Source organism: Eurosta solidaginis, chromosome 3, assembly GCF_040869045.1.
Source record: "Eurosta solidaginis isolate ZX-2024a chromosome 3, ASM4086904v1, whole genome shotgun sequence".
Classification (NCBI taxonomy): domain Eukaryota; kingdom Metazoa; phylum Arthropoda; class Insecta; order Diptera; family Tephritidae; genus Eurosta; species Eurosta solidaginis.
The window spans coordinates 181,396,871-181,637,775 of NC_090321.1; the positions used below are offsets into that span (position 1 = coordinate 181,396,871).

A 240,905-nucleotide genomic window follows, 5' to 3' on the forward strand; every position below is an offset into this window, starting at 1 on the left:
ACGAAAATTTTTTCGCCACCCTCTGCGATAGGGTGAACAAAAACTGTGAATATTTTCGGGTGAAAATAAAACTCGCGATAAGGGTGTATATTTTACAGGCGAACGAGAGGAAAACAAAATACCCCAGCGGGTTAGGGGATCAGAATATACCCGCGGTAGGTATGCCTGTCGTAAGAGGCGACTAAAATACCAGATTCAAGGGGCTGTGTAGCGCAACCTTTCAGGTTGCCAGCGCAATATATAGCTTCTCCAAACCCAATTGTCAACCTCACCTATCCGCGGCGAATCCTGTTTCACTAACAGACGAGGCTCTGGCGACCCCAAGCTCCTCATGTAACTTGGGGGTAGAGAGGGAGGGAATGGCCTGAAGGTTTAATGTGGCCACATAAATCGTTCCCGAGATGGTCGGGCTAGCACCTTAATGGTGCTATGGTACCGGAGCGTAGCGGACTTGTATCCGGCAAAGGACCATCACATCGATAACACTCCCCAAAGCCTTCGGGGAGCAACCTTATCGCTACAACAACAACAACAACAGGAAAACAAAATTTAAGTAATTTTTTGTTTTGAAATTTGATACTCTTATAATTACATGTTCTATTATTATTAGAAATAAATCAATAAATAATGCACAATCGGAAGCTGATTGGAAGAAGTGAAATTCCTGTATTGCTGTAAATTCTATTTTTTATGACAACGTATCAGTTGGCTAAGTTATCCATTGTGGACAAAGCAACGGTTCCAAAATGTTGAGCACCTCACTGAAACAAGATTGGCTAAGACCCACTTCATGGAAGACTTGTACACAATTTTACAATTAGTGGAACTCCAAATTTTTGCTTCAATGGTGGCAAGGAGTGGTAAGAATAACTAGCAAATATTAGAATGCCGACTTGTTTAGCCTGTAATATTGGCGAAAACTAATTGAAAAAAATTAACTTGTTATTCAAATGTGCTGAAAATAGTAATTTTTAGCTTACAGTGAATCATTTAGCTCCAAAGGGTTAGAACTTTCCCTTAATTGCCTCCGAACCGCTTTCACATTTATGTATATTCTCCTCACGCTCAATCAATACCAACCTAAGTGCAATACTAAACATTATTTTATACATTTTTTATTTCTATTTTTATTGTATTTTGAGGAAATATATGCTTGGTTACAAAATTTACACAATTGTAAGTAAATTATTTGTTCACTGCCAAGAATGTATTGTTTTTGAATCATCCGTAATCATCTCATTTAAATTATATTCAGAACGCCTTTTGGGGTTTCTCTTTCGAATGTGCGGAAACTTTGGCGAGATGTTCAATTGAATAGCAACTGTTTTGCATTCGTTTAAAATTGTTTCCCATTGGTTCCTGATCAACTTCAAATCAGCTAATAAGGCATCTAGATGTCGGACCTCAACATCTGTGGTGGCGTCTCTCGGTTGGAGGACCACGCTTCTTTCATTAATGGTAGGGTTTTGAACCAAATTGAGGACAGCAAGATACATTCGAACTTGTTGATGTACTTGAGAATGCCGGTAACATCGCCGTATGCTTGCGCAGTCAAATTTGGCTTTTGGCTGAAGGACTATGAAGAGAGCTAGGTACATTTTTTTTGAGGATGTCACATCGTTGTGGAGTGCTGCCGAAGAAAATAATTGCAGCCGTAAACCATTCTGCAGCATCAACACCACATAAATTGATAGCGTTTTCTTTTCTGAAATAAATTGTTGCCTAAGTAAATCGTAATACTCTACCCCATCGGGTTAGGGGGTCAGAATATACCCGCGGTAGGTATGCCTGTCGTATGCGTAAGAGGGGACTAAAATATCATGTTCCAGGGGCTGTGTAGCGCAACCCTGCAGGTTGCCAGCGCAATATATAGCTTCCCCAAACCTAATTGTCAACCTCACTTACCCGCGGCGAATCCTGTTTCACTAACAGACGAGGCTCTGGCGACCCCAAGCTCCTCATGGAACTTGGGATGGGGAGGGAGGGGATGGCCTGAAGGTTTAATGTGGTCACATAAATCGTTCCCGAGATGGTCGGGCTAGCACCTTAATGGTGCTGTGGTACCGGAGCGTACCGGATCTGTATCCGGCAAAGGACCATCACATCGATAATACTCCTCAAAGCCTTCGGGGAGCAACCTTATCGCTACAACAACAACAACAACAATAGAGTTACTCCTACCCCAGAAAATGGTCAACATTTATAGTGCACATAAAGAACATTTCAACTCACCAAATTCACTCATATTAACAGATTATATGTGGAACTTAAGAGCGAATTGAGAGTTTCACAAAGTTGCACTGCCACACCGCCATTTTATACAGGGTAAAAGTGTAACGCTTTTGCATCAACGATTTTGCATAGCATCAACGATAATAGCAAAATACTTAGCTTTCTTGCCTTGATCTAATATAGTTTCCCTCACATGCTTTGCACAAATTTCTATAAACTCGTTCTGAATGTCTGGGGAAAGATAGTGAACTTGTAAACGTTTGTGCTGCTATTGTGAAATCCTAACTTTCTCCAAATGATCTCTAAGTATCGGATCATAATGGCTTATGAGATCTTAGATGCCCAAAAAATGTTCATCCTTTCGCTTTTTGAAAAAAAACATAGTGTCCAAAATTCTATATAAAATTTCTTTCCACTTTTGAGTTTCAGTGATTAGCTGTTCATTGATAAGTGTATCAATTGTAGCCTCCTTTCGAATTAGGTTTTGTAAAGATCGCCATTGAATATAACATTTAATGTGATCTTCAGTATTTTCGTGTGATGGCAGTTTAGCGTATAGTTTCTTCCATACCTGGAATTTCGAATATTCGCCAGGACAACAAATTTTAGGTCGATTTAAAGTATTGGTGCTTAACAGACGACATGGTAGGCAATAAAAAGCATTGCTACTGGCACTCCACACCAACCAGTGACGCTCCACTTTCTCTCCATTTGGCAAGATTCTGTTTAACAACGAGGTAGGAAATGCCTCTTCATGACAATCACGTGGAAAAATAACAGGGCACTTTTGATGACCTCGACGAATTATTTCGTTGACTTCTTCAGATCGCAAAAACTCATTATTCACGGTACCGATATCGAAGTCGTTTAAATAATCTAGACTTGGATTCAGAGTTGGTGGTATTGTTGGAAGGCTTTTTGAAGATGAACCTTCATCAGTGTTACTACGAAAACTTTACGATTTCGGATTCATGTAAACATATATTTTTGTTTGATGTTTTTGTTGTCTCCTAACTGTTCGAGGGACCAGGTGAAAAATCATTATCAATATTCGTTGCTTTTGAAATTCGGCTTAAAAGTTGCACATGGAACAACTAAAGACTCTCCTGAATTAAAAAAAATGTCTTAGTACCTCTAAATCGCGGGCCCCCGAGAAATACCGGGCCCCCTGAGAAATATCGTGCCCTGCGCTTGCCAGGCTAAGGCTCCAGCTATTAGGAGTGATAAAGCTGTCAGATCTGGAAGCAGCAAGTGGCTTAAGTCATAGGAAGCTTCTAGTATTTGTCAAGAGGACGGAGTTTTTTTATAACATAGGTCCTGGTTCTTGATAGGGTTTTCAGCTTGGTCGTTAAAACAAACTTCTGGTAACACTACGGACTCATTCAGTCTATGTGAGATCCTCATGAACCGGCCACTTCAACCTAACCTATATTTTGTGTTTTGGTTTTTACTTTAGAATCTACCGGTTAAGTAAGCGATGTAGATCCATAAGGAACATGAGGTCGCCAGAGCCTCGGCTGTTAAAGAAACAGGATTCGCCACGGGTAGGTGACGTTGACAATTGGGTTAGAGAGGCTATATATTGCGCTGGCAACCCATTGAAAGGATTGCGCTACAAAACCCCTTGAATCAATTTGGTATTTTAGTCGCCTCTTACGACAGGCATAGCTACCACGGGTATACTCTAAGCTCACTAACCCGCTGGAGCCATGAAAAGCGTGAGTGCACTTTGGGTGTCGTAAGGCAAGCTCCGTCGTACCTGATGTTGTTGGCTGAGCGGCCAGGCAAGGCAGCAGGGTACACATGCACCATTCAGGAGGATACCCTCGCTGAGCCCAGAAAATCTGGGAAAATTAGATGTACTGCTCAGATCCAGCAAACGAGTATGTTCTGTACTGGCATATGATAAACTTACAGACAACCAAACGTTTACTTTCCTGTCCAAAAGGGAATTGGTGCTCGGCACTGCTGCTAAAGAAGAATAGACGTAGTCATATCAGTTCGTTCCCGGGTTACTCGGGGAAAGCAGTTTTAGCAGTACTTTGCCCGTTTCAATTTGAACATCCATTTAAAGAACTTCGCATAATGGATTAAACAGTCATCTGCATTTATTCGTTTTTGTTTTTGTAGCACGCCTAATTTACTATCTATTACCCCAACATCTATCAATTATCCCTTGGTTTAATCTTCGGGTACCCCCGCTACCGGAAGATGCCTTGGCATGGTGGAGGTTCACTTGAATTTACGTTACAGGTCCTTATTCTGGTTATCCGAAATCCCCTTGAGTATCTTGTATTTATTAAGCACTTCCGGTTATATTAAAAACTTATTATCTATCCTTACTGATATTCGTTTTTTTCTTTCTAGGTAATTCGATTTGACGATGTGGGCATAGCAATATTCCAGCTGTGGCTGTAAGAAGAACGTACATTTGCTCAAACTACAAGAAAACTGCGACAACTGTACCTCGGCCTTTTTAGTATCACATATAACGCCCTACCACGTATATTATGGGAAAGGGTCAAGTTCAAAGGCTCAACATCACCTGCAAATCGACTTTGATAGCACGAAATGGGGCTGCATATATTCCGGTATTATATCTACAACACTCATATCTATGCAAACTGATACCAACAACACCACCCGCGCAGGAAAAATTGAGCACCATCAGTGTGAGCTTCGAAACTCAAAATAGTTTCAGAAAGGGCACGACTACGAATGAGTTTATGTCTTTACATATGTAGTTTGTACATATAAATATGCACATATGTAAGGTTTACTAGAAAATTAAGGAAATAATTTGTAAAAACCATTGTATACATAATTTATTCATATTTAAATATTATTTAAACAAAAGGGACGCGTTTCATTCATATAACAAGCGAATTGACAGAAGGTAACCGGTACGGGTAACCGGTAGGCCAGTTACCCGTGTTGTTGTTGTTGCATATGTTTTGGTTAGCGATAACGAAAACATACCTAATGAAGTAACTTAAAAATGTAAATAACATCGAGGGAGAAGGAATGTCGAAAACACAATAGGTAAGAGCGAGAAAGCGAGTCACACGTACACTATTTTGAGAGAGCGCATGCGTTACCCTTTTCACGGCAGCAATGTAAAAGTCATTAAGACGATAATTGGTGACCAAGTTATTGGTAACGATTAAGTAATCGATTAGGTAACGGGTACCTGTCTTGTAGGGTATTTGTTCACTGCCAATTCGCAATAGAGCATCAGCTGTTTCGAAATGAACTTTTGTTCGCCCGAAATTGCCGATAGGCGGAAAAAGTTCACCCGAACAAAAGAAGTGAAAGCGAACACTTTTCCGCTTGAACTTCACGATAAGGGTGATTATTCAGAAACAGCTGATGTGAATTAGTAGTGAACAAATAATTTACTTACAATTGTGTAAATTTTGTAACCAAGCATATATTTCCTTAAAATACAACAAAAATTTAAATCAAAAATTTATAAAATAATAATTAGTATTGCACTTATGTTGGTATTGATTGAGCGCGAGGAGAATATAAAGTGAAAGCGATTCGGAGGCAATTAAGGGACAGTTCTAACCCTTTGGAGCTAAGTGATTCACTGTAAGCTAAAAATTGCTATTTTCTGCGCTTTTGAATAACAAGTTAATTTTTTTCAATTAGCTTTCGCCAATATTACAGGCTAGACAATCTGGCATTCTAATATTTGCTAGATATTCTTGCCACCATTGAAGCAAAAATTTGGAGTTCCACCAATTGTAAAGTTGAGTACTTGTCGTTGTTTTTTCGCATACGGAAAGGCGTTGGAAACGACCATGAAGTGGGTCTTAGCCAATCTTTCTTCAGTGAGGTGCTCAACATTTTGGAAACGTTGCTTTGTCCACAATGGATAACTTGGCCGACTGATACGTTGTCATAAAAAATAGAATTTACATACTTAGCAATGCAGGAATTTCAATTTTTTCCACTCAGCTTCCGATTGTGCATTATTTATTGATTTATTTCTAATAATAAAAGTACATATAATTATGAGTATCAAATTTCAAAACAAAAAATTACTTACATTTTGTTTTCCTCTCGTTCGCCTGTAAAATATAAGTCAACAAATTTGCGTTTCCCCGCTGTTCATTTCGGTCGAACAAATAGTTGCCGATAAGGTGAAATCTTTTTCGAACACGAAAAATTGTTTCGGCATCCTCTGCGATAGGGTGAATAAAAACTGTGAATATTTTCGAGTGAAAATAAAACTTGCGATAAGGCTGAATATAAATTACCGAAGCAAATACTGGCTTTTTTAGGGAAATACATGCAACCAGTTTGGTACCGCATTCCAAAGCATGTTGGTTGTGTAAAGTACCTTGTTTAGCGGTAAATCCTTGGCAAATGGCACGTGAATCTGCATTTGTAGGTTTCCTGTGGTTTTGGTATATTCTGAGCTGAATCACACTCCGGCGGAGATGCTATATATTAGAATATAACATTTTTTTTTATTATTTAAAAATGCACATACGTCTGAATGAAAAGCAGAAAGTAAATAATGTTGTTGTTGTTGTTGTAGAGATAAGGACACTCCCCGTATCGACTTTGTTGGTCCTTTGCCGGATGCAGATCGGGTACGTTCCGGGAACCATTAAGGTACTAGCCCGACCATCTCGGGAGCGATTTAGTATGACATGAAACCTTCTAGGCCATCCCATCGATTCTATACAACTTAATATGGTACCGATTTAAAAGACGGTGCACCACCTAATTTTTATCAAAAATTATCAAACGTGGAATCAAAAGACGCGCCTCGAGCTCCGTTTTTAGTATCCGAAATATTCGAAAATATAAATTTTTATTTCTGTCAAAACATAAATTGTGATAATTTTTAAATTAGGTGGTGCACAGTCTTGCAAAACGTTACCCTTAATATTATTTTGGGCAAAGGCCGCCAACGCAAAAAGATGGTCTCTGCAACAAAATTTTTAATTTCCGTCACATGTCAAAACTAAAAGCACAAGATATTTTTCGTTGTAAACAATGCTACTTTTTCTCCGTTTCAAAGTTTCCCGGAATACACGGCTCAAAAACATTGCGCAATATTCATTTTTAACGTAGCGCAACAAATGAAACATGTGTTTTAATTGTATAAAAAAGGCACTAATTGTATAAAAAAACACCATTTATTTTCCACAGTGCTGGTAATTCACAGTAGGGGGACTCATGTAACCGTATAAATGCCTTATAAAGTGTGTAAACGTATAAATTTATATAGTTTACGCACGAGCTGTCAAATTTTGTATGAAAAATCATTTACACAATTTGTATAAATTTACGCGCACATTTCATTGTGTAAACGCGGTAAACTCAAAGGAATGCAACCTTGCAGACATTACAGACGGCATTTTCATCAAAAATCTCCAACATCAGCGAGTAAAGGCGTTTTAGTTTTGATTTTTCACTTAGTCTTGGCATTTTTTAATTTGTGTAACAATCAAAAAATGTTGTTCGGCAATAATACAGCTGATAAACAATCAAGTTTATCAAGAGTATTACTAGGTGCGTTCATATAACAGCGTGTGTAAATGGATATAATTTTACACCTTATAAGTTTATATGCTATCATGAGTCCCCAGATGCGTTTATTTTCCATTGTATTTATAATATATATATTTTAGTTGCAAGACCATCTCAACTCATTGCAGCACTGCGCAATATTCATTTTTCAACTAGCGCAACAAATGAAACGTGTGTTCTAATTGTATAAAAAAATTATTATGTATAGAAACATTTTAGATTGTTTCTTAAATTTGAGGAACTGGTTTTAATTCAACAATTCAATTACAGAGTTTAATAATATATTTCAAATTAATTAATAGAATGAGATTTTACGTTTTTAGTTTCTCCGATTGTTACGCTTCGCTTTCTCGTTAACTACTATTGTCCTTCGTTAATTTGATTCGTATCGCCATGTTTCAACTGGGTTGCCAGTGAGAGTGACAACAGGGTCGTTATTGTTAATTCGATAGTAGGGTTGCTTACAGTCGGCCATCCGACTCAATGGGAACGACCTCGTTACCGCAACCAGGATCAGAGTCTCGATCAAGTTCATCATCGATTCCTTCTTCGGGTGGTAATGAGCACCACCTTTTTAATTTATCGGCAGAAAAGATAGATGTATAATGTTTTTGTGAGCGTTTTGATTTTGGTAAATCTTCAATCACGTATCGGTCTTTGTCGAGAACCTTCGTGACAATGAACGGGCCTTTAAAGCGAGGCTCGAGTTTCCGTGAACACCCAGTGCTAGGAGGTTCATTTTGAGCGAGTACTAAATCGCCTTCTTCAAAACACGTTGGTTTTACACATTTTCTATCGAATCGTAGCTTAGCGGCTGCTCGTTGGTCGTTAACTCGCGACGCTGCGGTAGTTCGAATGTTTTGGAGTTCCTCGTCGCTAAGATAGTCGCTGTTATGTAGGCTAGAGACGATTTTGTTCTTCAGGATATCGCGTGGTTGAAACCCATATAGTAACTCATAGGGAGTACAATGCGTAGTTGAATTGTTCATGGTATTGATGCACCACTGGACGTTGCGGATATTTTCATCCCAGTGCCTGTCGTTTTCTGTGGTTGGGAGAAGCATCGATAATATGGTGCGATTGGTTCGTTCGGCGTGACCATTTGCTCGAGGCGTTCGCACCGCAGTTAGAATATGTTTGACATTGTTGTCGTCGCAGTATCTCTTGAAATCACGCGAGGTAAATGCTGTTCCGCGATCGGTGACAACTCGCTCGGGCATGCCTATGAAACTACTTACATCATTCAATATATCAATTACGCATTTAGTGGACGTGTTCTTTACTGCTCGCAGAATAGTAAACTTGGTGAACGCGTCGACGATGACCAAGAGATGTTCATTTCGCTTAGTGCTCTTGGGGAACGGTCCGAGGTGGTCCATGTGAACAGTTTTAAATGGGATGGGCTCAATATCGTCGAAATGGTACTGGGCTTCCATTTTCCCACCCTTATGCTTGTAGAATGCACACACCACGCAAGATTTTAAGTAGTTTTTAACGTAGTTGGGCATCCTGGGAAACCAGAGGTGATCCATTAGTCGTTGTATTGTCTTCTCCACCCCCATGTGTCCAGCACGGTCGTGAGCGTCTTGCGTTACTCGATACCTTAGGGTCTTAGGGACGACCCATAACGATTTGTGGTCTACTCGCCGAAATAGCCTATTATCCTTAATTACGTAGTCTCCGTCGGATGATAGACCCTTAGCCTGGATTTCGTTGATGATACCTCGCAGCGTGTCGTCCTGGAGTTGCATGCTGAATAGCCAGTCGGTTTCGTCGATAACTACTTTGGATATGCGTAAATGTGCTGTATCTGATTCTATCGATTCTTCCACTGGAGCTCGGCTTAGGGCATCGACGTGCTCCATTCTTCTGCCAGGAATCTTGAGCCACCAACGCGCTATACGTGGAATCAACTCCTTTTTCTTCATTGCCGTTTGAATTGTATTGCAATCAGTTCTTACGACGATACTCTTGCCGTATATGTAATGCCTGAAACGTTCAAGCGACTCCACCACAGCCAACGCTTCCAGCTCGAAACTGTGGAACTTCTTTTCACTGGGAGACGTTGCTCGGCTATAGTAGGCAACAGGCTTGATGTCGTCACCTTCTCGCTGCATCAGTACACCAGCCAACCCGATGGAGCTTGAATCTGTGTGGAGTTCGTGTTCAGCATCCACTCGATAAGCAGTTAGTATAGGTTTTGACGTTAATGCGCGTTGGAGTTGGGTATATGCCTTGCTTTGCTCTAATGACCAATGAAAATCGACGCCCTTCCTCAAAAGTGTTCGTAACGGTTCAGAGATCAATGCAAAGCCAGGGACAAATTTTCGGAAATAGCCGCTGAGTCCGAGGAAACGGCGAACGTCATTTACATTCTTTGGTATAGCAAATTCTGATATAGCTTGTGTCTTCACCTCGCCCGGTGTTATTCCATCAGGGGTGATTTCGTGACCCAGGAAAGTTATAGAAGTTTTTAAAACGTACATTTTTTTGCGTTTAGGGTAAGCCCGGCTTGTCTTAAGGCAGAGAGTACGCGTCGCAACTTATCTACCATTTCGTCAACCGAATTTCCACCTATCAAAATATCGTCCATATATAATAGCATATCGCCTGGTTTCGTCTTATCCTGAACCTTCGCCATTAATCGTTGAAAAGCTATAGGAGCGTTTTTGAGGCCAAAAGGCATCCTTTTGAACTCATATAACCCGTCCGGGGTAATAAAGGCCGTAAACTTCCGAGAACTAGTAGCGATTGGTATTTGATAGTAGCCGCTATTTAAGTCTAAGACCGTAAATAATTTATACTGCTTCGCTTCGTACAAACGCTCTTCTATATTTGGAACCGGAAATATTTCTTTTATCATTAGTTGATTCAACCGTCGATAATCTACGCAAAGGCGATCGCCGCCGTCTTTTTTCTTAACCAGCACGAGAGGACTAGCATATTCTGACTCAGATTTAGTTATTATGTCGTTGGTTTCGAGTTCATTTATCATTTGTGTAACTAGTGCTTTTTTTGGTGCCGGTATACGATACGGAGATTGCGCTATGATTTTATTGTCGTTAAGTTCGATGGTCATTTCGATTAGATTCGTCTTACCGATGCCGTTTAAGCCTTCCGCAAACAGATCACCGAATTCTTCTAAAACCGCGTATACTTTTGAACGATTTGATTGGTCTTGTATATCTGCCACCAATTGTCCAACATCGAAATTTCTACTGCCATCAACTACCACGCGTTTGCTTGCCAAAATTGACTGGCCATCGTTTACTTCGAATTTTACCGATTTATTCATTAATATATCTTGGCCGATTAGAAAGTCTGTTTGTAACAATACGTCATCAACCACGTAGAATATAGCATTAACATTCGCTTTACCTATTTTTATATTCACAGTGCACATTTCTTGTATAACTTGACTACCGCCCCCAAAGCCGTTTAGTTGCGTTTGACACTTGTCGAGTGTCATGTTTAGTGTTTTAGCTACCGACGACCGCACCATACTGCACTGGCTGCCAGTGTCTATAAATGCCTTAAAAGTTTCAGAGCCAACTTCGATTGGTTTTGTGAAGCACTGATCTAATTTTGACATTTCGGTTCGACGGACATCATATCCCCGCTTACCGCAATTTTGTGGTTCATTTTTAGCATGTACTTTGCTACAATCTACACACCTAGCGCGCCGCTGCGGCTTGGGACATTTACTAGAAATATGACCTACCTATTTGCAGTTATAACACTTTATTGATGATTTCGTTGTTTGCTGTGTTTGTTGTTCCTGCCCATTTACCGACACATTTCTAGTTTTTACTTCGCTGATTTTGTTACGATTGGAAAGATAGTCTTCTATTACTTCCCGCATTTCTTTGACAGTTTTAAATCTCATCGCGGCGATTGAGATTTGTAGTTCACGATGTTGTAAGCCGGCGCGTATGTAATTAATTATCGCGGATTCACTAAGCCGGTATTGTCTACCAAGCGCACAAATACGGAAACAGTAATCGTTAATTCGCTCATTTGATTTTCGAACATTTTCACCCATCACCCAATGTATCTGAGCCTCATCGAGGTGAACACCAAATTCTGCCACTAAATCATTTGAAAAATCGTTCCATGAGGTGTGTACTCTTGGTTGGGCATCGAGCCACATACGCGCTACGCCACGCAATCTACTATACACAGCTAGAAGTACACACTTTTCATCAAATTGATACGCTTGCACGACACTACTAACGCGGTCTGTGAATTGCTCTACCGTAAGCGATTGGGGGTTTGTCGGATCAAATTCCGGAATTGTTTCACTTATTTCTTTAATAGATTCCTTTCGCCCATTCCCGCTTTGCAAACTAGTTGTTGTCATGGGAGTTGTTACCGACTCGCGCGAAGGTTCGTTTTGTACATTTTGATTCGATACGCTTTGTTGCAATAACGCGACTATATTATCTAAAGCGCCCCGCAGCTCGTTTATTTGCTCTTGAATATTAGAACCCGCACTCACATTTGCATTTGAATTTGCTCTTGACATCACCGGTGGCACTTGCACCTCAATTTCATCAGAACCATTGTTGTCAAGCAAACGCTGCACAAGTTCAGCGCGCGAGCCTGCCGTTGCTAAATTTCTTTGCGATAATACCGATTTTAATTGATCGATTTTCATATCGGCAATTTTAAATACCTCATATTGATCGTTCTGCTGCATTTCACTTTGCACTTTGTTTTGTTTTGGTTTCTGATTTCCACCCATATTTTCGTTTTTGTTTTGTTTACGACTTTGCCGTTCACGTTTCGTTTCAGTCGTTTCTTTTTATCGCTTTTATTTTCCACCTGGTTCTTTGCTTCGTTCAACCGATTTCGCCGTTTATTTGCTCGCACTTATTTTCGTTTGTTCTTGCTCGTTTTTATACGTTTGAAATTTTGTCGTTACTCGCTAATATTTACGTTGTTGTTGGTGTGAATGCTATTCGCGTTGCAATTACACTACCGAACATTCGTGCACAAGATATGATGAAATTCACTAACACACCGACGTCAGTAATTTCTCGAACGTTCTGCACCTGTATGTATGTACGTATGTTGCAAACGGATTTCACTACGAATATGCCCCTTAAACTTTTCGACCGTGCATATTCATGTTCATGCACCTTTACATATATATATATATCTATATGTCGCAAAGCAATTATAAGTACAAAACTTTATATTTTCCATAAGCTTATGCATATTTTATGCCAACACAGTTTATACAGAGATTTTTTATTGCACGTACGTATATGCATACATATAATTTGCAAAATCACTCACACTCTGTTTTTCTTGGGCAATAATCCCTTCTTCTGAACTATAGAAACATTTTAGATTGTTTCTTAAATTTGAGGAACTGGTTTTAATTCAACAATTCAATTACAGAGTTTAATAATATATTTCAAATTAATTAATAGAATGAGATTTTACGTTTTTAGTTTCTCCGATTGTTACGCTTCGCTTTCTCGTTAACTACTACTGTCCTTCGTTAATTTGATTCGTATCGCCATGTTTCAACTGGGTTGCCAGTGAGAGTGACAACAGGGTCGTTATTGTTAATTCGATAGTAGGGTTGCTTACATATGTATTATTAAATTTGTGTAAATTCCTGTTACAAACTAGAGATGGTCCTTACGCCTTCGATATTAACATTTTTAAGCAACAATTACTGATGTTATATTATCAGAAACCAAAGGTAAACTGTGTAACATTCACCACACACGAAGAAAAAAGCATGTGCAATATTTGCAGCCATGCGTAAATATCAAAATCGTTTTGATTTTAGCGCAGTTCTCTGCGCAAATAGCGCAACCAGTGCACACACCAGGCAAATCCTTGTGCAAATTGGTAATTGGCACAAGGATACTTGAGCCGTGTAATTCGCGTATTAGTGGAGAGCGAAAAAAGCTTTGAATGTGTGGGTGAACTAGTTACCTCCGTCTTGTAGGGTAAGTAATCGAATAGGTAACGGGTACCTGTCTTGTAGGGTATATGAAATATCCTGTACGCGTCTATGACGCGTAGCCTCGTGTGCACCTTGCCAAAGGCAGCGTTGCTAAACTAAAGACAAGTAATTAACAAATTATCTAGCTCACAAATTGAACCAGACTTCTATCTGGATTTATCTGGCTCAAATCGTCGTTGTTCCATTTACATGCAAAATTATTTATATATTAATATGGCTCATGCTCTTTGCCACCGGATGAGGGCTATTGGTTGTTTGGCTACTTTGAAATTCGCAAAAAGAAAACGAAAGTTGAAATTATTTTTGCAAGCTACGCCGATACCACTGGACTAATTCCTTGTGTGTGAAACATTTACGTAGATAAAAAATGAAATCTAAGCGCTGCAAAACCGAACCACAAGAAGCAGAAGATACTGCAAGTGGTATTTCGATCGCTCTTGAAAATGGTGACAACGAAACTGCTGAATGCAATGATGCCGCCGAAAATGGTGAACTACAATCACCACAAGCCCAAACTCGTTGGACACCAGAATGTACACGAGTTATGTTGCAGCTACGCTTTGAGAGACAAGTTGAATTTCAACAACGAATACGACAGAAAAAAGAACTCTGGTCGGAGATTGCAGCTGAAATGAGACGACAGGGATTGTGCGATTTTTCAATCACAGCAGAGGTTTGCGATTTAAAATATCGTAATATGTTGCAAACATACAAGAAGAATCGGTTGAAAGAAGATAGCGGGATGCATTCCTTAATAGCTTGGGAATATTATGAGCTTTTCAAAATAGCATTAACGGCAGCGGAAGAAATGGAAGCTGGACAAGAAGGAAATGAACGTGTTGTGCCATCACTGTTATGCGAATCTGTATGTGTAGAAGGAAGCGAAGATCAACCCGGAGCAGATGTAAATGAAACAGATACAAAATTACCGGCTACTGAATCAGTAGTTGATCCTGTGCCTCGGCCGGTCACAGAGGTTGATACAGAAGACGTGAAATCATCTGCTAATGTAAGTACCTAACCACTGAACTCAGAAAAGGTTAAGTTATTGTACATGCAAATATTCCCACGAATTATTTTGGTTTACAGATTAAGCCTATCATTGCCAATAGTAGAAAACGAAGTAGACGATCTGCTATGAAGACAGAAGCGACTTCTCCACCACCAGTATTTCAATTGCCAACAACAAAGCCCATTATGCAGGAGTTACCAGTTCCAGTTGAAAATTCCAAGCAAGAAAGTTATACACATACTAATCAACAAAATGATACGGTAATAAACATTTTACATAAGTAGTAACAATAAAATGAATTCAAATATATTTCGTAGCAACCCCAGATGTTCAATATCAAGTTAGACACCTCCACACGATCAGAACGTAGACGTGCTTGTTCATCTTTTACGGCGCCAACCCCTATTATAAACTTCGAAACCCCCTCTGCAGTGATAGTAGATAGCCAACATGATGTCACAATGAATAGCTTACAGAAAGAACCACATACATCATCTACCTCCACTTCATCAATGCCAATTCCAACAATAATGCATATGCCCCCTGTACAGCCACAACCACAACTGTCACAGAGTGCAGTACCAGCGGTTAGTCAAACCCCAATAACTATAGTTCATCCCAATCATTTACAGGCTATACCAATTGGTTTAGCACCATCTGAAATGCGTGAATGCCAAGTGTTCGGCGAAAGCATAGGAATACAATTAGCACATGTAAGGGAGACGAATGTACGAGCTATGGTACAATTTAAAATACAGGAACTGCTTTACTTGGCAAAAACTGGAAAATTATTGGAATCCGTTCGTATGTAAAGTTGTATACATTACAAAAGTAGGATTAAGCATACATACATGAGTACATGATGAGTCCTTTTGATACGTTAAGTTTTAGATATAGCTTGCACTTTTATGATCATTCGTTATATGTAAGCTATGTAATATAATGGCATGAAATTAAATTAACTAAAAATTGAATTAAAGATATTCAAGAACTATACAATATACATATTAAATATATTTTTCATGAGCTGGTTGGGTGTAAGCACCGGAATGACCCCGATTCATATCCGGCTAAGGACTATCATTATGAATTTAATCGATAATGGCGTGCTACAGTTATTGGTCATATAGATCGATCAGTCTAAAAATGCTTGCTTTACGAGTTGCAAACTACAACTCTGAACTGTTGTTGTAGCGATGAGGACACTGTTGTTGTAACAGTGCTTCGCCCCATCCAATAGGTGTGACCGATCACAAATTGTTGTTGTTGTAGCGATAAGGTTGCTCGCCGAAGACTTTGGGGAGTGTTATCGACGTGATGGTCCTTTGCCGGATACAGATCCGGTACGCTCCGGTAACACAGCACCATTAAGGTGCTAGCCCGACCATCTCGGAAACGATTTATTTATTTATTTTATTTATTTATTTATTATTACGTCTTTAAGACCTAGTTTAGGTTAAAATAAGAAATTAAACATAACTACTCATGTCACATTTAGTGACGTACAATATAAAAACAATTTTTCTTTGAACTTACTAATATTTTCACAGTCTTTCAAATCAGAAGGTAACTCATTATACATTTTATACCCTAAATATTCAAGAGACCTTTTGGCGAACTCAGTTCTTATTCTAGGCAGTCTTATATTATTGCAATTTCTTGTTCCATAATTGTGGATTTCATGATTATAATGTATTTTACTACTCAGGTAATTCGGTAACATTCCTAACCTAAGTTGGTGTATAAATTTCAATGTGAAATAACTAACTGACTGTTTAATACTAAGCCAGTTTAATCTATTGAGCATTACAATTTTTGGCGTTCTTGGAGGACATTTTAAAATAAATCGCATTGCCTTGTTTTGCTGTATTTGAAGTTTCTTAATATATATATCATTACTTAATAGCAGAATAGTAGGACAATAAATAAAGTGTGGTTCAATAATTGAACGATATACCAATATTTTATGACTTTGATATGTTTACATGTTCTATACATGAAGCCTATTTTCTGTGCAATTTTTCTTTCCAGATAAGTTACATGCTCTCCAAAATTTAGATTATCATCAATCAAAACTCCTAAATACTTAATTTTGTCTACTCTTTGGATTTCCATGTTTTTTACCTTCAGCGTAATATTATTTAAACTATTGTTACTTATGATATTGGTGTTTTTACAAAATATCATGAACTTAGTTTTTTCGACATTTAATTTCAGTTTTCTAAGGCATAACCATTTGTATAGCGAGTCCAGGTCTTCTTGTACTTTCAGCATGGCACATTCTGCATATTTTTCACTTATGATAAGCAATGCATCATCCGCAAATAGACGTATTTTACAATATTTTAAGCATCTTTTGATATCATTGATATACAATGTAAACAATATTGGCGCCAAGACCGAGCCTTGTGGTAAACCAATGTTAACATCCACCACTGATGAAACCTCCTTTCCAATTATCGTTCTCTGTTTTCTGTCACCCAAATAACTCCGGAACCATTCCAAAGCCTTTCCTCTTATACCAATTTTAAACATAACGTCCAATAGCTCAGATCTATCGACAGTTTCAAAAGCCCGTTTTAAATCCAAGAAGACAGACACCGTAAATTTTTTATCCGCCATGTCTTCTTTCCAATCTGCAATTACCATATTCAACGCTGTTTCACAAGAATGGCTCTTCCTGAATCCCGATTGTTCTGGGATAATCACATTGTGCTTCTCTAAGTATGCCACAAGTTGATCCTTCACCACTGTCTCCATAATTTTTTCATCTGTAGGTAACGTGTTAATTGGACGTAGTTCCTCAGGTTTCATTGTATTTTTTACTTTTTCAACAGGTATTATTGTTGAAATTTTCCAGTAACTAGGTACAATACCGCTGTTTAAGGATTCGTTAATTATGTCTTTGTAGAAATTAGCAGTATATGTCATGGCATCTTTAACGACACCCTCCGATAAAAGCTTGTCGCCGCCATATTTGTTTTTAAGTGATTTTGTGATAATAATAATATCGTCCACTACAATGTCAGTAAATTTAAATGTTTCAAATGGATTACTATGATTTGCGCTTATTTCATCCCCATTTACAATTTCTTCGATGCTATCATTAATTTCAACAATACTTTGTATAAAAAAGTTATTTAGGGCATTAGCTATATCATATTCATTTTCCAGGCATTCACCGTTAATTACAATTTTAGTGATATGTTTTTTAACATCATTAAGCTCGACGAGGTCTTTTAGACACTTCCACATACGTTTCATATCGCCATTGTTATGATTTACTCTATCTTCCATGTATTTCTTTTTTTTATAAATTATGGTTCTTTTATATATTTTCTTAATGACGTTATATTCGTCCCAAAATCCAGTATTTCGAGCAGTTTTATAAGATTCTATTTTTCTTTTATGCAGGTTTGTTAATTCTCGGTCGTACCACTTATTTCTTATCTGTATTTGGGTCCTCTTTATATAAGTCAGTGCTTGCATAGCCACAGTTACAACTTCGTTTAGGGCTTTAGTTTTAGTTTCTACTCCGGAAATTGACATAAAGCTGAAATCGCATGTTCGTAGCAAAGTTAAAAGATTTTCAGCACTATAGTACTCCCAACATGTAACAGTAGCATACCTTCTCATTTTACAAAGCTTTGTTGTTGGCACTTCGAAGTGGATTGTCTCATGGTCAGAAATGCGATGTTCACCTATATTTACTGCTTTAACTTTATCATTGTTACTGAATAGCAAATCAATTCTTGTAGACGAGTACTCTGTTATCCTTGTGTCGAAGTTTATCCTTTGTATCATTGCCATTGTGCAAATAAACTTGTTAGCTGGTTTGAGTATGTTGGCGATACATTTACATTGATATTAAAATCTCCAATTATTAAATTATTATCCGCCTCCTTGAGATGTTCAGTGATGATTTCATTTAGATAAGTAATAAAGGTGGAGTCACTGCTACTTGGTGAGTGATATAGTACACCGATTTTCCATTTTAACGCGCATTTGTTTATTTTTACAATAATGCACCACACATTCATGTTGATAGCTTTATTACAAACTATGCTAAATTGTATATTTTCATTCACATACATGACAACACCGCCAGTGTGCCTACTTTGAGAGTCGCAACGAATGCATTTGTATGTCGGAATACTAAGTTCAGAATCCAAGATATGTTCTGTTGTACACGTTTCCGTACATAACACAATACTTGGTCTTCTTATTTCAATAAGACGTTCCAGCTCGATTTTATTCGCTATGATACTACTAATATTAAGATAAATGCATTCCAAGTTGTATATATTGCTATCTCGATTTAAATAATATTTTGACTTTTGCGCTGCTGTAAGGATTTTCTTTGGTTGCTAATAAACAACTTTCCTTTTCCTTGCATCTAGTTTTTGTTGGTATACGGGACAAGTTCTATCCAGAGTATCATGGTTTTCGTCAAGTCCTAGATTCAGCTCCTTGTTTGCTCGTATGCAGTTAATGCACTTGTTTACTGCATCCTTTATGCATTGTGTATGTTTATGCTCACCCAAGCATTTTGTGCATACTTCCTTTTCCTTGCAGTCAGCCGCTTTGTGATTGAAGCCTTTGCATTTAAAACAACACAATACATGCACTGCATCATATACTCGGCAACGTTCCCAACCTACATTAAGCCTCTCTCCAGCTAGTACATTTGTGAACGCTTCAACATTCATTTCTATCACAGCATTATAATAGTTTTTCGCGTTCTTTTTCACTTCATATTGCTTAACAATTTTGATGTCCGTTTCACTTAAACAAATGTTTTGTCGTTTAATTCTTTGCACCAGTTCCTCGTCGCTATATTTAAAATTTATACCAGTCACCATGACTGCTGGTTTCACTTTTTTGGGAATCTTAACCTCATAGTTATTTCCCAGATTGTTCTCAATGGCATTTTTTATTTTGTCACGCTCATGGTCATTTTCGCTTTCAACAATAACAACTCCGCTTTGCCTTGCTACTATATTAGTTATTTGCAGCCCTTTAGGATCAACTTTCGAGTTTAGGTCAGTTTTGGTTATTTCTATATTTTGCTTTTTATTCGGCTTGACAATTAGGGGATGATTCTTTCTAATGTCTGGTAACACTTCTTTTTTTTGTCCATCATTTTTTGTTATCGCTGCGTATGACACTTTGGCTTCAACACTATTAACATTTTTCTTTATTTCATTGCACATTTTTTTATTCTCTTTACTTATTTCTTCAATCATTTTCTTATTGTCATCCTTGTTTGTTTTCAACTCATCACAGACCTGCTCGCTGCTTCGCTTGAAGCCTTCAGCAATTTCCCGTATTTTGTTTACTTCTACAACACTCTTTTCGCATGATTCTTACGCTTTTTGCATTGCCTTAATTCTGTCGCTAAATGCAACTTCCACTGCTTTTAAAACTTGCTTTATTTCTTTTTCATGTTTCTTGAGAGCATTATCAAATTCATTCCTGTACTCAGATAGTTGTTTGCCATTTTTGCTCACTACCCTCTGCATGTCTTTTAGAATGTCATCTACGTTATGCACATACTGCACACAATCATTACACATAAATCTAAGCATTTCACATTCGTCTAATTTATTAACACTGTATTGGTCTATGCCAGAGCATTTTGGTGCTAAATGATAATATCTCCCACATACCCCTTCGCAACGAATTTTTGACACTTCTCCACGTATTGTACTTTTGCACTTGTCGCATTTACTCTCCATTTTTTATACAGAATGAATATATGTATATATATGTATCAAACTTTGTAAGTGTATGCGTTTTGCTTTCTTTATTTAGAGTCACTTTCTCGCAAATATATTAAATTTAAAAAATCAAACTTTATTTGGTATAATATTCTTGAAACCAACTTCTGCTTCCGCTTTTTGAGTCTCTGTCTCACACATTATTTATTCTTAAAAAGTATTTGAATATAGTTTTACCATTTTAAAATGTAAAATTCAAGGAGCAGAAATAAACACAACCGTACCATTTTACCGTTTTAGCACAATATATATGGCCACATTAAACCTTCAGGCCATCCCTCCCTCCCCACCCCCCAAGTTCCATGAGGCGGCTCTGAGGGCAGTATTTTGGCAGGCCTGTAGCTTCGTCCAGTGAGTAGTCTTTAGGCTTGGCGACCATATCGGGAACGCGTAACATGCAATCGCCTGGCCAATTGCTTTGTAAGTGGCAATAAGTGTTTCTTTAATTTTCCCCAAGTACTGCCAGCAAGAGATTTGAGGATTTTATTACGACTCTGGATTTTCGGTAAAATTGCGGCTGCATGCTCACCAAAATGTAGATCCTGATCGAACGTCACACCCAAGATTTTGGGGTGTAAGACAGTCGGTACCGTAGTGCCATTGACGTAGATGTTCAAAATGGTCGACATTTGGGACGTCCATGTTGTAAATAAGGTCGCGGAGGATTTAGTCGGTGATAATGCCAGGTTTCGCGGGGCGAAAAAACTGGAGAGATCAGGGAGGTAGTCGTTTATTCTGTTGCAAAGCTCATCTATCTGTGGGCCTGAGCCTGTGGCCATTATTGTGCAGTCATCGGCGTAGGAAACGATAGTAACTCCTTCTGGTGGCGAAGGTAGCTTTGATATGTAGAAGTTAAACAAAAGTGGAGATAGGACACCACACTGTGGTACCCCTTGTTTAATTCTTCTTGGTTTTGATGTTTCGTTTCTAAATTGCACCGATGCCTGCCGGCCACCCAGATAACTCGCGGTCTAGCTTTTAGTACATGGTGGAAGGGTAGACCCTTCCAGGTCTTGCAGTAACGTGCCGTGGTTGACCGTATCAAAAGCTTTTGATAGGTCTAGAGCAACGAGTACTGTTCTGTGGTGGGTGTTTTGACTTAAAACGCAATTTATCTGGTGCTAATGGCATTTAGCGCGGTGGTGGTGCTATGGAGTTTTCCGAAGCCATGCTGATGACAGGCTACCTGCAAATTTGCTTTGAAATAGGGGAGCAAAATGGCTTCAAGCTTCATGGCTACTGGCGATAGAAGAGATATCGGGATTGTACCGGATCTGTATCGGCAAAGGACCATCGAATCGATAACACTCCCCAAATCCTTCGGGGAGCAGCCTTATCACTACAAAAACAACAACCACAACCTCCTAGGTCCGCTTCCCAAGGCAGTCGGTTCTATGTACCGGAGCGACTCGGGATTTTTCCCGAGCAAGGACTGTCATTTCAGTGTAACCCCATTTAATTTGTTGCGTCCCTCACACAAATTGTCATCCACCCACCAGCTCTTTGCAGCGGGACTGATCCATATTCTCCTGATCCGGGAGGGTATCGAATCCAATCCGGGTCCGTTTCCTGACCCCAGTCCTGAGAAAGGTTTTTGCTGCATCTGCCGGAAAAAAATCTTTTTAGGACGGTCATACTCTGTTCAGTGTGTCTCGTGTAAGGGATGGTTGCATCGGACAGGTTGTTCTGGGCTTGATCCCAAAACCCGATGTCCAGGTAACTATTATAAATCTTTTGCGGCTCCTTGCTGTTCACGCCCAAGGGCGTCCCGTAGTGTACGCCTTAGCTCAAATCAAAACCCCCACCATAGAACAGTACTCGTTGCGCTAGACCTATCAAAAGCTTTTTATACGGTCAACCATGGCTCGTTACTGCAAGACCTGGAAGGGTCTACCCTTCCCCATGTCTTAAAAGGTGGACCGCAAATTATCTGGGTGGTCGGCAGGCATCGGTGCAATTTATAAATGAAACATCAAAACCAAGAAGAATTAAACAAGGGGTGCCACAGGGTGGTGGTGGTCCTATCCCCACTTTTGTTTAATTTCTACATATCTAAGCTATTTTCACCACCAGAACGAGTCACTATCGTTTCCTACGCCGATGACTGCACAATAATGGTCACAGGCCCAGGCCCACAGATCGACGAGCTTTGCAACAGAATAAACGGCTACCTCTCTGATCTCTCCAGTTTTTTCGCCTCGCGAAACCTGGCATTATCACCGACTAAATCTTCCGCGACCTTATTTACAACATGGACGTCCCAAATATCGACCATTTTGAACATCCACGTCGATGGCACTACGCTACCGACTGTCCTACACCCCAAAATCTTTGGTGTGACGTTTGATCAGGATCTACATTTGGTGAGCACGCAGCCGCAATTGTTCCGAAAATCCATAGCCGTAATAAAACCCTTAAATCCCTTGCTGGCAGTACTTGGGGAAAAGATAAAGAAACGCTCATTACCACATACAAAGCAATTGGCCAGCCGATTACGTGCTATGCGTCTCCCATATGGTCGCCAAGCCTAAAAATTACCCACTGGAAGAAGCTACAGGCCTGACAAAATACTGCTCCCAGAATCGCCACGGGCTGTCTTCTTGTTTACCCAGAACACCATCTAAATAATGAGGCGAGAATACTCCCCATCAGGGAGAGAAATGAGATGCAAACCAAACAGTTCCTGTTGAATACTCAGAAACCTGGGCATCCCAACACACATCTGATTGATGAGCCAACACTGCCTAGGGGCTTAAGGAGTCATTTCCGTAAGCATTTTGAGGAAATACGGCACCTGAGAAGCCAGCCGTATGAAGCAAAAAAACACAAGCAGGTCCTTGGTGAACTCCACAAACAGGCGTCGGACCTTTATGCCAGGAATTGCCCGGTGAATCCAGTACTCAAAGAAAAGTACCCAAAACTTACGGAAGAGGAACGCATACTCCCCAGGGAAACGCGTGTCACTCTAGCTCAACTTCGTTCTGGATACTGTAACAGGCTAAATTCTTACCTATCCAGAATCAACCCCGACATACCAAATGTATGCCCCGCTTGCAATGTGTCCCCACATGACACCAACCATCTCTTTAATTGTAATGTGGAACCAACGCATCTAACACCCCTTTCATTATGGAACTGTTGAAACAGCAAGTTTCCTTGGACTCCCGTTAGAGGATATTGATTCCAATTTGTGATCGGTCGCAGCTGTTAGGTGGGGCGAAGCACTGCTACAACAACAACAACAACCAAAAGAGAACAGAACGAGTCACTATCGTTTCCTACGCCGATGACTGCACAATAATGACCACAGGCCCAGGCCCACAGATCGATCGATGAGCTTTGCAACAGAATAAACGGCTACCTCTCTGATCTCTCCAGTTTTTTTGCCTCGCGAAACCTGGCATTATCACCGACTAAATCTTCCGCGACCTTATTTATAACATGGACGTCCCAAATATCGACCATTTTGAACATCCACGTCGATGGCACTACGCTACCGACTGTCCTACACCCCAAAATCTTGGGTGTGACGTTTGATCAGGATCTACATTTTGGTGAGCACGCAGCCGCAATTGTTCCGAAAATCCATAGCCGTAATAAAATCCTCAAATCCCTTTCTGGCAGTACTTGGGGAAAAGATAAAGAAACGGTCATTACCACATACAAAGCAATTGGCCAGCCGATTACGTGCTATGCGTCTCCCATATGGTCGCCAAGCCTAAAAATTACCCACTGGAAGAAGCTACAGGCTTGCCAAAATACTGCTCTCAGAATCGCCACGGGCTGTCTTCTTGTGTACCCAGAACACCATCTACATAATGAGGCGAGAATACTCCCCATCAGGGAGAGAAATGAGATGCTAACCAAACAGTTCCTGTTGAATACCCAGAAACCTGGGCATCCCAACAGACATCTGATTGATGAGCCAACACCGCCTAGGGGCTTAAGGAGTCATATACGTAAACATTTTGAGGAAATACGGCACCTGAGAACCCAGCCGTATGAAGCAAAAAAACACAAGCAAGTCTTTGGTGAACTCCACAAACAGTCGTCGGACATTTATGCCAGGAATTGCCCGACGAATCCAGTGCTCAAAGAAAAGGACCCAAAACTTGCGGAAGAGGAACGCATACTCCCCAGGGAAACGCGCTCAACTTCGTTTTGGATACTGTAACAGGTTAAACTCTTACCTATCCAGAATCAACCCCAACATACCAAATGTATGCCCCGCTTGCAATATGTCGGTGATAATGGCAGAAAGTGGAGAGATCAGGGAGGTAGCGATCTGTTAGTCATACAATGTGCTGTTGCCTTCAGAATGAGAAGAGGGGGGGGGGGGGGGGTGAAAATGCGGGGGTGAAAATGCCGTCGATTATCGACGTTGATGTGGAGAAGGGATACTGAAAAAAATAAAAGGTCCTGTTCCGCAAACATTTTTTCTAGCACGTTCTAGTACAAGCCCAACCGACTCTGTTGTTTTTTTACCTCTCGTGTCTGTGGCTTTAAATCACTTATGACAGGTATGTCTAGTAGTTAAATATTCTAAGCCACTTAAGCAACAAGGATGAGACCACGGTTGTATGACTGCCTTTCCGCGTGAGAGGAACCTGGCCGAAAAGGAGAGTTGTGTGTGTGTGAAGTTCTCGGTAGAATTGTTTGCATGTGTTTTTTGGATATTTACAGTACTCAAATATAAAGGATAGTTGGGTAGTTGAGGGTTCATAACAGAGACGTAAATCTATATCCCACTATTCGTTCTGTTGGCGGCTCTCTATAGTTATACGTTCTCTGGTTCATACTATTGATACGGTTTCCGTCTTTAGCTGTGATCTCTCCACCCATCTGATTGTGAACCTGTTGAATATGCATGCGTTAAAGATCGTACAAGTGATTTGTCAATATGTGTTTGGGAGCTAATTTTTTTCTTTTTAAACCACCACACCCTAGGCCGCCGGTCCGGAGTAGGAAAATGCGGAAACTTTTAACTCGAATAAGTAGTTGCATTGCGAGCCGGCGCCAGAAGCCCTAAAATGGAATATGTCGCCAACTCCGACGACTTCTACTTTTTGTACAATTAATTTTATATATTAGCCCCCAAATTCTAGGTTTCGCTAACGGTAAAACTCCGCCATCACCAAATATTTCTAAAACAGTGCCAAGTGCGCGGAAAAGTATGCAACATTTGGTACCATATAGTCTTAAGGAATAACCGCTTGTCCTACGTAAAACTATACAAGTCAGGCTGTGATCCCTTGTGACCAATGCAGCATACTTTTCTGTGCACTCGATACTTTTTTCGATATTCCGGGCTAAGGAATTTTAGCGTTAGCGAAAGCTGGAATTTGTGAGCAGATTGCTTCTTCTCTACACCATTTTAATATTAAAATCAGAAAACTTCAACTTGAAATAAGAAAACTTAATTTGAAAATCAGAGTAGACAAATTAAAATGAGAAAGCTTCAGTTTAATGTGAGAAATCAGAATAGTCAATTTAAAATATGAAAACTTCAGTATAAAATGAGACACTTTCATTTGAAAATCAGAATAGTCACTTCAAAATAAGAATGTTTCATTTCAAAAGAGGAAACCTTTATTTGAAAATAAGATAAGCCACTTGAAAACGAGAATATTTAATTTAAAAATAAGAACCTATAATTTCAAAAACAGAAATTTTTATTTGAAAACGAGAATCCACCAACTGAAAATGAGAAAAATTTTAACAATTTTATTATAACTAATTACCTACGAGCATATTTTCTAAAGCTACATAATTTGTATGGAAAGAGGATGAGTGTTGAAACGCTCGTGCACAATCACCGCCAGTTATGGTTACTTTAGCTTTGTCCATCAAATTTTACAAGTACTGCAACCGTTGTTCTGCTAATTTTGGAGCGGCCTTTGGAATGACGACAAGGTTAGGTTAGGTTAGGTTGAACTGGCCGGTCCATGAGGACCTCACATAGACTGAATAAGTCCGTAGTGTTACCAGAAACCAAACTGAAAAACCCTATCAAAAACCAGGACCTATGTCATAAAATAACTCCGTCCTCTTGGCAAATACTAGAAGCTTCCTAGGATTTAAGCCACTTGCTTCTTCTAGATCTGACAGCTGTATCACTCCTAATAGCTGGAGTCTTAGCCTGACAAGCGCAGGGCAAGAGCACAGAACGTGCTCGATCGTTTCGTCCTCTAGCCCGCACTTCCTACATCTGCTATCACTGACCAAGCCTAATTTAAAGGCATGTGACGCCAGAAGGCAGTGTCCAGTCAGAATACCCGTCATGAGTCCACAGTCCTCTCTTTTTAATGATAGAAGCAACTTTGTTAGTCTAAGGTTGTAAGACCTGCACATAATCTTCGACACTTTACAGCCCCACGCTTGAACCCACGCCTTTCCTGCTTGGTCGATAATGTGCACCTCTCGCCTTCGCTTAATTTCGACCATTCTAATTGGGACGTCTACGGAGCAAGCTTCAAGGGATGCGGCCTTTCTAGCTAGTTCATCCGCTTTTTCATTCCCATCTATTCCCATATGCCCTGGGACCCAATATAGATGTATGCGTCTCTCTGTCCCGATTCTTTCCAGGGTCTGCTTACACTCTAACACGCATTTAGATGTTGTGGTATGCGAGATTATTGCCTTAATTGCTTCTTGACTGTCAATATAAAAGTTAACACGATTGCAGCTTGGGCTATTTTCTTCCAGGGATTCTACTGCTTTGGTTATGGCTACTATTTCCGCTTGGAAAACGCTACAGTAATCCGGCAGCCTGTACGATCTGTTTATTTCCGGATCAACACAGTGTTTCGCAGACCCTACTGCTTCCACTAATTTGGAACCATCTGTGTACACATGTATCGCTTCGTCCGCCATTTGAGCACCCTCGCGCCAATCGTCCACCTCTATTGTGGCCTTAAGATCGCCCTCGCTATACTACTATTGTCGGGGTTGTTTTCAGGCATATATGTAATACTCCTATATTGCTAATAGAAAATGCTCGCAATGTGTTTTGAATTCGTAATCAAAACAACACAGCCTATAAAATTTTTGTGATTGTAGCAGCATAAGTGTGACAAGAAAAAATTAAAATTTAAGTACATTCGATTATTGAATACAAAAACAAAAACTTTTAAACAGAAATATATCGGCACTCTGATGTTTGGGAATGTACCTAGCAATATAGGAGTATTACATATATGTTTTCAGGGCTCCCGTAATGATAAGCATTGATAGTCTGCATACCCCCTCTAATTTTTTGAGGTAGGTTGCTTTTTGTGTGGCTTTCCACCAAACAAGAACTCCATTGTATAAGATCGGGCTTACAATCGCTGTAAAAAACCCAATGAGAAAGAGAGGGTAATAAGCACCACGTACGCCCCCGCATTCTTTTACATACATAAAGTGCCGTTGAAGCCTTCTTCACCCTCTCCTCCACGGTGAGCTTCCATGACAGCTTACTGTCTAGGATGATTCCTAGATACTTTGTGCAAGGTTTCTCCTGTAGGGTCACCCCTACTAACTTAGGCCTGATCCAATTTGGGACCTTGTACCTCTTTGTAAACAAGACCATATCCGTCTTATCCGCGTTGACTATGACGACAAAATAAATTAAAATTCTTTTCGTCAATGAAAACTATCTGTTTCCCTGCTGTTCATGGTTATTGGCTCTGTGTGTACAGCTTTTCGTGTGTAGAATTTACCGTCAAGGTAATTGCTAAACGTTGAACGAGCCAGGGACACGTTGAACTCAGCGCTAACTCGCGTCTGAATTGCAGTAAGGGTAATACGACAGTTCTGCTCTAACCACGAAACCATGCCATCGACCGAGAAAGGAGCTTGGGTTTGTAGCCGCCTCTTGCTTCATGTTTTGTGTGTCCAGACTTTATCCAGCCCCAAGCAGTTTTGTACGAGACACCTAATTGTGCTGCGAGGGACACCCAGTCTTCCCCACGTGCAGAAGAGATCACAACTCTGATTCGGTCTTCCTTTCAGTTTTTCTTATAAACTTTTCTCGAACATTCTTCGGTATCTTAAAAAATGTATGTATATAAAGATTTTAGCTTGTCTCCATTTGGCCATACCGTCTATTTCTTGGCGACAAATTGGGCACATTTTGTCATATCACTGTTCAATTGAGAATGGATGCAGTGTTCGCTAAATAGGTGCTTACGTGGTAGAATACACGAAATCGCTCTTCTATCCATTTTTTTCAACGAAAATAGCACAATTGTCCTGGAACTGCATTATTACTGCTGCTCTGTTTTACTCGATTAATAATATTATTTTCGTTTCCTGTCATATTTCGCTAGGTCACTCTGATTTTTCCTTGCCTACTTGATGTATTTTTCATTAAAAAGGTGCTGTTGTGCATAGTTGTTTTTATTTGAAACTTAAGCACATACGATATTATATTCTCATTTTAAAACAAAACTCTCTTATTTCTAAATTAAAGTCTCTGAACTTTAAATGTTGTTTTCTCATTTTAAAATGACTATTCCTATATTCAAATGAATATTTCCTTTTTTAAAATGAAGGTTTCTTATTTTGAATTGCCTAATCTGAATTTTAAATGAGTTTTTCTTATTTTGACTCGAAACTTTTTCATTTTCATGTGAACAATCCAATTTTAAAATGGAAAATTCTCGTTTTTAAATGCAGCTTTCTCATTTTAAGTTGAAAAGTCTGATTTTGAATTGAAATTTTCCCATTTTAAATTGAATAAAATGATTTTTAATTGAAGGTTTCTCATTTTAATCTGAAAACGGTGTAGAACGAATACAAATTTTAGGGTTCCGGCGATTAACAACGAGATTGACTGAATTTTTGTATGTGTGCGTGTTGGGCCCCGCGACTATCAAATAAAAACCCATTAATCAACATTTGCATTGAGAAACCGTAGCGTTCGGACTAGTGTTGGAAAACTATCGATAATCAGACCTATCGATAGTTTGCCATAGTTTGAGATTGACTATCGAATAAACTATCGATAGTTTTCTTAAGTTGACTATGCGAAGTTCATGTATGAATATAGCAAAAATTATAAAGTTGATTTCTGAAATAATTTTGCTAATAAACACTTATTGTTAATTTTATGTATGTTTTTATTTTAAAAACTATTTTGAGAAGGGTAAATATACATTGTGGTTTTCAAAAAGGTTTTCAACGTACCTACATTCATACGTATCTACATTTCATTTACTTCGTATATGTACATTACATACATACATATGTCTGTATGTATTTTTAAATAAACGCTTAACTTCTATTTAGGGAGTTCACAATATGTTGTAAAGTGTTGTATCGTTGTATAGTTTAAAAACGCTTTTATCAGCATTGTTGTTTGCTGTAAAAAATTTGAATAGCGACGAAAGCCAGCTGTACGGCGATACTCAAGTTATGTACAATAAACAAAAATGCTGATAAAAGCGGTTTAAATTTGTCGAAGACAGTTAGTTACGGGTGAACATTCGAAGAGTGCAGACGTGCGAGCGTGCATAAGCTCACGACAATCGGCATATGAATTTCTATTTTCTATTCTTTCTTTAAATATAAATGTCAAATTCAATTACTTTTATTAAATTACATAAACATAACTCGGAACGTTTTATTATTTAATCGGGTTTTAATAGTTCAGAAGTAGGATTCGCGCGGGCCTACAAAATATTTTAGACATACGTACATACATATATGTATACCTATCGAATGTACAAAAACGAAGTTTCTCCTCAACGCGTACAGATGTATGTACCAAAATAGAGCAACGTTCTCTGCTCAAACGAAATACTTAAAACGAAAAGCTTAACAAAAGGAGCAACGTACTTGGCTCAACGGAAAATATTTCAAACGGCACTGGCAACGGCTAGTCTTTCACAGCAAACAGCAACGTTATTGTTGTAGCGAAAGACAGTGCAAAATTCAGCGAATTAAGTCTGCTAAAGGCAAGGCAGCAACGTCACATGTGTATATGTGTGTACAGGCCAACGACAATCAACGTTACGGGTGCAAACGAAGCGGTAAAGCGAACATACACATAAACACTACTCAACGTTTTAAACGGCGCAAATCAACGCTAACGCAGAGACGGCGCAGCGATCTAGCTTTACAGGAATTGGACAACGGCAGCAGACGCTACGCAGAATTGTTCTGCCTAACGGGAAAACAAACGAAAGTTGTTGTTGGCATGCTTGCTTGGGGTCGAAGTGGAAAAATACTGGAGTGGCAAGCAGACAGCGACAAGAACGGACAGTTTTTGGCAAGCAACGGCGACGAAAGGAAGCAAAAGTTAATTGCTTAAGCAACGGCTTGCAAAATAAAGGGAAAAAACTGAAGCAAAAGTCACCATGCAAATAAAAATAGAATCTTTAACCGTGGCACAAATAAATAAACTATTGCGAAACGCAAATATTTCAGCGACAGGCAATAAAGCACACAAAGTTGCGGCATTAATTCAACATTTTGATTCTGATGAAATTGATGCCAATGAGATCGATCAGGAAAAACCTTGGGAAAGACCAATCAGTGAGTTGAGGGATATGATCACGGAATTAACAAGGTCATTGCAAACGCAAAATGCATCACGACCATCCGTTGAACCTGTTACATCCCAAGAAACAGTACGAGAATCCAATGTACAATCGACCACACAGCAGGCATCCACGTACAAAATACAAGACATCGTTGGAATCTTACCAGAGTTTAACCCGTTGAAGAAATTAATCACTGCACAACAATTTGTAACGAAGGCTGAGCAGCTGCAACGAACATACTTATGGAGTGACAATTTACTACTTTTTGCGGCACAACAAAAGCTCGTAGGCGTAGCAAAAAGCTGGCTGGATGCTCAACCGGTGTTCCAGTCTTGGACTGATTTGGTGAGTATGCTATTGAAAGATTTTCCGTGTGTAGTAAATTCTGCGGAAATTCACAGGGAACTTGGCCAACGCAAGCGAAAATCTGGCGAGACATTGATTGAATATTACTACGAGATGTTAACGCTCGGAAGACGGGGTAATTTAGATGACGCATCTATAAACTTTTATACGATCAATGGTATAAGCGATCCACAAACAACACGTACGCTATTAGCAATGAATCTAAATACCAGCAATGAGCTGCTACAGTCACCAGAAAACTTACAAACGGTACAGTCAACAAATTCGATACAGCCAAACCCAACGTCAACGTTTAGCACTAACATGCGCAGTGGACGCTCTGAGCAATCGCAAAGATCAGTGAAGTGCTTCAACTGCAATGAACATGGACATATCGCTGTTAAATGTCCACAACCACAAAAGAAACAACGCTGTTCTAAGTGCTCGAAAGTGGGCCATGACAGCAAGGAATGTCGAGTAAACACCAAGCCAAACGTAGCAGAAATTGTGGAGTCGAAAAAACCTTCGCAAGTGCCACCTATAATTCAACACGTCACAATTGATGGTAAATCTTACGACGCATTGGTCGATACAGGCAGCGACCACTCACTAATAAGCGAACAAGTAATACCAACGATGCAATGCATCCCTGCATATAAGCGCTTTAAAGGTTTCGGAGGTTCAACTGTGGAATCTACACGAAAGGCCGACGTAAAGTTAATGATCAATAACGAAAATGTCCACGCAAACTTATACGTAGTACCGGGCAATACACTTGGGTATGACCTACTACTTGGACGAGATATTTTGTGCGGAGCCAACAAACGGCTGGTCATCGACAATGGGTCTTTACAGTTACAAGTCAAATCGAACATGTTTAAAATCAACGATCAGCTGAATGATACACAACGTAACGATGTAAAGTCCATGTTAAATGAGTATGAAGATTGCTTTGCGGAAGATGTGTCAACGTTGGGAAGATGTAACACTACCACTATGGAAATTAAAGTGACACAGTCGGGACCAATAGTCGGAAAACGATATCAGGTTCCACTATCGCAACAACGAGAATTAACGTCAATTTTAAACAACTTATTGGTCAACGATATAATCCGTCCAAGTACATCACCACACGCTGCATCGGCACTTTTAGTACGCAAAGCCAGCGGAGAGAGCCGAATGTGCATCGATTACAGGGCACTGAACGCCGTCACTGAACGTAAGAACTTCCCAATGCCTGTGGTCGAAGAGCAACTCTTTAAGTTAGCTGGAGGGAAATTCTTCACTACATTGGACATGACCTCTGGCTATTACCAGATTCCGATGGATGAAAGCAGCAAGAAATATACTGCCTTCCTTACTCATGATGGATTATTCGAATATAATGTCATGCCATTCGGATTAGTCAATGTCCCAATGTACTTCCAGGAAATGATCACCAAAGTAACGTCAAAATTATGTAATCGAGACCGAGTCATCAGCTACGTCGATGAGATGATAATAGCAACACCAACAGTGGACGAAGGTAAGATCGTGCTAAAAGAAGTCTTGGAGGCGATACGTCAATGTGGTCTCACACTCAGACCTTCCAAATGTAACTTCCTTTGCGAGACCGTCAAATTTCTAGGTCACAATGTAGGTGACACCGGCATAAGTCCAGGTGATGGCAAGACGAAATGCATCAGCGATTTTCCCAAACCATCGAATGTCGTAGAAGTACGTCAGTTTCTGGGACTGACCGGATTCTTCAGAAAGTTTGTAGAGAAGCATAGCCACATCGCAGCACCACTAACAAAGCTGTTAAAGAAAGACGCAGTCTTCATTTGGTCAGAAGAACAAGACAGAGCGTTTGACCAGCTAAAGCAAGCAATCACGTCTAAGCCAGTACTAGTCTTGTACGATCCAAGTAAATCACATGAGGTGCATACGGACGCCAGCCACCTTGGTTTGTCAGGCATATTGCTGCAGGAGGAAGCTGATGGTCTTAAACCAGTGTCGTTTTATAGCCGTCAGTGCAATGATGCAGAGTCACGCTATGCAAGCCATGAATTAGAAGTCCTAGCCATAGTGGAAACACTAGACAGATTCCGAATGTATCTATTAGGCACGAAGTTCACCGTAGTTACGGACTGCAATGCGATCGTGACAACAAAAGCAACTTCGAAATTACCACCACGTATAGCCAGATGGTGGCTACGCCTACAAGAATATGAATTTGAGTGTAGGCATCGTCAAGGCTCGAAGATGCAGCACGTCGACTGCTTAAGCCGTTCGCCTACCCTACCTCCATCTGAGCCGGAGACTGTAGCTGAAAGAGTTCTAGCTATAACCAGTGAAAACAGCGACGACTGGATTTATACAATGCAGATGCAGGATGAACATGTGAAAACAATTGTTACAGCTTTGAAAACAAACGGCGATGGAGCATCTCAGTTCCGGGATGACTTCATCATTCACAACGGTCGATTATATCGAATTGTCCAAGATGAGCGACGACTAGTTATTCCTCAGGCTATCAGGTGGCGTGTCACCAAATCTTGTCATGACGACGCTGGCCACTTTGGAGTCGAGAAAACATTACAACGTCTGCAAAAGTATTTTTGGTTTAGGCAAATGAGGCGATACGTAAAGTCTTATATCGCAGCTTGTCCCGAATGCTGTTTAAATAAGATTAAAGGAGGCAAACTGGAAAGTCAAATGCATCTCACCGAAGTTCTACCAATTCCATTTCGAGCAATGTATATGGATCATCTCGGACCGTTCACCAAAAGCAAACGAGGAAACCAATACGTCATTGTTTTAGTTTGTGGTTTCACCAAATACACGATATTGAAAGCGGTACGTAACACAAAGACGACACCAGTCCTATCAATGCTGCAAGAAGTTATGGCAATTTTCGGGCAGCCTTTACGGATTACCACTGACCGAGGAACTGCCTTTACATCAAAGGAATTCCAATCCTTTATGACACGCTTTGGGATTCAGCACGTCAAAACAGCTGTACGAACGCCCCGAGCAAACGGCCAGGCAGAGCGCGTCAACCGCACCATATTATCAGCAATTCGATGCTCAACAAAGACCACCAAAGATTGGGACAGCACCCTTTCCAACATCCAGTGGTGCATTAACTCGCAAAACAATAGCACAACAAAGATAAGTCCCAACGAACTTGTGTTCAATTTCGATTTACGATGCGTCAGCGATAATCGACTAATACAAGCACTAAGCGACGAAATATCCATGTCAGATGACGACGACAAACAGGAGAAGCTACAGAACGCCATACAGAATATCAGCAACGAGAGGCAAAAATGGAAGCAAAGATACGACCAAAAGCATCAGAGTCCACCAGTATACAACGAAGGACAATTGGTCGTTATTGACCATGTACCAACCGCAACAGGTGACACACACAAACTCGATCCGAAATTCAAGGGGCCTTATATTGTCACAAAACAGCTGGTTCATGATCGATACGTTGTGGAAGATCTACCCGACGCACCACGTACACAACGAAGATACTGTAATGTAGTCTCCAGCGACCATATGAAACCATGGTGCCGTTTAAGTCCAGATCTCGAAGGCGACTATAATGAAGCAAACGAAAGTACCGAGGATGAGACGTCCTAGGAGGACGAATGTCAGGAAAGGCCGAGCTGTCAAAGACAGTTAGTTACGGGTGAACATTCGAAGAGTGCAGACGTGCGAGCGTGCATAAGCTCACGACAATCGGCATATGAATTTCTATTTTCTATTCTTTCTTTAAATATAAATGTCAAATTCAATTACTTTTATTAAATTACATAAACATAACTCGGAACGTTTTATTATTTAATCGGGTTTTAATAAATTATACAATGATATAATACTTTATAATACCTTGTGAACACCCCAATTATTTTGATTTTTATTTCACGAAAGCCAATGGTTTTTTTTAGGCTTTAGTCTGTTTCGCCGTTCGGAACTTACAACTCCGCATTTGCTGAATGTGCGTTCTGATTCTGTCGAAGTTGCCGGAATACAGAGATATTTCAAAGCAACCGTCTTCATAGTTATAAAATCATCTTTTGAAGTCTTAAAAAAATGTTAGGTATAAATTTACTCAATATTTAGAAAATATAAACCTTCCAAAAATCTAAAATATTCACACTCTGAATTAAATTGGGTCTTTAAAGATATTGTCTTTTTATGATTATATTGTCTACTTTTCGGGATGTCACCTCTTTATTCCTTGCATCTTCTAAGAATTGAAATAGTGGATCATCTCCGGGTTGGGAAATATTTTTGATTGGCCGTTCGCTCACTGAAGGTGTTATACAGTTCATTTCTAATTCAAGAAGTATAGCAGCTGAGTTTGCGTTCAGGATTGAATGAAAGCCTTTTTCTTGAAACGAGGATCCAGTAGTGTTGAAATTTTAGTTGTTCTCTTCTCGTATGGAAAGAGACGTTCTACAACCCCTTCTTTTAAACTTTTACACAAACGTAAAGCGGTAGCGTTATCTGGTTAGGGTAAAAACAGCGATTTTTAGTTCTTTAAACGGGGAAAAAATTAAAACATATACCTATTTTAGTTTCCATTTCACAAAGATTTCGGTAAAGCCCATTGACCAAAGGAATTATAAGCGATATTGTTAGCCCATTTCCGGAATACCTAACCGTCAATGTATAAAAAAGCGAGAGTATTTTCTCGACTTGCTTTAGCGTAACCATTTCTTCCTCGGTAAAAGGTTCAGGTGCTTTTCTATTTGCCATTAAAACCGATGAAATGGCATCTATTGTTTCCAATATTCGTTTGATCATCATGTATGAGCTATTCCAGCGTGTTGTACCTTCTTGTATAAGTTTCAGAGGGGTCTCGGTATTTTGAGCCTTCTTAAACAGTTCAGTTGCATTTGAACTTTTTTTTAAAGAATGTGGAAATCGTTTTACACATTTGTAGCAGAGGAGACATATGTATGTTGTCCTTGTCTTGCAATAGACTATTTTGTACTACCAAGTTCAAAGTGTGGGCCAAACATGGAAGATTCTTCTTTTTCAAAATTTCCCACGCCTTAGTCATATTAGAAGCATTATCAGTAACAATGTATGTAACCTTATCCAAAATATCATAGTCAATAAAAATATCATGCAAAGATTTGGCAATGTTGTCAGCGTTGTGATTAGTGGCTTCAAGTAATGGCATAGTTGATAGTACTGCCGTTCGCATACTAAAGTCTGGATCAATAAATTGACACGTTACTGTTATGTAACTTTCCGTGGCGGCCGAAGTCCAGCAATCCCTTGTTATAGCGAGGTACTCAACAGCTGAGAGCAAATCACGCAGCTTTGACCGGCATTGCTCATACATATTTTGTATATGTACGTTTTTTAAAGTGGTTTTGCTCGGTAACACATACCGCGGATCTAGTATTTTTGTAATGGCTCTAAATCCTTCATCATTAACAATACTGAAAGGCTGTAAGTCAACTGCAATTAGTCTAGCCAAAGCCTTATCAATTCCTTTTTTTCGCGATGATGATTCTGCGGCCACCGTGGTGTGATGGTAGCGTGCTCCGCCTATCACACCGTATGCCCTGGGTTCAACTCCCGGGCAAAGCAACATCAAAATTTTAGAAATAAGATTTTTCAATTAGAAGAAATTTTTCTAAGCGGGGTCGCCCCTCGGCAGTGTCTGGCAAGCGCTCCGAATGTATTTCTGCCATGAAAAGCTCTCAGTGAAAACTCATCTGCCTTGCAGATGCCGTTCGGAGTCGGCATAAAACATGTAGGTCCCGTCCGGCCAATTTGTAGGGAAAAATCAAGAGGAGCACGACGCAAATTGGAAGAGAAGCTCGGCCTTAGATCTCTTCGGAGGTTATCGTGCCTTACATTTATTTTTTATTTATTCTGCACCTCTTTTGAAATGCGAGTCTATTGAACGCATTGATGATAGGATGCTACTGGAGCCGCTTGAGCAACGATCATTTTCATTTTCCATCTTGGGATGCGTTCTCTTCAAATGGTCATGCAAATTGGACGTGTTGCCACTTGTCCTATATTCTTTTTGGCATATAAGACATTTAGCCAACTTCTTGTCGGTAGACTTTTTAAAATATTTCCACACCTTTAAGATAAACGTTTTAACATCTTCATGCAAACGTTAGGAATTATAAATATTTACCAAAGATAGCCCTTTATCCTCCCATTTCCGCCAGCTTCGTCAGTGGCTTCAAGTTCGGCCGAATCGGCATTTGTAACAGGGAACTCATTTTCTACAATAATGGTATCGTATCGTGTTAAAATAAAATTAAAACGCAAGATTTGTATGCTCTATTTAACTTACCTTTGTTGGTTCTAATCACAAATTTATCCATTTTTTCGTGTTTTAAAAAAAATTAGGCATGGTAACAAAAGTCGAAAAACTATCGATTGTTTTCCCAAACTATCGATGGCGGCGATGGTGCCCGACTATCGATGCTATCGATAGTGCCATCGATAGTTTTCCATCACTAGTTCGGACGTGAATATGTCGTCATCGGATGATGATTTTTTTTTACTTGCAATTACAGCACTTTTATTAAATAATAAAAAAATTAATAAAAATTTATTAAATAATAATAAAAGCTTTATATTCCATAATGCTGGTAAACGTTGAAAATTTTCAATACATTTTTATATGAATTGCTGTTCTTCCGCGTACTTGTTCATTTTGAATGTCAACACAATCAAACATTTTTGATTTTCATCAACGTGTAGCCAACAAATACGTGTGTCACGAAGCCACCCGACTGCATTAACCCACACAAAATTCAGTCAATCTCGTTGTTAATCGCCTTTGAAGTTTGTCGCACATATTTTTTATACACTTTGGCAACACCTACCATATTTTTGACATTTTACTTTCTAATGTCATTCTGACGTTCCGGTTGTGGTGAAAAGCGTTTCGTGTTTATTCGAAAAGTTGAATTTTTTGTCAGTCTACCGGAATTCGTCGCCAAATAAGTTTTTGTTCGTCAGTGATTTTCTTCGTTCGTTCTTGTTGGATTTTCTTCTTTCACCTTAAAACTTTTTTTTTTAAAGTTTTGAATTCTTTGAAAATAGACAATAATTCCGCGGATGAGATTTACACGTCATACTTCATTAGGAAGCAAGAAAGCTATTTAAATTGATAAATTCAAACGAAAAGTTTTGTGCGCGTCGTTTTTATTCGTGTAAAAAAAAGAATAATTAAAATTGAAGGATTCATCCTTAAGAAAAGTGAGTGAACGTGAGCCGATAATAAGCGGCATTTGTCCATAAATCTATAAATCTTGAATGCCAATTAACACAACATTTCTCTTGTGAATCTACCTTCGAGTTGAGCTCAAGGTGTTGACGTGATTTTGTGCTGTTGTCGGTAGAAATGTTTTTTTTTGGTTTGTGTTAGCAAGAAAGTGAGATAGGTTTTGCTTGTTAAAAGGCAATAAAGAAGGAATTTGTGTATTTTAGAAAGTGATTGAGAGTAGACAAATTTACCATAAGCTGTAATTTGCGGGTGTATAATAAAATTTGCAAAATATAATATTAGATTGCTTACTATTTCAATTTCTTTAAGTTTCTTTTTATATGAAAACCGCTCACTGTGTATGTATGTGTGTATGATTCTTACTGCGCTGAAATAGTGGTTGTGTGGAATTTGCAATTTTGGCTGCTGCAAATGCGTGTGCGCAAGCAGTACGACTAGTGTGATAAATGCTGATTCTGCTGCTGTTGTTTGCCTCTCTCACGCACGACACACAGTGGCCAAAACGGTGGCGTACACAGCGAGAGTGTGTTATCTGAGTCCAACACCCAAAAAAGGGTATAAAAATGTCGATGTGGCCACTGTTCATTGCTGCGAAATTGGCCCCCCTCTATGATTGTTCTACCGCTGCTATTCAAAAATCTCTGTTGGCCAAACATCAACATAATCTGCGAGAGGATGCAATATTTTTGTTTGGTTTAATAAATTTTTGCTAACATAGCACTACTAACATACATGCAGATGGATACATTTATGTATGTATGTATGTGTGCCAATCTTTTGTCATCAAAAATTTATTATATTTACAGTTTTATCAAATGAATGCCTCTTTTATAAACATTTTCGAGTGATGTAATTTAAAACATGCAAGAAGTCGGTAAAAGGAAAATAGTGCTGAATGGAATGAAATGAAATAAAAAGAAAATTAAGCCCGCCAAAATTAGAAAAATAGAGCCCGCGGGCGTCATTTCACTGCGCCCATATTCTTCATATATTTTTTTACGCCAGTAAATTCGATTTTAATTTTTTTAACCATTTCCTTTATTTTTTCAATTTTATTTTCGATAAACTATTAAATAAAAACAGATTGCTTACTTTCGATTTTAGGTTCGTTCGCTACTGGGTTCAATGAACGAAAACTGCATTCCGAATATACCTACCTGAAATTACTTTGGGGAATATTTTGAATAAGGTGCCACGACTTTCCAATTTTTTTTAAAAATTATCATCCGCAACTCTAGGAAACTCTTAGTTTATGAAATATAGCGATATCAAAAGACGCGTATTTGCGTCAAGATTCAGAATCCTAAAGCAGAAACTATATTTTTTATCTCGTTTAAAAGTTATGTCCAAGGAAACTTGCCGTTTCAACAGGGGTGGACCATAAGGAAAGGGGTGTTAGAGGCGTTAGTTCCACATTACAATTAAAGAGATGGTTGGTGTCATGTCGGGACACATTGCAAGCGGGGCATACATTTTGTATGTCGGGGTTGATTCTGGATAGGTAAGAGTTTAACCTGTTACAGTATCCAGAACGAAGTTGAGCAAGATTTTTGTTGGTTGTTGCTTGGAAATAATTCCTTGGTTTGTGTTTGCGATTGAGTTTGCTTATATGCGTATGCGTTCGATTCTTTGCTTTCAAAGTATAAGTGGGATTCAAGGGGTTGTGTAGCGCAATATATAGCTTCTCCAACCCAATTGTCAACCTCACCTTCGAGCGGCGAATCCCGTTTCACTAACAGACGAGGCTCTGGCGACCCCAAGCTCCTCATGGAACTTGGGGGTGGGCAGGGAGGGATGGCCTGAAGGTTCAAACGTGGCCATATAAATCGTTCCCGAGATGGTCGGGCCAGCACTTAATGGTGCTGTGTTACCGGAGCGTATCGGATCTGTATCCGACAAAGGACCATCACATCCATAACACTCCCCAAAGCCTTCGGAGAGTAACCTAATCGCTACAACTACAACAACAACTACAACAATAACAACAACAACAACAAGTTGAGCAAGAGTGACACGCGTTTCCCTGGGGAGTATGCGTTCCTCTCCCGCGAGTTTTGGATACTTTTCTTTAAGTACTGAATTCACCGGGCAATTCCCGGCATAAAGGTCCGACGCCTGTTTATGGAGTTCACCAAGGACCTGCTTGTGTTTTTTCGCTTCATACGGCTGGGTTCTCAGGTGCCGTATTTCCTCAAAATGCTTACGGAGATGACTCCTTAAGCCCCTAGCCGGTGCTGTTTCATCAATCAGATGTCTGTTGGGATGCTCAGGTTTCGGGGTATTCAACAGGAACTGTTTGGTCAGCATCCCATTTCTCTCCCTGATGGGGAGTATTCTCGCCTCATATACAGATGGTGTTCTGGGAACATAGCCCGTGGCGATTCTGAGAGCAGTATCCTGGCAGGCTGTTGTTGTTGTTGTTGTAGCAATGCTCGCCCCACCTAATAGCCGCGACCGATCACAAATTGTCATCAATATCCTCTAACGGGAGTCCAAGGAAACTTGCCGTTTCAACAGGGGTAGACCATAAGGAAAGGGGTGTTAGAGGCGTTGGTTCCTCATTACAATTAAAGAGATGGTTGGTGTCATGTGGGGACACATTGCAAGCGGGGCATACATTTTGTATGTCGGGGTTGATTCTGGATAGGTAAGAGTTTAACCTGTTACAGTATCCAGAACGAAGTTGAGCAAGAGTGACACGCGTTTCCCTGGGGAGTATGCGTTCCTCTTCCGCGAGTTCTGGATATTTTTCTTCAAGTACTGGATTCACCGGGCAATTCCCGACATAAAGGTCCGACGCCTGTCTATGGAGTTCACCAAGGACCTGCTTGTGTTTTTTCGCTTCATACGGCTGGGTTCTCAGGTGCCGTATTTCCTCAAAATGCGTACGGAGATGACTCCTTAGGCCCCTAGGCGGTGCTGGTTCGTCAATCAGATGTCTGTTGGGATGCCCAGGTTTCTGGGTATTCAACAGAAACTGTTTGGTCAGCATCTCATTTCTCTCCCTAATGGGGAGTATTCTCGCCTCATTATGCAGATGGTGTTCTGGGGACATAAGAAGACAGCCCGTGGCGATTCTGAGAGCAGTATTTTGGCAGGCCTGTAGTTTCGTCCAGTGGGTAGTTTTTAGGCTTGGCGACCATATGGGTGACGCGTAGCACGTAATCGGCTGGCTAATTGCTTTGTATGTGGTCATGAGCGTTTCTTTATCTTTTCCCCAGGTACTGCCAGCAAGGGATTTGAGGATTTTATTACGGCTCTGAATTCTCGGAACAATTGCGGTTGCGTGCGCACCAAAATGTAGATCCTGATCAAACGTCACACCCAAGATTTTAGGGTGTAGGACAGTCGGTAGCGTAATGCCATCGACGTGGATGTTCAATATGGTCGACATTTGGGACGTCCATGTTGTAAATAAGGTCGCGGAAGATTTAGTCGGTGACAATGCCAGGTTTCGCGAGGCGAAAAAACTGGAGAGATCAGGGAGATAGCCGTTTACTTTATTGCATAGCTCATCGATCTCTGGGCCTGGGCCTGTGGCCATTATTGTGCAGTCATCGGCGTAGGAAACGATTGTGACTCCTTCCGGTGGTGAAGGTAGCTTAGGTATGTAGAAATTAAACAAAAGTGGGGATAGGACACCACCCTGTGCCACCCCTTGTTTAATTCTCCTTGGTTTTGATGTTTCGTTTCTGAATTGCACCGATGCCTGCCGACCACCCAGATAATTTGCGGTCCACCTTTTAAGACATGGGGGAAGGGTAGACCCTTCCAGGTCTTGCAGTAATGAGCCATGGTTGACCGTATCAAAGGCTTTTGATAGGTCTAGCGCTACGGGTGCTGTTCTATGGTGGGGGTATTGATTCAAACCGCAATTTATCTGGGTGCTAATGACATTTAGCGCGGAGGTAGTGCTATGGAGTTTTCTGAAGCCATGCTGATAGGGGCTAGCTGCAAATGTGCTTGGAAATAAGGGAGCAAAATGCCTTCAAGCGTCTTTGCCACTGGCGATAGGAGAGATATCGGACGATATGACTCACCTACGTTAGCTGGTTTCCCAGGCTTTAGTAGCGGGACCACCTTGGCCATTTTCCATTTCTCGGCAATGGCAAAGGTGGAGAGAGACAGGTTGAAGACGTGCGCTAAATATTTGAAACCCTCTTTCCCTAGGTTTTTAAGCATCGGCATGGCTATGCCGTCTGGGCCCACAGCTTTGGATGGTTTAGCGCGACCAATGGCGTCCTCAACCTCTCTAGCGGTGATGGTGATTGGTGACGCGCTGAATTTGTGTTTATGTGCGTGTCTATTGGCTCTCCGTCTATCTTTGTCGCCGTAGGATGCATTATATATTGTCGGCAGAAAGCGCTCGCGCAATTTTCGCATCCGACAGCACCTTATCGCCAAAGGCGATGGAAACTTTGTCTTTGTGCTTAGTCGGATTCGATAGGGACTTTACGGTGGACCAAAGTTTACCTACACCGGTAGAGAGGTTACAACCTCTTAGGTGCTCTTCCCATTTCGCCCGCTTGTGTTCGTCCACAAGCAATCTGATGCGCTGGTTTATATCCCTTATTTGGGGGTCGCCTGGATCAAGCTGTCTTATAAGGTCGCGTTCCCTCGCTAAGCTCGCGGCCTCCGCCGGAAAGTGGGGCCGGATTTCGGGAATTCTCCCGGCGGGAATGAAACGTGCCGAGGCCGATTCAATTACCTTACGGAAGGCACGCTCCCCTTGGCGGGCATCAGTCGGGATAGGGAGGGCAGCAAAGCTGCTGTCTGTTGCAGATTTATATTCTTCCACTTTCCTTTTTTGAAGTTTATGAAAGTGCGTTTTTCGGTGACGATGAAGTCGGCGGTACGCTCGAACGAAATAATTATGGGCAGGTGGTCGGATGCCAATGTTACCATCGGCTGCCAGTTGACGCAGTTTACGAGTTCTGCACTCACGATTGAGATATCTGGCGAGCTATGACAGCTTCCTACCATACGTGTGGGGGCGTCTCCGTTTATTGTGCAGAACGTCGTTTCTTCTATTTGATCCGCCAACATCTCACCCCTACTGTCCGCCCGCAAGTTTGAATGCCATAGGTCGTGATGGGCATTGAAATCGCCACGATAATGCGATTGTTGCCAGTGAGTAACGCCTCGATTTTAGGGCGGTATCCACTGGGGCAACAGGTGACAGGAGGGATGTAGATGTTGATGATTTCTAGATTTGCATCGCCTGACCGGACAGATAGGCCTTGACGTTCTAAGACATTGTCCCTGCGGTCGATGCCAGGATCAAATATATTATATTGCACAGAGTGGTGTATAATGAACGCGAGGCCGCCTCCATTTCCGCTCTCGCGGTCCTTCCTGTGGACATTATACCCAGAGCAGGTCTGTAATGCAGATCTCGCTGTGAGTTTAGTCTCTTGAATCGCAGCAATGCGGATGTTGTGCCGCTTCATGAAATTGACTATCTCCGTAATCTTCCCAGTTAGTCCATTACAGTTTAACTGTAGAATTCTGAAGTGCATGAGGGGTGACGCCGCCACTCTAGGGGTAAGTGACGGGTGACCACGCCTAGGTTGTGGAAGGCCAGGACGCAATTGCTGTTGTGGCCTTGGACTGGGCGCCCTTGGGCAAGCATTGGGGTACCCGGATGATTTGGGTTTGCGACCTGGCAACATGGCGCGATGAAACCCGTCGAGGGGTTGCCGTCGCGGAGACCAGAACATCTAGGAAAGTGGCACCACCCAAGGCAGGAGCTGCATTGAGCGGATTTCGCAAACCTGTATATTCTGTGTTGGCAGACGGTGCAAACGGAGGTAGGGACTAAGAGTCTGTTTCCCTGACCTGCACGATTGCTGTCAGAAAAGAGGGGGGGGGGGGGGGGAGGAAGACGGGGGCAGGGGCTGATGCTCAGCATTGCTACCAGCTCTACTACGAAGGTAGTAGTTATGAGTGGTATCAGCTGTTTGAGTTGTTGGCGCCGTGGGGCGCGAGCAGCAGCGGGTACTTGTTGTGGCTTGCTGAGCAGCGAGGCTGCTGGAAGGTAGTGGGGGGCGCTTAGGCGTAGACTACGGGACGCCCTTGGGCGTGAGCAGCAAGGAGCCACAAAAGATTTATAAAAGTTACGTGGACGTCGGGTTTTGGGATCAAGCCCAGAACAACCTGTCCGATGCAACCATCCCTTGCACGAGACGCACTGAACAGAGTATGACCGTCCTAAAAAGATTCTTTTCTGGCAAATGCAGCAAAACCATTTCTCAGGACCGGGGTCAGGAGACGGACCCGGATTGGGTTCGATACCTTCCCGGAGTAAGAGAATATGTAGCAGTCCTGCTGCAAGGAGCTGCTGGGAGGATGACAATTTGTGGGAGGGACGAAACAAATTAAATGGGGTCACACTGAAATGACAGTCCTTGGTCGGGAAAAATCCCGAGTCGCTCCGGTACATAGAACCGACTGCCTTGGGAAGCGCCGGCCTGTAGTTTCTTCCAGTGGGTAATTTTTAGGCTTGGCGACCATATGGGTGACGCGTAGCACGTACTCGGCTGGCTAATTGCTTTGTATGTCGTCATGCGCGTTTCTTTATCTCTTTCCCAGGTACTGCCAGCGAGGGATTTGAGGATTTTGTTACGGCTATGGATTGTCGGAACAATTGCGGTTGCGTGCTCACCAAAATGTAGATCCTGATCAAACGTCACACCCAAGATTTTGGGGTGTAAGACAGTTGGTAGCGTAGTGCCATCGACGTGGATGTTCAAAATGGTCGACATTTGGGACGTCCAATATTTGGTGATAATGCCAGGTTTCGCGAGGCGAAAAAACTGGAGAGATCAGGGAGGTAGCCGTTTATTTTATTGCATAGCGCATCGATCTTTGGGCCTGGGCCTGTGGCCATTATTGCGCAGTCATCGGCGTAGGAAACGATTGTGACTCCTTCCGGTGGTGAAGGTAGCTTAGATATGTAGAAATTAATCAAAAGTGGGGATAGGACACCACCCTGTGGCACCCCTTGTTTAATTCTCCTTGGTTTTGATGTTTCGTTTCTGAATTGCACCGATGCCTGCCGACCACCCAGATAATTTGCGGTCCACCTTTTAAGACATGGGGAAAGGTAGACCCTTCCAGGTCTTGCAGTAACGAGCCATGGTTGACCGTATCAAAAGCTTTTGATAGGTCTAGCGCTACGAGTACTGTTCTATGGTGGGGGTATTGATTTAAACCGCAATTTATCTGGGTGCTAATGGCATTTAGCGCGGTGGTAGTGCTATGGAGTTTTCTGAAGCCATGCTGATGAGAGGCTAGCTGCAAATTTGCTTGGAAATAAGGGAGCAAAATGGCTTCAAGCGTCTTTGCCACTGGCGATAGGAGAGATATCGGACGATACGACTCACCTATGGTGGCTGGTTTCGCAGGCTTTAGTAGCGGGACCACCTTGGCCATTTTCCATTTCTCGGGTATGACAAAGGTGGAAAGAGACAGGTTGAAGACATGCGCTAAATATTTGAAACCCTCTTTCCCTAGGCTTTTAAGCATCGGCATGGCTATGCCGTCTGGGACACTGCTTTGGATGGTTTAGCGCGACCAATGGCGTCCTCAACCTCTTTAGCGGTGATGGTGATTGGTGACGCGCTGAATTTGTGTTTATGTGCCTGTCTATTGGCTCTCCGTCTATCTTTGTCGACCGTAGGATGCATTATATATTGTCGGCAGAAAGCGCTCGCGCATTTTTTCGCATCCGACAGCACTTTGTAGCCAAAGGCGATCTAAACTTTGTCTTTGTGCTTAGTCGGATTCGATAGGGACTTTACGGTGGACCAAAGTTTACCCACACCGGTAGAGAGGTTACAACCTCTTAGGTGGTCCTCCCATTTCGCCCGCTTGTGTTCGTCCACAAGCAATCTGATGCGTTGGTTTATATCCCTTATTTGGGGGTCGCCTGGATCAAGCTGTCTTATAAGGTCACGTTCTCTCGCTAAGTTTGCGGCCTCCGCCGGAAAGTGGGGCCGGATTTCGGGAATTCTCCAGGCGGGAATGAAACGTGCCGAGGCGGATTCAATGACCTTACGGAGGGCACGCTCCCCTTGGCGGGCATCAGTCGGGATAGGGAGGGCAGCAAAGCGATTGTCTGTAAAGGATTTATATTCTTCCCACTTTCCTTTTTTGAAGTTTATGAAAGTGCGTTTTTCGGTGACGATGACGTCGGCGGTACGCTCGAGCGAAATAAGAATGGGCAGGTGGTCAGATGCCAATGTTACCATCGGCTGCCAGTTGACGCAGTTTACGAGTTCTGCGCTCACGATTGAGATATCTGGCGAACTGTGACAACTTCCTACCATACGTGTGGGGGCGTCTCCGTTTATTGTGCAGAACGTCGTTTCTTCTATTTGATCCGCCAACATCTCACCCTACTGTCCGCCCGCATGTTTGAATGCCAAAGATCATGATGGGCATTGAAATCGCCTAAGATAATGCGATTGTTGCCAGTGAGTAAGGCTCTGATATTAGGGCGGTATCCACTGGGGCAACAGGTGGCAGGAGGGATGTAGATGTTGATGATTCCAGGTTTGCATCGCCTGACCGGACAGATAGGCCTTGACGTTCTAAGACATTGTCCCTGCGGTCGATGCCAGGATCAAATATATAATATTGCACAGAGTGGTGTATGATAAACGCGGGGCCGTCTCCATTTCCGCTCTCGCGGTCTTTCCTGTGGACGTTATACCCAGAGCAGGTCTGCAATGCAGATCTTGCTGTGAGTTTAGTCTCTTGAATCGCAGCAATGCGGATGTTGTGCCGCTTCATGAAATCGACTATCTCCGTAATCTTCCCAGTTAGTCCATTACAGTTTAACTGCAGAATTCTGAAGTGCATAAGGGGAGACGCCGCCACTCTGGGGATAAGTGACGGGTGACTACGCCTGGGTTGTGGAAGGCCAGGACGCAATTGCTGTTGTGGCCCTGGGACTGGGCGTCCCTGGGCAAGCATTGGGGTACCCGGATGATTTGGGTTTGCGACCTGGCAACATGGCGACTTGGCAACTATTCACCACCTTCATATGTTTTCGTTTGTTTAATTGCAACAACGAAAAAAGCGACAATAGTACCGACGGGTTTTCCGCGAATAACTTTTAAACGAGATAAAAAGAATAGTTTCTGCTTTGGGATTCTGAATCTTGACGCAAATACGCGTCTTTTGATAGTGCTATCGACATGTGCGACCCGAATTTTAAGTGCAGGGGTTAAGTTGAAATTTTACTAAATTTGGAAATTAAAAAGGTTATATTTCATAAACTAAGAGTTTCCTAGAGCTGCGGAATTTTAGGACTCCCTCTTCCCCTACAATTCAACAAAAGTTGGAAAATCGCGGCACCTTATTCAAAATATTCCCCCAAACAGGATGTGATTTATGCGCTTAAAAGATTGGAAATGTGCGGAAATAATATGTACAAGACGGACTAGTTTTTCGCGCATAACTTATAAACGGGTAAAAACAGTTGACTTCCGCTTTCGGATTCTTAGTCTAGACGTGAATACGCGTCTTTTGATACCTCACTCGAGAAAAAGGCCCAAATTTCGGTGGGTACCATAAACTGCACAATTACCGAATATACCCGTGGTAGGTATGCCTGTCGTAAGAGGCGACTAAAATACCAGATTCAAGGGGCTGTGTAGCGCAACCCTGCAGGTTGCCAGTGCAATATATAGCTTCTCCAAACCCAATTGTCAACTTCACCTATCCGCGGCGAATCCTGTTTCACTAACAGACGAGGCTCTGGCGACCCCAAGCTCCTCATGAAACTTGGGGGTGGGGAGGGAGGGAATGGCCTGAAGGTTTAATGTGGCCACATAAATCGTTCTCGAGATGGTCGGGCTAGCGCCTTAATGGTGCTGTGTTACCGGAGCGTACCGGATCTGTATCCGGCAAAGGACCTTCACATCGATAACACTCCCCAAAGCCTTCGGGAAGCAACCTTATCACTACAACAACAACAACAACAACGGGAGTCCAAGGAAACTAAGGAAACTTGCTGTTTCAACAGGGGTGAACCATAATGTGAGGGGTGTTAGAGCCGTTGATTCCATATTACAATTAAAGAGATGGTTGGTGTCATGTGGGGACAAATTGCAAGCAGGGCATACATTTAGTATGTCGGAGTTGATTCTGGATAGGTAAGAGTTTAACCTGTTACAGTATCCAGATCGCAGTTGAGCTAGAGTGACTCGCGTTTCCCTGGGGAGTGCGCGTTCCTCTTCCGCAAGTTTTGGGTACTGTTCTTTGAGTACGGGATTCACCGGGCAATTCCCGGCATAAAGGTTCGACGCTTGTTTGTGGAGTTCACTGAGGAACTGCTTGTGTTTTTTTGCTTCATACGGCTGAGTTCTCAGGTGCCGTATTTCCTCATAATACTTACGGAGACGACTCCTTAAGCCCCTGGGCGGTGTTGGCTCATCAATCAGATGTCTGTTGGGATGCCCAGGTTTCTGGGTATTCAACAGGAACTGTTTGGCTAGCATCTCATTTCTCTCCCTATTGTAGAGTATTCTTGCCTCATAAATAATACTAAAATTGAAAAAGTGCAGAGGATTAAATATCTCGGCATTCAAATAGATTGCAAACTAAAATTTTACGGCCATGTTGATTATATAACAGGTAAAATAGCTAAAAAAAATATATTTCATTCAAAGAACCTGTAAAAACTTGAGTAGTTATTATAAAGCAAAAGTATATAGGTCCATAATTGAGCCATACTTCATATATTGTTCTACTATTTTCTTTATCTTGAAGGATTCGCAAATCGATAAACTACAAAAAATGCAGAATAAAGCTATGCGCTTTATATTAGGTAAACGTTTTGATACCCCCATTAACCCCCCCAGCGGGTCAGGCGATCAGAATATACCCGCGGTATGTGTGCCTGTCGTAAGAGGTGACTAAAATACCAGATTCAAGGGGCTGTGTAGCGCAACCCTTCAGGTTGCCAGCGCAATATATAGCTTCTCCAAACCCAATTGTCAACCTCACCTATCCGCGGCGAATCCTGTTTCACTAACAGACGAGGCTCTGGCGACCCCAAGCTCCTCATGGAACTTGGGGTGGGGAGGGAGGGAATGGCCTGAAGGTTTAATGTGGCCACATAAATCGTTCCCGAGATGGTCGGGCTAGCACCTTAATGGTGCTATGGTACCGGATCTGTATCCCAAAGCCTTCGGGGAGTAACCTTATCGCTACAACAACAACAACAACATACCCCCCATTAAAGATATGCTACAAAATTTGAATTGGATGAGCGTAAAACAGCAAATATTTTTCTACAGTATGAAGTTTATATACAACATAAAAACCGGAAATACATATGTCTGATTATCTAAAAACAAGTATTAAATTTAACTACGAGGTTCATGACAGAAATACGAGGCAGAGAAATGATTTTAAATTACCTAATTACAAAACGGAATCTGAAAAAAATAGTCTTTTTTACAAAGGGTTAAAATGCTTCAACGAATTACCTGCAAATATTAAGAATTGTGATAATAACTTATTTAAGAAAAGATTATATGATCACGCGAAATCGATGAATATAAAATAAATATTAGGATTCGAATGAATTTGTGTTACATGTGTCAAATTCAAATACATGTTTCAAATTCAAATTCATGTTTCAAATTCAGATACTAATTTAAGTTCAATTTCGTACATAGTACATATTGTTAATTAATGCAATAATGCTTTTAGGTGTTAATTCAGGCTCTAAGAGTCGTAATAAATAAATAAATATATATATATAATATATTATGTAGATGGTGTTCTGGGGACATAAGGAGACAACCCGTGGCGGTTCTGAGAGCAGTATTTTGGCAGGCCTGTAGCTTCTTCCAGTGGCTAGTTTTTAGGCTTGGTGACCATATAGGGGACGCGTAGCATGCAATCGGCTGGCCAATTGCTTTGTAAGTGGTTATGAGCGTTTCTTTGTATTTTCCCCAAGTACTGCCAGCAAGAGATTTGAGGATTTTATTACGGCTCTGGATTTTCGGTACAATTGCGGCTGCATGCTCACCAAAATGTAGATCCTGATCAAACGTCACACCCAAGATTTTGGGATGTAGGACAGTCGGCAGCGTAGTGCCATCGACGTGGATGTTCAAAATGGTCGACATTTGGGACGTCCATGTTGTAAATAAGGTCGCGGATGATTTAGTCGGTGATAATGCCAGGTTTCGCGAGGCGCAAAAACTGGACAGATCAGGGACGTAGCCGTTTATTCTGTTGCAAAGTTCATTGGTCTGTGGGCCTGGGCCTGTGGCCAATATTGTGCAGTCATCGGCGTAGGAAACGATAGTAACTCCTTCTGGTGGCGAAGGTAGCTTTGATATGTAGAAGTTAAATAAAAGTGGGGATAGGACACCGCCCTGTGGCACCCCAGAATAAAACTGTCATCGGAGTCATTTAACGGAAGTGCTAGGAAACTATGATAGTGTGCTTTCTTCTTCTGCAAGAGTGTGTCATTGTTTATTGATAACGGGGTTCACTGGGAGCGTCCTGGAAAAGCATTTGCCGACTCTGTGGGCCTTGAAAGTGAGAGTAATATCAAACGTTACTCTTAAGTTCTTTGGGTAGCTGACAGTCGGTACCGTATCACCATCGACGTGATCGTCCATTATTTGTGCCATGTGTTAGGAGCGTAGGCTCCACATTGCAATTGAAAAGATGGTTCGTGTCATGTGGGACATATCGCAAGGAGGACATTCATTACATATGTCGGGGTTGATTCTGGACAAGTAAAATTTTAACTTCTTACAGTATCCAGGACGAAGTTGGGATAGGGTGACTCGTGTCTCCCATGGTAGTGTGCTTTCTTCTTCTGCAAGAGTATGTCATTGTTTATTGATAACGGGGTTCACTGGGAGTCCTGGAAAAAGCGTTTACCGACTCTGTAGGCCTTGAAAGTGAGAGTAATATCAAACGTTACCCCTAAGTTCTTTGGGTAGCTGACAGTCGGTACCGTACCACCACCGTAACAGAGCGGCCATGGATTTGGTTGGTGATAATGCGTGGGCAGGTAAGGTGAAGAAACTAGAAAGGACTGGGAAGATAACTGCATTCTACACTACAAACTAGTTCATCTAGGAAATGGTAGTAACTCCTTCTGTCGGGAAGGGAGCTTTGATATGTAGAAATTAAACAGAAGCGGGAATAGAACACCACCCTGTGGTCCTCCCTGCTTAATTCTCCTAGGCTATGAGGTCTCGTTCCTAAATTGAACCTTGAATTACTTTTGTGTACTGCCTTACGGAAACGGTTTAAAAGCAACATTGTGCTGAACTTGAAGATACTTTAGTCTGGCCAAACAAAAAGGATACTTTACGGAGGTTAAACCCCCATGAGCTTTCACCACGGACGGACTTTCACAACTTTATTTATTGTTTGTGGACCAACTCTTGAGAGGGTTGCGCTACACAACTTCTTGAATCTATTTGGTATTTTAGTCGCCTCTCGAGAGGCATACCTACCGCGGGTATATTCTAAGCCCCCTAACCCACTGGGGGAGGACCAACCCGGTCAAATAAACTGTCGATTATTCTATTCTGCTTCCGGAATGAATAATTAAATACATCCACTGAATTCATCTATTGAGGACTGCAACTATGTAGATAAATCCGGATTTACATAGAACGGTTATTAGCGTCAAAGCGAATAATGTGGCAAGGCGTTTGATTACTGTCTTTATGTATTTCAGGGGCGACTCCCTAGCTCGATGCTTCGTGCTGGGTGGTATAACCACCATCCTTATAACGGTCGATCTTTTGCATTTACCGATAAGTTCAATAGAAGGTTCCGTTGCGGTCTTGGTACACGGAGCGTATCTGTCAAAGCCAAAGCTCGAGTCTTGTCAAAGCGTTCTATGAAAAACCTGATTAAGTGTGACTGAAACTCAGTGGAATTATATAGTGTTTATGCCTTTTTTCAATTTGTAACATTACCCATACCCTGACCGCCAGAAGATCCTTGTTATAACCTACGACTTCTTTTTCTTCTGGGTATGAAGGTCAGTAGTAACTGGAATATATATATTGACATTATATATTGAATGTTGTTTGTTGTGGCACAAATTCAAGGTCACAATTTGGAAATATTTGTATAACAAAATGTTTTTACAAGTTTTCTCAAATATTAACGATAATTTATGTTTTATATTTTCTGACGCTGAAAAGCTATTTTTAGAGGCAAGGTTTTTTATCTTTAATTTTAAAATTTTCTTATATGTATTCATTTTTATCTCGTTTTATTACTCACTCACATCGGATATATATCATTAATGGTTTTTTGTTTTGATTTGTAAGTTCGTTTTATGCGCGGTGCGTAGGTGTATACGGCATTCGGTATCTCTCTCATGTGATTTGTGTCTGCTGCTTCACTGTGCCAGCGGATGTCCCGTAACTGTGATTAAAAAGCGATAGAAGACCATTAAGATCTAAATCAGAGCCGGCCACACAAATACTAAAACAATTGCATAAGTGTGTGTAAAAATTGAGTGACAACTCCCCACAGTGTGCTAACAGAAAATGTGGACTGTGAAGTTCGAAATTAAAAAGGACTATGGTTATTTGATTTCAAGCTAATCCTAACAATATTTACTTATATTCATATAATTAAGAATGCGGAGGTCGAGCTAGCCAGATAAAACTTTTTTATAAAAGAAGGTATGGTGTTTCTTCAATGCAAAATTTACTTAAAAAAAAAACACTTTTTCATTAAGAAAGAACTATAAAACAAAGTAAATGTAAAGATAGAAATAGCTCTGTGAAGTTGGCACCTACTTGGTCGAATAATTAAAAAAACCATATCTCATTCGTTTGTCCACCGTTTGTCCATGTTTGTCCAGGAAAAATTTTCGTTTGTCCACCTTTTGTTAAAAAGTTATTTCAAAAAAAAAAAAATTCTGTGTGAAGTTGGCACCTCCATTTGCGAGTATTTAAAAAAACTAAATGCCATTCGTTTGTCCACGTTTGTCCAGGAAAAATTTTCGTTTGTCCACCTTTTGTTAAAAAGTTATTTCAAAAAAAAAAATCCCGTGTGAAGTTGGCACCTCCATTTACGAGTAATTAAAAAAACCAAATGCCATTCGTTTGTCCATCGTTTGTCCACGTTTGTCCAGGAAAAATTTTCGTTTGTCCACCTTTTGTTAAAAAGTTATAACAAAAACATTTTTTTTCGAAAAAACCCAAAAAATTTTTTGTTTCGCTTTATTGTGCTAAATTGTATGTCCGTCGTTTGCCCATCGTTTGTCCATGTTTGTCCAGGAAACATTTTCGTTTGTCCACCTTTTGTTAAAAAGTTATTTCAAAAAAACAAAAATCGTGTGTGAAGTTAGCACCTCCATTTACAAGTAATTAAAAAAACCAAATGCCATTCGTTTGTCCATCGTTTGTCCACGATTGTCAAGGAAAAATTTTCGTTTGTCCACCTTTTGTTAAAAAGTTATAACAAAAACATTTTTTTTCGAAAAAACCCAAAAAAATTTTTGTTTCGCTTTATTGTGCTAAATCGTATGTCCGTCGTTTTCCCATCGTTTGTGTGAAATTTTCGTTTGTCCACCTTTTGTTAAAAAGTTATTTCAAAAAAACAAAAATCGTGTGTGAAGTTGGCACCTCCATTTACGAGTAATTAAAAAAACCAAATGCTAAGCGAAACAACGCTTTATTGTGCTAAATTGTATGCCCGTCGTTTACCCATCGTTTGCCAATCGTTTGTCCAGGCGAAATTTTCGTTTGTCCACCTTTTGTTAAAAAGTTATTTCAAAAAAATAAATATCGTGTGTGAAGTTGGTACCTCCATTTACGAGAAATTAAAAAAACCAAATGCCATTCGTTTGTCCACGTTTGTCCAGGAAAAATTTTCGTTTGTCCACCTCGTGTTAAAAAGTTATAACAAAAACATTTTTTTTCGAAAAAACCCAAAAAAATTTTTGTTTCGCTTTATTGTGCTAAATCGTATGTCCGTCGTTTTCCCATCGTTTGTGTGAAATTTTCGTTTGTCCACCTTTTGTTAAAAAGTTATTTCAAAAAAACAAAAATCGTGTGTGAAGTTGGCACCTCCATTTACGAGTAATTAAAAAAACCAAATGCTATTCGTTTGTCCATCGTTTATCCACGATTGTCCAGGAAAAATTTTCGTTTGTCCACCTCGTGTTAAAAAGTTATAACAAAAATATTTTTTTTTCGAAAAACTCCAAAAAAATTTTTGTTTCGCTTTATTGTGCTAAATCGTATGTCCGTCGTTTGCCCATCGTTTGTCCATGTTTGTCCAGGAGAAATTTTCGTTTGTCCACCTTTTGTTAAAAAGTTATTTCAAAAAAACAAAAATCGTGTGTGAAGTTGGCACCTCCATTTACGAGTAATTGAAAAAACCAAATGCCATTCGTTTGTCCAGGAAAAATTTTCGTTTGTCCACCTTTTGTTAAAAAGTTATAACAAAAACATTTTTTTTCGAAAAAACTCAAAAAAATTTTTGTTTCGCTTTATTGTGCTAAATCGTATGCCCGTCGTTTACCCATCGTTTGCCAATCGTTTGTCCAGGCGAAATTTTCAAAAAAAAAACAAAAATCGTGTGTGAAGGTGGCACCTCCATTTACGAGAAATTAAAAAAACCAAATGCCATTCGTTTGTCCATCGTTTTTTCACGTTTGTCCAGGAAAATTTTTCGTTTGTCCACCTTTTGTTAAAAAGTTATAACAAAAATATGCCTATAACAAAAATATTCTTTACAGCGTAGGTAAATGCAAAACTCTAATTCTACGAATCACCAAAAGGCTTGCGCGCAGGATTTCTGATCTATTGAGAGCTCACCAGATACAATCCGTCACGACGTACGCCATTTTCCACTGACAGCACGTGCGCTGTGGAAATTGAGACACAAAACGACTCTTAAAGTATAAGGCCGGGAAAAAACAGTTTGGTCTGAGCATATAACCATTAACATCTTTCAACTCAAAATCGCAAACTTCGCCGCCGGTATACCCTGTGGATCCTACGCCGCCGCCAAAAAAGTGATCAGCGTAAACCTCTAACTCATACTCATTAAAAGTATGTCATCAAAAATAAAAAAAATTATTTTTATTTTAAAATGAAGTCATAAATATAACTCCTTTATATTTTAATTTTTTCAGAGTAAAAAATAGCTTAGAATATTCAAAGCGAAATATGACATCGATATTTAAAAATTTTCAAATACATGACATCTGCAATTGTTACACATAAGCTGAGCTATTTAAGGGTTTCTATACAAAGGCCATTGATTTTTTAAAATTGTTCAGAATTCAAAGTTTTTTACATTCATGTTTTGCATTTACAGGCAAATTATTATCATTATTTATAACTAATTTGTTGTTAATTATTGTCCATGTGATGTATGTAACTCAAAATTTATTTTATTTTTTGAGAAAACGCAAACAAATTTAATTTTTTTCGTACTTTCGTTATGAAAATAATATTCAAATACACATCCACTCTCCAGAGTTTTAATTGATTTATTAACAATTTTCACTAATAAATACTTCAGCTAAATTTATGGCGATTTTTTTCTATAACAATATGTGTCAATACGTGGTATAACCAATGTAAATGAAGTTTGGAAATATGAAACATTATTCCATATAACATACATTTTGAGGTCCACATCAAAACGAAACATTTCCTAAATGCAACCAAGCCTTCGTGTTTTATGGTAAAGATCCCTATAAATTTGAAGAAAAGTGCTAACATCAAAAAAAAAAAAAAGAAACAAGATATACGATGTAAAGCTAGGCCAGTATCGTGTTGTATGATCCGTGATTCAAATAAATTTTTTAAATCGCAATAGCACTGAATTGGTTAATCGGATTAGGAAAATATGTGAAATGGTGGCTACCTGTACTCATAAGATCTATAACTTATTATAATTTTTACGATTTTTTTGGCAGATTTATATTTATCGTTTGAGTGAAATTGCTTTTCGATACGTGATCGTGCAAACGTTATTGGCTCATGCTAACACCGTAAATTTTATGTACAATGTAAAACTTTCAGTGTAGTTAAAAAAATTGTATTTTCGTTGAACTGTAAAATTTTGTTTAATGGAGGTAGCCCCACAATACAACTTTCACTAGAGATCAATGGAAATATTCTTTGCCAAAATGACTTATGGCTGAAATGTTACGTTGTGATGTGGAAAATGGCGTACGTCGTGACGGATTGTATCTGGTGAGCTCTCAATAGATCAGAAATCCTAAGCGCAAGTCATTTGAAGATTCGTAGAATTAGAGTTTTGCATTTGCCTACGCTGTAAAGAATATTTTTGTTATAGGCATATTTTTGTTATAACTTTTTAACAAAAGGTGGACAAACGAAAAATTTTCCTGGACAAACGATGGACAATCGAATGGCATTTGCTTTTTTTAATTATTCGTAAATGGAGGTGCCAACTTCACACACGATTCTTGTTTTTTTGAAATAACTTTTTAACAAAAGGTGGACAAACGAAAATTTTTCCTGGACAAACATGGACAAACGATGGGCAAACGACGGGCATACGATTTAGCACAATAAAGCGAAACAAAAATTTTTTTGGGTTTTTTCGAAAAAAAATGTTTTTGTTATAACTTTTTAACAAAAGGTGGACAACAGAAAATTTTTCCTGGACAAACGATGGACAAACGAATGGAATTTGGTTTTTTCAATTACTCGTAAATGGAGGTGCCAACTTCACACACGATTTTTGTTTTTTTGAAATAACTTTTTAACAAAAGGTGGACAAACGAAAATTTCTCCTGAACAAACATGGCCAAACGATGGGCAAACGACGGACATACGATTTATCACAATAAAGCGAAACAAAAATTTTTTTGGGTTTTTTCGAAAAAAAAATATTTTTGTTATAACTTTCTAACAAAAGGTGGACAAACGAAAAAATGTTAAATCGAAGGCATAAGGACCATCTTAGCTTGCAACAGGAATTCACACAAATTCAATAATACATAATAATTTTTTATACAATTAGAAAACGTTTCATTTGTTGCGCTAGTAGAAAAATGAACATTGCGCAGTGCTGCAATGAGTTGAGCTGGTCTTTCAACTAAAATATAAAAATTATAAATACTATGGAAAATAAACGCTTCTGGTGCGAGTTTTTCCACTTATACTGTGAATTACCAGCACTGTGGAAAATAAATAGTGTTTTTTTATACAATTAGTGCCTTTTTTATACAATTAAAACACATGTTTCATTTGTTGCGCTACATTAAAAATGAATATTGCGCAGTGTTTTTGAGCCATGTATGTCAAAATTTTCATTTGCACAAATTCCGTCGTTTTATATTTGCGCATGGCTTTTGTGTCATGTATGGGCCGTCTTAGCAAATGTTTGTCATATATTTCCACATAAAAAAAGACTAAATGCCGCAAATAAATTTACACAGAATTTCATGAGCAGCAATTGTTTAGATTTTTTTCGAAAAAAATGATTTTGTTATAATTTTTTAACAAAAGGTGGACAATAGGAAATCTTTCGTAGACAAATATATTGACAAACGATGGGCAAACGACGGACACAAAAAGCGAAAAAAACTTTTGGGGTTTTTTGAAAAAAAAAATATATTTTATTATAACTTTTTAACACGAGGTGGACAAACGAAAATTTTTCCTGGACAATCGTGGACAAACGATGGACAAACGAATAGCATTTGGTTTTTTTAATTACCCCGTAAATGGAGGTGCCAACTTCACACACGAGTTTTGTTTTTTTTTTAAAATAACTTTTTAACAAAAGGTGGACAAACGAAAATTTCTCCTGGACAAACATGGACAAACGATGGGCAAACGACGGACATACGATTTAGCACAATAAAGCGAAACAAAATTTTTTTGGGTTTTTTCGAAAAAAAAAAAAATGTTTTTGTTATAACTTTTTAACAAAAGGTGGACAAACGAAAATTTTTCCTGGACAATCGTGGACAAACGATGGACAAACGAATAGCATTTGGTTTTTTTAATTACCCCGTAAATGGAGGTGTCAACTTCACACACGAGTTTTGTTTTTTTTTTAAATAACTTTTTAACAAAAGGTGGACAAACGAAAATTTCTCCTGGACAAACATGGACAAACGATGGGCAAACGACGGACATACGATTTAGCACAATAAAGCGAAACAAAATTTTTTTTGGGTTTTTTCGAAAAAAAATGTTTTTGTTATAACTTTTTAACAAAAGGTGGACAAACGAAAATTTTTCCTGAACAAACATGGACAAACGACGGACAAACGACGGGCAAACGACGGACATACGATTTAGCACAATAAAGCGAAACAAAAATTTTTTTGGGTTTTTTCGAAAAAAAATGTTTTTGTTATAACTTTTTAACAAAAGGTGGACAAACGAAAATTTTTCCTGGATAAACGTGGACAAACGATGGACAAACGAATGGCATTTGGTTTTTTTAATTTCTCGTAAATGGAGGTGCCAACTTCACACACGATTTTTGTTTTTTTGAAATAACTTTTTAACAAAAGGTGGACAAACGAAAATTTCGCCTGGACAAACATGGACAAACGATTGGCAAAGGATGGGTAAACGACGGGCATTCGATTTAGCACAATAAAGCGAAACAAAAATTTTTTTGGGTGTTTTCGAAAAAAAATGTTTTTGTTATAACTTTTTAACAAAAGGTGGACAAACGAAAATTTTTCCTGGACAAACATGGACAAACGGTGGACAAACGAATGAGATATGGTTTTCTTAATTATTCGACCAAGTAGGTGCCAACTTCACAGAGCTGATAGAAATATATATTTTCAAAACATAAAGTTATTCAATAAAAAAAATGTATAAAAATTAATAAAACTAAGTAGAACGTATAAAAAGTTACTTATATTAAATTGTAAATATTTATTAAAAATTAATTAATTATATTAATAATTAATATTTAAATCGTCAATATTAATATGTATGTTCAAAGGAACTTAATAATACTAACTAAAACGTATTAAAAGTCACTCTAACCTTGCAGCTTATTGTTTTTATTATGTCCCCAAAAAGTAGCATGGACTTTTCCTTTTGCATTCACTGTTGATTTTAGTGAGTGACAAGCGAAAGCAAACGATCGTGATCGCACATCATTAGTGGCTGTGTGAAAATACGAACTCAAATTGCACAATGTGCAACTTTTGGCCGGCTCTGGTTTAAAACCACGCTTTCTTATATTATATATACAGCTGTGTTTGGGCGTGCGATTGCTCTTATTTATAAGCGCGATTCCGAAAGTAACGCCGAATGTAGCACAGTAAGTCACTGCGATTTACTACGTTCTATTAAATGCTGACAAAATCACGTGTGCAAGAATATTTTCCAGCTATAGCGCGAATATAAGCTTGCCGTTCTGCAAGTGGGCCTAACACTAATAGCGTTTTCTTTTCTGAAATAAATTGTTGCCTAAGTAAATGGTAAAGCCTTAATAGAGTTAAGGCTCCATTACTGATACTTAGCATAGACTTGACTTGGCTTGCGAACTGTCTCTTACAGTTCTGTTAAATTAACATTGCATGTTACTGATTACTCAAAACTTAACTTGACTTAGAAGTCTGTTGAATTTTGATTTTCTATGTAAGTTCTAAGTGACGTTTACATTTTGAGAGGCCATTTGTTTGTTTCCATTTTATTTTGACATTTTGTCATACAAATTGACATTTATTTAAAAATAAATTTCAACGCTGATTATGATGCCAGATATTATGCGCCAAGTGGAGTATAATCGTGGCTAAGTTGCCAAGTTTACGCCAAGTCAAGTCAAGTCTATGCTAAGTATCAGTAATGGGGGCTTTACTCCTACCCCAGAAAATTGTCAACATTTATAGTGCATACAAAGAACATTTCAACTCACCATATTCACTCATATTAACATAGTATATGTGGAACTCAAGAGCGAATTGAGAGTTTTACAGAGTTGCATTGCCACACCGCCATTTTATACAGAGTAAAATTGTAACGCTTTTGTGTTGCGAGCAGGCAACAATTTTCACAAAAGAACGAAATACCCCGTAAAGGTGTTGCCTGTTTTTTAGAATAGAACAACAACCCTTGCGCGACGTGCAAAAAGCGTAACACTTTAGCCAGAAAAGAAAACGCTATAAAATCGCCTACCCTCAAGAGCTGCATGAGTTAGTGGGTAAGTTTGAGCTCGCGCTAACAACTTCATACAACACATCCAACCCAGTTAGTATTTTTTAAAAGAAGTCCCCATCGCGGTCAAATGGGGAACTTAGAAAACTTAGAGTAGCAGTAAGGAAGGCGTTCAAATATTGCTGGACAACCAAAGTGGGACAGCAATACCGGGAAACACTCAAATATTAAAAAAAAAACTGTTAGGGCAGGAAAGGCTGTTTCCTGGCAATCCTTCCGCTTCTCATCGATTAATGGTGCCATACCATAACGCCAAAGCCATAACCATATCATAGCCAACCAAATGGTTTTGGTTTTTCGCCGTATCCATAACCTAGAAATATTTGAGTTGGAGAATTTATTAACTGTTTGTGGATTGTATTTATTTTTTTGGATACGTTTTGACTAGGAAACTTTTTTTTTGTGGTATATGTTTGTAATTTTTTGCGTTTTTTTAATTTTTATGAAATTTTCACGATTTTTAGGTTAAGGCACCAATAATTGATGCCAATTTGATATGGATAAAGGGCTAATTAATGGTGACTTATAACCATAATGCCATAACCAGATAAAACAGCTGATTGAACCTACCTTATGGAAATCAATGTAATCGATTAATGGTGCCGTACCATAACGCTAACTCGATTACATTGATTTCCATAAGGTAGGTTCGATCAGCTGTTTTATCTGGTTATGGCTTTATGGTTATGTCACCATTAATTCGCCCTTAAGTAAAAATATGGTTACGACTATGGCGTTAGGGTTAAGGAAGTTTAACTGGCCCTTATATTAGGGCAACAATAACAGAACCAAACCTTCGACTTTGATTTTTAAGGTTTTTTCATGACCTACTAAGAAAATTTTCATTTGATTGTAAAAACTGTTATCGACAACGTTTTTAGCGCTTCCCAAGGCATGCGGTTCTATGTACCGGAGCGAGTCGGGATTTTTCCCGACCAAGGACTGTCATTTCAGTGTGACCCCATTTAATTTGTTGCGTCCCTCCCACAAATTGTCATCCTCCCAGCAGCTCCTTGCAGCAGGACTGCTCCATATTCTCTTACTCCGGGAAGGCATCGAATCCAATCCGGGTCCGTCTCCTGACCCCGGTCCTGAGGAATGGTTTTGCTGCATCTGCCGGAAAAGAATCTTTTTAGGACGGTCATACTCTGTTCAGTGTGTCTCGTGTAAGGGATGGTTGCATCGGACAGGTTGTTCTGGGCTTGATCCCAAAACCCGACGTCCACGTAACTTTTATAAATCTTTTGTGGCTCCTTGCTGTTCACGCCCAAGGGCGTCCCGTAGTCTACGCACTTTCATAAACTTCAAAAAAGGAAAGTGGGAAGAATATAAATCTTTTACAGACAACCGCTTTGCTGCCCTCCCTATCCCGACTGATGCCCGCCAAGGGGAGTGTGCCTTCCGTAAGGTCATTGAATCCGCCTCGGCACGTTTCATTCCCGCCGGAAGAATTCCCGAAATCCGGCCCCACTTCCCGGCGGAGGCCGCAAACCTAGCGAGGGAACGTGACCTTATAAGACAGCTTGATCCAGGCGACCCCCAAATAAGGGATATAAACCAACGCGTCAGATTGCTTGTGGACGAACACAAGCGTGCGAAATGGGAGGAGCACCTGAGAGGTTGTAACCTCTCTACCGGTGTGGGTAAACTTTGGTCCACCGTAAAGTCCCTATCGAATCCGACTAAGCACAAAGACAAAGTTTCCATCGCCTTTGGCGACAAAGTGCTGTCGGATGCGAAAAAATGCGCGAGCGCTTTCTGCCGACAATATATAATGCATCCTACGGTCGACAAAGATAGACGGAGAGCCAATAGACACGCACATAAACACAAATTCAGCGCGTCACCAATCACCATCACCGCTAAAGAGGTTGAGGACGCCATTGGTCGCGCTAAACCATCCAAAGCAGTGGGCTCAGACGGCATAGCCAGGCCGATGCTTAAAAGCCTAGGGAAAGAGGGTTTCAAATATTTAGCGCATGTCTTCAATCTGTGTCTTTCCATCTTTGTCATACCCGAGAAATGGAAAATGGCCAAGGTGGTCCCGCTACTAAAGCCTGGGAAACCAGCTAAGATAGGAGAGTCGTATCGTCCGATATCTCTCCTATCGCCAGTAGCAAAGACGCTTGAAGCCATTTTGCTCCCTTATTTCCAAGCAAATTTGCAGCTAGCCTCTCATCAGCATGGCTTCAGAAAACTCCATAGCACTACCACCGCGCTAAATGACGTGTGTAAAGCTGGCAGACCCAAGTGCTCAAAAATAAGTTTAAGTTGTTTGAGAATTAAGTGCATTTTAGGTGCTATTTAGGGCCACAAAAGATAATTTAGGTGCTCATTTGGTGTTTGAGATATTCGCAAAAAAGTGTGGGTCTGCTAGGTTAACGTCAAGCTAGCAGACCCACAACTTAAATTTCATTTTTTTTTAATAAAATATATATCAAAATTAGGAGCTATTTAGGTGCTTTTTAGGGTCACAAAATATAATTTACGCTTTCATTTCGTTTTCGAGATATTCGCAAAAAAGTGTGGGTCTGCTAGGTTAATGTCAAGCTAGCAGACCCACAACTTAAATTTCATTTTACTTTAAATAAAAAATATATCAAAACAAGTAAGGAAGGCTAAGTTCGGGTGTAACCAAGCATTACATACTCAGTTGAGAGCTATGGAGACAAAATAAGGAAAATCACCATGTAGGAAAATGAAACTAGGGTAACCCTGGAATGTGGTTGTATGACGTGTATCAAATGGAAGGTATTAAAGAGTATTTTAACAGAGAGTATGCCATAGTTCTATGGATGGACGCCATTTAGGGATATCGCCATAAAGGTGGACCAGGGCTGACTCTAGAATTTGTTTGTACGATATGGGTATCAAATGAAAGGTGTTACTGAGCATTTTAAGAGGGAGTGGGCATTAGGTCTATAGGTGGACGCCTTTTCGAGATATCGCCATTAAGGTGGACCAGGGGTGACTCTAGAATGTGTTTGTACGATATGGGTATCAAATGAAAGGTGGTAATCCGGTAACACAGCACCATTAAGGTGCTGGCCCGACCATCTCGGGAACGATTTATATGGCCACATTAAACCTTCAGGCCATCCCTCCCTCCCCACCCCCAAGTTCCATGAGGAGCCAGGGGTGACTCTAGAATGTTTGTACGATATGGGTATCAAACGAAAAGTGTTACTGAGCATTTTAAGAGGGAGTGGGCATTAGGTCTATAGGTGGACGCCTTTTCGAAATGTCGCCATTAGGGTGGGCCAGGGTGACTCTAGAATGTGTTTGTATGATATGGGTATCAAATGAAAGATGGTAATGAGTATTTTAAAAGGGAGTAATCCTTAGTTCTATAGGTGGACGCCTTATCGAGATATCGCCATAAAGGTGGACCAAGGGTGACTCTAGAATGTTTGTACGATATGGGTATCAAACGAAAGGTGTTACTGAGCATTTTAAGAGGGAGTGGGCATGAGGTCTATAGGTGGACGCCTTTTCGAGATATCGTCATTAGGGTGGGCCAGGGGTGACTCTAGAATGTGTTTGTACGATATGGGTATCAAACGAAAGTTGTTACAGAGCATTTTAAGAGGGAGTGGGCATTAGGTCTATAGGTGGACGCCTTTTCGAGATATCGCCATTAGGGTGGGCCAGGGGTGACTCTAGAATGTTTGTACGATATGGGTATCAAACGAAAGGTGTTACTGAGCATTTTAAGAGGGAGTGGGCATTAGGTCTATAGGTGGACGCCTTTTCGAGATATCGCTATTAGGGTGGGCCAGGGGTGACTCTAGAATGTGTTTGTACGATATGGGTATCAAATAAAAGGTGGTAATGAGTATTTTAAAAGGGAGTAATCCTTAGTTCTATAGGTGGACACCTTTTCGAGATTTCGCCATAAAGGTGGACCAAGGGTGACTCTAGAATGTTTGTACGATATGGGTATCAAACGAAAGGTGTTACTGAGCATTTTAAGAGGGAGTGGGCATTAGATCTATAGGTGGACGCCTTTTCGAGATATCGCCATTACGGTGGGCCAAGGGTGACTCTAGAATGTGTTTGTACGATATGTATATCAAATTAAAGGTATTAATGAAGGTTTTAAAAGCGAGTGGCCCTTAGATGTATATGTGAAGGCGTTCTCGCGATATCGACCAAAATGTGGACCAGGTGATCCATAAAATCATCTGTCGGGTACTGCTAATTTATTTATAAATGCAATACCACTAACAGTATTCCTGCCAAGATTCCAAGGCTGTTGATTTCGCCTTGTAGAACTTTTTCATTTTCTTCTACTTAATATGGTAGGTGTCACACCCATTTTACCAAGTTTTTTCCAAAGTTATATTTTGCGTCAATAAACCAATCCAGTTACCATGTTTCATCCCTTTTTTCGTATTTGATATAGAATTATGGCATTTTTTCATTTTTCGTAATTTTCGATATCGATAAAGTGGGCGTGGTTATGGTCGGATTTCGGCCATTTTTTATACCAAGATGTTCAAGATGTACCAAGTGAGTTCAGATAAGTATCGGTTTTTGCTCAAGTTATTGTGTTAACGGCCGAGCGGAAGGATAGACGGTGGACTGTGTATAAAAACTGGGCGTGGCTTCAACCGATTTCGCCCATTTTCACAGAGAACAGTTACCGTCATAGAATCTATGCCCCTACCAAATTCGAGAAGGATTGGTTAATTTTTGTTCGACTTATGGCATTAAAAGTATTCTAGACAAACTAAATGAAAATGGGCGGAGCCACGCCCATTTTGAAATTTTCTTTTATTTTTCTATTTTGTTGCATCATGTCATTACTGGAGTTGAATTTTGACTTAATTTACTTATATACAGTAAAGATATTAAATTTTTTGTTAAACTCTAGAATGTGTTTGTACGATATGGGTATCAAACGAAAGTTGTTACAGAGCATTTTAAGAGGGAGTGGGCATTAGGTCTATAGGTGGACGCCTTTTCGAGATATCGCCATTAGGGTGGGCCAGGGGTGACTCTAGAATGTTTGTACGATATGGGTATCAAACGAAAGGTGTTACTGAGCATTTTAAGAGGGAGTGGGCATTAGGTCTATAGGTGGACGCCTTTTCGAGATATCGCTATTAGGGTGGGCCAGGGGTGACTCTAGAATGTGTTTGTACGATATGGGTATCAAATAAAAGGTGGTAATGAGTATTTTAAAAGGGAGTAATCCTTAGTTCTATAGGTGGACACCTTTTCGAGATTTCGCCATAAAGGTGGACCAAGGGTGACTCTAGAATGTTTGTACGATATGGGTATCAAACGAAAGGTGTTACTGAGCATTTTAAGAGGGAGTGGGCATTAGATCTATAGGTGGACGCCTTTTCGAGATATCGCCATTACGGTGGGCCAAGGGTGACTCTAGAATGTGTTTGTACGATATGTATATCAAATTAAAGGTATTAATGAAGGTTTTAAAAGCGAGTGGCCCTTAGATGTATATGTGAAGGCGTTCTCGCGATATCGACCAAAATGTGGACCAGGTGATCCATAAAATCATCTGTCGGGTACTGCTAATTTATTTATAAATGCAATACCACTAACAGTATTCCTGCCAAGATTCCAAGGCTGTTGATTTCGCCTTGTAGAACTTTTTCATTTTCTTCTACTTAATATGGTAGGTGTCACACCCATTTTACCAAGTTTTTTCCAAAGTTATATTTTGCGTCAATAAACCAATCCAGTTACCATGTTTCATCCCTTTTTTCGTATTTGATATAGAATTATGGCATTTTTTCATTTTTCGTAATTTTCGATATCGATAAAGTGGGCGTGGTTATGGTCGGATTTCGGCCATTTTTTATACCAAGATGTTCAAGATGTACCAAGTGAGTTCAGATAAGTATCGGTTTTTGCTCAAGTTATTGTGTTAACGGCCGAGCGGAAGGATAGACGGTGGACTGTGTATAAAAACTGGGCGTGGCTTCAACCGATTTCGCCCATTTTCACAGAGAACAGTTACCGTCATGGAATCTATGCCCCTACCAAATTCGAGAAGGATTGGTTAATTTTTGTTCGACTTATGGCATTAAAAGTATTCTAGACAAACTAAATGAAAATGGGCGGAGCCACGCCCATTTTGAAATTTTCTTTTATTTTTCTATTTTGTTGCATCATGTCATTACTGGAGTTGAATTTTGACTTAATTTACTTATATACAGTAAAGATATTAAATTTTTTGTTAAAATTTGAATTAAAAAATTTTTTTTTTAAAAAGTGGACGTGTTCTTCATCCAATTTTGCTAATTTTTATTTAGCGCATATATAGTAATAGTAGTAATGTTCCTGCCAAATTTCATCATGATATCTTCAACGACTGCCAAATTACAGCTTGCAAAACTTTTAAATTATCTTCTTGTAAAAGTGGGCGGTGCCACGCCCATTGTCCAAAATCTTACTAATTTTCTATTTTGCGTCATAACGTCAATCCATCTACCAAGTTTCATCGCTTTAACCGCCTTTGGCAATGAATTATCTCATTTTTTCGGTTTTTCGAAATTTTCGATATCGAAAAAGTGGGCGTGGTTATAGTCCGATATCGTTCATTTTAAATAGCGATCTGAGATGAGTGCCCAGGAATCTACATACCAAATTTCATCAAGATACCTCAAAATTTACTCAAGTTATCGTGTTAACGGACAGACGGACGGACGGACGGACGGACGGACGGACGGACATGGCTCAATCAAATTTTTTTTCGATACTGATGATTTTGATATATGGAAGTCTATATCTATCTCGATTCCTTTATACCTGTACAACCAACCGTTATCCAATCAAAGTTAATATACTCTGTGAGCTCTGCTCAACTGAGTATAAAAATTAGGAGCTATTTAGGTGCTTTTTAGGGCCACAAAAGATAATTTAGGTTTTCATTTAGTTTTCGAGATATTCGCAAAAAAGTGTGGGTCTGCTAGGTTAACGTCAAGCTAGCAGACCCACAACTTAAATTTCATTTTATTTTAAATAAAAAATATATCGAAATTAGGAGCTATTTAGGTGCTTTTTAGGGCCACAAAAGATAATTTAGGTTTTCATTTAGTTTTCGAGATATTCGCAGAAAAGTGTGGGTCTGCTAGCTTAACGTGAAGCTAGCAGACCCACAACTTAAATTTCATTTTATTTTAAATAAAAAATATATCGAAATTAGGAGCTATTTAGGTGCTTTTTAGGGCCACGAAAGATAATTTAGGTTTTTATTTTGTTTTCGAGATATCGATGGCGCGATATCGGTTAACTTTCGTCCATACAATGTATATGTACATATGTATATTAATTAATCAGTTGTCGGGATTATAATTTTATTATAGTGCTGTCGGAATGGACAGTATTTTGAGCAGCTGATTTATATTTAACACACAATATGAAGGGCTGCCATGCCTGGGAGGTTGGAAGAGGACGTGATTCCAAGCCACCCGCCCAAATTATTTGAACCCGCGATAAGGGTGGGAGGTTGAAGAGGACGTGATTGCAAGCCAATCCACCCAAATCATTTCGTATTTATGGTGACATTCTTACCCATTTCAGGAAAACCGCTGCGGTTTTCTACGGATTCATGTAAGATCACCAAAAGAATTTGGCCGGACTACAATCATAAAAACTGAAGATATACTAAAATTGTCTAGGAAAGATATATATAGGATGACAACCAAATATATGGGGATTTACCTTCAACGAACTGTGCAGGAGATGCAGCCAAGAAGGTTGTAAGGGAAACAGTCACCCATTTCCTCTGCAAGTGTTCAGCCCTAAATAATATCAGGTACCGAACTCTGGGCGGTTTCATGCTGTCCGATCTAAAGGAGGTATCAAAATGCTACATACATAAATGACATAACAGGTTTATTGAACTAACAAAATGTTTCGAATAAAAATAAGCTCACTGCATAGATTATTATACATAATAACTAATTGCTTCCAGGAGAAAGTGCATCAAAATGACGCTTAGAGCGCTACTTTGGCCCAGTCGCGCCGGGCGGACAGCACACCAACCAACCAATAAGCAGCGGCATTTATGACCTATATCAAATTTAAGTCCCATGCCAATTTTTGCTGTTATGGTAATAAATAGAAAATAAGAAATGCTCATCACGAAGGTTTTACTTATGGTTACCGTCTAAAAAAGTCTAGATATGGAATATAAAGAGGATGTAGGTTTAAGAATTTTAACTATGTTTTTTTTTTTTGACAAGCCTTTGCACTCGGAATTTATAACCGTAGCCTCAACTTAATCAATTCCTGCTACACTGAGCAATCAAATAAAAAAATACAACAATTAAGCAACTCGAAAATATTTACTCGACATCCAAACTTATAGCGTTTCTTGTCTGGCTAAAGTGTTACCCTTTTTGTACGCCGCGCAAGGGCTGTTGTTCTATTCTAAAAAACAGGCAACGCATTTACGGGTTATTTCGTTCTTTTGTGAAAACTGTTGCCTGCTCGCAACGCAAAAGAGTTACACTTTTACCCTGTATAAAATCGCGGTGTGGCAGTGCAACTCTGTGAAACTCTCAATTCGCTCTTAAGTTCCACATATACTCTGTTAATATGAGTGAATATGGTGAGTTGAAATGTTCTTTGTATGTACTATAAATGTTGAACATTTTCTGGGGTAGGAGTAACTCTATTAAGGCTTTACCATTTACTTAGGCAACAATTTATTTCAGAAAAGAAAACGCTATTAGATACATATGTATGTATATGGCACCCTAGCAGAGAAATTAACAGGGGAGCCGCATTGCAGCAAAATCTAATATTCTTGGAACCAAAACCAACCTATTCAAATTTTATTATCGAAGAAGACCTCTTTTACGCACCTCAAAACTTATTGGCTGGAGCGTTCTGCGGTCTGTCTACAGATGCCATTGCCTTGAAAAAGGTACGATTGTATCTGATATCTGCCCAGCAAACACGGTTTCTAACGGTAGAGAAATATTGTAATTGTACATTAAAATTCTAGTGTAGTTCTCTAATGCATTTCGAATCGAAAACTAGGTTAGAGAACTAGGTTAGATTTCGACTGTAAAACGATTCGATAAACACTACAAATGCGATGTTATGATTATTGTCACAGTTTTCGTTTATTTGCACGACATGATCATTCAACCTTAGTTATACAAACAAAATAAAAATAGTGAAAAGTTGTGTGGAAATATTCACCCTTATCGCGAGTTTTATTTTCACCCGAAAATATTCACAGTTTTTGTTCACCCTATCGCAGAGGGTGGCGAACAATTTTTCGTGTTCGAAAAAGATTTCACCTTATCGGCAGCTCTTTATTCCGGCGAAATGAACAGCGGGGAAACCCAAATTTGTTCACTTATATTTTACAGGCGAACGAGAGGAAAACAAAAGGTAAGTAATTTTTTGTTTTGAAATTTGGTACTCTTTTTATAATTATACATATGTACTTTCATTATTAGAAATAAATCAATAAATAATGCACAATCGGAAGCTGAGTGGAAAAAATAAAATTCCTGTATTGCTAAGTATGTAAATTCTATTTTTTATGACAACGTATCAGTCGGTCAAGTTATCCATTGTGGACAAAGCACCGGTTCCAAAATGTTGAGCACCTCACTGAAACAAGATTGGCTAAGGCCCACTTCATGGTCCTTTCCAACGCCTTTTCCTTATGCGAAAAAACGACATGTACTCAACTTTACAATTGGTGGAACTCCAAATTTTTGCTTCAATGGTGGCAAGGAGTTGGTAAGAATCTAGCAAATATTATAATGCCAGCTTGTTTAGCCTGTATTATTGGCCAAAGCTAATTGAAAAAAAATTAACTTGTTATTCAAAAGTGCTGAAAATAGTAATTATTAGCTTACAGTGAATCACTTAGCTCAAAAAGGTTAGAGCTGTCCCTTAATTGCCTCCGAATAGCTTTCACATTTATATTCTCCTCGCGCTCAATCAATACCGACCTAAGTGCAATACTAAAAATTATTTTATAAATTTTTTATCTCTATTTTTGTTGTATTTTAAGGAAATATATGCTTGGTTACAAAATTTACACAATTGCAAGTAAATTATTTGTTCACTGCTAATTCAAAATAGAGCATCATCAGCTGCTCGCCCGAAATTGGCGATAGGCGGAAAAAGTTCACCCGAACAAAAGAAGTGAAGGCGAATACTTTTCCGCGTGAACTTCGCGATAAGGGTGATTATAAGTAGCGAAATAAGTTTTTTTTTATTTATAATAATAAATACCAGTAAGTGAAAATGAATCAAAAAAAAAAAAGTTAAAAAAGGAAAGCGAGCAAATTATTGAAGTGCTATTTGAATGGCATGAAGAAAACGCGTCCTCATCCCTATCTCAAACCAACGCTAAGCTTAATCTTTAAGTATGGTTTTAATTTATTATAATAGAAAAAGCTTTTGAAATATGTTCATTCTTAATACATAAGCTTATAACCAAATAAAAGTATTTGATATAATGAAACAATGAAAATTTTATAAATAATTGAACTTAATTGCACATCACTTCAAAATTCTCATTAGAAATTGACGTGCGAATTCCATTAGAATTCTAACCCTTTTCTCGATATCGAGAGCGAAGTCCGCGTTTTGTCGAGAATGCTATAATTCGCGACAGTTTCGCAAATCGTCCTCTAACCTTCTACCTTATAGAAATATATTAGAATTCGATTCGTCTTTTAATCGTTTTCTAACCTAAATGTTTGTTTGGTTATGTTGTTGATCTATTTAATTCAACACATTTGGAGGAGAGGCGCTTTTACCGCAGCGTCGACGATAGGTTTTGCTTGTTTTGTTTGTCCGGCTTTGCTCCTTATACCTAATAAAGAGAAAATCACCTAAACGATGTTGGCCCAACTTGTTGGTTTTGGTTCCAGGCGTGGGTCCCCCATTGGTAATAAATAAGTATTTATAAATTTGTTTTCTGTCATACTTATTTTATATTACACATTGTAGTAAACCTGCAAACAGTGATCTCAATTTTGTAGCTGGCGCGCATGCTCAGTGGCATAAGCACGTTGTTTGCCGTGATTTCTTGCCGCTCTCTTTTCCGAGTTGGGAGGTCACGCTGTCGACTTTCTTTTCACACTTGCTTAGCCAATTGATGTTAACATTGCTTTTACATACATGGATATGCGTTGTTCTCATAAGTACTTTTTTTTTTCTACACTTATTTATTTTTTTCGCTACTCATTTATGCTGTCTTAATGACTTTAGTAGTTATTATTTGCTACATTTGCATGTCTCGTCGACTACTGTTCAGTGCCACACTTTTTTTTTCTATATACTACATACATTTTACGTATATACAAATGCACGAGGGCAGAGTAAATAGTCATTGGATTTCTAAATTTATCATCATGATAATGGTCCTTTGCCGGATATTGAACCGGTACGTTCCGGAAGGTATAACGATAAAGTTCTAGCATGATTTCTGGAACGATTTTTGGATTTTAGTAACTTTTTAGACAAGCATGCCTACCACTGAGGGGTCTTATCAAGACCTGTGGCGCTTTCTACACTAGGCTAATGATAGGTACAACCAATTGCAGCACCTTCTGAGTTTTATACTTGGAGACAGGCTATTCAGGTATTTTTACGACACTGAAACGGAGTATATTCAGTATATGTACATGTGGCTACTCTTAGTTTTAAGCCTAGAGAGCTTCGCAATTATTCAAACTCAAAATGATGTACATACTATAATTTGAAGTACCTATCTTAAAATGCTTCAAAAGGTGCAACGGAGTTCGGAGCTCTGCATTACCGGGGCTCTCGGCTCCACTCCGTCTGAAGCACTCACCACAATGCTATACCTTCCACCTATTGACCTGGTGGCGAAAGAAATAGCGGTCATCACCGCTCTACGCCCCAGCCCCAATACCGGTACGCACTGACTACTGCACGCCAGAGAACGTTTTCGTTAAAAACTATAGTATATATATACCATCGCGACAAGACTGGAATACCAGACAACATACGGTACCGGGTGCCATCAACATATTCACGGATGGTTCTAAGCTTGGCGGGAAGGTGGGAGCAGGCCTCTTTTCACCGGATCTGGGTCTAGAGGTCTCTTTCCTCCTACCAGATCACTGTAGTGTTTACCAAGCGCAAATGCTGGCAATACACAGGGCTGTGAATCATCTCGGGGCTATGCCTAAGGATGGTAAAAGGGTGTTTATTTTCTCAGACAGCCAGGCCCTTTTAACGGCCCTGGACTCATTCGTCGACAACGCAAAGTCGGTCACTGAATGCCGCAGATCTCTTATCGAGATGGCTTAGCACTTCAGTATCAGCCTTATATGGGTACCTGGGCACAGGGATTTTGAATGCAACTGCAAAGCAGACGAGCTGGCCAGAAGAGGCACCACCGACCATATCCTTCCGGGAAATGATTCGGTAGGTATACCCATGGCCACTTTCAGGCTTCGTGTGAATACAAACGCTATAAGAAATGCAAATGGACGATGGCCAGCCATCTCATATGTCAAGGGGCGCACAAGAGCGCTTCTGATTTTAAACAAATCAGTTCTATCGTCCCTGATAATCGTTCTAATAGGGCATTGTTTTATAGGCACGCATGGTGCTAGAATGGGGGTAATAACCTTCGACTATTGTCGCAGCTGCAGATATACAGAAGAGGAGGAGAGTATCCAGCACCTTCTCTGTCAGTGTCCAGCGCTCAGTAGGCGTAGGTTGGCCATCCTTGGTAAACCTTTTCTACATTACCTTGCTGAGGTCTCTAGTTATGAAGTCAAGGCTCTAGCAAAATATATAAATTCCACGAAGTGGTTCGACCCGCTTTAGGCAGGGTAGGGGTCCTCTTTCTGACCGTGTAGGGTAGTACAATGGGCCCATTGGCGGCCTAAGTAGTGAGCTGTTACCCTAGTGTTCAGCTCAGCCCTCGCAACCTAACCTAACCTATAATTTGAAGTAGGATTTCCAACTCAGATGCAGCTTTGCATTAATTGCAACAAAACGGCTAGCAGTGAATGTACCTATGTACTATGTCGATCGATTGGTGTACAGTTATGGTGTTTTCTTTTCTACACGAAAATGTCGCCTTCACGCCAACCCTTCAAAAAGTTGTGTTCTGTTGTAAAATCAGCTTAGCCTCAATAGAGGGCATCATTATCTTTTCTCAACAACCTACCCCTAAGAATGGCCAAAAATGCAACATTACTTGCCCTCGCTGCCATTGACGGTGCTGAAAACAGCTCTGTAAATTAGCTGATGAATCACACGAAGCTGAAGCGAATGCTATATATGTACGTATGTATTGCATCATGCCTCACTCAAAAGCAATTTGCGGTCACAGTTGACAGCGAACAACCACACGAATTGCATTTTTTTTGTAAAAATGGTTACAATTTTTGTTCTTTTCAAGTCATGCAGGGTGGCACTGAACATTTTAAGTGGCTAGAATTTCACAGGGCGAAGTGAGAATCATATAAATGTCTGCCGTTGAAAGTGGCGACATTTTGGTGTAGAAAAGAAATCACCATTAGATTTGAGTTTGCGCCATGACAAAACCAACGCAATGAAAAATTTGAATTTTATTTGAACTGGAATTTCAAAACATGCTGCAACCATTTTTCGTTCTATTCTACCAAAACCAATTTGGTTATTTTTGAGAGCCAAATGTAGTTAAGGAAATGTTGGGAGTCATATGGATCCATTGGAACGATTGCTTGATCCAATAATGTAGGGCAAAAACGTCTTGTTAGATCTAATTAGAATAGTGAGAATCGTCATAGCCATAGAGTTTTCAAATTGCCCTCGTATGCTAACTTTTTTTATGTACATAAATGCTTATAAACATTTTGTTTAGTAATGCGTAAGTAGAGACGTAGGGGGCAAAAGAACTGACAGACAGACCGTTCGTTTACCCGTTGGCGCTTCAATTTGTTGTTTTTTTTAGTCTTGCATGTAAACGAGAATGGCTTTCCAAGTGTAGTTGTGATGACCCAGCAAATATGAGTAATCATGAGAAAATGTTCGATATTTTAACTCTTGTAAATATTTTTATTTATTTTATCAACGTGCTGCAAATCGTTGGGCCTAGTAGATGCTTATAGAAGTACGGTATAGATAAAAATAAATGCAAAGCGCCAAAACCTCCGAAGAGATTTTAGGCCGAGATTCTCTTTCAATTTGCGTCGTGCTCCTTTTAATTTTTGCTCCAAATTGGCGAGACGGGACCTACATGTTTTACGTCGGTTCCGAACGACATTTGCAAGATGATAGATGAGTTTTCACTGAGTAGCTTTTCATGGCAAAAATACAAACGCAGTGTTTGCAAAATCAGTGCCAAGGGGCAATCGCAGCTTTGAACACAGATTTCTCGAAATTGTTGTATGAAACTCAAGCAAATGCATCTTATATATTTTTGTCCGTTTTGGCTTCAGGAATACATGAAGAAAGTATTAAAATGCAACTTTGGATCACTCTAGACATAGCACATTGGATTAAATGTAAATCCATCAAATTAATCGCAACATACATAAGTGACAAGAGATTAAATATGTCCGGGGAGCAACTGTTTTAATAGCCAGTATGTTATGATATCCATTGACTGAGTGTGCGATAGGCACATTCACGGACAAAAGAGCAGCAGTGCTTGTGGCAAGGTGCAATGATCGCGGCGTGTGCAGTGGCGTTCAGGCCCGGAGCTTCAGCTTCGTGGATTCCTTAACGTGATCACTGCACAGCACTACTCTCCCCAGTCAATGGTCAAACAGAATAATTTAGTTTGCACACTGGGATACACTAGCATAAGAATATAAAAAAAAAAAACAACAAACGCACTTGCATGCCACACTTGATCAATATGACACACATACCTACCTTTATGTATGGCAGCTCATTGTTGCAATGATGGGTTGCTGCCTCTGTACCCGCCCTACCATTGGCCTCATAGATGTTATTGAGGCCCCGATACTTTACCACTAACTCCTGTGTCTCAAACCAAAGTAAAACAAACTAATTACCCATTATAACAATTACACTGGACCACGAATATCAACTTTTTCTCTTTACCAGAAACGCCGTTATGAAATTCGTATGTAAAATCACCCCCTGATTTCGAAAATTGAGTTCATTTTTGATTCTATGAATACATCATACATTGTTTTTTGCTCAACCAGACAGTTTTCGAGATATTAGCTTATCATTTCAGATTTTTGTTTTTTTTTATGAAAAAATATGAAAAAAATTACTTTTTGCGAGGGCAACATTCCAAAACCACAACTTTTTATCCAGATATTTTTCCTTTGCGTAAAGCTCTGTTTAATTAGAAAAAAGATAAGCTATCATCGAATAAAATCGATGCAAAACTACGTAAGTTATAAGCGATCAAATAAAAATACCCAGGTTGCGCGACTTCAATGTATAAAGTGCAAATGGGATATTATCCGGATAAACGAATAACACCATAACAATGATAATACTTTTTCTTTAAATAAATCAAATAGTACTTTTAATACTCGAATTGTTTTATATTAGGTAGAGAGGTTGCATCGAAAGGAAGAGTGGTTGGGTTCGAAACCTGCTGTAGGCATGTAGTTATAAACATGTATTTCCGTCACTTATGGGTAAGTATGCAGGTAGATTTTCAAAATTATAAGACACAAAAAAATTTTTAAAGCCTACATCTAAAGCAGGTAGTATTTTCTTTTCCCGGCTTCGTATAAAAAGGAACCTTTCTGTCTAGGTAAGATTTGATTTTTTCAATTTTATTCTTGTTCCGAGTATAAATATGAGTTAATGCGCCTTGAAACTTCATAACATCTGCAAGGCTCGCCGAAGATAGTTCAGTTCATAAGTCAAATTTCAAAACCGTGATTTATTAAAAAAAATAAAATGAGTAAAAGGAAGCGAGAATTTGTTTGTAATAACGATCCAGATATGTTCTGTTTCATGTGTGGCCAATATACTATCATAAGGCGACGACGAGTATTCTCAGATCATATGAAAACTTTATACTCCAAGTATTTTGGCATTGAGCCTAAAAATGCTGAAAAACCATGGACACCGAACACTTTGTGTACATCGTGTCGAGTAGAATTGATTCAGTCGGAATCAGGACAACAAATAAAATTTGATACACCAATGATATGGAGAGAACCTACTTGCCATTCAATAGAGTGTTATATTTGTCAAACAAAAGTAGTTGGCATTGGAAGATCAAGAAGAGTAACCTATGCCAGCGTACCTACAGTGACATTACCAGTACTACATTCAACGGCAGTTACGAATCCAGTTCCATTGTCAACAGTAATATCTGAGTGCGGGAAATCAAGTTGTACTGAATTTCGCATGGGAAACGAGAGAAACGTTCTGTCACAAGCACAACTTAATGATTGGATAAGAGATTTGGAACTATCCAAGGAAAAGGCCGAGATCCACACTTCTCGTATGCAACAATTTAAATTTGTGTCATCCGATGTTAAGGTGATATATTGTAGAACTCGTCACGAACCATTTTCCAAACACTATACCAAGAAAGACAGTTTATGCTACTGCAACGACATTCCTGGTTTATTCAAAGAGTTTGGTCAAATATATGATTCAAAAGGGTGGCGATTGTTCATAGACAGCAATAAACTGAGTTTGAAGGCTGTATTATTGCATATTGGTAACAAAAAGCCTTCTATCCCGATCGCACATGCAGTAAATACAAAGGATTCCTACGAGGAAATGCAAAAACTACTCAAATTTATCAAATATGAAGAGCATGATTGGAAAATGTGTTCTGATCTCAAAGTCGTTGCAATGCTATGCGGTCTACAAAGTGGTTACACCAAGCACTGCTGCTTCCTCTGCAAGTGGGATAGCCGAGCTCGTAGGGACCACTACGTCAGTAAGGATTGGCCGGAAAGAGTCGAGTTTACCGTTGGTGTGGATAACATCAAATACACCCCTCTTGTCAAGAAAGAGAAAATCATAATTCCACCCTTACACATTAAGCTCGGTCTCATTAAAAACTTGGTTAAGGCTTTGGACAAAAAAGGCGAAGCATTCGACTATATGAAAACAATTTTTCCAGATATTTCTCAAGCCAAGATAAAGGAAGGTATTTTTGGTTGGAGCACAAATAAAAAAGTTGATCAACAGTAATCAATTCAAAAGACTACTCTCACCAGTTGAGGCAGCAGCGTGGGAATCCTTTGAAAAGGTCGTTGCTTCTTTTCTCGGTAGACACAAAAGCCCTAACTAGGAGCAGATAGTGAACGACTTAATCAATAATTATGCGAAAATGGCTTAAAGCCTTATTAAAATTAGTTTCCCAAAATTCTATAACGTGTTTACCTAACTAATATTTTCTTTCCAGGCGTAAATATGTCCTTAAAAATTCACTTTCTGCACTCACATTTGAGCTTTTTTCCGGCAAATCTTGGCGACGAAAGTGACGAACATGGCGAAAGGATTCATCAGCAAATGAAATTAATTGAGAATCGATATCAAGGATTCTGGGACGTCGCAATGATGGGTGATTACTGCTGGTTTCTCATAAGAGAAACCGATCTTAAACTGAATAAGCGTCAAAGTAGAACACATAATTATTTCGACTACATAGTAAAATCAAATTAAGATAAAGATTGCTAGAATATAGTATAAACATAAATAAATTAAAAAAAAGTTAAAAATATGGGAAATTTCATTCATAAATTGAACTTTTAACTAAATAGAAACAGAGCATAGCTAGATATTTCACTCTTCTTTATACCATACATACGTTTTGAGGTATACGTTGAAATTGCCCAACCTGGGTATTTTTATTTGATCGGTTATAACCTACGTAGTTTTGCATCGATTTTCTTCGATGGTAGCTTATCTTTTTTTAATTAGACAGTGCTTTACGTAAAGAAAAAACATCTGGAAAAAAAGTTGTGGTTTTGGAATGCTGCCCTCGCAAAGAGTAATTTTTTTCATATTTTTTCATAAAAAAAACAAAAATCTGAAATTATAAGCTAATATCTCGAAAACTATCTGGTTGAGCAAAAAACAATGTATGCATTTATAGCAAATTTTATTGTCTTTCCGATTCTGTAAACTTTTTTGCAATTGCTTTACCCGTTCGTGAGATATACGTAATTAAAGGGAGCCACCTTTTTGGTTTTTTCGAATAACGGTAAATTGCAAATATCTCAAAAACGGTACCATAGAATCAAAAATGAACTCGATTTTCGAAATCAGGGAGTGGTTCTACATAAGAATTTCATAACGGCGTCTCTGGTAAATTTTGGCCGTCGACCAGTGTTATTATTATTGAAACAAAATTCAATCCGTTGGAAATACTTCTTAAAAGTCTAGTTGACCTATTTATGTATGAAGTTTTAAATTTCAATTAAAGAAAACATTCTCATTAAATATCATATTCTAACGAATTTGCTGCAAATCCTCTTATTTGCCCTTTTGCTAAGTTCGAATCACTAAACTGTTGAATAAATAACTCCAATATTGAAGAATGGAAAAATGGCCTTTATTAAAGTACTTCACAATCGCACGTATACTTTGCTACTCGCTGGCTTAATAACCAAACTGATTGATAACTCAAATGAAACTCTACTATTGGCCGCCAGATCGCGTGCTTAATCAAACTGATTGATAGCTCAACTCAAACTGAATTACAGCGCTTCTACATCTGTCGGCTTTTATACTCTTTGGTTTCCTCGTTCGCCTCTTCTAGACGCTTCCAGAATCTACTAGTCCAGTATCTCTCAAACTTCTCAGCTGTAACTACAATTGCACGATTTTATAGCTTCTCTCATACCCCATGTTTGTATGTGTGAGCGACACTTCCACAATTATAATTGCCTACATTTAGGAGCATCTCAAATAAGATGTCTGCATATGGTTATGCCTTGCTTCTCAGCTGCGTGTACCTACATATGTGTAGACATAATGATTGATTCGTTTATGTAGATACATAATGATTGAATTATTGATGTGAATGTTTGTAGTTTACAGTCTCTCGCGCACACATAGGCGTAAATGCATCTGTTTGTGACATCTCTCGGCTGCCTTATATATGTGTATACATGATTTGATTATTGACGTAAATACTGCTTAGCATGGCCTTAGTGATGGTATAGCTTAGTGATGCTAATATCCGTGACACTGCCCTTCACCTAAGTCTGATCGTCCCGATCAGACAAATCTCTCGATCTAAACGCCGCTAGCATTGCCAAATGTACCACTCTTCTAATCCGTGGTTTCCCAGTGGTTTGTATGCGGTAGATGGTATCACTGATATTCTTCACAACTTTGTACGGGCCTTCCCAACTGCACCGAAATTTGGCTGGAACACCTTTCCGCCGGTGAGGGTTGTTTAACAGTACCAAATCTCCCGCCAAGAAACCTTCCGAATTAAAGTTCTTGTTATGCCAGTTTTTCATCTTACTACTCATTACCCTGGGCCGTTCCTTCACACTCTGTTGTTTGGTCAATGAACCACTTCGTAGAGCTTGCGCTGGACGGATTTGCTTTGCATAATCAGTATCGTTCCCACATTTTACAACAGTAGCGCGCTCCGGCTTGAAACTACCCTAGCATTCTTTCTCGGAAATTCGTCGCTTCGTTTTCCTGCGTCTTTTAGGTTTTGTCAATGCCAGTGTTTCTTTCGCAAGTACTTTTGATTTATTTGGCCCATTCGATCTATCAACCTTTGCCTTTGACTTTCGTGGTCTTTGTCGAGTCTTTTCCACCAGTACCCGATTACTGTTGAACCCTTTTTCCAAACTAAAGTTAAGTGGTATGTCCTGGTTCTTATAGCGCATAATTTTTCTCCGCATATCGATCGTGACGTCATGGTCAACCAAGAAGTCCACTCCCAATATGACTTCATCAACGATCTCCGCCACAACGAATTTGTGTAGAACCATGACTTTTCCAATTAATACCTCACATACCACTTCGCCTTGGACTTGATTATACTCGCCTGTGACCGTACGCAACCTTGCTCCAGATAATGACTTTACTCTCCTGTAGACCAAATCAGATCGGATCAAGGAATGAGATGCCCCCGTATCTACAGTCAGTACACGTTCTTTACCATCCACATTCCCTCTGATGGTAAGACTGCTTCATTTCCTTCCAATCTGCGACACAGATATCACAGGACATTCAATAGCCGGGGCAAGTTTTCGTTCTTTACATCCGACACGCTCTTGCTCGTTTCCGCCAGCTTTGCGTTTACGACCACCCACATTGTTGGAACTGTTAGGGTTGGTGTTGCAATAACGCGCAATATGCCCTGGCTTTCCACACTTAAAGCATTTGAATGCATCATTATTCTTCTGCTGCGTACCCTTCAATGCTTCCAAAATTGCGTCTACCCAGTCTGGCTTTTCCACTTCCACGCGATGAGCTTTGTACGCTGGCTTACTCAAAAGTGAGGCTGTTTCCTAAGTCAGTGCATGCGATACCGTTTCAGCAAACGTTAGCTTTGGATTCGCATATGTAGCCCGCTTCGTTTCCACATCTCGTATGCCATTTATGAAGCTCTGGATTTTTACCCTTTCAGTGTATTCCACGGGTGCGTCCGCATTTGTAAGATGAGCCAATCTTTCAATATCTGAAGCAAACTCCTGCAATGTCTAATTTGTTTTTTGGTAGCGGTTTTGCAACTCAATTTGGAATATCTGTTTCCTACGCTCGCTTCCGTAACGTCTCTCTAAAGCGCTCATCAATGTTTCGTAGTGGTTCCGCTCGTACTCTGGGATGGTCTGTAAGATTTCCGCGGCAGGCCCTTTCAGTGCCACGAACAGAGCTGCGGTCTTCTCAAACTGTAGCTTAAAGACCTGGAAAGGAACAGAACCGTCAAAGGATGGTGTTTTTACCTTTGGATTACTAGTTGAAATTGCTGGGCGATTTAGTTGCAACTGCTCAATACGTCCTCTCAAAGCATCCACCTCGGCCTCGATTTTTTCTTCAAACTGTAAAATTTTTGTATCTTGCGCCTCCAACTTCGAGGAAATATGTCCTTCTTGCTCTTCCAGTTGAGCAGAGATCTGCGATGATATCTGTGCTGAAATTTGATCCGACATTTCGGATATCCGTGCCTCTTGTGCTTCCATCTTCGATGTAATCTGTGTCGACATTTCTGACATACGCGTTTCTTGTGATTCCATCTGTGATGACATATACGTTTTCTGTTCTTCTAGTTGAGATGACATGTTGGTGGATATTTGCGATGACATTTCTGTTATACGTGCCTCTTGCGCTTCCAGTTGGGATGCCAATTGCGACGACATTGATGCTACTGTCGATGTTTGTGCAGATATTGCAGCCAATATCATGTTCAAGTCTGTGCTGGTAACCGTCTGCGATGTTTCGTTTTTCGCTTCAATTTTTGTTGTCTCCTCGCCATCAAGGTGAAAGATATACTCTTCCACATCAATTCCTTTTGCTTCCATTGCCTCTCGTAGCCGTGCCTGAAGTTCGAGTTTAACGCCGCTTGTATTCAATCCACGGCTCTCCAACTCCTTCTTCAGTTGCTGGATCTTTAATTCACTGAACTTTGCCATGTCCTTGTTGTCTTCTGGAATTTATTCAACAATCCCACTTCTGACACCAATTGTAACGAATTTGCTGCAAATCCTCTTATTTGCCCTTTTGCTAAGTTCGAATCACTAAACTGTTGAATAAATAACTCCAATATTGAAGAATGGAAAAATGGCCTTTATTAAAGTACTTCACAATAACACGTATACTTTGCTACTCGCTGGCTTAATAACCAAACTGATTGATAACTCAAATGAAACTCTACTATTGGCCGCCAGATCGCGTGCTTAATCAAACTGATTGATAGCTCAACTCAAACTGAATTACAGCGCTTCTACATCTGTCGGCTTTTATACTCTTTGGTTTCTTCGTTCGCCTCTTCTAGACGCTTCCAGAATCTACTAGTCCAGTATCTCCCAAACTTCTCAGCTGTAACTACAATTGCACGATTTTATAGCTTCTCTCATACCCCATGTTTGTATGTGTGAGCGACCTTTCCACAATTATAATTGCCTACATTTAGGAGCATCTCAAATAAGATGTCTGCATATGGTTGTGCCTTGCTTCTCAGCTGCGTGTACCTACATATGTGTAGACATAAAGATTGATTCGTTTATGCAGATACATAATGATTGAATTATTGATGTGAATGTTTGTAGTTTACAGTCTCTCGCGCACACATAGGCGTAAATGCATCTGTGTGTGACATCTCTCGGCTGCCTTATATATGTGTATACATGATTTGATTATTGACGTAAATACTGCTTAGCATGGCCTTAGTGATGGTATAGCTTAGTGATGCTAATATCCGTGGCAATATATTTGTATTAAAAGTAGAACTTTAAATACTCTTATCAACGCTTAGTTCGTATCTTTAAACTTTAACAAAAAGTATTATGCATACGTATGTAAATATTTATGCGCGAGCGTATATAATAAAATAATCAATTTACAAAAAGAAAGGATTTACTAGGAAATATCATCCGACTTCGATTTAATCGGCCTTATGTATGTATATCTTCATGTATACACATATGTACATACACCTCTCTAAAGTTGGCAAGACAACTTTTACGTGGAAAAAAATTACCTATTGGGAAAATTGCCGTGAATTTGCCGTAATTTATCCGTGAAACAAAAAAATTTGCCACCCTCAGAAAACCACCTTAGAGACCAGTTAGGAAAATAATTCTTGCACACGAATTTGCCGTAAATTTGCCGTAGATAAGTGGCATATTATATAATTTCGAAAAAAAAAAAATTAACTTTTTTTATGGTGCACCGCCAACTTCACGTGAAGTTAGCGTGCCACTTTTCGAAAACCACCTTAGACACCAGTTAGGAAAATAATTCTTGCACGTGATTTTGCCGTAAATTTTGTCGTGAATTATCCGTGAAAGAAAAAAATTTGCCGCGGCCATGTTTTAGAAAATACAGGGTGGCACGCCAACTTCGGTGGCACGCCAACTTCACGTGAAGTTAGCGTGCCACCCTCAAAAAACCACCTTAGAGGCCAGCTAGGAAAATAATTCTTGCACACGTATTTGTCGTAAATTTGCCGTAGATAAGTGGCATATTTTATAAATTCGCAAAAAAAAATTTCAAATTTTTTTATGGTGCACCAACTTCACGTGAAGTTAGCGTTCCACCCTCAGAAAACCACGTTAGAGGCCAGCTAGGAAAATAATTCTTGCGCACGAATTTGCCGTAAATTTGCCGTAGATAAGTGGCGATTTTTTTCCAATTTATAAACTAAATTTGCCGTAGATAAGTGGCAAATTTTTTTTTCGAATTTATAAACTATGCCACTTATCTACGGCAAATTTACGGCAAATTCGTGTACAAGAATTATTTTCCTAGCTGATCTCTAAGGGGGTTTTCTGAAGGTGGCACGCTAACTTCACGTGAAGTTGGCGTGCCACCCTGTATTTTCTAAAATATGGCCATGATTGATTCGTTTATGCAGATACATAATGATTGAATTATTGATGTGAATGTTTGTAGTTTACAGTCTCTCGCGCACACATAGGCGTAAATGCATCTGTGTGTGACATCTCTCGGCTGCCTTATATATGTGTATACATGATTTGATTATTGACGTAAATACTGCTTAGCATGGCCTTAGTGATGGTATAGCTTAGTGATGCTAATATCCGTGACAATATATTTGTATTAAAAGTAGAACTTTAAATACTCTTATCAACGCTTAGTTCGTATCTTTAAACTTTAACAAAAAGTATTATGCATATGTATGTAAATATTTATGCGCGAGCGTATATAATAAAATAATCAATTTACAAAAAGAAAGGATTTACTAGGAAATATCATCCGACTTCGATTTAATCGGCCTTATGTATGTATATCTTCATGTATACACATATGTACATACACCTCTCTGAAGTTGGCAAGACAACTTTTACGTGGAAAAAAATTACCTATTGGGAAAATTGCCGTGAATTTGCCGTAATTTATCCGTGAAACAAAAAAATTTGCCACCCTCAGAAAACCACCTTAGAGACCAGTTAGGAAAATAATTCTTGCACACGAATTTGCCGTAAATTTGCCGTAGATAAGTGGCATATTATATAATTTCAAAAAAAAAAAATAAACTTTTTTTATGGTGCACCGCCAACTTCACGTGAAGTTAGCGTGCCACTTTTCGAAAACCACGTTAGAGGCCAGCTAGGAAAATAATTCTTGCGCACGAATTTGCCGTAAATTTGCCGTAGATAAGTGGCGATTTTTTTTCCAATTTATAAACTAAATTTGCCGTAGATAAGTGGCAAATTTTTTTTTCGAATTTATAAACTATGCCACTTATCTACGGCAAATTTACGGCAAATTCGTGTACAAGAATTATTTTCCTAGCTGATCTCTAAGGGGGTTTTCTGAAGGTGGCACGCTAACTTCACGTGAAGTTGGCGTGCCACCCTGTATTTTCTAAAATATGGCCACGGCAAATTTTTTTGTTTCACGGATAAATTACGGCAAATTCACGGCAATTTTCCCAATAGGTAATTTTTTCCACGTAAAAGTTGTCTTCCAACTTCAGAGAGGTTGTACATACAGTACGTATATACAGCAAAAGAAACAAATTAGAGGTGTTAGCAAAAAAATGTATATAAGTAATATTAGTAAAAGCATATAACTAAATATGCATATATACGTGATATGTATGTGTATATATGCGTATGTATTGCATTCCTACGATGCGTCGAAGGCCTCCTCGCTTGTAGTTGCTTTAATAAAGATTGCCTAATCTTGGCTTGTACCAGCCCATGAAAAAAATGTTTAAAGTTTGTCAATGAAAAATTATTCAACAAAAAAAAAATATATAAACAGTTGGTAACCATAAATATAAATAGAAATATATCATTGAGAGCTCGCAATAAATAAAAATTATCAACGCTGTAAGTTTGGTTCAGACCACGTCATACAACTCTCTCTCTCTCAAATATGTCCAACGCTTCTCATTTCATACAATTTCTATTTGGCACAGGTTCGAGAGACAGCTGTACACCAACAACAACACAAGGATATGTTGATAATAGCTAGTTACATATTTTAAGTAATAATTATATTTGAAGGGATTATGTAAATCTTTTAGGTTTTTAGTCTAACCTACGGTGCTTACAAAATGTATAGGAACCATAATTATTGTAATATATTATAGATGTTATGAGAAAATATAAATTAAATTTATTTATTACTTCCTTTCTTATTTGGTAGTGATAATGATTTTAATTCCGCAACATTGTGTCTACATAAATTCTATACACTGGTTCCAGCAACATCTTCTGATGCTTTGTTGCTTTTACATTTTAGTATACTAACATTTACTTTATTATATTTTTCTTAACGTATGTCTTCTTCTTCCTATACCTTCATTTTATGTATGTACATATAGTATAGACTATTTTATAATTAACATAATTTAAGATTGCAAAATAATTTTACGACATTTGTGAAGATTCCAAGGCTTTGGAAATCTGCTTGGAGTCGGAATTTAGGTACTCCTAGGTGGGCGTTTTGTAGATAGTTGGTTTACAGCAACTTCGGAAGCATTTTATGAAGATTTTTGTGGTGGCGTCGAAACGCGGACCACAAGCAACCCACATGCAAACGTTAAAAATTTTGCAAATAGTGAATTTATCGAAAAATTTGGTGTATATTTGTGGAAATATCTGCGGAAGAAACGGACACCACACTGTTAGGGATTTAGTTTTGAAAACTTCGCACACATACTAAATAAAAAAAAGGGGATCCGTTTTAGAACAATATATGCAGACTTACCATATACATATTTATGTTCGATCCAAGATTCTATGATAGATATTCTATGATGAATAGGTCGTGTTGGGCGATATTAATTTTTAGACACTAAGCAAAACTTTATTTTTAGCTGTTAGGCTTTAGGATTAACTAATCTTTTTATTTTTTTATATTAGCTCAATAACTTTGAAATTTACCACTTCACTTCACCAAACGATGTTGACGCTCTTAGATATCCACAGGAAAAGAAAGATGGTTGCTTCAGGAAGTTATATTAGACCCACGATTTTCCAATATGTGTCGATAACTCAGTTCAAAAACATATGTTTTTGACATTAACAGAGGTAGAATATTGAAGTGGGAACAGTGATGGCCAAAAAAAAATGCAAACTTTATTAATAAAACTAAAAGGAGCTATAATTCAAAGTGAAAAAAAAAATTTTATTATATCTGCGGTTTTGTACTACGGTACAAGTACCATGCTACCATTTCGGTATTACGTACTAAGGCATTAAATTAAATATCACTAGATACCAAACATGTAAAGCCGTTATTGATAATTTTTATTTCGATATTATTTCAAACAATTTTGAAACTATTTCGAAAAAGTTCAGTTCGGCCAATCCTTAAATCTCTCTAGAAATAGTCCCTACCTATCATTAAATAATAATTGAAATAGCGGCAAGATAAGCCGGGCACTACTGTGCATCTGTCATGTATGAAGCAGTACAACAGCAGTGTTTTGTAAGAGAAAACATAATTGCAACCTCTAAAAAAATCTTGAATTTTAAAACCGTTTGAAAAAGCAGCTGCTATACTTACTATGAGGTCCGTCCTTTGGTTCATCGTATTGTTAACACAAATATGGCAACATCCCAAGGGCTGTGTTATATCCTCGATATAAAAACCTACTTATGAAAATTACTTAACGAAATAACAGGTGTATGATTATGTCAGAAGCCAACTTCAAGCAACCAATGACATTTTACAAGAACCAAACTTTGCAATCAATCGATGAGTACTTTTCATTTGATTGCCAAAACCTAGGAAATGACGTTGGGTCTCATGGCACAAAATCATCGCGATGTGTAATTAAGTAGCAGTAGAAATGAAAAAATCAACTTCATTATTAAATAAATTGTCACTGCCATTAGATTATTTACCATTTGATATGTCTGTAACGGGCAGAGCACAAAATGATTTACTTTTCAATATGTATATGTATCGCAAAAATTAGTGGAAATAATCATTTCGAAAAAACTGCAAAAACTAATGCATTTAATATTCGAAATGCATTTTGATTCTTTCGAAAGGTTGAACTTTGTAGGAATTTACAGAACATTTTGCGTCCCTTTTATGGTCAAACTATAAACCCCTCTGAAGTTGGCAAGACAACTTTTACGTGGAAAATGGCCGTGAATTTGCCGTAATTTATCCATGGAACACAAAAAATTGCCGCGACTATCGAGTGACATTCCAGCTTTAGACCTTAGAGACCAGTTAGGAAAATAATTCTTGCACGTGAATTTGCCGTAGATAAGTGGTTTTAATAAATTCGAAAAAAAAAAATGAAATGAAAAATATGCTACTTATCTACGGCAAATTTACGTGCAAGAATTATTTTCCTAACTGGATCTAAGGGGGTTTTCGAAAAGTGGCGGCGTGCCACCCAATATTTTCTAAAATATGGCCGCAATTTTTTTTGTTTCACGGATAAATTCGCAGCAATTTACCCAATAGTTAATTTTGTTCCAAGTAAAAGTTGCCTTGCCAACTTCAGAGAGGTAAACTATAAGGGCCCCTATGTAGCTCTTAAGTAAACGTCATTGTCAGGCAATTTCGAAATGAATAAAAATTATTATTTACCGGTGTTAAGCTTAAAAATCTTAAGTAAAATAAAACAAATTAAAGCAAAATAAAATAAAAAATAAATGAAACAAAGTTAAATAAAATAAAAGGAAATATAATAAAATAAAATAAAGTAAAATATTTAAAAGAAAATAAAGTAAAATAAATAAAAGTAGAATAAAAATAAAAAATAAAACAAAATAAAATAAAGTAAAATAATATAAAAAAAAAAAAATAAAGTAATATAAAATAAAATTTAAGTTCATAGAGTTATCGTTTTTAACACAATTTTGAGAGCCACCAGCCTTTACCCGCGGCCCCGTCCGAAAGAAGTAAATAAAACATAAAATCTGCTTGAAACATTAAATTTTATTAATAATTGTTTCATGCACACTTTTCCAACACTGCTAGGGCTTCAATCTGACCAACATACAAAATATACTTGGTCTAGATAGAATGAAGTTGTTACGATTTATAAAAAACTGTTCCCAGAGCCAAGAGAATGATCAAACACATTCTCCGAACCAAATAACCTGGAAAAAATCTGGAAATGATCTGAAAACAATTCTGAAAATAATCTTGAAATGATCCGCAGTGCATTACGCAAATAGTTCCGAATTTATACAGAAGTATTTCCGAAATTATACGCAATCACGAAACGATCCTAAAAAAATGTCTGAATTTATAGCCAAAAAGTGCTGATAACAATTTCTTTAAGATCCGAAAATAGTTCTGGAATAATACTTGAAACAACCCCGAATTAGTCCCGAAGAGATGTCGAATACAATCCCGAAACGGTCCCGTAATAGTCCCGAAATTATCTTGAAAATAATCGCAAATGATTTTCGCAATCATACTGAAAAAAATTCCGAACTGATCCCAACTGTGTTGCCGATACATTATATCAAAACTGTCCCGAAATGAAAATAAAAACATTCCCAAAATGATCCCGAAAAGGTTCTTATATGATCCAAAAAGGCCCGGAATAATCCCCCAATGTTACCGAAACTATTTATCCCGGAGTAAGCTGAAGGAAGTAAAAGCTGTGCATATACATAAGTCCACTCTATCTAGCTTAGGAATTAAACTTCCTACAGGTCGTTCATATTTATACCGATTAAATAAGAACAAATTATTGCACATCTCTATCAGTCGTCTCCTAAACGGAGGTCGACATCTTGTACGTAGGCATTCGGCATAATCGTTGTATACTGTTTAGTTTTGCGATAAATCTGAAATATTTACTAAACGGTCAAACATAAATTCAGATAAACGCGGGCACAATGATTTCGCTTTCCATATGCCAGTATAGTATGTAGTAAGAAGATAAAATTCTAGTACTTGTGAGAAAGCAGGAAACGTAAACCTCCAGGTTTTGTTAGGGGCTAAGCATATTATTGTTATTCATTGATATATTTCATTATGAAATAATACTCGCAACCAATCAAATTTTCTAAATAAATTTGACTTTGAGAGCTGTTTTCCCATCTTATGTCACTATATGATATTATTTGTATATATGGGCAGATCAATTAATTGAAGTTTACATGTGAAAACTGCTCTAAATATTAAACGTCGAGCAACAAAACCGGAGCGGGATGGAATCCAAATTTCCTTCTCAGCTTCTACTCAAGATGGGAGCAAAGGTTTAAGTATAAGCAATGTTGGAAATTAAATTGAGAAACAGCATTCTGGTAAGCCTTTGGTAATTTTTTCGTTTTTTCATTGCTTAGATATGCATTTGCTGCAATCGTTAAATTGTCGTGTAAATTTTCTTTTAATTTGTCGATGAACTCAAATAAAAATACGTGCACCAATCACCAATGAGTAAAGCTGCAGTTACCCACGATCGTACGTACAAAAAACGTGTCAGCTGACACGACCTATCTTATGAATGTCCCATGTAAACGGAAACTCACTGACGTTCAACGCACGTACGTACGTAGCCCGGAACGTAGAAATCCAAACAATTTTGATTTTTTCCGTAAGAACGTGTCAGCTGATCGCTCTCTCACTAGACATAGTTGCCTAGTAAACTTTTGTGCGCTAATTTTTGACCGTTTACAGTTTTATGCAAAATCACCTAATTAAAGTTTGTAAATTGTGAAAATAATTCGAAATAATTATGTAAAAGTACAGATTATAAATATGTCATCTATTTATACTTATTTAATATTGATTCCAGCCTTTTACAACGTCAAAAATTAAAATAGAAAAAGTTGATGTCTCCATAAGAATGCATTCAAACAGGTCAATGGCAACATTTTTTTCGTTGTCACTACGGGCATAAATTTCGCTCAAATGTGTGTACGTACGGCAGGGATGCACCGTAACGTTAAGCTAATCGTTTATCAAAAAATTTCCACCGTTTCCGTTGAAACACTTCGAAATAGTATCGATAAAGAAATTATCAAGATAAATTGTATCTCGTTTTTAACCGAAACGAAAAGCTTTCGTTAACGTTAAAAACGTTAACAAAAACGTGATACTTTATGTTTGAATTGTGCTGGCAATGTTATAGCCATGGTGAAGCCGTAAGGTGGTAACAGCGAGCGGACATACACACACAAACTCTATGTAATTTGTTTGTATAATTCGTTGGTGGTAATGTCAAAAATACTCTGAGAAATGTTCGCACTGTCAAAATTCATAAGAAAAGTTGAAATCAGCTTGGCTAATGCTTTCATCTTTAATGATTCCGCCATCAATCAGCTTTGCCAGCATAGTTTGAAATTAATAATCAACATAAACGATTTGATTTCGTTTTGATATGGCAGAAAACGAAACAAAATCATTTCGTTAATTTGACGTTCTTAACGTTAATAAACGAAACGATATGACTTTGTTTCGTTTATTAACGTTAATTACACTGGTCGACGGCCAAAATTTACCAGAGACGCCGTTATAAAATTCGTATGTAAAACCACCCCCTAATTTCGAAAATCGAGTTCATTTTTGATTCTATGGTACCGTTTTTGAGATATTTGCAATTTACCGTTATTCGAAAAAACCAAAAAGATGGCTCCATTTAATTACGTATATCTCACGAACGGGTCAAGCAATTGCAAATAAGTTTACAGAATCGGAAATGCTATAAATGCATCATACATTGTTTTTTGCTAAACCAGATAGTTTTCGAGATATTAGCTTATCATTTCATATCTTTGTTTTTTTTTATGAAAAAATATGAAAAAAATTACTTTTTGCGAGAGCAGCATTCCAAAACCACAACTCTTTTTCCAAATATTTTTTCTTTACATAAAGCTCCGTTTAATTAGAAAAAAGATAAGCTATCACTGAAGAAAATCGATGTAAAACTACATAAGTTATAAGCGATCAAATAAAAATACCCAGGTTGCGCAACTTCAATGTATGTATACATACATATATAAAAGGTATAAAGTGCAAATGGGATATTATCCGGATAAACGAATAACACCATAGCAATGATAATACTTTTTCTTTAAATAAATCAAATAGTACTTTTAATACTCGAATTGTTTTATAGTAGGTAGAGTGGTTGCATCGAAAGGAAGAGTGGCTGGGTTCGAAACCTGCTGTAGGCATGTAGTTATAAACATGTATTTCCGTCACTTATGGGTAAGTATGCAGGTAGATTTTCAAAATTATTAGACACAGAAAATTTTTAAAGCCTACATCTAAAGCAGGTAGTATTTTCTTTTCCCGACTTCGTATAAAAAGGAACCTTTCTGTCTAGGTAAGATTTAATTTTTTCAATTTTATTCTTGTTCCGAGTATAAATATGAGTTAATGCGCCTTTAAACTTCATAACATCTGCAAGGCTCGCCGGAGATAGTTCAGTTCATAAGTCAAATTACAAAACCGTGATTTATTAAAAAAAAAAATAAAATGAGTAAAAGGACGCGAGAATTTGAGTGTAATAACGATCCAGATATGTTCTGTTTCATGTGTGGCCAATATACTATCATAAGGCGACGACGAGTGTTCTCAGATCATATCAAAACTTTATACTCCAAGTATTTTGGCATTGAGCCTAAAAATGCTGAAAAAACCATGGACTCCGAACACTTTGTGTACATCGTGTCGAGTAGAATTGATTCAGTCGGAATCAGGACAACAAATAAAATTTGATACACCAATGATATGGAGAGAACCTACTTGCCATTCAATAGAGTGTTATATTTGTCAAACAAAAGTACTTGGCGTTGGAAGATCAAGAAGAGTAACCTATGACCTCTCTGAAGTTGGCAAGACAACTTTTATGTGGAAAAAAATTACCTATTTGGAAAATTGCCGTGAATTTGCCGTAATTTATCCGTGAAACAAAAAAATTTGCCGTGGCCATATTTTCAAAAATACAGGGTGGCACGCTAACTTCACGTGAAGTTAGCGTGCCACTCTCAGAAAACCACCTTAGAGGCCAGCTAGGAAAATAATTCTTGCACACGAATTTGCCGTAAATTTGCCGTAGATAAGTGGCATATTATATAATTTCGAAAAAATAAAATTTAACTTTTTTTATGGTGCACCGCCAACTTCACGTGAAGTTAGCGTGCCACTTTTTGAAAACCACCTTAGACACCAGTTAGGAAAATAATTCTTGCACGTGAGTTTGCCGTAAATTTGCCGTGAATTATCCGTGAAACAAAAAAAATTGCCGCGGCCATGTTTTAGAAAATACAGGGTGGCACGCCAACTTCACGTGAAGTTAGCGTGCCATTCTCAGAAAACCACCTTAGAGGCCAGCTAGGAAAATAATTCTTGCACACGAATTTGCCGTAAATTTGCCGTAGTTACGTGGCATATTTTATAAATTCGAAAAAAAAAATTTCAAATTTTTTTTATGGTGCACCGCCAACTTCACGTGAAGTTAGCGTGCCACCCTCAGAAAACCACCTTAGAGACCAGCTAGGAAAATAATTCTTGCACACGAATTTGCCGTAAATTTGCCGTAGATAAGTGGCATATTATATAATTTCGAAAAAATAAAATTTAACTTTTTTTTATGGTGCACCGCCAACTTCACGTGAAGTTAGCGTGCCACCCTCAGAAAACCACCTTAGAGGCCAGCTAAGAAAATAATTCTTGCACACGAATTTGCCGTAAATTTGCCGTAGTTACGTGGCATATTTTATAAATTCGAAAAAAAAAATTTCAAATTTTTTTTATGGTGCACCGCCAACTTCACGTGAAGTTAGCGTGCCACCCTCAGAAAACCACCTTAGAGACCAGCTAGGAAAATAATTCTTGCACACGAATTTGCCGTAAATTTGCCGTAGATAAGTGGCATATTATATAATTTCGAAAAAATAAAATTTAACTTTTTTTTATGGTGCACCGCCAACTTCACGTGAAGTTAGCGTGCCACCCTGTATTTTCTAAAACATGGCCGCGGCAAACTTTTTTGTTTCACGGATAATTCACGGCAAATTTACGGCAAATTCACGTGCAAGAATTATTTTCCTAACTGGTGTCGGAGGTGGTTTTCGAAAAGTGGCACGCTAACTTCACGTGAAGTTGGCGGTGCACCATAAAAAAAGTTAAATTTTATTTTTTCGAAATTATATAATATGCCACTTATCTACGGTAAATTTACGGCAAATTCGGTTGCAAGAATTATTTTCCTAGCTGGTCTCTAAGGTGGTTTTCTGAGGGTGGCACGCTAACTTCACGTGAAGTTGGCGTGCCACCCTGTATTTTCTAAAATATGGCCACGGCAAATTTTTTTGTTTCACGGATAAATTACGGCAAATTCACGGCAATTTTCCCAATAGGTAATTTTTTTCCACGTAAAAGTTGTCTTGCCAACTTCAGAGAGGTTAACCTATGCCAGCGTACCTACAGTGACATTACCAGTACTACATTCAACGGCAGTTGCGGATCCAGTTCCATTGTCAACAGTAATATCTGAATGCGGGGAATCAAGTTGTACTGAATTTCGCATGTGAAACGAGAGAAACGTTCTGTCACAAGCACAACTTAATGATTGGATAAGAGATTTGGAACTATCCAAGGAAAAGGCCGAGATCCACACTTCTCGTATGCAACAATTTAAATTTGTGTCATCCGATGTTAAGGTGATATATTGTAGAACTCGTCACGAACCATTTTCCAAACACTATACCAAGAAAGACAGTATATGCTACTGCAACGACATTCCTGGTTTATTCAAAGAGTTTGGTCAAATATATGATTCAAAAGAGTGGCGATTGTTCATAGACAGCAATAAACTGAGTTTGAAGGCTGTATTATTGCATATTGGTAACAAAAGGCCTTCTATCCCGATCGCACATGCAGTAAATACAAAGGAATCCTACGAGGAAATGCAAAAACTACTCAAATTTATCAAATATGAAGAGCATGATTGGAAAATATGTTCTGATCTCAAAGTCGTTGCAATGCTATGCGGTCTACAAAGTGGTTACACCAAGCACTGCTGCTTCCTCTGCAAGTGGGATAGCCGAGCTCGTAAGGACCACTACGTCAGAAAGGATTGGCCGGAAAGAGTCGAGTTTACCGTTGGTGTGGATAACATCAAATACACCCCTCTTGTCAAGAAAGAGAAAATCATACTTCCACCCTTACACATCAAGCTCGGTCTCATTAAAAACTTTGTTAAGGCTTTGGACAAAGAAGACGAAACATTCGACTATTTGAAAACAATTTTTCCAGATATTTCTCAAGCCAAGATAATGGAAGGTATTTTTGTCGGACCACAAATAAAAAAGTTGATCAACAATAATCAATTCAAAGGACTAGTCTCATCAGTTGAGGCAGCAGCGTGGGAATCCTTTGAAAAAGTCGTTGCTTCTTTTCTCGGTAGACACAAAAGCCATAACTACGAGCAGATAGTGAATGACTTAATCAATAATTATGCGAAAATGGGTAAATATTAAAGGCCTATTAAAATTAATTTCCCAAAATTCTATAACTTGTTTACCTAACTAATATTTTCTTTCCAGGCGTAAATATGTCGTTAAAAATTCACTTTCTGCACTCACATTTGAGCTTTTTTCCGGCAAATCTTGGCGACGAAAGTGACGAACATGGCGAAAGGTTTCATCAGCAAATTAAATTAATTGAAAATCGATATCAAGGATTCTGGGACGTCGCAATGATGGGTGATTACTGCTGGTTTCTCATAAGAGAAACCGATCCTAAACTGAATAAGCGTCAAAGTCGAACACATAATTATTTCGACAACATATTAAAATAAAATTAAGATAAAGATTGTTAGAATATAGTACAAACATAAATAAGTTAAAAAAAAAAAGTTAAAAATATGGGTAATTTCATTCATAAATTGAACTTTTAACTAAATAGAAACAGAGCATAGCTAGATATTTCACTCTTCTTTATACCATACATACGTTTTGAGGTATACGTTGAAATTGCGCAACCTGGGTATTTTTATTTGATCGCTTATAACTTACGTAGTTTTGCATCGATTTTCTTCGATGACAGCTTATCTTTTTTCTAATTAAACAGAGCTTTACGTAAATAAAAAATATTTGGAAAAAAAGTTGTGGTTTTGGAATGCTGCCCTCGCAAAAAGTAATTTTTTTCATATTTTTTCATAAAAAAAAAACAAAGATATGAAATGATAAGCTAATATCTCGAAAACTATCTGGTTGAGCAAAAAACAATGTATGATGCATTTATAGCAAATTTTATCGTCTTTCCGATTCTATTTGCAATTGCTTGACCCGTTCGTGAGATATACGTAATTAAATGGAGCCATCTTTTTGGTTTTTTCGAATAACGGTAAATTGCAAATATCTCAAAAACGGTACCATAGAATCAAAAATGAACTCGATTTTCGAAATCAGGGGGTGGTTTTACAAACGAATTTCATAACGGCGTTTCTGGTAAAGAGAAAAAGTTGAAATTCGTGGTCCAGTGTTATCCTAACGAAATGATATCGGTTCGTTGGTTAAGCATGTCTGACGTACGGCATACGTATACATACGTTTCACACGTCGGTGGGTAACTGCAGCTTAACGCTTCATTGCTTCATATCAAAGGCAAGGCGAATGCATTGACAAACCATACCAGCTGATGGACACAAGACAAGGACACAGGAAGGCAGGGGTGCGTAAACACCAAACTACAAATAACTACTATATGTGTAAATATGAAGTATGCGGCAAACATCGATTCAACGTAAAAAATTTCAAGTTTAATTGCGATTGCAATTTTCACACAATTTGTAATTTATTGCTTTTTGGCAAATGCGATTATCTACGCATTTGACATTTGTTTGACGTACGTAATTATATGACATTCACTTTTTGTGTATTGATGATGTGAAAAGGGTTTATGATTAATATGGAATTCAAACTGTACATGAATAGTTTCGAGCATAGGCGAAAAATATATACTGGGGTTTCTTCAAGGGCGATGGAGATGTAGAACGAGATATGGAGGACAGAGGATGTGATAGAAGAAAAAAGAAGAATATGGATATGGTAGCTTTCCAATCCACCTATTGTTGGGCACCCTACTAATATTTATTAAAATTACGGTCATAACTATAACTCACTAAGTACAGCATGGTAAAAAATTGTAGCATAGATTCCATCCGGTTATTTTCATAGTAAACAAATTTCGGACAAATAATTGTTTTCTTACTTTTACCGAAGATTTATTTTAATGCAATTTTTTTACGTGTGTTTTATTACGTTATTGTTGCTGGTCTTTCTTCTGGAGTGGCATTTCTTGCGACTAAGAAACTTATTCGTCCGGAATTTTCGGACCAATAGCCAGGTTCAAATTTAATAGCGTTTTCTTGTCTGGCTATAGTGTTACGCTTTTTGTACACCGCGCCAGGGTTGTTGTTCTATTCTAAAAAACAGGCAACGCCTTTACGGGGTATTTCGTTCTTTTGTGAAAATTGTTGCCTGCTCGCAACGCAAAAGCGTTACACTTTTATACTGTTTTCACACAGAAACTTAATGATCTCATTTCACCTTCTAATGAAATCGTTAATTTTTTGTATTCACACAGAAGTAACTGCTCGATTAGTATGAAGGATGAAATGTCAAGCGAATAAAATGACAATGCTATATGACAGACAATCATGGCGGAACGATACAAGGTGGCAGCATGGTGACATACCTACATCCATAAATAAGAATTCCATGTACTTTGTTTTTGTAAATTCGATGGACAAATGTCAAAATCGTACTGCGCCGGAAGTTGATGTATCAAATCAAATAAAAAAGGTTATAATCAGCTGTTCGATGCGGCCACCTTGTATCGTTCCGCCATGCAGACAATAACATTTACTTTGACAAATGACATTTTTAAGCACTTAACACACCAAAAACTAAGAAACTGAACGCTACCAACAGAGTTGCATTGTGCTTTGACTTCATTAGGCATTCGATTAGCTACTAATGAAATAATTATAGATTCGAATTTTGTAGGGAAGATTGAGCTCAATAAGCGTATTAATGTAAAACTGCCTTTATTATTCAATAAGCCGTCTGTGTGAAAACAGTATTACCCTGTATAAAATGGCGGTGTGGCAGTGCAACTCTGTGAAACTCTCAATTCGCTCTTGAGTCCCACATATACTCTGTTAATATGAGTGCAGATCGCCTACCAGATTGTGCATTCACGAGTTCAAAATTGCTTCGTTCTGCGCAGCTACGTCACAGTTGACTGTTTGAGCGAATGAAAGAGAGAGAAAAACAACGGCTAAAGAAAGATGACGTAAGAATTGCTCATAAAAAAGAGATGATCTAATATTTACATGCGCAATGCGCAATCTTCTTGCGTGATTTGTGATATGAGTGAATATGGTGAGATGAAATGTTCTTTGTATGCACTATAAATGTTGACAATTTTCTGGGGTAGGAGTAACACTATTAAGGCTTTACCATTTACTTAGGCAACAATTTATTTCAGAAAAGAAAACGCTATAAAACTTGTATGTACTTCATTCGTATATTACATAACCGATTTAGGTGTAAAAATTAAACATTCAAGATTCTTATGAAAATCACATCAGAGCTGAGGTTTTGGTTTTAAAGTTAATGCTTTAAAATTTAAACTTCAGTATTTTTTAAACTTGGAAGCAAAAGAGTTTGGAACTGAAACCAGATTATATTCAAATTTATTTGCGGCCTTTACGGCCTAACTATAATTCTCACACAAATACATATATACATATGTATCGTAGGCCTTCTCAAGAAGCAGAGCAGTCCTTTACAAAACTAGCGCTAAAATATTTATTTTAAAATGACACCACTACAAGTGCCAACCATGTATTTAAACAATATGTGTGTGTTTGATGTCGTTGTGTTGAGAAACAAGCAGATTTTGCGATAAAATGTACGAAAAGTTGTTTTGTGGGAGGGGCGCAACAAATTAAATGGGGTTACACTTTGGTCGGGAATAAAAAAAAAAATTCCGAGTCGCTCCGGTACATAGAACCGGCTGCCGTGGGAAGCGAGTTGTTTTGTGGGAAGTATAGCGCAAGAGTCAGCAAATATGATCAAATATGTAATTTTCTTTGCTGATATTCAAAGTGTTTATAAAAACGAGAATATTAAAATTAAAGTTTTTATTCGTTTTGTTCGTTGTAACAATTTTGTGTACTACTTTGTTTGTTAGTAAAATAAAATGAAATTAAATTAAATAAAGCAAAATTCACATAAATTAAATTAAAAATAAATAAAATAAAATAAAATAAAACCAAATCACATAAAATTAAATAGAACAAAATAAAAGAAAAATAAAAAAATTAGAATTAAAGGAAATAAAATAAAACAAACTAAAATAAAACAAAATAAAATAAAACAAAATAAAATAAAACAAAATAAAATAAAACAAAATAAAATAAAGTCAAAAAAAATAAATCCAAATAAAATAAAATAACATGAAATAAAATAAACTGAAAAAAAATAAAAATAAAATAAAGTGAAGGGAATGAAAGGAAAGTATAGTATAGTAAAAAAATGGAACGGAATGAAAAGAAAAGTAAATGATGGAAAGGAAAATGAAAGGAACGGAAGGGAAAAGGCAAAGGTAGAGTGACGTCCGTAGTGGCTCAATTTTAACCACAGGGCTAGCTCTATTTCGAAAGGAACTGAAGAGAAAAGTGCATTAGGTCATTAACAGGATCGGTGAAGGAGAGAGATTAAACAAAAAGCGATGAAAAACTTCGTATGAGCATTTCTCTGATATAAGACGAATGTAAGAAGCAAAAGCAGTTGGTTTAATTGTGTAAAAATTTGTTTCACTGATGTTTATAATGCGATAAGAGTACATATGTATATACATTAAAATGCTGCTACCACTGCTGTTGTTGCTGTCGCTTACATATTTTTACTGTTGATGACACATCATAGACATTTGATATGTGCGAATGCGGAATTCTCATAAAAAAGCAGAGAAAGAAGAAAACACGCTCTTAGTTCACGGTTTTCGACTTGACTGTGGGGTGTGCTATACACGCTTCCGGTAAAATCAAACACTGGAAACAGTAATATGAACATTAAGCCATCAATTTATCTGACGAATTTTTGGCAGTAAGAGAAAAAATAGATTGTGCAGAAAAGCTTATATTTTGTAATGTTTCAGATATTCAATAGAACAAAAATACAAACGATATATGAATTATAATGACGGCAGTTCATATTAGTTATGTATGTCGTTTTGTACTCGTACTAAAAGAGTACGTAAGGTTTAGTGCACGCAGCCATGAGAAAAAATGTTTAATGTTGAGTACATTTGGCAAACGTTTAGAACTCGTTGCGTACCGTTATTGCAAATACTGTAAAGTCAAGCATTTTTGGACAACTTGCTTTGTTTTCTGATATCGGAGGGTTACTTTAAGGATTGTTCCTGGATAGCTTATGGGCTATTTTGGGAACCAGTATGCAAATTTTTCTTATCAGTTTTCAAGATGATTACGGCGGCATTATTATCAGGGCATCTTTTTCAGTTCGTGCAGGATCTTCTTGCAAAGAAAACGAAATTTTCTTATCGGTTCTTTTATGAAGTAATAATTTGGTACCTTATCTATATATAAAATGGCAAGTTGAAAACTTTGCGGCCAAACTAAAATTCTAAGATGTAGACAGTTAGATACTCGTGTATTGACCTATCCTTATAGTCAAAATAAAATAGGTTTTAAATTTAGTTGCAGCTTTTTTGACAGATAGCTCATGAAAATTATGTCAAAAATCTGCAACTAACTAAGTTTGAAACCAATTTTATTTTCACTATGACTGCGCCATTAAATTTGCTAACATTTTTTTACTTTACACAAACACGAGTAAGAAATGCAATTTTCTAAACTCATAACTTGAGAGTATTTTTTATCGGCTTTCTTCATATAAATCCTCGAATTTATTATTTATGTCATTCATTGATAAGATTAATTACAGAAATGAGTGTACAAGAGTTTCGACTTTCAAGTAAAGTAAGCTGTAAATATGGACATTAGCGTGGCTCCTATTTTGTCAAGTTTAAGTAAGGTTGCTTTGTTACCGTCAAATTGGTTGCATTGGGATAGGAGTGTGCTTTTATTTATAATGAAAATGATATTAAGGATGTTTATAGAAGGCAAAATTGGCAGCTAAACAAAACTGTGATCGTGATTGCGATGAAAAAAAATATTTTTTCAAACGCCCTAATATACATGTGAGTGGAAAATTTTGAGAAATACAGAGCTGCCACACACCTAAAAATATATATATGAAGTTACCGAGCTCTGGAAAAAGAATCCTACAAAAGCCTGACAGCTCTGTGAAGTTGGCACCTACTTGGGCGAGTAATTAAAAAACCATATCTCATTCGTTTGTCCACCGTTTGTCCACCGTTTGTCCATGTTTGTCCAGGAAAAATTTTCGTTTGTCCACCTTTTGTTAAAAAGTTATTTCAAAAAAAAAAAAAAAATCGTGTGTGAAGTTGGCACCTCCATTTGCGAGTAATTAAAAAAACCAAATGCCATTCGTTTGTCCACGTTTGTCCAGGAAAAATTTTCGTTTGCCCACCTTTTGTTAAAAATTTATAACAAAAATATTTTTTTTTCGAAAAAACCCCAAAAATTTTTTGTTTCGCTTTATTGTGCTAAATCGTATGTCCGTCGTTTGCCCATCGTTTGTCCATGTTCGCCCAGGAAAATTTTTTGTTTGTCCACCTTTTGTTAAAAAGTTATTTCAAAAAAAAAAAAAAAAATCGTGTGTGAAGTTGGCACCTCCATTTGCGAGTATTTAAAAAAACTAAATGCCATTCGTTTGTCCATCGTTTGTCCAGGAAAAATTTTCGTTTGTCCACCTTTTGTTAAAAAGTTATATCAAAAATATTTTTTTTTTCGAAAAAACTACATTTTTCGTTTGTCCACCTTTGTTAAAAAGTTATTTCAAAAAAACAAAAATCGTGTGTGAAGTTGGCACCTCCATTTACGAGTAATTACAAAAACCAAAGGCCATTCGTTTGTTCATCGTTTGTCCATGTTTGTCCAGGAAAAATTTTCGTTTTTATTTCAAAAAAAACCAAAATCGTGTGTGAAGTTGGCACCTCCATTTACGAGTACTTAAAAAAAACCAAATGCCATTCGTTTGCCCATTGCTTGTGCACGTTTGTCCAGGAAAAATTTTCGTTTGCCCACCTTTTGTTAAAAAGTTATAACAAAAATATTTTTTTTTTCGAAAAAACCCCAATTTTCGTTTGTCCACCTTTGTTAAAAAGCTATTTCAAAAAAACAAAAATCGTGTGTGAAGTTGGCACCTCCATTTAGCAGTAATTAAAAAAACCAAATGCCATTTTTGTCCATCGTTTGTCCACGTTTGTCCATGAAACATTTTCGTTTGCCCACCTTTTGTTAAAAAGTTATAACAAAAATATTTTTTTTTTTCGAAAAAACCCCAATTTTCGTTTGTCCACCTTTTGTTAAAAAGTTATTTCAAAAAAACAAAAATCGCGTGTGAAGTTGGCACCTCCATTTAGGAGTAATTAAAAAAACCAAATGCCATTTTTGTCCATCGTTTTTCCACGTTTGTCCATGAAAAATTTTCGTTTGCCCACCTTTTGTTAAAAAGTTATAACAAAAATATTTTTTTTTTTTCGAAAAAACCCCAATTTTCGTTTGCCCACCTTTTGTTAAAAAGTTATTTCAAAAAAACAAAATTGTGTGTGAAGTTGGCACCTCCATTTACGAGTAATTAAAAAAACCAAATGCCGTTCGTTTGCCCATCGTTTGTCCATGTTTGTCCAGGAAAAATTTTCGTTTTTCCACCTTTTATTAAAAAGTTATTTCAAAAAAACAAAATCGTATGTGAAGTTGGCACCTCCATTTACGAGTAATTAAAAAAACCAAATGCCATCGTTTGTCTACGTTTGTCCAGGAAAAATTTTCGTTTGCCCACCTTTTGTTAAAAAGTTATAACAAAAATATTTTTTTTTTCGAAAAAACCCCAATTTTTTTTCGCTTTATTGTGCTAAATCGTATGTCCGTCGTTTGCTCATCGTTTGTCCATGTTTGTCCAGGAAAAATTTTCGTCAAAAAAAAAATCGTGTGTGAAGTTGGCACCTCCATTTGCGAGTATTTAAAAAAAGCAAATGCCATTCGTTTGTCCAGGAAAAATTTTCGTTTGCCCACCTTTTGTTAAAAAGTTATAACACAAATATTTTTTTTTTCGAAAAAACCCCAATTTTCGTGTGTCCACCTTTTGTTAAAAAGTTATTTCAAAAAAACCAAAATCGTGTGTGAAGTTGGCACCTCGATTTACGAGTAATTAAAAAAACCAAATGCCATTCGTTTGTGCATCGTTTGTCCACGTTTGTCCAGGAAAAATTTTCTTTTGCCCACCTTTTGTTAAAAAGTTATAACAAAAATATTTTTTTTTCGAAAAACCCCCAAAATTTTATTGTGCTAAATCGTATGTCCGTCATTTGCCCATCGTTTGTCCATGTTTGCCCAGGAAAAATTTTCGTTTGTCCACCTTTTGTTAAAAAGTTATTTCAAAAAAACCAAAATCGTGTGTGAAGTTGGCACCTCCATTTACGAGTAATTAAAGAAACCAAATGCCATTCGTTTGTTCATCGTTTGTCCACGTTTGTCCAGGAAAATTTTTCGTTTGCCCACCTTTGGTTAAAAAGTTATAACAAAAATATTTTTTTTTCGAAAAACCCCCAAAATTTTTTTTTCGCTTTATTGTGCTAAATCGTATGTCCGTCGTTTGTCCATCGTTTGTCCATGTTTGCCCAGGAAAAATTTTCGTTTGTCCACCTTTTGTTAAAAAGTTATTTCAAAAAAACCAAAATCGTGTGAAGTTGGCACCTCCATTTACGAGTAATTAAAAAAACCAAATGCCATTCGTTTGTCCACGTTTTTCCAGGAAAAATGTTCGTTGGCCCACCTTTTGTTAAAAAGTTATAACAAAAATATTTTTTTTTCGAAAAACCCCCAAAATTTTTTTTTCGCTTTATTGTGCTAAATCGTATGTCCATGTTTGCCCAGGAAAATTTTCTGTTTGTCCACCTTTTGTTAAAAAGTTATTTCAAAAAAAAAAAAAAATCGTGTGTCAAGTTGGCACCTCCATTTGCGAGAATTTAAAAAAACTAAATGCCATTCGTTTGTCCATCGTTTGTCCACGTTTGTCCAGGAAAAATTTTCGTTTGTCCACCTTTTGTTAAAAAGTTATATCAAAAATATTTTTTTTTTTTCGAAAAACCACATTTTTCGTTTGTCCACCTTTGTTAAAAAGTTATTTAAAAAAAACAAAAATCGTGTGTGAAGTTGGCACCTCCATTTACGAGTAATTACAAAAACCAAAGGCCATTCGTTTGTTCATCGTTTGTCCATGTTTGTCCAGGAAAATTTTCGTTTGCCCACCTTTTGTTAAAAAGTTATAACAAAAATATTTTTTTTTTCGAAAAAACTCCAATTTTCGTGTGTGAAGTTGGCACCTCCATTTAGGAGTAATTAAAAAAACCAAATGCCATTCTTTTGTCCATCGTTTATTGTGCTAAATCGTATGTCCGTCATTTGCCCATCGTTTGTCCATGTTTGCCCAGGAAAAATTTTCGTTTGTCCACCTTTGTTAAAAAGCTATTTCAAAAAAACAAAAATCGTGTGTGAAGTTGGCACCTCCATTTAGGAGTAATTAAAAAAACGAAATGCCATTTTTGTCCATCGTTTGTCCACGTTTGTCCATGAAAAATTTTCGTTAGCCCACCTTTTGTTAAAAAGTTATAACAAAAATATTTTTTTTTTTCGAAAAAACCCCAATTTTCGTGTGTGAAGTTGGCACCTCCATTTAGAAGTAATTAAAAAAACCAAATGCCATTCGTTTGCCCATCGTTTGTCCATGTTTGTCCAGGAAAAATTTTCGTTTGTCCACCTTTTATTAAAAAGTTATTTCAAAAAAACAAAATCGTGTGTGAAGTTGGCACCTCCATTTACAAGTAATTAAAAAAACCAAATGCCATTCGTTTGTCCATCGTTTGTCTACGTTTGTCCAGGAAAAACTTTCATTTGCCCAGCTTTTGTTAAAAAGTTATAACAAAAATATTTTTTTTTCGAAAAAACCCCAATTTTCGTTAGTCCACCTTTGTTAAAAAGGTATAACAAAATTTTTTTTTTTCGAAAAAACCCCAATTTTTTTTCGCTTTATTGTGCTAAATCGTATGTCCGTCGTTTGCTCATCGTTTGTCCATGTTTGTCCAGGAAAAATTTTCGTCAAAAAAAAAAAAAAATCGTGTGTGAAGTTGGCACCTCCATTTGCGAGTATTTAAAAAAAGCAAATGCCATTCGTTTGTCCAGGAAAAATTTTCGTTTGCCCACCTTTTGTTAAAAAGTTATAACACAAATATTTTTTTTTTCGAAAAAACCCCAATTTTCGTGTGTCCACCTTTTGTTAAAAAGTTATTTCAAACAAATAAAGAAGGTTAAGTTCGGGTGTAACCGAACATTACATACTCAGTTGAGAGCTATGGTGACAACATAAGGGAAAATAACCATGTAGGAAAATGAACCGAGGGAAACCCTGGAATGTGTTTGTATGACATGTCTATCAAATGAAAGGCACTAAAGAGTATTTTATGAGGGAGTGGTCCATAGTTCTATAGGTGGACGCCATTTAGGGATATCGCCATAAAGGTGGATCAGGGTTGACTCTAGAATTTGTTTGCACGATATGGGTATCAAATGAAAGGTGTTAATGAGTATTTTAAAAGGAAGTAATCCTTAGTTCCATAGGTGGACGCCGTTTCGAGATATCGCCATAAAGGTGGACCAGGGGTGACCCTAGAATTTGTTTGTACAATATGGGTATCAAAAGAATGGTGTTAATGAGTATTTTAAAGGGAGTGATCCTTAGTTCCATAGGTGGGCGCCGTTTCGAGATATCGCCATAAAAGTGGACCAGGGGTGTGAATGCGTTTGTACAATATGGGTATCAAACGAAAGGTGTTAATGAGTATTTTAAAAGGGAGTGGGCCTTAGTTCTATAGGTGGAAGCCGTTTCGAAATATCGCCATAAAGGTGGACCAGGGGTGACTCTAGAATGTGTTTGTACGATATGGGTATAAAATTAAAGGTATTAATGAGGATTTTAAAAGGGAGTGGTGATAGTTGTATAGCTGGTCGCCTTTTCGAGATATCGCCATAAAGGTGGACCAGGGGTGACTCTAGAATGCGTTTGTACAATATGGGTATCAAGAGAAAGGTGTTAATGAGTATTTTAAAAGGGAGTGGGCCTTCGTTCTATAGGTGGACGCCTTTTCGAGGTATCGCAACTTAGACTTTGTTTGTACGATATGGGTATCCAATGAAAGGTGTTAATGAGTATTTTTAAAAGGGAGTGGGTCTTCGTTCTATAGGTGGTCGCTTTTTCGAGATATCGCCATAAAGGTGGACCAGGGGTGACTCTAGAATATGTTTGTAGGATATGGGTATCAAATGAAAGGTGTTAATGAGTATTTTTAAAGGGCGTGGGGCTTAGTTCTATAGGTGGACGCCTTTTCGAGATATCGCCATAAAGGTGGACCAGGGGTGACTCTAGAATGTGTTTGTACGATATTGGTATCAAATTAAAGGTATTAATGAGAGTTTTAAAAGGGAGTGGTGGTAGTTGTATATGTGAAGGCGTTTTCCAGATATCGACCAAAATGTGGACCAGGGTGACCCAGAACGTCATCTGTTGGATACTGCTAATTTATTTATATCTGTAATACCTGCCAAGATTTCAAGGGTTTTTTATTTCGCACTGCAGAATTTTTCATTTTCTTCTACTTAATATGGTAGGTGTCACAACCATTTTATAAAGTTTTTTCTAAAGTTATATTTCGCGTCAATAAACCAATCCAATTACCATGCTTCATCCCTTTTTACGTATCTGGTATAGAATTATGGCATTTTTTTCATTTTTCGTAATTTTAGATATCGAAAAAGTGGGCGTGGTCATAGGGATTTCGTTCATTTTTTATACCAAGATAAAGTGAGTTCAGATAAGTACGTGAACTAAGTTCAGTAAAGATATGTCGATTTTTGCTCAAGTTATCGTGTTAAGGGCCATGCGGAAGGACAGACGGATGACTGTGTATAAAAACTGGGCGTGGCTTCAACGGATTTCGCCGATTTTCACAGAAAACAGTTAACGTCATAAAATCTATGCCCCTACCAAATTTCAAAAGGATAGGTAAATTTTTGTTCGACTTATGGCATTAAAAGTATCCTAGACAAATTAAATGAAAAAGGGCGGAGCCACGCCCATTTTGAAATTTTCTTTTATTTTTGTATTTTGTTGCACCATATCATTCCTGGAGTTGAATGTTGACATAATTTACTTATATACTGTAAAGATATTAAATTTTTTGTTAAAATTTTACTTTTTTTTTAAAAGTGGGCGTGGTCCTTCTCCGATTTTGCTAATTTTTATTAAGCGTACATATAGTAATAGGAGTAACGTTCCTGCCAAATTTCATCATGATACCTTCAACGACTGCCAAATTACAGCTTGCAAAAGTTTTAAATTACCTTCTTTTAAAAGTGGGCGGTGCCACGCCCATTGTACAAAATTTTACTAATTTTCTATTCTGCGTCATAAGTTCAACTCACCTGCCAAGTTTCATCGCTTTATCTGTCTTTGGTAATGAATTATCGCACTTTTTCGGTTTTTCGAAATTTTCGATATCGAAAAAGTGGGCGTGGTTATCGTCCGATATCGTTCATTTTAAATAGCGATCTGAGATGAGTGCTCAGGAACCTACATACCAAATTTCATCAAGATACCTCAAAATTTACTCAAGTTATCGTGTTAACGGACGGACGGACATGGCTCAATCAAATTTTTTTTCGATCGTGATGATTTTGATATATGGAAGTCTATATCTATCTCGCTTCCTTTATACCTGTACAACCAACCGTTATCCAATCAAACTTAATATACTCTGTGAGCTCTGCTCAACTGAGTATAAAAAACAAAAATCTTGTATGAAGTTGGCACCTCCATTTACAAGTAATAAAAAAAACCAAATGCCATTCGTTTGTCCATCGTTTGTCCACGTTTGTCCAGGAAAAATTTTCGTCCGCCGTTTGCCCATCGTTTGCCCATCGTTTGTCCATGTTTGGGTAATTGTGCAGTTTATGGTACCCACCGAAATTTGGGCCTTTTTTCGAGTGAGGTATCAAAAGACGCGTATTCACGTCTAGATTAAGAATTCGAACGCGGAAGTTAACTTTTTTACCCGTTTAAAAGTTATCCGCGAAAAACAGGTTTGTGTGATACATATTGTTTCCCCACGTTTACAATCTTTTAAGCGCACACATCACCTTACCTTTTATTTTTAGTATATTAACACAATCTAACTTGCATGAATTAACGAACAAATTATGTTAAATTTCACTAATTTACTTATAAAATATCAAAACAAATATTGCAACAAATTTCTGTCGAAATGAAAACACATGAAAGTGAACAGTGTTGCCAGCTCAGCAACGCTGGTGATTACTTTTGTTGTTCTCTGTTAGGATTAATACAAGGCGGTGGCGCCTCAACATAAATTTAAATAAACATACAATTACATTTTTGTTTGTAATTTATTGAATATGTTGCAATTTAATATATTAAAATAGAAGAGAATACGTCTTCAATTTATCGAATAATATTTGGAATTTTCATTTTGGAACAAGTGCAGAATACATACATTTGTCAAAAAAAAAATAAAAAATCGGACTTTATAGAGATTTTTATTGCTGATTCCAACGGTATATTTCTTTTTTGGTACAAATGAAGGGTTTGGGGTAATTCCATGTCTAAAGGCGAAATTATGAATTTTTCAAATCAAAATATCTCGAAACTAGTGGATGGATTTCAAAAATTAAAAAATAACTTATAAAAATACCTTTCATCTGGTGTATATATATCTTTAACTTTTGTAGTCTTTATTTACCAAAAATTTGAAAAAGCTTTTTTTTGGTGGCCATGCACAGTAATTCTGCGTAGAACACCCACCTTTCTGCATAGGCGGCCTTCGGCGCGCTTATAAAAAATAACCCTGCCAAGTCCGGGTGTGTGGTATAGCCGTGGCTACCGCCACGGTGATGTCCTTCTGCGTAGGCGCCCTTCGGCCGCACTGTAAAAAAATAACCCTTAGCCGATCTAACACCGGCAACAAGAAAACTAAAATAAAAACTCGCCTCCAAACAAACCCGTCAATGTTCTACGCAGAATTACTGTGCATGGCGTAGCCGGTGTTGGATCGGCTAAGGGTTATTTTTTTATAAGCGCGACCGAAGGCCGCCTATGCAGAAAGGTGTTCTACGCAGAATTACTGTGCATGGCCACCAAAAAAAAAGCTTTTTCAAATTTTTGGTAAATAAAGACTGCAAAAGTTAAAGATATATATATATACACCAGATGAAAGGTATTTTTATAAGTTATTTTTTGAGTTTTTAATTTTTGAAATCCATCCACTAGTTTCGAGATGTTTTGATTTGAAAAATTCATAATTTCGCCTTTTGACATGGAAAGAAATATACCGTTGGAATCAGCAATAAAAATCTCTATAAAGTCCGATTTTTTATTTTTTTTTGACAAATGTATGTATTCTGCACTTGTTCCAAAATGAAAATTCTAAATATTTGCCAGCATCTCTTTATTTCGATAAATTGAAGACGTATTCTCTTCTATTTTAATATATTAAATTGCAACATATTCAGTAAATTACAAACAAAAATGTAATTGTATGTTTATTTAAATTTATGTTGAGGCACCACCGCCTTGTATTAATCCTAACAGAGAACAACAAAAGTAATCACCAGCGTTGCTGAGCTGGCAACACTGTTCACTTTCATGTGTTTTCATTTCGACAGAAATTTGTTGCAATATTTGTTTTGATATTTTATAAGTAAATTAGTGAAATTTAACATAATTTTTTCGTTAATTCGTGCAAGTTAGATTGTGTTAATATACTAAATATAAAAGGTAAGGTGATGTGTGCGCTTAAAAGATTGTAAACGTGGGGGAACAATATGTATCACACAAACCTGTTTTTCGCGGATAACTTTTAAAAAAAACGAAACAACGGACAAACGAATGGCATTTGGTTTTTTTAATTACTTGTAAATGGAGGTGGCAACTTCACGCACGATTTTTGTTTTTTTGAAATAACTTTTTAACAAAAGGTGGACAAACCAAAATTTTTCCTGGACAAACATGGACAAACGATGAGCAAACGACGGACATACGATTTAGCACAATAAAGCGAAAAAAAATTGGGGTTTTTTCGAAAAAAAAATTTTTTGTTATAACTTTTTAACCAAAGGTGGGCAAACGAAAATTTTTCCTGGACAAACGTGGACAAACGATGGACAACCGAATGGCATTTGGGTTTTTTAATTACTCGTAAATGGAGGTGCCAACTTCACACACGATTTTTGTTTTTTTGAAATAACTTTTTAACAACACCCACCTTTCTGCATAGGCGGCCTTCGGCGCGCTTATAAAAAATAACCCTGCCAAGTCCGGGTGTGTGGTATAGCCGTGGCTACCGCCACGGTGATGTCCTTCTGCGTAGGCGCCCTTCGGCCGCACTTTAAAAAAATAACCCTTAGCCGATCTAACACCGGCAACAAGAAAACTAAAATAAAAACTCGCCTCCAAACAAACCCGTCAATGTTCTACGCAGAATTACTGTGCATGGCGTAGCCGGTGTTGGATCGGCTAAGGGTTATTTTTTTATAAGCGCGACCGAAGGCCGCCTATGCAGAAAGGTGTTCTACGCAGAATTACTGTGCATGGCCACCAAAAAAAAAGCTTTTTCAAATTTTTGGTAAATAAAGACTGCAAAAGTTAAAGATATATATACACCAGATGAAAGGTATTTTTATAAGTTATTTTTTGAGTTTTTAATTTTTGAAATCCATCCACTAGTTTCGAGATGTTTTGATTTGAAAAATTCATAATTTCGCCTTTTGACATGGAAAGAAATATACCGTTGGAATCAGCAATAAAAATCTCTATAAAGTCCGATTTTTTATTTTTTTTTGACAAATGTATGTATTCTGCACTTGTTCCAAAATGAAAATTCTAAATATTTGCCAGCATCTCTTTATTTCGATAAATTGAAGACGTATTCTCTTCTATTTTAATATATTAAATTGCAACATATTCAGTAAATTACAAACAAAAATGTAATTGTATGTTTATTTAAATTTATGTTGAGGCACCACCGCCTTGTATTAATCCTAACAGAGAACAACAAAAGTAATCACCAGCGTTGCTGAGCTGGCAACACTGTTCACTTTCATGTGTTTTCATTTCGACAGAAATTTGTTGCAATATTTGTTTTGATATTTTATAAGTAAATTAGTGAAATTTAACATAATTTTTTCGTTAATTCGTGCAAGTTAGATTGTGTTAATATACTAAATATAAAAGGTAAGGTGATGTGTGCGCTTAAAAGATTGTAAACGTGGGGGAACAATATGTATCACACAAACCTGTTTTTCGCGGATAACTTTTAAAAAAAACGAAACAACGGACAAACGAATGGCATTTGGTTTTTTTAATTACTTGTAAATGGAGGTGGCAACTTCACGCACGATTTTTGTTTTTTTGAAATAACTTTTTAACAAAAGGTGGACAAACCAAAATTTTTCCTGGACAAACATGGACAAACGATGAGCAAACGACGGACATACGATTTAGCACAATAAAGCGAAAAAAAAATTGGGGTTTTTTCGAAAAAAAAATTTTTTGTTATAACTTTTTAACCAAAGGTGGGCAAACGAAAATTTTTCCTGGACAAACGTGGACAAACGATGGACAACCGAATGGCATTTGGGTTTTTTAATTACTCGTAAATGGAGGTGCCAACTTCACACACGATTTTTGTTTTTTTGAAATAACTTTTTAACAAAAGGTGGACAAACGAAAATTTTTCCTGGACAAACGACGGACATACGATTTAGCACAATAAAGCGAAACAAAAATTTTTGGGGTTTTTTGGAAAAAAAAATATTTTTGTTATAACTTTTTAACAAAAGGTGAGCAAACGAAAATTGTTCCTGGACAAACGTGGACAAACGATGGACAAACGAATTGCATTTGGTTTTTTTAATTACTCGTAAATGGAGGTGCCAACTTCACACACGATTTTGGTTTTTTTGAAATAACTTTTTAGCAAAAGGTGGACAAACGAAAATTTTTCCAGGACAAACATGGACAAACGATGAGCAAACGACGGACATACGATTTAGCACAATAAACCGCAAAAAAAATTGGGGTTTTTTCGAAAAAAAAATTGTTTTGTTATAACTTTTTAACAAACTGTGGGCAAACGAAAATTTTTCCTGGACAAACATGGACAAACGATGAACAAACGAATGGCATTTGGTTTTTTTAATTACTCGTAAATGGAGGTGCCAACTTCACACACGATTTTGTTTTTTTGAAATAACTTTTTAACAAAATGTGGGCAAACTAAATTTTATTCCTGGACAAACGTGGACAAACGATGGACAAACGAATTGCATTTGGTTTTTTTAATTACTCGTAAATGGAGGTGCCAACTTCACACACGATTTTTGTTTTTTTGAAATAACTTTTTAACAAAGGTGTACAAACGAAAATTGGGGTTTTTTTCGAAAAAAAAAATATTTTTGTTATAACTTTTTAACAAAAGGTGGGCAAACGAAAATTTTTCATGGACAAACGTGGACAAACGATGGACAAAAATGGCATTTGGTTTTTTTAATTACTCCTAAATGGAGGTGCCAACTTCACACACGATTTTTGTTTTTTTGAAATAACTTTTTAACAAAAGGTGGACAAACGAAAATTTTTCCTGGACAAACATGGACAAACGATGGGCAAACGAATGGCATTTGGTTTTTTTAATTACTCGTAAATGGAGGTGCCAACTTCACACACGATTTTTGTTTTTTTGAAATAACTTTTCACCAAAAGGTGGACAAACGAAAATTTTTCCTGGACAAACATGGACAAACGATGGGCAAACGAATGGCATTTGGTTTTTTTAATTACTCGTAAATGGAGGTGCCAACTTCACACACGATTTTTGTTTTTTTGAAATAACTTTTTAACAAAAGGTGGACAAACGAAAATTTTTCCTGGACAAACATGGACAAACGACGGACATACGATTTAGCACAATAAAGCGAAAAAAAATTTTGGGGTTTTTTCGAAAAAAAAAATATTTAGGTTATAACTTTTTAACCAAAGGTGGGCAAACGAAAATTTTTCCTGGACAAACGTGGACAAACGATGGACAACCGAATGGCATTTGGGTTTTTTAATTACTCGTAAATGGAGGTGCCAACTTCACACACGATTTTTGTTTTTTTGAAATAACTTTTTAACAAAAGGTGGACAAACGAAAATTTTTCCTGGACAAACGACGGACATACGATTTAGCACAATAAAGCGAAAAAAAAAATTTGGGGTTTTTTCGAAAAAAAAATATTTTTTTTTATAACTTTTTAACCAAAGGTGGGAAAACGAAAATTTTTCCTGGACAAACGTGGACAAACGATGGACAAACGAATGGCATTTGGTTTTTTTAATTACTCGTAAATGGAGGTGCCAACTTCACACACGATTTTTGTTTTTTTGAAATAACTTTTTACCAAAAGGTGGACAAACAAAAATTTTTCCTGGACAAACATGGACAAACGATGGACAAACGACGGACATACGATTTAGCACAATAAAGCGAAACAAAAATTTTTGGGGTTTTTTGGAAAAAAAATATTTTTGTTATAACTTTTTAACAAAAGGTGGACAAACGAAAATTTTTCCTGGACAAACGTGGACAGACGATGGACAAACGAATGGCATTTGGTTTTTTTAAATACTCGCAAATGGAGGTGCCAACTTCACACACGATTTTTTTTTTTTTGAAATAACTTTTTAACAAATGGTGGACAAACGAAAATTTTTCTTGGACAAACGAATGGCATTTAGTTTTTATAAATATTCGCAAATGGAGGTGCCAACTTCACACACGATTTTTTTTTTTGAAATAACTTTTTAACAAAAGGTGGACAAACGAAAATTTTTACTGGACAAACATGGACAAACGGTGGACAAACGAATGAGATATGGTTTTTTTAATTACTCGCCCAAGTTATAATACTAAAGTTGTTTAATAGATAAAATGGAAGTAGATATCAACGGGTATTAAATGAAATGGAGTGGACAAATCGGTTTGGTAATTGATGTTAAACCAGAACGAAAGGGAAGTTTACTTCTAAAGTTAGCGAGCAACCCCAGCGAATCTTTTTTGCGCCTCAAGGACTTTCAGTAGAACAAATAAAATTGAAGTACAATCAGTTCTTTTGTCACCTCCAGCCGTCGTTTTGTTTTGGTTGATGCAGTACTTTCTGTTCCAACTGAATTTTAAAATGGACCTGATAATGGCCGAGCCACAATACAGTTTTTCATATAGATGTGATCAACGCAACGTATCTTTTAATGGAGAACTGCAGATCGAGCGACACTAGCGCCATCTTATATGAGAAAGTAGCCAACTTTCGTCGCAAGCAAAGCATAAGAAAAAGAATTTGTCATGCGTTTTGGCTATGATTGCTTTCACACTTCTAAAGTGAAACTCCTTTTTCCCAATCGTTGGTACTTTTATTACATTTTTCACAGCTAAAGAGTGCCTTTTAACAATCGAATACGACACAAAATATGTTAGCAAGTATCTTTATCGTATAGCGAGATGTTTATAACAGTGCTTCGCGAAATTTTGTATGTGAATGGATAAGGTAAAATATGTTTCAATTTCTAAGTCAGAAGTTCCTTTATATTTTTAAACGCAATATCTTGCGTGATTGTGGGGATGTTACTGGCATGCATAAGATTACGTTTAACACATCATATGTATAAGTAAATATAGTTCACATTTTGTACAAATTGGACTATCAATAGCTTATCAGCTACGATTTGTTTTAGAAGATTACAGGGTTCCCTGTTACTCATTGTTTAAATTCAATCACTTTAAAACACGTTTGTTTTTAGCGTGCTGTGATGTCATTTGACAAATGAATTGATTTCAAGCAAAAAAATAAAAATATCGAGACAGTGATGTAACCAAGTTTAAGAAATATAAGCGCATACTAAGCACTTGGAATAAAAAACTACAACAAAGATCACTTTATCATATCACTGAATATACTGTCATTACCAATAAAAACTTCTATTGTTATGGAATAAAATTGTTCAATTTGCCAGAACATGTCCACACATTAATACCTTTAAACAAGGAGTGACAATTTTGTTACTTCAAAGCTATGGTTTCGGTATAGACTAATTATATCTTTCATGATAATTAAATTGTATCCATATTAATTTTGTCACGAATCTCAAAATTGGAAGTCCTTAAAGGAAAAGAAATAGACCCACCAATAAGTATGCCGAAATGATCAAGATGAAGAGCTGAGTTGATTTAGCCATGTCCGTCTGTCTGTTTGTATGCAAACTAGTTCCGCAATTTTTGAGATATATTGATACAATTTTGTGAGTGGGTATATTTAGGTGTCCTATTAGACATTTGTCGGAACCGGCCGGATCGGACCACTATAGCATATATCTCCCATAAAACCAACTATTTTTAAGAAAAGAGGATTTTTGTCATATTTTCCCCAATTTATCAGATTGAAGCTTCAAATTTCACCGAATGCTTTAGTTTACGTTATATATTGTTGACATAAGTGATTCATTGCCATAGCTATTTCATGCATACCACAAAAAACGTGAATCATCCTCACACAAAGTACCTACCTATTTTTATACTCAGCTGAGCAGAGCTCACAGAGTATATTAATTTTGTTTGCATAACGGTACCCCGTAACGGCATAAACTAATCGAGATAGATATAGACTTCCGTATATCAAAATGATCTGGCCGAAAAAAGAAATTCATTTAGCCATGTCCGTCCGTCCGTCTGTCCGTAAACACGATAACTTGAACGAATTTTGCGGTATCGCAATGAAATTTGGTATATAAGTTCCTGAGATCTATAACCACGCCCATTTTTTCGATATCGAAAAATTCGAAAAAAGAAAAAAGTGCGATAATTCATTACCAAAGACGGATAAAGCGATGAAATTTGGTAGGTGGTTTGACCTTATGACGCGGAATAAGAAATTAGTACAATTTTGGACAATGGGCGTGGCACCACCCACTTTTAAAAGAAGGTAATTTAAACTTAACTTAAACTTAGACTTCCTTACTTGTTTATTTTATTTATATTTATCTTAAAAATCGCTTATGTATGTACATCTGTTCACTATATTGTAACGAATTTACTGCAAATCCTCTTATTCGCAACCCTCTACTAACGATCGCATCGCTAAACTGTTGAATAAAAAACTGCAATATTTAATAATGCAAAATGGCCTTTATTAAAGTACGTCACAATAACACTAATACTTCACAACCAATAGCTTGCTTAATTGAAAGTGATTGTCGCGCCTCTACTGTGGCGGCCTTCTATACTCTGTAATTTCTCGTTTGCATACTTCTAGGCTCTTCCAGAATTTACTTAGTTACTGCTATATAATTATAACTACAGATGTACGTGTATAGCTCTCATATGCGCGTGTATTTGTGAGCGACACTTCCACAATTATAATTGCATACTTTTGGGAGCATCTCAGATAAGATATCTGCATGTGTTTGTGCGTTGCTTCTCCGCTGCGTGTACGTACATATGTGTAGACATAATGATTGAATTATTGATGTCATCAAGTCACTGCTTAGCATCGGCTTAGAGATGATAGTATCCCTTAGTGCTGCTAATATTCGTTACACTGCCCTCCACCTAAGTCTGATCGTCCCGATCAGACAAATCTCTCGATCTAAACGCTGCCAGCCTTTCCAAATGAACCACTTTCATTTTGGTTCGTGGTTTGCCAATGGTTTGTATGCGGTACACTACATCGTTGATCCGTTTTACAACTTTGTATGGGCCTTCCCAATTACACTGCAGTTTCGGGGACAAACCTTTTTTTCGTTGTGGGTTGTATAACAGCACCACATCTCCTTTCTGAAACCCTTCCGAATTAATTGCTTTATCGTACCTCGCTTTCATCTTGTCACTCATAATCTTTGATCGTTGCCTTACAAGATCGTTTATCTCTCTCAGCTCTTCTTCCAAAACAACAGTGTATTTTTTGACATTTCTCTCCGCATCGGCATCTATCCCAAACTTCAAATCAGCTGGCAGTCGAAGGTCATTGCCAAAAATTACCTTTGCGAGAGTTTGGCCCGTTGTCTCATGCACTGCCGATCGGTAAGCCATCAAGAATAATGATATATGTGTATCCCACTCCTTATGGTACTTGTCTACTACTTTCCTTAAATGCTCCTCCAATGTTCTATTGAATGGTTCCACCATACCATCGGACTGAGGATGCAATGCAGTTGTCCGTGTTTTTCGAATTGCCAATGATTTACACATTTCCCGGAACAGCTGATTCGAAATTCCTGCCTTTGTCATAATGTAACTCCATTGGTACACCATACATTGCAACCCAATTGTTTATAAACACTTCTGCTACTGTTTTCGCTTCTTGATTTGGGATTGGTATACCTCTGGCCATTTGCTGAAATAATCCATAACCACCAGTACATATTTGTTTCCGCAGTTGGTAGTAGGAAATGGACCTGCAACATCTTTGGCGATCCTTTCAAATAGCGTACCTGAGTTATATTGCTGCATCTGGCCATGACTTCGGGGTTTGGGCCCTTTCGCTCCACTGCAAACCTCACGGTTCGCAATCCACTCAGTGACCGACTGACGGCAACCAACCCAATAGAATCTCTGTTTAATCTTCTCGAGCGTCTTCGTGATTCCAAGATGACCTCCGCTTGGACCATTATGCAGCTCGCTGAGCACATTAGGAATCCTCTTTCTGGGAACAACTATCAGTTTCTTTTTGCATTGACCATCCTCCCTCTCACATACTCGATGCAAGCAACCGGATATCAACTCTAAACTGTTCCACTGTGCCCAGTATGACTTCGCAATGGGACTCTCTGCTGACATCTCCTCTCTATTTGGTCTTTCGTTCCGTTCGAGCCCTTGCATAACATGTGACAGATCTGTATCTTCTAGCTGACACTTCCTTAGCTGTTACTTGTCCCATTCATCTGTACATGTTATAGTTATTAGCCGGACATCTATAATGTCTTCTTTAGCCTCGGCCTTTGAACAGTGCTTGCATTCCAAACTACATGGTGTTCGTGACATTGCATCAGCATTTCCTTGGGTACTACCTTTTCGATGCTCATTTGAAAGGTCATAGCTTTGTAGTCGCTCGATCCACCGTGCCAATTGTCCTTCCGGATTACGGAACTGCAGAAGCCATTTCAACGTTGCATGATCTTTCCTGACGCGGAATCGCTGACCGTAGAGGTATTGGTGGAAATGTTTAATGGACTCCAGCAATGCCAACAGCTCTCTCCATGTAACGCAATAGTTCCTCTCTGGTTTTCCAATCGAACGGCTGTAATATGCAACTACCTTCTCTTGTCCATCGACCAGTTGTGATAAAACGCCTCCTATAGCATATCCGCTCGCATCTGTATCTAGAATAAACGTTGCTCCTGGAATCGGATATGCCAACATTGGGGCTGTGCACAAACGCTCTTTCAATGCTTGGAAAGCTACTTCTTGCTCCTTCTTCCATTCAAAAGCTTTATTTTTTCTTGTTAGCCCGTGGAGGCTATGGGGTACACCGGCAAAATTTGGTACAAATCGGCGGTAATATGTGCACAGCCCAAGGAAACTTCTCAATTCATGCAGATTCTGTGGTCTTGGCCAATCCTTCACTGCTTCTATCTTTTCATTCGCGGTGCAGATGCCCTCCGTCGTTACTTTATGACCCAAGTAACTAACTTGCTTCTTGGACAGAGAACACTTTTTGGGACTAAGTTTTAGACCAGCACCAGCTATTCTTTGGAAAACCTCCTCCAAGTTCTTCAGATGTTCTTCGAAGTTCTTTCCCAATACGATGATGTCGTCTAGGTACACTAAGCATGTTTTCCAATGTAGTCCTTTCAGTACCTGATCCTTGAGTCTTTCAAAAGTAGCTGGTGCATTACATAGTACAAAAGGCATCACTGTAAATTGCCAAAGACCATCACCGACACTGAAGGCTGTTTTCTCTTTGTCTTCCTCCTTCACTTTCACTTGCCAGTAGCCGTTTTTCAAGTCCAGTGTGGAAAACCATTTCGTACCAGAGAGCGAGTCCAGAGTGTCGTCAATTCTTGGCAATGGGTAGCTATCCTTTTTCGTAACTTCATTCAACTTCCGGTAGTCCACGCAAAACCTCATTTTTCCATCCTTCTTCTTTACAAGTACTACCGGTGAGCTCCATGGACTAGCTGATGGTTCGATGACGTCGCTGTCGCTCATTTCTTGTATGATTTGACTCACAACTTCCCGCTTCGCCAGAGGAACACTACGTGGAGCTTGACGGATCGGCCTCGCATCTCCAGTGTCAATTTGATGTTTCACAACGTTGCACAGTGTTTCGTGTAGAACAAGCTAGCTGGACAAAAACAAAGTTCTTATTCCAAGAAAAGTGTGATGAGAAATGAAAGAAAACAAACAAAATAACAGGATTTTTGCTTTTTTTTTATATTTTTGCTCATATATATTGAGTAATTGAAGTAAGAAGGCAGGAGTGGCCGTAAAATGCATTGATTAATTTGCAAAATTCTTGTTGAATATTAAGATTCATATTTCTTTTAAGTGAACACTTTTACATAATTTTTTGATGGATTCTAAGCTCGAAGGTAAGTAAAATTTTTTAATAGGAATTCTTTCACAATTCGAGTATTTTCAATATATTTAACATTCCGTTATTCAGAAGAAAAGTATTTTTCCCTATATTTTTAACTTTAGGGACAAAAAAGTTACATACATCCGCGGACATCCGGGCTTAATTTTACATATGTTATAGTCGCAAGTATTCTTTAATAGTCGAAAGAAAAAACCATTGCGAATTCTTTGCACATCTATTTTAAATTTTTTTTTTTGTAGATTTAGTTATCTCTACATATCAAATAGGATGTATGTACGTACCAGCTCCGACGAGATATTTGAACCTTTAAAGCTGATCTTACTTACTTACTTACTTAATTGGCGCTTAACCGTCTAAAGCTGATCTACAAACGGCAAAACCAATTCCCTGGTACAGGGAACAAACACGTAGCCATAAAACATACAAAAATAAACGCGCAAGGTCAACAAGATCACACCAAAAGCAAAAGGGCGAAGATCATTGACTTCAACCTGCAGCCTACCGCACCAGTCACCAAGGCATAAAAACAGGTACATACAATGGATTGATGAAGATAAACCAAAAGGTTTCGGAAATACCAATGACGGCAACACTGCTCGTAGGTTTTTCGAAAATTCTGAGGCTAGTGCTGAGATTACGGGATTGGATGTAACGCTCATCAAAAGATTCGACACTCCCCTTCGCGCATTAGCATCTGGGTACAATATAAATATCCAAAAATTTGAAAAATTTGCGGTCCAGACTAAAAAACTATACATAGATCTCTATCCATGGTTTAATATGCCTGTTACAATTCATAAATTCTTAGTGCATAGTACTGATATTATAAAATCAGCAAGCTTACCTATAGGTCAACTTTCCGAGGAAGCACAGGAAGCCCGTAACAAAGATTTGACACGATTCAGGGCTGAAAACACACAAAAGCAGTCGCGTGAAGCCACGAATAGAGATCTTATGAATATGTTGCTTATAACATCGGATCCTTTAGTTAACAGTTTTAGGGAGATACCTAAGAAAAAATTTAAAAGTCTGACTTCAGAAGTCTTAAATTTACTGTCCCCCGATAATGTTGAGGAGTCAATAAATACCCCAGTTGTTTCAAGCTTGCACAGTAGTGTTGCTGATGTTCATGACTATTCCACAAGTGACTCATCCAATGAAAGTGATGAATAATAACATAATTATAAAAGATAACCTACCCTATAACTTTTTGTTGGATCAGGTTTTATTTAATTTAAATCTATTGTCTTTTCTACTTTGTATGATACTTTACTTTTAAGTTTTTGTAATAAGTAATTTTCACATAATTAATTTAATTATTTACATTATAATTATTGTAATTCACTTTTACATTGCTGACTGCTACTATAAAATAATTTTGTAAAAATTGTAGTGCCAGGATAAATACTCAAATAAATACAAAATATGTATGTACATATGTACAGTCACTCACATAAATAAGTAGACACCCCTTTTTGGACAATTTTCGCTTTCGCAAATTTATTTTAACTAATTTCCCATAAGAAAATTTGTCACGATCTATAACAAAAACTAAATTATATTTAAAAAATGTTTGAAAAATTCGACGAATTTTCATAAAAAATTTTAATTTTTTTCCGAATTTTTAGAATTTTTTAGAGTATTGAGATTTGTAGTCCATTCAATTTAAGTACAATAAAGTAATATTCTTAAGTCCTTTCAATTTTTTTGGATCTATGTCACTTATTCACATGAGTTACTGTATATGAAATAAGCAAATGTATGCATATGAAGTAAAATTTTGGAAAAAAAATTAAAAAAAAGAACATATGGCTGAAAAAACTGAAGTAGTTGTAATAAATGACTGCATATGAAACGGAAAATCTTATAAAATAATTTTGTCCAGCTAGCTTGTTCTACACGAAACACTGTGCGTTGGTGCGGCCTGGTTTGGATCCATTTTGGTCAAATATGTTCGCGTACTTTAGGAGCAGTTGTTTTGCCTTAATCTGATAGTCTTCTTCTAGTCCCTCCGTCCATGCCATGATGTCATCTGAAAGATCAATATTGCTAGTTGAAACCTCTTCCTGGAGCTGTTCACAATTGATTATTACTTCAGCATCTTGGCATCTTCCCAAAATAGCTCCTCTGGTCAGTTTGAGTGGTGACTTGAACTCATTGAGTACTCTTACCGGGATAAGTCCATCCTGTTTTGTTATAGCCAGGGTTTTTCCTACAAGTATGATCGGTGTGATTTGTTTGCTGCTTCGACAACCCACAATTTGTTGGTCCCACAATCTCCATCAACCTTTGCCCAGATGACTGCTTCTGATTTTGGTGGTATTTGCTGACTCTCTTCCACCAGTACTCGTTTACTGCTGTAGCCTCTCTCGTAGCCGAAATTAAGTGGTACATCCATGTTCTTATATCGCATCGTCTTGCTTTGCATGTCGATCTTGATGCCCTGGTCGATTAAGAAGTTCACTCCAATTATGATTTCATCAACAATCTCTGCCACTATAAAATTGTGTACTACCGTGACGTTCCCAATTGTGACTTCACATGCTACTTCTCCTAGAACCGTGCTGTCTTCCCCAGTGGCTGAACGCAATCTTGCTCCATGCAATGGTCTAATCTTGTTGACTAAATCCACTCGAATGATGGAATGAGATGCACCCGTATCTACAGTCAGTAAACGTTCCTTTCCATCCACATGTCCTCCGGCAGTAAGATTGTTTGACCTTCTTCCAATTTGTGAGATAGAGATTAGGGGCCATTCAATTGAGGGAGCCAGCTGTCTCCCCTTGCGGCTGACTCGCTTTAGTTTAACGATTGATTGGTCTTGGAGATCTGCTCATCTCCTTCAGCTCTGCGTTTACGATCACCCACATTGTTGGAATTGTTAGGGTTGGTGTCGCAATAACGCGCAATGTGACCTGGCTTTCCACATTTAAAGCTTTTGACTGCATCATTATTCTTCTGCTGTGTACCCTTCAATGCTTCCAAAATTGTGTCTACCCACTCTGGTCTTTCTACTTCCACACGATGAGCCTTATATGCTGGTTTACTCAATAGGGAGACAGTTTCCTGAGTCAACGCATGTGATACCGTTTCAGCAAATGTAAGCTTTGGGTTTGCGTATGTAGCTCGCTTCGTTTCCACGTCCCGTATGCCATTTATAAAACTGGATTTTTACCCTCTCGGTGTATTCCACGGGTGCGTCCGCATTTGCGACATGAGCCAATCTTTCAACATCCGAGGCAAACTCCTGCAAAGTCTCATTCGCTCTTTGGTGACGGTTTTGCAACTCAATTTGGAATATCTTTTTTCTATGCTCGCTTCCATAACGTCTCTCGACAGCGGCCATCAATGCATCATAGTTGTTCCGCTCTCCTTCGGGAATCGTCTGTAGGATTTCGGCTGCTGGCCCCTTCAATGTTACGAATAGAGCTGCCACTTTATTTTCAGCATTCCAGTTGTTCACTGCTGCGGTCTTCTCAAACTGTAGCTTAAAGACCTGGAAAGGAACAGTACCGTCAAAGGATGGTGTTTTTACCTTTGGATTGCTTGCTGAAACAGCTGGGCGATTTAATTGCAACTCCTGTATACGACCTCTCAAAGCATCCACCTCGGTTTCGATTTTTTCCTCAAACTGCGTTATTTTCTTGTCCATACGCGCTTCGAGTTTTGATGATATACGCGCCTCCTGCGCTTCGAGTTGTACTGTTATGCGTGCCTCTTGTTCTTTCAGTTGTGTTTCCATCTGTGATGTAATCTGTGTCGACATTTCTGAAATATGCGTTTCCTGTGCTCCGATCTTTGATGTTATTCGTGTCTCTTGCGATTCCATCTTGGATGTTATACGGTTCTCCTACGATTCCTTATATGTCTTCTGTTCTGCCAGTTGAGATGACACTGTCGATGTTTGAGCAGATATTGCAGCTAAAATCATGTTCAAGTCTGTGCTCGTAACTGTCCGCGATGTTTAATTTTTCTCTTAAATTTTTGTTGTCTCCTCGCCATCAAGAGGAAAGACATACTCTTCCACGTTAATTCCCTCTAATTCCATTGCCTCTCGTAGTCGTGCTTCAAGTTCGATTTTAATGCCGCTTGTATTCAATCCACGGCTCTCCAACTCCTCCAGCTGCTGGATCTTCAATTCACTCCACTTTGCCATGTCCAAGTTGTATTCGAAGTCTTCGGAATTTATTCAACAATTCCTCTTCTGACACCAATTGTAACGAATTTACTGCAAATCCTCTTATTCGCAACCTTCTACTAACATTCGAATCGCTAAACTGTTGAATAAATAACTCCAATATTTAATAATGCAAAATGGCATTTATTAGAGTACGTCACAATAACACTGATACTTCACAACCAATAGCTTGCTTAAATGAAACTGATTGTCGCGCCTCTACTGTGGCGGCCTTTTATATATTTCTCGTTTGCATACTTCTAGGATCTTCCAGAATTTACTTAGTTACTGCTATATAATTATAACTACAGATGTACGTGTACATCTATCATATGCGCGTGTATTTGTGAGCGACACTTCCACAATTATAATTGCATACTTTTCGGAGCTTCTCAGATAAGATATCTGCATGTGTTTGTGCGTTGCTTCTCCGCTGCGTGTACGTACATATGTGTAGACATAATGATTGAATTATTGATGTGCATACGTATCACTGCTTAGCATCGGCTTAGAGATGATAGCATCCCTTAGTGCTGCTAATATTCGTTACAATATATTTCATATCTTATTCAGCCGATTATTTGGATATTACGAATGGGATAAGATTACTGTTCAGCCCCATTAATGAAAGGTATGAAGTCTTCGGCACAGCCGAAGACAGTCCCACCCTTACTTGTCTTAATTTCGATTTAAATTTAAAATTCATTTTAAACTTCAATAAATTCTTTTCATATGATCTTGAAACAATGCATAATAATAATACATAATTATCTATTTCCACAGACATGGTACTTTCTTTTTCTTTCTTTAAATTTTCTAAATTTTTTAAACATAGCAACTACACAATTTTACTTAAAAGGGAGCGGGGAAAATGAGGAGGAAAAATGAAGTGACGACTTTTTTTTAAATAATTAAAAGGCCAAGTTCCAAAATTATAAAAAAAATAATTGTTTGCTACGTTTTTTTGGGAGAACGGTATATTGTCCCTTGCTCCATCTGGCGACATTATTTTTTTATCTTGTTTTTTGCGTAATATCCAAAAAGCTACAGGCCTAAAAGACAAATCAGTAATAACATACAAACTGTGCTTTAAAAATATAGATGAAAATTCGATGTTATGATTGTAGGGTTCTTATTATTTTTATTTAACTTTGTATTTTAGTTACTTTGAACTTTGTAATTTTTAAATGTATTATCAATATTTTAAGTTTCAATATTGATTTTCAAAAATTTTCATGATTGTGAAAAATAAAAAAATAGACGCATACATTTAGGCGTTTTAAAAAATATAAAAAAGTTTTGTTATAAAATAAAAACGTAGTTTCAATTACTACAATTGGCGATCCTGCCTTAAATCTATATACCGAATTGATAAAACTGTTAATGAGTTACAAAAAGCCCGCAAGCGCCAACACAATATTACCAACAACACAAATTGTAGTAATTGAAACTACGTTTTTATTTTATAACAAAGCTTTTTTATATTTTTTAAAACGCCTAAATGTATGCGTCTATCTTTTTATTTTTCACAATCATAAAAATTTTTGAAAATTGAAAATCAATATTGAAACTTAAAATATTGATAATACATTTAAAAATTACAAAGTTCAAAGTAACTAAAATACAAAGTTAAATAAAAATAATAAGAACCCTACAATGATGATAAATGTGTGAACTGAAAGTTCGGCAATCTTTCTGGAATTTCTGTCAAATAAACTAAAAAAAAAAAATCTTAAAATGAGTTCTTAATATTTCGATTACCGACATAACTGAAAAAGGTGCATACGATTATACTTTTAATAAAGTTATTTATTTACATTAGGTTGGACCATGATGTATGGAATGAAACAAACTTGGAAATGTAGTCCATAAAAAAGGTCTGAAATGAGCGTTATGTAACCGAATTCTAAAATGAAATCTTTTGGAAAAATTGTGAGGTGGAATTCTTCAATCATATTCTGAGATAGAGCGTTTTCGAAAAAATATTCTGAAATAGGGCGTTCTTAACACAGGGTGTTGTTTTTAGAAATATTTAAGAAATTCTATAAACGTAGTCTGAGGAGAACTCAGGCGTTCTTGCACCGTTTATAAAAAAATATCCCACTTTTGAATTCACACAAGCTGACATCGTTCGGGAGGAACACGTGTAACTCTTCTTTATAATACTGTAACGAACTTAGGAAAATTCCGCTTATTCCAAATAACTCCAATATTCAATAATGCAAAATGGTCTTTAATAGAATACTTTGAAAGTACTTTACAATAACACTTATACTTCACAACCAATAGCGTGTTTAAATCAAAACTGATTCCTGATTCCTCAGCTTGCGCTGCTTTTATACTCTCAGTTTTCTCGTTCATCCATTTCTTCTAAAGTCTAGTCATTTTGAGAAACTGTATTCCAGAACAATTGTATCCCTTGCTTGGTTATTAGCTATATACCTACATGTATACCTATTTGTAGTTTATGTTTCTTTTATAGTCATATGCAGGTGTATGCGTGAGTACTACTTCGGCTGATGATTACATGTGTTTACGAGTACCTCTTCGTTGTCTTGTATGCACATATGTGTGTAAATGATGATTGATTTGTTTACGTACATGCTTGTGGATGCTTAGTATCAGCTTAGTGATACTAGTATCATGTTAGTGATGCTAATATTCGTCACAATACGCTCAATGTACTTACATATATGTATGTAAACGTGAATGTTATATTTTACCGGCAATATGCGAATCATAGATTAACAGCCTCATTTCGAACGTTACCAGTGAATTTCTTATCGGAGTATTATGCTACCGAAAATCATTACCAGTTGATGTAACTGCGATTCTGGGCTGTCATAAAACAAAGATGGGCAATTGAGAATAAATTGAAAATATGAATTAAATTTGGTTTTAAAGAGTAGTAATATTGCTTAGAAATTCGTATACATTAACATGGATACGCTTTTTTTAAACGGTTTTATTTAGCTTGACTTGACAGGCTGGTTGGTTGGATGGCTGGTTGGCTGGCTGGCACGAATTTTGTAATTGAAGTTTAAGTAACTTCCCGATAAGCTACAAGGTTCAAACTTGGAATATAGTTCAGAACCCGTTGACAATGCAATAATAAGAAAAAAATCGCCGCTAGGTGGCGCAAGGATCCAGATATTCACAAAAATCGTATTTGTGGGCCGATTTGGCTCATATTTGGAACACATAATACATACAAGAATAGAAAGCGACCTATGAAAAATATCGCCGCTAGGTGGCGCAGGGATCGAGATATTCACAAAAATCGTATTTGTGATCCGATCTGGCTCATATTTGGAACACATAATACATACAAGAATAGAAAGCGGCCTATGAAAAAAATCGCCGCTAGGTGGCGCAAGGATCCAGATATTCACAAAAATCGTATTTGTGGGCCGATTTGGCTCATATTTGGAACACATAATACATACAAGAATAGAAAGCGACCTATGAAAAAAATCGCCGCTAGGTGACGCAGGGATCGAGATATTCACAAAAATCGTATTTGTGATCCGATCTGGCTCATATTTGGAACACATATTACATACAAGAATAGAAAGCGACCTATGAAAAAAATCGGCGCTACGTGGCGGAAGGGTTGAGATATTCACAAAAATCGTATTTGTGGTCCGATTTCGCCCATGTTTGGAACACATAATACATACAAGAATAGAAAGCGACCTATGAATCGCCGCTAGGTGGCGCAAGGATCGAGATATTCACAAAAATCGTATTTGTGGTCCGATTTGGCTAATATTTGGAACATATAATACATACATGAATAGAAAGCGACATATGAAAAAAATCGACGCTAGGTGGCGCAAGGATCGAGATATCCAAAAAATCATATTTGTGGCCTGATTTGGCTCATATTTGGAACACATAATACATACAAGAATAGAAAGTGACCAATGAAAAAAATCGCCGCTAGGTGGCGCAAGGATCGAGATATTCACAAAAATCGTATATGTGGTCCGATTTGGCTCATATTTGGAATATGTAATACATACAAGAATAGAAAGCGACTGTTGCAGAACGCCCTGTGTTCAATAATTTTAGTAGTAAACTTTATGATCTGGTAACCTTGAAAGGTAAACTCGCCGCTGTCTGCCAAGTCCCATTTTGTAATATGAAAACCCGCCATTCGTTGGCAAGCAGTCGGATAAGGCACACAACGTTAAGTAGAAAATTTGTCATTTTGTTTTGTAATGTGATTTTATTAACCTGTAACCTGATTTAGAAATAAACCACCCACCCAACCTACCATCTAATAAACCAACATCAATTGTTCACAACTGGGTGCGTTAAATTCGCAAGCCTGGGCCAACGACATCAAATTTTATTTCGCCACAAAACTTTATTTCGCTGTTGACCAAATTGGCTGCGCTTACTGCGCCCGTCACATCAGCAACGCCATGCCCGTAATATTTTGCCAATAACAGCAGCGAGCATTTTATTGCAAAAAAAAATGTTCTCCGTTTAATTGTTCAACAGGTGGATATCAATTTGTAATTGTTTGCCATTTTAACGCCAGTAACACACCACCGTGAAAGCCACGTCAACGTCGCCGTCTCAGCCAGGAACGTCGCAGCGCTAGCAAAGTCGCAGCACCACTTCGCAACGCAAGGTAAATGTATGTATGCATATTTCTGCCTATATTTCCCAACATCGCCGCCACAAAGCAGTAAATACGTTGCTATTTGTGCCATATATATCAAACAAAGATTCTGGTAATTAATAAATTTAGAGCCACGAATCTGCGTAGTTAAGCCACGGGTCTGCCTCTATACATATATGTATGTATTTTAATAGCAACGCTTCTGTATTAACTGCTTCAATACACCTGCTACATATGTTGCACACACCGCCACGTAGAAGTGCTCGCCTTATGAATAGTAGTAACAACATGGATAAGAACGCCACATTATCCCCAATAACGGAAACGCCGTCCAGCATATCTGAATCTGCCACAAGGACACGTTAAGAAACACAGGTATACAGTGCCCCTAGTAAGTCCGCGGTAACCGAACCAGTACACATCCATGATGGAGCCCCAATTGCCTCAGCCAGCCAAACGGTTATAACCACGGGTACTTCTCTGACGCCAAGCCATGCCCAAAGTAACCACGGTGGTCATAACTACGACGAGATGGAAAAACGTATAGCCATGTTGGAGCTCCATCTGAAAGCCACTCAGGTACAGTTACAAGAACGGGAGTCCCAGAACTATGCCCTTCGGTCAACGGGATTGCATAACGGTAGTTCTGCTGTTACCTACGCCAGCAGCGTCGTCGCGCAGTCGCAGCTAATGCTGCCGCAGTCAACGCAAGCACCTCCAGTGCTACCACAGTCAACGCAGACGCGGATTGAGCCGTTGCCAATGCCAACTAGCACACAGTCGAATGCCTCTACGCCATTTATCGAAGCCCCTTGTGTACCTTCGCACAATTCTAGAAATTTATACAATGTTTGTCAACCCAATGCAACACCTTATGATTTGCGCTATACCTCCGCGCTACATGCAAATAATTTATTTTCAGCTCAGTCGTCAGCCGCTCCGACGTCGACGCCTCAAGTCAGTGGGGCTTGCAATAACGTACAGTATGTACCCTATAATTTGAACCCTCCCAAAAAATTGTTAGATTTGCCTGAGTTTAGCGGTAGGGCTGAGGACTGGCCTATGTTTTATGCATCTTTCGTAAAGTCGACGGCGGCATACAGATATAGCAACTTCGAAAATAACCAGCGTCTCCAAAAGTGCCTTAAGGGTGATGCACGTGAAACGGTCAAGTCACTACTCATCCACCCTAACAATGTAAATTGCATTCTAGAACAGTTGAAGTTTAGATTTGGACGACCAGAACAACTGGTTCGTAGTCAGTTAGCGCAGGTTAAAGAGATAGCACAAATCTCTGAGAGTATGTTAGGGAAAGTTATATCATTTGCAATGAAGGTAAAAAACATCTGCGCACTTTTGGAATCTGCCGGGGCCGAGCATCATATTGCCAACCCTATGCTACTCGACGAACTTATCGCCAAGTTACCCATGAGCAAACGCATTGAGTGGGGTCGGCATGCAGCCACCATACCCGCTCGAGCCACAATATTACATTTTAGCGACTGGCTCACCTCACTCGCCAATGTCATCTGCACCATCAATGATGACTGCCAACTCGCTGCTCGTGAACCTAAACGCCGTACAGTCCTCCATGTAGATGATACTACTCTGCGGAGTTCTCCTATTTGCCAATGTCAACACAAGCCATCAGAGTGCAAACGCCTACCTGGAGCAACGGTAGCCGATCGATGGACCCTAGTTAAATCTCAACGATTATGTTTTGCCTGCCTAAATGGGGGTCACATCACCAGCAATTGCAAAAGGCGAAAGGTTTGCGGCATCGATGGATGCAGTAGAGCACATCATAAATTACTTCATGAGTCTCGTTCAGAGCGTCCGCCAGCTCCATCAACATCGTCGTCACAAGGTGCCTCCCTTGTTACGTCCAGATCTACTTCGCCGCTAAACAATGCTCAACAGCAGCCGCTTAGCGATAAGGGAGCGACCGTTTTAAGCTGTTCTACCAACTCGCCAAAGGTTAAGTTACTCTACCGCATTCTCCCTGTCACACTGTACGGAAAGCAACGTCGCGTGGATACATATGCCTTACTAGATGAAGGTTCATCTATAACGATGATGGAAGACATCCTCGTAAAGGATTTAAACCTAGTAGGACGGCCGTACAGTCTGAACGTTCAATGGTTTGGGGGACATTCGGTTCAAGAGCCCGCCACCTTAGTCGAATTACAAATAAGCGGTGCTGGTATGAACAAGAAACACAAGCTGCGACAGGTTAATGCCGTACGTAATCTAAAGCTGCCAACACAAAGCCTTAGTTGGAGTGACCTGGAAATGGACGACAAGGAAGCAAGTCAACTGCCAGTGCAGCCGCATTCAGGAACCACACCTCGACTTCTCATCGGATTGATAACTGCCACTTGGGCATAGGTTCAAAAATCATCACGATGAGGAAACACGGTCCGTTTGCAGCCAAAACAGAACTGGGTTGGGTAGTGTTTGGTCCTGTCAGCAAATCCCGTCCTTCGATAGCTACATGTCTTTTCTTGAAATGCAATCCAGATGAAGTGCTTCATAACATGGTTGCCGATTTTTTCGAGACCGAAAGTTTTGGCGTTAGACCATCGCCACCAATCGAAAGCGACGCCAACATCCGCGCACGATCTATTTTGGAGTCGACAACTTGTCGTGTTGGACGAAGATTTCAGACGGGTCTTATATGGAAAGATGATAATATTCAGTTGCCAAGCAGTTACAATATGGCGCTCAAGAGGCTAAAGAGCGTTGAAAGGAAAATGAACTGCGATGCCGAGTTTGCTAAAGCGTATAAACAAATCATTGATAGCTATATAGGGAAGGGTTACGCACGTGAACTCACTACGTCTACTACTCGTACCTGCCCCATTTTGCCGTAGCAAATCCGAACAAGCCTGGAAAACTTCGATTCGTGTTCGATGCCGCCACCCAGGTCAATGGCATTTCCTTGAATAGCTGCTTACTTAAGGGACCGCAGGAGTATAAGCCTTTGCCTTCCGCTTTCGTGAACGAGCGGTGGGCCTGTGTGGCGACATTAAGGAAATGTTTCACCAGATATTAATACGTCCGGAAGATAGGTGTGCCCAGCGCTTTCTGTGGCGCAGTGGTGACTCTGACCAACCACCCGATATATACGAAATGTGTGTCATGACGTTTGGAGCTGCGTGCTCCCCTTGCGCGGCTCATTATGTTAAGACGCGAAATGCGTTGGAACACGTCGATGACAATCGATATACGTCACGGGCCGTGACTGCGATCTTGGAAAATCACTATGTGGACGACTTGGTAGATAGTTTCCGTTGAAAACCAAATAAGGGAGATCCACAAGGATGCCGGCTTTGAGCTCCGCAATTTTACGTCAAACTCGGAGGAAGTGATTGCAGCATTGGGTAGAGTGGACGTCGACAAGGTCATCGGATTAAAAGATGGACTGCAGACTGAGAGAGTTCTTGGGTTACATTGGCACTCTACAACGGACTGTTTTAAGTTTGGATTGAAGTTTAACAAAGTAAGCGAGGCGGTAGTGAACGGAGGTTAGTGCCCTACAAAGAGGGAACTTCTCAGGGTGGTTATGTCTATATTCGACCCACTGGGATTTCTAGGTAACTTCGTGATAGGAGCAAAGTTATTGATGCGAGAAGTGTGGAGGCACGAAACACATTGGGATGACCCACTCCCAGCAAACATAGCCGAATCATGGGAAAGATGGCGAAAGCAACTGCCAGCGGTAATGGAGTACGCCTGCCCTCGCTTCTATTTCCGAAATGGTGCGCCGAAATCTCTACAGTTACACATATTCGTCGACGCCAGCGAAAATGGCTTTGCTGCTGTCACATATTGGAGAGCAAGGAATGCCCGAGGTGAGATAGAGGTCACATTCATCTGCGCGAAATCGAAGTGCACTCCACTAAAAACTTTGAGCATACCGCGTTTAGAGCTGCAGGCCGCAGTTTTAGGACTCGTCTTCAACAAGCTGTGCGAGAAGCGCATTCTTTCAAAATCGACAAATGTTTTCTTTGGAGTGATTCGGGAACAGTGATCAAATGGATTCGAAGCAAACATCGTAAATATAAGCCCTTCGTGCAGCATAGAATCGCCGAAATCTTAGCCGCTACTCACGAGTCCGATTGGCGCTGGATACCCACAGCACAAAACGTGGCCGATGAAGCCACTCGAGCCAATCATAATATCGTGCTTAGTCCTAAGACTCGCTGGGTACAAGGTCCATCATTTCTGCGCGAAGAGGAATATGCTTGGCCTACTGAAGATAGAATCTCTGCCGGTGTTGTTCATGAAGAAGAATTGCGCCCACAGCATACATTTATCATCGTATGCAAAAATTTCATTGACTTCGATCGGTTCTCTTCATACAATAGGCTACTACGAACTACCGCCTGGGTTGTGCTGTTCGTCGAGATATCCCGCCGAATCCAAAATAAGAATCCGTATGGTCTTACAGCTAACAATCTCGAAGCAGCGAAGCTTCTCCTATGCCGCATCGTTCAGAATGAATGCTTCCCCGAGGAAATCCAACAGATCCAAGATGGAAAAGAGGTATCAAGTCAGAGCCCTTTGGTGCAGTTGTCGCCGTATCTGGATGAGAATGGTGTGCTATGTGTTCGTGGACGTATAGATGCAGCCAGCTGGCTCCCGATATGTACTAGACGCCCTATAATATTGCCGCCAAAACATGTGTACACGAAACTGATAACGGAGCACTATCACATCCTCATGGGCCATCAAAATACCGAAGCCACCATATGCGCTATTCGCCGAGAGTACTGGGTGCCGCGTCTAAGAACGCTTCTACGAAATGTCATCGCTAACTGTAAGGTTTGCCGTCTACGGAAAGCAGCACCAGTCCCGCCATTAATGGGGCCGTTGCCAGTGGATCGACTTACGCCCTACGTAAGGCCGTTTCCTTACACTGGTATGGATTACTTCGGGCCACTTAACGTAACAGTGAGACGGAGTACAGAAAAGCGGTGGGTAGCACTTTTCACATGCCTAACCACGCGGGCTGTGCATCTGGAGGTAGCTCACGATCTGAGCACTGACTCCTGCATCATCGCAATCAGAAATTTTGTTAATCGTAGGGGCGTCCCTACACGGTTGAGGTCAGACAATGGGAAAAACTTTGTTGGTGTGAACAACGAGGCTAAGAGATTCACCGAGGGATTCGATTGCGAGCGTGTCCAGGGCGAGCTTTCTCGACGTGGTGTAGATTGGGTGTTCAGCTCACCGTATAACCCAGCTGAAGGTGGCGTTTGGGAGAGAATGGTGCAGTGTGTCAAGCGAGTCCTACATCAAACGCTTAAAGAGGTTGCACCTCGGGAACATACACTATATAGCTTCCTTGTTGAGGCGGAAAACATCGTTAACTCCCGGCCACTAACGCATTTGCCCATCTCTCCAGACCAAGAACAGCCATTGACGCCGAATGACTTTTTATTGGGCCCGAATAATACTGCGCCTACGCCCAGCGTGGACAACGTATTGGCAGGTCCCGTGGTTCTACGACAACAGTGGCGCGTGGCTCGTCAACTCAGAGATCACTTCTGGAAAAGGTGGGTGCTGAAATATCTCCCCACGCTAACACGTCGAACGAAGTGGTGCCAGTCTACGAAACCGTTGAAAGAAGGAGCGCTAGTGTTCATCTGCGATCCAAATGTGCCAAGAAGAGAGTGGTGTCGTTGCTTGGTGGAGCGAGTGTATCCTTCCAAAGACGGAGTTGTCCGCCAAGTTGATGTACGAACGAACTTTGGGGTGAAGAGAAGAGCTGTAGCCAAGTTGGCCGTTCTGGACGTTGAGTCTGGTGAATAGAGTGATTCACGGGGGCGGGGATGTTGCAGAACGCCCTGTGTTCAATAATTTTAGTAGTAAATTTTATGATCTGGTAACCTTGAAATGTAAACTCGCCGCTGTCTGCCAAGTCCCATTTTGTAATATGAAAACCCGCCATTCGTTGGCAAGCAGTCGGATAAGGCACACAGCGGTAAGTAGAAAATTTGTCATTTTGTTTTGTAATGTGATTTTATTAACCTGTAACCTGATTTAGAAATAAACCACCCACCCAACCTACCATCTAATAAACCAACATCAATTGTTCACAACTGGGTGCGTTAAATTCGCAAGCCTAGGCCAACGACATCAAATTTTATTTCGCCACAAAACTTATGAAAAAAATCGCCGCTAGGTGGCGCGAGGATCGAGATATTCACAAAAATCGTATTTGTGGTCCGATTTTGCTCATATTTGGAACACATGATACATACATGAATTCAAAGCGACATATGAAAAAAAATCGACGCTAGGTGGCGCAATGGATCGAGATATTCAAAAAAATCGTATTTGTTGTCTGATTTGGTCCATATGTGGAACACATGTCCAATTTGGCTGATATTTGGAACAAATATTACATACAGTCCGGCAGAAGTGACATCAAAATATTTTGTAGTTGGAGGAGGGACAAGCATACGTGGCGCAGAGTCGAGTAGAGTCTTTGGAAGGATTATGTATTGAGGACTTAGATTGTAACAAATTGAACTAAATAGGATGAGAAATAATAGGCAATTAAATAAAGACTAAAAACTTGAAAATAAAATAATTAAAACAATTTTTAAGTTAAACGATTTTATTGAAAACAATACTTACATGAAGTAATAATAATACTAAAAGCTAGAAAATAATTAGGTAAGTCCTAGGTACTAGTCATCACACTCCTCATCAATCTAGGGCGTTGATCAGACAATTAAATAAAAGCGTTGGACGCGTCAAATTTCTATTGATAGTCATAAGTAAGACGAACTGAACCTTAATCAGGCTATGCTACGCCTCACATTTTTAGAAATTTCACGCGCCCAACGCTTTTATTTAATTTTCTGATCAACGCCCTAGATTGATGAGGACCTAGCTAATTATTTTCTAGCTTTTAGTATTATTATTACTTCATGTAAGTATTGTTTTCAATAAAACCGTTTAACTAAAAAATTTGTATACCTTTCATGAACATGAAATGGTATATTAACTTTGGTCCGATGTTTGTAACGTTGAGAAATATAGAAGATAGACTCACCATTAAGTATACCGAATTGATCAGGGCGACGAACTGAGTTGATATAACCATGTCCGTCTGTCTGTTTGAAATTTTGAGATATCTCAATGAAATGTGGCACAAGGATGTATTTTTGTATTATATTAGACATTTGTCGGATCCGGTAGGATCGGACCACTATAACATATATCTCACATACAACCGATCGGTCAGATAAGACGATTTTGGTCATTCCCGCCGCAATTTAGAAAGTATAAACGTGAAACTCGGTGATATATATTTTAATATATCATAGAAGATATCCTGAAAAAATCACTTTGATCGGAGCTATATATAGTATATATCCCATACAACCGGTCGTTCAGATAGAAACATTTTTGGCCATTTCTCCCTTAGTTTCCAATATAAAAACATGAAAGTTGGTGATATTTATTCTAATATATCATAGAAGATTTCATGAAAAAATCATTTCGATTTGAGCTATATTTAATATATATCCCATACAACCGAACGTTCAGATAAGGGGATTTTTTGCCATTTTTATTTTAGATTTATCTTAAAAATCGTTTAGGTATGTACATCTGTTCACTATATATTTCTTATCTTATACATCCGATTATTTGGAGATTACGAACGGGATAAGATTATTGGTCAGCCCCATTCATGAAAGGTATGAAGTTTTCGGCACAGTCGAAGACAGTCCCGTCCTTACTTGTTTTTAATTATTTTATTGTTTACTTTATTCAAATATTTAGTTGCGTGCTCCGCCTACCACACCGTAAGTCCTGGGCTCAACTTCCGTGCAAAGTAACATCAAAAATTTTGAAAAAAAAAGTTTTTCTAATCGGGGCGCTCTCGGAAGTGATTTGGCAAGCGCTCCGAGTGTATTTATGCCATGAAAAGCTTCTCAGTGAAAACTCATCTGCCTTGCAGATGCCGTTCAGAGTCAGCTAAAACATGTATGTAAGTCCCGTCCCACCAATTTGTAAGAAAAAAATTAAAAGGGAGCACGACGCAAATCGGAAGAGGAGCTCAGCCTAAAATCTCTTCAGAAGTTATCGCGCTATATATTTATTTATTTATTTAATTATCCGGTTGAGTGTCAAAAATGTACTGTGCCAGAAGTAAAAATGCCAAACTCCCATAAAAAAATTGCCTATTAGAGGATAAACTCAAACCACCTGTACGGTTCCACCACGATGAATCTGTTTAGCTAGTTGAAGCTTTCCTCTAAGCCCGCTTGCAAAAAAAGGAACTAATGTGTGAAAAACTCATTAAAACTTGCACGCAAACCAGCGTATGAAGAAGAGACACAAAAAATGTGCAAGTTATTACAAAAAAAGCGAAAGGAGTATATGGTAGAAGATTACCGCAATGCCGCTTCTTATAGCACAAGAAGAGATCATCGTCTTGGTATAGAATATACAAAACACAACTACGAACGAATTATCTCACATCATCCACCAGAGAGATGTGGCATTGAAGTTTTAGCGATACAGTAGTTTAAGTGCAATCAAAGATATGAAAACGTTGACAATGATGACGACAAAGACAAGAACAACAATCAGACTGTAATATTTCATATTCAAATGATGAGCAATGCTAATACGTTGATAATAGCGATGCTGCCGTTCTGACAGTACTTATGGCCGAGCCACAATGAAGTCTAGAGGCGTTCAACGCAATCTTATGCATGCCAGTAACATCGCCACAATCACGCAAGATGTTGCGTTTGTAAATATAAAGGAACTTCAGACTTGGCAATTGAAATTTATTTCGCCTTGCCCATTCACATTTACAATTTCACGAAGCACTGTTCTAAACATTATCACTATCAAGAAAAATACTTGCTAACATATTGCTACTTCTTGGAAATACCCTGCAAAAATTATATTTATATTATACTATACGAGCCGGACCCGTGCGCATCTTGTGCGACCAATATAAAAATCTCATCAAATATCAACAGAAATCAGCTGTTCTATCAATCAATTAAAACTTACAGCTTGCGCCGCCATCTGGCGTATGGGAGCAAATGCAGTGCAAATATTCACAATAGTGCCATAGTACAAATATATTTCTTTGTGTGCTCACAATCGTTTATTTTTAACAAATTAAATAAAAATAAATGTAAGGCGCAATAACCTCCGAAGAGATCTAAGGCCGAGCTTCTCTTCCAATTTGCGTCGTGCTCCTCTTGATTTTCCCTACAAATTGGCCGGACGGGACCTACATGTTTTATGCCGACTCCGAACGGCATCTGCAAGGCAGATGAGTTTTCACTGAGAGCTTTTCATGGCAGAAATACACCCGGAGCGCTTGCCAAACACTGCCGAGGGGCGACCCCGCTTAGAAAAATTTTCTTATAATTGAAAAACATTATTTCTAAAATTTTGATGTTGCTTTGCCCGGGAGTTGAACCCAGGGCATACGGTGTGATAGGCGGAGCACGCTACCATCACACCACGGTGGCCGCTAACAAATTATTTCAATAAAATATAGCTAAACAAAAGCTCTACGACCAAAATTTCCCAAAGCTCGCTAATAGCCCGGATCTCCATCTTTACAACCAAAACTTTATTTATAGATTTGGATACCAAATAAGAGCGAAAAAGGGACCCGTACATAAAAACAGCAATTAGAAATAAAATATACGAGACTGACCCGTCCGCATCTTGCGCAACCAATAAAAGTCCCTTGTCAAATATCAACAAAAATTAGATGTTCTAGTAACTTACAGCTTGCGCCGCCATCTAGCGTATAATAGCAACTGCCGTCAATCAATTAAAATTTACATCTTGCGCTGCTATCTAGCGTACTTGCAGTGCAAATATTCACAATAGTGCCATAGCACAAATAGATTTCTTTAAGTGCTCACAATCGTTTATTTTTAACAAATTACTAGCAGACCCATCAGACGTCGGTCTATCTGCATACATTTAAATAAAGCTTTTTCCGTCTAGCCCTGCCCTCCCCCCCCTCTTCACCTTTTCTTAATATTTTTATTCTCTCCTCCCTCCGTCTTTTTCGCTTCATCTATCTCTATCTTCGTCTCACTCTATCTCTTTGTAAGTCTCCTTTCCTCTTTTCTCTTCTCTAAAGTGTTTTCCATTCTTCTTCATCCCTTATTGCCAGTCCCAGAGGGTGGTATGCATTTTGTTCCAGTCCCATTCCGAGTCCCATTCCCACTCCGAGTATCAGTCCTAGTCCTAATCCCAGTCCCAGCCCGTCTCTGGTCTACTTCCCGGAAAAAAAGGATCGTAAATACTAATATAGGCAAATTTGTATACCAAATTTCAGGAGAATCGAATAGGACGTATGTAAATAGGTATGTGGGTATTATTAATTCATGTCTTTATTTCGGCTTCGCATGCATATTTATCAGTTTTACCAGTTTTATGCGACTGAATCGAATATCACAATGAAAATTACTTTAAAGCTCTCAGCAACAGCTTTCATTTGATATCCATATTACAGACACATTCTAGGGATATCCGGGTCCAGGGGTATAAAGATTACTCTGTACTAAAGCACACATCAACAGCTTCAATTTGATAGCCATAATGTAAAACCACATCCTGGTGTTACCCTGGTCCACGTTTTGGCCTATATTTCGAGACCATAGTCACCAATAGGTATGAAAACTTCCCTGTTCTAAAACTCTTATCAACAGCTTTCATTTGTTATCCATATTCTATAAACACATTCTAGGAGCACCCGCGTCCACGTTTTGGCCTATATCTCGAGACCCTAGTCATCCAGGGATATAAAGATTATTCTGTACTAAAGCACACATCAACAGCTTCAATATGATACCCATAATGTAAAAAGACATCCTAGTGTTAGCCTGATCCACGTTTTGGCCTATATCTCGAGACCCTAGTCATCCAGGGATATAAAGATTATTCTGTACTAAAGCACACATCAACAGCTTCAATATGATACCCATAATGTAAAAAGACATCCTAGTGTTAGCCTGATCCACGTTTTGGCCTATATCTCGATACCCTAGTCACAAATACATAGGTATGAAAATTATCGTGTACTAAAGCACTCATCAACAACTTTCATTTGTTATCCATGTTGTATTACCACCAGGGGTACCCGGGTCCACGTTTTGGCCTCAATCTCGAGACCCTAGTCACCAATAGGTATGAAAACTACCCTGTACTAAAGCACTCATCAACAGCTTTCATTTGTTATCCATATTCTATAAACCAGGCATGCTTAACCAACGAACCGATATCATTTCGTTACGATAATCAACGTTAATAAACGAAACAAAGTCATTTCGTTTCGTTTATTAACGTTAAGAACGTGAACTTAACGTTAATTATCGTAACGAAATGATATCGGTTCGTTGGTTAAGCATACCTGCTATAAACACATTCTAGGGGCACCCGCGTCCACGTTTAGGCCTATATCTCGAGACCCAAGTTACCCACGGGTACGAAAAATACCCCGTATCAAAGTAGTCATAAACAGCTTCCATTAGATACCCATATTGGACAAACATATCCCAGGATTACCCAAGTCCACTTTTTGATCTCAAGAGCCTAGCCAGAACGGGATAAAAAGTATCCTATGTCTGTCTCCTGGTTCTAAGCTACCTCTCCACTAATTTTCAGCCAAATCTGTTCATCCGTTACTTCCTCTTCAATCACTCTTTATCTATTAAAAAAGCGCATCAAAATCCGTTGCGTATTTTTAAAGGTTTAAACATTTAAAGGGACATAGGAACAGAAAAAGCGACTTTGTTTTATACTATGTAGTGATGTATATCCATACATACCTATAAACCTACGCCCGAAGTTAAATAACACAGCGAATGCTATATATGTACGTATGTATGTGTCGCATCAAGCCTCACTCAAAAGCAATTAGCGCGGACAGTTCACAGCGAACAAACACACATACGCATTTTTTGATAAAAATGTTACTTTTGTTTAAACAATTTGGCTGATATAAGAAAGGAATCAAGTATTTTTTTTTGATGCAGATCGAAGGTAAATATTTCAAAGTTTTACTGAAAAGTAGAATTTTTGAAATCCATCCATCCGTTTATGAGTTATAGCTGTATAAACAAAAATTTTATGATTTTTTGCTACATTTTGGCAATTTGCCACGCCTCTATAATATATATCTTCAATTTATATTAACTGTACCATCTCACGTAGCTAAGCTTTCAAATGCAAAAAACCGTTTTAAAATCGGAATATTCTGTGTGAAGTTATGTGCATACATGGCATTTAGCGACTTTATTTTATAAGATTTATAGATAGATTTCAATAAAATATAGCTAAACAAAAGCACTACGACCAAAATTGCCCAAAGCTCGCTAAAAGCCCGAATCTCCATCTTTAATACCAAAACTTTATTTATAGATTTGGATTCCAAATAAGAGCGAAAAAAGGACCCGTACATAAAAACAGCAATTAGAAATAATATATACGAGCCTGACCCGTGCGCATCTTGCGCAACCAATAAAAGTCCCTTGTCAAATATCAACAAAAATCAGATGTTCTAGTAACTTACAGCTTGCGCTGCCATCTAGCGTATAATAACAACTGCCGTAAATCAATTAAAATGTACATCTGGCGCTGCCATCTAGCGTACTTGCAGTGCAAATATTCACAATAGTGCCATAGCACAAATAGATTTCTTTATGTGCTCACAATCGTTTATTTTTAACAAATTATTTCAATAAAATATAGCTAACTAAACAAAAGCACTACGACCAAAATTGCCCAAAGCTCGCTAAAAGCCCGAATCGCCATCCTTACAACCAAAACTTTATTTATAGATTTGGATTCCAAATAAGAGCGAAAAAGGACCCGTACATAAAAACAGCTATTAGAAGTAATATATGTATATGGTTTGAAATTTGTCTTATGTGAAATAACGCTGGGCATGAAAGACAGAATATCATAGTTCGTGCCCATCTTACCATGAAGAAGAATCAGGGCCCGTATCGTGTTATACTATCACGGATAAAAAGCTCTTTTCACTCAAGTCTTTCATTAAAATGATAACACATTACGAATCCAATAAGTACTTTCATCCTATATATCACATATTACCTCAATCTCAATCACAATTTCAGTGGTAATACGATTTAAAAAATTTAGTTCGATAACGGATCGTATAACACGATACCCTAGAATTTTCGGTTTTAAGAATGACGTAAATGTATTTCTAACGTATGAACATATATATATGTACATACGTGTGTGGCAATTAAGTTCCGGGAATTTAGTTATAATTCATTCGTGAAATTTGGCGAATAACTCAAACGGGTAGTCACTGGAGATAAGACCTGGATATTTCAGTATGACCCTGAGACGAGTATCAATGGGTGGAAAAGGATGGGGAACGACGAGGATGTCATGTTTACATACATAAATATGAAGTCTGTATTGAATTATCATTAGTACATGAATAGTGCGTTAATAATTATTGATATGATCGAAATAGCTGTTGTGGATGATCTAGATCTATGGCGTTTTTCAAAAGTTTTCTGAGATAGTGCAATTCGAAATGGCAGCCGATATAGGTTGATATTTCACACAGCAGCCGTTATTCTCGTTGGCCAAATCAGCAAACCTCTAAACTTTGCTCACAAAAGTCTGCCTGAAAAGGCCTGATTACATTGCACACGGCGGCTATAGGACACAACCACAATAAAGCAAAGCTTGACGACAACTGTAGCCAACCAATCATTGGTTACTAAATTACTTTAAATGCGGCAGGCACACATATAAAGTATAGCAACCAAAAGCGAAAACTTGAAAAAAAAACTATAAAATATGTTTAAAAAAGGCCCAATAGAATGAATTTAGCTTCTACTATCTGTTATTTACTTCTATTTTAGTTTTTATTGGGAAAATAAAAAACGCCACTCACTGTCGCTACCCAAAAATAGAATAAGCTTTAATCTGGCTACAACGGCATTTGTGATTGATTGTCGTGCTGCTCTGTCGCACCGAAAATAACGACCCTCATAAGAACATGTGTAAAAATAATTTTACAGATTTCGCTTTGTAGCGGACGTCGTGAATGTAATCAGGACTAATGTTTAAAAGGCTGACTATTTGGCTGTATAGTGTTCGCATATTTCTCTTCTACTACCAGACCAATTTGTTATACTCAGTTGCGCAGAGCTCACAGAGTATATTAAGTTTGATTGGATAACGGTTGGTTGTACATATATAAAGGAATCGAGATAGATATAGACTTCCATATATCAAAATAATCAGGATCGAAAAAAAATTTGATTGAGCCATGTCCGTCCGTCCGTCCGTCCGTCCGTTAACACGATAACTTGAGTAAATTTTGAGGTATCTTGATGAAATTTGGTATGTAGGTTCCTGAGCACTCATCTCAGATCGCTATTTAAAATGAACGAAATCGGACTATAACCACGCCCACTTTTTCGATATCGAAAATTTCGAAAAACCGAAAAAGTGCGATAATTCATTGCAAAAGACAGATAAAGCGACGAAACTTGGTAGATGAGTTTAATTTATGCCGCTGAATAGAAAACTAGTAAAATTTTGGACAATGGGCGTGGCACCGCCTACTTTTAAAAGAAGGTAGTTTAAAATTTTACAAGCTGTAATTTGGCACTCGTTGAAGATATCATGATGAAATTTGGCAGGAACATTACTCTTATTACTATATGTCTGCTTAATTAAAATTTGCAAAATCGGAGAAGGACCACTCCCACTTTTAACAAAAAATTTAATATCTTTACAGTATATAAGTAAATTATGTCAACATTCAACTCCAGTAATGATGTGGTGCAACAAAATACAAAAATAAAAGAAAATTTCAAAATGGGCGTGGCTCCGCCATTTTTCATTTAATTTGTCTAGGATACTTTTAACGCCATAAGTCGAACAAAAATTAACCATTCCTTTTGAAATTTGGTAGGGGCATAGATTTTATGACGTTAACTGTTTTCTGTGAAAATGGGCAGAATCGGTTGATGCCACGCCCAGTTTTTATACACAGTCGTCCGTCTGTCCTTCCGCATGGCCGTTAACACGATAACTTCAGCAAAAATCGACATATCTGTAATGAACTTAGTTCACGTGCTTACTTGAACTCACTTTATCTTGGTATGAAAAATGAACGAAATCCGACTATGACCACGCCCACTTTTTCGATATCGAAAATTACGAAAAATGAAAAAAATGCCATAATTCTATACCAAATACGAAAAAAGGGATGAAACATGGTAAGGTAATTGGATTGTTTTATTGACGCGAAATATAACTTTAGAAAAAACTTTATAAAATGGTTGTGACACCTACCATATTAAGTAGAAGAAAATGAAAAAGTTCTGCAGGGCGAAATAAAAAACCCTTAAAATCTTGGCAGGTATTACATATATAAATAAATTAGCGGTATCCAACAGATAATGTTCTGGGTCACCCTGGTCCACATTTTGGTCGATATCTGGAAAACGCCTTCACATATACAACTACCACCACTCCCTTTTAAAACTCTCATTAATACCTTTAATTTGATACCCATATCGTACAAACTCATTCTAGAGTCACCCCTGGTCCACCTTTATGGCGATATCTCGAAAAGGCGTCCACCTATAGAACTAAGCCCCACGCCCTTTTAAAATACTCATTAACACCTTTCATTTGATACCCATATCGTACAAACATATTCTAAAGTCACCCCTGGTCCACCTTTATGGCGATATCTCGAAAAGGCGAACACCTGTAGAACGAAGACCCACTCCCTTTTAAAAATACTCATTAACACCTTTCATTTGATACCCATATCGCACAAACAAAGTCTAGAGTCACCCCTGGTCCACCTTTATTGCGATACCTCGAAAAGACGTCCACCTATAGAACTAAGGCCCACTCCCTTTTAAAATACTCATTAACTCCTTTCGTTTGATACCCATATTGCACAAACGAATTCTAGAGTCACCCCTGGCCCACCTTTATGGCGATATCTCGAAACGGCGTCCACCTATGGAACTAAGAATTACTCCCTTTTAAAAAACTCATTAACACCTTTCTTTTGATACCCATATTGTACAAACAAATTCTAGGGTCACCCCTGCTCCACCTTTATGGCGATATCTCGAAACGGCGTCCACCTATGGAACTAAGGATTACTCCCTTTTAAAATACTTATTAACACCTTTCTTTTGATGCCCATATTGTACAAACAAATTCTAGGGTCACCCCTGGTCCACCTTTATGGCGATATCTCGAAAATGCGAGCACCTATACAACAAGCACCGCTCCCTTTTAAAACCCTCATTAATACCTTTAATTTGATACCCATATCGTACAAACACATTCTAGAGTCACCCCTGGTCCACTTTTATGGCGATATTTCGAAACGGCATCCACCTATAGAACTAAGGCCCACTCCCTTTTAAGATACTCATTAACACCATTCGTTTGATGCCCATATTGTACAAACAAATTCTAGGGTCACCCCTGGCCCGCCTTTATGGCGATATCTCGAAACGGCGTCCACCTATGGAACTAAGGATTACTCCCTTTTAAAATACTCATTAACATCTTTCATTTGATACCCATATCGTACAAACGCATTCTAAAGTCAACCCTGATCCACCTTTATGGCTATATCCCTAAATGGCGTCCACCTGTAGAACTATGGCCCACTCCCTCATAAAATACTCTTTAATGCCTTTCATTTGATACGCATGTCATACAAACACATTCCAGGGTTTCCCTCGGTTCATTTTCCTACATGGTTATTTTCCCTTATGTTGTTCCTACTTGTTTTAGGCTAATTTTGAGATTTTTAATCTTTCGGAACTTGCTTGCCCCAACTTTGATTGACTTCGCTTGGTGTGCGCATGAGTGCTTGCTCGCCTGCTTCACATCTGCAAATTGCATGCATCACATATGATCTGGTTACGTCCGTGCGAATTTGTGCTTACGTGCGTTTGTGATACTTGCAACGTTTATTCTGCTGCTTGCATTTTTTCACGCCATCATCGCTGCTTAACGGACGGACAGCCAACGGCCTGCCTGCCTCCCCTCTCAGTTTGTCATCTTCTTTGCTTCGCTCGCCAATTACTCGTTTTGCGACAAGTGAAAGTGGAACTCTATTTCTAAATTTAAAACTAGATTTGCTAGTTTTAGTCTATTTCATTGTTGTTTTTATTAGTTTTAGCGCATTTTACGCAGACACCTCCTATTAAGTGATTACATTCAAAGCAATTTACGGTTTGTTTATTGATGTTGCGGTGCAATGCGTGTAATTTACAGCACGTTTCAATGTTTGTGCTTGTGTTGCCTTTTTGACAAAAGTGCTATCATGCATTTGAAATTTTTATATTTTCAAAAGGAAAGTTTGTATACACATCAGTTTACCAGTATAGTTAAGCTGTCTCATAGAAGACACCGATAAACCACACAAACAATTTCGTGCAGTGCAATAACGCGCGGGAATATACCGCCCGCTCCAGGCTATGCTGATTTTTATTAGACCCATTCAACAATTTAATTTCTTATCAAATTTAATGTTTACGAGCAAGTTTGAAGTAACTTCCCTATGGGCTAGAGACTTGAAACTTGAACTAAACTTAGAGCCCTATTAAAATGCGACATTTAGGATTAAAAAAATCTATAGATAGGGCAGGTAGAAACTTTAAAACTCACGCATTATTAAGGTAACCGTCACAATGCAATATAATGATGAAAAATTCCGCCACTTGGCGCACGGGTCAAAGGTATCTGTTTTTGAGAAACTTCCCTGTGATCTCGCTACCTGTAATTTGAAACGTGGGGCTCTGAGACCAATGACAGTTTAACACATTTGACAAAAGGTTTCGATATTTGTCGCACTGTTCTAGATATTTAGAATGGAGTCCTGTGATAAGTTTTTAGCAGGCTTTCCATTGAGATACGAAGTGCTTTTAAAAAGAAGAAAATTTTCTATAGGTGCCCGGGGTGATATATATAAAAATTCCGAACCTAGTGGGGGAATCTTTTCTAAAGTTTCATATGACTTCGCATTGAACTAGAAATTCACCCATAGTTCAGAGGACTGAGACAATGCAACAAAAGGGGAAAAATGCCGCTAGGTGACACAGGGCTCGATATAATCACAAAGTTCATTGGATCTTTCAATAGATTTTTATGAACTTTTCTAGAAAGCTAAAGGCTTGAATTTTTAAACGTATATACGTATCTTAAAAAAAGCCACCAGTGGGCCCACCGATTGAAGAATTAAAAAAATGTCACACGGAATGGGAGAAGAACCGTTCCATCATTTTTTAAGAGACCATTGAGCTACGCACTCGAAACTTTAAATATAGTTCAGAGCACCGAAACAAAGATAGAAAAGGCTAAAATAAAACGAGGATACGATTTTTTAACACTTTCTTCATATACTAGAATGGATTAAATCGCAGCGGAAAGTGTGTCCATAGTGTTAATGAATTTTGATATTGAAATTTCAACAACAGCTATTCTAAAAAGCTTATCAGAAACAAAACCATAAATATGGGTACCTACTTAAAGTCCATCTAGATTGAAAACTTCGCAGTAAAAAAGATATTAAACATTTATAAATTGTGCACTCTTTATAGTTTTGATTTTGATATGCTGTTTAGAATAGCTGTTGTTGAAATTTCAAAATCAAAATTCATTAACATTAGGACACACTTTCCACTGCGATTTAACCCGTTTCTTTAAAGTTGTGTTTAAAAAGTGTTTAAAAAATGTGTATCTTCTTTTGAAAATTTTTTTTCTTGAATTTTTAAGGAGGGACTCCGGCTTCTTTTGATATTTTTTTTTTCTTGAATTTTTAAGGAGGGACTCCTCGATGGAAATTTTTTTTTGGAAGAAGAAAATATTAATGGCAATGAAAATTTATCAAGTATATCGTTAGCCAAACATTCTTTTCTTATTGTTGGAACATGACACCAAATTTTGCTGCTATGAAAATAAAGTTACTGCGTTCTATGCTTTAGCTTACACATTTTCGTTACATTAATCGTTGCGGAAAAACTGTCTTAGGTTATGCCTTTTTTTTAAACCTTCACATATGTATATCGATTACGTGAGATATAATTTACAAATGTGGTCACATTCGCACAAAAGAAAATCAAATTCATTGATTGCATTAAAATACATACGTACATACCTATTGGTGCAAAAGGTGAGCTCTGTGTAGTTGGCACCTACATGTGCGCTTAATTTAAAAATCCACATCTCATTCGTTTGTCCAGGAAAATTTTCGTTTGTCCACCTTTTGTTAAAAAGTTATTTCAAAAAAAAAAAAACAAATTTGTGTGTGAAGTTGGCACCTTCTTATGCGAATAATTAAAAAAAACCAAATGCCATTAGTTTGTCCATGTTTTTATAACAAAAACATTTTTTTTTTCGAAATAACTCCAAATTTTTTTTTCGCTTTATTGTGCATCATAAAAAGTTATAACAAAAATATATATTAAATTTTAATTTTTGGCGACCTTTAAATTGAAATAACTGAAAAATATATATTTTTTTTGGTTTTCGAAATAACTTTTTAACAAAAAGAAATGAGAAATAATTTTTTTCATTTTATCACATCACTTTTTCATATTAGGCGATTTGTGTTCTTTGCAATACTCGTTGTGAAAATCTAATAACGAGCACTGTGGTGAGTAAAAAAATAATATTTTCTATTAAAAAAAAAAATTTAATTAATGAAAGTAGTAAATATTTTCAACTTTTCAATAAGAAAAGAAGAAAATGCCCAATATTTGCCTTTTGATTTCCTTGAATTCTCATCTCCCTCTCGTGACTGCATCGCATTCCATTAGGATGTGTTCAGCAGTCTAATCTTCGCGATCACAGAATCGACAGAGGCTACTAGACGATATATGTACCTAGTTTATCCATGTGGCTCTTTAGCATGCATTGACCTGTGAGTATGCCTGTTAAAATTCTAAGGCTGCTTTTTGGGAGCTTAATCTGGCTTTATATCGCTTATCCTCCTATCCTGAACTTTCGCGCCAGTGTTGTTCTCTGAGGCACGCTTCTTTTTGCCTGAACTCTTCCCTTATTGTGTGTGACAATATCGCTATGATGGGCTCGGGTCCTATTGGCTTTTCCGCCGCCGCCAACCTGGCAAGCTCGTTACCATACACTCCTCTGTGTCCAGTGTACCCAGGATAAACGGATGGTGTTATTGGTCCCTGTAGGATTCTTATTATTTTCATTTTCATTTGTGTTTAAGTTACTTTGAATTTTGTAATTTTGAAATGTTTTACCAATTTTTAATATAAAATATTGGTTTTGTGATTATCAAAAATTTTCATTACAAAAAGAAATTGTGTTGAATATAAACTTAATAAAAGATAAATATCTATCAAAATAAAAATTACATTTTATAAAATAATATATGTATATTAAATAGAAATTTATTAATTTAGTCGGATCTGTATATTCAGTACGAGAAAGTCGCATATACGCCTAGTAGTTAGACGGGAAGTCTAAACAATTGGATCTGTACATTCAGTACGAGAAAGTTGCGTATACGCCTAGTTGTTACACGGAAAGTCTAAACAACATATTTTCATATAACTACAATTGGCGATCCCGCCTTTTGTCGAGTTCAGTTGCAGATACATAGAAGTACTAATATTACAGACGGATGGTCAATTCGATTTGCCACACCAGAGCTGAAAAGATAACATAGAAGTACTAATATTACAAACGGACATTCAATTCAATTAAAATCTAGAGCACATTTTGCCACACCAGAGCTGAAAAGATAGTGACACCATAACTGATAAAGTTCTAACAAGTTGAAATACAAATAGTTCTTGTATAACAAAAACGGAAACGTTAGCCTAACGCAGTGAACTTCCTTTGGAACTACTTTGCCGTTTTTGTGTTCCATTTAAGTGTAAAAAAAAGCAATAAAAACATCAGAACATTACCAATAATGCCCTTTACACAATTGCAATGTCATTATCGAATCTTGGATTGTATGTAGTTGACAAGCGTTAAATCAAAATAACGCAAATACATATAACACAGAAAAAGAAACACAAACATTGAACGTTGTTTGCGTAAAAGATTGGTGGTAGTGAAACGTTTGTAGTCATATTTAATATTGTTTTATAATATCATTTATGTATTAATGTTATTCTTTTTCTAATTTAATATCACTTTTGCGTAATTCAATTACTCAGATATAAATTTACATACTATTAATTTTTCTTATGGTCAATAATAAAGATTTATTTATTTTTATGTGGTAAAAATTTTTAAATTGTAAACACTCTTTTCCAGAAATCTTAAATATTATTTTTAATTATCACCAATAACATCTATTTCTGAGAATTTATTTCAATTAATATAATTTATTATGTATCATACACCAACACACCACAGACATTCATCTACATCAACACATCAAATTAACGATTCGCTTATCAATTTAGAAGATGGTTCTTCACAAAATAATCTAATAAATCCGTATGTGAATCAAAACAATAATGAAATTTTTTCTACTTCAGTAAAACTTCCTCAATTTTGGACAAATTGTCCTGAAGCATGGTTAATACATGCTGAAATGCAGTTTAATACCAAAAAAATTACTCAAGAAACAACTAAATATGAGTATATTATTACTGCAGTACCTCAGGAAGTCACAATGACCATTTTAGATTTTATTCAAAATCCACCAGAAACAAATAAATATTCTGCATTAAAACAAATTTTGATTGAAAGGCATTCCATAAGTGAGAATGCGAAATTAGATAAAGTGTTGTCCGATTCTGAAATGGGTGATCGCAAACCTTCGGAATTTTACCGATCTTTAGTTCTACTTTCTGGTTCTAATTTTAGCCAAGAAGTTTTAAAGAAACTTTGGATGCGAAAATTACCCAAAAACTTGAATGTAATTTTAACAAGTTCAAATTCCAATGACATAAATGATCTAACCAAATTAGCTGATAACGTTTGGGAAGTTATCAGTAAAAATGAAGTTGCTTTGATAAACAATTCTCAAAATTCTAAAGGAGAAAATGCTATTATTACTAATTTGGTTAAGACAACATCTTTAATTTGTGAAAATTTTCAAAAATTATCTTTGGAATTAAGTGAAATTAGGAAAGAAATTAATCAGAATTATTCAAGATCACGTTCAACAAGTAGAAATAGTTACAGAAGTCCTGTTAGATATCGTTCAAAATCTCGTGATAATCCCAACTGGTTATGTAGATATCACTACAAATTCGGAAATAAAGCTAGGAGATGTGAAGAACCGTGTGCGTTTGTGAAAAATAGTACTCCGTTGTTGCAGTGACGAATAATGGAATTTCAGAAGTATCAACTCGTCGTTTATTTATATTTGACAAAGAAAATAAATTAAATTTTTTGATTGATAGTGGAGCAGAAATTTCAGTGCTTCCAGTTTCAAAATTCTCGTGTACAAAAAAATCTTCTGATATTATCTTAACAGCAGCTAATGGTTCAACGATTTTTACATATGGAAAAAAACTTATAAATGTTAATTTAGGTTTAAGGAGAGAATTTCCTTTTGTGTTTTTGATCGCTGATATAGCAAAACCAATTATAGGTGCAGATTTTTTATGCAAATATGGACTTCTTATTGATATTAAAAACAAACGTTTAATAGATCCATTAACAAATTTATCAGTTAACACAATTTCGTACTATTGTAACATCTCTCTTCCAAAATTTTTTTCAGTAGAAAATCAATACACAAAATTGTTGAAAGAATTTCCTTCTCTTATAGAAGAGCCAAATTATTCAAAACCAGTTAAACATACCACAGTTCATGGATTAGTTACAGGAGGTAATCTTCCTTTCTCAAAACCCAGACGTTTAGACCCAATCAAATTTAAGGTAGCTAAAACTGAATTTGATTTTCTTGTAAAAACTGGAATTTGTAGACCATCAAATTCCTCTGTAGCATTACCACTTCATTTAGTACCAAAAAAAGAGAGTAATGATTGGCGTCCCTGTGGTGATTTTAGAAGACTTAATACTGTTACTGTTCCTGACCGCTATCCTTTACCACATATTCAAGATTTTAATATGAATCTAAGAAATAAAAAGATATTTTCAAAGTTGGATCTTGTTAGAGCGTATCACCAAATACCAATGGCAGAAGAAGATATTTACAAAACAGCGATTACTACTCCTTTTGGTATGTTCGAGTTCATTCGAATGCCTTTCGGCTTGAGGAACTCAGCACAAACTTTTCAAAGATTCATCAATGAAGTTGTAGGTGAATTAGAATTTGTTTTCACGTACATTGATGATCTTTTAGTTGCAAGTGAGAGTGAAGAGCAACATTTTAAAGATCTACGTATACTTTTTGAACGTTTGTCTGAATATGGTTTGAATGTTAAACCAAATAAATGTATTTTTGGTGTTACTAGAATTGATTTTCTATGGCATAGTATTTCTGAGTTAGGAATACGTCCATCTGAAGATAGAATAAAAGCTATTCGAGATTTTGAACTACCAAAATCCATTAAACAAACACAAAAGTTTATTGGTATGGTTAATTATTACCATAGATATATTTCACAATTAGCAGAATTTACTGGAGTTATATATGATTTAATTAACAAATCAAGTAAAAAAAGAGACAAAATTCTAGTTTGGGATGATAAATCTATTAAAGCGTTTGAATGCATTAAAGATAAATTTGCATCTAAGATCTTGTTAAATCATTTTAGCAAAGATGCAAAATTGACTTTAACTGTAGATGCATCCAATACGGCTGTCGGTGGTGTTCTACAACAAAATTTTAACAATAAATCTGAGCCTCTCGCATTCTATTCGAAGAAACTTTCTCCAGCTGAAATGAAATATAGTGCTTTTGATAGAGAGCTATTAGCAATTTATCTTAATATTAAGCATTTTCGATACCTATTAGAAGGAAGAGAATTCACTGTGTTTACTGACCACAAGCCTTTAATTTTCGCTCTAAATTCAAAAACTGAACGTTAATGTAGGATTTTTATTATTTTCATTTAACTTTGTGTTTAAGTTACTTTGAATTTTGTAATTTTGAAATGTTTTACCAATTTTTAATATTCAGTATTGATTTTGTGATTATCAAAAATTTTCCTTACAAAAAGAAATTGTGTTGAATATAAACTTAATAAAAGATAAATATCTATCAAAATAAAAATTACATTTTATAAAATAATATATATTAAATAGAAATTTATTAATTTAGTCGGATCTGTATATTCAGTACGAGAAAGTCGCGTATACGCCTAGTAGTTACACGGGAAGTCTAAACAATTGGATCTGTACATTCAGTACGAGAAAGTCGCGTATACGCCTAGTTGTTACACGGAAAGTCTAAACAACATATTTTCATATAACCACAGTCCCTAGACTGCTTAACCTCTCTAGGCACTCAAGGACTGTTGATGATTTAATCTCAACTGAAGATAGTGCCTTGAGCGCAACCTGACTGTCGCTGAATATAGCGATTCCCTCGTTTGTATATCCCCGCTGTAAATTTATCTCTGCTCACCGGCTCGTGGCGAAAACTTCGGATTGGAAGATGCTCGGACATTTTCCGATTGGTAGGGACATTTTGGTTCGGGGGCCGAAGATCTCCGCTCCTTTGCCCCCCGGTGTCTTCGCGCCATCGGTGTACCATATTATAGTGCGTTCCTGGTGAAACGCTTCAATTCTGGAGGTGTCCTATGTACACTTGTTCCCCAGCTCTATTTTGAAGCGCTTCTCAAATTTAATTAGTTTCTTTGTCTCATCACTGGGAAGATGGATGAGTGGAATCTGCTCCTTCAGCTTCTCCATGTTCCGTGACCGTATCACTTTGCCTCTTGCTCTTTAGCTATGTTTACTAAAGTACTCCTGGCTGACTGCTCAATTATTATGTGTAGAGGGGTTAACTTAAGCAGCACCTCTATTGCCGCCGTCGGCCATGTTCGCATAGCTCCCATCCATAGAGTTGGGATTCTACCGGGTATTTACCATTTTTATGGGTAAATACCAGGAAAATACCCGGAATATTACATTTTTGTATCTTTTTTTGGGCATTTAAAAATCATTTGAATCGAGGCTGCTTGGAATTACAATTCAGCAATTAAATTTATACGTCATTTGAAATTAAAAAATTTTCGTTTTGATATATTGCTAATTTTGAGTCTTTTAATGACACTACTTCAGGGCGTTTAGGAAGAATTTTTGACATATATCCGAAGCGGAAAACATAGGGGAGAAAATTGTTGTGACAAAACTTCCATGAGGATAAGATAGAAATGAAATAAGTATTAGTTGAATTAATTATTTATTTAGAATAAATTGTCGCAGAAAAATTTCTGAGTTTTTATCCGGGGCTGCCTGATTAAATATTTTGATTTAATATTTTTCGTTTGTTCATAATTTCATCAAATTGGAGTAATAAAAGGCTCTAAGGTGATAGCATTTTTGAAGCTGATATTTCTCGGACCCATATTGAACTCCAGAACTGTAAGCGCTTCGGGAATGTTTATAGGGTATAAATATTTACGCAAACAAAGCGACCATTCAAACATGCTCGCGGCGCTCATAATTTAAGAATCCGACACGAATCCAAAATAAGTGGGCAACGTAGGAATCAGAAAAGCGTCGAAACGCGTAGGAGGGTAAAAGAAAATTTTATTTTTGCCTTTTATTTAACGGCCTAAAAGCTCCTAACCTAGCATGCAAAAATTATCATTTATCAACTATTTATGTTCGTCACAGCGAGTTTGGAACAAATTTTGAAACTTTGTTACGACAATTTTTCATTTTAATACAAAATGAATTACATTTGTACATTATAGTTACCCTTGCTATTCTTTTTTTGTATAAGCGTCGACGTTTTTCCGCTCATGGACGCTTCTCGACATCTTTAATGTGACCGCAAGCTGCCACGCTCTGTTCAGGTGTGTCGAACTATATATGACCCCAATAAGCGTTGACGATGCCTAATAAATAGGCCATATAGGTCTCAGATAATCAGAGTTTATTAGAGTTAAAAATGACGTCGGAGAGTTCCAGTAGAGTATAATATGAGCTGTTTAAACGCCTTTTAAGACTTACTTATGACTTATAGGAAATACATTGGTTACGGCATCCCAAGCACATACCGACTGTAAACGTTCCAATTTAGATATTTTTCCGACTCTTGTTTGACTTAAAATGTTTACTGGGTTAACTTAAATTTTTGCAACGGATGTATTATTGGCTAAAAATTTTTGAAAAACGCTGGATTACAGATAAGACTGATTCAACCGATAGCGTAATGGCTAACTACCCACCAATATAGGACATTTTGGATTGAATTTGTGTTTGTTTCCCAGATTTTCCAAAAGATTATTTTTACCCTTCTTTTGGGTAAATATTTGGGTATTTACCCATTTTTACCATATATACCCAATTTACCGGGTATTTACCATTAGGGTATTTACCCATTTCCCATCTCTACCCATCCATGGATGAGTCCTCTTCCCCATTCCTCTCCCGGGGAATGACGGGTGAAGGTTGCACAGGGAGCAGTTATCGGCATACACTAGTCCGTCCTGTCAGCGATAAAGTCGAAGGCTACAGTGTCCAAAATCAAAAAGCCCATAGCCCATATCAGTGGATCCTCTAGTAAATAATAAATAACTTTTTAAAGAATTTTGGCAGTTAGTGCGTCTAATTTATTATTTGTTTCTTTTTGGGCATTTAGCATCTCTTTAGCCTCATTCTTATGGCTCTTCCTCTTCTCCATCTTTTTGTATCCCTCCCTCTCATTCTCCTTCCCCTCGGTCTCCCCCTCTCCCTCCGCGTTTCCTCTCCTCTCCCTTTCTTTTGACTCTTCCTTCCCATTTTCCTTTTCCGTTCTGTTTTTCTTCTCCTTTCCTCCCTCTTCTTTTCGTTTCCTTTTTCCTTCCCCTTTTCCTTCTCTCTTTCCTTCCCCTTTTCCCTTTCGTTCTCCTTTCCTTCTTTTTTTCCTTCCCCTTCTCCTCTTCTTCTCCTTTACATATCCGTCCCCCTCTCCTTCTCTTCCATCTTTTTATCCCTCTCCTTCTCATTCTCTCTCGTTCGCCCTCCCGATCTCTTACCCTTCTCCACTTCCCTTTCCCTATACTTTTTAATTTTCTTTTCCGTTCCCTTTTCCTTCTCCTATTCCTTCTTCCTCTCCCTATTCCTATGCTTTTTCTACCCTTATCTATATTCTCGTATCTATTCTTATTCGTCGGATAGGGACCATTCCCAAGAAGTGGGTTTACCTCGAGTGGTATGCATCACTACTATATATACATATATTATACTAGCCTTTACCCGTGGCCTCGTCCGCAAGGATAAAATAAAATATATGGACTATTCACGTTAACCTGCTTATCAAGTTATTTGTTTTAAAAAATTGTCTGTCTAATATAACTATTTCATTTTTGTAATAGAGTAGTGTAGAGAGGATGGATCCCGAAATCCATCCAGAAATGCTCCCGGAAGGGTATCCAAATGGTCGCAGAATAGTCCCAAAAAACTCCCGAAATGACAACGACGTGATTCTAGACTGATCCAGATAACGACACAGAACTGATCCCTGCAGAGTACCCAAATGATCCCGAAATAGTCTCGAGAAAGTTCGGAAATGACTCTGACGGGCTCCCGGATGGACCCCAAGCACCATCCGGGAAAGGTCCCTAAATTATCCCGAAATTACCCCGATGTGATCCCGGACGGATCCCGAAAACCATCCAGAAATGATCCCGGAAGGGTCCCAAAATGATCCCGAAATTACTACGACGGGATCCACAAGGGTCCCAAAATGATCTCGAAATACTCCCGAAAATGTTCCGAAATGACCCTGGCCGGAAATCCATCCAAAAATGATCCCGGAGGAATCCCCAAGTGGGAAAAACTGAACACATCATTAAACATACAAACATATAATTATATAAATTGAGCACGAGTTCAAATATAGTACAAAAACGAATTTTCAGCAGTGAAGAGGAGTGGTACAATACCAATAACAACAAGTAAAGGTGTCTAAGTTCGGGTGTAACCGAACATTATATACTCAGCGTGAGCTCAATTGCACATTTCATTTCAGATAAATTACTTTTCTACATAACACGTGGCACCGCCCGTTTAAAAAAAATGTCTCTCCATTTCCTCTTACAATAAAACTTGATAAGTGAAATATCATTGATTCAAAACTATTTTTTGCCAAGTGGCGTCCTTAACCGATTTCGTAAATTTTTCTTCAAAGCATTCCTTATAGTAAAGGCAACCTCTCTGTCGAATTTTGTTACGATAGGTTTAACGATTTTTGATTTATGATTAATAATATTTGTAAAATTGATTTTATCACAAGTGGGCGGTGCCACGCTCATTTAAAAATTGTTTTCAAATTTTTATCAAGAGTATCAATATCAGTCCACATGTCAAATTTCAACATTCTAGGTGTATTATTTACTAAATAATCAGGTTTTTTGTGTTTTCCAAAATGTTATATATATAAAAAGTGGGCGTGGTTATCATCCGATTTCGCTCATTTCCAATACCAATCTATTCTGGGTCCAGATAAGCTCGTGTACCAAATTTGGTGAAGATATCTCAATATTTACTCAAGTTAACGTGTTAACGGACAGACGAATGGACGGACGGACGTGGCTCAATAAATTTTGTTTTCGATACTGATGATTTTGATATATGGAAGTCCATATCTATCTCGATTCCTTTATACCTGTACAACCAACCGTTATCCAATGAAAGTTATAATACCCTGTGTACAAGTACAGCTGGGTATAAAGACAAAAAAGATTAAATTTGTGTGTTGAAATATCCGGACTAATAGTATTTTGAAAAGAAATACTTGTTTTTGTTTTTATCGGCCTATTGATAAATGATTCAAGGTTCGATTCGAGCTTGAAAAGAAATACTTTTATACGAAGTGGCTTTTCGTCTGCTATAAAAAATAGCGACTATTAACAGGATAAAAGAAAATAAATCAAAATTAAAATTTTTAGTAGTGACATTTTAGAACGACTATGGCCTTCTAAAATTCGAAAACAAAGAACTTTTTTAAGCAATTTTTTAATACAATTTTTTTTTGTATTTAATTTTATAGATTCATTGCAACAACAACAAAATAAAAGTCTGCGAACGAAGGAAGCAATTGAGTTGATGTAGTGAGGCTTTTTCATAATAACAATAAACAAAACAAAGTCGACAATAGATCAAATAGCAATAAATACCAAACAATACATAACAGAAATTTAACAAAAATAAAAACAACAAAACGAGCACCATCAATCGTCAAACGTCAACAATCAAGAATTTACTAATAATTAAGTAAAGTTAGCAACCACAACGACTGCGACAACAACTAAACACCAATTCGTAATCTAAACAATTCCGTTAGAAAAAAAGAAACTAAAAACACAAGAAAGAAAATAAAACAAATGTAATTCAAAGCTCGCCACACAATTCACAACTGGAAAAATTAGGCGGGTTGAATAAAAAAAAAAAAATAGAATAAAAAAAGTTTTTGTACAAAAAAAAAAAAGAAAAACATAGTAAGCTAAGTAAAAACCGTAAGATACTAGCACTAGCAACAACACAACTAAACAAAAAATATAAAAATATTACTGATAGCATAGTAGTAGCAGAGGCGCAGAGCAGGGCGTAAAAATCAACAGCGGCCCACAAAATGTCATTTCGCGTTGTACGAAGTTCAAAATTTCGTCACGTCTACGGTCAAGCACTGAAACGTGAACAATGCTACGATAATATACGCGTCTCAAAAAGTAGTTGGGACTCAACATTCTGTGCGGTGAATCCCAAATTCTTAGCCATCATTGTGGAATCTGCTGGCGGTGGAGCATTCATTGTATTGCCACACAATAAGGTAAGCTCACATACACACACACACACACATCTACAGCAATATATGAATTATTATTTTTTGTTTTTAAGTTTTAACGTACGCTCAGTGAATTTAGAATATATAGATTGACGAAAATACGATTTCATTGTATCTAGCTTAGTTCGTTCACTAAACCGTTTCAAATTTTATTTTAATTTTTCTTTCGTGCAGGCTAGAATGTTTCGTTTTGAAATATAAATTTAAATCTTAATACATTAGGTTGCTATTCAAAATAAAAAAAAGATATTTTATTTCATTTATCTAAAACGTCACAAATTTTAGCGCCGTTAAGAGATGGTTAAAGGCGTGTCGCCCTCTGGTCAAAGTTCTGACCACTTTTAAAAGAAGGTAATTTAAAAGTTTTGCAAGCTGTAATTTGGCAGTCGTTGAAGATATCATGATGAAATTTGGCAGGAACGTTACTCCTATTACTATATGTGTGCTAAATAAAAATTAGCAACATCGGATAACGAACACGCCCACTTAAAAAAAATTATTTTAAAAGTAAAATTTTAACAAAAAATTTAATATCTCTACAGTATATAAGTAAATTATGTCAACATTCAACGCCAGTAATGATATGGTGCAACAAAATACAAAAATAAAAGAAAATTTTAAAATGGGCGTGGCTCCGCCCTTTTTCATTTAATTTGTATAGAATGCTTTTAATGCCATAAGTCGAACAAAAATTTACCAATTCTTGTGAAATTTGGTAAGGGCATAGCTTCTATGACGATTACTGTTTTCTGTGAAAATGGGCGAAATCGGTTGAAGCCACGCCCAGTTTTTATACACCGTCGACCGTCTGTCCTTCCGCTCGGCCGTTGACACGATAACTTGACCAAAAATCTATATATATATCTTTACTAAACTTAGTTCACGTACTTATATGAACTCACTTTATCTTGGTATTAAAAATGTGCGAAATCCGACTATGACCACGCCTACTTTTTTTTTAAAAAACCTTACCAATAAAAAAAAGTAATAGCGAGCCTCGTTATTTTCTGATGATGACAACATCAAAAGGATAAGGAACTATAACTAAAGGGCATTTCCCGACTCTTGCACGCAAACGAACAGTTTACCGACCGAAAGTCAAGACTTCACCGCCAAGTATTACGTCCAAGAACAAACACGGTCCTACGACAAACACGGTCTTTCGACAAACAAATAAAGGCATACGATGACTGCCTCCTGGTCATATTATACAAATGTGAAAGAAGACGATCCGACTGGGAAAGTATTCCTATCGATTTCCGTGTTTCAATTATGGTCAGTTGTCGCAAAACAGGGATAGCTGTCGTGACTTTTTACGCAACGGTTTTTGCTAAGGCGGTTGAATTCTTTATTTTTGAGTTAGCCTCTTTAGATCTAGATGTGTGATTTGTACATACATACATATTTGTAGTCTAGCGGAATGAGTGTGCGAGAACGCTAAAAGTGGCAGCGTTGATGGCGAACTAAAATTAAATATTTATTTTTAAACAACACTCCACCATGCGCGTAATATCGCTCACACATTTGCGCTAATTTCTGACACGCTGGCAATTTTGTTTAAACAACAACAACAACAACAGTAAGAAACAGACGTTTTTCCCTGCACTATCCTGGTTATTGTTTTTATTTGCTTTTATATTAAGTAAAATGTGCGTCAGGGGGTTAAAAACGGATAAAATTGTTATAAATATCATCATCACTTAAAAATATTGCTTCATAAGATATGAGTTGTCCTAAAGGACAATAAGTGGGTGGGCAAAAAACTCCTTTGGTTCAACAATAATTACGAATTGACCTTACTCTACTTCCGAACCACTAACTTTCACATTTTCTGATAGCTGCCTTCATGTCTCTAATACCCATATTGAATAGAACAAATTTTAGGGCTACCAGGGTGACATTTCTATCCACATAGCCAAACTACTATGAGATATAGAAATTTCATATATTACAAGCTCACGCAAATATATTGTAACGAATTTAGTGCAATTTCGCTTATTTCAAATCTTCTGCTAACGTTCGAATCACTAAACTGTTGAATAAATAATTCCAATATTCGATAATGCAAAAATGGTCTTTATTAGACTACTTATACTTCGCAACTGATATCTTGCTTAAATCAAACTGATTGTCGTGCCTCTACTGTTGCTGCCTTTTATACTCTGTGATTTCTCGTTCACATACTTCTAGGCGCTTTCAGAATTTACTTAGTTACTGGTATAAAATTATAACGACAGATGCACGTGTATAGCTTCTCATATGCGCGTGTATATGTGAGTGACACTTCCACAGATAATTGCCCAATTGTGGGAGCTTCTCAGATATGATATATGCATGTGTTTGTGCGTCTCTTCTCTGCTGCTCGTATGGACATATGGGTGGACATAATGATTGATTTGTTGATGTGCATACGAGTCACTGCTTAGTATCGGCTTTTAGAGATGATAGTACCCCTTATTGTTGCTAGTATTCGTCACAATATGTACCAAATTTCATCCAAATCGGTTGACCTGTTTCGGAAGTAAAAACGGATATATACAAAATGTAAAATGCTTTTCGTTTCATTACCCATTTTGGTGTGTATTGAATAATTAAAAAAAATCAAATAGGTTGTAACCTCGCAAAGACATCCTTAGTGGCAACCAACGAACCGATATCATTTCGTTACGAAATTACTTTGTTTCGTTTATTAACGTCAAATTAACGAAGTGATTTTGTTTCGTTTTCTGCCATATCAAAACGAAATCAAATCGTTTATGTTGATTATTAATTTCAAACTATGCTGGCAAAGCTGATTGATGGCGGAGTCATTAAAGGTGAAAGCATTAGCCAAGCTGATTGCAACTTTTCTCATGAATTTTGACAGTACGAACATTTCTCAGAGTATTTTTGACATTACCACCAACGAATTACACAAACAAATTAGGTACATGGAGTTTGTGTGTATGTCCGCTCGCTGTTACGACCTTACGGCTTCAGCATGGCTATAGCATTGCCAGCACAGTTCAAACATAAAGTATCACGTTTTTGTTAACGTTTTTAACGTTAACGAAAGCTTTTCGTTTCGGTTAAAAACGAGATACAATTTATCTTGATAATTTCTTTATCGATAATATTTCGAAGTGTTTCAACGGAAACGGTGGACATTTTTTGATAAACGATTAGCTTAACGTTAAGGTGCATCCCTGGTGGCAACACCTAGACAGAAAGGCTTAGAATATAATACACTACCTATGTACTGAACTTTATCGAAATCTGATACATACCAACCTAACAAAAACGCACTGCGGCAGTTTTCTGTCAAAAATGTCTCATGCACATATAAATTGTATGAGAGCCACCAAAAATTGAATTTAGATACTGCGTAAAAAGCTAACTCGATTTCCAATTTTTGTTCCGCGTGACATTTTGGTTTGACGTTTGCATACATGTTTTACATTGTCGCAACGCATGTTTATTTCGGTTAGGGCAAAAAAAGCTGTTTAAGTGCGTGCTTTGAAAATCCGCAGTGCGTTTTTAGTAGGTTGGCATGTTTAACCGTGTCTGAGATAGTAGTGCATATACAAAGGAATATGTATAGTAAGGTTAGGTGGCAACCCCACTTACAAATATCTCTTTTGGAATGCAAAGTATAGCAGCATTTTGCAAGCCCCTAAGAACAAGTGTTCATAATTTCAGGAAGATTGTTTAAGTAGTTTAAGCATGAAGTTCATGCAAACATACTCCCAAACTTCCGCATTCGCGGAAAATCAGCATTTAGGAAAGTGAACCTAGGGTAACCCTGGAATGTGTTTGTATGACATGAGTATCAAACAGAAGATACTGAAGAGTATTTAAACGGCATAGTTCTATAGGTGGACGCCATTTCGGGATATCGCCATAAAGCTGGACCAGGGGTGACTCTAGAATGTGTTTGTACGTTATGGGTATCAAATGAAAGGTGGTAATGAGTATTTTAAAAGGGAGTAGCCCTAAGTTGTATATGTGAAGGCGTTTTCGAGATATCGACCAAAATGTGGACCAGGGTGACCCAGAACATCATCTGTCGGGTACCGCTAATTTATTTATATATGTAATACCACGAACAGTATTCCTGCCATGATTCCAAGAGCTTTTGATTTCGCCCTGCATAACTTTTTTATTTTCTTCTACTTAATATGGTACGTATCACACCCATTTTACAAAGTTTTTTCTAAAGTTATGTACATTTTGCGTCAAAAAACCAACCCATCCCTTTTTTCGTATTTGGTATAGAATTATGGCATTTTTTTGCATTGTTTATATGAAAAGTGTGATATCTTAGGCTTAATATCTTGACTACTTATAAGGGGTCGCTATAATCTGATGAGAAGTACTTGAAACTTATGTACTTAATTTTTTTCATCAACAAATAGACTTCAAGTTAAACCAATCAGGTTAAACTTCTTTCCATACAACGCTGAACACAAAGCAATTGCAGTAAAACTATTGCATTTCTGAAATGACGAAAATTCTATAGCACCATTCGTAGTCGTTTTTATGAGATTTTTCTTACTTTTACCTTTGCTTTTTTTAATAATGAAATAACAAAACGTAAAATAAAATCGCAATTAGGAATTTAATATTTTAGAGTATTTAACTGTTAATTTAAACGGCCAATCAGGCCGTTGCACTATGGAAAATCGTAGAACAACTGCTGATTAAAAATGGTTTTTTCTATGTCGCTACTGGCATGCTTTTTTTATTTCACTCAATAGTTTAAGGACCAAACTAGACTACAACATCGAAAAATTATACATATTATATGAAATGATTTTTTTACAATATCACAAACTTTAAGTTTTGACGGACGTCCATGTTAAGCCCATTTCCTTCATCACTTTCAAATTTATTTTAATGTTATACGTTACAGGAAAAGGTATAATGTATTATATATTTCTTGAAACCTCGTTTTATGAAGAATATGAAACATCTAATATGTTTTTAATATTATGTGTATGTTTACCTTAAAATAATTAAAAATAAATAAGCTTCTCTTCCAATTTGCGTCGTACTCCTCTTGATTTTCCCTACAAATTGGCCGGACGGGACCTACATGTTTTATGCCGACTCCGAACGGCATCTGCAAGGCAGATGAGTTTTCACTGAGAGCTTTTCATGGCAGAAATACACCCGGAGCGCTTGCCGAACACTGCCGAGGGGCGACCCCGCTTAGAAAAATTTTCTTCTATTTGAAAAACCTTATTTCTAAAATGTTAGGCCTGAAAATGAAGATTCTTATTAAAATGGATTCGTTGTATGGAAATAATTTTACAAATTTCCTATAATCTGTCTTTCCAAACATGGTAAGCCACAAGCGAAGAAAAGAAACGACTAAAGCAAGATAAGAAAATACGTTTCCGTGAAGAGCTGGGATTGATCAAACAAGGCAAGTAAGTGGTTATACTAATGACGGTAATACTTCCAGAAGAATTTTTCACAATGCCTACTGCTCTGTTGAAATTACAGGAGTGGATATAAAATTGATTAAACGACTTTACGTAATTCTGCAAGCTCTTTCAATAATAAATGCTGAAAAATTTGTCAGTTATGCTATGGAGACTGCCTGTATCTATGTGAGCAACAGAGAACTGCAAAAATCACAATTTTCCTGATCTAATCAAACACTAAAACTTGCATTCACATGCAATCATGCGAATAAACTCATATTGAATAAACTCATAATTGAATAAACTCAGCAGCTATCTTTACAAGACTCTGTTAGCATGATTGCGATCGAATGACCGAACAGGTTTTGTTTACGATTGTATTGATCAACCGAAGACAAGCGGAGAATAAAATCAAAGCACGAGAACTAGTATCGTTTAGTTCGGCAAACAAACAGAATCGTAAGCAATGTTTATATGTAGCTTGTCGCCGTGACGTAAGGGCAGAAGAATCATGCAAATATTCAGACGCATGGAGTTTTCATATTTGCCTTTTCATTCCGATGAATGTAATCGCGGTTGAGGCAAACGCCTGAATTCATTATAATCACGCAGCAATAAGTTGGTTGATTTTAAATCAATGTCGATTATGTTCGTTTAAGCAAGTTGGATCATTGAACACGATCATGTTGCCGAATGTAATCGAACGTTGTTGTGTTCGAATTTTGCAGTTCATTGGTGAGCAATTAAGAATAACACTACATGCCATCTTCAGATCACAAAATTTTGATTCATGAAGTGTCATAAAGCATTTTGCAGTACTTCCTATTGGTCAACTTTCGGAAGATGCACAAGAATTCCGTTATAAGGATTATAAAAAATTTCATTTACATCATGCTAGAAAATGATCAAAATCCGTTACAAACGAGGACGTATTTCATACTCTTCTTTATACTTCAGATCCTTACATAACCAGCATTAAGAAACTGTATACTAAAAACGTGAATGAACTTGATGAAGACACCTTAGACCTTTTGAAAGTGAACGAATTAATTTTAGATCCCGAAGTTCATCAGGTATAAATAACATAATAAACATATGTATATGTACAATAACAATAGTAAACATTACAATTAATTAAATAATCTGTGTTCAATTTCAATCACCATTTTTTTATGTTTTTATTATTTAAATTGACTTGTATTTTGATGTACTATTGATACTTGATTTTTGTAGGCATAAAATAATAGTATTCATTGTTAAAAAATAAATATTGGATATTTTTAATAATTTTGAATTTCTTTTGTCTTTTAAGGTATGTTTTAAAATTAAGGCATAATAAATTATATTCCATTTGAAGCGATATACTCTATTCTATATATGTGCAATATTTTAGAACATAATATTGAGAAATAAAAAAGTTATTGATTTTTAATCAGAAACAGGCCTTTATTTTCCATAGTGCGTTGAGGAAAAGAAAATAATTAGTCCGGACTAACAAAAAGGAATAATGACTTAAAAGTATATTCATCATTCCAAAAAACGGAATAAAGGCTGCAATCAAAAAGTGTTATTCCAGAAATGGTAATGCGGTGGGGTGCAAAAACACCATACGCAATAAGGCCATATGGCATTATTTCCAATGCAGATTGGAAATAATCGTACAGATTGGAAAAAAAGACATATAAAAATGCTATCAAATGAGTAATAAAGTCATAATTTAAAATCGTACCCGCTGAAAATCAAAACAGATGGTTGCCCGTCCGGTCAAAACCTCCTATCTGTAACGAATGATAGAAAGAGACGGGAGATGAATGCAGTATAGTTAGGTAGAAAATCAGGTGATCACAGCTGTTTATAAGTTTGACGTTTAAGCCTAAGATATCACACTTTTCATATCCACAATGCACGTGTTTCTGTTGTCAAGTATAATCATTGATCTCGATTGAACAAAAATGTTGTGCAAATGGAAAATAATTTAATTTTCAAATAGTTGCTAATACCGGGATTTAGAAAATCTTGTAAATTATTATATATAACAGCAGAGAATCGAATTTTCAAATACAAGTAGTCTCGTGAATTAGATTAGGGCCAACTTTTTACTAATAAATTAAAAAATTATAGTTATTATTTCCCACTTTTTAGGATAAACTAAAAAAATATTATATATATGTATATATAGGCGTAACGTTGCAGATCAACGTTAATTCGCCTGCCGGGCGGCGGGGGTTTCGCGTCCCGCGCCGTTCCCTGCCGCGCCGACCGTACGTACCAAACTATGTTATCTTCTTTACACATAAGTTTTGGAAAACGCAATAAGACCATCATGATGTCTTTATTTCCCTTGACAGTTGGAATAAGGCCATATCAAAGTTATGGCTTTATTTCCAACTGCAACGGGAAATAAAGCCATTATGGCCTTATTGCGTATGGTGCACCCCACCTGGTAATGCATGGTTGAATTTCAGCCACTGGGCGAACTCTATCTAGTACATATATTTGAATTATCCACACTAACTGTGACTTTTCTGAAATATTGCTTCTAAATGAAACAATTCCAGCTGCCGTGCATTTTTTTAAATGTTTATTTTTGCTAATTGTTGACACTTGAAAAAATTTTGAAATTTATAACATTACCCAAAAAGAGCACAGCTGTTGAATTTATAATTGCTTTAAAAAGTAAAGCTAATGACAGACTAACCACCGACACCATCACCAAGAGCATAAGCTGCACAACCCTCATTGGAAATACTACGCCAAATTGGTTAAATGCGATTTTACCAACACAATCGGCACTGCTTATTTAAATTAGAATTTTTGCGCGCGTTACCTCAATTATTGGTAAATTGCCAAAATCCATTGTAGTCGTCGTTAGGCTATTTTTAAGCATTCTAAAAGAAAAATCACTCTAAAATACGTTTACAATACAAACATACACATACATACGTACATATGTACATACATGGCTACTTTCCTGACCTCATCTTTCTTTTGCTCGCCTCATCATCATTCATAGCAGAATAAATTAGTGTATTTAATAAATTTAGAAAGTAAAATTTTGTTTTGGTTGGGAATTTTTGGCTTATATTCATATATATATATATATATATAATATGTAACATGGTCATTATCATGACTATATATAATTATATATAGAGTGATCAAAATGACTATGTTACATATTTTATTTTTATATATATACTTTTTGAAGTCACCAAAGTGACCATGTCTCATTTATTCTCATATATCTTCTAAAATATAAAACATATATCGAAAAGGGACTCAGTTCCAGGGTCTCTGGGTCCAGACAAACATTTGTATTGAGGAAAAAAGGGATGTCATCAAACAACGCATCTTACAGATATATATGTATATATATATATATATATATGTATATATATATGTAGGCCTTGCGACGTTTCGGACATCGAGTACACGCCCACGCAAAGCGTTTTGCTTGCATGTCCGGCTACCCGCTTACCTCTACTTCACTGTAGAGCTGCAAAAGTATCAATATAAATATCGATACATCGAGTACTAGGTTCATGGTGCGATTATCGATTTTTTTTCTAAATATCGAGTACTGTATTCCCATTTCTTATTCCTTTTTCTAGCGGCAGAATTACCAGCGTCTAAAACTTTGGTAAGACAAATAAAACATGAATAAATAAAATTACATACATTATGTCAGATTTGTGTTTATTTTAGATGAATACCTAACAAGTTGGTGGCTCTGAATATTGAAAAATTCTTACAAAAGTTCAATGTGAAAAATACGTTATTTTTTCACATATGTATATACATGTATTCGTATATGTATCCATTTTGACAAAATCAGTAATACTTTTCCAATATGCCACTATTGCAAAAAATGTTATAAAACTAGTGGTAATATTTCCAATTTCTTTCACCATCTAGAACGATCGCATACAACTGCAAATTTAGATTCACATATGTAGCTTGCCAAATAAGATTGATTTTTATATGAAAAAAAAAAAAAACATATGAAGATCTATCATCACGTAAAAAGGCTTTTGACAGCACCCTACTGGAGTTTAGTCATAGTGGACTAGAGTGGATGACAAAGGGTGTTGTAGCTTTGTATATACCCTCGTTTCGCTTTATAAGCTACCATCGCGGACAATTTTGCAGAATGTGTTTCATGATAGTTTCGAAGTTATGAAGACAATATTACATATATCATATATACATGTACATATTGTATTTACATAAATGTCTGATATATACCTGATATTGCTTTTAAATTAAGTAAGCGCTTTTCACTATAAAAAAAAATCGATATATATCGATACCCTCCCTCTTAAATATCGAAAATGTCGAGTAAGCCGAAGATAGATACTTTTGCAGCTCTACTTCACTGCACCTATCTAGCAAGCAAGAGCAGCCAGTGACCTACCGGCAGATTTGATGCGGTGTTTTGTTTTTTATATTGTAACGAATGTTAGCAGCACTGAGCGATGCTATCGTCTCTAAGCCGATGCTAAGCAGTGACGTAAATTCACATCCATAGATCAATCATTATGTATCTACATAAACGAAACAATAATTGCGTCTACACATATGTACCATGTACGTATACGAGCAGCGGAGAGTCAATGCACAAACACATGCATATATCTAAGATACTCCTATAAGTATGCAATGAGAAAAACTATAAAATTGTGCAATTGTAGTTACAGCTGAGAAGTTTGAGAGCTGCTAAACTAGTAGATTCTGGAAGCGCCTAGAAGATGCGAAGGTTGAAATCAAAGAGTATAAAAGGCGGCAATTGTAGAGGCACTGGAATTCAGTTTGATTTGAGTTGTCAAGCAGTTTCGATTAAGACGATATCTAGCGAGCAATAGCAGTATTATTTTGAAAGTTAGTTTCATTAAAGCTATCAGTTTGGTTATTAAGCCAGCTAATTGCAAAGTATAAGTGTTATTGTGAAGTACTTTAATAAAGGCCATTTTTCCATTATTCAATAATGGAGTTATTTATTCAACAGTTTAGTGATACGAACTAAGCAGAAGGGCAAATAAGAGGATTTGCAGCAAATTCGTTACAATTGGTGTCAGAAGAGGAATTGTTGAATAAATTCCGAAGATTGGGAATACAACTTGGACATGGCAAAGTTCAGTGAATTGAAGATCCAGCAACTGAAAAAGGAGCTGGAGAACCGTGGATTAAATACAACCGGCAATAAGATAGAACTTCAAGCACGGCTACGAGAGGTAATGGAGTCGCAAGGAATTGATGTGGACGAGTTTGTCTTTTATCCTGATGGGGACGAAACAACAACAAAAATTGAAGAGAAAAACGAAACATCGCAGACAGTTACGAGCACAGACTTGAACATGATATTGGCTGCAATAACTGCTCAAACATCGACAGTGGCATCTCAGCTGGAATCGCAGGAGACACGTTTAACATCCAAGATGGAAGAACAGAAAACGTATATGTCATCACAATTGGAATCCCAAGAGACACGAATAACATCGAAGATGGAAGAACAGAAGACATATATGGCATCCCAACTGGAATCACAGGAGGCACGCATTTCAGAAATGTCGTCACAAATATCATCTCAACTGGAATCGCAGGAGACACGCATAACATCACAGATGGAATCGCAAGAAACACGCATAACATTTAAGATTGAAGCACAGGAGACGCGTATTTCCGAAATGTCGGCACAAATTTCAGCACAGATATCATCTCAGATCTCCACACAACTAGAAGAGCAGGAAGTCCGTATATCATCGAAACTGGAAGCGCATATGGAAGAAAAACTAACTCAGTTTCATGAAGGCTTCAGGGGTCGACAGGATAAAATAGAGGCAGAGATGGATGCTTTGAATGATAGGATCCAGGAATTACAATTAAATCGCCCAGCTGTTTCAGCGAGTAATGCAAAGGTAAAAACACCATCCTTTGACGTTTCTGTTCCTTTCCAGGTCTTTAAGCTACAGTTTGAGAAGACCGCGGCAGTGAACAACTGGAATGCGGAAGATAAAGTTGCTGCACTCTTCGTACCATTGAAAGGACCAGCTGCCGAAATCTTACAGACTATTCCAGAGTACGAACGGAACAGTTATGACACATTGATGGCTGCTGTAGAACGACGTTATGGAAGCGAGCATAGAAAACAGATATTCCAAATTGAGTTGCAAAACCGCTACCAAAAAGCAAATGAGACATTGCAGGAGTTTGCTTCAGATATTGAAAGATTGGCTCATCTTGCAAATGCGGACGCACCCGTGGAATACACTGAAAGGGTAACAATCCAGAGCTTCATAAATGGCATACGGGATGTGGAAACGAAGCGGGCTACATATGCGAATCCAAAACTAACATTTGCTGAAACGGAATCGCATGCACTGACTCAGGAAACAGCCTCACTTTTGAGTAAGCCAGCGTACAAAGCTCATCGCGTGGAAGTGGAAAAGCCAGACTGGGTAGACGCAATATTGGAGGCGCTGAAAGGATCGCAAAAGCGGAGTGAAAAAGTTATCAAATGCTTCAAATGCGGGAAGTCCGGTCACATTGCACGTCATTGCGATCTTGGTCCTAACAGTTCCAACAATGTGGGTGGCCGTAAACGCAAAGCTGGAGGAAATGAGCAAGAGCGTGTCGGATGTAAAGAACGAAAACTTGCCCCGGCTATTGAATGTCCTGTGATATCTGTGTCGCAAATTGGAAGGAAATCAAGCAGTCTTACCGTCAGAGGGAATGTGGATGGCAAGGAGCGTGTACTGACTGTAGATACGGGCGCACCTCATTTCTTGATCCGATCTGACTTGGTCAACAGGAGAGTAAAACCGTTACCTGGAGCAAGGTTGCGTACGGTCACTGGCGAGTATAACCAGGTCCGGGGAGAAGTGATCTGTGAAGTCTTAATTGGGAAGGTCATGGTTTTACACAAATTCGTTGTGGCGGAGATTGTTGATGAAGTTATATTGGGAGTGGATTTCTTGGTTGACCATGACATCAAGATCGACATGCAGAGAAGGGTGATGCATTATGAGAACCAAGATGTACCACTTAACTTCAGTTTGGAAAAAGGGTTCAGCAGTAAGCGAGTGCTGGTGGAGAAGACTCGACAAAGGCCACGAAATTCAAAAGGAAAGGTTGATGGATCGAATGTGCCAAGTAAAGCGAAATTAAAAGTACTTGCGAGAAAAAGACCGGCATCGACAAACCCTAATGGATGCACTAAAATGACTGAAAGAATTTTTCAGAAAGAATGCAAGGATGGTTTCAAGCCAGCGCGCACTTCTGTTGGGAAACGTCGGAACGATACTGAGTATGTGAAGCCAATCCGTCAAGAACAAGTTCTACAAAGTAGTTCTTCATTGGCCAAGCAACAGAGTGCGAGAGAACGATCCAGAATAATGAGTAGTAAGATGGAGCACAGGTACGACAAGGAAAATAATTCGGAAGGTTTCCGGGAGGGAGATTTGGTACTGCTATACAACCCTCACCGGCGGAAAGGTGTTCCATCCAAATATCGGTGCAGTTGGGAAGGCCCGTACAGAGTTGTGAAGACGATCAGTGATGTCATCTACCGCATACAAGCAATTGGGAAATCACGAAATAGAAGAGTGGTACATTTGGCGATGCTAGCGGCGTTTAGATCGAGAGATTTGTCTGATCGGGACGATCAGACTTAGGTGGAGGGCAGTGTAACGAATGTTAGCAGCACAGAGCGATGCTATCGTCTCTAAACCGATGCTAAGCAGTGACGTGAATTCACATCCATAGATCAATCATTATGCATCTACATAAACGAAACAATAATTGCGTCTACACATATGTACCATGTACGTATACGAGCAGCGGAGAGTCAATGCACAAACACATGCATATATCTGAAATACTCCTATAAGTATGCAATGAGAAGAACTATAAAATTGTGCAATTGTAGTTACAGCTGAGAAGTTTGAGAGCTGCTGGACTAGTAGATTCTAGAAGCGCCTAGAAGATGCGAAAGTTGAAATCAAAGAGTATAAAAGGCGGCAATTGTAGAGGCACTGGAATTCAGTTTGATTTGAGTTGTCAAGCAGTTTCGATTAAGACGATATCTAGCGAGCAATAGCAGTATTATTTTGAAAGTCAGTTTCATTCAAGCTATCAGTTTGGTTATTAAGCCAGCTAATTGCAAAGTATAAGTGTTATTGTGAAGTACTTTAATAAGGGCCATTTTTCCATTATTCAATATTGGAGTTATTTATTCAACAGTTTAGTGATACGAACTTAGCAGAAGGGCAAATAAGAGGATTTGCAGCAAATTCGTTACAATATTTTCTATGCCTCTTTTCGCGGCGCACGGTGGGTCATTTAATAAAGCTTTGTAACGAAATAATATACATTAGTACTCTAGGATAAAAGTAAGGGAGGTGAACCAAAACCAAAACCGCAGCCAATATGGACTAAAATCGAAATCGAATCAAAACTGAGATCGGAACCGGAACCGAAACTAGACGTAACCTGAAACGCAAACCATACCCGATTTCAAAAACTGAAATTCTGTTGTAGTTGCGACAAAGACACTCCCCGAAGGTTTTGCGGAGTGTTATCGATGTTGATGGTCCCTTGCCGGATATATGTTGATCCGGTACGTTCCGGTAACAAGCACCAGTGGGTACTAGCCCGACTATACCGGGAACGATTTAATGTTACCACATTGAACCTGCTAGGCCATCCCGCCCCGCAATATGTTTATGACACATTGATATTTGTAACAAGAAGTAGACAATCGGATTGCCGAAGCTATAAATTGCGTTTATCAATCCCTTTGACTGAAATTAGGTTGAAACCGGAACCGAATACATACCAAAGCCGAAACAAGACCGAACCCTAACCGAAATACTAGAAAACCGTTAGTGGGACCGAATCTGAAGCATAACCTAAAACAACAATCGAATTTCAACCGAAAATTTTTCATGGGTCGAAATGTGGAAAATTTTTATCAAAATGTGTTAAGTCATTACAAAAAGATATTGCATAAAATACGTCGGAAACCTTTGCGTAAATTTGACACATCAGCCAAAGCATTTCTCTCAGTGTATGTGTACACCGTATGTTTAATCATCAAACCATAATGACTTTGAAAATAATACTGCTATTGCTCGCTAGATATCGTCTTAATCGAAACTCAAATCAAACTGCATTACCGCGCCTCTACATCTGTCGCCTTTTATACTCTTTGGTTTCCTCGTTCGCATTTTTCTAGAATCTACTAGCATTGTCTATGAGCTCTCAAACTTCTCAGCTATAACTAAAGTTGCACAATTTTATACATCTTTTAGGCGCTTCCAGAATCTACTAGTCCAGTAGCTCTCAAACTTCTCAGATATATGCATGTGTTAGTGCATTGACTCTCCGCTGCTCGTATACGTACATGGTACATATATGTAGACGCAGTTATTGTTTCGTTTATGTAGATACATAATGATTGAATTATTGATGTGAATGTTTGTAGTTTACAGTCTCTCGCGCACACATAGGCGTATAAGTAAATGCATCTGTGTGTGACATCTCTCGCTGCCTTATATATGTGTATACATGATTATTGACGTAAATATCGCTTAGCATGGCCTTAGTGATGGTATAGCTTAGTGATGCTAATATCCGTGACATTATTTATAAAATTTAATACAAATAGATATTGCTGCTCGGAATCAGTGTTGCCAGAACTTTTTCCAAAAAAAGGCTAAATAAAAATTTTTAAAGCTAAGAAAAAAAGCTAAAAGTTAAAGGCAACTGCGTTTTATTAGTTTTTACTCCAATTTCATAAAAACTAACAAAAATAGTTAACAGATGTTATTTGTATTTTAATTTAAAAGGGATAGATGATAAATAAAACTGCACTATATTCTATAAGTTTACGTAATACGTTTCAGGTAAATGTTTTTAAACGGTTTTATTATTTCAATTTTCAATAAGGAAATCTACTTTTTGTCCTTTTAAAGAACCCATGAAAGATGTAAGCTGTATATTCCACAATGTCTGAGAACATCCTTTTCAAGTTTTTGGTATGTGTCTTACACCTGGCAAATGAATTTTTGATGGGAATATTTTCATGACACTTTCTGGGCTGGCCGAACCATTGCCGATGAGTGACCCCCGGTTAAGTCAAGTTTTGAAACAGTTTATTATGAATATGAATAAAGGAATTTGAAGTCAGATGGTGTCTTATTATAAGTCCAACCAATTTTATATGTATGTGCAATAAGACTTATAATAAGGTTGTACTAGTTATGGTACACCAATCCTTATTTAAATTGTTATTATAACAGCTTCCCAAGAAAGATTTAGGTTAGAAAACGATTAGAAGACGAACGGAATTCTAATATATTTCTATAAGGTAGAAGGTTAGAGGACGATTTGCGAAACTGTCGCGAATTATAGCATTCTCGACAAAAAGGGGACTTCGTTCTCGATATCGAGAAAAGGGTTAGAATTTAATCGAATTATAACGTGAAATTCTAATGAGTTTCTAATGAGAATTTTGAAGTGATGCGCAATTAAGTTCAATTATTTCAAATCAGCTAAATTTTCATTATATCAAATACGTTTATTTGGTTATAATCTTATGTATTAAGAATGGACATATTTCAAAGGCTTTTTCTATTATAACAAATTAAAACCGTTCTTAAAGATTGAGCTCAGCGTTGGTTTGAGGTACGGATGAGGAAGCGTTTTCTTCATGCCATTCAAATAGCACTTCCATAATCTGCTCGCTTTTCTTTTTTAACTTTTTTTGATTCATTTTCACTTACTAGTATTTATTATTTTAAATAAAAATACTTATTTCGTAACTTGTAATATTTCCACTATTTTTATTTTGTTTGTATAACACTAAGAATGAGTGATCATGTCGTGCAAACCCAACAAACATTTAGGTTAGAAAACGATTAGAAGGCGAATCGAATTCTAATGTATTTCTCTAAGGTAAAAGGTTAGCGGACGATTTGCATTATAGCATTCTCGACAAAAAGGGGACTTCGTTCTCGATATCGAGAAAAGGGTTAGAATTCTAATCGAATTCTAACGTCAATTGCTAATGGGTTTCTAATAAGAATTTTGAAGTGATGCGCAATTAAGTTCAGTTATTTAAAATCAGCGAAATTTACATTGTTTCAAATACTTTAATTTGGTCATAAGATTATAAATTATAATAAAATAAAAATAATTCAAAATTCTATCGTATGTTTCACAGTTTTCAGTACTAGTTATTGTGTTAAGATTTTCGCTTCCACTTATTTCCCCAGGATTGAGCTCGTCATTGGTTTGAGGTACGGATGAGGAAGCGTTTTCTTCATGTCATTCAATAGCACTTCAATAATCTGTTCGCTTTCCCTTTTTAACTTTTTTTGATCAATTTTCTCTTACTAGTATTTATTATTATAAATTAAATAAACTTGTTTCGCAGCTTATAATATTTCCACGCAAATGTTCACTATTTATGTATATATGTATATTTATGTTTGTATAACACTAAGGATGACTGATCATGTCGTGCAAATAATCAGGTATCTTAAGCTAGCCCAACCTTTTCAGCCCAATCAAAAAACGAGACCGTACTAAATTGCACAACATTTATTACTAATTTAGTACCGATTAATTAAATTTATTACCCTTGTATTTTAAAAAATATCGAGGGTTGGGCTAGCTTAAGTTTAAGCCAGCCCAACCCATATGCACAATCAAAAAACGAGACTGTACTAAATTGCACAACATTTATTACTAATTTAGTACCGAGTAATTAAATTTATTACCCTTGTATTTTAAAAAATATCGAGGGTTGGGCTAGCTTAAGTTTAAGCCAGCCCAACCCATATGCACAATCAAAAAACGAGACTGTACTAAATTGCACAACATTTATTACTAATTTAGTACCGATTAATTAAATTGATTACCCTTGTATTTTAAAAAATATCGAGGGTTGGGCTAGCTTAAGTTTAAGCCAGCCCAACCCATATGCACAATCAAAAAACGAGACCGTACTAAACTGCTCAACATTTATTACTAATTTAGTACCGGTTAATTAAATTTATTACCCTTGTATTTTAAAAAATATCAAGGGTTGGGCTAGCTTAAGTTTAAGCCAACCCAACCCATATGCACAATCAAAAAACGAGACTGTACTAAATTGCACAACATTTATTACTAATTTAGTACCGGTTAATTAAATTTATTACCCTTGTATTTTAAAAAATATCAAGGGTTGGGCTAGCTTAAGTTTAAGCCAACCCAACCCATATGCACAATCAAAAAACGAGACTGTACTAAATTGCACAACATTTATTACTAATTTAGTACCGATTAATTAAATTTATTACCCTTGTATTTTAAAAAATATCAAGGGTTGGGCTAGCTTAAGTTTAAGCCAGCCCAACCCATATGCACAATCAAAAAACGAGACCGTACTAAACTGCTCAACATTTATTACTAATTTAGTACCGGTTAATTAAATTTATTACCCTTGTATTTTAAAAAATATCAAGGGTTGGGCTAGCTTAAGTTTAAGCCAACCCAACCCATATGCACAATCAAAAAACGAGACCGTACTAAACTGCTCAACATTTATTATTAATTTAGTGCCGGTTAATTACATTTATTACCCTTGTATTTTAAAAAATATCAAGGGTTGGGCTAGCTTAAGTTTAAGCCAACCCAACCCATATGCACAATCAAAAAACGAGACTGTACTAAATTGCACAACATTTATTACTAATTTAGTACCGAGTAATTAAATTTACTACCCTTGTATTTTAAAAAATATCGAGGGTTGGGCTAGCTTAAGTTTAAGCCAGCCCAACCCATATGCACAATCAAAAAACGAGACCGTACTAAACTGCTCAACATTTATTACTAATTTAGTACCGGTTAATTAAATTTATTACCCTTGTATTTTAAAAAATATCAAGAGTTGGGCTAGCTTAAGTTTAAGCCAACCCAACCCATATGCACAATCAAAAAACGAGACCGTACTAAACTGCTCAACATTTATTATTAATTTAGTACCGGTTAATTACATTTACTACCCTTGTATTTTAAAAAATATCAAGGGTTGGGCTAGCTTAAGTTTAAGCCAGCCCAACCCATATACACAATCAAAAAACGAGACCGTACTAAATTGCACAACATTTATTACTAATTTAGTACCGGTTAATTAAATTTATCACCCTTGTATTTTAAAAAATATCAAGGGTTGGGCTAGCTTAAGTTTAAGCCAACCCAACCCATATGCACAATCAAAAAACGAGACCGTACTAAACTGCTCAACATTTATTACTAATTTAGTACCGGTTAATTAAATTTATTACCCTTGTATTTTAAAAAATATCAAGGGTTGGGCTAGCTTAAGTTTAAGCCAACCCAACCCATATGCACAATCAAAAAACGAGACCGTACTAAACTGCAAAACATTTATTACTAATTTAGTACCGGTTAATTAAATTTATTACCCTTGTATTTTAAAAAATATCGAGGGTTGGGCTAGCTTAGGTTTAAGCCAGCCCAACCCATATGCACAATCAAAAAACGAGACCGTACTAAACTGCAAAACATTTATTACTAATTTAGTACCGGTTAATTAAATTTATTACCCTTGTATTTTAAAAAATATCAAGGGTTGGGCTAGCTTAAGTTTAAGCCAACCCAACCCATATGCACAATCAAAAAACGAGACCGTACTAAATTGCACAACATTTATTACTAATTTAGTACCGAGTAATTAAATTTATTACCCTTGTATTTTAAAAAATATCGAGGGTTGGGCTAGCTTAGGTTTAAGCCAGCCCAACCCATATGCACAATCAAAAAACGAGACTGTACTAAATTGCACAACATTTATTACTAATTTAGTACCGATTAATTAAATTGATTACCCTTGTATTTTAAAAAATATCGAGGGTTGGGCTAGCTTAAGTTTAAGCCAGCCCAACCCATATGCACAATCAAAAAACGAGACCGTACTAAACTGCTCAACATTTATTACTAATTTAGTACCGATTAATTAAATTTATTACCCTTTTATTTTAAAAAATATCGAGGGTTGGGCTAGCTTAAGTTTAAGCCAGCCCAACCCATATGCACAATCAAAAAACGAGACCGTACTAAACTGCAAAACATTTATTACTAATTTAGTACCGGTTAATGAAATTTATTACTCTTTTATTTTAAAAAATATCGAGGGTTGGGCTAGCTTAAGTTTAAGCCAGCCCAACCCATATGCACAATCAAAAAACGAGACCGTACTAAACTGCTCAACATTTATTACTAATTTAGTACCGAGTAATTAAATTTATTACCCTTGTATTTTAAAAAATATCGAGGGTTGGGCTAGCTTAAGTTTAAGCCAGCCCAACCCATATGCACAATCAAAAAACGAGACCGTACTAAATTGCAAAACATTTATTACTAATTTAGTACCGGTTAATGAAATTTATTAATCTTTTATTTTAAAAAATATCGAGGGTTGGGCTAGCTTAAGTTTAAGCCAGCCCAACCCATATGCACAATCAAAAAACGAGACCGTACTAAATTGCACAACATTTATTACTAATTTAGTACCGATTAATTAAATTTATTACCCTTTTATTTTAAAAAATATCGAGGGTTGGGCTAGCTTAAGTTTAAGCCAGCCCAACCCATTTGCACAATCAAAAAACGAGACCGTACTAAACTGCAAAACATTTATTACTAATTTAGTACCGGTTAATAAAATTTATTACTCTTTTATTTTAAAAAATATCGAGGGTTGGGCTAGCTTAAATTTAAGCCAGCCCAACCCATATGCACAATCAAAAAACGAGACCGTACTAAATTGCAAAACATTTATTACTAATTTAGTACCGGTTAATGAAATTTATTAATCTTTTATTTTAAAAAATATCGAGGGTTGGGCTAGCTTAAGTTTAAGCCAACCCAACCCATATGCACAATCAAAAAACGAGACCGTACTAAACTGCAAAACATTTATTACTAATTTAGTACCGGTTAATTAAATTTATTACCTTTGTATTTTAAAAAATATCGAATGTTGGGGATCACGTTTAATGCAAAATGCCGACCGGACAGTAATAAAGTTATAAGCAAAACTTATGTATATGATTCGATCTACGGAAAGGGGGTTTTGGTCCCTAACTCCAAATTTTGGGGATTTTTTGGAAACTTTGAAAACAAATACAAAACACCATTCATTTTATTATTTTTATTACTGATATAAAAGAACTTATAAATAAAACTGTGACAAAATAAAAAAAGTTTAAGTATGCTTCTTGCGATCTATACATCAAGTTGTAGGTCTGCTCGAGTATACACAAAGTGCATTTTTATAATTTCCAAAAAATCCCCAAAATTTGGAGTTAGGGACCAAAACCCCCTTTTCGTAGATCGAATCATATACATAAGTTTTGCTTATAACTTTATTACTGTCCGGTCGGCATTTTGCATTAAACGTGATCCCCAACATTCGATATTTTTTAAAATACAAAGGTAATAAATTTAATTAACCGGTACTAAATTAGTAATAAATGTTTTGCAGTTTAGTACGGTCTCGTTTTTTGATTGTGCATATGGGTTGGGTTGGCTTAAATTTAAGCTAGCCCAACCCTCGATATTTTTTAAAATACAAGGGCAATAAATTTAATTAACCGGTACTAAATTAGTAATAAATGTTTTGCAGTTTAGTACGGTCTCGTTTTTTGATCGTGCATATGGCTTGGGTTGGCTTAAATTTAAGCTAGCCCAACCCTCGATATTTTTTAAAATACAAGGGTAATAAATTTAATTAACCGGTACTAAATTAGTAATAAATGTTTTGCAGTTTAGTCCGGTCTCGTTTTTTGATTGTGCATATGGGTTGGGTTGGCTTAAACTTAAGCTAGCCCAACCCTCGATATTTTCTAAAATACAAGGGTAATAAATTTAATTAATCGGTACTAAATTAGTAATAAATGTTTTGCAGTTTAGTACGGTCTCGTTTTGTGATTGTGCATATGGGTTGGGTTGGCTTAAATTTAAGCTAGCCCAACCCTCGATATTTTTTAAAATACAAGGGTAATAAATTTAATTAACCGGTACTAAATTAGTAATAAATGTTTTGCAGTTTAGTACGGTCTCGTTTTTTGATTGTGCATATGGGTTGGGTTGGCTTAAATTTTAGCTAGCCCAACCCTCGATATTTTTTAAAATACAAGGGTAATAAATTTAATTAACCGGTACTAAATTAGTAATAAATGTTTTGCAGTTTAGTACGGTCTCGGTTTTTGATTGTGCATATGGGTTGGGTTGGCTTAAATTTAAGCTAGCCCAACCCTCGATATTTTTTAAAATACAAGGGTAATAAATTTAATTAACCAGTACTAAATTAGTAATAAATGTTTTGCAGTTTAGTACGGTCTCGTTTTTTGATTGTGCATATGGGTTGGGTTGGCTTAAATTTTAGCTAGCCCAACCCTCGATATTTTTTAAAATACAAGGGTAATAAATTTAATTAACCGGTACTAAATTAGTAATAAATGTTTTGCAGTTTAGTACGGTCTCGTTTTTTGATTGTGCATATGGGTTGGGTTGGCTTAAACTTAAGCTAGCCCAACCCTCGATATTTTTTAAAATACAAGGGTAATAAATTTAATTAATCGGTACTAAATTAGTAATAAATGTTGTGCAATTTAGTACGGTCTCGTTTTTTGATTGTGCATATGGGTTGGGTTGGCTTAAATTTAAGCTAGCCCAACCCTCGATATTTTTTAAAATACAAGGGTAATAAATTTAATTAACCGGTACTAAATTAGTAATAAATGTTTTGCAGTTTAGTACGGTCTCGTTTTTTGATTGTGCATATGGGTTGGGTTGGCTTAAACTTAAGCTAGCCCAACCCTTGATATTTTTTAAAATACAAGGGTAATAAATTTAATTAATCGGTACTAAATTAGTAATAAATGTTGTGCAATTTAGTACGGTCTCGTTTTTTGATTGTGCATATGGGTTGGGTTGGCTTAAACTTAAGCTAGCCCAACCCTTGATATTTTTTAAAATACAAGGGTAATAAATTTAATTAACCGGTACTAAATTAGTAATAAATGTTGAGCAGTTTAGTACGGTCTCGTTTTTTGATTGTGCATATGGGTTGGGTTGGCTTAAACTTAAGCTAGCCCAACCCTTGATATTTTTTAAAATACAAGGGTAATAAATTTAATTAACCGGTACTAAATTAGTAATAAATGTTGAGCAGTTTAGTACGGTCTCGTTTTTTGATTGTGCATATGGGTTGGGTTGGCTTAAACTTAAGCTAGCCCAACCCTTGATATTTTTTAAAATACAAGGGTAATAAATTTAATTAACCGGTACTAAATTAGTAATAAATGTTGAGCAGTTTAGTACGGTCTCGTTTTTTGATTGTGCATATGGGTTGGGTTGGCTTAAACTTAAGCTAGCCCAACCCTTGATATTTTTTAAAATACAAGGGTAATAAATTTAATTAATCGGTACTAAATTAGTAATAAATGTTGTGCAATTTAGTACAGTCTCGTTTTTTGATTGTGCATATGGGTTGGGCTGGCTTAAACTTAAGCTAGCCCAACCCTCGATATTTTTTAAAATACAAGGGTAATCAATTTAATTAATCGGTACTAAATTAGTAATAAATGTTGTGCAATTTAGTACAGTCTCGTTTTTTGATTGTGCATATGGGTTGGGCTGGCTTAAACTTAAGCTAGCCCAACCCTCGATATTTTTTAAAATACAAGGGTAATAAATTTAATTAATCGGTACTAAATTAGTAATAAATGTTGTGCAATTTAGTACGGTCTCGTTTTTTGATTGGGCTGAAAAGGTTGGGCTAGCTTAAGAGACCTCAAATAATCGATAACTGTGACAATAGTCATAACATCGCATTTCTAGTGTTATTCGAATCGTTTCACAGTCGAATTCTAACCTAGTTCTCTAACCTAGTTTTCGATTCGAAATGCATTAGAGAACTACATTAGAATTCTAATGTCAAATTACAATATTTCTCTAACGTTAGAAACTGTCTTTGCTGGGTTATGTAAGCCTGATTTTGGGTGGGCTATATATAAGCCTTATATGAAAGGTCCTAATACAGCAAGTAGTATCATTTCATAAGGCCTTATGTAAGTAAACCTTATTTTTGTTGGTCCATAAGCTTTATAATAAAGTTGTTATATTCCAACTTATGACTTATAATAATTCCTTACGTAAGTTTTACTTTATATGAGCTATAAGCTTTACACACAACGGTATCTTTCAAATAAATATTATGCTTGTTGACATAAGTACAGAAAAACAAGGAGTTATCCCATTCGTGTGGATGCGATTAGCAACGGGTCGAGTCCGTCGTTTTCACGCAACATATATGTATCATTGCATAGCTCTTTTGTCTACATGTGGTCTTGGAAACCCAGTTAAATGTTTCTGAAATCAAAAATTCAATTTCGCTCGGAAGCGGTTTCGAAACAGATGAGACAGTCATAGAGTCGAGTGGCAAACACACGGAACGAAAATGATATTAGTTTGATGTTGCCTTAATAAAGTTACTATGCCTCGATTTCTGCCTACCATAATGCCAACATTATCTGTTCCATAGCCCCTTAATTTTTTGAAATCTAGCCCAAATTAATTCAATGTTCTTAAAATTGAATCTACATAAATCTGTTTATATAGATTGTCTAATATTGTGAACGAATATTATTAACACAAAGTGATACGCACATCACTAATCTGATACTAAGTAAATAAAGCCACAACAACAATAAAGCAAGCTGCCACACTGGTATGTACGTAAACAAATCAATCATTATGTCTACACATATGTCCATACAAGCAGCGGAGAGATACGCGCAAACACATGCATATACCAGAGATACTCCCAAAAGTAGGCAATCATCGGTGAAAGTATCACTCACATATACACTCACATATATATGGCTATGCAAGAAGCTATAATCGTGCATCTGTAGTTATAGAAGTATGCGAACGAGACATCACAGAGTATAAAAGGAGTTAAACCTGAGTAATCAGTAATCAGTTTGATTTAAGGGCGCTATTGGTTGAGAAGTATCAGTGTTATTGTGAAGTACTTTAATAAAGATAATTTTGCCTTATTGGAGTTATTTATTCAACAGTTTAGCGATACGAACGTTAGTAGAAGGTGTGAAATAAGCGGAGTTTCAGTAAATTCGTTACAATATTTCTAAAAAAAGCTGAAAGCTAAATCGCAACTTTTCAAGCTAAAAGGAAAAAAAAGCTAAATCTAGCATGAAAAAAGATGAAATGGCAACACTGCTCGGAACATTTGAAAAAACAACCGGATTTAAGTAGAACCGGTCGCTTTAACGGACGAGTTCAATGTATGTCCGCAGCTACATATCTCTTACCACACATAGTTTGTGGAGTATAGAAAAGAAAATTTGATTTCATTGAGTCACCCGTTTACATTAGTCGTTTTATAGAAAGTTATTTCAACGAATGACCGAAAATCATGCTTGCATGTTCCAATAGACGGCTGCATTCCTTCTTACAAAATATCAGCTGACTTGTTTCAAACTTGAACTTCTTTAATACTAAAACAAAAATGTATTAACTTAACTGGAGATGGGGAGGATCATTTTTAAACATTTACATTCCATAATGCCGGTTGGCTTTAATTTCACTATAAAAATATATATATGTATTGCGTTAAAAGCCAAAAATGTATAAACATACAACATTCTATCCTTAACATTTTCCCCTTTTCTAAAAGAATCTATAAATTTATTAAACAACACCCTGAAACAATTGAAAATCATTGCCTGGTACCCCCAATTGTTGAAAGAGGTGAATATAATAGTTCACCACAGCTGAGTCTTCTTACAGCTTAACAAGCCAAGTCATTTTCTGTCAAAAATGTCTCATGCACATACAACTTGTATGAGAGCAACCGAAATTGTATTTGCTGCGTGAAAACCTAACTCGATTTCCAATTTTTGTTTTGCGTGACATTTAGATTTGACGTTTGCACCAGGGGCTGAAACTGTTATTCCTTTTACAATGTAATTCCTTACTAAACTATTAATTTTGGACTTTAAATATATTTGGATCAAGATAAAAAATATTTTCGGATTTTTATTTTTTGAGTCTTATAGAACTAGTTAAACTAAACTCGGACTTTTAAAAATAAAAGTCCGGAAATAAAAGTGAAATCCGGACTTTTATTTTTTAAGGCCAAAATAAAAGTCCCGCTTGATAACAAAGAAAGGGCTTATCCGAAATACAAACATTTTTTTAATTCTGATCACCGTTTCTTTTTTATCAAGCCGTACTTTTATTTTGGCCTTAAAAAATAAAAGTCCGGATTTAACTTTTATTTCCGGACTTTTATTTTTAAAAGTCCGAGTTTAACTAGTTCTATCGGACTCAAAAAATAAAAATACAGATTTTACTTTTATATGTGGACTTTTATGGAAAAAGTTGGAAAAATAAAAACGATGCATGATTGGACATGATATTGCTATAGGAATACCTGTGAACTCAAAAATTTTCACCTAGGACAATTTTTTTACCAGGACTTTTTCGACTCCGAAAAAAAAAAATTATTATTTTCCGTCCCTGGTTTGCACACATGCTTTACATTGTCGCAACGCATGTTTATTTCGGTTAGGGCAAAAAAACGCCGGTTGTTTGGGTGCGCTAAAAAAACGCAATGCGGTTTTATTAGGTTGGTTTGTAACGGCTGAATTCTGTAATTCAGTCTCATCTCAAGTCTCTAAATTTCAGAATTTCCTTTACAGAAAATTTTTGTGATTTGAGATGATTTTGGTATTCAGTAAACGAAATTCACCAAAAAGACAATTTACTCATACATTGAACAAATAATATAGCATTGCATTTTGTCAACATAACGTTGGGTGGTATGGCTGAGCTTGCGAAGACGCCGTTCACAATTTTGTATAGAAAATCAATCCGAAAGTGTGTAGGTTCAAATCTCAGCGGCGCCACATAGAGTTCGATGTTTTTTTTTATACTCAGCGTGCTTTGCACACAGAGTATATTAACTTTGATTGGATCACGGTTGGTTGTACAGGTATAAAGGAATCGAGATAGATATAGACTTCCATATATCAAAATCATCAGTGTCGACTGAGCCATGTCCGCCCGTCCGTCTGTCCGTTAACAAGATAACTTGAGTAAATATTGAGATATCTTCACCAAATTTAATACAAGAGCTTATCTGGACCCTAAATAGATTGGTATTGAAAATGAGCAAAATCGGATGGTAACCACGCCCACTTTTTATATATACATATACAATTTTGGAAAATACAAAAAACCTGATTATTTAGTAAATAATCCACATAGAATGTTGAAGTTTGACGTGTGGACTGATATTGAGACTCTGGATAAAAATTAGAAAAAAAAAATGTTTAAATGGGCATGGCACCGCCCACTTGTGATAAAATTAATTTTACAAATATTATTAATCATAAATCAAAAATCGTTAAACCTATCGTAACAAAATTCGGCAGAGAGGTTGCCTTTACTATAAGGAATGCTTTGAAGAAAAATTAACGAATTCGGTTAAGGACCACGCCCACTTTTATATAAATGATTTTTAAAAGGGTCGTGGACGGATAAAATAACCTATATCTTTGAAAAAAGAGCTTTAAAAATGGGCGTTGCACCGCCCCTTTTATGACTAAGCAATTTTCTATGTTTCGGGAGCCATAACTCGAAGAAAAATTAACGGATCGTAATAAAATTGGGTACAAAGATTTTCCTTATAGCAGGAAATATTTCTAGAAAAAATGGACGAGATCGGTTAAAGACCACGCCCACTTTTATATAAAAGATTTTTAAAAGGGTTGTAGACGAAAATGATAAGCTATATCTTAGCGAAAAAGAGCGTCGTATCATAAGAATTTTACTTTTTAAATTGAATTATAACATTAAATTGGAAAACACTAAAATTTTTTAAAATGGGTGTGACACCGCCCCTTTTATGACTAAGCAATTTTCTGTTTCGGGAGCCATAACTCGAAGAAAAAGTAATGGGTCGTAATAAAATTGGGTACACAGATTTTCCCTATAGCAGGAAATATTTCTAGAAAAAATGGACGGAATCAGTTAAAGACCACGGCAACTTAAGATATAAAATAAGTTTAAAAGGGTCGTAGACTATAATAATAAGCTATAACTTAGCAAACAATTTTTTTGAATCAATGGTATTTCACTTATCAAGTCTTATTGTAAGAGGAAATGGGGAGACATTTTTTTTAAACGGGCGGTGCCACGTGTTATGTAGAAAAGTAATTTATCTGAAACGAAATGTCCAACTGAAGCTCACGCTGAGTATATAATGTTCGATTACACCCGAACTTGGACACCTTTACTTGTTTTTAAGTATTTTCTTTTTTTTTTAATTTTTTTATGCTTATTTTAATTTGAGGAATAATTTTCATACTTTTTCTGAAATTTTCATGTTTGTGATCTGCCCCGGCCCAGCTCACAAATTAGTGATTGCTTTTGTGAGGCTGGAGACGCGAGACAGCTTACAGATTGGCAAATTGTCTCAAAGGTGATTTTCATCCCAAATAGTCTCTAATAGAGACTAGAGACGGCTTACTGAATTCAGCTGTAACTGTGCATCAAACTTTGCGAGTACTTGATACTCACAACTTTTTTTTTAGTCCACAAGCGCCTTTTGTCCCGTTATCCGATGGTCTTCTGCTTTGTGTTTGATTTCATTCAAATTACCAACAATTGCCAAATTATGTATAACCTTCTCGTTCATCATAATTTCGTATTCCTTCTGAGACACATACAAACTTGCTTTCAAATAAATATTATAAAATGTGTTTATTTTGTTGCGGTTTTATCATGCTCTTAATTTTTATTAACTTACAATACCAAAGTTATTAAAAATAATATTATATTAATAATGTGTACATATATATGCACATATATATTCTATATTTTTTTAAAAGTCGAAATCGCAGCATGTTTTTCAATTCTTTCGAAAAGTTTTTGAAAATGCTAAAAAGCATTGAATAATTATATTTTAACCTTAACCTTATTTGGAATCGACCTCAAAAATACAAATTAAGTTTTATAAGTGTATGCCCTCATGTATGAATTATATTGGTATGCATAGGAATTTGTATAACAGAAATTCTACACCTGTATTGGAGTTTAGGAAATAAAAGCAACGCATTGGAAATTTTTAAAAATAGCCAATATTTATACAATAAAGACTTTGAATTTGAAGATCATTCAGAAATTTTTATTACGGGTTGAAGGACGCATGTACAATTGCGTGGTCTTTATAAATCAAATAAACGATTTTTCCAGTCTCACACCCACAGTAATACCAAGGTCATTCATAAATTACAGTATTAGAAAAAAATTTAGATTTTTAAATCTACATAGAGAAGTCTTAATTATGATACCAGTGCTACAACCCTTAATCGTATCCAATTAGAACAAGCGTGACATGTAATCATTTTAACCTAGCCACCCTAATGTACATACTTATTTAAAATTTTCTACATACATATATACTTATTTATGTGTAGCTCGTTAACAAAATACTAAATTGCGTGATCTTAAAAAAATCAGTAGAGTTAAGAAGGCTTGCTGTCTGTTTATTATGGTTAAGATTTATTCAGTCGCCGTGGTTTGGTGGTACCACACCGAAGATCCTGGTTTCATATCCCAAGCAAAACAACATCACTGAGAGCTTTTCATGGCAGAAAGCCACTCCAGTACTTGCCAAATAGTGCCGAGGAGCGAACCCGCTTAGAAAGGTTTTCTTCTAATTGAAAAACCTTATTTCTAAAATTTTGATGTTGCTTTGCCCGGGGCGTGAACCGAGGATCTTCGGTCTGGTAGGCGGAGCACGCTATCATCACACCACAGATTTATTAAATTTCAATGAATTTAATTTGCATCATCATTATCATTAAGTGCATAGACGATTTTGGCCGATACGTATAAATTTATGCCACTCATTGATGCTTCGGAGGTCAAGTCTTTATCCACCTAAAACAAAAGAACGTCACAGGTGGAGTATGATTAGTAATGCTGTGGATCCTCGGCGTCAGCCAACTGCTTAGGGCTCGTCACGGGACCCATCCAACTAACTGCGTATGTAGACGATATTACAGTCATTATAAGTGGCAGATGTCTGCCAACAAAAGTTTTTGGTAATGAAAATGACTGGGCATTAAGTCGGGCTAACCGGTAACGCGCAAAAAATTTAAACTAGACTTGAGCTGGGAGGGGTAACCCCACAAGAGAAGTAAAGCGCAACAAATTTATGAATCACACTAGATAGTAAGTGGTAATGGAAACACCAGGTGGAAGAGAACGAAGAAAGCCTCCGGTGCACTGTATGTATAGCTTGCAAGGATGCACGTGGAGGCCCCATCGCCCATACTTTCTTATTGTCAAGCCCATGCATTACTTTTGGGTGCTTATTTGGTGGACAGCCTCATCAAAAAGTACATATTCTGAAAAACTAAAGGGGTTATGCAGATTATGAAATTTTATCATAACGAGAGACTTTAAAACTACGCCGACACCATCATTGAATGCCATGCTTCACATCCCGCCTGCAGACCAAATGGCTAAGAATATATCAACTGCAACAAGACTTAAGGCTTTGGGCAGCTTGAGTGCTGGCCGGATAGCCATAGCAGTAAAGCGTCATCTAATACATGGCGAACAGATAGAGATCTTGAACGCATAATGGAGTTGGAAAGTTGGCACAAGGGTTTGGTAATGGCAGAACATACTTTTACGAATTTCCGATCATTATACACCTTCTGTTAACGTTCGAATCGCTCAACTGTCGAATAAATAACTCCAATATTCAGTATGGCAAAATTATCTTTAGTTACAACTATACTGTGGCAGTATTACTTCACAATTATAATTATCGCGTACTTCACTAATAACGGATTTAAATCCAACTGAGTGATTATTCCTCAGCTTCCGCTACTTTTATACTCTCTGTTGCCTCGTTCGCATATTTGTCTTAAGGTCTAGACTTTTCGCGAACAAGTGCTTATTTATTTTTCCTCTATGTATCTGGTATTTACTTTTTGTCTTCCAGTTACATGCCTACATATATGCATGTGAAATATTCTCATTGCTGCTAGCTGCGCTGTTTACATGTATGTCTGGCCGCTTGCTTTGGTGTGCATTTAATTATTGGCAGCATAGTGATGAACCGAAATGCTAATATTCGCCATAATACTATACACGTGTATAGGTCGGATCTGTTGTTTACTGTATCGATCAAGAATTAATACTTTGGATTATTCTATGCGATACGGCCAAGTCACATTTCAGTGGCTGTTTTATGCATTTAAACTTGAGTACAAAATTTTTTTAATACCATGTCATGCCATCGTCAATGGAAATAAAAACAAGTAAAGGTTTCTAAGCTGGGATGTAACCGAATATTAAGCTGCCAGGCAACGCACAAATTTGCTTGATGGTTACCATAGCAACGGGTAGTTATATGCGTATCGGGCGATGTCGTGCTCACACGTATTTGTTGTCGGCTTCGCGTTGATGAAAATCAAAATTTTTGGATTTTTTCGCTTGACAGCTGGTCTATTTGATCGTGACCGACGTGGTTGACAAGCATTAATGTGTTAGTTTTGTGAGAACGTGCAATGAGCAACTTCGCGGAAGAAAAAGATTTTACGTTGCGGTTTATTGAAACCTTCGAATGCAAAGGTCGGATGGAAAAAAAATTGCCAAAAATCAGGTAATTTTCTTAGTGGCTTAAGATTAGCATCTTATTATATTAAAATTGAATAAGCTACAAAACTGCATACTCGAAAAATTTTTTGGAAAAAAGTTCAAAAATTTTTATGAAAATTCGCAAAATTTACAAGCAATAAAAAATCGTCATCCGCTGACATGTTTACGTCTGCACGCTACGAATTTTCAATACAAATGGCGCTTGATGCTTTCTGCTTGTGTGGTAGCCGGGCAAGCGACAATCACCCGATACGCACTCAACTACCCGTTGCTATGGTAACCATCAAGCAAATTTGTGCGCTGCCCGGCAGCTTTAAATACTCAGCGTAAGCTTCAATTGTACATTTCATTTCAGATAAATTACTTTTCTACATAACACGTGACACCGCCCGTTTAAAAAATATTTCTCCCCATTTCCTCTTACAATAAAATTGGACAAGTGAAATATCATTGATTCAAAACTATTTTTTGCTAAGTTATTCTAGTCTACGACCCTTTTAAACTTGTTTTATGTCTAAGTTGACGTGGTCTTTAACCAATCCGGTCCATTTTTACTAGAAATATTTTCTGCTGTAGGGGAAATCTGTGTACCTAATTTTATAACGATCCGTTAATTTTTTTTCGAGTTATGGCTCCCGAAACATAGAAAATTGCTTAGTCATAAAAAGGGCGGTGCCACGCCCATTTTTTAAAATTTGAAGTTTTTCCTATTTATTGTTATAAATCCACTTGGGAAATGAAATACCATTGATATAAAGCTATTTTATGCAATTATATAGCCTATTTTATTCGTCCACGACGCTTTTAAAAATGTTTTATATAAAAGTGGGCGTGGTCCTTAACCGATTTCGTTAATTTTATCTTCAAAGCATTCCTTATAGTAAAGGCAACCCCTCTGCCGAATTTTGTTACGATAGGTGTAACGATTTTTGATTAATAATATTTGTAAAATTGATTTTATCACAAGTGGGCGCTGCTACGCCCATTTAAAAAATGTTTTTCAAATTTTTATCAAGAGTCAATATCAGTCCACACGTCAAATTTCAACATACTAGGTCTATTATTTACTAAATAATCAGGTCTTTTGTGTTTTCCAAGATGTTATATATATAAAAAATGGGCGTGGTTATCATCCGATTTCGCTCATTTTCAATATCAATCTATTATGGGTCCAGATAAGCTCGTGTACCAAATTTGGTGAAGATATCTCAATATTTGCTCAAGTTATCGTGTTAACGGACAGACGGATGGACGGACATGGCTCAATCAAATTTTTTTTCGACGCTGATGATTTTGATATATGGAAGTCTATATCTATCGATTCATTTATACCTGTACAACCAACCGTTAACCAATCAAAGTATGCAAAGCACGCTGAATATAAAAATGTATTTGACAAAATAATTGAAAGAAGTTACTATGTCCCGTAAGCTAAATAAAGATCAGATAGAAAATATCTTTGTTTATTTTAAAGACTTATCTGAGCTCAAAAATGCGGAAGAAAATGAAAATTATGTTTTAAAGACACTTTTAGGAACTAACTAACCCAGGTGAAAACCATTCTTTGAGAGCTATTTAGACTCGGGAAATAATTTGTTGGATTTAGGTAAACCTTCCGAAGAGATCAGGGAATACTCGCTGTAAGTCGTCCCAAACAAGATCTTAAACTCTTTCAAACTTTTTGAAATCTTTTCCGTGTGATTTTGTTGACCCTATTGTTAAGGTAACGAATCCCGTTTCGTTTTTAAATACTGCAAATGCAATTATTATCACAGGAAAATAAATTGTGAATTTAATGTGCTTAGAAATTGTAATTGGAACAACTGGATATCCAAGATTAACAGAAATACCATCATTTCGACAAAGTCTGACAAGAAACCGGACTTTGTGATCTTTGACCGTAATCACACAAACTTTAATGCTAACCTAATACGGCTTAATTCAATTTATTACACTTGTTTTTATACTCAGCTGAGCAGAGCTCACAGAGTATATTAATTTTGTTGGCATAACTGTACCCCGTAACGGCATAAACTAATCGAGATAGTATTGTGACGAGTATGAGTGACACTAAGTGATACTCACATCCCTAGTCTGATGCTAAGTAAATGAAGTCACAACAACAATAAAGCAGGCAGTCACTTGTATCTACATAAACGAATCAATCATTATGTCTACACATATGTACGTATACGCAGCTGTGGAATACACTGAAAGGGTAAAGATTCAGAGCTTTATAAATGGCATACGGGACGTCGAAACAAAGCGAGCTACATACGCAAACCCAAAGCCAACATTCGCAGAAACGGTGTCACAAGCTCTGATTCAGGGAACAGCGTCGCTTCTGTGTAAGCCAGTTTTCAAAGCACGCCGTGTGGAAGTAGAAAGGCCAGAGTGGGTAGACGCAATATTGGAGGTGCTGAAAGGATCGCAAAAGCGGAGTGGAAGAGTTATCAAATGCTTCAAATGCGGGAAGCGCGGCCACATTGTACGTCATTGCGATCTTGGCCCTAATAGTTCCAACAATCTAGGTGACCGTAAACGCAAAGCTGGAGGAGATGACCAAGAGCGTGTCAGATGTAAAGAACGAAAACTTGCCCCAGCTGTTGAATGTCCTGTGATATCTGTGTCGCAAATTGAGCAGCCTTGCCGTCGAAGGAAAGCTGGATGGCAAGGAACGTGTACTGACTGTAGATACGGGCGCATCTCATTCCTTAATCCGATCTGACTTGGTCAACAGGAGAGTAAAACCGTTACCTGGAGCAAGGTTGCGTACGGTCACTGGCGAGGATAACCAAGTCCAAGGAGAAGTGGTATGTGAGGTATTAATTGGAAAGGTCATGGTTCTACACAAATTCATTGTGGCGGAGATTGTTGATGAAGTCATATTGGGAGTGGACTTCTTAGTTGACCATGACCAAGGGTTCAGCAGTAATCGAGTACTGGTGGAGAAGAGTCGACAAAGGCCACGAAAGTCAAAGGTGAAGGTTGATGGAACGAATGGGCCAAAAAGCTAAATCAAAGATATCTGAGAGAGAAACACTGGCATTAACACACCCTAATGGGCGCACTAAAACGATTGAAAGAATTTTTCAGAAAGGATGCAAGGGTGGTTTCAAGCCAGCGCGCACTTCTGTTGGGAACGATACTGAGTATGTGAAGCCAATCCGTCAAGAGCAAGCTCTACAAAGAAGTTCATTGGCCAAACAACAGAGTGCGAGGGAACGATCAAGGATAATGAGTAGTAAGATGAAACGAAGGTACGATGAGAACAATAATTCGGAAGGTTTCTTGGAGGGAGATTTAGTACTGCTATACAACCCTCACCGGCGGAAAGGTGATCCATCCAAATTTCGGTGCAGTTGGGAAGGACCGTACAAAGTCGCTTCCCAAGGCAGTCGGTTCTATGTACCGGAGCGACTCGGGATTTTTCCCGACCAAGGACTGTCATTTCAGTGTGACCCCATTTAATTTGTTTCGTCCCTCCCACAAATTGTCATCCTCCCAGCAGCTCCTTGCAGCAGGACTGCTACATATTCTCTAACTCCGGGAAGGTATCGAACCCAATCCGGGTCCGTCTCCTGACCCCGGTCCTGAGAAATGGTTTTGCTGCATTTGCCAGAAAAGAATCTTTTTAGGACGGTCATACTCTGTTCAGTGTGTCTCGTGCAAGGGATGGTTGCATCGGACAGGTTGTTCTTTTATAAATCTTTTGTGGCTCCTTGCTGCTCACGCCCAAGGGCGTCCCGTAGTCTACGCCTAAGCGCCCCTCCACTACCTTCCAGCAGCCTCGCTGCTCAGCAAGCCACAACAAGTACCCGCTGCTGCTCGCGCCCCACGCCGCCAACAACTCAAACAGCTGATACCACTCATAACGACTACCTTCGTAGTAGAGCTGGTAGCAATGCTGAGCATCAGCCCCTGCCCCCGTCTTCTTCTCCCCCCTCTTCTCTGGCAGCAATCGTGCAGGTCAGGGAAACAGACTCTTAGTTCCTACCTCCGTTTGCACCGTCTGCCAGCACAGAATATATAGGTTTGCGACATCCGCTCAATGCAGCTCCTGCCTTGGGTGGTGCCACTTTCCTAGATGTTCTGGTCTCCGCGACGGCAACCCCTCGACGGGTTTCATCGCGCCATGTTGCCAGGTCGCAAACCCAAATCATCCGGGTACCCCAATGCTTGCCCAAGGGCGCCCAGTCCCAAGGCCACAACAGCAATTGCGTCCTGGCCTTCCAAAACCTAGGCGTAGTCACCCGTCACTTACCCCTAGAGTGGCGGCGTCACCCCTCATGCACTTCAGAATTCTGCAGTTAAACTGTAATGGACTAACTGGGAAGATTAAGGAGATAGTCGATTTCATGAAGCTGCACAACATCCGCATTGCTGCGATTCAAGAGACTAAACTCACAGCAAGATCTGCATTGCAGACCTGCTCTGTGTATAATGTCCACAGGAAGGACCGCGAGAGCGGAAATGGAGGCGGCCTCGCGTTTATTATACACCACTCTGTGCAATATCATATATTTGATCCTGGCATCGACCGCACGGACAATGTCTTAGAACGTCAAGGCCTATCTGTCCGGTCAGGCGATGCAAATCTAGAAATCATCAACATCTACATGCCTCCTGTCACCTGTTGCCCCAGTGGATACCGCCCTAAAATCGAGGCCTTACTCACTGGCAACAATCGCATTATCTTAGGCGATTTCAATGCCCATCACGACCTATGGCATTCAAACTTGCGGGCGGACAGTAGGGATGAGATGTTGGCGGATCACACGTATGGTAGGAAGCTGTCATAGCTCGCCAGATATCTCAATCGTGAGCGCAGAACTCGTAAACTGTGTCAACTGGCAGCCGATGGTAACATTGGCATCCGACCACCTGCCCATACTTATTTCGCTCGAGCGTACCGCCGACGTCATCGTCACCGAAAAACGCACTTTCATAAACTTCAAAAAAGGAAAGTGGGAAGAATATAAATCTGCAACAGACAGCAGCTTTGCTGCCCTCCCTATCCCGACTGATGCCCGCCAAGGGGAGCGTGCCTTCCGTAAGGTCATTGAATCCGCCTCGGCACATTTCATTCCTGCCGGGAGAATTCCCGAAATCCGGCCCCACTTCCCGGCGGAGCCCGCGAGCTTAGCGAGGGAACGCGACCTTATAAGACAGCTTGATCCAGGCGACCCCCAAATAAGGGATATAAATCAACGCATCAGATTGCTTGTGGACGAACACAAGCGTGCGAAATGGGAAGAGCACCTAAGAGGTTGTAACCTCTCTACCGGTGTAGGTAAACTTTGGTCCACCGTAAAGTCCCTATCGAATCCGACTAAGCACAAAGACAAAGTTTCCATCGCCTTTGGCGATAAGGTGCTGTCGGATGCGGAAAAATGCGCGAGCGCTTTCTGCCGACAATATATAAGGCATCCTACGGTCGACAAAGATAGACGGAGAGCCAATAGACACGCACATAAACACAAATTCAGCGCGTCACCAATCACCATCACCGCTAGAGAGGTTGAGGACGCCATTGGTCGCGCTAAACCATCCAAAGCAGTGGGCCCAGACGGCATAGCCATGCCGATGCTTAAAAACCTAGGGAAAGAGGGTTTCAAATATTTAGCGCATGTCTTCAACCTGTCTCTCTCCACCTTTGCCATACCCGAGAAATGGAAAATGGCCAAGGTGGTCCCGCTACTAAAGCCTGGGAAACCATCTAACGTAGGTGAGTCATATCGTCCGATATCTCTCCTATCGCCAGTGGCAAAGACGCTTGAAGCCATTTTGCTCCCTTATTTCCAAGCACATTTGCAGCTAGCCCCTCATCAGCATGGCTTCAGAAAACTCTATAGCACTACCTCCGCGCTAAATGTCATTAGCACCCAGATAAATTGCGGTTTGAATCAATACCCCCACCATAGAACAGTAATCGTAGCGCTAGACCTATCAAAAGCCTTTGATACGGTCAACCATGGCTCGTTACTGCAAGACCTGGAAGGGTCTACCCTTCCCCCATGTCTTAAAAGGTGCACCGCAAATTATCTGGGTGGTCGGCAGGCATCGGTGCAATTCAGAAACGAAACATCAAAACCAAGGAGAATTAAACAAGGGGTGCCACAGGGTGGTGTCCTATCCCCACTTTTGTTTAATTTCTACATATCTAAGCTACCTCCACCACCGGAAGGAGTCACAATCGTTTCCTACGCCGATGACTGCACAATAATGGCCACAGGCCCAGGCCCAGAGATCGATGAGCTATGCAATAAAATAAACGGCTATCTCCCTGATCTCTCCAGTTTTTTCGCCTCGCGAAACCTGGCATTGTCACCGACTAAATCTTCCGCGACCTTATTTACAACATGGACGCCCCAAATGTCGACCATATTGAACATCCACGTCGATGGCACTACGCTACCGACTGTCCTACACCCCAAAATCTTGGGTGTGACGTTTGATCAGGATCTACATTTTGGTGCGCACGCAACCGCAATTGTTCCGAGAATTCAGAGCCGTAATAAAATCCTAAAATCCCTTGCTGGCAGTACCTGGGGAAAAGATAAAGAAACGCTCATGACCACATACAAAGCAATTAGCCAGCCAATTACGTGCTACGCGTCACCCATATGGTCGCCAAGCCTAAAAACTACCCACTGGAAGAAACTACAGGCCTGCCAAAATACTGCTCTCAGAATCGCCACGGGCTGTCTTCTTATGTCCCCAGAACACCATCTGCATAATGAGGCGAGAATACTCTCCATCAGGGAGAGAAATGAGATGCTGACCAAACAGTTTCTGTTGAATACCCAGAAACCTGGGCATCCCAACAGACATCTGATTGACGAACCAGCACCGCCTAGGGGCCTAAGGAGTCATCTCCCTAAGCATATTGAGGAAATACGGCACCTGAGAACCCAGCCGTATGAAGCGAAAAAACACAAGCAGGTCCTTGGTGAACTCCATAGACAGGCGTCGGACCTTTATGTCGGGAATTGCCCGGTGAATCCAGTACTTGAAGAAAAATATCCAGAACTCGCGGAAGAGGAACGCATACTCCCCAGGGAAACGCGTGTCACTCTTGCTCAACTTCGTTCTGGATACTGTAACAGGTTAAACTCTCACCTATCCAGAATCAACCCCGACATACAAAATGTATGCCCCGCTTGCAATGTGTCCCCACATGACACCAACCATCTCTTTAATTGTAATGTGGAACCAACGCCTCTAACACCCCTTTCCTTATGGTCCACCCCTGTTGAAACGGCAAGTTTCCTTGGACTCCCGTTAGAGGATATTGATGACAATTTGTGATCGGTCGCGGCTATTAGGTGGGGCGAGCACTGCTACAACAACAACAACAACCGTACAAAGTTGTGAAAAAGATCAGTGACACCATCTACCGCATACAAACCATTGGGAAACCACGGAGTAGAAGAGTGGTACATTTGGAGATGCTAGCAGCGTTTAGATTGAGAGATTTGTCTGATCGGGACGATCAGACTTAGGTGGAGGACAGTGTGACGAGTATGAGTGACACTAAGTGATACTCACATCCCTAGTCTGATGCTGAGTAAATGAAGTCACAACAACAATAAAGCAGAAGTCACTTGTATCTACATAAACGAATCAATTATTATGTCTACACATATGTACGTATACGCAGCTGAGAAGCAACGCACAACCACATGCATATATCTGAGATACTCCCGAAAGTATGCAATGAGAGAAGCTATAAAATGGTGCATCTGTAGTTACAGCTGAGAAATTTGATAGCTGATGGCAAACTAGTAGATTCTGGAAATGGAAGCGCCTAGAAGATGCGAACGAGGAAATCAGAGAGTATAAAAGGCAACAATGGTAGAGGCGCAATAATCAGTTTCGATTAAGGACGCTATCTAGAGTTATTTATTGTGAAGTACTTCAATAAAGGCCATTTTACATTATTCAATATTGGAGTTATTTTATTCAACAGTTTAATGATTCGAACCTTAGTAGAAGATTTGAAATAAGCGGAATTGCAGTTATATATCAAAATGATCTGGGCGAAAAAAGAAATTCATTTAGCCATGTCCGTCCGTCCGTCTGTCCGTAAACACGATAACTTGAGTAAATTTTGAGGTATCAATGAAATTTGGTATGTAAGTTCCTGGGCACTCATCTCAGATCGCTATCAAAAATGAACGAAATCGGACTATAACCACGCCCACTTTTTCGATATCGAAAATTTCAAAAAACCGAAAAGTGCGATAATTCATTACCAAAGGCGGTTAAAGCGATGAAACTTGGTAGGTGAATTGAACATATGACGCAGAATAGAAAATTAGTAAAATCTTGGACAATGGGCGTGACACCGCCCACTTTTAAAAGAAGGTAACTTAAAAGTTTTGCAAGCTGTAATTTGGCAGCTGTGTATGTAATGTTCGATTACTACCGAACTTAGCCTTCCTTACTTGTTTTATCTTCTTATTTGATTATATTTATATGATTTTCCAAAATGTATTTCATTTTATGTAACATTAAAATTGGCTTGCCAAATTCAGAAAGGTAAAAATTTGGCGTCCGCCGTGGTGTGATGGTAGCGTGCTCCTACCACACCGAAGATTCCGGGTTCACGCCCCGGGAAAAGCAACATCAAAACTTTAGGAACGAGTTTTTTCAATTAGAATAACATTTTTCTAAGCGGGGTCGCCCCTCTCCAGTGTTTGGCAAGCACTCCGAGTGTATTTCTGCCATGAAAAGCTCTCAGTGAAAACTTATGAGCCTTGCAGATGCCGTTCGGAGTCGGCATAGAACAAGTAGGTCCCGTTCCGCCAATTTGTAAGAAAAATTAGAAGGAGCACGACCCAAATTGGAATAGAAGCTCGGCCTAATTATCGCGCCTTACTTTTTTTAACTGAAATTAGGAAATGGGGTCGACACAACAGACCAAACTTGTATATAAGGACACTTAATAATATGTACATATAAAAGCATAACGCTTCTAATTTTTTTTATAACCAGTGCTTCTGCGCACCTGTCTTAGCGGACCCAGTATTTATGCCTCGTCAAAAGCAGGGGACACACTTGGGCCAGCTGTTTCATTGCGAAACCATTGGATGAACTTGAGCACTTCTTCGTCTAATGTAGCGCAAAAAGTCTTTGATTTCAGCACAGCCAAGTGTCACTAAAAAAGTCCATGAAGTGGCTATTCAGACATACCATATGTCTCCCGGCCAGAACAGGGTATCTGCAAAGTAATTGTTCACTTTCTATCTTCTCCTCGTTTCTACAACTCAGAAATCTGGCGGCGTATTTGCCATGAGATAGCCGTATAGTCCCATCAGACAGTGACCAGTAAATATCCCAGTCAATTGACCTAAGAAGAAGAGATTAATATGAATTAGTAGCCTACTTGGGTTCTCATTTATTCGGGGCTGAGATGGTCTGGACACCTTATATGTGTGTTCCGTGTTCATTTTTTTCCAACACTTGGACAATTATTTTCTGTCGTAGGGTTCCATTTTTCTATTAATAAGAATTTTCACATCGCTTGAAGTTATTCTATAGTAAATGCATCTTATTTAGGGAATTGCTTTCCCAAAACAAACAAGACTTGCAAAGTTTTAATTTTTTCTCTCCATTCTGTCCGCCCAACACCAACATGCAGATTTTGACAATCTAAAAACAAGTATGTTGTTGCTGTAGAGATGAGCCAACCATATGAGGCTCACATCACCGCTGTAGTGAACCGAGAGCGTTTAGCGACTGTCTGCAGTCTATTGCTACTTGTATGCTTAAATGTTCCTACCCTGAAAGGATATGAATGCTACTTGACCGCCAGACTAAATTAAATTTTAATTCGGCCTGAAAGGCAATAAACAGGCTCGAGAGCCCTACTTAAGGAGAGTGGAAGATCCTTCGAGTAGATAGCATTGTCCGTATTTCTATTAAGTTTGTAACCATCCGTGAAGACTGCCGTCGCAGGAGGGTAAACATTAAATCAGCATTAAAACTCGCGATAGTTGAGCATAACTTCCAGAGCCTATTTGGTTGTGTGGCAGGAGCAGTCCCTTGATGAAATCATTGCGGCTAACCGTTGCACTCTGGCCATCCTCGAAGCAGTGCTGCTTTTATCGGCTTTCTGTTCTCCGTCTATATAGAGAAAAATGCCTTGAGTAAAGTCCTTGGTGACAATCCTATTCTCTTGTTGTTTGAACCGTAAACACACTCCCCTAAGGCTTAAAGAGTGTTACGTATTTAGACAGCCCTTTGATTGACTCCGATACGCTCAAGTACTAACACCTTCTGGTACTAGCCCGACTGCCTTTCTAACGATTATATTTACCCTCGAAATTTTGGTTCGATAGATTTTAGTCAACTGTTACGACAGACATGAACATTGTGAGCCCATCAATCCGCTCCGTAATTATCTCTGTGGTGCACTGATCTTTGTTCACCCATATAGATGCTTATAGTCAAAAGTGGAGTAACCAACCACATCAAATTGGGATTGGAATTTTGTTTGATATCTCCAGAAACGGTGAATAATGGAAGTAACAACCAACCGTAAACCTTCCTCGTAAATCTTACAGCCCATCGGTGAAAGTTATATAAAAATCCGTTGTATAGGTTATAAGTTAAACGGTTTCACGCAGCCAAACAGATTTTTACGGTGCTTAAATTTATAATACATCTTTATTTTATTTATTATTTATTTATGTTTGTAGGTATGTATTTCTATTGGTTTTTCATTTGTTTGTAAGCTTATTCCACATTGTCTCTTTCTCTTTCAGGTGGGTCGCATAGCTGCCGATCATCCATTGGTAGGTGGCCATAAAGGCCCCGTGCTCGATATTGCCTGGTGTCCGCATAATGATAATGTTATCGCTTCTGGCTCGGAGGATTGTGTAGTCAAGGTGTGGCAAATTCCCGATGGTGGTTTATCACGTACTCTCACCGAACCAGTTGTCGATTTGGTGTTCCATCAACGTCGTGTTGGTCTCGTGCTGTGGCATCCATCTGCGTTGAATGTGCTGTTAACGGCAGGCTCTGATAATCAGGTAGGATATGTTTTATATAAATACAAACATGAAATGCTATTATAATTTGAGTTTACCATAATTTTCATTAAATCACCCAGAGATCCTTTCCCTCAAATACTCCAAAAGTCATCCCAACTTCTGTCGACATCGTCCATGGTTCCGAGCCATACATCAGGATAGGTATGATGAGGAACTTATGGAGTGCCTTTTCGTTTTTTTCATTGCCGATTTAGTCCAAAGCAGCAGCTGTTTTGGCAAGAGTGCTTCTACTTTCGATTTCTACGCTATAATGGTTTCGCTTTTCAACAACATTAAGAGCAGCCGAAGCCATCACAGTTTCGAATTTATATACGCCATTTTATATATTATGTAGCCAGGATATTGCTGCTCTCGCTTCGTCGTAGTCGGGGATTTGCGTATCGGGTTGGCCGTCTTCTTTGCTATCTAGCAATGAGGAAAAGTGTTTCCCAATTTCAGAATTTAAGCATGCCCTTGAAACTTTCCCTGATCCGTCAGATTTTTCGGTAGAATTTTCGGGTATTATTCCTATCACCCAGCATCTGAATACCCTCCGCACTCTACGCCATCTCATGTAGACCTATGGTATCTGAAGCGATGATACGTAGTGAGTAAGAAATGTGCTTCCTACTGCACGGTTACATCGTCTACTCGAAGATTGCTCTCAGTGGGCACGATCTATCGTGCTATCTGTTTCGGCAGTACTTTCTCGAGGGCCAACTGTTTTTTGGATCACACTGCCTTCGCTGCTGAGAGGCATGTGCATATCTTGGCTGCCATATGGTAGTGGTACGCGTCAGAATGCTAGTTGATCTTGTTGTTGTTGTAGCAATGCGACCGATCACAAATTGTCATCAATATCCTCTAACGGGAGTCCAAGGAAACTAAGGAAACTTGCTGTTTCAACAGGTGTGGACCATAATGAGAGGGGTGTTTGAGGCGTTGGTTCCACATTACAATTAAAGAGAGGGTTGGTGTCATGTGGGGACACATTGCAAGCAGGGCATACATTTTGTATGTCGAGGTTGATTGTGGATAGGTAAGAGTTTAACCTGTTACAGTATGCGCTAGAGTGACACGCGTTTCCCTGGGGAGTGTACGTTCCTCTTCGTGTGCGTTCTTCGCTTCCCAAGGCAGACGGTTCTATGTACCGGAGCGACTCGGAATTTTTCCCGACCAAGGACTGTCATTTCAGTGTAACCCCATTTAATTTGTCGCGTCCCTCAGAATGCTGGTGGTGGCGATGTGATCAATTTGGTTTATACATAGTTCTATCATCAGGAGAGAAGACAGCAAATTTTTTTGATATAATCAACCCCAACACGTTAAGAGATGGTGTATCCTGGAGGCTAAATTTTCAGAGTGTAGTAGCAGAGAACCTATTCATACCTACCCGGGCGTTAAAGTCGTTAAGCATGAAATTGCGCTTCTCCTTCATGGTCACTGCGGCATACGTCGCTAGGCCCTATTGCCATGCCTTGCCCCGTCCATTGTGCTTTCTGGATGTTGGTGATTTTGCCTTTAATTGATGTTTGTTTTAAATGTTTGCAATTTCTGTACTAAACCAATTAAGCCATACCGAAATTTATTAATAAATTTTGATTCTTTACTAGGTTGTCATTTGGAATGTGGGCACTGGTGAAATCCTTGTGCACATTGACTCTCATCCCGACGTTGTATATAGCGCTTGCTTCAACTGGGACGGTTCGAAATTGGTAACCACCTGCAAAGATAAAAAGATTCGTATCTATGATCCACGTACCGGTGAAATTGAAAGCGAAGCCATCTGTCATGAAGGATCTAAGGCTACACGCGCCATCTTCCTGCGTCATGGACTTATTTTTACCACCGGTTTTAATCGTTCATCCGAACGACAGTACTCGCTGCGTGCACCTGATGCTCTTAATGAACCAATCGTTATGGTAGAATTGGACACATCGAATGGTGTGATGTTCCCACTCTACGATGCAGATACGAATTTGATTTATTTGTGTGGTAAAGGTGATTCTGTTATTCGGTACTTTGAGGTAAGAAGGGAAAATATTTGTTTAGTTGTGATATTGAATTATTTCATGGGCTGACTTTTGGTTGTTTTTTTTTTAGATAACACCTGAGCCACCATTTGTGCACTACATCAACACATTTCAAACGCCAGACCCACAACGTGGTATTGGTTTAATGCCAAAGCGTGGCTGCGATGTCACTACCTGCGAAATTGCCAAATTTTATCGGCTAAATAATAATGGCTTGTGTCAAGTGATCTCGATGACAGTGCCACGTAAATCGGATTTATTCCAAGAGGATTTATATCCGGATACATTGGCCGAGGATGCAGCACAAACGGCTGAAGACTGGATTGGTGGCAATGATGCGGAACCATTGACATTTTCGCTTAAAGTAAGTGTATTGAGGGTAGAGTCTGTCATTTCTACTATCTGAAAAAATTGGAATACAAAAGCGGTACGCGAAACAGATCTACATATATATATACATTAATGTGGGTCAAATTGTATTGGGAAAAAAACTTCAGGTTCACATCCAGTTTCTGAATCTATGGGTCACACTGAGTAATATTGTCCATGGAACCATAGGTCTGAAATAAATTTCGAGCCTCCCTAATTTTGTTAGAAAATATTTTGGGCTATTTAAAAATTAAATTTCCAATATGGAAAAGTAAAATATTCGTCGATTTTTCAACAAATTCGTCGATTTTTTTTCGCGATAAAATGCGAAAAATAGTAGGAAAGCGCCCTGTAGCGACGTATATTTAACATTTCCATATTTCAAATTCAATTTTTAAAAAGTCCAAAATATTTTCTAACAAAAATTATAATAAAAATTTCTAAAAAAAAAATGTTTTCTAACGAAATTAGGGAGGCTCGAAATTCATGTCAGACCTATGGTCCCATGGACAATATTACTCAGTATGACCCATAGATTCAGAAACTGGATGTACCTTTTCAACAATAAATTTTACCCACCCTAATATATATATATATATAGTCAAATATAAAATCAAACTACCTTTTTTTATAGCTGTCGCTTCAGAAGTTCTGTTTGAATTTAATGCGTTCCAATTAGCAACTGAAAGGCAACGTCCACATTATACATTCCCAGAGATGTTATACAAGAGCAATTTTAAATTATATGAGAGAAGTGTAAATTTAAAAACTCGTACTTCCTGAATCAATCCCCAGCCTTTCATTCTGCCTTTTTTGTTTTGTTTTACAGCAAACTTTTGAGAAACTCGAATGCCAAATCATCAGAAAATTCGTATAGTGGAACGATTTTCCGCCATCCCTTCTAAAATTTGGTTTGTAGAAAAACCAGTTTCGGCGTTGTGCCATGTTTTCAGTGAATGAAGAAATTCGTTTTATTATTATTTCTTAATCATTCTTTTTATCACCGCTACGTCAAACGATCCCTACCCAAGGGAACTTCTCCTTAGGTGCAGATGAAAAATGTCTGTGCCCCAGGACATTTTCCCAAGCACCGTTCTCTCCGTTGTTGGCGTATCAATACTTTTGCCGCCATCTTTCAGATTTTCAGCTTTCGAGGTATGCAAATTTGGGCCTATATGTCTTGTAGATACGGCTAGCCTGCCTCACGGTTCTCTTGAAATCGGGCTTATCGCCTTCAGCCGAAAAGCTACTTTTGCAGTATCGAGCATTTCTCGTGACAAAGCTCTTGTCAGCCAACTGCATTCGACCTACTTTTCGGTCTCGCGGGTCATGATGGATAATTCTTCACTATTCTTCTCTGTTCGGACTCGCTCGCAGCTCCGTCACAGAGCCATTGACTATCCGCTACATTTGGTTCCAGACTCCACCTCATATTGGTCCTAGAACTACCTGTGGAAGAAAACCCTACCCCCAATACGTGGTAGAGAAACTGTTCACCACTGTAACATCCCTTGCTGTGGTAAGGCCAATGCCCCCCGGGGCGATGGCTGCAAGTCACCAAATACACACGGGCGCATAAGGGCCTGGGTTATGAGGGGGGTTCCCTATCACTGACATTCCGCAGCCCTCTCATGAGGTAAAACGGCACAGATGCAAGGCCATAAACCGCTCATCCACATAGTCTTGTGCTTTTTATTTTTTGAGTCCGATAGTACTACTTAAACTCGGACTTTTAAAATTAAAAGTCCCGGAATAAAAGTTAAATCAAGACTTATTTTGTAAGGCCAAAATAAAAGTCCCGCTTGATAACAAAGAAACGGCTTACCGGAATTAAAAAAATTTGGAACCAATCGATTTTCCTGGATTCCTAAAATTTAAAACCTTATGGACTTTTGAAAATTTCTGTTAATAATACTAGAAATTTGTCATAAACAAACTAGATCGAAAATCTCGTAGTATAAATGGTGAACTTGCAGTGGATTTTTGCAATAAATTTCGTTCCAATACAACTATTAGAGTGAAAATTGGTAAACCGCATTCCGCTATGATAGGAAAGCTTTCCAAAAAAAGAAATGGTCGTAAACGGTCTGTAGCCACGCCCCTTTCTGTATATAGAAATTTCCGCACAGAACATGCGATATTTGGGTATCTAAAGAAGCCACGTTATTTAAATTTGTTTGATCCACATAATTTTTTTGGACAATGGGCGTGGCACCAACTACTTTCCAAATAAGATCTTTTGGACTTTCAAGTGCGATAACTCGTACATACTTTGAGCAATATTTTTGCAAATTGGTAAGCGAACTTCATATTTGTATTTGTACATGCCGACGGAAAAAGTTTTAAAATCGAATTAAAGTCACACCCACTTGTATATAAAAATATCAAAACTGGCTACTTGAATTCATTGCTAAGTACGTGAATATGTCGAAGTCATTTCGGGACTATTGCGGGATCATTTGGGGATCCTTCCGGTATCATTCCTGGATGACTTTCGGGATCCCGTCAGGGTCATTTCGGGACTTTTTCGGGATCCTTCCGGCATCATTTCTAGATAGTTTTCGGGATCCGTCCGGGATTCCGTGAGGATTATTTCGGGAGTATTCCGGGATCATTTCTGGATGGTTTTCGGGATCGCGTCGGGTTTATTTCGGTATCATTTGGGGACTGTTCCGGTATAATTTCTTGATGTTTTTCGGGATCCCGTTAGGGTAATTTCGGGGCTATTTTGGGGCCCTTCCGGCATAATTTCTGGATAGTTTTCGGGATTTGTCCGGGATCCCGTCGGGATCATTTCGAGACTATTTTGATATCATTTTGGGACCCTTCCGGAATCATTTAAGGACTCGTCGAAACCGGTAGTTCAGCACACATGATTTTTTAAATTATGAGGTTTTATGGCCATGGATCCCCAAATGATCCCGAAAAAGTCCCGAAATGACCCTGATGGGATCCCAAAAGTCATCCAGGAATGATACCGCAAGGATCCCCAAATGATCCCGCAATAGTCCCGAAATAGCTCCGACATATTCACGTACTTAGCAATGAATTAGTTGCCAGTTTTGATATTTTTATATACAAGTGGGTGGGACTTTAAAGCTGTAGTTACCCACCGACGTGTGTAACGTACGTATAAGTATGCCGTACGTACACACATTTCAGCGAAAGTTATGCCCGTAGTGGCAGAGAAAAAAATGTTGCCATTGACCTGTTTGAATGCATGCATATGGAACCATCAACTTTTCTATTTTAATTTTTGATGTTGTAAAAGGCTAGAAATAATATTAGATAAGTATAAATAGATAACATATTTTTAATCTGCACTTTTACATAATTATTTCGAATTATTTCCACAATTTTTCTAACTTTAATTAGGTGTTTTTGCATAAAACTGCAAACGGTCAAAAATTAGCGCACAAAAGTTTACTAGGCAACCCTGCCTAGTGAGAGAGCGATCAGCTGACACGTTCTTACGGAAAAAATCAAAATTGTTTTGATTTCTACGTTCCGGGCTACGTACGTACGTGCGTTGAACGTCGGTGAGGTTTCGTTTACATTACACATTCATAAGATAGGCCGTGTCAGCTGACACGTTCTTTGTACGTGCGTTCGCGGGTAACTGCGGCTTAATTCGATTTTAAAACTTTTTCCGTCGGCATGTACAAATACAAATATGAAGTTCGCTTACCAATTTGCAAAAATATTGCTCGAAGTATCGCACTTGAAAGTCCAAAAAATCTTATTTGGAAAGTAGTTTGTGCCACGCCCATTGTCCAAAAAAATTATGTGGATCAACTACATGCAATGTCAGTAATTTACGTGCCAAATTTAAATAACATGGATTCCTTAGATACTCAACTATTGCATGTTCTGTGCGAATATTTCCATATACAGAAAGAGGCGTGGCTACTGACCGATTACGACCATTTCTTTTTTTGGAAAGCTTTCCTATCATAGCGGAATGCGGTTTACCAATTTTCACTCTAATAGTTGTATTGGAACGAAATTTATTGCAAAATCCACTGCAAGTTCACCATTTTTACTACGAGATTTTCGATCTAGTTTGTTTATGATAAATTTATAGTATTATTAACAGAAATTTTCAAAAGTCCATAAGGTTTTAAATTTTAGGAATCCAGGAGAATCGATTGCTACCAAATTTTTTTAATTCGGGTAAGCCGTTTCTTTGTTATCAAGCGGGACTTTTATTTCGGCCTTAAAAAATAAGTCTTGATTTAACTTTATTTTTAAAAGTCCGAGTTTAACTAGTTCTATCGGACTTAAAAAATAAAAATACAGATTTTACTTTTATATGTGGACTTTTATGGAAAAAGTTCGAAAAATAAAAAGGATGCATGATTCGACATGATATTGCTATAGGGATACCTGGGAACTCAAACATTTTCACCTAGGATAATTTTTTGACCAGGACTTTTTCGACTCCGAAAAAAAAAAATTTTTATTTTCCGTCCCTGCCCACAAGTTCAGAAATAGAGAGCAAGACAAAAGCTGCTTGATAAAAATAATATTTCTTAGGGTGATTCCTAGCCTGACATTGTTTACCTTCCGCCAGAGACGGCACTGCTAAGACACAAGTTTGTGTCTCTTCGTCTAATGTCCGCAGGTATTAAGACCGGTAAAGTAAATCTCGTTTGTGTAGGCCGGCAATTGCACGCTATTATGAAATATATTTCCACCATGCCTAAGTTCTGCAGGTAGAATTATCTTCTCAAGAAATAAAAGGAATCGCACAATAGTGGGTTAACTTGTTTGCAACCTGATTTACTTTCGAACCGCCCAAAGAGGTCCGCGTAGAGGCGGCCCCATAGGCTGGAAGAGATTGTGGTCCGAATCGTTGTATGTCCTCAAATCGTTCGCACATCTAATACACTGGAAGGCAGTCGGTTTGTTTTTATAATTGTTTCCCAAATTACACATCGATTGCTGAGTGAAACATTGTCCCATTTCGATTGTCCCATCAGAACTGCTAAAACTCATCCAAAAATATCGGGAGAGGTGTGAAAAGACACGCTTTGAGCCCGTGACAACGAATCCCAAAGTGGAAATTGAAAATTATTTCGGTCCAGAGATATTTGCAAAAGAAATTGTAGTACCCACCAAAAAATTTGTGAAAAAAGTATTTTGCGCGGATATAGTTTATAGTCTCCAAACCTTTGTTGGACTCACCCAGAGTTTTCTATAATCGCTGTCGAAGGCCGCCACTTCGGAAAGGTGCTCTGCGCAAAAATACTATGCATCCCACCTCCCGATTCGGAGTGGTCCGGAGCTGTTTTTCGGTTTTTTGGAAATACCTTTTCGACAGAAATAAAAATTTAATTTCCGCTTTCGGATTCGTGGTCCTGGGTCCAAAGCGCGCGTTTGATACCTGTGCCGATATTTTTAGCAGTTATGAGCTAAAGTAAAGAACTATCCGTCGATATATTGATTCGTTTGATTTGTATTCCAATTTAAGTTGTTGTGTTTTGTTTTCACTTCTTTGAATGTTTGCATTGAGTTTGGTTTTTTGATGTTCATTAACGTTATGAAAAAACGGTTCATTACACAGGCCGACAAAATTTAACCAACATTCAGACCCAGAAGGGTTTATGATACGTTGAATCCAAATCTGGCCTCAGAATTGCGCTATCAGCTCTGGTTTTCGAGATATCCTAACCTAAAAGTGCGAAAAACACCGTTTTTGCCCATATTTGAGGTTATGCAGCCTTGCAGATGTTTTCTTTCACCAAAATAATAGGCTGGCATCTTTAAGTACAAGTCTTCTTCTTTCAAATGGCGTTGAGTTGCTCAAATATCATTTTTTCGCTGAGATATCGCATTTTGAAATTTTCATGTTTCTAAATTTTCCTGCACCTTAAAATCGATTAAGATTTTCTTGAATTGAGTCTTATTTTTCTTAAAATATTCGACTAAACTCGCTGTTCCCAAGGTTAGGTGGGTTTGCTTGTTTGGGGTGTGGTAGGGGTGGTTTCTAGGGTACCCGAGGGTTAGATAGTGTAGGGGTGTGGTGAGTTAGCACACTTATGGTGTGAGACAAAATTTTAAGAAAAATAAGACTCAATTCAAGAAAATTAGTAACCGACTATATGATGTCTATGTTATCTCAATCGATTTTCAGGTGTAGGAAAATTTAGAAACGTGAAAATTTCAAAATCCGATATCTCAGCGAAAAAATATTACATTTGAGCAAACTCAAAGCCATTTGAAAGAAGAAGACTTGTACTTAAAGATGCCGTCCTTTAATTTTGGTGAAAGAAAACATCTGCAAGGCTACATAACCTCAAATATGGGTAAAAACAGTGTTTTTGCACTTTTATCTCGAAAACCAAAGGTGATAGAGCAATTTTGAGGCCAGATTTCGATTCATCGCATCAAAATCCTTCGAAAATATATAGTCCGGTTTCTGGTTCTGAGATGCTGTCGGCCTGTGTTATAAACCGTGTGAGAGCTTCAATTTCAGGGACAACGTGCATTGCAGCTTTGATACTATTAGTCACTAAAAGTGATAGCTGTCTTTAAGTTTATTATTAATATTTGTTCAATTGTTGAAGTTTTATTTTAAATGTTCTGTTTTTAATTTAGTTTTAATTGTTCTGTGCCAGTTTATATGCGGTTTTCATTGAAGACAAAGTTTTCCAATAATACAACGACATACTGACTCACATACATACACTTTGAAGAACTTACTCGCATATCTAGAAAATGCTAGTGCTAAAAGTCAATTACCCAAAGCACCTGAATAATAGCTTTGTAGGCGATGCTGAAAATTTTTCAAAATTATTGCAAATGATCACAAAATGGCGGTCGAAATGTCTAAAAATTTGCAAGGCAGTGAGATTGAGAGAGAAAAACGACAGCGACAAATTGAAGTCGCGCGTTACTCTAGCCCAACTTTGACTAATTTGCATGTGTTTTGGCTATGAGTGCTTTCAGACTTTGCAAGTCTAATTATTTTTCCCAATCGTTGGTACTTTTCGAACGTTTCGAACTGCATTTTAACAAATGAAAAGCAGCCAGAATTTTTTAGCAAGCATTTCGCTTCTATAGTGAGAATGTTCATAACAATGTTTCGATAAATCTTTTATGTGAATGAGCAAGCCGAAATAAATTTCAACTGCTAAGTCTGAAGTTCTGTTTATATTTACAAACGCAAATCTTGCTCGATTGTGACGATGTTTGCTCCTTCATCAAGGCTCATGAGAATTTAAAAAAATAATTGTGACACGGCCATTATGGGTTGTGAGTTGTGTGTAGAGTTCTTGATAATCGAGTAATCGATTAGAGGCTCAGTAAAATAATCGATTGTAACTAATTGACCAGTAGCCCGTTTCTGTATCCTTGCGATACGAATTATATCGCAAAATGCAACCCCGATTCATGGTTGTCGCAAGGTAGTGTTTCTGTATGAGTGGTGAGTATGTATTTTCGACATTTTTTGCGATATTCATATCACTAGCTCCGAAGGTCGTGATAGTATACATACGTTAAAAAGAAAATGAGTGAAGTTCGTTTGTTTGTAACTGAATTGGATTTTTTGTTTTCTAATTAATTTTTTATTTTATAGAAAAAAAAAAACAGAAGTGGAAACTTTTCAAAAAATCAGAAGTCACCTTCTGGGGGAAATTATGAAGTCTAATAAAAAAGTGGCAATGGGGACTTTTAACGGTTCCAATATTGCTGAAAATAGACTGAGTATTGCAATATTAGAATAAAAACTTAAGGTAGCACGATCACAAAATAACAATTTGTATGACTTAATTTTTTTATTATACCTTTTTCACTTTTGATGACAGATCCTATGTTCCATTTCGATTGTTCCATCGGTATGATAAAAACTCACTACTATTATATCGCAAGGTGAATTGAGTGTGTTACAGAAAAACTTTTCATATCGAAAGCGATACGAGCCTTGCGATAGCAAATCGTTCGTTATTATAACGAAAGGTTACAGAAACGGGTACAGTTGTTTGCATTAAACTAGTTACAGATTCCACAATTCGAATGGATTTTTTTCATAATTTTCTAGTGAGTTCTGCGGTTCGTAAAGACGTCGTAAAGTTATTGTAAGCCATATGCAGCTCACATATTCTGCACTTTGCTTCTTTGGCATTCTCTTAACTTGAAAAGAAATCGTCAGTATTCCAATAATGACAGTCAATTGCATACTTTGTTGAAATTTAATACAGGCTAGTCGATTATCAATCAATGCAAATGTTAGTACGCGACTAATCGACTAGTCGATTAACGGCACAATCAATTATAAAAAAGAGCCTTACTGTGTATCAGTTGGAGTAATCGATATATTCCCTTTTATCTTATATACTTTGTTTTGTTAGCTTAATACAACTTCATTTCAATCATCCATGATTTGCTAAATCCGCGACAAATGTGTTTAGAAGTAGACCTCGAATTTGTTGTTGTTGTAGCGATAAGGTTACTACCCGAAAGCTTTGGGGAGCTTTATCTTTGCCGGATACAGATCCGACACGCTCACAACACAGCTCCATTAAGGTGCTAGCCCGACCATCTCGGGAACGATTTATATGGCCACATTAAACCTTCAGGCCATCTCTTCCTCCCCACCCCCCAAGTTCCATGAGGAGCTTGGGGTCGCCAGGGCCTCGTCTGTTAGTGAAACAGGATTCGTCACGGTTAGGTGAGGTTGACAATTGGGTTTGGAGAAGCTATATACTGCGCTGACAACCTGAAAGGGTTGCGTTACACAGCCCCTTGAATCTGGTATTTTAGTTGCCTCTTATGACAAGCATACCTACCGCGGGTATATTCTGACCCCTTAACCCGCCGGAGGGACTTCGAATTTGTAAAAGAATTTTGTATGGAAAAAATATCGCAAAACCAACACATTTAAAGAACCATAGCTCAAACCGCGAAGAGAACCTTCCCAAAAATTTAACTACATTTTCAAGGAAAATTTTATAAGTTGTTTCTCGTAATTAATTTTGGGAACGAAAAACCCGTAAAGAATGCAGCGGAAAAACGTGTTTTTACCACTTTCAGGTAAAACCATCTTGAAAACCAAAGCCAAAAGCCTGTTTTACTGCTAGCTTTTTTACGCGGACACAACTAATATCATGCGCGCCTTAAAGTGCCTTAAATTGGGGATTAGGGAGTCGTACTGTCAGAATCGGCTTAGAGCCTATTTACAATTCCGGCCTTAATATATCAAATTTGTATTGTAACGAATTTAGTGAAATTCCGCTTATTTGAAACCTTCTGCTAACGTTCGAATCGCTTAACTGTTGAATAAATAACTCCATTATTCAATAATGCAAAATGGTCTTTATTAGACTACTTTGAAAGTACTTCACAATAACACTTATACTTCACAACCAATTGCGTGCTTAAATCAAAACTGATTACTGATTACTCAGCTTGTGCTGCTTTTATACTCTCCGTTGCTTCATTCGCTTATTTTTACTAAGGTCTAGTAATTTCGTGAGCTTCATGCCTGGTTACCAGCCATCTACATGTATATTTGCAGTTTGTAGCCATATGCGTCTGTATATGTGAGTACTACTTCGGCTGATGGTGAGTATCTCTCTGTTGCCTTGTATGTACATATGTAAATGATGATTGATTTGTTTACGAGTGGCTGCTTAGTATCGGATTAGGGATGCTAGTGTCACTTAGTGATGTGAATATTCATCACAGTATTAATTTTAGCCTTCCCCAAACGAGGTGAAGCACGGAGCATACCATTGGTTCAAAGAAATGTCAGCGGTTAAAATTGGGGCGTGCTTGCGATTTCGCTTTATTGACACATTGTAAACGCATGCTGCATTTTCATCCACATATCATGCCATACATTCCACAGCGCTTGCATTATTATCGCTAATACGCATGTTGCGTGGCATTCGCTGTGTTTTGTTGTGTTATTTGTTAATATTTCATAACTTCCGCTCCCTTAGCGGGCGGAACAGTAATTACTAAAACGCCTAAATAGGATCGTGTCTCTATTGTACAGGGTGGCTATGTCTCACAATCGGCCAGCAAGTCATTGTCGGTATCGAAAAAAGCAAATATACTCAACAAGGCATCAGCGGGTACGTCGAAGAGTGCGACCAGCGCAGTGCTTGGTGGTGGTGGTAATCATTCTGCTGCTGCGAATAACAACAACTCTTCGAGCGGGTCGGGTGTGGTGAGCGGTGTTAGCGTGAGTATTAAAAAAAAAAAATATATGTATATAAAAATTTAATTTTTCTGTTTTTTTTTTTTATAATTTGGCTATGTAGGAAAGAGATCTGCGCGACATCACCGATGAAATACGTAAATTGAAGGCAATAATAGTAAAGCATGAAAATCGTATACGTGCGCTAGAAGCGACTGTGCGCGCCCAAGAAGGGGACGATGTCGATGCACGACCTGCGCCGACGTCCGTCACAGCTGCGGGCAATGGCAATGCTTCGTCGTCATCGAAATCCGGCGTCAGCGATTCGGCAAAAGAAAGTAACGATAATAGCAGCAGTGCCAACGATCAAAGTCATTCGACCACAGCGAATGATGATGAATTTAATTAAAATTTATATATATATATATAAACATACATAAAAATAATATTTTTTTTTATTAAAATTGCTCCGCGACGCTTTATCGATTTAAAATATGTTTCGTTGGTATTAATAATAATTTTATTTTTAATCGATTTTTTATTTATTTAAAAAAAATTCTTTTAGCTTTTCCACCTTTTAATTTTAAATATAAAAAAAAAACAAAAAAAGCAATAAGAAATAGAAAGATACATAATTTCATTAAATAAATTGTAAAAAAGAATATTGTTTGTAAATTGTCCAAACACACACATCTATACATATATACATACTAAACATGCGTACATACATATACACAAAACAATGTTTAAAACCCCTATAAATGTGCTTTAGTTAGAATAATAATAAAAATTCGTAAATGAAAAATTCGAAAATAAGAAAAGGCAGAAATATGTTCGAAAATCGTTTAAAGTTAGTTTTTTGTGAATGTATAAAAAAATACACAAAAGCAACTGAAAATAAAGCAAAACAAAATTTGCAACTTAACATTTCAAATATTTAGTTCTTACTATAGTTTATTTTATTTCGTTTTTTCACAAACACACATACATTACAGTTTTAGTTATTATGTAAAAGCTTGCAATATTTAGTACTACCAATGAAGTGGACTCGAAAAAAGTACTTCAGTATGACTCATTTTCAGTTATCTTAATCAGGAATATAAATTTGTTCTTCAATTTAAGGACCAAAATAGATCTAAGATATCAGGGGCATTACGCATCACGAAACACCTTTCCCATGTTGCCGGCTAAATTTGCGATTTACTATCCTATTGATCGATCTCTGGAAACTAAACATCTTTTATTATCTAATCAAGATTTAAGATTACATGGTTCAACTATATGGTGCGCTCATCTCTACAGCAACAACATACCTTTGTTCAGATTGTCAAAATCTGCGTGTTGGCGTTAGGCGAATGGAATGGAAAGAACACATAAAACTTTGCAATTCTCGTGTGTTGTGGGAAAATAATGCATTAAATTAGATGCATGTACTAAAAAAATAACTTAAAGGGATGTGAAAATATTTTTTATCAAAAAATGAACACCACCGCCGCAAATTATTGTCAATGTGTTGGTTACATTTTGCGTTTTCCATCTCGTTTTGATAATCCCTATACCAGTGAAATGAAAAAATTAAATCAGCTGATGAGATGCGCCAACCTTATAATTGAGCCATGATTCAAGTACTAGTTTTCAAATAATTTTTGAATTGTTAGTCAAGTCGAGTAGGCTTTTTTGGTTGTTTTTGAATTTCATATTATTTTGTGCCTATGACTTTTAAATTGCTAGCTAAGACAGCAAAATTTCTTCAAAAAATTTGGGTGTCTGTTAACAAAAAAAAAAAAAAACCATAATAGGAAATCGAGTACTATTCTCAAGTCTTAATTGCAATAGTGAACTTTGAATTTGGTTGGTGGCTGGTTTGAAAAATCTACTCTTCTACTGCAAAACGGTTTCTTCCTTGGTTCGTGATACTGCTCGGGCGCCATATGTATATCAAACCTTTTGATGTTTGAAGAGCAAGTAGTAATTCTCGAGTTAGTGAAGTGCGTTGACAGTAGAACAATTTGGCGAGATGCAACATGCGGGGGTGTTTTACTTGTTAAATCTTGAGTATTAATTGGGGTTGAGCACTTCAAGATAATCTTAATTGTCTTGCTTAACTCCTAATCGGTAATTAATTAAGTAGATTTCTCATATCAACTTTTTAAATCAATAATCGCAAATCAAATTGTGAAAGAAATTTAGGCATGCCCGTTTTTTCTTAGATCCAGAGCCATCTCTAGGGTTTCATCTCTTGATGGAAGCGCGAAGTAAAAAAGATACGTTAAAATTTGACAGCTAATAATCTAGTTCCTGGGGATGGCACATATCGTCGGTATAATGCCAAAGTCACGAATGTGCCCTTTTTGTTTTAACGAAATATATATGTCAAATTTTGCAAAGCCAAAAACGAATGTACATTTTTTTGAAAAAAAAAAAACAAATTAAAATTTTTCAATTAACATTACTTCGTTATTTACAAAAGTAAGCCGTCCAATAATGGTTGAAAAATACAAAATTAAATCTCTATTTTTAACAATTTCTTCAAAGTTTTGAAACGCGTTTTTCTCAAAACATCAAATATGCACATTCGTGACTTTAGCATTGGGCCGACGATATGTGATGCCTAGACAAAAATTATGAATTTATTGAAGATTAGTGGTCTTAGTTGTATGATTTTAAGCTAAATTAACGCTGCATTTACATAAAATGCTTTGCCAAGAGCTTCCACCCCAAAAAATTCAAAAATGATGATTTAAATTCTTTTTTTGTTGATTAGTTGGACTCATTAGTCATCATAGTCATGGTCATATATAATATATCTAAGTGCATTGTGGGTTTTTTCAATGTTATTACTTTTTGTTACATCAGTTTATATATTATTTTTGCATCGATTTTTCAAATCTGTTTTTGAATGTACGAAACTTTTTTCCTTTATTGCAGTGTACATTAAGACATATCTCCCGCCGGTGCTGCCTTTTTGAGCTACATATTCCTATTGTGAAAAAGGAACTATAACTTAAAATAAATATGCTTAAACTTAATCATTACTAATAGTGTAAATGTATAAATATCATATTTTTACTACTATTTTTAATGGCGAGCATAATAAATTTTGCTAAATAAAATTACCAAAGAAACACCAAACAGAATTTTTAATAAGAGAATAGTTCCAACTTAGGACAAGGGACCTTAAGATATGTAAGTTTGTGTACCATCGAGTATTTCGATTTAGGTTTGATAATCGTGTAACTTCGGGGTTTTTCGATTTCCTAAAAAGAGTACCTACAAGATAGATAACATGAGATGTTCCCGCTAGGTTTATCTCACCCGCCACTGAAAGTTGCTTTAAGGGCTAATTAAACTTCCTTAACCCTAACGCCATAGTCGTAACCATACCCATATCCATAACCATCTTCAATGTGATCGATTAATGGTGCCTTAACCTAAAAATCGTGAAAATTTCATAAAAATGAAGAAAACGCAAAAATTACAAACATATTCCACAAAAAATAAGTCTCTTAGTCATAACGTATCCAAAACAATGAATAAAATCTACAAAAAAACTATTAAATTCACCAACTCAAATATTTTTAGGTTATGGATATGGCGAGAAACCAAAAACCAATTGGTTGGCTATGGTATGGTTATGGCGTTAGGGTTATGGTATGGCACCATTAATCGATTTCCATAAGGTAGGTTCGATCAGCTGTTTTATTTTATTTTTTTATTTAAGTCTATGAATTTTAATCCTTACAGACTATAATACAAAGAAAGTTTAAAAAATACTCATGCCAAAGTTTGGCCAAAGTAATTGGTGTACTTAGAGAGCAGAGTTTAAAATATTCATAAATTCAGCCCTTTGTATAAAAAAATCTGAATTGCACGCGTAATGGGAGCGTTACTAGCGTAATTTGTTCAAAATAAAAGCAAGAAGCATACATCTATATTGGGTCCAAGGACATATGGGAATAGATGGGAATGAAAAAGCGGATGAATTAGCTAAAAAGGGCGCATCCCTTGGAGCTTGCTCCGTAGACGTCCCAATTAGACTGGGCGAAATTAAGCGAAGGCGAGAGGTGCACATGATCGACCAAGCAGGAAAAGCTGGGTTCCAGCGCGGGGCTGTAAAGTGTCGAAGATTATGTGCAGGTCTTACAACCTTAGACTAACAAAGTTGATTCTATCATTAAAAAGAGATGACTGTAGACTCATGACGGGTATTCTGACTGGACACTGCCTTCTGCCGTCACATGCCTTTAAATTAGGCTTGGTTAGTGATAGCAGATGTAGGAAGTGCAGGCTAGAGGAGCACACGATCGAGCACGTTCTGTGCTCTTGCCCTGCGCTTGCCAGGCTAAGACTCCAGCTATTAGGAGTGACACAGCTGTCAGATCTAGAAGCAGCAAGTGACTTAAATCCTAGGAAGCTTCTAGTATTTGCCAAGAGGGCGGAGGTATTTTATAACATAGTTCTTGGTTTTTGATAGGGTTTTTCATTTTGGTCGTTAAAACAGACTTCTGGTAACACTACGGACTTATTCAGTCTATGTGAGGTCCTCATGTGCAACCTAACCTAACATAATCGCAATAAAATGGAAAGAAATTTCTGAGCCATCTCTGGGGAACATTAAATCGAATCCTTTCCAGCAAATATGGGCAGCCAATGTAACCATTAATAATATTACATGTGAATGGCAAGCACAGTGTAGATCTACGATTTTCCAAAGACTTGAGGCTTAAAAGCAAAAGACGTGCAAAGTAGGAGGGAATCGGCTCCGAAAAGTTTAACGGCCGAAGGGCATATTTAAGGAAAATTTTTTGAATTCTCAATTCTACTAATGACCGTTTGGTTGCTTGGTCTCCAAATGAAGACAGCATATACAAGATGCGATCTAACGTATGATGTGTAGAGCAGCTTAGAGGTGGTCTGAGAATTTTAAGGCATTGCGCCGTACATATTCGAGCATGGAATTCGCTTTCGATGTTAGGTAGTTAATGTGATTAATAAAAGAAAACCATTTGTCGAAGACGACACACATAGTTAGATTACTGTATTTTGTGGACAAAATGTCAGTTGATTTTGAATAAATAATTTGAAAGCATTCATGCGTATTTAAAGGGAGACGGGAATACTGGCACCATCGGTGAAGCTTATTTACATCATCCTGCAGCTTTATGGCATCTTCCGACGATTTAAAAGCTGAGCATATTTTTGAGTCATCTGCGTATAGTACACACTTTGCAAACGAAAAACTACTGCTGATTTCATTATTTATTTATTTGTTCGGTATTCTCTTTTCTCCTATTTACTGTTGCTCATTTAGCAGCACAGTTTGCGCAGCGTCAATGCTTTCAAGACGAATTATGTAGTTGAAATTTCATTTGTTCTGACACCATTGGAGGAAATTATAGACAATGAAATTAGATCAAATATTCTGAGTCTTCCTGAGTAATACACCATTGCACTCATTGCTTGGTACCAGCTGACCATGGTGACTGGGTGCCTTCGACTGTGTGCAGTGATGCTGGATACAGAGAGGGCGCTAGACAACGGAGAACAGTGGTGTAAGTTGAGCATTCGAGAGAACGGTTGATCAGCAACCCATCAAAAGGTGGTTCAAAGCTCTACCTTGCCAGCCGGTTCTATGTACCGGAGCGACTCGGGATTTTTCCAGACCAAGGGCTGTCATTTCAGTGTAACTCCATTAACCCCAATAAGACCAACTTCGGACCACAAGAAGATGTTCCCAAGGGAAAGCGTTGATAAGACTACATGCAAATGCTGTGCAGATGAATTGCTGGTGAATATTGTGGCTGCAGCCCAAAAATGAGACAAAGCAACTTGGCAGGTTTCAAAAGTAGAAAGTTTCCATCAATTATGCACTATCATAGCATACGGACAGCTCAAAGAATCCAGATAGGTTTCAATCCGGAATTTTAAGCCCTAGAGTCAACACTGGGACAATTCTCGAACATATTTCAACCAAAGGTAGCCGCAACAAGTAGGAATATTATCGCCTGCTGTGGGCATTTCGATGAGAGTACTAATGTACTGAGTTCGGCCAGTGTAGGTGTCAGGCCATGCAGCGGTGGATGAAAAAAGACAATCTAACATACTTGCCATAGAATGAAGCAGCTGAAAAGCCATTGGCATCTGAGCCCTCCATGGACATAGCGGGTTCACCAAAAAATAATGCGCTGAAAGGAGAAATAGGAAAAAAAAGAAGAGAGCACTTTCGTCAGACGAACTGACTGATATGTGGTTATAATACTTATGACTGGTTTTTCAGTGAGAGTTTAAACTCCAGTTAAAGTTGACTAGAGTTGTAACCTTGCCGCTTTGTTCAGTAAAATAAAATTTCTCTAGTCAACTTTAACTGGCGTTTAAACTCGCACTGAAAAGCCCGGTGGTAAAGATCAAAAGCAATAATCCATCCACAAGGTCAGCCTTAGTTAAGGGTGAATTAAACTTCTTAACCCTAACGCCATAGTTGTATCCATACCCATATCCATAACCATCTCCAATGTGATCGATTAATGGTGCCTTAACCTAAAAATTGTGAAAATTTCGTAAAAATTAAGAAAACGGAAAAAATTACAAACATATTCAACAAAAAATAAGTCTCTTAGTCATAACATATCCAAAACAATGAATAAAATCCACAAAAAGTTATAAAATTCACCAACTCAAATATTTTTAGGTTATGAATATGGCGAGAAACCAAAAACCAATTGGTTGGCTATGGTATTGTTGTGGCGTTAGCGTTATGGTATGGCACCATTAATCGATTACATTGATTTCCATAAGGTAGGTTCGATCAGCTGCTTTATCTGGTTATGGTTATAAGTCACCATTAATTGGCCCTTTACAAGCAAAGCGTTGAATAGAATTACGGCATTATCATAGCGCAACGATACAAGGTGGCAGCATGTGACTATTAACTTTTTTTATTTGATTTGATACATCAACTTCCGGCGCAGTACGATTTTGGCATTTGTCCATCGAATTTACAAAAACAAAGTACATGAAATTTTTATTTAACTTTGTAGGTATGTCACCATGCTGCCACCTTGTATCGTTCCGCCATGGGCATTATCTTAAGAAACAGTGTGGCAACGCTCAAAAACTACTCACCACATAACCCTACAAGAACACTGACTCGTTTTCTACAAGTGCCTCCTAATTATTCCTGCGGGTAGTCACCTTGTGAAATTTTTGAAAGAGAATTAAATACAAACGTAAATACGCCACGAAAATTTATAGAATACGTTTTACGCAGATCTCGGCCAAAATAATCAGCGACTACGTCAGAGAAAATATGAGCAATTGGACACGAGCAGACTGACGCCTCTTGTTTTAATTTACCATCCTTACTTAAAGGGACTGACTGGCGCATATGTGATGTAAACAACGCAAAGCATCTTTTGTAATTTTTTTTTAAACAAATTAACATACTTCAATTTTGAAAAATTAAATTGTTTTTTATATTTATTAACATCTTGTTACGGTCTGCTGCTACGGTCTACGGCTACGATCCACTTGGGAGCGTGTTCACGCGAACACACCTAGCGATGTGGCGAATGTTGCGATAAAAAAATATCGAAAAGGAAGAAAAAGACAGACCGGCGATCACTAAAAAAAAAGGGAGGATAGAGTTTCCGGCCGTATACACACCAAGAAGAAAAAGACAAAAATTTTTGTCAAGAAATACGAAGAAAAAGTTTGCACGAGTTTCCGGTCGTGGACACACCAAAAAGAAGAAAAATTTTACAAGAATAAAAAAAAAAGTGGGAAAAGACCACGAGTTTTCCGGCCGGGAAAAAAACGCAAGAATTAGTCCTGCTTGATGAATACTATTGCTTGCATCAACTGCACATCCACGGCTATATTCAACTCAACGCAAAGCATCCTCGCCGTGCTGTGCACATATTCAAGAGAGCATTGCTGAAGGACAAAAAATTTTTATTCGCACTTTTCCGGCCGCAGACCCACCAAGAAAAACGAAAAATTTTCATAGCAGAGGACTTTTCGCAATAAATATGCCTATTAACTTGTATATACGCTGATGAATAAAACGAGAAGACGCAGCAACAGCAAGGGAAGCGGTCTTTCAAAGATCCTCCTTGGTTCCTTCAAACGAGAGGGGGTGAGAAGGGAATGCGCCCAAATCAACAGTAGCAACAAGAACAGCCACCACCAGTACACCTCGGACCAGAGCGCAACAACCACCAACAATACCAGCACAGCGCGCCCAAGACCGCGCACCACAACCAACATCAGCGTCAACTTCACCGGCAAGGTCAACTCCACCAGCGACAACACGCCGGCAGAGACCCATGGTACGTACTCTGTCGGCCATGTAAGTACCAGCACGGTATAAATTTAGACTTAATTACCCTACAAAAAAATTCTGGTCACGAAACTTACCCACGCCCATGCAAATGTGACTAAGAACATAACCTATGACTGTGTAGTAACTAGTCAAATGGCGTGGAATGACGAGAGCATTTTTGCAGGGTAGTTAAAAGAACTTCCAAGTGGTACTTAGAGGGTTTTATATAGCCCCGGGTAAACCATTCGACAAGGATCGATTTTTGTTTGTCAAAATTACGACATTTTTCAAGAATTATCAACATAAAAGATGCAAGGATAGTTTAATGTATTATAGAAGAAAAGTTACACATAACTGATTGCCACTATTTAAGCTTAGCTGTATTGATTATCTAACCAAAAGAATTACTATATGAACACTTATGTTCTGCAACTTGACAAGATATTAAAGAATGCAACCATAGTTTAATATGCCAAAATTATTTACACGTTTTAAAGGTTTGTTCACAAATAAACAGGCAGTTTTGTCTCAGTCCGGTCAAGCAGCACTTACCTGTTAGAACGCTTAACCCTAATTTCAACATACGCCGTTTATTTGAGAATTCATCTTACATATAATATATCAAACAAAACTCTTTAACTATGACTAAAATTGTGTTCAGCAATTCACTAGTATGATTCCATTTACCTAATACCTACCTAAGCATTAGCTTTACATAAAAAAGAAAAAGCATACATTTTTTTTCGATCATTTTAAGAATATATATTTTGTCACCTTAAGATGTTTAAAGTTAGCTCTATCCATTGAAACGTTTTAGCGATTCACTTTGGAAGCTTAACCATAGATTTAAAGGATTTTTTTTGCGACAGCAGCCATTCGTCGATTGTCAAGTATACACGAATTGGCAAAAGGATTTTGAATTCAAATTTTTTTTTCTTTCAAATGCAATATATAGGTATATATATATATATTTATATGAATCCCTATTGCGGGCATTATCTTTCGAACAACAAGACGAAAGTGACTTACGTGCTCGTAATACATATTGCTATCGCAGTTTTATCTTTATTGCTTTTGGTAAATACTTTTTTTTGTACATATTAGATATTATTAGCATTATACTATGCGCATTAGCATTATACCGATTCGATATTAGATTACACTCAAAACTGAGTTCTACGATAACATTGTAATAATTTTTGTAATGAATTTAATAATGTATTTATAATTTAATAATGAATTATAAATAAACTGTAATTTAAAATGGGAATGCTGGCGTCGCCACTTACTTAGAAGGCACTTAGGTAAAGCAGGTAAGGGGCCACCGAAATTTTAGGTGCGTCGGTGGCCATGGTTTTTGAGGGTGGGACAATGCACCGGGCGTCGCAACAAGACCCGCGGCGCCCCCTATATATATTCGGCCCTTTTTGTTTATTTCCCTTCTTTTGTTTTACTTTTTCAGCTTTTTTGTTATTATTTGATTTCAGAGTAGTAACCGGTCATGTCCGGTTCGGTATTTTTTTTTTGCTTTGCGTCAGTTTTTTTTGAATTTTGGAATGTCTAACGGTTTGTCCGTGGCATCCGGTTCGACCGGATGTCGTTTTAATTTGAATTATAAGAGTTTTGAGTCGGTCTCTGCGCTTTTTGACAGCTAGTTTTGATAGGCATGATAGGATTTTTTTTCTGTTTATGGCGCAGGAACAGTAAGGTTGGCAAGGACCCGCCCCAGCCGACAATGACTAGCCACTGTGCACCAACACATCATGCCGACCGCCTTCCTTACTGCTTCCCTTGTAAATGCGTTTCCATAACAATCTTTGCAAATCAAACTTAGCTAAGTGATAAAAGCAGTTAAATGTTCATAATTTGTCCCAGCTGCAACTGCAATAAAATCGTCTACTTTTGTTTATGTTTTATAACAAAACAGGGCCCGAGTCGTAACATACGATCACGGATCGGCAACCATACGAAAAAAAATTACGTGATACGTCAAATGGGATTATAACATACGATAGCAAACGGAACGTAATTTATTTTCAATTCACAATAAATTCTACGATCCACATTTCGTTGGATTGTATTTTTAGCTCACAATAGATTTTGAACTGTCAAATTGGTTGCCAAAATTTAAAAAATAAAGTAAATAATTGCGATGGATCTAATTTTATTGTTTTGTTTTGAGCTCCAGTAATAGCGAAGGCGATGAAAAGATAGTCCAAAGGCGGTTAAGAGAGTGCAGTAACCCTTTGGACTTATCGAACAAAGCGCAAGCATATCACATATGTATTATAACTTTTTAACAAAAAATTATTGCAGTTTCTTGAAGAGATTTCGCTTAACTTAAGGAGCTTTTAGTTACTTTCTGGAGAAGTTAAATTTGAAGCAAGCCGATGCCAAAGCGGGTGTCTCGCCATCAATTCCGCCAATATTTCCTTTTGGTTTGGATTAAGCTTGTTTGATTTCGACCTTTGTTAATAATAAGAGTTCGAAATATGTTATTATATTTTACTTGGTCATCTATTTTAACAATTTTCTTACACTTTCATTGAAATTTGTGTGTATACGATCGCCAGTTTGTATTCGAATGAAAGTGGAACGGAACGTGAACGTTAAGCCACTCGTCACGTATGTTGCGATCCAAAATTACGATCGAAGTAGTTCGTTCACGTATGTCATAATCCGAAAATCATATTTGTACGTAACGAGTTATACGATCACGGGTATTCAGATTTGGCCCCAGGCCCTTTACACGCATCAATTTCGTTTATTTAAGGTCAATTTAAATTAAAGCATTTTTAACTGTATAGAGCATTTTTCATTTCAAAATTATATGACAGTCAGTACTGATAGCATGGTTAAATCAGATACACTACTCTTCCATACATAAAGTTTTAGTGAGAAATATATTTCTGTCTCGCATTTATAATGGTATCAACTGTAATCTCTATTGTTCTGCAGCAGGTGTCCGAAACTTCCCAGTCTGAGTTAATTTCCCGTTAAAAGTGTGTGTTTCTTGTGGGGCACTTCTTGCTATTCACCACATCTATCTTGTCTTCACCATGTCATTTTCAAAAACTTTCTCACTATTTCAATCATGCATTCTACCAGGCATGGTTCAACTATATACAGGTTGGCTCATCTGTAAAGCAACAAAATATGTCTGTTCAAATCGTCAAAATCTGTGTATTGGTGTTGGTGCGAATGGTATGGAATGGAAACATAAAACTTAGCAGTTTTAATATGTGTAAGTAAAATGTTGCCAATGTGTTGGTTTAATTTTGAGTTTGCCATCTCCTTTTGACAATCCCTTCGACCATGCAATGACATAAATAAATCAGCTGATGAGATGAGCCAACCTGTACATAATTGAACCATGCTACCACGTAAATCATAAATCACACACAGGCTTGGCGGAACGATACAAGGTGGCAGCATGGGACAGCTGATTATAAGCTTTTTTTATTTGATTTCATACATCAACTTCAGGCGCAGTACGATTTTGACATTTGTCCATTGAATTTACAAAAACAAAGTATATGAAATTTTTATTTATGTTTGTAGGTATGTCGCCATGCTGCCACCTTGTATCGTTCCGCAATGCACACAGGTAGGTGATTTGTGCACGTCAATCTCCACGCTAGTGATGGACGATATGGCTATTCTGAGCTATCGGTGGAAATATAATGGCTATTTTTGAATCACGGCTATTTTTTATAGCTATAGCGATCGCTTTATCTTAAGCCGGAGTCATTGGTGCCATATGTCGTATCGCTGTATCCGTATCCTTAACGTAATCAGCTGTTTATCGTTACGACGGTAAACCAAAACCCAATTGGTTGGCTACGATACGGTTACGACCTTAGCGGCACCAATAATCGATTGCATTGATTCTCATAAGGTTGGTCGAATCAGCTGTTAAAAGGTTACCGATACGGTTACCGATAAAGCACCAATGTCTCCAGCTTTAACAAGCGATTCTATACAGAAGATATGATGGGCGATACAGCGATTTTGAGCTATCAGTGACTAATATGGCTATTTTTTACAACTATGGCGATCGCTTTCATTTATCTTTGATAAGCGAATCTGCAATTATTTGTATACTTGGATATAAAAATTGAATGTGTAAGTTTGTTTACCGGAGTAGATTGAATGTTCTACATTAATTGAATTTAGTGTACAGAATATATGATCCAAAATTGGAATAAAAAGGCGAAAATATGTACCTTTTATTGTAAACTGATGTAATGTGAAATTCTAATATGTTCAGTCTCGTATTACACCCAATGAAATGAAACTAGCTGAAATAGATGTCAATGCATCTTTGTTTTATAAATTTTGCTAATTGAAAATGGGTTGATTTTTAAATGTAAGATGAATCAACCCGAAATAAATCTGTATATGTAACACCATAAAAACATGATTTATTTACTATATTATACCACCGATGTATGTAAGGCAACCCTTATGATAAGTGTTGAGTGACCATAACATCAATCATTAAATATTAACCACGTCAATTTTTTGTGACCACACCAATCACTCACCATGAGGGTTACCTTCATAAACGTCACTTCGAATGACGCCAATTAATTTCGCGCATTCAATTCGTCAAGAAGCAAAAAGTTTTCAGCAGCTCATATATATATATATATACATATATATTAAATTTTCTAAGTTTGTGAACATTTTTATATTCAACAAATAAATTTTAAAAAGACTATATTTAAAAAGTAAAGTTCATCAGTTTCTTGTTTTGGTATTAGAAGCAGTGTATGTGCGAGAAGTCTACGCAATTAATATTGTGTGCCTTACTTAAGTTGCGTTAAAGCGTTTGGGCGATAACCTGCGTCAACTACGACGCAAGAATAAAGATGACCACGATGGTCATCTTACATGGCGACCGTGACGATGGTCGTCTTACATGGCGACCGTGGCCATGCCTGCGGCAAAAGATGGCTCCGGGGAAGAAGAAAATTCCCTGCAGTACAAAATCAATTTAAGGTTTTAAAAAAAAAATATATATATATGTGCGTGGGGTTATGGACGAAAAAAGTGCGTGGTGGTTGTGCTAATGCAAAAATACGTAAAATAATATAAAAGACAAAGAAAAACTTTGCAAAAATTACATGAAGTAGCATAGAATCATAAAAAGACTACAAAAACATTATAAATTACAAAAAGACTACAAAAATAAAATCATCTTAAAATTTCAAGCACTACAAAAATTACAAAATTTCTAAAAAGTACAAACAAATATATATATCAAAAGAAAAACTACAAAAATTATAAAATTTCAAAAAAAAAAAAACCAAAACTACAACGAAAAGTGGACTTTTACCCAAAAATTTACATTTAAAATACATATAAAAGAAAATATACATATATACATTTTTGAAAATATAAAGAAGTGTTAGAAAGTTGTGATGGGCTGGAACATACATACATACACATATGTATATATGAACAAAAATTTAATTTTTAATCGGCTGTACCATGCCATAACGGTGATATTAAAAACACAACCACCAGTGACGCCTTTACAGAGCACCGTTAATAGCGGTTAAATATAACCCCAAGCCATTTACTCATCCACAAAAATTCGAGAAAGCAAAAGAAGCTAAAAGACAGAAGCAAGAACGAGAGGCAAATAGGAAAAGCTTCATTTGGTAACGGCAGCAACGGAAGACAACACCAACAACAACAAATTTCAGCAGTATACAAGCAAAGGCAGCAAGCAAAGCAGAAAAAAGGTGGTACAGTACCATAACATATACGTATATAAAATTTTAACTTTGTACATACGTAGGTAGTTTGGCTTTCTCAGTATAAATACATGTATACTATAAACTTAGCAACAATTTTTCGTAATACACATGTAGCCTTCGCATGTAGCAACACAATTTGACACTTTTGATTATAAACATACTTTTCTTAAACATTTGTTTACTACGCATGTAGCAACACAATTTGACACTTTTGATTATAAACATACTTTTCTTAAACATTTGTTTACTACGCATGTAGCAACATACTTTTTCTACTTTAAAGACAATAACATGTTAAACTAATTAAATTAAGAAATTGAATTTTTCAAATTACTTACATACATAAAACAATTATATTGAAATATAAACATATAAACATTTAAATATCGCCAAAAATTCGAATGCACATTAAATATAATTTCAAATATACGGCCATCACATGCATATTAGCACGCATATATTTCTATATTCTTTCTTTTTCGAACATTAATATGGAACTGGAATTTTTTATTTTAAATGCGAACATTGCTTCGTAATAAATACAATCGAAAAAAAAATATTTTTTCAAATTTAAACATGTTTTTAAAACCTTTTTGAAACGCAAATTATACATCAATTTTATATGTATAATACCAAAAATATCAAATCTTTTCGCCAAAATTTTGCGATAGTTATTCAAACCTAATCAATTTTGAAAAATTCTCATTGACTTTAAATATCAACATAGACGGGTTACAGTCAATCAGAGTAATGGTGAAAATTTATTTTATCGGTGAAAGCTTACTTTTCTCTTATTTCTTCGGAAATTAAGCATCATAGATGTCTAAACATTTACATATTTTTTTTGCAACAAATACAGCGCCATTCAAATAGTTAACAATTCCTTCGAAGCATCACACGAATACAGTGTATTCCAAATATTTCAACATATCTTACATTTGCGACTCTTTTCAAACTGTGTATTATATACAGTGTCTTTCAAATATCCCAACAGTTTTTTTTTTTCTCCTTGCATTATTAAACGAATACAGTGCGGTTAAAATATTTCAACATTCACTTGCATTTACAAAATAAGTCTTAAATACAGTGCCTTTCGAATATGCGAATCTTTACCATTTACCAATTAACTCATCGATTTTGAATATTTCGAATATTCTCTGATTTTTTTTAAACAAAAAAAAAAATTTTTTTAAATTACAAACCACAATTACTGAGCGAATGAATAGTTTCAACTTCATTCTTATATAAACAGTGCCTACAGCGTTAATCTTAACATTTTTCCGAATTTTTTTATGAAACATTTTTTTTCTGCCACGGAGGTAAACATTTTCAATAAATGTAATAAAGTTTTCAGATGTCAGTTGTCAAATGTCAGATTTTGATTCCAATTTCAAAAATTTACGCTCTAATTTCACTAAAGTTACTAAACGAGTTTTAAATAACCGATCTATCTCAGCGAAAAAATCAATAGAATATGAAGATGCTTTAATTAAAAGCTATAACCAAATCATAATACAAGTAAATTCATATTTTGAAAATCGAGATAAGCCTAGTTCAATAATCGAAAGTTTGTCAAAGTGCAGAGAACAACTCACTAAATGCTTTTCTAGAATTAACTGCAATATAAAAATACCCAAAGATCTTTCTGAATTAATACAAGAAAGCGAATCAAGTTCGGATTTTGACACTGAGGAAGAATTATCCGACGCATCGACAACTTCAGCTTACAAAGCTAGTATTATTAAAAAAAGTCACGTATCTTTTCTTGAGGATTTCCCTGGATTTTCCAATTCACTCCACAATAATAATTTAGACACAATTAGCGAAGAACAACCAACAATGGCGACTTCAGAGCAAAAGAAAACTTTTATTACTATGTGTGCATCCATAATTAGAGAAAACTACAGCGGCGATCCGCTTTCACTTGCATCCTTTATAGATAAAATAGTTTTGATAGAAGATTTGATGGAAGAAAATTTGACAAATACTTTCATTTCGTTTATAAAATCCAAGTTAGAAGGGAAAGCGCGTGAGGCAATTCCAAATGAAGTAACAACAATTCAACAAATAAAAGATGCATTAAAAGGTAGAATAAAACCTGACAACTCAAAAGTTGTTGCAGGAAAAATCGCATCGTTAAAAGTTTTTAATAATAATCATACTGAATTCGCTAAACGTGTTGAGGAACTCTCCGATGCTTTAGAACGATCATTAGTTATAGAAGGAATGACTCAGGAAAAAGCGCACGAAATGGCAGTCGAACAAACCGTCAGCGTTTGTCGGCTTAACACTCGCTCAGACCTAGTAAAATCAATTTTAGCGTCAACTACGTTTACTGACTCTAAGGATGTAGTTGCGAAAATGATCGTAGAACAAAATAACCAAACAAGTGAAAGGCAGGTACTAGCGTTTAGATCACGTTATAACAGGCAAAATAATAGTTTTCGAGGTAACTTCAGGTCAAATCAATATAATAGGAACAACTTTTCGAGGTACAACAACAATTTTAACAGAAACAACAATAGCAATTATAGGCATAATAACAACAATAATTATGGCTCGCGAAATAATGGTAATTTTCGAAATAATAGCAGGCCCGTAAACAGAAACAACAGCAATAACAACAGTAACAACAACAATCGACGTTCAAATACTACAAATAATGCTAGTGTACGCACTTTAAACGCCAACGGCCCTCAGGAGCGAACACTGGGGGACCAGAATCTGAATTAAATAACGTTTTTCAAAATAAATCAATTTATTGTTTAAACCTGAACTACTCAGATTTTATCGAACTGAATTGCAATGACTCTTTTAAAACATGCACTTTCTTAGTAGATACACAGGCTGACATATCAATTATAAAACTTTCAAGTTTAAAACAAAATGTTTCTATAAATAACAACAATATTATAAATATAACGGGTGTTACGACAGATACAGTTTCAACATTGGGTACCATTAAAACAGAACTTTTTTATTCAAATTTTTCAATTCCACATACTTTAAATGTAGTAGATGACAAATTCAATATACCGTCAGATGGTATTTTAGGCAAAGACTTATTGAAAAAATACAATTGCATTATAGACTATGCAAACGAGAGCATAACAATTGGCATTGGCAAAAATATTCATAAAATTTCAATTTTACATAATACAACCGATAATACATTGATAATTCCTCCTAGATGCGAAGTTTATCGCTTATTTAAGCTGAAAAAATCTAAACATCCAGTTTTCATAGACGCACAGGAAATTTGTAGTGGTGTGTTCACCGCAAAGTGTATTGTTGACACTAACAATCCGATAATAAAGGTATTAAACGTCACTGACGAGGTAAAATACGTAAGAAATTGTAACATACTTACGGATGAAATCACCAACTATAACGTGTATAAAATCAATGATCTTTCAAAAGATTCGAAAAGGTCAGATGAATTAAAATCAATTTTAGAAAAACAAATGCCGAACTATGCCAAACCAAAACTTCTCGATTTATGTCTAAAATATGATGATATTTTTGCACTAAAGACCGATCGTATGACACTTAACAACTTTTATGAACAGAAATTACGATTGACAGATACAAATCCTGTTTACATAAAAAACTACCGTTTACCATATTGTCAGAGAGAGGAAATTAATAAACAAGTTGATAATTTATTGCAAAACGATCTTATAGAACACAGCTATTCCAACTATAATAGTCCATTGATACTTGTGCCAAAGAAAAACCCAAATGGACAGAAATCCTACAGGATGTGTGTTGACTTTAGAGCCGTAAACAAAAAATTGATAGCAGACAAATTCCCACTTGCACGAATAGACGATATTCTTGATAATCTAGGCAGAGCCAAATATTTTTCTACATTGGATCTGTATTCAGGTTTTCACCAAATCCCATTAAATAAAGATTCTAGAGACATCACTTCATTCAGCACTGATCGCGGTGCTTTTCGATGGAAAGTTTTACCATTCGGTTTAAACGTAGCTCCGAATTCATTCTCAAGAATGATGTCAATTGCCTTTTCAGGAATTTCTCCAAACCAAGCCTTTTTATATGTCGATGATCTTATAGTCATTGGGTGCAGCGAAGCTCACCATCTTAAAAATTTAGAACAAGTCTTTCAAACATGCAAAAAATTTAATTTGCGTCTCAATCCCGAAAAATGCAACTTCATGCGTTCAGAAGTCACTTTCCTAGGACACAAATGTTCGTCAAAAGGTCTACTTCCAGACGATTCCAAAATAATTGCAATAAAGAAATATCCGAAACCTTCCGATAAAGATGCAGTAAGACGATTCGTGGCATTCGCCAATTATTACAGAAGATTTATACCAAATTTTGCTTCCATAGCAGCACCTTTAAATAAACTTAGCAGGAAAAGAGTGGAATTTAAATGGGATCAAGCATGTGATATAGCATTTGAAAAACTCCGAAAATCCTTAATTTCTCCTCAAATTCTCCAATACCCAGACTTCAAAAAGGAATTTATAATTACTGTCGACGCTTCAAAAATTGGTTGTGGTGCCATTTTAAGTCAAAATAAAGATGGCATTGACTTACCAATTTGTTTCGCGTCCAAATCATTTAATAATTCAGAACAAAAGAAATCAATAATTGAGTTAGAGCTTTTAGCTATATTTTTTGCAATAAAACAGTTCAGACCATACATATATGGCACACACTTTACAGTCAAGTCCGATCATCGTCCATTAGTTTACTTGTTCAATATGAAAGATCCCTCTTCAAAACTTTCACGTATCAGACTTGAACTGGCAGAGTACAACTTCACTATTGAATACATAAAAGGTAAAACGAACGTAGGAGCAGATGCACTCTCTCGCATCACAATAGAAGAAATAAAAAATTCAGGAACAACAATTTTAGCAGTACAGACAAGATCACAGACAAAACAAGAACAATTAATGCAACAAGAAATACTCAAAGAAGAAAAAGTAAAAGAAAACATAAAATTACAAGTTTATGATAATTTTTCAAACAAATTTTCAAAGAAAATACCCAGAGTAAAATCACAAATAAATTATGATAAAAGTGGTAAAATTACGAATTTTGAATTAAATGCGCATCTAAAACACAAAAAGATTGAGTTAATTAAGGTTGCGTGTGCTAACAAAATAATACATTTAGATGAATTACTTTTGAAGCTACAAAAAGAAGCTGGCAAGCGCAATATTAATATAATTGAATTGCAAAAAAATGATAATCTTTTTAAATATTTTTCGATATCAGATCTGAAAACCACTGGGAATAAAATTTTAAAACATTTAGAAATCGTCCTAACCGAACCCGTAGAAACTGTGACAGACGAAGACAAAAAACAACAATTAATAACAACTTCCATACCGACCCAATTTTAGGAGGACATTTCGGTAGCAAAAAAGTTTATGCAAAACTCAGAACCAATTATTATTGGAAAGGCATGACGCGCGATATAGCGAAATTTGTTAAAAACTGCGAAAAATGTCTTTTGAATAAGGTTAAGCCAAAAACAAAAGAAAATTTAGTCCTAACCGAAACACCATGTAAGCCATTCGACATTGTTGTCATTGACACTATAGGACCTCTACCTCAATCCGATAATGGTAACAAGTTCGCTGTCACCATTATATGCGATCTCAGCAAATACTTAGTAACGATTGCGATACCTGACAAAAGTGCAAAAACGGTCGCATCAGCTATTTTTGAAAATTTCATACTAATATATGGCATTATGAAGACGATTAAAACCGATTTAGGTACCGAATACAAAAATGAAATTTTTTCAGAGTTAACAAAACTATTAAAAATAGAACATAAATTTTCCACAGCGTACCATCATGAAACTCTTGGCACAGTAGAGCGAAATCACAGAGTTTTCAATGAATATTTAAGATCTTTTCTAAATCCCAATTTTTCCGACTGGGATGTTTACTTGAAATATTTCACTTTTCTTCATAACACAACAACAAACACAGTATTCGATAATAAATTCTCACCATATGAATTAGTATTTGGCAAAGCAGCTAATTTACCAAAAGAACTGCAAACCGATAAAATAGACCCGATTTATAACATAGAAAACTATTCGAAAGAAGTTAAATTTCGTTTTCAAAAAACTCACGAATTAGCGAATAAAACAGTTACAGAACACAAATTAAAAAATCAAACCGGATATAACAAAAGTTCACAACCAATATCTGTCAAGGTATTTGACAAGGTATTGCTTGAAAAAGAACCCCGCGACAAGCATAGTAGTATCTATATTGGTCCGTATACCGTAATAGGTATTGACGGCGTAAACGTCACGTTAATTGATGACGAAACGAAAAAGAAAAAAATAGTACATAAAAATAGAATAAGAAAAATTAATTAAATTAAATTTTTAAATTCAAGATTATTTAAAGTTAATCTCTATTGTTAAATTAGAAATAAAATGTTTTTCTTCCAAACCTGGAAAAAAAAAGACAATGAATTCAAATAAATTTAAACAATCATTAAAAATTAAGAACTTAATTCATACAGTAGAATTAAAACACAAAAAAATTGTTTTTAATTATAAAAATTAAATTTAAGTCCTACTTTAGAATTAGACTTTAGAATTTCATTTTTAATTTAGATCTAAACATAGATGTAGATTTAAATTTAGTTTAACAGTCTTAAACTTTTATTAAGATAAAATACATCACGTTTGGGACAGAAGAATTTGGCCAATTCTTCTTTTCCAAAGGGGGATGATGTAAGGCAACCCTTATGATAAGTGTTGAGTGACCATAACATCAATCATTAAATATTAACCACGTCAATTTTTTGTGACCACACCAATCACTCACCATGAGGGTTACCTTCATAAACGTCACTTCGAATGACGCCAATTAATTTCGCGCATTCAATTCGTCAAGAAGCAAAAAGTTTTCAGCAGCTCATATATATATATATATACATATATATTAAATTTTCTAAGTTTGTGAACATTTTTATATTCAACAAATAAATTTTAAAAAGACTATATTTAAAAAGTAAAGTTCATCAGTTTCTTGTTTTGGTATTAGAAGCAGTGTATGTGCGAGAAGTCTACGCAATTAATATTGTGTGCCTTACTTAAGTTGCGTTAAAGCGTTTGGGCGATAACCTGCGTCAACTACGACGCAAGAATAAAGATGACCACGATGGTCATCTTACATGTATTCACAAATACTCCGTATGAATTTATTCTGAAAGTTGTATTTGGCTGCATAATATTTGTATAGTAAAGTGAATCAATTTTTAATGAAGAATACAGAGGAAAAATATAGCAAATTCTTCAAACTATTATAAAAATATTCTTTAGCAGAAAAATAGCCACCCACTTCAGTGCCCTAGAAATTAGCCGGAGAATTCAACCATATGACAAAGCTTGAATTGCATTCTCCCAAAAAACTTAAATTTTGAGTTAATCTGTTTACGATAAGATGAGTGATATATGTTTCTATAATTCTTTTATTTTTCCATCAAAAACACAAATTTTATAAAATTGTTAACGGCTACAGCCTAGAAGTATTAACTTATGAATAACACATGCATTAGTTTCATGTCCGAATCAGTTTTAGCAAGCGTAAAATATGCTATTGTTTCTTTGTTTAGGCCAACGTCCCATCCTAATTCTATACCCTCCTGTGTTTGCGATTCTTTTAAATTTTTATCGTATTGTTACGAATATTAGCAAAACTAAGGGGTGCTGCTATCTCTAGGCCGATGCTAAGCAATGACGTGAATTCACATCAATAATTCAATCAATATGTATCTACATAAACGAAAAAATAATTGCGTCTACACATATGTACCATGTACGTATACGAGCAGCGGAGAGTCAATGCACAAACACATGCATATATCTGAGATACTCCTGAAAGTATGAAATGAGAGAAGCTATAAAATCGTGCAATTGTAGTTACAGCTGAGAAGTTTGAGAGCTGATGGCAACTAGTAGATTCTGGAAGCGCCTAGAAGATGCGAACGTTGAAATCAGAGAGTATAAAAGGCAGCAAATATAGAGGCGCTGGAATTCAGTTTGAGTTGAGCTATCAAGCAGTTATTGATTAAGCACGCAATCTGGCGGTCAATAGCAGAGTTTCATTTGAACTATCAATCAGTTTGGTTGTTAAGCAAGCTAGTTGCAAAGTATAAGTGTTATTGTGAAGTACTTTAATAAAGGCCATTTTTCCATTATTCAATATTGGAGTTATTTATTCAACAGTTTAGTGATTCGAACTTAGCAGAAGGGCAAATAAGAGGATTTGTAAGTAAATTCGTTACAGTATTCTGTTTCTAGGCGCACAAGTGGACCAAAAACTTTCTCGTATTGTTAACCATCTTCATAACGCAATGGCACTTGTGATGGCTCAGTGTCTATATTTTCCTTCCATAATTCCCCTAATTTGTTTATTTGTGCTGCTGATATTTTTCGTGCACGCCACTGCTCTTGCTCGGTAAGCACCGTGCTGCATAACTGACTTGGGGTAAGGCGGAGGTAGCACTTGGCATGCTGGCAAGCCCCTGCTAGCTCGTCGGGTGGTGGGGTGAGTTTTTGCTCACCCGCCTTACCCACAGTTATACAAACAAGAGAGAGGTTCATGCGTGAAATCTATGAAAAGAAAAGGAAAGCTGGAAGAAAAGGTCTGTTCGTGTCAGGTGGAGTCATCCCTCCCCTTCTGCGTAAAACCTTGACGCAGCCTTGGGCGTTACACTGACTCCGAAACTTTAGTAACGCCCCCTTATCCTGAAATTTGTCTGTACGTTACGGTCCCATGCCCCTAGCCTGTCTAGTCTGTCACAGTCGCCTCACACCCACGTCCCCTACATTGCACTCGTGCAACACCCACACCAATTTAAAGTGTTTAGCCGCTCATTCTGAGATAAGCTTAACCCATCTAACTAATGAACACGATAGTATGAATTTCTTCGTAAAACGTTATAAAACTCTTTATTAGCTAGTTATACTAAAATAATGCTCAAAACAATTCAAAACTTCCCTGATATCGAATTTTCCTTAAGGCTAATGGTTTGAAACTAATTCTACCTAATTATATGTATAATAAAAAAATATAAAAGATGAAGATAAGGTTGCTAAATTGAAGATAATAGAGAAAAGGAAGTGGAGCTGGGTTGTAAATTGCCGCGAAAAGCACGTTACGTAATTCAAAGAAAATCAAGACATCGAAAGTCAGAAAGATCAGTTTGTTTAATGGCAGAATTGAGAATAAAACACAGAAAATTAAAAACCGATGGAAAATCAAAAGTAAAAAAACTTTAAATTGAAAACTATTGAATAAAAAAAAAATAAAAAGAATGTTACGTAAAAAGGAAAATTGGACCGTGTACCAAAAACTTAACTTGAAAATTACCGAATAAAAATGTGAAACTTTAGCGTACAAAAATTAAACTTGAAAATTATGTTATGGTTTCGCATCTACAACGGAGCAGTAAGGAAGGCGGTCGGCATGATGTAGTGGTGCACAGTGGCTAGTCATTGTCGGCTGGGGCGGGTCCTTGCCAACCTTACTGTTCCTGCGCCATAAACAGAAAAAAGTTCCTATCATGCCTATCAAGACGAGCAGCTGTCAAATTCAAAAAACCTGGCAGAAGCGCAGAGACCGACTCAAAACGCTTATCAATACAAAATAAAACAACATCCGGCTGAACCGGATGTCACGGACAGACCGTTAACATTCCAAAAATTTAAATTCAAATTCAAAAAAAAACTGACGCAAAAAAGTACTACCGAACCGGACATGGCCGGTTACTAACGCTGAAAATCAAATTAAAAAAAAACCGCTGAAAAACCAACCAATAACAAAAAAGCTGAAAAAATTAAAAATAAAAAAGAAAAGGGCCGAATATACATAGGGGGCGCCGCGGGTGGTGTTGCGACGCCCGGTGCTTAGTCCCACCCTCAAAATCCATGGCCACCGACGCACCTAAAATTTCGGTGGCCCCTTACCTGTATACCTTAGGTGCCCTCTAAAAGAAAGGAGACCTCAGCATTCCCATTTACAATTTAGATTTATTGACAGTTCATACTAATTAATAACTTATGCATTAAATTTTTAGGATTCTATCGAGAATTTCTAAGTTTCACATGTGATGCTAGAGTTTACGTTTATTCCGAATTACATTTACATCGCATACAATTATTCGGATTCAACTCCTTATATGTCTTACAGCCTAGTGGTTTCGTATATAGTGTAGAAAATATTTTGAATGTACTAAATATCTTTTGGTTTTTAATTACTAGTGCAATTACATTAAATTCATTTTTATGTATTTCATTTAATTTGGGGAATTCTTCCTCTTCTTCCTTTTTTTTTGTGCAAGGGTTCATTCGCGACGTTATTTGAAAATACAAAAAAAAAAAAAACGTCTGAAACGAGTTTATTGTTCCGGGTTCAAAAGGACATCGCTCCCCAACCCCTGTTGCATCTAGGTTATAACTCTCGCAGAAAGGCCTATGTCGCTAATGTGTAATGCATTACCCATTTACATGGCTTTCGCAGGTAAGTATAAAAAAAAAATTTATGGTTCCGAGTGACACATTCAAATATGTAAGGTATTATATATATACTAGTGACACTATTCTGTAACTCGACTGGAATAAAATTATCTGCAGAACTCACACTTTCATAATTTTGGTTTTCTATTTCTTGACTGTATTGACCTTTCACAAGCTTTACAGAACAATGGTTCTTATTCGCAAGATTGCAGAACGGGTTTTACATTGCACTTATCCGACGGGTCAACAGAGTTAAGAGCACCAAAGTGTCCGAATGCATATACCGTACGTTCGAATCGAGTTACAGAAAGGGGTCTTTAGGTTCATTAAGCGTGCTTGGAATGAATTACAAAAATTTGAAACGATAATCTGTAAGTGACGAATTTTATCACTTCACATAGATACATAATACAATTTCACCGAGTTGGAACGGACTCACCCAGTTTCAAACGTTGTTGTTGTAGTTGGTGTTGGTACTGTTGTTGTTGCTGTTGCTGCTGCTGAACCTGCTGCTGCTGAGTGTGCGTATGTTGCTCAGATGTTGCTGGCTGGCGTTGATGAGGTGTGATTATCGTGCCATTAGGTAGAATGTTATAGGGCAATGCTTGACCATTGGACACCACCCAATATTTGCTCAGCTCGTTTAGATGATGGTTTTGCGTTTGTTGTTGCAATTGTAATTGTTGCAATTGTTGTGTATCATTAATATGTTGCTGTGGTGAATGGCGCTGTGTTTGTTGATATGTCACTCTAGGAGTGGTACGTCTGGCGTCTTGGCATATGACGGTGCCGGGGTCACTGGATATGGTTGGTGCTATTGCAGTTGGTGTGGATGGAAATGACACCGCTAAGCCAACACCACTATTGCTAAGTTGAGGAACCGTGTATATTACGTGGCAATCGTTGGGAATATTCCAACATTCCCGCGCTCCTCGCATACGCGGAGAAGGCAACGCCGATGCCTTCCAATTACTATTTATTAGTATTCACGATGTTCGGGAATTTAGCACGTCCCGAGAGTAGGTTAAAACGGTTTCAACGTGGCCACCGGCTAGCTTACTTCGTTTTTAATTGAATTCACTCATTTCGGAGACAATTTTCGGGTTAAAACGTTAAAATGTAAACTTCCCGTATGTAGCTCCTTAGCCTTTCAAAATTTGGCTATGTATATAAGCACGGCTTTGAGGAATTCCGAAAATACGATGAACATATGTAGAGGAGTGTTTTACGATTGCTATAAACCGCCCAAATTTTGATGGTGAACTATCTGTATTTGAGAACGCGCTCGTCAGTTCCACCAACTATATGTGGATGCACTTAAGTATCCTGTAATTTTCACTTGGCCACTTTTTGGTCACGAGGGTTGTGTTCCCTACCGCTTCAGACCGCCAGCAAAAAGGAAAAGGAACTTTTTCCTTTCTCGGAAACTCGTGGTGGTTTTTTTTTTCTTTTTCTCCCGTCTTCTAGTGATGGCCGGTCTGTCTGTTCCCTTCTTTTCGATATTTTTCTTTTTATCGCCACTTTCACCACATCGCTAGGTGTGTTCGCGTGAACACGCTCCCAAGGGGATCATGGCCGTAGACCGCAGCAGCAGACCGTAACAAACCTGCTTCGCTTAGAAGGCCCGACGATGGAGCGAACAGGAAACCGGATCCGCTGTGGGAAGCCACTGCCAGGGGCCTCCAATGCCAATCAACGTGGGGCACGACTCACCCCTGAGATAAGAGTCTCAAAGTCCTACTACGAAGCTAGCCGGGCAACATAGGTCCATCAAAAAAAAAGTTAAGTCAAATTTGGGAATTACTTCTGTTTCCTAGTTTAAAAGGGCTTTGCGGCAATTAGACATTTGTTATGGAGAACTCGTCAAAACTCCGAAAGGTTTTAGTGGTTATCGCCCCCACAAAAGGCAAGACAAAAAAAAAGTATAGACATTTTGATATGGAGAACTCGTCCAAACTCCGAAGGCTAGTGGTTATCGCCCCCACAGAAGGCCAAAACAAAAAAAAAGGTGTAGACATTTTGATATGGAGAACTCGTCCAAACTCCGAAAGGCTAGTGGTTATCGCCCCCACAGAAGGCCAAAAAAAAATATTTGGGTAGTCAATGGGAACACTGACATCCCATTCCCCGAAGGCACTCGGGCTACAGGTTGAGAAAAAAAAATTTACTACAAACACATTCATACTTGGCCCTAGTGCTCCCAACCGCAGTGCGAAGGGGGTCTTAAGGCCCCCCTCCGAGACTGGTTTGAGGCCACTAGGGTCACTCCAGGCACACACGGGTTGGTCTCAACACGCCCAGCCGCAACGCAGGGGCAGTCTCCAGGGGCTTGCCCCTGGGACTGGTTGGGGGTGTTGAGGCCTCCCGTTCATTTTTACTGGACACCCCTCCTGCCTCCGCCGCAATGGGTGGAGCGGTTTCGGAACCGCTCCCCCAGTCTGGCGGGACAGGAAGGAGTGCCACTCTGAATCCCAGCTCAACCCTCCACAGTCCAGGTGGTATTCTAAACTACCACCTGGGGCGTGGGATGAGCCGGGGTTCTTTTTCCACATACATACACGCACTCACACTGACGACACAAAATTCGGCAAATAAAAGAAAAAAATTTAACATTACAAAAAAAACCCAATTAGCGGACAAAATTATTCCAAAGCCGACTAACGGACAACTTCCGGTAACTAAAATCCCACTTACAAAAAAAATCAAGTGCGTTTAGCACTGCCTCATCGGGTGGAAAAAAAAATCCGGAGACTTGACGTAAAGTCCGTGGCTCCTTCGGCCACTGCCCCCGATGACCAGCCCGGACAACCTGATCCGTCTAACCATCCCACCGCAACGTAGGTGGCAGCTCTGTGGCTGCTCACTCGGACTGGTGGGATGGTCAACCTCACAGGTTGACCCGACTGACCCTCGCGGTCAGCGCTTCAGGCGCCACGTTG

At 37.6% G+C, this 240,905-nt stretch overlaps 2 protein-coding genes and 2 long non-coding RNA genes across 5 annotated transcripts; 3 read left to right on the forward strand and 1 right to left on the reverse strand.

Annotated features, from left to right (window-relative positions):
* Positions 1-5,601: 5,601 nt before the first annotated feature.
* Positions 5,602-7,356, reverse strand: LOC137244712 (uncharacterized). Its single transcript, XR_010951169.1, has 4 exons — positions 7,130-7,356; positions 6,498-6,683; positions 6,287-6,421; positions 5,602-6,227 (listed from the first exon to the last, which is right to left on the reverse strand). It is a non-coding gene; the product is annotated as an uncharacterized lncRNA (long non-coding RNA).
* A 6,474-nt stretch (positions 7,357-13,830) lies between these two features.
* Positions 13,831-16,050, forward strand: LOC137244713 (uncharacterized). Its single transcript, XM_067774131.1, has 3 exons — positions 13,831-14,777; positions 14,858-15,040; positions 15,098-16,050. The coding sequence occupies exons 1-3, from the start codon at positions 14,136-14,138 to the stop codon at positions 15,590-15,592; spliced, it is 1,320 nt and encodes a 439-aa protein (XP_067630232.1). The 5' UTR covers positions 13,831-14,135; the 3' UTR covers positions 15,593-16,050.
* A 22,332-nt stretch (positions 16,051-38,382) lies between these two features.
* coro (protein coronin) lies at positions 38,383-214,281 on the forward strand. Of its 2 annotated transcripts, none has more exons than XM_067774138.1 (7): positions 38,383-38,667; positions 157,778-158,557; positions 200,532-200,798; positions 202,412-202,825; positions 202,902-203,195; positions 213,183-213,392; positions 213,472-214,281. In XM_067774138.1, the coding sequence occupies exons 2-7, from the start codon at positions 158,360-158,362 to the stop codon at positions 213,754-213,756; spliced, it is 1,668 nt and encodes a 555-aa protein (XP_067630239.1). In that variant the 5' UTR covers positions 38,383-38,667; positions 157,778-158,359; the 3' UTR covers positions 213,757-214,281. The 2 variants fall into 2 exon arrangements, with proteins under 2 accessions (XP_067630239.1, XP_067630240.1); XM_067774139.1 differs by having other exon boundaries at positions 213,204-213,392.
* On the forward strand, positions 163,756-165,419 carry LOC137244721 (uncharacterized). The gene is made up of 2 exons (XR_010951177.1): positions 163,756-164,715; positions 164,777-165,419. It is a non-coding gene; the product is annotated as an uncharacterized lncRNA (long non-coding RNA).
* Positions 214,282-240,905: the final 26,624 nt, after the last annotated feature.

Excerpts from the sequence above, each read along its gene's own strand:
- LOC137244713 (XM_067774131.1), top strand. The coding sequence starts at position 14,136 with ATGAAATCTAAGCGCTGCAAAACCGAACCACAAGAAGCAGAAGATACT. Across the intron at positions 14,778-14,857 it reads ACGTGAAATCATCTGCTAAT|ATTAAGCCTATCATTGCCAA; the intron begins GTAAGTACCTAA and ends TTTGGTTTACAG. Across the intron at positions 15,041-15,097 it reads CTAATCAACAAAATGATACG|CAACCCCAGATGTTCAATAT; the intron begins GTAATAAACATT and ends TATATTTCGTAG.
- coro (XM_067774138.1), top strand. The coding sequence starts at position 158,360 with ATGTCATTTCGCGTTGTACGAAGTTCAAAATTTCGTCACGTCTACGGT. Across the intron at positions 202,826-202,901 it reads CTGTTATTCGGTACTTTGAG|ATAACACCTGAGCCACCATT; the intron begins GTAAGAAGGGAA and ends TTTTTTTTTTAG. Across the intron at positions 203,196-213,182 it reads CATTGACATTTTCGCTTAAA|GATCGTGTCTCTATTGTACA; the intron begins GTAAGTGTATTG and ends ACGCCTAAATAG.